The sequence below is a fragment of the Amphiprion ocellaris genome, chromosome 10, assembly GCF_022539595.1.
Source record: "Amphiprion ocellaris isolate individual 3 ecotype Okinawa chromosome 10, ASM2253959v1, whole genome shotgun sequence".
NCBI classification, from domain to species: domain Eukaryota; kingdom Metazoa; phylum Chordata; class Actinopteri; family Pomacentridae; genus Amphiprion; species Amphiprion ocellaris.
This window is the reverse complement of record NC_072775.1, coordinates 1205802-1465053: the sequence shown is the minus strand read 5'-3', so window position 1 is coordinate 1465053 and position 259252 is coordinate 1205802. Positions and strand designations below refer to the sequence as shown.

The 259252-nt window shown below is 39.0% G+C and overlaps 1 protein-coding gene across 1 annotated transcript; it reads right to left on the bottom strand.

The window, feature by feature from the left end:
• Positions 1–15730: 15730 nt before the first annotated feature.
• Positions 15731–151667, bottom strand: LOC111569792 (cadherin-12-like). The gene is made up of 13 exons (XM_055014027.1): positions 151521–151667; positions 110013–110711; positions 82794–82918; positions 80306–80475; positions 76676–76795; positions 71727–71894; positions 71380–71567; positions 59823–60076; positions 57066–57202; positions 41626–41747; positions 41147–41261; positions 32418–32669; positions 15731–17230 (listed from the first exon to the last, which is right to left on the bottom strand). The coding sequence occupies exons 2-13, from the start codon at positions 110319–110321 to the stop codon at positions 16617–16619; spliced, it is 2574 nt and encodes an 857-aa protein (XP_054870002.1). The 5' UTR covers positions 110322–110711; positions 151521–151667; the 3' UTR covers positions 15731–16616.
• Between the last annotated feature and the right edge of the window lie 107585 nt (positions 151668–259252).

Below are 259252 nucleotides of genomic sequence, written 5' to 3'. Positions count from 1 at the left end.
TGACAGTGCCTAATGATTATGGTGAACAGGTTGTTTTGTCTTCACTGTCTAAAATGAATATTAATATCCGGACAGCAGTTGGTTGTTGAGACAGAGTCAAAGTCGGACACAAAAACTATCTCCTGCTTCAATTACTGCAGCATTCCAGCTGTCAGCCTTGTGAAGCTGCTTAACATATTGACAATCGTTAGCAAAGCTGTGATCAAGGCAACCAGGCTTTTCACAATACCTAATTCTGGACATAAATACACCGTATGTGTATGTCCTACTTGTATGTTTGGAGGTAAAGCAGTAATGGAGGTGAACACAGCTCCTAGAGTCCTAAATCTATGATTACTGAGCCTCTTATTTTAAAATGTGTCTCCAAACCCAGCCAGTTAGGAGCTTCTACATCACATTTCAGAGAAAAATATTTTACTTTTTAATTCCCTCGAACTCGTCTGACAGCGATGACTAGTAGGTGCTTTACAAGGCTAGATTAAATAATATGATATCTAATATAATAAACTAGCAAACAGACTGTTGAGTATTGAGTTAGGTAGAAAAAAGAAGGGCAAAGTACTTTGATGGACTTTTTTCATTTTTCAGTGCAGTAATTTCAAACATGTAATTGTGGAAGTCTATCAAATGTGAGGATTTCAGTTTAATACTTGCAGCTGCATGGCTATTAGTTAACACAACGATGAGTTTAAAAGTGTCACTTTGTGTTTGAGTAACTGTGATGTGCATTTCTGTTTAGACATTTTACAAACCAACCAAACAGCAATAATTAAACTCTAATGATATTTTATTTATGTGATGATATAAAATAATAATGGGGAGTATCACTTGTTGGCTTATTTTTCTGCACTGAGTGCTTTTGCTACATTTTCTTGCCTATTCTTACTTTTACTTCAGCAGGACTTCAAATAGAATCATTTCATCCATCCATCCATTATCTATACACCGCTTTAATCCTCACTAGGGTCATGGGGGGGCTGGAGCCTATCCCAGCTGACTCGGGCGAAGGCAGGGGACACCCTGGACAGGTCGCCAGTCTGTCGCAGGGCTACATATATAGACAAACAATCACTCTCACATTCACACCTACGGACAATTTAGAGTAATCAATTAACCTCAGCATATTTTTGGACTGTGGGAGGAAGCCGGAGTACCCGGAGAAAACCCACGCATGCACAGGGAGAACATGCAAACTCCATGCAGAAAGATCCCGGGAAAGCCGGGACGCGAACCAGGGACCTTCTTGCTGCAAGGCGAAAGTGCTAACCACTACGCCACTGTACAGCCCAGAATCATTTCATGGTTTGCTAATAATATTATATATTTTTTATATCTACATACGTCTTCTGCAATTGTTGATCACAGTTATGGTCAAACCAGGAATTAACAAGCATCAAAGCATGCACACACATAAATGATATTGACTGATGCCTGCACTGCTGCTTAACATGTTGGACTTTTCTCAACCTTCCACTGAAATCAGTGCAAGTAAAGCGAAGAGACAATCTAGTTTGCATGACCTCACACCATTTGAAGTAAATGAGAAGCTCTGTTGGTGAAGCTTGAAACACATACATGTAATTTCTGCCAGAGGAACACAGCTACACCTACTGGTTTTTGTAGTTGTTTATAGGGCAGCGATGGCAGCAATACAGCGTGCATACTCTGTCAGATACAGGTCAGAAGCTTTAGTTAATGTTCACCTCAATCATCTGAATGTGAGAAAACCTTCACTGCAGCATTACTGATTCTTCGTCATTCCCTCCACCTCCTCTGCTCCACCTGCCTCATTCTTTTTTGCAACTTTATTTTTACCACAACAGTCTCCAGAGTTTATTCCAAATGATGCAAAAATCTAAATCATTCAGTGAGGGCCAGTTCTGCAGCATGGAACTCTGTGTTGATAAGTGAGGTCAGAGAAGAATGGGAGGATTGGTTGGAAGTAACAGAAAGGCTACAGTAATTCGGATGACTGCTTTTTACACCTATGCTGAGCAGAAAAGCAGCTCAGAATGAACAACACCTTGAAATGAATAGGTTGAAACAGCACAACACCATGTCAGGTTCAGAAATATGAAGATGCACAGGCTCACCAAAACTGGGCAGAGGAAGGATAAAAACATGAAAGCTGGTCTGATGTATTTCCATTTCTGCTATGGTTGCAGATGGCGGCTTTATAATTTGGCATCAACACCACAAATAAAGTCCAGGCTGCTCCTGGTGTGAAGGTGTGGGAGATGTTTTCTTCCTAGACTTTGGTTAAATTCTGATCAAACATTGGTTTGAGCTCCACAGTGTGAGTCTTGCTGCTTACAATGCACATGCCTTTAAGACCACAGTTTATGCATCTTCAGTCGTGAAAATGCACCACATCATAAAGCAAAAACAAATGTCTAATGAACACAACAGTGGTGGACTTCAGTAGCCTCCCCAGTCAGCAGATCTGAATCCAGTAAATTGCTGGAATTTGGCACAAGAGGGGATTGGCAGCTGAAAAATCTGCAAAAATGATGTGATGCAATCATATCAATGTGGAACAGGACCTCAAATGAAGGTTTCCAACATCTCTGTGAGTGTATACTGAACCCACACCTGCCATACTGTACACTCACTACCAAGTTTTCTACGACGTTAATATGTAAATTAGTTAGGCAGATGGAAAATACAAAGATATTCTTCTCCATGACTTTGAGATTTACATGAAGCTGGCACTTGCTGAAGTACTTGCTATGTTCCTGTATAATAACTCCACTCCAGTATACACACCACAAGAACAAAAGGAACTCCCAGAGAGTGTTATGTGCTAACTGATGAGCAGAAATATAGATCTGTTAACTGGGTGTTCAGTACCTGCCACCAAGAAATGAAAGTAATCACTGACAAGGAGGTTCCAAAGCTCATAGTATAAATCCTGTAAAGATCTAATCTAATTATAACCGTGCGGCACGTAAATATACTCCATAAACTGAAGACTAAATATAGCATCGTTTCAAAAAATGTACTGTACTGCTAAAATGGAGTGAGACGTGCTAATAGCCTGAAAATGCACAGTACCTCTGGGATGTCTCTCCTTGGAAAAACAACTTTACTCACTCTTTGATTCCAAGCCCAGTGGGATCGTTGGCGTTTCACTGAATACTTCGGCAAAAGTGTCCAAGGGAGATGAGTACCCTACTTTCCAATGAAGGGAGTTCTACATGCGTTACAGGGAAGAGCTATTTCAAAATGTGTCTTCATACAGAACACCTTCAGCCATGGCATTTAAATGCAACACAGACATGTCTTGATGATTTCCCTCTATTGAGGAGAGCAGAGAAGATGAAAGCTTGACCACCCATCTCATCATAACTGAGTCTGTTTATTGCTTGAGATATGTGATTGGAAGCCAGAGATGAGATATACTGGCTGTTTTTTCTCTCTCCTCTACTCTTCAGGCTTTCTGCCTAAAGCATTGCACATTATTCCTGTCATTAATGTTCATATGGCTTTCAAAGTAGAATCTTTGTCTTTTAGTGGAAAATTAGGCTTTGTTTTGCTGATTACTGAATCGGTATCATCACTGGGGAAGATGACAAACACATGGTGAGCTTTTTGCTCTTCTTCTACAGCAGTTTTTTTTCGAGTTGTATGGAGCATTCAACCAATGGAGGAAATTATGAATTGCTCCTCTGCTTAACTAAAAGACTCCCACAATTGGGAAGAACACCATCCAGTGAAATTTTATGGTTTTATTTCAGTACTCAGCCACCTATAGTGTAAATACACTCACACACAGTGATGCAAATTTGTTGGAGTCTGCCAATCAACCAGACGGAAATGAATTCCTCACGGTGTGGAAAGTACCCACCTAGGGGGTAGAAATGTCACTGTTTTTTGAAATGCTGTCACTTTTGGGTTGAAAATCCATAAGTATGTGCACAAATGCCACCTTAGAGTGTTTGTTTACCTACTGAAAGAAATAGAACTTTTCTGAGGGCTGGATTGTTGAGCATAGCAGGCTTTTGATAGCGCACCTCCAGCTTACAGTCCTGTCACTGCAACAGACATTTAATCTTTCCAGAACAGAGTGTAAGAAAAAAGACCACTTCTGAATATTTTGGAGTGTTGACATATTCAGTTATATTCAGGGGTGACCAATCTCTCATAAAATTAGACTATGAGTTTGATTTATTTTTTTTTGTAAGATGTTCAGCCAATGTGTATTCTAATGTATGTTTCAGCTCCTCAGAAACCTCATTTGCCTGATGGAATTTACAGTTCTGACACTTTCATTATCCTCATCTGGCAGGTATTATCTGATGACTGCAAATATCATGTACTGTTCCATCATGTGATACCTCTAGTACACACCAGACACATGTCCTGATGCTCATAGGCACTTGGGGAGAGGATAGCGATGCATACCGATGTGTTGACGTCACCAGTTTGCAGACATACATAGAAAACAATGGCTGGAGATGCTGTGACGCATGTTTCCCTTTGCTGGTCTGTGTCCCATCAAGTCAAGAGAGTTAAATTTTATTTTATTTATATAACCAAAAGTCAAAAACACTTTTGCCTCAAAGAGTTTCACAATCTTACAATGTCCTTGTTTCTCCTCATCTGTAGTAAGGGTGCAATCTTTTTCCTCCCTCAAGTGTGAATGATGAACTAGTCTTTCCCATTCACTGTGATTAGTGCCCTTGTCTCTTTGCCTTTATGCGTCTGTTATTTCCTTGTGACTAACAGTACTTGTGATTTTGTTTATGGTCCTTCTGTGTAGTTTTCTGTGTAGATTCGGTTGGGTCAGTCATAGATAATGAATTGCTTCTAGTATTTGGATAACTTCTAGCTCTTTTTCCTGTTTAGATGAACTTATTTCAAATCACTCTGGTCAAACATATACTGAATAAATGCAATTGAATTGAGTTTAGGAATCCCTGCACGTATGAGACAAGCCCCATCAAGAAATACTTTAAGATCAATGAAATATCCCACAGTCATTTGTATTGGCTCGGCCATCTAAAAGTGTTCAGTAGAGCTAAACCACAACAAAACAAAGGCCATCACTAACTATTAAACCCCTCACTATGAGAAACAGCTTGGATGTTTTAGCTTGAGCCAGGCACTAAGCTGTATGGGCACATTTGATAAGCTTCAAAGATCAGTTTTAATTATGTAACCTCGTAAACAGACATGAAAGGAGCCATCTTCCAGTCCCATCAGAGAGACATTTTTTGCTTCACTTCATTGGACAGAATGCTTTTGATGCAGAGCTCACCTGTAACTGTTATGAACTGTTACCAATATGAAGAACTCCTTTGGGTCTTTTTTCACACTCTGGGTACTTGTGATAAAAAGGGGAATCCATGAAGCAAGTACAGAAACCTGAACTGAAATTCTTGAAGCAGAACTTGCTCATATTAATCAGACTATTTTTCTTAACCAGCTCTTACAATGCAAATAATACTCAAGCAGCCAACCTTGTGGAAAAGCATCACGATTGAAAAACTCTACCTGACATTTGAGGAGACCTTTTCTGGGTGTATTAAGAAGGGTTATCAGAAACATAAATATTTGGCAGAGACTTATTTCACAGCATTTTTCAAAAGAAACACAACATTGGGAAGGTTGATAAGTAAATGTATTTTCATGTCAGTAGTGGCCTGGTGATGAGATGGTCAATTTAACAAAATTCAAAACAAAGGTTTGAGTGTTAACTACCAGGAGTATATAAAGAACTCTTTTGAGCTTTCAAGTATTCCACATTATACATTTTTTAGGCCACAGATTGCAGGTCACACAAACATGATTTTGTATGCAACAGAAGTGAACATGCCTCTGTGCAATACTGCTAAAATAGAGCCGTTCATCTTATGAACAATCAAAAAGAAATTATTTAGAAAGTTCAGTGCAGCAAAAATGAACACACTTGTTATCACTGGCATACAAGTTAGAAAACTAAACAAATTTGATTACACCTGTGATTCTCAATTAGCCTAATTGGATGAACGTGGTTATAAAATGACCTGTAACCGCCAGACATTTCTGTGTCTTGTTCTGTCTATCTTCATGTAGTCATCATGGCTCTACATGAAAAAGAATATTCCAGAGGAATATAAAAAACTCATCGTGAGAGTCACAAAATATGGAAAAGGATACAGGAAGATCAGTGACCACTAAAAATCAGTGGACACCCAGTTGTAGCCACAACCAGGAGGTATAAAACAAGTCATAGTTCCACTAATCAGAGCCACAGGGGTCTTCCTTTAAAATGAGGTCATAGATTTGCACAGCCTAGCTCTGAGAAATAGAAATAGATATTTATGGAAACTACAGTTTGTATAACAGCTCATATAATGTGTAGGACAGTACATAATGTCAGTCTGTCTTATCGGCATTGAAGAAAATGACCGTTGCTTGCGTACTATATGAAACAAAATAACAAGATGAAACTTCGCTAAAGGATATGAAAAGAAGCCAGATGAATACTGTGAGCACATTCTTTGGTAGGACAAGACAAAGTTAGATTTGTTTGGCTGTAGAGGGTGCAGCATGTTTGACGTGAGTCTGGCCTGAACTACCACAGTGAATGCATGGTCATGACAGTGAAGCACTGAGCAACTACTTCATGGATTAGAACAGACTTTTTTACATACAAATAAGATTCCCAGTGGAAATCTTACTGATTATGGGTATCCACTGACTTTTTCCATCACCACTATGAGGCTATTTTTAGTTCTTAGTTAAAGGTCTCTGCAACGGTTGCATAGAAAAATTTAGCACAGACATTCATTCCCACCTGTCTGCCCAATACTTGTGCCTTTAAATTTTGATCCTTTAATTCTTGTTGATTTTATTATTCATGTATGCTGTCTATTTAAACCCTTGGTTGAGAAATCTTTAAATTTTATTGATTCTTTTACCATTATCCGGTCAGGAACAGGTCCAACGTGAACATTGAGAGACTTTGGATCTTGCAGTCATGGTCTCCTATGATCTGCCAGTCAGTACCAGTGACAGGAGCTAGCGATGCTGTTTAATACCTCCTGCACTGACACTTTAAACTCTGTTGCTCCATTTCAAGCTCAACACTCCACAGTTGAATCTGAATCCTGATTTAATGATGCCACCAGTGCCCTAAAATTGGCACGTAGAGAAAGGAAAGCTCCAGGTATCTGCTGCTTTCTTCAGGGATTCTTTCCATGCAGATCAGGAAGCTCTGGATGCTTCAAAAGCTAAATAGTTCTCAGACATGGCAGACAAAAGCTGCCACAGTCACCAAGTTCTGTTTAGTTTAATTAGTTCTGTCATTAATCTCACTTAAAGGTCACTCATTGATCCATCACTGGAAACCTGTTGCAGCTTTTTTGTTGCTATCTGAAATGAGATCTGGTTGTACTCCTTAGGCTCTTGACCAATCTATTCACTTCTGACTTCATACTACTGACCATAGTTTCCAGCTGGGTCACCTCACACAGTGTGCAGATAATGCGGTGTAAACTTGGACAATGCATTAAAGCAGTATAGATTCGTCTTTTTTAACCAACTAAGAATAATTACGAAAATTGTTGTTTATGTTGCAGCACTACACTTCACCACACATTCACAGCATAACCCGACATGCTTCAAAATGATATAATTCATGTGACAGTGATTTTATTAGATCCATTATGTGCAGTGTAACATGCAAGGCACTTATTTGATTTGTTGTCACACAGCCTGAAGGTGTTTGTGTTTGATAGAACCACACAATGATGACAGCATGTGCAAATGTGGGCAGCAAAGCACTGACTTTGAACACTGATTGTACATACTGACAATGGTGCATCGCTTTTATCACATGAGATACAGCATGGCAACAATTTCACACTTAATAATAGCAGTTGTCTCAACATATGGGAGATATCAGGGCTTTGTCTGCTTATTTTGCTGTGAGCAAAAGCCTAAACTTTGGTAAAACAGCCTTTCAGAAAGTAGCCTCCTCTGTTTTTTTCAGGCTGTGCAAGATCTTGTTTTAGAACTTTCATTTTTTGAATAATTCAGAAAGGCACAAACATTCCCAGTTTCTGATGCATTTGAAATGTTACTGATCACACTTTTGGGGTTCATCGCTGAACCAACCAACTAACCAGCCTACCAACTAAAAAAATCAACCAACCAAAAACAATCAATCAGCCTAAACCCACCCACCCACCAACCCACCAACTGACCTACCACCCAACCCACCCAACCCAAAGCCATCCACCAACCAACCAACCAACCAACCACTAAATTGAAACATGTAACCATTACTGAGATGCAAATTCAGTATTTTTTGAAATATTTGTGTGTTAAATGACAGGCTCAACTAGAATTGTCCTCAACATGGAGAATAAAAGGATTGCTCAAATTTCCAGAGGGATGTTCTGCTATTCTTCAGACACAGTTTTAGCTGCTCTATCATTTCTCTTTAGATTGTAAACTAAAATATGTGTAAAGTGCAGTGTCATGAATGTTTTGTGAATGTTCAATAATCGTGACCAGTTTCAAGCTTGTGCAAAAAAAACGTTTTGATTTTGGTTGACAATCCATTCACATGAAGCTCTATGAAGCTCCATAAACATGTTAGCATTCCATTATCTTTTCAGTGCCTCTGAATACATTAAGAGTGAAAAGTGGGGAATATATCACTCCTAAGTTTTTTTCCCTCTTCCTTTTCTTCATCTCTTTTCCCCTCAGGCTCTATCATCTTTGCATGTGTCCTACATTTGTTATTCATCTATTGTTCATTGGCCCAAATTCATTCACAGTGTACCTCTCCTAACAAGCTCCCTCCTGCAGGATAACACTCCTGTAAATCACACTCAAGTGCTCCACCGCTCATATTTATCAGCCTCTCCCTGCACTCCTCCAGCCGCAGATCTCCAGCGTGTTTCTTTAATATTCTTACCTTTGCTCAAGGGCTCGAAATTTAAACCCCGTGTAAACTGGAGATGAAAGAGATTTTTAACAGGAGTGGAGAGCAGAGGTGCAGCACGGCAGCAGCTGGATGTTTCTGCAGTAAAGATCCACAAACAGCAGCAGCGTCAGCCTTCAGTCATCCAGCAGGACTCTGGGAAGTGCTTTGCCCTGATTTGAGCAGACACAGAAGAGCTGCAAAAGGAAACTACAATGAGCCATAAAGAAAAGGCAACAGTAAATCATATTATTTTCCTCTTCTGATAACAAGCAGAGTTATGTGTCCTCTGCTGGGGATTCGTCCGATTCGCTGCTGAGTGACCAATGAGAGCAAGAAAACAAAGGCAGCTTTTTCATCCAGACAGTCAGTAAGTTTAAAGTGCCCTGTGAGGCCTCTTCTGCCAGAATAATTCCAGCACTGCTGCTACTGTGGACGGGAATACAGCTCTGCTATTCTCTTTTTATTCTGCTGTTAGACTGTGGAAAAGCAAACAGCTGCTATTTTAAAGAGACAGACACAAAATCACAAAGATACACAGCAAACAGACCACAGTGTGATGTAGACTGTACAGAAATTTCCACATGACACTTAAATGACAGCAGCAGAGACTAGAAATTTCTAAAATTGCAGCAACAAAATGATGGAGGAACGTCCTCAGTTAGGCTTCTGATGAATAAATGATGTAGCAAACTTAGGAGGCTCCTGATTTCTGTCTCATTCTGAAATTGGAAGCTTCTAAAAGCACCAAATATCAACAGATAGGTGTTCAGCTGCAGCGCTGCGAGTGACTAGAACTCCCCCAGAGAGATAAATCACACTATTCAAAATGTGTTTCCTTCACAGGCTAAAACTCTGTGTGTGTTCATGTTATCTTGGATAATTTGTTTTTTTTTGTCATCACTATTAAACAACTTTTGATGAATTATCTGTTAATTTCCATGTTTTTTTTCTGTCTGAGGATCCCCAGGAAAGCAAAATGATTCATCTCAAGAGGTTCATTCTCTAATTATAATTTGGGAATAATCAGATGTGTGTTTGGCTGCTGGTGCTGGGCCGTGTCTACAGTCTCCATTTAGATGGGATTCATTTCTCTGGGGGTGGTCTGCTGATTTTAACATTCCATGCTCTGCTCAGCGATTTAAATAAAGGACGGACGATCTGTGAGTTGGTTTTTTTTTTAACATTTCCCCAGTGAAAACTGAGTTAAACATGAAAAATTTCAACATATATATATATATATATATATATATATATATATCTTTATTTATTATATTTCATTAGCAGTTATGTTTTTTCTGTAAGTTGTTTTCCCAAATTGTCTTTCATTTGCAGCTGGAAGGTTAAAAACATTGGCTCCATCTTGCTGTGCATTTGCCAATATAATTTTGAATTAATGGCTGACTAAAGCCTGGGACTGTTTGTAAATTAACTAGAAGGACTTCAGCATAGTTTAGCTGTCTTTTAAATAATAGGCCACACTTTATCCTCATATTTACTCATATCAACTGAGCCAAACTCTAAGTGCCATGTTTAAATTGTACACTAAATAAGTTATTTCATGGTATTTTCTAACATATAAATACTGAATTATTCAATTTGAATCTGTTGCTGCAATGAAAAAAAGTGTGAAAAAAATAATTGTAAGGCCCCGACCATAAAAACGTAAAGCCTCTCCAGTTCCTTTACTCTGGCAGGAGGACTGTGTGATCTACCGCTGCATCAGAGCTGCACTTGCTCAATAAGCAGAAAGCCAAATGTTGGGAACTTTCTGAGATCATTTTTTCAGAAATAAGCAAATTTGAGTAAATCAACATTTCAAACTCTAACACGTCTGCTGTGTTGATTTGCAGGTAAAACCCAACACCTCCCCTCCCCCCGCCGGCGGTCGCACTTTTGTCCTCCACCTTTTCATCAAAACTCGCCTCGTGCCTCATCTGCTTCGAAATGAAGTCAGCTGGGAAATAGATTTTCCATTTTCAATATAAATCCAAAGGCATTTAATATCCCATATATCAATCTTTTCCCCATCCTGGCATGTTCTGATTGAAACGATCATGGCGCAGGCGTAATTTACCGTCTAGATCAAAATGAACTCAGGAGTGAATTGACCCTGTCCTGCCAGGCGGAGTGTTATCCATTGTCACAGCTGAGATCAAGGCTCGATAGAGTGAAGGTTATCCCCGGTGTCTGAGGTGATCCGTTACGCCGTAGCAATCAACAAAATCTATTTTCCATCACGGCAGCCGCAGAGGAGAAGATGGATTCGATGCACATAGACGGGTATTGATTTGGCAATTTCCGAGGGACAAACAAAATGGTCTCCCAGCTGTTTAACTGTTTTTATTTGCCTCAGAGTAATGTCTGGGCTCCGGTGGCGGTTTCAGACTCTCTTTAAGTACATGCAGGCCTCCGGAATAACTTTTCACACTGGGTGCACTGGTATGTCTAACTTTATTCATTTATGTGCTGAAGCAGATAAGTTAGGAGCATTCAACATTTTTTTACTGCCTCTTTTTGCACCAAATAGCACATTTTCAGCTGCCTGGTGCTGAAACGCTGCAGGGTGTGAGCGCTGTTCCACCAGCTCTGCACCTGACCTGGCACAAGACAAGTGCTTTTTAAAAATTTAGTTCAAAACTTCAATGCTCCAAGCTGTGCTTTGGCCACATTCTGCAGCAAACACAGTGCAAAATGTTGGCTGTTTTACCAAATTTCTGTTTTTCCCTACAGGGTGAGAATTTACTTGCGGTGGTGGGTGGTGCAGCGTGACCGATGTGCACGCACAGACTCATGTAGTTGAGAGGGGGAAGAGTGTAATCCAGGTTGTTTTCTGAAGCTACAATTTACAAATGCCCCCCAAAACCCTTCACATGCAGATTATCTTCAAGAGGCTCCAACGATTAAAACAGCGCTGAGAGGCTGTAGTGATGCACAGAGATACTTTGTGATGAACCCTAACATAGGAATGCTAAAATGCTAATATTTAGCAGGTAATGTTTAGTTTAGCAGATGAGCACTGCACAGTATATGATGGGTTTGGATGCAGAGTAGTATGACCTACTTTCTATAGTTTTTGAGAGAACTCTGACTGAAGTCAAGGAGGTCCTTGACTTACATCAGTGTTAGTTCCTACAGATCTATGTAAGTCGATTTTCACCATAAGTTGGAACTACTGGCAAAATGTAAACAAAGCTGTTAGGTACATCACGATATTGATCAGTTCTTCATAAAAGTCATGAATACCAACAATTTTCTTGCATGTATGAATCATTTCACAAGAATATAACTGAATATGTCGCATTCTTTTAAATACTTGATCTAATAATGCAGATGTTCGTTGGTGTTTCTGGTCCGAGCATTTTATTTAATCTAATTTCACTTCCATGGTGTGTTGTCCTTAAGGCAGAATTATTGATGCATTTTTACTTTGAAAAAGCCTCTATTTTGAAATTTTCTGTCGACAGTTGTCCCTTCCTGTCCGCTATTTTCATGTGTAGCCTTTCACACATACATGATTTTCTGGCTGCACGGCTCTCTACTTTGTAAACAAGAAATTAAAAGTAATTAACTTCATTTCTGGACTTCCTGGTTCAGTTTAAAAGATTTATTTACACGTATTTATGTTGTTTTATTCTGTTTTTGTTGCCGTTTTCACTCTGTAATGTGTATCAAGAGTCACAGTAAAGAAGTCAAGTTTATTGTGACTCACTATTCATTTTGCAGCACGAGTTTAACTAGTTGGACGGCTGCAGCTTTTACGTTGCAGTGAAGACACACATAGAGACAACTTTCCTTTTCTTCCAAGCATCAGAAGAGCCTGATTTACGCTGGGAGCCATAATGAAGGACAAAAAGTTAGTGAATGTAGCACAATCCAAGTTGGTGTATAACCAGAGAATGGAAACAAAGCTGTCTGATAGCACGACATATTCATCTGCTCCACTCATCAACTAGTTCCACATAAGCAGTTCTGATGTAACGACGAAACGCCGTTGGTCGAGGACGTCCTAAACCGAGGACCTACTGTATTTGGGTTGTGGGTTGGACCACAAAATCTAGACCATATTATATTACAGAAATTATATAAAACTCAGTTTGGATTTTTTGTGCGTTAGGCCACTCTGCTTCTAAGCCCCTCATATAAAATTAGAATCGACCCTACAAGTACACAGTAGTCAGTAAATCAACTCATACACAATGTGTTGCAACCTTTTTGCTGCTTGATGGAATTTTTTCTCATTTTCCGTGACTAATCTACAAGAGAAGCTTGTCTGATAGAGGGATAAGGATTCTTGGATACACAGAATTCATTTAAAACATTATTCACATGACACTACCTGATCAAGCCATTCAATAGGCATTATCATCACACACAGCTCCTGTACATGTAGCCAGGCAGGAACCTCTACCACCTTCAGGTTTGCTCACTAGGCTGTTATCACCCCCCTTACTGGGAGTGCAGCTGAGTTTTAGTGCTTACAAGAGGGACAAAAGAGCATATCTTGAAGCTGGAAAGGATGGAGGAGGTATAAATAAGCAAACCTTCTCCCAGGACACATGAGTTCAAGTCTCCTCTCCAACAGTAAATGCAGTTTTATTTTTGACTCGTTTCGACTTTTGCTTCTACTCGCCGTTTTTCACTTGGCATTTGGGTGACTTTATGCATGAGAATTCCCTGTTTAGTTTTAGAAAGAACTGCAATTTGAGCTAAAATGCGCCTTGTCGCTATGTTTACCACCTGTTACGAAGCTCCAGTTTTTCCAGTTAGTTTGCTCATACATAGAGAGGTCACCAACTTTATCAGGGTGACCTCTTTATCAATGACCACTGAAAGGTGGAGTCTCTCTATTTGTCTATAAGCATGGGACTGATGTGTGCTGAATATGGATCATTTAATGGGCTAATAACATCCAAATCAAGTGAGTTTGTTGACATGCAGGCATAATAGTGAAATGAGTGAGAAACAGGAGAGTAACTCTGAGATAGGAAGACTTGGTTCCTCAAAGAATTGTTGGCTGAGTTGCAGGAATGATGGATGACGCTGACCTAAAACAAGCCCTCTATCGGCAATGTCTACTTGGAACACAACTATTTTACCATTTAAATCAGCACCCTAAACCTCTGTACAATGAATGTAAAGACAAATCTGAATGCCATCCATATAACCTAAAACTAAAGTGAACTGCCAGTGATACACCATAAAGAGGAAGGTTCCAGATGGCTTTGTTTCAGCTGTTTCTTTTAGTCTTTTAGTTTTCTATCCATCCATTAGTTATATCTGCTTATCCCAGCTGACACCGGATGAGAAACAAGGTACATCCTTTAAAGGTTACTGGTTTATCACCGAGACAGATAATCCATAAAGCTAAGGTAGGCAGTATCTTGTTGGCATCATTAACCTAACCCTTCAGCATATTGTAATTCAAGTGGACTGAGAGGAAACTAGACTTCTCCTCCCTGCTCTGTTTCCAGGTTTTAGAAAGTATAGGCCCTATGCAGATATGGCCCAATGGCAGACTTTACAGAATCACAGATCTTTTCAATAATTAGTGGAGATATTATAAGTAGCAACTGTGAAGGGAAAAAAAATACTCTTTACTCTTTCTAAGGTATTTCCTTGCAGTTAGCTGATGTCATCCCAAATTATTCTACAGGTTAGAGCAGGTTACCACCTTTGGTCCCTGTTCCCCTTCAACCTCTGCAGGCCTGAGCCCCTTTTCACCCTTATCTCACCTTAATGTGACCTTCCGACAGGCAGACACTGTAAGAGGGAAGATATGCCAAGACTCTCTGCTCTGGTCAAGGTTAGAAATTGTCTAATCTGACATGACTAAGCAGATGAGTCATCTCCATAATGGTCTGTAGTCTCAATCTGACCTCTCTCCCAACTGCAATAAATACCCGAAGATCAGAGAGAATCCTCAGAACCGATGCTGGCATTGCTTGCATGTACTGCTGCTCTGTCGGTGTCACTTCTCCTGATATCAGTAAACCTTATTCACAACCTAAAGCATCTGAGTCTCCAATGTGTCTCTGTGTGTGTCTGCCTCCTCTCCTCTCCCAACCTCTCTGAACTTCCACAACAGCAACAAAGTCCACCTGGGAAAGCAGGGGGTTTGAATCCAGATGGAGGTCACAAATGAACACTGACTTGAATTTCCCTCTGGATTAATAAAATATCTATCTATCTGACTTTTACCTTGACTATTTAAGAGCTGTATATTTTCTAAACCTGGCATTTTCCAGATTGCTGTCTACTGCAGCTTTAATTTATGTTCACATGGATTGTATCAAAAATGTATAGTCATCGATTCATGCAGCCTAACCTGCATTGTCTTGAACTGTGAGGAGGAAACCAAAGCATCTGCCCTCATGCACTTTATAACATACAAACTTTACACAGAAAGATTCTAACCAGTCAGCAGATTCCAACCCTAAGCCGTCTTGCTTTAAGGAAACAGTGCTAACCACTGCACCACTGTATTGGCCACCAAAAGGAGAAAAGCAAAAGTATTTGCAGTTCTTTGGTTCAGAACTGAATGAGAAAGAGGTGAAGCATCTTCAAGAAACTAAAAAAGAAATTCAGTGGCATTTTTCTGAAGCTTATACGACTACCATGACCTGGATGACTGTGAATCCACACAGACCAAGTCTCAGTTAGCACTGTAGTTCTGAGAAATCACAATGCTAGCTAGAGATCTTTTAGCATTAACTGACCCTGAGGTGATGTCTTGTAAACTAGCCTTTGGGTTTCACTGGCAGTCTGGCTGCAAGCTGAAACTTAAAAGATTTGGCAGAAGAGGTAGAAATATTAGTGAAACCTGTGGCTTTATTTTACTCAAGATGAGAAATCTCACACTGCAGCTGCCAAATGAATTGGTTTGGCCAGACCTTTCTCCACTGCCTACAACTCATTATCACCCATAGGAGTAAAAATGCTCTGGTTGCTGTGTATGAGTTCAAATCCGTCACAATCATCTTGGATGGCAATAAGCTCAGGATGCAGCAATGGTGCCCCTGCAAAAAAGTGTCAGGAAGAACTTTTAGTAGAATTTTGGCTTGCATGAAGATGAGCACTGTCATTCAAATGTCAAATTTTTACTAAAAAAACTAAGCAGATATACCTTATTGGAAGATCGAAAGCCTCTACAAAACTTTAAACTTAAAGGTTGTTGTTATTTCCTGTGGTGAAGGGGATTTTGCATAGGTAACATGCAGATAGTGGAAATGGAGGACAACGTCACATGAAATGTACGACAGAAATGACAAACTTTCACCCAAAGTCTACATCTGCAATGATAACTAGCTACATGGTCGTCTGGCTGGTGAGAATGCAGGTGAATAATAATTTCAACACTCCTCCTTGCAAACACACCCAGTCTGAGGACATGTTTTGACGATAGTTTGAAATCATAACTTTCGCTGAACATATTTTTATTAAGTAACATGAATTAAAATACATGTTAACACATAGTACCTCAGGCACTTTGAGGAGCTATCAAGTTTACTCTTCACACACCTGCAGCTAGATCTTCTGCTCTCTAGCTAACCAGTCCACAACTCTACCTCATATCGACAACTTTTTAAAGGTCCTTACATCACTCTAACCAGCGCCTATCACAGTAAAAAAACAAGTCTAGAAAAGTGAGCTAGTCCCCACATGGCTGCTGAACATCTCTGTGCTGTCCAACTTCCTCTCAGCTCTCCTCCGACAGCGTAGGCGGCTGTCTGTCGAGAATGCTAGCCAGTGTTTTAAACGGCTGTCCCCAGTCACCAAGGGAGCTGAAATCCCCCGATTCATCAATAACAAATGACTCCTCGATGGAGCTGAGGGATCCGGCCACTGAGCCCTCGCCTTCATAAGCGTAGGTCGCCAGTGAATCGTAGGGCGGAGCGGCGTAACCCTGGCCGCTCTCCACCAGCCGGTGTTCTATGAAATCTCGGATCATTTCTGCATCACCCTCAGTGACTCTGCCTCGGGAAGGAAGTGTTGCCTTGCCGTTCATGGCGGAAATGACGCAGGCTGTTTCTCGATGGATGTCAGGTGACCTGACGTCGTTGCAGCGACTGCTGAGGTGCAGCAGAACTCCGTCACCGTAGCCGTTTTTCTCCTTCTTGGAGCTGCTGCTGTGTGTGCTGGTGCGCTGTGAGTGTGTGTTGCGCAGAGTTCCCATGTCGAAGGCGTGCGTGTCGGCCTCGCCGCCGCCTTCATCATCGTAGTGAATGACGTTATCACGGATGTCCTCTTTGGACGTCATCAGAGTCTCTTTCTGTTTGTGACGTCTCTGACCCATGTATAAAGCCGACATGACTGCAAGACACAAAGAGAATGAAGTGATGGGTTAGTTGGTAAATATATAAAGATTCATCACAAATCAGGCCTGGTTGCTTCCTTGTAAGTTTCTGACTTATTGATTTAATATCATGTGTACAGTTGTACGAATTATTAATGATTACTATAAACTACATAGATTGTGATTCTGGAAAAAAAGCTCTTAAAGCAAAATGTGGTGTTTTAGTCAGTTTTTTGATACCAGTAGAGTGGCTCATAGTCAATAAACTTTAAATACTGCTCAAATTGTAGCACTTATAGCAAGTTGTTCCCAATTTCTTAGAATTCCTCACATCTTTGCAATGTTCTTTTTGATTATTTATTATTTGTAAAAGAGTTAAAGCACGTGCATTGTGTTTTCTGTTGGTTTGAGCACAATTTAGCGCTCATAGTGCTGTACTAAATAATGCTATCTTCACTACAATGCTAAAATTAATAGCAGGTAGATCGTTGCAGTTCAGAGCCTTGTCCAGGGTTGTTGTTACAAAGCTAGTAGCTGCATCTGCATACTGGTATTTTGCCAAGAGAGTAGTTGTTTTGTCTTTTCCTCAGGTTTCAGTATGGAAATAATAAGGTATAAGTGTTACCTAGAAACTCAGAGTGATTAGGAAAGCTTTAGTTTCTTCAAGCAGTGGCCAGCAATAATTGGCTGTCCCCACAAAGGTCAGCACAGCCTGGATCAAATTTTAACAAAGCCCAACTTTCGAACTAGTGCACTGTACATACCTTTATTAGGGGTTGTGTGCAAAAGCCACTTTTCAATGTTATGTGAATATGTCATTAGGTGTGTGGCTGAAACAAATTTTCAACATTTAAAATAATTTCTAATAAAAATGACTTTAAAATGTTTTGTTAAATCAAGCTTGGATAAATGGAAGAATAGGGGAAAAGGTAGCCATACACAGTACTGTAAACAAGCTAAGGAATTCACAGTGACGTGAGGATGTTTTAAAAGTAACGTATTTTTTTTAATCCACTGAACTTCATACAAGGTGCAGTAAAGAAGAAAAAATCCTAAATGAAATCAATATTTGGTATGAGCACCCTTTGCCTTCAGAACAGCACCAGTTCTCCTCAGCACACACGCACACAGTTTCCCACAATACTTGGCAGGTAGGTAGCTCAATATCTTAGATACGCTGCTGCAGTTTTTCTGTCAATTGAGGCTGTTGCAGTATCTTTTGACTCCTCTGGCAATCTAAGACAAACTCCAAGATATTGGGATCATAGCTCTGTAGCGGCCAGGCTGTCTGTTGTGGGCATAAATAACGAATGGAGTCGCCGTTGAACATAACTGATTATAGAAAGTTGAATAGCATAGCATAGCATGGCATAGCACTTTCTTTAAATAGTCCAACTTCCAAACTATCAGTGAAAAAGACACAATGCCCAGGGGTGAGGGTGAAGCAGCAGCTATGCATTCATACAGGGTTTACTCAGGATTTTACATTGTCTGGTAGCTTTGATCCTGTAAATCTAGCTCTCTCTTATTTTGCTGAATCTCAGTGTCCTCTCAGATCAGCGCTGACCTGTGAGGCAAAGGAGATAAAAAACAAAAATCACTATAGATGGACATGATGGATGTCTACAGCATCTGAATCCTGATGCATCATTAATAACACGTTGAATAAAACAACACAAAGTAAGTTAACCTGCAGTTTCGGTGAGTCAGCAGCAGTTGAGCTTGTTGCAGATATAAACACTCTCAGTCTTGTGGATTATATTGCTGTAATATTATTTCTTTGCACGTTTCAAAAAAATGAAGAAAATGCACTACATCTGTCATTGTGGCCTTTTTTTCATGGAAATCCCTGCATTTTCCTTCAAAAGAAACTTGTGAGACAGAATCAATGGATGTACATTTAAGTAAACACTCCAGATCTGTCTACAGGCAAAACAGAAACCTATTAATAAATCAAGAAAAAAATGACTATGGCTTCAAATTTCAAACTAAAACATTTCTTCATGGTCAGTGTCCACAAGAGAGGTGATTGCAGCACATGATAACATTCCTAAACTATGTAAAGATATTTGGATAATATCAATCCATCCATCCATTTTCTTTTGCTTATCCAGGGTCGGGTCGTGGAGGCAGCAGACACAGCAGGTCATTCCATACGTTCCTCCACCCAGCGACGCTTTCCAGCTCTTCCTGGAGGATCTTGAGGTGCTCCCAGGCCAGATGAGATACATAATCCCTCTAGCAAATTCTGGGTTTACCCCGGGGTCTCCTCCCAGGTGGATGTGTTCAGAAAACCTCCAAAGGAAGTCTCCCCGGAGGATCTGAATCAGATGTCCAAACCACCTAACCTTTCTCCTTTAGAGGTGAAGGATCAGCAGCTCTACTCTGAGCTCCCTCTGGATGTCTGAGCTTCTCCCCCTATCTCTAAGGCTGAGCCCAGACACCCTACAGAGGAAGCTCATTTCAGATGCTTGTATCCATGATCTTGTTCTTCGATCACTACCCAGAGCTCATGACCATAGGTGAGGGTTGGAATGTAGATGGATGGTAAACTGAGATCTTCTCCTTGAGGTTCAGCTCCTTCTTCACCACGGCGGTTTGATTCAACGCCTTCATTACTGCTGATGCTGCACCGAGCCACCTGTCCATCTCTCGCTCTATTTTCCCATCACTCGTGAACAAAATCCCGAGATACTTGAACTCCTTTGCATGGGGAAGCAACTCCCCCCCAACCTAGAGGGAATAATCCACCAGTTTCCTGCAGAGAACCATGGTTTCTGACTTGGAGGTGCTGATCCACATCCCCGCCGCTTCACACTCAGCTGCAAACTGCTCCAGTGCTGCTGAACGTCACAGTGGCTGAAAATATCTCAATCTGTCTATTGGGATGATGCTCAAGTTTCATAAGTGCAAAAACCCTTAGAAGAGCAAGGTATAAACTAAGGTCAAACAGTTTTCTTAAGCTGTTTAGATGGTCTGAGTGTTTGCTAACAGTTTCTGGTTACCAAAGTGTGCACACCCCAGCACTGCAATCATGTATTTTCTATAAGCAGACAAACAAAAAGCACAGCGTGAAGTAACCTGATGTCAGGGTCTAAAAGGATGACACTTCTCTCTCAGGTCAGATGCAAGCTAATCTGCTTTGCTCTCAGTTGGAGTCTGAATGTGAGGCGATACAAGCTGCCAAAATGGAGCTTGAGCAGCTTTGAAGATGGCGAGAAGAAGGGTCCCTGCTGCTCCCTCGAAAGCTCACAGTTTCTTTTGGGAGCACAAAACATCCGTTGTACTCACCCTGATGACCTCAGGCTTGTCCTATGAAGCGAGTTCAACGTACCCAGTGTATCTTTTAGTCATATGGATTCACAAAACTGTAAGTGGTCACACAAAGCTGATTATCAACGGTGAGTCTGCCTGGGCTTTCTGAATGGAGTTATGAGCATGTTTACATAAAACAGGTGGTGTTTGCACCAGATGACCAGTAGCAAACTAGAGTTGCATATTTCTCACAAGAAGAACAAACTATAATCCTAAACAAATTTTAGCAACATTAAAATATAATACAGGCTGAAAGCAGCTCAACTTTTTTTTCCATTTAAGTCCACAGCAGTCATTTTTCACACGGGCTATGTCAAGGTCTGGTTCATCCAAATTACTATGAAATTACTATCAAAATCACGCATGAGTATTTAGAACCTTCCATCTATTAATCCAGATACAAACACCCCTGGCTGCCCAACCACTCATTATTCTAACTCTAGTTTGTAGCTCAAAGTTAGCAGCCCTGCTGTTTAGCTGCTAAATGAAGCCCTATGTTCACCTGCAGCTTTGTTCTTCAAAGGCAGAGTGAAGAAACAACAGAGATAGTAAAGATGAAAGAAAAAGAGTTTAAAGTTCTTACGCTTTACTGCAGAACAGATAGAAAAGGTAATTATGTTGTCATGTCAACTGTTCTAAGCTAATTATTGGTGTCTTTGTGATTTAAATGAAGCTTAATACATTCCAACCACAACCCAGTCTAACTCCAGAGGGTCCATCGGTATAAGTGCCATTCCAAACCAATCACAGTTAAGTGTGGTTGGTTATAAGATCCTCCAACAGTGAGTCTGCTATGATGCTTCACAAACCCAGTGCCTGTTTTGTGCCTGAAATAAAGTAAACATACCAGAAGTACAAAGATGGGTTAGGTATGGACGGGAGGAACCTGTGGAGTCGTTGTGATATCTGTCTATACTGTGAGGTGGTCAGTGGAATTAGACTAACTCTACACTTGAAACCATTGAGATGTTTCACCTGGATGATCCTAATGACATGATGTGCCGTGTTCTGTGAGTCAAAGTCCAAGACAAAACGTGATATTAAACACTGCATCAATCCATTTTCCTTCTTCAATCATCAGGATAATTTAGCTTGAACATGTTTCATGATACACCAGGAACATGTACTCACTGAACCAGCAACTATTGCAACAACCTGCCACATTTGTGGTAAAAAAACAAACAAAAAACCTAAAAACTGTTTACATTTCTAGTTAAATGCCTTACTAGACAAAGATTGGTTATACTTACACAACTGAGCACTAATTGACTCTTACAACAATTAATGAATAAAAAGAACAAGAATACAAGATTTTAAAACTGAGAAATCAACTCTACGTCACACAACATTTTCAGTGTCAAAATTCACACTTAATTAAGGCATTCTGTCCAACATGTGCAGCACTTGACTGACCTGTTGCAGAAAATGAGACCATTAAAGTTCAGTACAGCGTCTACTAGAGGTGTTAATGTTTCAGATGTGTATTTCTCACTTTGATAAACATACTTTGTTATCTGTAGAACAGTCAGCTGTGACCGACAATCACAAACTTTTGACCTGTTCAGTATGCTTGAGCCAATTGTAGTTATGGCTTGCAATAAAATAGCTTGTTGAGCGTTTTGATTGAGCTAATCAAGTGTTCGATGTAGATGAAGTTTAATCAATGATTTGTGTGCCTTATTCCATAAATCATATTTAGAGGATTTTTTTCTGTGCTTGTATAAAAAGAAAACAGAAGGATATGAAGTGGAAGATGTTGTCTTAGTAGAGGTTGCTGTACTCATATTTTACTGCTTTCAAGCTTTAAATAAAACCAGAATGCTTACAATTAGACCAAACCTCTTGATTGTTGACTTCATTTCAGGTCACTGCCTGAGCCATCTTTTCCACTAAGGTAGAACACCTTTTTGGGATATGCTGACACAGATACTCTACCTCCCTTACATTTGTGAGTTGATGTGAAATAATTATTTTCAGCTGAAGTAATCAGAGTAGAATGAATGCTGGAAGAACACTTGAATTGCTGGTAGGTTGAGACAACAGGACAATACAGAAGCTAGAAGTTGCCTCATTAAACCAAGCAAACTCTTGCAATTGACACACTTGAGTCTCTCAAACTTTCTGAGATACCAAATTCTAAAAATAAAAAAAACTGCAGCACACATTAGGTTGCTCATCTGGTCTTTCACTGATTCTGTGGTCTGATATGAGCAACCAAGCTGGTGATTTAAAGCCAGTGAACCAGGCATCATAAGCAGACTCTGACATATTGCCTAAGTGTAGAATATTGATGTCTCGTCTGATTAGTATTTTTGAACCGGTAAATCAGGCAGCCCTCTCTGGGTAATCATATCCATTATCTGGAGGGGTTACCAGTGAGGAACACACTACAGAGTGATGGCTATTCTGTTGCAGTGTAATCAATGCAGATAACTATAGGATCCCAAATGGAGTAAGATTCATTACAGAGTGGGAGGGTGCAGGGTGCTCGAAATGGAACAATCACATTTATTTGTGTCAAAAATGAGATGGCAACTAATGAGAGCTACTAAAGTAGCAGCTACCTTTAGCTGGAGGTAATTTAGCTGCAGACTGATTTGATTATGTGAAATAACAAACAGAATAACCAAACTGTCACCTCATCAAAATGCATATTTTTCATTTACAGAACACAACTAGGGGAAAATCAGTAGCAGGGCTTAGCTTTATTTTTAGCTCAGCCTATCTCATCAGCTAGCTTTCAGTTGATTGTAATTAGCTGCAGCCTATTTTAAAAATTGGCAACACAATTTTGACCATATATGCATTTTGCCTTAGCATCTAACATTGGGAATGTGGGTTGACAACAATGTGGAGAGTTACCCCCAAAACGTAAACCCAAATCAGTAAACAAAAAGACCTGAGCATCATGTGAGTCCATGCAGCCCGTTGCTATTTTTTCTGCACATTTTTCTTAGTTTTTCTTTGGACTTTTTCAACCCTTTTGGAACAATCTAGTTGGGAGCCATATTTAAAGTGGTAAGAAAAGAGTAAGAAAGCTGACAGTTGGAGCACTTGTGCAGGTTCCGTGGGTAACTCTCCCGATTGAATCATCAGTTGAAAAGATTAACAGCCGCGTTAGAAAACATCTGATCCATCCACCCACCACATATTCCCTGTTAGTCTTCGCTGGGGGTGCTGGAGCCAATCCCAGCTGAAATCAGATACACCCTGGACAGTCAATCTCAGAGCTGACACACACAATTACATTACACCCACTGCTTAGACACTTACATTCACACCTATGATCAGTTCAGAGTTGGTAGTTTACCACATCTATGTGTCCCACAGGAAACATTGCAGACGGGCAGAAAACAACTGAACATCACCATTTGCACAACAGAAAATTTGAATAAAAGTGTCCAGGATAGAAAACTGTTCTTGATCATGTAAAAGGAGAAATAGACCACTCCACCTAAAATGCATATTGATAGAAACATCTAGTTACAGAGTTTAAAACAGATTGTATAAAAACTGAAAGGCATGGTAATCAGAAAACTAATAAGGAAATGTGTAGCTTAGAAAATTCTCGTTTACTTTTTAGTGAATTTGGCAGTTATGTCCCTATAAACTGCCGTTGAATTTCCTCCTCAAATTCAGAAGCAAAACATTGCAGATTCCCTCATATTTAGAGCTACACTCAAACTTAGTGATTTCTTCCAAACTAAGCTGCAATAATTAAAACATGGGTTCATATCATAAACTTGTAGTTTAATAATCTAATCAGGAAAAGGCTAAAATCCATACCATCAGAACATAAATCATACAAACACGTAGCCCTTTAAATATGTCCTGTTTGGAAATTCTAGCTCACAGTTCTTTCCATCCTATTGTCTACATTTAACTCCCTTATTGTCTCTTCTACATTTGATAACAGACACATTTATCTGTCCATGGTGTGCCATGTCTACATCTATACAATTAATAGTGAAGGAAAAAAAAGAAAGCTGCTTTAACCAGACAATCAGTGAGCTTAAACTGCCCTGTGAGGCCCTTTCTACCTTCTGCAGCTCACTTTAATACACACTGAAGTCCTGTTAGACAGTTGGTAACACAGAAAAAGGCATAAATCCTCAGTAGAGTTTAACACAGTTTGATATTTCTGTCAGACATTTCTTTCTCTTAAAATTCCTGCGTAGCTCATTTCACTTAATTTAACACAGATGTATCTTCTTTAAAATCTGTGCATTTTGCCTCGCTGCTAATTTTAGTCATCACAGACAAACTAAATAATTTCTGTTTCCTGCCTGTCATAACAAACACAGCAGTGGATCTGCAGGAAAAAAGAAATAAGAAAGTTCTGAAAGCCTGCATGCTGAAGTTCAGGACACTCAGTTCTGAATCATGAAGTAAGAAGTTCTTAGATGTTGACCTCATTCAATCAAACAGACGACAGACTTACACAATGAGTGAGAGCTAATAGAACTGCTAAGCAACTTATTACAGGCTAATGGGTAGAATGTTATGTCAAATTGTTGTATGTTATGTGTGTGTACAGTTTATATGTAAATTATGTTTAAAAAGTGCATTGTCTTTTTGTCACAGATGTGATGCGAGAGTTCAAATCCCAGGTGAGGCCCCACTTGTCCTGACAAATAAGGGAGATGCACACAACAATGCCAATTTAGAAATCATTTATTTGAAAAACATAATGTGATTTAGATGAAGAATAGCATGTGTAGTCAGTAGGATAAGCGGTGCAAATGCGTGCATGTGTGGAAAAATGGGGAATGCAATCCGACCACCAGCAAACAAAACCAAACAGGTGTCTCAGAAAGGGAAGCACCACCAACTGATGTCACCAAAGCTGCTAAAGAAGGAGCCCTGACACACCAAACTACCATACCAAGCAAACAACAGGCAGGGGAGCTGAGGGGTTTATCACAGCTATATCAAATGGTGTGTAATATTTCTTTCTGTATGTTGTGTGTTTTGCTGCATGTCACATCTTGTCATTTTATGGTGAGCTATATAGAGTGGTCAGTACACCAAAGTTAGCACTGTGATAAAAGACCTGCCCAGAAATGATAAAACCGCAAAAATCTAAAACATAAGAACAAGTAATGGAATAAAGAGGCTAATTATTGTACCATAGTGTGCTCATGCATTTTCATATCCAAACAGAACTGGACGAACTCTGCATGAAGATCAGCTCTCAACAGCCTCCATTTTCTCACAACTCAATGGGAGCAGTACCTTAGTGCACATTTCAATCACACATTTTCACCCTTTCTGCTTAAATACAGTTGGCCATTTATGAAAATGATATTCCATTACTGATCTGAAAACAGAAATACCTGAATTTTAGCTGCTTGCATTAAGTAAATTTAATGTTAAGTAAATTTTACCAATGTGAACATGGAGTTGGTACATAGAGATGATTGCCACATTGGTAAGTTAGCTAATAACATTTACCATTGCTTCATCAAAGTCAAATGGTGAAAAAAGTTTACTTGTCACAAAATCTATTATTTGGATGACGTATATTCGGGGACATGATACAGTTATGTTATCTAGTTCATCTGCTGTTGCTCTTTGAAACCTTCAAGCAAGTCCCCATGTAAGTCAGTGAGATGTTTCGCTCCCTTGGTCTGAGCATGACAAACACATTTTACAAGCGGCTTTGTGGTGCCCATGGACGCACTCTGACTGTAGGCTTTAAGTATAAAAAACTGTATTATTTTGCTTTATGCATGAACTTGGTCAGTCCTAGGATGAGAACCTGCCGTAGTGCTGGCCAGCATGTTTGCTATGTCTACAGTTAGTGTCGCACACACACATACTGCTTAGTCGTTGCAAACTCACAAGAAATACAGCTTCTGTTAAAACATTGTATGTCTACAAGTAGCAATACTAATTAAATAGTGAATAGTATCATTTTTAATGGATGGATATTGTGATACCTTTCTAGTACTGGTATGCAAAACTACTATTATATACTATGTAATGTCAGGTCATATTGTGTTTTTATGATTTGTGCTATGATTTATATGTAAATGATGCAGTCTAACATTAGATGCTTTGATTTGTCTTGTGTTTGTGATCATGTCATCCATCCATCCATTATCTAGACACCGCTCAATCCTCATTAGGGTCATAGGGGGCTGGAGTCTATCCCAGCTGACTGAGGGTGAAGGCAGGGGACACCTGGACAGGTAACCAGTCTGTCACAGGGCTACATATACAGACGAACAGTCACACTCCCACTCACACCTACGGACAATTTAGAATAATCAATGAACCTCAGCATATTTTTGGACTGTGGGAGGAAGCCGGAGTACCCGGAGAAAACCCACGCATGCACAGGGAGAACATGCAAACTCCATGCAGAAAGATCCCGGGAAAGCTGGGACGCGAACCAGGGATCTTCTAGCTGCAAGGCGAAAGTGCTAACCACTACACCACTGTGCAGCCCTGATCATGGCATGTGTTTTCAACATACAATAACGCAAATAAATATTTCTATCAATGAATAAATGTCAGTATTGTTGAACAGAGTACTCTACCTTCACCATTTATGTTCTAATCCAGGTTTACTAATATCATTCTATTCCATTCTATTTCCAGAATGGCTTCTCTGCAGTAGGCTGCCTATTAACACAACACTTGTTTCTTCTTTCTCCTTCAAATAAAACTAGAATAACAACAACTGATGGAAGAACAGACTCTGTATTGGACTGAAGCCAGAGAGCCAGTAATCAAAGATCTCATGATCAATACATGATCTTTTCACCCATCTGCTCTTGAAAGTCCTCATTCCAAACACCATATGCAGATGCAGCATGATGAGGTCCTTATATAGAAACTTGTCCTCCTCACCCCCAACCCCATTAGAAAGCCAATCTTCTGATCTGTGAAGCCCATCAGCACACAGAGGGGAAAAACAACAACATCCCCCCGGGGTATGTGCTATAGAAACTAAACAAGGTTATAATGTATACCAGGGGCTGAGTTAATGGGGGCTGCTGGTATGTACTAGAGTATAGTGATGTTTCAGCATGTTCGGCTCTTTGAGAGAATAGAAAAACTGTCTTGTGGCTTTTTCTTCGGTGAACCGCTTGCTACTGGAGGAAAGATGAACTTACAGTACGACACCAGTGGGGATTGTGAATAAGAAAAAGTACAGTTCCAGATAGAATACCACCGAAAGTGAATTTGAATGAGAGGATAGAGTCTGCAGTCTGTAAAATCATTCCAGTTGAAGCGATGCACTGTTTATTGACTCCATTTGTCATTCAGGTTGAAGCCAACGTTCTGTCTGCTGGAGCGTGTCACTTGATAGTTATACAATCAAATAAACTCGGCAGGATCAGCGGCGGTACTGTATCGTGCTGCAGGTGAGAGAATAATGCTGTGTTAGCATGAGAGGAGGATTTATTTAGGGTTGAGGGAAGAGGAGTAGGAGGTGGGGTTGTTGGCTTGGTAAATTACTGCAGGGTGTTATTTAGCAGAAAAGCCACTTTCTGACATGAGAAACAAACACTCTGTACAGCACCTTCTGAGCCAAAGAGAAGTGAGAAATAGGGCAGACTACTTGGCAACGAGCACCTCACCATTAAAAGGCTGCAATTATTTACAATATTCTTAAATCTGCTGAGTATTTTATGGTGATTAAGTGTCTATGTGTCTACAACATATCATGACAAATTCCCATAAACATTTCCAAATGATATCCTCAAATGTCCTGTATAGTAGGATCAACACTCTAAAAGTGAAAAATGTTCAGTTAACTCTGATACAAATAAAAAAAATGCAGCAAATCATGACACTGGTGATGCTGAAATCTGAGAAAGTTCCTTAATAATGAATGATGTATGTATTCATTCTTGCAAATGATAGTCAGGAAAGTTGCCACTTTATCAATTAAACCCTCAAGTTTATGGTAAATATGTGAAATCCATTTGCATATGAAATACATGGATTTATTCAGGGACTGTAAGACAGCCCAGCACATCCAATTAGAACTCTTCACTGGTCCACTTGTTCCTGTGGGCGTGAGTCTGACAGCTTCCAAATTACCAAATCTATTTAGGTCCTGTTGTTCTGTCACAAATCTCAGATGTGACCTCTAACCTCAGAACAATATGTTTATTTGAGATGGAAACAGTAAGATAGTGGCTAAGATTTTGATGTTATGGTGTGATTAGCACTCAGTGTGATGAACTAGCAGACTCAGCCTCTTGATTATCTGGAGAAACACCAAGGTACAGTGCTTTGATGACTTTCTTCCCCATCCTCACCTTTGTTGTGAAAGTAGAACCTATCACCTTCACTTGTTACCTGGGATTACGTGTGACAGCAAGAGCAAATCAGGGCGACGTGAAGGGGGTAGACGCTTCAGCTGTTCTACTAAAGAAATGTGATCCTGTCTTTCTGTTCAGACTTCAATGCTGCAAAGACATGGATTCCTTTAACAGGAGGGGATAGGTCTGAGGTGCGACCATGGGGTTCACTGCACAGCCAACAGTAGCAGCAATTATCAGCTAGAAGGTTGCAGCTGCACATCAGGAGATCCTGCCCAGCTGCTCTGGAAGGTCCCATAATGAAGGTCATCTAGACACTGTTGACCTCCACAGCTCTTCTAGAGGAGGACTAACAGGGCTGACACTCAACTGAGACTGTATCCTATTAGAAACTACCTTTATCAAGAGCAATAGTTACAATTTAAAGCAACCTCTGTCAGTTGGTACAGGTTCAGATGTTTCAGAAAATGCCCCCAAAACCTGATTTTTCTCAGTCATCTAGTAGCACTAGGGGAGACTGGAGTGGATGGATGGATCACCAAAACACTGGACATCCACGCAAGCATAATGAGTTTATTTCCCACTTCACTTGTGTCTTTCTTTAACCTGGACTGTTCCATACACTCACGTGCAACTTTATTAAATTAACTATGAGTGCAATGGTCCTCTAAAGTTATCCTAAAATGTAATCTTGCTATAGTCACTGTCGCATCACAAAATGGCTCTTCATTTTTAGGACAGTGAATAGGGACAAAATTAAGACTTTAGGATTGACTGTAATCAATTGTTGATATCAGATGAATAAATTGCACAAAGAAATTAGATGAGGCAGCAAACAAAAGAGGTCAAGCAATCCGACAGTTTGTCAACAAAACCAGCGGCTATATCTTTCAAAAACACAATGAAGGTGAACAGTACAGTGACAACACAAACTGTCTGTTGTAGTTTGAAGACTCACTTCTTGCTTCAAGCTTCACCTCTGACCCAGTGTACTTGCTGTAGTTGTGCTCTCTCAGTGAGTTTTCCTCCCCCATAAAGGAATGGGTTCAGTGCGTACAACAGAGAGGATGTCTACTGTCACAAAAACAAGTTTTAACAAATCACTTACTTTGATACATAAAGGGTCATTTGTGCAGGTTTTTCTCCTAGATTTTAGTATGGTTAGTTTGTTGTCAGGTAAAGATAATTTAGTCATATTGCCTTCAGCTTATTACGACCTCAAAAATGCAACTTTCCCTCTTTTCTGTTGATTTGGAAAAGGTTATGTATGACTCACTTCTTTACGCTTGAATCGCTGTGTAGCTCCAGCAGCAGATGCCTGAAAGAGGTACGGAGCTTTTTGACCAAGTCTAGGTGACAGAAACAGAAAGTTACCTACAAAGGCTTCCTAACATCTGCAGGGTAGGAAGTCTTTCAGGGTCATCAAAGTTTACAGCCAACATGCTAAGACTTTTTTGAGCCTTTCTCAGCCTGAACAGAGCCACAGATCTTTGGAGAATACTTGTCTAGCTATGTCACAATCTTGACAGAAAACCAAAGGTGAATTAATCAGCTCAGTACTGTCTTTGGAGTCAGTCATCCTTTAAAATCCCACATTAAAACACTTTTCTTTGCTGTCATTTGTACACAAATACAATCTATTGTTGTTCTAACAGTTGCAGCTTTAATATTCTCTGTGATCTATGCTGGTATAATAAACTGACTAATAAACTGACAACAAATTTGATAACTGAATAATCTTTTTTAGGTCATTTCTCATGCAAATACGGCAAACATTTAGACTTATCTGTTTTACATCACCATAAACTTAAACATACAATCATGGAAAAAATGATTAGACCATCCTTTCTTCAATTTCTTGTTCATTTTAATGCCTGGTACCACTAAAGGTACATTACCTGAAGAATACAATGAACATGACAAAAAATGCAGCTGATTATATAATACTTTATGTCCTATTTGACGTGCTTCAGCTGAATTGTCTGCATGGATTTTCATTGAAAAACATGCGGAAAGTATTCAGACAAAACAAGCTATTTAAATTTGCAGTGTAACGTATTATGATGGTTATTTTCCTCTATTTTTATATTCTATTCACTATGGCAATTAATCTCATGATTAATCATCCAAAACATAATCTACAAGTTGCTTTCTTATAAAACTAATTGCTACCGTGCTCAAGCCTGGTCTCAATGGGCTTCACTTGTCTGGAATTGGTCCTAACCACGATGCAGCATTTCTGTTTCCTTTTTGGCTGGTTCCTCCGCCCACTCCTCTTGTATTGTTTGCCCCGAAGGTAACAAGAGCTAACAAGAGGTTAATAAAACAATAGGAGATGCCAAGCAGAAGACCACCAGCCCACACAGTGGCAATTTTCCATTGTTTCTTTTCCAGGGAGCCTATTTGGGCAAACATACTTCTTTTAGACATGTCATTTTACACACCAGTCTCTGCTAGGATAGTACCACTGAATTAACTTACACCATGACAGGATTCCCTCATACCTGCCCCCTTCTGCCCCTACAGCAAAGTGCTATATTGCCACTGTGCCATATATGAGAGAATGTCTCTTTGTCAGGCACAAGAAAGAAAGTGGATGTTTTGTGTTAGCAGCTATTAGCCCATCCTCTCCTCTCTCTTCCATTATGTCCTCTTTCAGTTATCCTCCTGCTCTACAGAGGACACCAATAAAGGAAACGCAATGCCCTCAGGAAACGGTGATTCTTCTCTTGACATGCTATCAGTCAGAACACACACACACACACACACACACACACACACACACACACACACACACACACACACACACACACACACACACACACACACACACACACACACACACACACAGAGGCAGAGACCTACATACATCTTTCATTATTGAGGTGAAGCAGTTGAAAGGGCAAGAAAAAGAGCTGCTTTCACACTGCTTTCATTTCATTTCTGCTTTATCCTTAATGGAACACACACGTGCCTTTTAAGAGAGGTATGTGTGCACACATTCAGACACACAATAAGAGCCGTGCACACGTGACCTTGCTTATTTTCACTGTGGTGGGACAGCCGGTTATGTAACTAGAACTCTTGGTAACAGCAGCATAAATGAAATAATAAAAGGGAGAGAAAAAATAAGTAAATGAGGAACCAGCCTCTCTGACTGAACACTTCCACGCCTCCCTGTGGTAATTAGAGGCTCGTCGTGGGTTGCTGGCACCCTCTAGTGTTACATAATGGGCACTCCGGATAAAATGACTCCCTTCATTATCATCAACTGCAAGCCAGAACCCTTTGGAAATAAATGTCAATGATGACGAGAAGCTAAATTCTATCACACTTTAAGGTAAAACCTGTATTTCTTGAAAGTTTCTGTAAAGGTCAACAAGTTGTTACAGAAACATTAATTCCTTGTGCAATTCTCAACTGTTAATAATTGAAAAGACTTACTGTCAGGGTCCTAACACACTGTACAAGATCACTGTTAATGTCAGACTGAACCTGGTTGGCCAAAAAAGCTGAAATGTGCAATATAATGTGCCAGTTTTAGTTTTGTAAGAAGTTTTGATGTCTGTATATGTCACTATATTGTGCAGAAGAAAGACAACCTTACCCATCAGTAAAGCCACACACAGAAAAATAGCCATCAGAGCTCCAGTGCTGAGGCCCACGGGCAGGAAGATGGCCTCCGCTGAGCAGGTCAGCAGCGAGCCTCCAGCCTCACAGGAACACACTCGGATGGTGACGGTGGTTGTGCTGCTCTGGGCGGGGTAGCCGCTGTCTTCAACCACAACAGGAAGAAGGTAGATGTCCTGCAGCCGCCGCTGAAAACCTGAACGCCGAGCCACAATGCCAGCTGTGTTGTCTGGTTAAAAAAAACAAACAAAAAAACAGAGGATGATGTTACACCTCTGATAACATCCAAGATACTAAATACATCTATTGACTGACTGCCATCATACAAAAAACTGAAAAATATGACCAGTGACTACATCTATAAATGTCATAAACAGAATGATGAACGAATTCAACATTAGCATGGTAGACAGCCCTGATATGATCATATGATCAAGAAATTCAATGTCTTGGGCTATCTTTCAACATTTTCAGACTTAAAAATGACTCCCAGATGCAGTTCCATTTTTAAAAACATCCTCAGTTATTTCCTAAGACAGCTGGACACTGATGTTTTTATCACATGTAACTCAAGCACAGGGAAATGGTGTAGGTATTGTGGACTATTTTCAGTGGTGGATTAATCCATAGTTGGTGCTCTTGGGAGGATTTGGGGCAGCAGAACTGTGTATGTGGGGTCGAGTTTCAATAAACTATAGTGTTTGTGTTTGTAGTGATAAAACAGCATGACATCCAGTCCAACAGTGTAGCTCACTGATGTGTTTTTACTAGTTTTTAGAGAACTTGTGGTAAGATCATTGTTTATTTAGTTCAGTTCAGAATAATTGTTTAAAATAAATGCAACTGGAAGTCTAAAGGAAGACCCAGGAGTTAGACATATATAGAGGGAAGCTTTAAGGTGTGGACCAAATGAACAAATGGAAATTTAATCCTCATTCTTTGAGAAAGCTTACAGTTTGTAAGATCCTTAGAATTGTAAAAATATGTAAGACAATTTTATTACTTAGTTAAATTTGATTATACAAACATAGCCACAGTGGTCATCTATGTCCATGTCTCACTGGGACGCATCAACTTAGCACAAATGACCACCGCATCAGTGTTTTTGTACTGCTTTCAGGCCATGTCATCTTTATTCCATTTGATTTGAGCAACCTTGTCTCAACAAGGCCAACCTTCAAAAAGCCAAAGCTACTGGTGAGCTGCCTCTCCAAAACTGTCGATTCTACCAACTTGTCAACTTGTGTTACCTTTTGTTTTGGTCTCTTTTCAACTGCCAGATTGACTGTCCTGACTGGTTTGCGATGGAATTGTATATGTACAACAGTCTCTCCACATCTGCTTTGCGGGGAGTCACATTTTGTCTCCCCTCAATTAAATGAATCAGGAACCCAGCAGTTGGATGCTTTGGCTGGAACCATTTTTTCCTTGTGGGTCCAGTTGTATCAAATCACTTCATTTAACCACCCTTTAGGGACTTTATATGTCAGGAATGGTACAGGAAGGGTACTGTTTCAAAGATCCCTAAGGGTAAGGGTCCCTGATCCCTAAGTGAGTACTTTAGTTTGGTATCTGCTGAAACTAAGTCCAGTGCAATACTTAGGTCCCATATGGTGAAGATCCATATTCATTGTGTTTTGTGGTTGTCGTAAACATCAGCTCCCTACCCCTCTTTGCACTGCTAAACTACTGATTATAGAACAGCAATAACATCTGTCAAAGTCAACATACACATGATTTAAAAGCAACGCATGTGCTGTGAAATCTGTAAAATGAGGAGACAAATTTAGAAGCAACAGAAAGTCCCAGTCAGCATCTATGCAGTCAACTATTTTGCTCTGAGCTGTCAATCATAGATGCAGAGAGAGTTTTCTTCCTGAAGGGGGCGGGAACAGCAGCAGCTCACTGGTTTTCAGAATGAAACAGCCCATTTAAAACTGCCCTGCTCATGGTGAAATGAACCCTTTGTGCACTATTTGACCTGAAACATTTACAACACACTGTGGGGAAATGTAAGACTGATTGATTTGCAGAAAAGGGGCACAATATGGGACTGGCTACAGAAATAGTGCACCAGTGTATTGGAGTTGTTGACACAACAGTAACACTCAACAGAATTGTTAAGTAGTCATGCTTGTTCTACTTGATAAACAGCCTTCAGTTAGTTTCTTTCGGGCAGTTTTCTGTTGACCTCGTGTGTTTACTGTGTGAAGGAAACAATTATCTGGTAGAGAGCACTGCTCACATAAAACCGCCAAATTTTATTTAGACTGAAATGCTCATATTATGGTAAATGAGAACAACACACCACAACAAATAGCAAGCTGATGGACAAAACACAGCAGAGTACAGTAAATAAAGGATATGAGATTGATCAGTTTTATTTTTTTCTTATATGTATCAATTGAAAAATATCCAGGTCTGACCTAATACAAATCTATGATGTTGGCTCAGGATATCTGTACAAAGATGATCAGTGAACGTGCTTAAATAGTGCAGAGGACATCAAAATTGTATTAAATTAACACAAGTGTTGGAAAGCATTAAGAACACTCAAAGCTAATGGTACACGCCACATTGTGATGTCAGCCTATTCATTTCAGTGATCAGATCCACGGTCAGGGTTCTTGGGTGATTCCACTCTCTTTCCAGTTCTACTGCTGAGTGGCATCAACATCAGATATTCCCTTTGATATTATAAACTGTGTAGCTTTAGTTTTTAAACTCAACACTTTACTGGGTAAAGCTGGTGAAAACATCAAAGTGAAAAGATGAAATATTCCACAAAAAGTCAGAAGAGCATCGTTCATGTTTTTCTCACCTGCATGATTAGAACACAAGAGGACAGAGATGCCTTTGCATGGAAAAGTCAGTAATTTTCAGCCTTGTTTCGTGGTTTTCTTACAGTAAAATAAACTGGACTGGAAAAAAACTATAATTTTTGCTCTGGAGAATAAAAGTAGAGCTGAAGGTCACTGAATCCCCAATCTCTCTCCTGTTTACCTTCTACTGGTTCAATGTCAAACTGCTGCCTGTTCTGTGTCTCCTCTAACTAGTTCCTTCCAAGTACGAAACACACCATTATTTTTATTCAAAATTTTCTTTTATGCGTGAATTTTGTTATTTTGACCTCAATACATGCCCTGAGAAAGTACTTTGTGAAAGAACTGTGGTTGAAAAACTTCCAGCAGAGGTTGGAGTGAGGGGTAGAGGGGAGAGGGAAAAGGAAAGCAAACAGAGAATAAGTACAAATACGTCGAGTGTCACCAGATATGCTAATATAAAATGCGTTTTCAGAGATGTCAAGCAACATGCGATGTGAAAATCTTCTCTTTACACATTTTCAAAGGTTCTACGTGGCATGGATACTCAACAAGAACAGCTGTAACAACGCTGCAGTCAACAGTACTCAACCCCTGTAACCTACAAGACATTCTTGTGATGTGAAGGCAATTTAATGAAACCATATCAGTGGAAGCCTTGGTAAACTCAAAGAAAGTTTAATAAAGTATGTTCGATTGATGTTTGGGAACACAATATTGAGCCCCACCAAAGAAAATTATTTGACCTCCATAGTCAGTATTTAATAATATCTTATGTCCCTGCAAAGATTTTCCATAGGATTCGAATCCAGGCACTAACATATAGCTCAAAAGCAATTTTTGAACCATTCTTCCATAAAACTCAAAACTGTGCAGGGTATTGCTTGTTTTTTTTTTTTTTTTTTTGGCTTCCTTTCTTTTATTTTTGCGTATTCAGGTAAATTTCTGGTGTGCTTTTTTGGTTGAGAATAATGTGCAGGGAGGTTTTTGTACCTGAGACCTTATTGTTTTGTTGTCCTTTAATAGCTTGTGTTGATCACTCTGTTCTTCTTTTCACCTTTTTCTCAAATGTGCACACTGAGCTGGAGGAAAGGTTCAACAATGAAGTTTACTGGAAATCTATGCAAACAGACCAATACCTACTGTCTGACTGTAATTACCAGAACCCTTAAACATCAGGCTGACAATGTCCCTAGCAAGACAGAGGGAAAAGAAGAGCACATACACCACTGTTCAAAAGTTTGGGGTCACCCAGACAATTCCATGTTTTCCATGAAAACTCCCACTTTTATTCATGTGCTAACATAACTGCACAAGGGTTTTCTAATCATCAATGAGCCTTTCAACACCATTAGCTAACACAATGTAGCATTAGAACACAGGAGTGATGGTTGCTGGAAATGTTCCTCTGTACCCCTATGGAGATATTCCATTAAACATCAGCTGTTTCCAGCTAGAATAGTCATTAAAAGTAGTCTAACCCCAACCCTTTCAAAAATAAGGACATTTCTAAGTGACCCCAAACTTTTGAATGGTAGAGTATATATTAAAAAGCACTTAGAAACTGTGGCTATACCTGCAGAGCCTTCATTAAGTCAGCAAAAAAGTTCCAGAAAAAACAGCACAAAATCAAAGAGAGAAGAAAAGAAGAACAGGCAAAACATCGTAGCTGGTCTGTCTGAGAAACTTAGAAGGATTTTTTCGAAACACAACAGACCAGCGACACTGACAAAAACTGCTTGACCCCAAGGATGAAACAGCCAAACAAGCTGAGAAATGCTGTGAATGCAGTACAATGCAGCGAGGACTGTGCATACTTATATATAGGGTAGACCTAAACCACTGCTCAACACAGGAGATCAGCAACCCCAGGACAAGACTCAGCAGTCCACCTGCATCTACAGGATAAAGGACACCACTTTGAGGACAGGAATTGTCATAATCTGGACAGAGAAGACAGATGGTTTGAGAGAAGAGTAAAGGAAGCCATGTTGAACTACTCGAGCAATTTCTTTACAAAGAAGCTGGCCATGACATCACCTATCAGGTACTTACGATGCAGGTGACAATTTAACCAATGTTAAGACCTCATGTCATCCCTCATGAAGCAGTTTCACAACCATTCACACTTGTTACCAGGCCATTAGCCATATGATGTGGGGTTGAAAATAAATGCCTCAGACTCCTTACCAGTTAATTAGAACTCAGAAAGTCTCTTAGATGAGAGGTGAAATGGCTTCAGTAACCAGAAAAGTCCTGCTGTCTTTTACTGAAGCACATAGACCTGGATGACTAAGATATCTAATCTTTTCTGTCAAAGATCGCAGCCCTCTGGAAAGAATCGTTCAATCTTACCAAGTGTGGAACTGTTACTATCTTGGAAACCTTTACTAAAACCAGTGCATTTTTGGTGTAATGACACAGTTTCTTCTCCTAACCTTTGAGACAGTTCCTTATTATTCAGTTCCTTGAATAATAAGACACCTAGGATCATTTTTCATCGCTCTCAAAATCAAAAGCCCTACATTCTCAGTGCAGTTGGATAATTCTGATTGCAACTGCATATTGTTCAGCAGTTGTTTGAATAATCTGTGAGCAATTTGCAAAGTTTTTTTTTCCATCTGACAAATGTAAGCTCTGGAAGATGTGAAACCCGTCTTCACTTGGATGCAAATATCTAAATCACCTCAAACTTCAATGGCTGGGGTGTTTATGGCAACCTTCCCGTTTGACACCTTTTTGGAGCCACTTCTATTGAGAGCACCGTATTAAAAAACATGTTCCTGTTCTTCAAACTACAGATTTAGACCCTTTTTAGCATGATGTATGTGTGTGCATGCATGATTCTTTGAATGTCAGAAAGGATCCATTTCCTCCTGCTGGACGGTGATGAAACCTGACAAGGTAGAGACCATTAAGGCACCTTGTTCCTGTTCCACACACACACCTAGACACACACACACACACACACACACACACACGCTCCAGTTCCCCTCTGTGGCTGCAGGCTTGAGTGTCTGACTCCATCAGATGTGATGCTGACTGTAAAGGTACAAACACACACAAATATAACAATGCTTGTTGGGGAGGTGTTGCAGGGGAGAATAGGGAATGTCATGGGAGGATGTGTTGAAACTGATTATCCCACTGCAACATTCAGAGGCAACAGAGACGGACACATTCAGCAGGGATGAGGAGATGATACGCAACATCATTTCTCTGTGGTAGGTCTGGTTGAAAAAGGCATGCTTTTACAAACACCAGGGTGATGTGGAGGCAGTTATTTTTGCATTTCCACTGACACTGCTGGTTGTGCATGCGAGTGGGACGCCGGGGGGAAAGTTGTCATACTTGTTGTGATGCCAGGAGTCACTCTCAACCTCCTACTGGTTTGAGTGTGACTGTGCACATGAATAAGTTGAAATGTCAAGACATATTGTCACAGTGAAGCTCCTCGCCGGTAGACGATAGAACATGAGTCCCAGATGTAGTGTACACCAGTCTCCCCAATAGTTCACGTATGATTTTAACTTTATTTTAAAGTAGTTTTGCAGAATTTTCTACTTTATTAGTTAGCTGACAGAAGAAAGAAGAATATAAAAATCGGGGAGAAAGAGACAGGAAATTTAACCACTGAGCATTCATTTACTTTAATCCAGTGGTTTAGTTGTTTTAAACCAGGGGTGTCAAACATGCGGCCCGTGGGCCAAAACCGGCCCTCCACAGGATACAATCTGGTCCTCCAGAGGGTCGACTTTGCAAAGTGTAAAAATTCCAGAGAAGACATGAACTGCAGATTGTAAATTAGTAAAACTATAAATTTAAAATGATTTCTAGACCATGACAAGTTGTTTGGATCATAAAGTAAAATGTGATACTGCTCATTGTTGTTTTGGGACTCGTTTTTGTAATATTTTGTCTTGTTTTTGTTGTTTTTGGTCTTTTTTATGTTTTTGTCATTTTGTTTCTTGTTTTAGTCATTTTTTGTCTCGTTTGTGTCGTTTAGTGTCTTTTTTTGGTCTCATTTGTATTGTTTGTACATTTTTTGTCACTTCTTAACTTTTTAGTCTAATTTTTTGTCTCTTTAGTTTCTTTATGTTGACTGTCTCATTTTTTCTCACTTTGTTTCTCGCATGTCATTTTGTTTGTCATCTTTGTCATTTTATGGCCCGTTTTTGTAATATTTTGTCTTGTTTTTTTGTCTTTTTTGTCTTTTTTTGTCTGACTTTTGTAGTTTTGATCATAATGTTATAGAAATTGAACTTATTTTCTTAAGAAATTTTTCATAATGTTTTGTGAAAAGATCATTTTCAGAATGTACTTTTCTGCACTAAAACAAAGGAAAATATTGTTGTTATTCATTGGTTTTTTTGCTGTAATTTTATTGGCCCGGTCCATGGGTGATAAAATTGGGCTGAATGTTGGAACCTGAACTAAGATGAGTTTGACACCCCTGTTTTAAACTAACATGAAATACAGTTTATTTAACATAATCACAGTCATTCAACCTTTTGTGGAAAGAAAGAACTTCAATATTTTTGTAATTAAACGTCACACAACTTGCAACTTGTCCAATGGCAGCATTGTCTGGCAATAGGGTTTAAATAGATGTATACACAAACATGAAAGGCTTTTCAGTTTGTAAATCATTTTTTGTTTGTATGTGGCCCATTTCTATGATGTTCTGTGCTGGCGTTGACCTTGTTTTGTTATTTTGCTGACTTTTTAGAACAGGTATAACCTCCATACTGATACAGATTTGTATTTCTATGTTACACCATGAACCTTTGTCTTTCAGTGTACAAGATTTTTGACTGCTTTACTCACTGCCTCCTTGTCCTTATAGTTCAGAACTGTACTATGTCAATCCTAGGTGAAGGGCTGAGAATAACGATGCTAGCTTCAGCACCTCTGTTACCCATCCTTCCAGAAAGGCAAATGCACTGTCAGCCTCTGCTCCCTCAGCAGATTGACAAGCATTAAGTTGTGCCTCGATCTTGCCTCCGGGTCAATATTTTGTCCCCCAAATCCTTTTTTCCCCCTTGTTCCAGATATTGTATTCTAACTTCGAGCACAACTGACTAATGTTCAGTTGTCTCTTCTGTGTGATTCTCTCTGCACAATGAGTAATGTCTTCCTTTACATTTTCAAAACCTGCCCATATACTGTCAAATCTCGTGGATTATTCAGATTTTATGATGCTGTTAGTTGCCTGTATGATTTCTGATATGGCTCTAAACTTCTCAGTAAAATGGCCACACTTATATAGCATTTTTTAAAAACTTTAGGTTCTAAAGGGCTTTAATGTGTCTGTCATTAACCATTCACACATTTGATGATCATCACTACAAGACAGACTTAAAGCGGAGAACCGATGATATGACAAGACCCAACAGCACACTTAGGTTCTGTAAGGATCATATTGAAGTTAAAACTTTCAGCCTGCAATAACTGTCACTAACAAACTTAGTTTGCTAGCACTTAGCTAACAGTTGCTAACATTAGTATGTGAAGTTGTGTTTGCTTCATACGGATGAATGTAAGCCCAATACTCACCTTCTTTTAGCTCTATATTTGGTCTCTACCAACTGTGACTGCTCAACTAGCAGAAAATGTCATATTGTTTAACTGCTCAGTGCTCCACTATGTACTGTCTGCATATGTCTGATAGTCTGTTAGTTGTCAGGTAGGTATTACGCATGCAGTAGATTAATGGGACTTTAAAGCTGAAGACCATGAAAAATGATGCGTTGAGAGTGAAATAAGACAGACACCTAAACAGTGACATGAAGTGCTCTCTAAAACTCCATAAAGGAGAGTGAAGCTGCTGATTCAGTTGATAATTTACATCCAGCTCTTTCATTTTAATCCCTCATTAACTTACTTCCAAAATCTCGAACAGTGAAGTTTCTGTTGCGGAGCTCCTTTGGAGACTTGAAGAAGAACCTCTGTCCGACGGGAGGAAGGTCCATGTCCACAGCGCTGACTGTCTGAATCACCTGAACAGAGACAATCTGATCAGCATACTAAATAATGGAATCCTGGTGTGGAAAGTTGGTGAATCAGTAACATCCTGTTTAAATCTGTTGGTTGGCAGGTAAAATGTGAGAAAGGAAAACTAATATTTACTTCCTCCTCCCTGAAATGAGGACATCTGAGCCACTTGAGCTCTAGAGTGTTCTCAAATGCGTACAACTAACTTAACATAATTCACATTTCAAATATATTCATATCTTTGTAATTATGGTATTGCAAGTACACGGGGCCAAATAATCAGAAAAAGGTGTGTATGTTATCATAGTTTTTGGCCTTTTCTTGAAATATAATCTAAGGATCTTATTGAATAGATCCAGTTCACTTTACCTGTCCAATTCTGGAGTTTTCACAGACGAACGTATCTGAAGGAATCGCCAGCTCAGGAGGGAACTCGTTCACATCCAAGACATTGACTGTCACTGAAACTTTGGCGGACAGCAGAGGGTTGTCTGGAAGAGTCAACAAGAAGTCATGTATGATTAGACACTCAGTGACGCAGCTGAATGTGTCCATCAAAGATACTGGCAGCTGATCAGTGTGAGCTCCGCATTATGAGAGACATCAAGGCAGAATATCAGTTACAATCAAATGCAATTACAAGCTATTCTTGAGAAGCACACCTTTTGGCTTCAGAGAATATGGTACGCACAACCCAAAGATTAAATAATGTACTTCACATAGTAAACCTTCTTCAACTGTTATGTAATCAAATACACAGATATTCCAATCGTTGTTTTGTACAAAACCATTATTTGCCATTCAGCTGTCAGTAAAATGGGTTATGCTGCCTTCAGCCTATCCCCATCCCAGACAACATACCATTTTCTACAAGGGACTGAATTCTGAACGTTGTAAATGGCATGTATTTGCCTCAGCTGCAGTGCAAAAGTTTCAGTTGGTAAACGATGGCACATTGAGCGTCACTTTACCAAATGCCAGCAATGTTACAGAAGACTTTCTTGTGGGTAGCAGGACTGAAAAAAAGAGAAGGAGCTGAAAATATTGAACTCAGAGAAATAGAAAAACATCTTATTTTACTGTGTGATGGTATGTTACTTCACAGCAATTTATATGGACAGTAAATAAAAACATATCATGAGGTTCTTCTGCAGGATCACCTGTCCTCTCCCTTATTCACTCCCTGTTTCTGTTCTTCCTCTTTCTGATCCATTTATGCTCATCTTCCTCTACATTTATTTCTTCTTTTCCCTCCTCTTCTCTCATGTCCTCATCTCTCTCCTCTGTGGTTTTGTCCTACTCTCTTTTCTCCTTTTCCATTTCTCTTCATATCCTCTTCCCATCCATTCTTTAGCATTCTCTTGCTGAAACAGCTGCAAATATAACTTTGAAAATTCCTTTTGTTCTGGTCCCTTGTGGTTTGCACTGCAAACCAATGGAACTACTACTCTGAGCTACAGTAGTTACGTAGTAAAGGGATCTGATTTAAATCCATGTTACATTAAATGTACAATGAAATGTGTTATGCTGTAACAACATAAACTACAGTTAAACTGTGATCAATAAACAACAAACACACAATATTTAAACTTGGTATATTCCAAGTCTGACAGTCAAGGGGAGACTCCGTGCTGTTGTAGAAAATAAAGTGCTAAATATATTTATTTGATCATCAAACAAACCATAGATATCCTTGCACTATCTGACACTGCAGTTGTACAGCTACGCAAAGGCGACCTAAAGCCTCAAGGCTGCGGATAAACCATACTAGAGCAACAGAACTGCTCCAGCTCTTTGATATTTATCTCAGCTCAGTAAATGGCAAAAATGCTCCTCTAAATCCTGTCTGGTTACTCGTAATCACTGTTTCCTCTAAGCTGCACGCGTGCGCAATTGCGCACTGCTGACACGGTCTCCGCGGACAGAAAATCTGCGCTGCGCACAAAAAAAAAAATCCAACCTAAATTGTAAATAAAATAAACACGTAACAATTCATTCTGTGCTATTTTTCATTGTGAGTCAGTGAGTGACCGGTGACTGGCTGCTGCAGCCAATGATGCGATTCACATACGTATTTACCATAGACTGTATATAATGGTATTTACGCAGCTCATCAACGTCAGGCGTCCATATGTGCAGCCATCGTTGTTCTCATAGATATGAATGAGTAGATAGGACACGCCCCTTTGAGCTGCGTACTACAGCGAGGCTAAGCTAGTGGGGGCAAAGTTTCAGTGCATTCTGTTGATGTAGACGGCGTGGAAACGGAAACAACAAGTATGCCTTTTGCTTGTGGAGTTGCAGGTCGCTGGTTCAAGACCAGACCCTTCTCAAATTTTTATCAAAATCCTGACAAAAACAAACAAAAAGGCCAGTGGTGGGTCTTGAACCTGCAACCTTCCACTTGGTAGTCTCTCTTCTGATCCCCTGAGTTACTCACTCAGATACCAAATCTTCTTTTTTTTGTGCATTTAACATCTATTTTTTGTCGTTTTCGAGTGTTTTTTTTTTTTACTCGAGTCTCGACTCGACCGTTTTTCTCAGGAGGTTGGACTTCAGCCTTTGTGCTGGAGGGTGGAACCCTCAGTTCCAAGACTTTCCAAGCCTCCAGACCTCCCGAGTCCTCAGGACCTGAGCTTTCACACAGTCTGAGGGCTGAAATTTTCTAAGTCCCACAGTAGATCTCTGTTAGATTGAACTTTCAGACAGTCTGAGGACTGAAATCTTAAAAGTTCTTGAGTAGTTCTCTGTTAGTTTGAACTTTCAGACAGTCTGAGGACTGAAGTTTTAAAAGTTTCTCAGTACTTCTCTGTTAGTTTGAACCTTTAGACAGTCTGAGGACTGAAGTTTTAAAAGTTTCTCAGTACTTCTCTGTTAGTTTGAACTTTCTGGTTGACAGAAGCCTTAAACCTTGTGACCATGAGTCTTGATTTCACATTTAGATCATCCATCTGAGTTCTTCTCAGACCTTCACCTGTGGGTTTTTTAGAAATCCTCAACAAACTTTGATTCTCTTCACTGAACAGTAAAGTTTGTGGAGATCAGAAGGTAACATTAGTTTGATAAATGCCTTCAACTACTAGTAGACTTTATCTGGAAAGCAGTTTTCTGAAATGAGTTCTTAGTAAATCTGTCCACAATCAAACCAAGAACATAGAAAGAGGAAATGTTTGAAGAAACAACTTGATGTTTTCATTTCAGACTAGAAAACGCTCTAAGATCTTTATCTGTTTTTGCTCTTTTTGATTGTTTTATTGTCTCTTCTGTTTAATTTGATCTTCTAAAGTCTAACTGGTGTCTTTTAAAATGTTTTGTCTTTAGTTTAATTCTTCTTAAATGTTTAGTTGTGCTTTTTTCTCACCTTTTATTCTTTTCTAATGTCTGATTTGATTTTGAAATGTTTTTTCTTTTTAATGTTTGTTTTTTCAAATGTTTTATCGGCTTGTTTGAAAATTTTTTTTCTTTCCCAATATTTAATTTTTAGATTAAATCTTTAAGGTTTTTCTTTTTAAATGTTTTACCACCTTTTAATTTTTAATTTTCTTTTTAAGTGCTTCATTGTATTTTCTGTTTAATTCCTATTTGAAGTTTTATTGTCTTTAAGATGTAATTTTCTAATGAAATATTTAATTCTGTAATTAAATGTTTTGTCTTTTTTTAAGAGATATTTTTTGGCTTTATTTTCACAGGTACAGTGAGAGAAAGACAGAAAACAGGGGAGAAGAGTTGGGGAAGGACATGCAGCAAAGAGCCGCGAGTGGGAATCGAACCCGGGCCGCTGCGTCAGGGACCAGTCTCTGTACATGGGTCACCTGCTTAATGCGTTGAGCTATACAGATGCCGTTCTGGCTCTTTAAACATTTAATTTTGTAATTAAATGTTTTGTGTTCTTTTAAATGTTTAATGCTCTTCTTGTTTAATTGTATTCTTTGAATGTTTAATTATCGGAAATATTTTATCTGTAATTTTGAATATTGGTATTTGAAAAATTCTGTTTAATTTCATAGTTACATGTATTGTATCTTATTGAATTATCTCATTCCATATTTTGTCTGTTTAATATAGTTAAACATTAAATACAATTAAATTCTATTAAACAGACAAAATATGGAATGAGATAATTCAACAAGATACAATACATGTAACTATGAAATTAAATACAAATATTCAAAATTACAGATAAAATATTTTTGATAATTAAACACTCAAAAAATACTTTTTAAATAATAAACCTTTTTAAAAGTTTTATTGTATTAAATTTACAAGATACAATACATGTAACTATGAAATTAAATAGGTGAAGAGAAACAGAGGAAATGTTTGTCTGCAGCTAAATAAAGCAGGAAGACACTGAGCTGCTCAGGTGTTCCTGATAACACCAAGCAGCCACCTGGACAGCCAATAGGAACACAGCTTCCTGGAAGTCCAGAGGGCTGGCTTAGTGAAGGAAATTTAGTTTAAAGTTGAAGCAGAAAGTTAACAAAGAAAGTTGAAAACCACCTTCTGATCCCTGAAATCTCTGAGTTTTCACACAAAGAACACCTGAACATGTCAAACTGGTTCCATAGTAGAACCATCATTGTAAAAACATCATAGTATGGTGTGTTGCTCAAAAAACATTAGGACCCAGCTGTCAGGGGACAAACATGTAAGAAATATGAGAACAGAGAGAACCCAACCAGTAGGTCACAGTTTATCATCATCTAATCATCTCCTGAAGTCCATATGGTGAGAGACATCAGTATCTGGTTGTTCATTTACCAGAGGATGCTTATAATCATGCTGATGTGGTCTGTACTCTACAGTATTTTAGTGACTCAATAAATGCCTAAGTTGTTTTTTTAAAACGCTTTTTAGTTTTTAATAAACATTTAACAGCCTATATGTGATCAATAAATGGCCTTTGCCTATCTTAAGAAAAATTCACTCAGAACTCTGTGTTAACAGTACTAAATAAATCAATAAATACATGCATACACACAAAAATAAGTTAATACATTAACTGTGTTAAGATAAGATTTAGATTTTTAAAAAAGTTGTTTATATTTTTGCAGAATCCAGTATTGCTCACTGGTTGGTCATTACATTTTGTTAGTTTGATTTCACAGTTTAAAATGATGCCACCTCTTTTCAGACAGAACCTGTGATCATAAAACAATACAAAATTTTTAGTTCCGTGTTAATAAAGCACTTAAATCTTTAAGTATGGCTAAATGCTTTTTTCAGAATTAAATATATCACTCCTTAGGTGGTAGTGGCCCCAAGTTCAGTAAAGTTGGAAAGATATTCACAGATTTGGACTTCCAGCATCAATAACTCATTAGATATAGGTTGTGAAAACATAAACGGTGCCTCTTTCCCATTGTTGCAAGGCAGACAATGTGCTACAAGCCCAGTTTTATCAAAAGTAGCTGTCTTTCAAGCTACAGGAATAACATTGGTGTCTATGGACTGAACAGGGTCCGTCTGCAATTTGCAAAACCACTGCAACAGTAAAGAGAGACAAATATTCAGTAACTTCACTCTTATACATTGTAGTGTCACTAAAATCACTGCAGCCTTCAACTGGCTCCTGTTGACAAAGTGTTTTAACAGAAATGTAAATGCTGTAATTTGATTCTTTTAATGAACCATGTAACTTGAATGGATGTGATGCTGGTGTGACCACAGTGCACACGTCTGATGTTGCTCACAGTGGTCCAAGGAACGCTCAGGGAGTTTGTGTGTTTGCTCACACTCAGGAAAAATTACAGGGAACATTGCTAGTAGGCAAAGTCCCAATCTCCATACTAGTGGGATCAAAGACTCTGACTTCACCCTCAGATGCTGCAGCAGCAGGTATCACCAGAGTCCTTTGTCATTTGCGGCCCTCCAATTTTCATACATATATTTTTGAGTTATATTGATGCAGGCTGGGGAGGTCAATCACATTGTAGTTTGGCACTGGCCACTTTGTGAAAACAGGGCATGAACATCATCGCTTTCAAAATGTCAAGTGGCAGATCATCTTAGGAACCACAAACAATGCCACAGGTAGGCAAAGCTTTCATGAGTGTAAAAATAATTACTACTATACAGAATTTAACATTCAAAACATATTTTGCTTTGTTTGGACATTTTGGTTTATTGCAGAAATTAGTCTGACATTATAGGACAATACAGTCCAAAGTGTTGAGTGGTGCTGCACTACCTTCTGCAGTATCCAAACTATTGCATAGTGCATGCAAGTGTAGTTACATATAACTTACTGAAATACTACATTTAGTGTACTTGTTGACCTTCTTCAAACTTCATAATCAACCCTGGAACAACACACTGTCGCTCATCCAAGATCATCCATCTGCCGGTCTGGCTGCTTTCATCCTTGTCTTTTTTAAATCAATATTTCAGACAGTTGGTGCTAATATTTTAGATTTTATTAACTGCTCTGTCTACAAGCGTTACCCCTCTCCATATTTAAGCCTGCCACTGTTTACCCTTTCATCAAAAGCCTGTGTACAGAGCTCATTTCATTTCAGTCTCGTCTCTATGCTGGCATTTTTATCCAGAATTTTAGGAATGAATTAATTCTGTAAAATCAATTTCTTTTACAAACATGTGAAAAAATCTGATCTGATTTAGACTCTGCCGAACACTAAAACCTCTTTAGTCAGGGTCGATAATGACGTGCTTGCTGCGGATGCTGGCCTGTACTCCACTTTAATTCTCCTTTATTTCAGCTCAGCATCAGACACACAATGTGAATAAAATAATGCTAAATGAGGAGACTGTCATAGCTCAACAAGTTAAGACTTATAGGCTTCCACAACACTTTAAGAAGTATCTTGTGGTTAACATAAGTACATGGAGTTCTATCAACTAGGGGAAGGAGTAATTAGATACACAGAGTAAGTGTGTCCCTGATGGATAAATATGAATATGCTAACTTACAGATACACTTGAATATTTGTAACATAAAAAAGCAATGATATTCTATTAGAAAGGGCAGAAATGTGTTTTTAGGTCTCTCAAATCCACCTTAAGCCAAATCCACACTAACTTTGGCCACTAGATGGAGGCAGATACTCATGAATCCGCATCTGCTATTTGTGGCGCTCAACCTCATTTCTAACACCTGTTTGGTGATCCTCTCCAGTCATTGTGGATCACTAAACTCACACAGTCTTGTTTTTCACTCTGTAATTGACCGTCTGTGACTAACTGAGTCTACATTGTCACTAATGAGGCGGGCTGGCAGGTTTGAGACTCGCCAACCGTTTCCCTCCTCAAGAAGCTTAGAGCAGGATATCAGATGGTACAAACACAGTTTAAATGAGTGAAGCTGCTTGGTCAAACTAGATAAATTTAGTTTTCAAAGGAGTTAGTACTGCTGCAGTTTCACTCCAACCACACATATAGAAGATTATTACTAGCAACACAATAATAACCAACCGTAAAGTTCCAAGGTGATTCACAAAGTTCACAATTACTAAAAGTTAAAGTGCATTTAAAAAGACATTTAAAAGACAAAATGTGTAAGGGGGTTTTAAAAGGTTTGTAAACAACATTATTGACTCGACTCCCCTGATAGTTACAGTAAGCTTGTTCCAGTGTTGGAGCTATAGTGTAAAAGCACGGTCCCTTTTAATTTGAAGCTAGAGCTGTGAAGCTTTGAACAACAATTGATTGTCAGAGGGGTGTTGGTGCAGAACAAGGCATTAGTGAAGACAAGTCATATAGTGATTTAAAGTTGTTTAAAAATAAGTTGTTTTCTGAGTTTTTTACTCATAATTCTGTCTTTAAACTCAGAATGCAGGCAGCTGCATCATTCAGGCATGTTAATAATGGGTTGAAGTACTCATACCTGGATGAAATGAGAGTGTGACTGAATTGTTCAACTGTTTTTTAATTTGTTTTTACATTTTTGTGCATTTACTACCACTCATGCTTCCTTCTTAATCTGCACAAAAAGACCATGTAATATGACTTCAAGCTGTAAATTTTTTGAGATTGTTTTCTTACTTTAGGTTTTAAGCAACAACAAACAGGTTCACAGAAAATCTGAATATTTGCTGTACCAATCAAGATTTGGACACATCTACACATTTAAAGGTTATTCATTATTTTTTTTACTATTTTCTACTCAGGTACTGACATGAACACTGTCGGCAGCTCTAATCTGAGGTGGCACTGAGGCTGATAACTCTAATGAGATTCTCCTCAGCAGCAGAGGGAAATTCTTTTCCTGAGGCAGTCCTCATGAGATCCAGTTTTCAACAGTTTTTAAAGGTTTTTGCAACAGCACCTGATTAAACTTTCTTGAAAGCTTTTGGACTGACTGACTGACTGACTGACTGACTGACCTTCATTCCACCTGGTTTGGACATTATCAACCCACTGAGTTCTTGTTGGCAGCACATATCCTTTCCACACATATGCCTGCAGATGCATTATCATCACTTATTGTCATTTACCACATAAAGAAAAAGAAAGTAACACGGCTAAAGTCGGCGGCCTCCTGTGATTAATGCACTAACAAATGGAACTGTGTAACTTCTGGAAAATGTCCCAATCCAGCTACCAAGATCCTTTTTCAAAAACCTAATCAAGCAGTGACCAAAGCTAAGAACGGAGTGAAAAACAACATGTGAAACCAAAGTAAAAAGAAAACACAGACTACAATTAGGATCCGACATTGGACTTGAACTCTCCTCCTCCATCCTCTCCAGCATCCAAATGCAGACTTTTGTTCCTCTTTGTAAGCACTAAATTGTGGCTGCACCACCATTAAATGAGGTGACAAGGGAGAGACATTAAATGGGATGATAGCAGCTTACTGAGCCTTCTAGAAGATGGAGAAGGTCCCTGAGTGGCCATGGGTTATTCCTTCTCAAACCAAAACTATTTCTGATTCGTATGAATTTTTAAAAAAATCATAAACTATATATGTTTTAAATATTATTTGTGACATTTCAGGTCGATATGTCAAAGAATTATCTTGATAGTTTATAATTTTTTAAAGAAAGCAGCTTGTTGACCCACTTTCAGCCTGTTTTTTTTGCAGACTGAAATTCAAGCTTCTGTTTGAATGACAATATCTCAGGAAATATTGAAGATAAAAGCCTGAAATTGTCATTATCTTTTCATTTCATTCTGTCAATGATTCAGAGTCTGCAATATTGGACAAGTAGATAAAAAAGTTGCGATTATGTGTGAGTTGAAATATGAAAAAAAAATCACATCTTTGAGCACACATTGGCAAAAACAATTATACTGCAGTGGTCAGTTGAAGTCAGAATAGATAATGCTTTGCTTAAATCAAAATTTAATTGGTGTATTTGTTCAAGAAACAAATAAGGTGCTTGTTGAAAATATCTTCTGTTGCTTAAAATAGAATATGGCACAAATATAATATGACGGGGGAGTCTTAACAGACAGCTAAGACCTGCAATGTGACTTGCTTATGAACTAGAAGACAGCTGGCAGACATTCTCACTTGAACAGCAGGGAAAGCATAGGTAGAATAAATAACAGTGATGATAAAAATTCCATTAAAATTTCCCAGTAAGCCATGACAGTAAACCAGCATGCACCATAGCAGGACATGCTCCTGGTGGAATGCAGACATCACTAATGCACCGGTGCATTTCTTACTCAATAACTCGCCATAAAATGTAGGCAAGTCATGTTTTCAATGGAGGTTATTGATTTGTTATGTGTAGTTTTAGCTTGTTGTCATTAATTACTGCTGCACATTTTATCGAACAGAAAGAACAAGTAAGTTCTAAAATGTTAGGATCAATGTTTTTTTTTTTTTTTAAATCGTCACTCAATACTTCAATTCCCTGCAAATATAACAATACAAACATAGCTAAATAGCTGGTTCACTCCCTCTACAATGTGAGCTGTAATCATATTAATGCAGATTTTCACACAGTAAGTTATGAAGCTTAAGGTGTTTGCTCAGAAAAGATCAGTGAGGTACTTGTGTTTGTACTTTCACAAAAATGACTTTCTAAATCCTTTCATTTGTAGAGGGAACTGGGTCAACAGCATGCTAGTAATATTCATGTCTGTGTGCGCCCAAGTTGCGCCCACTGGGGGGTGCTGTTGCCATTGGTGAGTAAGTTTGGTCTGGAACATGCATGTCTCAAAGTAACATCCACATGAACCCAGGACCCAAGGTTTTCCAGCAGAGCAATGCATTGTACAACATGATCAGTGTTATTTGCTTCACATGTCGGTACTTTCAGTGTTGTGGCTGATCTGTGTGTTTTCCCCTGAAACATGTTGAAGTGTGTAATCCATCTAAGTAAGCTGGATTTAAGTCGAAACCAAAGGCTATCAGTGTCTAACCATGCATTAAGTAATCTGGAGCATGTGTACATATGTTATCGGGATCAGGACAAAACAGAACATGTTAAAGCTGGTGTAAGAGCGTGAAGAACACACAGGGTTACACTGTGATTAGATCTCGGCTAATAAACTGAAAGGTCTTCGGGCTGCATGCAGATGTCTGCACAGATTATGCACACCCTTAATTACTTGGGCAGATGTCAAAAGTTGCTTCATGCATACTCACAGTTACTGGGACACTCAGAGTAAAAGCTGCACTCTGCTTCAAGCCTAATAACAAATACTGTGGCTGAACAGCTCCTACTGAGCTGAGATGGGCCAGGATGGGTGAGTCCACTAGTTCCTCTAAACAACGTCATTACTAAGATCTGATTACTATATGACCATGATTGATGAAACAAGAATACATATTATTACTAAATTTCAACTCAAAAGATAAATCAGATGTCACACTGCTGATAAAAAAAAACCCATGCACAGATTGACTATTACAGATTGTTAACCCAGAATGGTTAGCAAGTACTCAGATCGACAAAACATAGAGAATGTTGCTTGAACTTAGCTTGTACAAAATCAAGTTTTCCTTATGCTTTGTTAAGGCTTTGTAATTGCAAAATTTTCACATATTTAGACTGTCACTTTTATCTTATTACTAAAATCTTATGTTACGACAGAAGTCATGCAATTCAGAAGCTATTGGCCCATTAAATGACTTTGATCAGTGTAAATCATTCTCATACATATGAATCACCTCCTAAACCTGCCAGAAAGCTAAGTAGGCACAGTATCATCCATTGATTTCTGATAAACAGAAAGCAACCTCAAAAGATTTGTCTGCAAAAGTGCACATAAAATGTCCAAAATGGAACTAAACATGTGGGAAACCTAGAACAGTGTGTAGTTTAACTCAAACCATGATCATATTCTAAACCTCAACAAGTTGTTTTAGTTCCTAAACTTAACCAAGCAAATTTGGTGCCTCTCCTTAACCAGTCACTGACTGAAAAGCAGCAAGTGAAGTTAAAGTCAAAAAATAATAATTATACTATAAGAAAGGCCAGAGATAGGACTTGAAGTCTACTGTGTCAGAATACATCGACTTAGATCTTCATCATCCTCTACAGCCCCCAAATGTGAACTTCTGTTCCTTTTTGTAAGTGCAAAATCATGGTGAGAAAATGGAGGCTGACCCATTTATATGGGAATGATATCCGGTGATAAGGGCCTGTTTAATGGGCTGATAATGTCCAAATCAGATGGAGAGCCATTGGCTGCTGCAGTCATTCATCCTGTCCATATTGGCCATGAAGACATGGTGTTTTATTGTCTCTTATCCATAGAGCTTAATCTTGTTAATTGCAAAGCTGTGACTGACTGAATTTAGGAATGTTTTGTCAGGTGGAAATTCTAACAAAAAAAGCTCCTTAGGTGGAAATGCAATCTAAAGCTGATGGAGGCTTGATGTTCAATGTTTAATGGAATGTGCTAATGAAGACAATTAATGGGAAACAATGGTTGTCTGAAACAGAAGACGAAACATCTAATTTTATCAAAAGTGGCAGCACTGTTTGAAAAGTGGAACCTCATGTTTAAAGAAAAAGCAAAGCTCAAAGAAAACTCTGGACATTGAAGACGGCAGCTAAGAAAACAGCCACACCCTTAATGTATTTAGCTGCTGAAGATTTAGATCATATTGCAGTTTTCTAGTTTCCCCTTACTTTTACAAACACGTGGAACAAAACTGAAGACATCTTGACATCTTTAATGACACATTTGGATTTTTATAGTGAGAAAGAGTTTCAAAAAAGCAAAATGTGTCCACGATTGGAACTACTTCAATGTCCTCCTCTAGTTATTAATTTAACCACTAGAAACTCATCTCTGTCTATCTAAATGTAAGCCTGCATGTAGACAGGATTCATTCTGCATAAGAGCAAACAACCTGTTGTTCAATGTAGAACTAATATGATTGCTTTAAAGTGATACACTCTGAATCGTTTGACATTTAAGTAATATTACACCTTCTGTTGTCTACTGTATGCAGTGAAACATGGCAAGTTCATAATCCTCAGACACTGACATTTTAATACCCACCTTCTCAATGGATTAGTTATCTAAGTGCACAAACAACTTCAACAGAAGTAACTGTAAAATAGATCATGTTCAAAATCCTAAACATGCTACACAGCACTTAATAATAAAACAGCAAACTCTGGTTGAACCTTGAAATGGTCACTCAATATACATATTTCAGCAGAGACAGCTGACTTAACGGACAGGTGCACGGTCATACAGCACCCTGCTATTTCCATCTGACAGTGTTCACAGATTATAGCCAGATTTTCTTAAATACAGTGTAGTTGTATTTAAAACTTTTCACAATAAACTTGCTTACTCAGAGATTTAAACTGATGTTTTCATTTAAAGACCTCATGAGGATTATACGCTTTCAACACTTCAGACAAGTGTGAACAATGACTGCTTTTACACCTTTTGTATTGTGGAGGTGACACTGTGTAGAGTTGCACACTTTGCTGTGGTTTATCAAAACTGAAATTACACCCCTTAAAGCTGAACTTTTACAACCCTTTTGTTCATACTTTTTTCACAGATGGCAGACTTTTTTTGCACGGTTAAGACTGCCATTATAGTTTGGTAATTTTCACTTTCACACAAACCCCCCCCCCAAAAAAAATCTGTAAACAGTGAACATATGTGAGCAAAAGTTGCCTGGTCTGAAGTGTTACAGCTACATCACGTGTGAATGAGCTTTCCCTGCTAATTTCATGCTGTCTGAAATATGCCACACCCAGGAACTGGTTTTACATTATTCATTTACCACTTTCACAGTTTCTCATCCTCGGGGTTTGTATGGATTTGCATACCTTTGTGCAAATTGAAGACACCCTGTTGAGTTTTGGATCACTAGTGGCCCCATAGAGCAGGGTTTCTGAGTGTGGGTCTACATTTTGGTAGTTATTGACCAAAAAAATCTAACCAGGGCAAGGAAGGAGAATGCAATGGAGGGTTTCCAACTGTGAGGAAAAATCAGGTTTGTAAAAGTTTTTTTTAAAAGGAATGCTCAAGAAGATGAGACCTAAAGGACACATAGTGGTTTTTTTTGTGGGTTAACACAAAATGTAGCCACACATTTGTTCATTTGCAAGAAACTGCCAAAGGCTACTACTATAGAATCCTTTAGATTTCAGTACATGAAGGACCCTCTGCAAACATCCGCATGCAGAATTTGAGACCAAGTGGGCTTTCTACACAGCAAGAGATCTGAGTGCATGTGTGTCAGGAAAGTAAACTGTACGTTGGTTTTGTGCACCGTATGTGTGTTATGATGTTTGTAGTTTATTCCACATCCTCAATCCTGTTTTCTCTTTTTGATTTTTTTCAGTTTGGTCCAGTCTAACACAATAAAATCAGCTCTTCTTCTACTGTACTGAGCTCGCTATCATGTTTACTTGTGCATACTCATAGAACATGTTTCTTTACGCAAACACCCAATTAGTCGCATGTACAGAACAGTGTACAACCCCTGCTGACCCCAGACACACAGAAGGAACCATAAATTGATCTTAACTGTACGAAGTCGCAGTTTTTCTCTCAAGAAATGCAGAGGAGGAAGAGCAACTGATAAATGTCTTTACAGTGCAGACAAAGAAACAGTGGACTGGACAGATCCATTGACTTCACCTGGCTGATTCATCTAATATATTATAAGTCAGAATAATTATGAAATTATGACTTGTGTATGTTGATATGTATGCAATGATTTTATGTATCAAAAGTACAACGTAAGATGGCAAACATCCCACTAGTGGATCTGCACAAGCCATCAAATGCAAAAAAGAGCCAATAATAGATAAGCTAAAATAAAAGAACTCAAAGGAAAATATATGTAATTGTCCATATACACAGTCATAATTTGAAATCAGATAAAACAGCTTTAACAAATCAAATATCCATCCATCCATACATCCATTCCCTCCATTATCTATACACCGCTTAATCCTCACTAGGGTCATGGGGGGGCTGGAGTCTATCCCAGCTGACTCAGGTGAAGGCAGGGGACACCCTAGACAGGTCACCAGTCTGTCACAGGGCTACATACAGAGACAAACAATCACTCTCACATTCACACCTACGGGCAATTTAGAATGATCAATTAACCTCAGCATATTTTTGGACTGTGGGAGGAAGCCGGAGTACCCGGAGAAAACCCACACATGCACAGTGAGAACATGCAAACTCCATGCAGAAAGATCCCGGGAAAGCCGGGACGTGAACCAGGGACCTTCTCACTGCAAGGTGAAAGTGCTAACCACTACACCACTGTGCAGCCCCCAAATCAAATATTACAAAACAAAAAATATCACATGGCTAAGTTGGATAAATCCTGAAAGTGTTAGGAGCAGCATAACTAGCATTAATACAACAAAGCAGGACAGGTTGAAAGAATATGCTTGAGGAAATACTGCTTATAAGTAAAAATGTATAAAAAAAAAAAAAAAAAAAAAACAACACAAAAATGTACTAAAGCCTTCATTCAGCCTTCCTTAGGTTTTCATTTTAGTTCAATCCACCAGGTTCATGCTGGAAATGCTGACTGTCATACTTGGAATGTCTAAAAGTAAAACACCTAGAAATTCACACAAGAGACAAAACATTTTGGGACACGGCTGTAAAGCCAAATAATTTGCTGTTAGAACATTCGAAGAGTGTTCATTTTGTCATGCTTATTTCTAAATTCTTACAGTAATTACTTCAAGTATTCACTTTACTTGATTGTTGGTAGTTTGGCTAAGTTCATCTAATATTAGCACAGATGCACAGCACACATAACACATTACATAAAGGATATTGCATGTAGAGATATTTACACATTGTAAATACAGTAGGTCCTCAGTTTACAGCGTCCTCGACTTATGTCATTTCATCATTATGTTGGAACTGGTTCAGTGTAATTAGTTGGTGAGCAGAGCGGTGGAATACATCGTCATGTGGTGAGTGGAGCGGATAAATACTGTATGTACAGTATAGCAGTGCTATAAGACGGCTTTGTTTACATTTGCCACCACATTGGATTATGCTACATCTGCTAACTTCATTATGGCTCCTAAGTGTAAGTCAGACTTACAGTTTATATTTTCACCGGTATTTTCTTACTGAGTTGTGTTTCAGTGTGAGTAATGACTGTTTGTCGTTACTGTAGTTGTACAGATACGTAAACTGATCAATATCGTGATGCACATAACGCTTTGTTTACATTTTCACCGGAAGTCCAACTTATGGGGAAAATCGACTGGAATCACACCATAGGAATGTAAGTGACGTAAGTCAAGGACCCCCTGTACACTGGATGGTTGTTTCCTAAAAATGCAGACCATAAATAGTATCACAAATGATACTATTGGCTGTGTACATTGTGTTTTGGGTGCAGGATGTCTTTGTCGTGCAGTACTTACTGAGTTTGGTTGCCACCACGGTGATATTGTGTTGAACAGCTGTCTCTCTGTCCAGGTATTCATTAGTGGAAATGGTTCCCTCAACGGTGTCAATGTCGAAACAGCTGTCAGACTCTGTCTGCCACTCCAGCGAATACCTGCACAGATAGGAGCAGCGCATAGAGTCCACATGAGAGGAGTACAAGTATCAGTGCTCACATGGATGCTTTGTTGTTGCTTTGTTGACACAAATGTGAGAAATTCTCTCATTCTAGCTGCGGAGCACACTGAGGAAATCTTTATCTCTTTATTTATTTATAAGCACCAGAGTAGTAGTACTTAAAAACAGCAAACTAGCACTTTACCAGTGAGTGAGATTCATGTTGCAGCTGACTCAGTCTGGAACTCCCATGAATGGGAATCAGTCCAAGCAAAGGGCAAACCTTTCTGTTTTAAACTAGGCTATATACAACATTAATAAGGTCTCAATGTACTAGCCAGGTACATTCATGTTTCTGTAAATCATTAGATCCCACCAGGGAGGTTTCATACATTAAAATAACTGTCTGTCAAACAGCTGAAGGAAGATAAACCTTTTCCATACTATTTTCTGTTAAATATGGTACCTGATTTTGATTTAACTGAAGTCTTATAACAAAAAAATGTCTTAGCTATAGTACGAGTATTGCCATCCAATACTTGCTATATCCAAACAACACAAACTAAAGATATTTCAGTAACCCTCTTGATTCTGTAAAAGGTCCAGAACTGCTACATATTGACTTTTCATGAGATATTTTTTTACAAAGATTTGTCTCAAAGTTTAATGTAAAAGCTTGCTTTCAGCATTTAATTGTAGAATAATTACAGCTCTTGCGATTAAGTCTGTAACTGTATCCACAATATTGTCTACTATGGATGAAGAAAGTTGTGTCCCTACATTCTGCCAACAACTCCACGATGCAACGTACAAAATTTTACCAACAAAATAACGACTGAACAATGTCAACAGCTGACGATAACACAAAATGATGGCAATGTGGAGGTGTCAGAAACCTGGAGACAGTACAGTGTTGTTACGTTGAGATTCTTAGGACAGATGGGCTGGTTTTTCCCAGTCTTATTCTCTCTTTGGACACACAAACATATATGTAACTAAATGCAGAAGACCTGGGGTACTATTCATTTTTAATATAGCAAATATATACAGTATATATATACATTGTTGAATTAGTGTCATTATCTTTGGTTTACTGGTTTCATTTTGAAAAGATCCCTTTTCTTGTCTGTCTCTAGTGGCTTTCATTCCTCCCATTGTGTGTTTTCTCTCCTCTCTGAAACATTCTGTGTATATTCACTCTGCATTCTAAATAGCATACTTTCCCTTTTCCTTTCAGTATTAACTACAACTGCCTTTACAAAGTAAGTACAGTTGCATGCAGTATTAATACAATTGGGATACACTACTTAGTCATAATAGTGCATCTTAGGCTTTGATCACTCTTCTGTCAGTATGAAATAAGCTGTTTGTGTGCTCTCTGCATCACAAGCTCAAGCAAATACTCAACTTGCCGATCAACTCTGAGCAAAACACCATTAAGTATGTGATTTACTCAACAGTACCGATGTAAACATTTACTCATGTAATCTGGTTCCTTATCATCATTTCTGCAGGACATCAACTGCTCATGTGATGTTAGACATGTGTGTTTTTCCCAGCTACTCATGTATGTCTTGATGATGCACAAATGATATCTCACTGATGTTTACGTTGATTGCTCGACTGATCCGATACTCAGAAGACAGGAAGGTGCATGAGTTCATGAACTGTATGTGAATAAGCAATTATGACCCACGCAAATGTAAGAATTCATGTCTGCAATAGAAGGCATTGATTACTGGGTGATGAACATCACAAACCTGACCTCATCAGAGTAAAAAGAATTTATAGAGGATCCAGACAGTGACGTATTAAGTACTTAAAGCTAGTATTCGTTGTAGAATTAATAACTGGGTATGGAGAATGTAATTATTTCCACCAAAAATTGAAAATTTCCTGAACGCATATTTTCCCCTGTGCAGAGGATTGTGGGTCAGAATGGTCAGAAAAGTGTGCAAGCTGGCATTTGGGGATATGTATTTGATATATTACATACATGTATTAGGACATTTAAAATCTTTTTTGTTTCTGGCATACTGTAAACTTTGGTCATATAGGTTTTGAAAGGCACCTATATTGTCATCCCTCCCTTTTATAAGTGCCAGTTTGTCTGTTTACCTGTGTTCCTTGAGCTCATCTGATTTTAAAGCCTTTTGTTTGACTCCATCTTGCTTCTGTTGCCACTCTGGATTTTTGGTTAACTATCTTCTCCTCCCTGCAATCTTTTACTTAATTATTTTGGTATGAGTTTACTAAATAAAGTTTCAGTTTTTGTTTGTGAAGCCTGCCTCCTGTGCCCTGTGATTGGGTCCTCTTAATCTCATAGAATAACTTCTGTACAAACTGATCATTTGTCCAGTTTAAAAGATAATTTAAAACAGCAATGTAGTAAATGAATTCATGTAAAAGTAGAATTTATTGCGTGGTGAGGGAAAATAATACCATGTTGCATTTATTAAGGTTACGTCTTAAATTTCCAGCGCTCCAGGACTTAAATTAAATAATCATGTTAAAAACACTAATACTGAATGCAAATTATAAACCTTACTGATTGCTGATTGGTGTTTGAGTAGAAAGTGTGACTGACATATTTCACAGGTTAATGAAGAGTTGCTTACCTGACAGCGCTGCTGCTGGCATCCAGGTCATGAGCCGTCACCGAGCCGATGATGGTTCCTGGAGGAGTGTCCTCGTACATGTCTATGGAGTAGGAGGGCTTGGTGAAGACAGGAGGCTCATCCACGTCCAGAACGTTCACTTTCACAGTCACAGAGTCTTTGAAGGGCCCCAGGTGGAGGAAACGGGGATCTAACTGCACATTGGACGCTTCCACCTTGAAAGTGTAGGACTTTTTGGTTTCATAGTCGATCATCTGCAGAAACACAGGAATAAAGGAAAGGAGACAAATGTTAGCATGAAATTAAAAGAGAACAGAGCTGCAGAAATGATTAAATCTCAATTCATTTGTAAGTGAGCCTCTGGGCAAAAGTGAGCTGTGGGCGCATATTAACCACATTTTCTCCCGTCATCTGTACAAAGTGAAATTCTTTTCAATGGAGAGGATTACAACCCAGGTTACATGTGTGGTAATTATGTTAAACCTGTTAAATCAGGAATCTGAAACATTGGTGGAGGTGTTAAATCAAAATCCTTAAATTAATTTACAATGCGTTCTGTTCAAGATTATCCTCAGCATTCATGCACAGGAAGCCTGGAGCTTTCACAGTACAACACAATATAATCATCACATACTTTCACATAATTCTGAGATCTCATAATAATGAGATATTAAAGTCACAATTAAAAGATAAGGTCTCAGCTTTCTTTTGGTGAATGTAATGAGTCTAGCTGTAATAAATGCATCACAGTTCAAAGAATAAACACTTGAGCGTACATATTTTTTTGTTTTTCAGGCTCTGTGTTTTATAATTGGTGTAAAATAACTCTGACTTCATGAACACTGCATAAAGATCTCAATAAAATATCATTTGAATTTCAAAACCAGTTGCCAAAGAAGCAATTGAGAGCCAAGTGTCCAATGACTTTTGGACTTTTGCACTTTGGAGCTTTCTATATAGATGTACAGTTGCTCAAATTAAAGCTGAGATTTGGTACTTTTATGTGTCTTCATTATTTTATTTCAAATTGAATGTGCTACAGTATGGAGTCTTAAGAACAGGAAAATGTGCAACTGTTCAAATACTTACAGTCTGCATCATAAATATAAAAGATCTGTAATAAAATGTAGAAGATGCTAAATATTTTGATTAAAAACACATTTAGCTGGCAAAAGATTACTGACTAATGCACCATTCCAACTGGAGATGAACCAGATACTTTAAACTATTGTTGCCTTCAACCCCATGTTGATTGCATCTTGCACTAGTAGATGCTGACAGGTTGAAATGTAGAGTAAATAAAACAGTGAGATTTGATTTTCTATTCATGAGATGTACATGTCAGGGGCTCCAGAGCAAAGAAAAAAAGAAAAGAAAATAATCAGCAACACATAGTATGAATGCACTGAAAGGAATGCTTCAGAAACTGTGGAACAACCTTCACTGCTGAGCATTCAATCAGAAAACCTAACCCCTCTGTCACCACCATCCATCCAAGAATGTGTATTATACATTCACACCTAAAGTTCAGTCAAGCCCAACGCCAGAACAACTTGCCCTATTGTTGCATAGCAACCATGACTGCATCGTGATATATTAATTCCTCACGGTAGAGACTTCAAAAGCAGCATATTTGGTTATTGATGTCCAATCACTCTGATGAATGTGGTGCACACTGATGGATTTGGACACGGAGGAGGGTCGATTTCCATTCTTTCCCATGGTTATCTGTTTGAGAATGCACAGGGGGAAGACGCAGGAGACAGCAACTTTGATATGGAAATGCAGCTGCAAACTGTACCAAGATACATTCATATACATATCAAACTAGGTTATCTCAAGCTGAAGCCAATTCGCATTCCCCAGCTTGACCGGTGTTCCAAGCTGTATCTCATCAGTAACAAAACCATTCGGATGTTCCACCTTCACTGGAGCTAGAGCTCCTACCTGTTTAAAGTTGAGAGAATGACTTGAAGACAGGCTTGTGTCCTTTGGATCAAAATGAATTCTATAGGAGACCTATGAATGCTGAGAGAAAAGCATCATTATACCCAGACACTCGTGAACCCAGCATCTTCCGAGAATAACAAACACACATCAGACCCAACATTAAAACCACCTGTCTACTATTGTCTGCATTCCTTCATTTCACCAAAACAGCTCAGATCCATCAAGACATGAACTCCATAGAGCTGTGAAGGAGTCCTCTTGGGCCTGTCCTATCAGGTAACAAGATGTTAGCAGTAGAGCCTTTAAGTTCTGGGAATTGCTTAACAATCTACCTGCCAAGCAGCTCGATAAATTATGTGCAATCATAGCTCAGAGAATTGGTGCTATCTTAAAGGCAAATAGTGCTAACAACAGCCCAACTCCTCCTGGGTGATCCAGAGGTCTTTCCTGACCAGATGGGATATAAGTTTAATCCTTTCAGTGTAACCTACACCTGCCCTGCAGTCTCTTCCTTGTTGGACCCAAAGGGAATACCTCATTAGGGAGGTGCCAAGGTGGCATCTTGCTTAGAAGCCATGACCTCCTCAGCTGGCGCCTTTCAAAGCAAACGAGCAGCAGTTGGAGTTGAAGCTTCTTACGAGCTCATCACCCCGTCCTTGAATGTAAGTCCATCTAACCTATGGAAGAAACTTTGGCAACTTTTACCTGTGACATCGTTTATTTTGTTCAGTCACCAGAAGACATGACTATAGTGAAGGTAGGAGTACTGACTGATTGGTGAACTGACAGTTCCGCTTTGCGGCTTAGTTTAATCTTCATCACATAATAATTCACATCATATCAGATGCAGCGCTAATCTGCCTGTCAATCACTCACTCCGGTCTACAGTGACTTGTGAACAAGACACTTGAACTCAGTGACTCTCTCCCCACCTGCACTCCGACGTTTTGCTGCAGAGGTGCTGATGCTCATCCCAGCCGCTTCACGCTTGGCTGCCCATGTGTGTTAGCAATACACAAGGATGGATACAGGGGTCAGGAGCTGCACTGCTGACTGCTGCTTGAGGTGTGCTGAAGAACAGACCCTTTCCTACAAATGTTAGTTAAAATTAATTTTGAATGTAGGGATGCATATTAAGTGCTCCTGGTTTGGAAATGTGGCTAGTGCTTCCTCCATCCATCCTGTCCGATCATATTAAACTAAAGATTTCCAGGTCTTCTGACATGAGCCCTCATCATCATATTACTCTAAACTAAAAGCCAGGAGAAGTGACAAGATGCCAGTCATTGTGAGCTGAACCTCAACACACTTACAGGTATTTGGCCACCAAGATCAAATGCACACTATTTGAGCAGTCTATGCAAACAATCCACTGCAAACAGACTTTAATGCACAAAAGTAGAAACTAGGGGCATTGCTTCGGGAAACTCAAAGCTGAACTGTCAGCTACTCACTCATTTCCTTAGTGAGATTGTTGGTATTAGCACTTTTGCTTATTCAAAACTTTAAATATCACAATGTGAAAAACACATTCAAGGTATTATCAAGACAATGAAACCAAAACTTAATAAACTAAAGTCTAATCAAGTCCCCGGGTTTATACCACTGGATATAAAAAGGCATATTATATTTGTTGCTAAATACACAATAACTTTGAGATAAATGTAATAGGTTTCCCCGTGTTTGATGTGTATGAAGAGCAAAACATTGCAAACAGTGAAAAGAACACATTTTGCAGCAGTAAAAGCATTTTATAATTGGATTCTTCTGTTGTCAAGACAAAACAGCTGCTGCCATTGAGAACGAGTGTTTGTTGTCGACTGAAGCTTTTCCAACTGGGGAATGAGTAGTTTGTTGTGACTTGTTGATGAACAGGTTTGATTCTCACTGTGGGTGCAGAGGATGCTGTGTTTGAATCTCAGATAAGCAAACCTTGTGAAACTTAAAACCATTCTGAGCTTGAAATCAGTCTAAAGCCAGTGTAGAGTGAACAGTACACCAGAATAAAAGCACATTGTGATTGCTTTCAGCTGTTGCCTCTGTTGTCTTCCACAAGGAAAATGTTTTATCGTCAACAACAGACTACTGGAGTGAGGAATTATAGACTCTTTCTATGGACAGTTGACATGACAGCTCCACAGAAGTGAAGGCAAAACTATTTGGGAATGGATGCTGCCATCATGCAATTGGAATGACATTTGCAAGCAGAGTTTATGCAGTGTAAGAGTTAAATCTACCTGGCTAAAAGCAAAATCAATCTATGCAGGAAAGTAATTTATTTGTAACTCATCAGCTTATCTTGAAAACGATACAGCAAATAAAATCCTCCATGTCATATTTTTCAACTGAGAAAAATAATAAAGAACTAACACTGAGGAAACAAAAGTTTATTTAGTATAATTCATTATACAAAACAGAAATGTTCTCCCTGTGATGAGTCACAGATAAAGGTTTGAAGTGAACTCTGAAGACTCAAATCCATTTGTTGAAACAGGAGATTAATTTGATTGCTTGTCAGAATTTATTTTTTGCTTAAACCGATGAATATAAATGGCAGCATTTAAAGCATACGGCATGAAATTCATCAGCAATTAGTGAAGATGCTTTCATCTTGCAAGAATAAGACCAGTTGTTATTTACTGAAATACAAATAACATATACAATGTAAAATGTTAAATGTAATATGTGAAAATGACCCAAGTATAGACATTTCTGAGCACATAAAGGAATAAAATGCAGCCATTTTTCACTGAATCTTCACCTGCCTCTCATTGGTAATCTTCTATTGTGGTCAGTGTTTATCCCTCTGCATACATTAGTGGAGTGAATCCTTTCAGAGGAACTGTCTGACATACAGTATTACACCTTAACAGAAAGATAGATGACATGGAAGTCAGATGAGAGAAAACAAGATCTCATTCTAATAGAGTTTCAAATAGCTGAGCTACAAAGGAGTTTCATTTGAATCTGTCTGTTGTAGACCATCAACATGATTAAAAAAAAGGGAGAGTAAGAACCTCTTCTGGATCAATAAAATTCACTCAGTGTTTCACTTGGCTGACACCTAGACTTGTAAGGTTAAGTGAGGGGAAAGGGAAGAGGGCTGATTGGCAGCAAGGGAGCCAGGGAGGATTTAACTGATTGGCATCTTGCCACAGACAGTAGAAAGGAAAAGGAGAGAGAAGGTGCGAAGAGAGGAGAGTGTTTGGCCGGAGATCAGTGTCTGGTAGAGCAGCAATGTGCTGCTTTTCAAACTACAGTAAAACCAATGACACTGCAGTGTTTGCAGCCTATGCGTGATGTTTCAACAACATGGATGTGGTCCTTAATTATGATGACAACTGTGATGAACAAGATGCAGCTAGCAGACCCACAGACATCTAAATAATACAAAATAATAGAGCAAAAGCCTGCAGCTAAATACACCTCATCCTAACAGGGTTTTTAAAAAAATACATTTTCTGATTTGTCGTTTGACGTCTCAGGATACTGTGCATATAATGCAGAGTACTGTACCGGCTGCAGGGACGCCACAGAGGAGAAGAAGAAGAAGTACTTTGTAACAGCTCCTGATCTACTTTTAAATGTCTGTCACTGACATTCAATGAGTCCCTTGTTAAAAAAAAAAAAAAAGTTCTCTTACTGTACTGAACAGCTGAGAGGAGACTGTAGGCAGACTAAAGGAGGACACTACTTCTCACATAACCTGCTGTTTTTACACTTTTTTCAAACACTTTTCTGAACCTGTGATTCATTTCTTCACACTGCTGTTAAAGAATCACACGAGTTCCTGATATTCACACTAGAATGAATCAGGAAAATACTGAATGTGTGCAGGTGTGTCCTTAGTCAGAAAGCTTACCAAAAGAAAACCATGAATGAAAATTAACCTACACTCTGAAATTAATTTAACATTAATTTGGGAAGCAGCAGATCCAGGCTTTTGATTCTGATAGCCTATCGTATCCATATGTTTGCTCCTGGAATGAAAGCTGTCAAAATCACCTCAATCTGCTCCCTTAAAACACTGAAGCTTAGAAAATACACAAACATAGCAGTAAGGTCCTGTATCAGTTTTACAAGAGCAGCGCAGTAATGAAGGAAACAAGTGAGCAGGTGTTTTGTGTCTGTTTTAGTGATTCCTGGCAGGTGAACACACCTCTACAGCACTGCTGCGAGTTGTTCATTATGTTCATGCTGACGCTAATGAGTGTTTAAATAATACGGAACAGTCACACTGACAATCTCTCTTTAGGTGTTGCTATGAAAGTTGTTTGAATGAGGACATGAATAGTACTGCAATGAATCAAGTATCATAAAACACAGTCAGGAGCTATAAGTGGAAGTCTCAGATTATCGAGAGCTGCTCCTCAGTACAGAAATGACAGAATATCAATAACCTGGACAATCTTAAAGGACTATGAATGATCCGAAGATGCTGATGACATGGAGAAACAAAAATTTTAAAAGGTACATACGTATGAAATGAGAAAATATTATTTAAAAAATGTAATTGTCTTCAAATATTTCAATGAAAAAACATCTGGAGATCTAGAAGAATGCCTCAATATCATAACTTATCTCCTGTGTGGAATGTGATTTATTTTAATTTGGCTTCAAATTAAGTTGAGAAGCAAGGAGTGATTACTTTCGAGTTCATTGTCAACATATTTTAAGTTAAGTAGTCAAATTTTTAGTTCATGTATATTTAATAAATGAAATGCACATTACAAGTCCTTAGGGACAAACTGTGGTTTAGTTCTGGACAAAAACACGTAGACATTAAAATTCATTTAAAATGTTAGGTTAAAATACTGCGGTTTTTACAGTATACAACAGAAGGTAGTACCCTTGTGAAATATTACCAAAAAGTGAAATGATTCAACACTGAATCACCTCTCAATAACTGCATTACTCCTAAGTTCATAAGTAATGTCTGTCCCTTTATGAAAAAATCAAAAACTGATGCTTGACACTCAATGAAACAAAAGTGAATACATCTGTGATCACCAAAGCACAAATTAGAAAACCTGTTTTCCTTGAAATCAAATTAAAGACACCTGTGGTTTCCAATCAGCTTTATAAGAATAACTACAAAATGACCTAGGAACACCAGCTCCTTCTAGTCTTAGGACCTGTCGGCATGTCTGCATCATGGCTCCACAAGAAAAAGAGTTTCTGAATAAGAAAATTTGACAGTGAGACTTCACAGATGGAAACGAGTACAGGAAGATGGGAGACCAACCAAAAATCAGCTTAAACACAACTGGAGCGGTAATCAGGAGGTATAGAACGGGCCACAGTACCACTAATCAGAGTCGCAGTGATCCTCGTTCTACACCACAGACGGGACTCTACTTGAATAATCTCTGAAAAACAGAATCACAAGAGCGTTACATTTGGAACAGGGGTGTTAAGTGGAAATCTGAGTTTCTGTGACAGCTCAGCTAGTGAGAAGGACATTGTATTCAACCAGCCTGAATGAACGGTATCCAAGAATAAGAAAGAAAGAAAAAACTTGCTTGCCCTTTGATACAACACAAAAAAGAAGCATTCTGAATACTGGGAACACATCTTTTGGTAAGACAAGACAAAGGCAAATTTGTTCAGCTTAGATGGGGTTCAGCATGTTTGGTGTGAAGCTGAACATGATGAAAACAGTGAATGCAGAGTCCTGGCAGTGAAGCACAAAGGTGAGAGTGAGGTGATATGGGGCTGCACGAGTTCAAAATAAGCTGTCTCTGAAGAATGGCAGAACATTTGTGCCATGCTGGTATTCTCTATGCTGTGGAGGACTGAGTCTGTCACCAAAATAAAGCTGGGCATATGAGGCAAGATTTGAATCCCAGTAATTAAAGTGTACTGACCTGTATTGAATTCCTATTGTAAGGTCTTTAATTTTTCCAAACAGTGAATCCAAATTGTCCATTTTTAATGTAAATTATACATATATACATGTTGAATGAGTGTGATGATGATGCTCAGGAGTTAATTTACCTCTGCTGTATTCTGTGCAGCAGAAGTAAATACACTTTTGCTCTAGTTCCAACTATAACTACAGTTCAGTGATTTGCATGAAGCATGACTGAATTAAATCCTGGGCTGTCTAAGAGACATCATGGAAAGCTAGCATGTCTGGAAAGCAGTGTGTTGCTGAGACTGAAATAATACTGTGGAACTGTGCAATTGTGCTCCTACAGCAAGGAGGCTTGATTTGGGGGATATATGAGCTAAAAACCAAATATTGTCAGCTCAGGAAAAAGATCAGGGGTTGAATTAGAAATGCCTACGAGCCTCAAACTTAGTTCAGTGTTCTGTGAATATTTGGGTAACTTAAATGAGGGACAGTTATGGAAACATCTAAGACTCACAGGAGATTGCTTCAAATCTTTCCCAAAGCTAATTTTCCACCTGTAAATAAGTCAACCTGAGCATTTTCACTGCTTACTGATTCTTTTTCAATGGCTTCCTTTTGTACAGTGAATTAACTTGAAAATTAAAGATTCTTCGGGAGCTCAGTACACATTAAAAAGCTTAATGTCCTTCATCTGTAACCCTGGTGAACAGTCATTTTGCTTCTCTATGATAAAGTCTTCTGGGGGAAAATGCATCAGGTGACTCATCTGTAGTTTGTTTTGTCTTTTACCATTTGAACTGAATTGAATTCTAATATGTATTTGTATACTGTAGGATCATTTCTGTCTACTTTTAGCCTTCAATTTAAAATACTGAATGCATCCAGTCTGAACTATTACCAGTTTATAGCTTTCAACATTTTCACAATAATATCAATGTACTGTTTTGCTGTTCCTTTGAATGAAGATGCAAGGTATTGTATGCAAAAAGTTTTGAAGAATAATTTGGCCAAATGTTTGTGATTGATGCCCCGACTTATTTTTATGCTCCACAAATGTCTCTCTGTTTTGAAACAGTGAGCAGGGACGAAATGTCAGCATCGAGAGCCGCCGATTTATGGCTTATCTCATTTCTAAAATAAGAGACGTAGCTGGCAAAGTTTCGTGCTCTGAATGTAGCTGTCGTGTCTGTTCTGATTTAGAGGACAGTCTGAAATAAAATCCTCCGCGGTCCTCTGATACCAGACTGCTTGATTTGATGTGACATATGCGCTGTGTGTTCCGGTGTGTGTTTCACGGTGGGTGTGTATGCGAGTGTGATACGAGGTGGTATCCCCCTAGACCTAGTTTAAGTTTACTCAAGTCCTTACACGGCTTCTTTTGGAGGAGTTTTAACCCTTAAAACTCATCTCTGTCCATCAAAGTTGCTTATTTAAACATTTTTTTGGTGAAAATAATCCCTTCCTTCTCGGTTTAAACCTGCTGGTCAACTGAAAATCTTCTGCATTAAAGTTTGCATTTCTCTGCCTCTGTTCCTTCTACTTCCCTCTCCACCTTTCTTTCTTTTCTCTCCCCATCCCTTCATTATATACCATAGATCTTCTGTAAGCAGGGGAATCCAGCGGCTGACGCAGCAAAATGAAGACTGTTTTGTGTGTGTTAGAGTGTGTGTTTGCAAGTGTGTAATGCATTATCTAGTCTAATAGCTTGGTTCAATGGAAGGTTAAGAGGCAGAATGATGAGGATCACAGCCAGAGTAGAACATTCCTCCCACACTTAGATCACTAACAGCACTTCACCAGTGAGCTGCTGATGCTAGCAAAATGTGCCTTTGGTTCGAACCAACAGAACAGTACAGTGGGATGCAGCATTTGATTTGAGGATATCAAAAGAATTGCATTGCTATTACTGGCTGAAAATTGCCTTTTTATGCTGTGGATCTGAGGGTATTTTAAAACATATTTAGCCGCTTTTGGCATGCATTTACTACAGTGTGAAGTAATATCCAAGATATTGTGCTGACTTCATTCTGAAACACTTCATTATTTACTGTAGCTGCACAGAAAACCTTTATTTGAAACACGCTTTTACGTTACAATAAAATATGTACAGCATTAGTGCTTGCTGTCCTTGTTGATTCCCACAAGCAACACTGAGCTGAACTCAGCAGGGAGTAGAGAGCAATGACACTAACCTCGCCCAAGGAAGAAGCAGGAATCAGATGCAGGTGGATGCTGAGGTTGAGGTGAAGCTTTTGAAATCCTGTCAGTAGTTGAAGCAGCAGCATGGCTTTTAGGTTAGCGGTCAGTGCAGGCGTTCAGTAAATGAATGAAAAAGCACAGAAGGCTCAAGTGCATCTCCAAGATTAAAAGGGTGTCAGATAGGATGTGCAGTGATATACGTGCAAATTCAAGATGGGCTGCCTACAGGTTTCATTACTCTTATGCTTGATTTTATAATAGAAGATAAAGTTTCACTCAGTCTGATGGTGGAACTAGGTTTGCATCTTTGGTCTGGTGCTTTTCCCCAGAGGTGGTGACGGCACAGAGTGGCAGCTCCATGGGTCACAATCAGGTCACCAGATCCAGATTCTCTAACCTGGTCTGACTCCAGGAAAAGAGCCTGGTTTCCTTGTTCTACATGCTATAGCTTTGATTTATAGAGAGTCTGTGAATCACGCTTGGCCTGGTTCCTCCAGTGGGGACAAGTAGGCCTTGGGACATCATACTGGTGGAGCTAATGCATCAAACAAAGCTCCCAGGGTCACAGGGATGCACAAAACCCTCCATATAAATACAATAAGATAGCAAATGTTCAAAGAGGTTACAGATGTCCAAAAAATATAAAATCTAATCCACATAACCATTGTTTGACCATGGTTAAACTACTGTCAAAAAGTTTTTAAAAATCACTGCACTGATGTTTCACATTCAAATCTCTTGTATTTTAAACCCAGTTTCCTAGGTAACCCTCTAATATAAGGGTGAGTGAGGAAGTCCACATTTCCTGCACAGGACTCAGATTGCCTTAGCATGGGGCATACATGTCGTCCATTTATGGAATTAATTATCTTTTGTTATGATGGTTTTATAATTTCAGCCTCACAGCTACTTGACGGCCCCCACAGCCTTTCCAGAGCTGCATTCAGTTTCAAGTAAGGCAAAGGCATGGTACCACTGCTTCAAACTGAAAGCCAAGGCATAGAGTCTGGTGTGAAGCAGTCACAGGAAACTCAACATGTTTTTCACTGACTAAAGTTAATGATTATATGTCAGATACAAAGAGTGGTGGAACAGGAAAGAGAAATCACTGTGAACTGTTGTGCTTGAAGCCACAGGCAGCTCACCCCTATGTCCTCGACAAGACAACAACAACTGATCAACTTATTCTGTAGCATTTCTAGAGTTTTGCTGACCCCAGGACTCTGGAACTTTTAAAAACATCTTTTCTATTAACGCCATTAAGCACAAATCAACCAAGATTGATTATACATATATATTGGCAGCTTTGAACTAGTGAGGAGAGACAGAATTTCTGCTAGAAAAGAGAAACTTAGCAACAGAATGGCATAACTTTTCTGCACTGGTGAAGTGGAATTGTGCATTATGTTTAATTGACACATTCTACTTAAGATAATTACACACCTGATCCTCCATGCTGGTCACATGCGCACATTTTGTGAAAAGACATGACCTAATACAGTATTATGTATATGAAGCCGGTGCAGTACAGCAGGGTGAAGGCCAATTTACCTTTTTCAGGATCACGACTCCCTCTTGACTTTCTTTATTAGAGACGATGTCAAACATGTTGCCCTCATCTCCTGGAACAATGGTGTAATCCACCCATGCATTGCTGCCAGCGTCCAGATCGTGGGCGAGAATCCGACCCACAGCTGAACCCACTGCCGCTGACTCTGGCACCCGGAGATGGAAAATACCTGAGAAAATCACAGAAATGAGAGTCAAGTAAAGGAAAAGTCATTCATAGTTTGAAAAAGATCAATTTTACTCATCCATCTTGACAAACAAACCAATCAAAGACACATTCATCCATTCAAATAATCAGCAATCTGACATCATTGTTGGGACTTTCTTACTCTTAGCGAAGCGTGGCGGGTTGTCGTTGACGTCGCTCAGGGTGATGTTGATGGTGGTAGTGGAGGCTAGACCACCCAGCTGGCCTCCCATGTCCTTGGCCTGCAGAAGAACCTGGTATTCCTCTTTCACCTCACGGTCCATGTTTGCCAGAGCTGTCCTGATCACTCCTGGAGGAAGAGAGGTGTCAGGGGAGATGTGGAAAGGTGATTTCACAGTGATTTTAAGTCTTCCATATAAAGAGACAGACAGATACATAAGATTAGGACTCTAGTCTTAATTTGACCAGCATGTCAATACACTGCCTGAAGTCAGTTTTCAGTCCTCAAATAACTGTTTTTATCTGTTAGCACCAATTTGGAGAAAACTATTTACAGCTAAATAATTAATTGAGAAAGCAAGAAACTAACAATTCATCAAGTCACAGTTTGTTAATTCCTTCCTCCATCTTCTCAAAGGTGATATTTTGCGTGTTCTTTTGTTTTTAGACTGTTGGTCTGTCAAACTATGTAAAGAGCTCAGTGAAAGTGTGACGAATGTTTACTTATTGGCAGAAACTGAATATTTTGTGCTACATATGAACTTTTGAAATGACTGAAATCTAAATTCTTGTTAAGGCTGAGACAGATATGTTACCTTTGCTTTAAAGAAAAATCCAAAGAAGCAACAGCCAAAGCAATGGATGGAACTGTAATGGTTCAGGCAAAAACTGTGACAGATTCAGGCGGCAAGGAGCAATGACTGAAAAATGTCCTAAAACTAATGATAATGAATTGAACAATTTGTGCCCAAACCAAAGAGATCCAGGAGTGTACTACCTGGAATGGAAGCATCAAGATAATAATACTGATGTCTACGCCTGTTCTTTTTTATTCTCAAAGAAAAATGTAAGACTGATTAAAGGAGCAGACATTTATGGCACAGCAGACAAAAAAGCCTTTACTTTAAGCTGAAATCAAAGAATCTTGAAAGTTATCAGACAAAAATAAGTGAATAATTACAATTAAAAACAATTATTATCGAATGTTTGACACCTATTTTGTGAAATCAAGAAGCTAGCAAATATTAATAGTTGATCAGCCCAGATTTCCTAATTGTTTTGGAGAGATTTTAACTTCAGTCTTGACCTTATATCTTCATATATGACCACCTGTGTTAACGTGGCATGAGGATGCACATTTAGGTCACATGATGGGAACTGAAGTCCGTGACAAATGAGGTTGAAAGCTCTAGAAAAAATGTGTTGAATATGACCTTGATGTTATAACCATGACATTTACTTTACTTTCATGCAGTTTGCAAACTGAAATTCAAAATAAGCAAATAAATTCATCTACATGGTGCATTAGAGTCAGTTAATGTTAAAGTAAGAAAAAAAAGACATTTCACAAAAAGAGCAGCATGGGCACTGAAGAGAATGTGAGTATGGAGATGAATGAATCTGTGTGGTTTAAAGGTTGCTACTCCCATGTGTACAAAACTGGTGTGAACCACAATAAGTCTTAGGTTATGGAACAATTTCTTTCTCCCAGGATGCACGGTGCGAAATGAAATGCTGCATGAAACTGGTCTGCTGAGGAAAAACAAAGCAAATCTACACAGTATCAAGAGAAGCAAAACAATGTCAAATCTAAAATACTTTGATCTGAGTTTCAAACGGAGCAAAACAAACACTACGTCTGTGACAACCAGTGATCCAAAATTCATGACGGAGACAGAACGCACCACCTAAAAGTAGCTTTTAAATCATCTGTGGAATATTGCATTAGTGTGTATTTTTCACTTTCCCTGTTATATTTGTTTCAGTGTGTCAATTTGTAACATGTTGTGTTGTTTGTTTTGTTTACTTATTCAATTTAGTTTTGTTCTGCTCATTTCAATGTAAAACTTACAATGCCAATTTTACAAAAAAAAAAAATACACTGTAACTCAAACTACTTAGACACATTCTGTGACCTAAAAAGGAGACGGACTAAGTAAAAATTTATATTACCTGTGTATTTCCTAATAGTAATACAGGGGGTCCTCGGTTTACGGCGTAGGGTGTTTCGTCGTTACGTCAGAACTGATTATGTGGAACTAGTTGGCGAGTGGAGAGGACAAATACATCGTCACACGACGCTATGAGACGGCTTTGTTTACTTTCACTGGTTGTACGCCACCTTGGATTGTGCTACATTCACTAACCTTTGGCCCTTCATTATGGCTCCCAATCATTAGTCAGACTCTTCTGATGCTTTGAAGAAAAGGAAGTGAAATTAGATAGAATAAAAGGCTGAAGTCCTAAAAACAGTGCAACATATTCTGTTTCTTCTCGTAAAATGATTCATACATGCATGAAAGTTGTTGGTATTCATGACTTTTCCGAAGAACTGATCGATATTGTGATGCATGTAACAGCTTTGTTTACATTTTTGTCATAACATGATACACATAGCGGCTTTGTTTAAATTTTCGCCAGAGTTCTGACTTACAGTGAAAATTGACTTACATCAATCCGTAGGAACCAAACTTGGACGTAAGTCGAGGACCCCCTGTATAATATTTCCAAGTAAGTTTGTGGTCCATTATGATCCTCCAAAATTTAGTTTTAAATGCCTTTCAATGTGAAGCCCATCCATAATAATTCTAATCATCCTTCTTTTCAATTATCACATCAAAATAATAGCTACATCAATTGTCCTTGTAACAGAAAAGTGTTAGAAATCGTCTCATTTTACTCTCTGCAAAATTCAAAGAAGTCAAGTTTCCAAAATGTCTATTGATCCCTTTGAGATAAAGCAAAACACTTCCTGCCAGTATCAGAAACTAGGATGACACCCTTCCTGAATATCTCTCCTTCATGTGCTGCCAAGAAAGCTTCTACCTGCTGAGACCTGAACGCTACGAGACCTCTGAAGGTGACATTAGCAGCAGATCCTTTCAGAACTTGTATGTTATGAGTTGAAGCTAGTGTGAATCAGATTTGTTCCAGAAAATCCCTCAACACTCTGTCGCCCTGTCTCTCCTCAGCAGGTACTCACCTTAAGCCCTTCTCAAGACTATTCCTTCCACGTCTAACATGGGGACTACTATTATCCTCCAGTCTAAGACATTACAGACTGTTGTTGTGAGATAATGAAAGTTGTTCACGTCATCTGTGAGTGGACAGTCTTTAGTGTCATGGATGTCAAATCTGGAGACATTTTTCCAGGCTTTTTGTCATGGAGACATTGTGATGTTGCTATCTCAGTTACAATATGGGTTGTGTCATGTGTCATCCAACACACACTGCTCGGGTCAAACTTTACATCGGGACAGAAAAATGAGTGGTAAGAGTTAATGCAGAGACATGAGGAACACATTCTGATTGATCCTTCCAGCTTTAAGCCTTGAATATGTTTCCTTCTGGACAGGACACAGTCAGTCGTGAGCATCATGACTGCATAATTGCTGCTATTTTACAATTTTTGTTGTCTAGTCTTGTGGGGTCTGCTTGCATACATGCAGAGTAGGTCATATCTAGTTATTCCTCCTATGAACATAACGGTTGAGGCTGTGCACTCTTGCCGAGGCTTATGAATCATAACAGATGTGCAGAGACGGTAAGAAACTTCATGCAAAAGTGCTGAAGTGGTAATGTGACACCCAAAATACAGAACAAAAATGTTTTAGTAAGACATAAACTGAGAAATATCAAACAAAAACATCCCTCTGAGTTCCAGAAACTGGTCTTTGAGGTGCTAACGAATGGATCCATGGTTTCATATGAAGGTAGATGTGGTCCGTTTATTGTTTTTCTAAGAATGTGAATGTAGCGTAATCGCACACATTTTGGGCAGCAGAAATCCGCTGAGGGGCTTGCATGTACTCTCAGACTTCAGGAGAGGATGAAATTGATGCCATGTGGACCCTAGTGAACCCTTACATTGCCTGATATCAGACAGAATTGTCAACTTGCTACGCTCCCTTTCTATCTTCAGTGCAACATTGCCTCCATGCTCGACAATTTCCATCGTGGAGGGGATTCGATGTTCCTTAACTAACCACTAGAGACCACTGTATCTGCCTGAATGTAAGATCTTTTCAGTTCCACACTGATGTGTAGCTGTGCCCACATACTGGTTTTCATGGGATTTTAAATGTTGAGTAGAGTAAAACAACATCATTCTTATATTTTTTCTGTTATGATTTCTTCTTGGTTCTGGCACACACCTTGACAAATGCATAACTCCAGCCCATGGCACCGACTGGTGAATAGTTGATCCTCCCACTAATAGAAATCACTGTTTACTTGTAACTGAGCCAGAAAAACAAGGCAGTGTGGAAGGAGTCAAAGGTCTGGACCAAGGCAACATCTTGCATGTATTTTGTCATTAAATACACCTTTTTAAAATCATGTAAAGGTTATTTATTGATGCTACACTCATTTGTCAGATGCTAGAATTCAAAAGAGAAAAAGTTTCAAGAGGGCAACTCTCTGTATCTTGTAATAATCACAAATGGAAAAGCCATACTTGGTGATGCCCTCCAAACTTCTACCAGTTTGGTAGTTTTTACCAGTTAAAGCTCTTTTGTTTCAAGATCTGGAATCTTTGCAGTCTGCATTTGTAAGGAGGAAGAACAGTGAGGAAAGCTGCTCCTCTGGTTGAAAATGAAACATGACACTTTGTGTTCAGAGTAATTACTCCTCAGCAGAGATGTCGTTGGCAAAAGACTGAAAATCTTTACGTCCTTTTGGTGCTTGTTTTAGCATTCAGGTGCAGGACTGAAGAGAAAGTCAGAACCCCTCGCTGTGTCATGACCAGTTGAATTTCATGCTGTCTAGTGGGGAGTGAATATAGCTGGGAGTGTGAGCTGTGGGTTCATGTAAAAGTCACACTTTTCTTCATACAGCTGTATAAGTAGTTCTTGGTTTGTTATGGAGGTTGTAATAAAAAAGTTTGAGCGCAAGTTGCTGTTATCAGCTCACCTGTCTTGGGATCCACAGAGAAGTAGGGCTGACCATGGAGGATGCTGTAGACAATGCGAGCGCTGTTGCCGTATGTGGGGTCATCTGCATCTGTGGCAGTCACCTGTGTGACGTAGGTTCCTAGACAAACACAGACATGCATAAATGGACAGGTTATGTAGGGATATTTTAACTTTCTCGCTCAAAAATAGGCCCCAAACCCTGTCAAAAATAGTATATAGTGTTGGGTTTTGCAAAATATCCCAGACAATGGTGGCTATTCATCTTCTACAGGAAGGAAAAACATGTCTAAACCTTCTGAACTCCAAGCAGTTTCTGGGGATTTTTTTGTTTATGTGACATTTGTACTTGCTGTGGGCTCATTTTTCACTGCTATAACATCTTTCACCTCCATGGAAACAACACAAGGATGGCTAGAAGTATAGATAACTCAAATGTCTTCTGTGCAGTAAACACTGTAATAGTTCTATAACTTATAAACAAAACAAAGCTGAATTTCTGACTGTTCAATTTACAAAAAAAAATCCAATTTTTTTTTTACCACCTCTATAGACTAAGGCTATGTGTTTTTCACACGACTATGCACATCAGTTCTAGAAAGATGTTTCACCATGCTGAATGTATATCAACTTGCTGACATCTTGCTTCTTTGTATACCATATTTTAACCATGCTACATTTATTTTATAGATCCAGTATGTTTTATCTTCCTCTCAATCTCTCTAATTCATTTCCATACTTGTCTCCTCTCTGCTCTCCACAGCTTTTCCCACAGTTTCTGGCTCTAAAAAGATGGTGTAATTCAGCTCATTCAAAATGCTTAACTGGTGCTAAGAGATATGAACATATCACTTCTTTATTGGCCAATTCAGACTGACTACCTGTGAGGTTTGGCATTGATTTATTATTCTAGGAATCACTCTCAAAGCAATAAATGTCCTTGCTCCAAATTATGTTAAAAATCTTTCAGCCTCTTATGTCCAGAGGCCCTCTCTTAGATCAGTAAATGGAACTCGGCTGGCAGTTCCAAGGTTTTGGCCTTTTCCATCGCAACACCCAAACTGTGGAACAATGCCCCTACTGAGATCAGACAGGCAACATCTTTAGTGTTTATTAAATCTCTTCTTAAACAGTCTTTTGATATGTGGTTGTGTTGTTGATCCCTTTCATGTTTCCCTTCTGCTTTGTGACCTGATTGTTTTAATAATCTTTTGTGATCTCCATTTTAATGCTCTCTGGCTGCTTTTATCATGCTTGTTACATTTTCACAATTTTTCTACAGATGACGTAAGTCTTTTAAATAATTTTTAGCTCTTTGTTGCTGGCATCAGCAAATATGAAAGTGGACCAATTTTTTTCAGTCGTGGTTCAACTTCAAGAATCATTCCATAAATAGACTGAATGTATGTACTGTGGCTAAATTCTACCTCATAAATGGCCATAAATCCATAAATATTGCAAGTTTCTCTGTGTTTATTAAACCAATTTGGTCTTGGCTTGTCTAGGATTAGACAATAATTCTAATGCTCATTGATATTGTTGGTCATAGATGGCTGTGACATGTTTAAGAAAAAAACATGAATGCCTTGCATGTGCAAAGTGATTAAACTCATTGATGATGACTTTCATTTAGCAAAGATGCAATCCATTGTTTTTCTTAAATAACCTACATTTATTCGATCCAATTCAAGGTGAAAGGCAGTGGAATCTGCCATCCACTGTCTTAGAAACAAGGCTTCATAGCTAAAATGCAAATTCATAGGGTTTGAAAAGCATTACAGGCACTGACTGTGATACTGTGAAAAGTCAGCAACCTCATGCTTCATAATGAAACAACATGACTGCATCTATTCTTAGCAGACAGCTTCTCACAGGATTATGTTTCCATCATATGGATGCATGTGCTGTTTGCTACTATGGTTAATCTGCCATACAGTTTGCTGCTGTATTACAGTGCAACAGAGACATGATGGGGTCAAGCTTGTGTTCTCTTGGAGCACTTTGGACCTTAACTGAAGCATTAACAGCTTAAGGCCTAAAGACCTTGACTGTTAAATTACCTCTCAGTAATGGTATTTAGCAGACAGATGGACTACTAAGTCTGGCTTAGTAAACTGTGGTTGTCTGCGCTTCTGTGAGACCCACAATTACACTCACTGGTCACTTTAATAGGTACACCTGTGAAGTATAAAGTAATATAATACTACAGTTATCCAATATTAGAAAAAAACATTTAAATATATTGTGGTCCAGAACATCTCCACCTACTATGACCTCATTAATAAAGTTTATGAATTATCACTTTTTTTTAAACAATGTCAGCAAAAATTGACAGTGTACTTTCCTCACTCTAAAAACTGTTACTCTGGGAGAAAAAAATAAATAACGTATAGCGTCTTACATAAATAATGTATGATCTCCAAATTTTATGCAGATGGCTGTTTTTTTTCAGCGTTGCATTGAATCCTTTTCTTCCTTTTAGTGTTGATCCCTTGGGATGATGATAATCTCTTCAGTCCATGCAAAGCATGCACGAATCTTCCTTCAGTGCTTCCATTGTAGATGTCAGAAGACCTGGTCTGTGGATATTTGTTGCTCTTAGGGACTAAATCCTGACGGTTTTGTGGCTTTCTGACCTTTCATCTGGCTGCACAACTGCACCATATTTTTTTTGTTCAGGTTTCTTTCTTTTAACCCTGTATAGCTCAAAACCCACCAGCAGGTTTGAAAGTCATGTTATCCTTAAAAATATTGCAAGATTGATTTCATTTATCAGAGCTAGAAAGTGTCAAAACAGAAAAAAAGTCTCCATTATATTAAATTTAAGATTAAAAGCAACACTCACAAAGATACAAACATGTTACAGTTTGACTTTTTAAAGTTTCTGACGAGTTCAAATGCAATACAGTGGTTCATTTCTACGATTTAAAAAAAATGATTGAAAAATTAGGAATTATTAGCAAAAATCAGTAGTGTATGAACTTTGAACTCTGAAGAATTAAACATTATTCAACTGATGTTTTTCCATGAAAAGGTATTGTGTTGCATGAAGAGCATAAATTACACTTTAGATGTAAATAATTTGAACCTGAAATTCATCACTGAGCATAGATTTTTATTAATTAATCTGATGCCAAGGGTTTTTATGGCCATTTTAAAAATGTAAATTTGTAAAATAAATAGATTTTGATTTAAAAAAATAACACAAGTTAATTTTTCATAACATTTCATTGTCTTTGTTTGCACTGCCTGCCTTTTATTTAAATTATTAAAATAATTGAAATGCATTTTAGATTAATTTTCATTTTGGAATAATTGATTGAACAAGCCAAACAGTCAATTAATTAATCAAGAAAATACTTTGAAAATAAATCCGTAATGAAATGATTAGTTGCATTCCTACAAAAAAAAAAGATCAACTGCAACAGTAAAATGTTTCTGCATAAATACTACGAATGACTCAGTAACATATAGTATAACAGGCACAGGGAGCATGCTTTTGGACTGCCACTCTCAAAATGTTTTGGACATTTTCCTTACTAAGCTGTTTACTGAATTTTTCTCTTGCATTTTCGATGCTGATATCTAAATATTACGTGCATCACTTCACCCCAGCCTGAAGCAGCAGTACCTGTTGGGGACATCTCCGGCACACTGGCACTGTAGGGTCCATCTAGAAAACGTGGCTCATTGTCGTTGATATCCTGCACTTTGATGATGAACTCGGACTCTGGCTCCAGGGGGATACCCGTATGAATGTCAACAGCCTGGGCCTTCAGTGTGTAGTAGGACTTTTCCTCCCTGTAAAACAACAAACAATACACTTGTTGTAGTGTATTTACGAGGCGGACACGCGTTCATTCATTCCGTGCTCTTTACTGCCATGCTTCACTTCATAACAACAACAGTGTGCATGTGCAACGCAGCTAACCTGAACTGAACATAAATTTCTCTAATAACGTGTCTAATCAACCCAAAACTCCATGATTATTATATACACATACATAGATCTGCGCAGTGCTGACTTATCATCTCACTATATATCCATATATTACATATAACAAAGCTACATATACACTGTACTACATGTGTAATTTCTTGCCTGATCAGTATTAAATGCTGAACGCATAAAAAGAAAAATGACTGCACCGGTCACCGTTCATTGGTGTGAAGAATGAGCAGTTCTAGCAAAGGCAGGATTAATGTGACATTACACAGTCATAAAAAATGTCTTCAGGATGATGTTGTAATTAATGGCTGGTTCAGCAGAGCTTGGGACTTTAACACGCCAAACTTTAAACACAAGAGTTTCAGGCATGACTTAATGTGTAAATCAGTATACCCTCGGAAAAAAAGAGAGCGCCGTTCTGGCAAAAAAAACAAAATTAAATTAAAAAAAAAAAAAAATCACAGAAAGCTTCAAAATATCCACACCAACACATCAGTACTACTTGTTAAAACAAAATAATAATAATAATCATCAGAGTGTTTACAACAATCCCTGGAAATCTGCAGGGATGTAGAAACACATATTACACTTTGGAGCACTCTCTCTGTTGTTGTGTTGCTGCAATATAAGGAAATGGAGTTAAAAATTTTTATTTACAGCACAAGCAGATGAAGCTAGCAGTCTGTTCTTTGTGGCTGTCTACTGATCTTCTGATGTGCACAAAACTCCACATGGTTCAGGTGTCACTGTGATCAGAGTGACTAACATCTCTGTTTCTCTGTAAAAGTTACATTCAAAAGGCATCTGAAACAGGCAAACAAGCAATTTCCAAGCAGCTTCATGGTGTGGGTTAAAACATGACACAATGATTAAAGCTTGTTCTCCATTTTCTGGATTACCAGGGTTATGACCCCATCTAATATATGATCGGATGGCTGAAAAGGAGCGACACTAAAGCCATAAAATAAATGGCAAAGATATGTCAATAGGAAACATATTTGGAATACGTGAAAGGAGTAACATGTGACATATGTAGCACAATGTCCACAGCCAAATTCATTTATTACTATTATTGGAACATCACATTAACCATGTCAACCATGTGCTGTTTTCTATTTGCAAACATGACAGATGCCTGCACAAACAGTACAGAAATCAGAAACCAGAATACTAGTAATTATGTCTAGTAACTATCATCCAAATAGTCATATACAGAACCAGAGCTCTGTCTCTAAGTAAACTTCACATCCACTGGGATAACCAGGCTACCCATGGTTCACCCCACCTCTTCATCTCATATGTGTCTGATTATTTTCTCTATGCATATGTATGCTGTTAAGTAAAACGTGTGCAAATTTTAGGTCACAGGTGCTGCAACTTTTTGAGTTAACAATTCTTAAAGAGCTGTGAGGTCATGTTGATTCTTGCATTGTTTCCTTTGCGCCCATCTGTGGAGCAATGTTTGAAGTGCCATAACTTGAGAAATAATACAACTAGAGTCCTGCAATTTTGGAGGACCGATGATATGTACGTATGACCGCCAATGGTACAACCCTGCATTGATAGAATAATAAAAAAATTGTTATATGGTGGTGTAAATCTGGTCACAAAATGTCCACGTTTTTTATCATTCCAATATTCCGCTAAACATAAAACCATCATTTTTCACTCTAAGAGGCTGTTTTTTTATTCCTGTGATTGGCACCAATATGAGTTTTAAAAATATAGAGTATGGTCCCAGTCAAATTCATACTTTATGAGAAAAAAATACTGAAATTACATGTTTTGCATTTATGTTGAATATTAGACAATTATGGAGTGAGCATGATAGGTGAAATCACTCCAATAGTGGTTCCAACTGGAAGAGTTTTATATTTAATCAGGTTTCTGAGCTAAAAATGAAAGAAATAAAGAGAGGATTGAAAATGTACATACTATTTTGGATACTTTCTGTATTCTCTAAACAGCAAAAACAAACATAAGCTAGATTCAGAATACACAACACAAGAACAGGTCAATAGGAAGTAACAAAAAAGGGGAATCAGACAATAACTAATGCTGTATGTCTTCCTTTTTCCATATTATCTCACCTCATGGCAACAATAAGCTGTAAGATTTACAAATATTGCTTTTTACAAAGTATTACTGTAATGTCTCGATGGGTACTGACCTGTCAAGCCCCACCAGTGCATGTATATCTCCGGTAATTTGATCGATGGTGAAGATGGACCCAGCTCCTTCTCCTGACAGAGTGTACTTTACGACACTGTCTCCATGGTCCATATCTGTGTGGAGCTGCAGGGGGAAGAGACACACAACCATAAGTCATACAACTCCACAATATGTTGCTGTGTTTATCTGACTCCAACTGCAGCAGCCATTAGTCATCATAAAACATAATCTATCTCTGAGGTCACTGAATGCCATTAGGAGTACTGTGTAAACCAATGTGTGAAGCAAAATGTTGATTACTACTTTTAAATGCATTCATCACTTAAACAAGTATAAATATGCATATTTAAAATGATTAAACACTAAGATAAAGTTAGAAACAAGATGTGAAAGTCACAAAAAGCAGAGATTTAAGGTGAGAAATGCTGACATTGTCTAAAATAATATATTTAAAACAATTCTGCCACAGTAATTGAAAAGCAGCTTACTATGCATAGCTACAGTTAAAATGTACAGTCATAGAAAGATTTAATTTGTGTAATTAATTAACTAAAAATGACTAATAAATATGAGTTTTTTCAATTTAAAAGACAATTTTGCAAGTCAAGAAAATCAGTTTGTTGTGATTACAGTAAAGCACTTTTTGTTTATGTGAAGCCTCAAGTTTGGGAATTGATTGTCACCATTGTGGTCTTTAGAAACCAGACACAATGATCAATTAATGAATCTAAATGGAGAACCTGGGAAACCAACACAAAGGGGTGCAGTAGCAACCTGTCAAAGCCCCGCTCTAAAACATACCCTGCTTTATTATCTAATTCCCTCTAAATGGAGCCATAATTTATAAAACGAACACCATTCTGTATTCACAAAGTCTAGTTACTAGTTATTGAGGTCATAAACCCTTTAGGGGAATATTTACTGAGGTAACAAATCAAAGCAAAAGAAGGGTCATTTTCTCAGAGACTTCTATACAATCAGACCTATTTTTGTATGCGGGGGAGTTGCCCCCTGAAAGCCATTAGAAAGAATCCAGGTGTCCATGTTGAATTGCTTTTCAGACCCAGATACTAAAACCGTCTTTTACATACAGTCTATGGAAAATGCCAGTTCAACTGCATCCCTCATCTTCAGTGCAATATCCATCATCAACACCAACATGACCACTTTTGTGACGTTGGGGTGTGTAGTCTTTCTAATTATATGTATGTTGAAGTCTTATATTTCAACAGTTGCATGTAGTTGAGGCCAGGATGACCAGCGGTTTAGGAAGCTGTGTCCTGATCCTGTTGAGTTTCTTTTTGTTGGATTCTGTCAGCAATAATAAAAAAGCAGAAGAAACTGTTTAACTCTCATACGGATTCCCATTCAGCCTCAAAACTCTAAACTCTTTTTTCTCAACTTTCCTGTAAAGTTTTGCTTTTGCAGGGCAGAATTAATGTTTTAAATAAGTGTTAATTATTTAGGGAGAGAATATGTAAATTAATTATGGTAATTTTCAGCATTTTGTTGACGATAAAAGAGTTTCTTAAAGGATGGTAGAGGGTAGAAATTAATTAACACTTGGGAAATATCTGTAAAGCACTGCAAAGCAAGGCAAAGATGATTTTATATGCAGATTTATAAACGGAGAGAGATAAATTAGATCTGCAAAAGAGAACTGGTGTAGAACTAGAACTTTTACAGTCTTTCCAAGTAGTTTAGACTGCAATACTCATTGTATTCCCAACTGTGTAATTCAAAGCCAATTCAAAGAAGAGCACTTTAAAAGACCCTGCAGACCTATTGTCTTAGTGATGGACTCATACATTAACATGCAATTTTCCGCAAAGTGTTTTGTGTATTGTACATGAGATACTTGTGTTCTTTGTGTTCTTGTCACTGGTTTTGAAGTGTACTTTATTTCTGAGTTGGAAAAACAGTCCCAATGAAGCAGATTATCTTAAGATGTCTGTGACTTATTTATCAAGCATATTGTTTTCTATAGAAACATATTTAAAACTGCAGTGTGGAACTTTTGTCTCCCTGCTTCTGGCATGAGTAATTAACCAAACATTATCAATACGGAATTATGATGTTTGATTAGTTGATGTTTTAGACCGTAATCCTTCACTGAGTATTAAGTTGCTTTTTTTAAAATCTGGAACATCAGAACATGATTTTTCTTGGAAGCTTTCTAAATTTTATTCCTCTGCAGGTTCCACCATCTGTAATAAATTTTTATTTTTCCACTTCCACAGTTATCTTCCAGAGGGAATGGCACTGAAATCCAAGTTTTTAGGGACTGTATTCAAACACTGTTTTTAACAGAGTTTTTAACATTGTATTCCACATTACAGTAAAGTTTCAGTAATAGTTTTTAGGAGTAGAATGGAAAGGAATAGAATAGTTTCTAGGAAGAAAATAGAATAGGTTCTAGGACAGAATAGAATAGAATAGTTTCTAGAATAGAATAGAATAGAATAGAACAGAACAGCTAGGAATCAAGTGTTCACACTCCTGTAAAAGGGTATTATGACTAAATTACATAGTGCAAAAACACTGAGATATACTGCAGTGCCACAGAATTGAAGAATTTGGAAGAGACAGACTTAAATAGTTCTGTGTAATTTAGCAGAAGAAATGAGGTACATATCAGGGATAAAAAGACCTCCTCCTCCTAAGAGGATAAGGCGGAGTGAAGAAGTTTTTATATTAAATACTGAACACCTTGTAACAGTTGGATGAGGAATGGACCCAAATCCAGACAGGTAAGGTGAACGAACAAAACAAGAAATTAACAAAACTTTAATAAAATTTATTTAAAAGGGTGTAACAGAGGCTGGCAGGGGAGCAAACAAAAGGCCGGCTGAGGAAAATAGAAACTAAAAGTCCAAGTGATAACTCAAGAAACTAATCCTGAGCAAACCGAAACCAAAAAGCACAAAAATAAATGAATAAATAAAGAACACAAAACCAGAGGCACATGAGCAGAAGGAAGAAATCCGGCAAAGAATACAGATGTGAACATGGAAGGCCGAACAGGAACCAACTCGTGAACAACAAAGACAAGACTATTTCTACAGAGAACTAATTGGGGAAACAAGAATCAGGTGACGCATGAGACAAGTAAAACTAATGAGGGAAAAAGGAGAAGGAAATAAAACTAACCAAAGCCACAGGCCATGAAACATATGTGGGGCAGAGTACTGGAAAACAAATAAGAAGTTTGGTAAACTTGTGATAACAAACATATTGTGTGATCAACAAAGCAACACCTCATATTACAGCCTTATTTTTGTGCTGCATCTGCAGGCAAGCACCAGTTTCATTGGTACCTGATTCATGCAACAAAATAACACTATAAATCCTGGGCTGAATTATAAGGTGTCACCAAAGATTGCAATCATGACTTTTACTTCCTCATTTGAAATAAACAGAATCTATGGTCATCACAATGCAAACAAGGCCATGGTTCTCTTATGTAAACCGGTGGATTGCTTCCTCTGGGTTGGGGGGGAGTTGCTTCCCCAAGTGAAGGAGTTCAAGTATCTCAGGATCTTGTTCATGAGTGATGGGAAAATGGAGCTAGAGATGGACAGGAGGACTGGTGCAGCGTCAGCAGTAATGAAGGTGTTGTACCAAACCATCGTGGTGAAGAAGGAGCAGAGCCACAAGGAGAAGCTCTCAATTTACCATCCATCTACGTTCCAACCCTCACCTATGGTCATGAGCTCTGGGTAGTGACCCAAAGAATGAGATCATGGATAAAAGCGTCTGAAATGAGCTTCCTCTGTAGGGTGTCTGGGCTCAGCCTTAGAGATACGGGGGAGAAGCTCAGACATCCAGAGGGAGCTCAGAGCTGCTGATCCTTCACCTCTAAAGGAACCAGCTGAGGAGGTTTGGACATCTGATTGGGATGCCTCTAGGGAGACTTCCTTTGGAGGTTTTCCAAACATGTTTGCCTGGGAGGAGAAGCCAGGGCAGACCCAGAACCCGCTGGAGGGATTATGTATCTCGTCGAGCCTGGGAACGCCTCAGGATCTCCCAGGAAGAGCTGGAAAGTGTTGCAGAAGAGAGGGACGTCTGGAATTACCCGCTTTGTCTGCTGCCTCCGAGACCCGATCCTGGATAAGTGGAACAAAATGGATGGATGGATGGACAATGAAATTAGATATTTTCTTGCATTGGATTGTTGTTGCTAGTGAAACACACACATCCTCTAGACCCCCAGATTGTTACCAAAGCCACTCCACAGTCCCAGCAGACATTATACCACCGTGGTAGAGCTCGCCGTAACTGTACAACCAGTGGAGAGACTCTAATCTGCTGGGACCTTGTGCTACAAGCCAAGTGAATGTCTGGTCCTTGCAGCAAAAACATGCAGTATTGAAGAGGTGCTGAACGGTACGTTTCAGAAGTGCTTTAGTTGAATGAAACACTTGTCAAGTCCTCCGCACTCTACACCACAGTCTGCCGATCTGTAAAACTCCAAAGTGAAAATGGACTTAGAACTCAGGTGTGATTTGTCTTCAAGACCCTAGCTCTTCAATGCATTGAATATTACCATTAGATATAACAATAAATCATTATGTTGTTCTCCACTGTATGCAGCAGGGTGATGAAGTCTTAGAAAGTCAAGTTAAAACCATCAGACGGACAGCACGACATTTATTGATGCAAGGTTTATGGAAAACACATCTTCTCAGCATGCAAACTGGCCAGCATTTAATCAGTGCGAGTTAATCAGTGTGTGAGCTTTCCTGCTGTTTGGATATGGGCTTTGGAGTAATTTGTCTGGCGTGCATACAAGTTTTCCTTGAAATTCATGTTTGTTCTATTTATTCTGTTTTATCTTGCAAATAGAAAAGCCACCACACCATCTGTAGCTGAATAAAGTGTTGCGTTAAATTACATGTTTTTGGCATCTGCTTTTGTCCAAAGCAAGTTTCGCTGAATGCAACCTTTTGACACCTCTTCACTATCGACCTTCATTCACGCCTCTTAAAGTGGCGACTGGTGCGATGATGGGCTGGTTGGTATCGAATAGAAACTTTTTTCTCCTAATTGAGTGAAGAGTTGTAAGAGATATTCCCATCAAGAAGGATGTTTACACTTATCTTTATGGGTATGTTTCTATAGTATGGCCATAAAGTTTATGAACTTTTATGTACACATTTTGCACTGCTCATGTCTTAAATAGCTCCATTCTAGACAAAGCAATACCATTTCATTATGCAATATACAGCATTTTCCATTAATTACTTGACTAAATCAAATAAAACCAAATAAAACAATTGTTAGACTAAACAGTAACATTTGTACTATAAACAATGCAATATTTGGATTAATCACTTTGAGAATTAGATCAAACAGTACAATTTCCCAATTACACTGTACAATTTCAACACTAAATGATGCAATTTTTAACAATATTCCAAGATGAAACACAATAAAAAGCAATTTCTAGACTGACAAGTATAATATCAAGATTAGGTAATACGATACCCAAAGCAATTAACTATATTCACTCATTGTTAATCACAGAATATATAGAGTATGGAAGCAGTAACTTAACCAAAACACAGTAATTTTCAAAGTGAAAGGATGTCCCTCATCAGTGACAAAATATTTCTTCAAAGGAGATCCAAAACTGGCCCAGGGGGTTCCTAAGATTAATATGAAACTAATATTAATGCAACTGTATGAGGATCCAGTCGAGCTGAAAGGTTTCTGTGAAACGCTAATAAGACCAGAGGAAGACTAACTGCAGCCGGGCAACTTACAGAGCTGAACACAGACATGTGAGGTCAGTGCACAGAAATACTAAATCATCATGACACATTAGCTCATAGCTTCTGAAATATAAATCACTTCATATATATTTGAGAAGAGAAAGCATATGTTGGGTACATGCAGTACTGGGGATTTAAGACACTGTTGAATTTGTCATGTAAAACATGATTTTTAGCTGCAGTTAGGATGTGTGTGTCTCTACTAGCAGCAGGAAATACAGTACAGATAGTTTTTGCTGCTGTTTGACTTCATTTTGGGACATTTTTTTCATCTTCATGGTTGTAATAATAAATATAGTGTGTTATGGAATAGTCATAGTTAAAAGAAACAATGATTGATGTGAAACAGGAAACAAACAGTGGTCCCTTGTGATAAAGTCCAATGTTTTTCCAACCCATTCACCCACCCCAACCTTCTCCCTATGCTCATTCCTCAATTCCAACACTGCATCAATCATATTTACAGTGGCCATTAGAGGGCACCATCATAATAAAATATGACCTATGACTTGTGGTTTTGAAATTTGATAACCGTCTTCTCCACATATTTTTGACATACACTCCAGGAAGTTTTAGAAACTAATACATGACCTAGAACAAACCTTTCTTGTGTTTTCACATTTCTTAAGGTCTCTTTTTTTTTTTAACTTTAAATTCAGGTTGCGTTGCATGTTTTACCCTATAGGTCTAATACTTGGGGAACTGCTATTCTTTTAATGTTTAGTCATCTATGGGACGATTCTCATCTTGCCAGCCAAAACAGTGTCAGTAAAGTAGCTGAATATGAGTAGCAATATGAAACAAATCAGTGTGTGTGTGTGTGTGTGTGTGTGTGTGTGTGTGTGTGTGTGTGTGTATGTATGTATGTATGTGTATGTATGTATGTATGTATGTATATATATATATATATATATATATATATATATATATATATATATATATATATATATATATATATATATATATATATAAAATACACACACATACATGTTCACACATATATATTCCATGAACCTGGTAAACTTAAACAGACACACCCACTCCAGCACTTATTTTTTGACCCTGAATGGAATGGATCATTGCATTAATAAATCATAACATCAACTCCACACAGCTTTGACAGCAGCTTTGACACTCGACTAATTAGGAGTCTCTCAAACCAGCAGCACCCTTACACCAACTTACATCACTTTATCTTCAGCTTTAATCACTCGGGTATATTTGTCTGGGCTCCATTAAAATCAGTCACAATACAAAGTGACACCACTGATTAGGAGGATTGTGTGGAATGATTTCCTCAATGAGGGCTGATATTCTGACCAAGTGTTTAATTAAGCTGGAATGAACATGCTGGTTTGCAAATGCATCAAGATGCTTAGTTTTGATTGATACATCCCATTATTTCCTGATTGACTATAATACAGTAGGATGAGTGCTAATCTTGGAATATTTCACACTGAAATCACATCAACTTCTAAATATCTACATGGGTTTCTCTCTCATGATTGATGCGCTTGTTAGTTCTGAACCCAAATACTGAAAACTGGATTTTCAGAGTAAGAGTCATGCGTCTTCTGTTGAATGCTGATGATCTAGCAATATGCTCCGGTGTGGCCGTTTTGTTTAGCCGTCGTGGCCCACAGTGACAGATGGAAGTGCCACTGCAAAGGTCAGGCAGACATATGTAATGATAGCAATGAGGTGATATATCTGCACATGTACCCTACTGGGAGAAAAACAAGCACACGAGTTCTAGATACTGACGGCAGCAACACAAGTGGCTCTGTGGTGCTATGAAGTGAAGGTTTGATATGTAGAAAGTCAAGTGAAATAATGGTGTGACCTGACTTTATGGTGAATTATCATAAGCTATGCCAGCTGTTTAATAAACATCATGCTAATTGTAGTCAAGAAGAGAGAAGTAAAGGGCAATCAACATGCATGGTAACATGAATATAAGTATTAATGACTGGCCTTTAGTGGGCTTTAGGATCAGGGCATACTTAAATAATTTCATAAAATTCATGTAAAGAGCACTCAAGATAATCTGAGACACATATAGAAACCTGTTGTTTATTTCTATCAAGTACTAGGGGTCGTACAGTATTGTTGCTTTAAAGTCTTTTTTTCACACTTAATTTGTTGGTGATTAAAACCAACTCTAGTTTGGTTGCCCAGTTGGATTTTCCACTGTGTTTTAAGACAGAAACATCTCAAACTGCGGCCTATTTGTATCCTCAGTGGACTGTCAGATCATTAAGATTGATCCGACAGTACTTATCTCAGAATATTTCTGCTTGAGACGCCTCATTCTCCTCCTCTGTTCCATGCAGTAGATTTACAGCACACAGTAATAACCTTGATATGACGCTGATGATCAATTACATCTTCATTAGCTCTTTGTGCCTCCAGACAACGTCTCTAAACTTATAAGATGCCTCAAGGGCAGAGTGACCTGCTGTCAGTGGAAGGAATGTGATTATCCCACATGGGCGCTAACGATGCACTGATGATGCAGGTGACAACACAAAAACAGTCCAGTCAGTGAGCTACCTGTCGTGTATGTTATGCTAGACTTGTTTGCTTGCATAAAGTTACGGTTGCAGTCATATTCTGGCTAACTGGTCTATGCTCTCTCTCCATATGGAACAGCTGGTGTGGTAACTTCTTAGCTAATATTTGATCAATCGTACTAATAACATCTTGCCAGAAGGATTTCATTTTAAATTAGTTAGAATGAGTGCAACAGGAATGGGCTGCTGTGACAGCAGAACAATGTCAGAAGCTGGTGGAGAACATCCAAGACGCATGGATGCAGTCATCAGAAACAATGGTTATGAATCAGTACTAACTCCTGTTTGGATCATGTGACTAAAACAGACAGAAAAGAAAACATGGAATTCTAACAGCTGTTAGATATTGATGGAAGAACTGAAGAGATTTTGGTTATTATCAAGAAAATCATGGAAAATGTCTGATATCAGCTCTGAAATTAAACTCTGATGAGCTATTTTTGTTGTTATCATTACATTTGTCCAAACTAATGCACCTTTAGTTGTAACAGGCATTAAAATCAACAAGAAATTGAAGAAAACAAGGGTGGTCTAATTGTTTCTTCCATGACTGTATATACACCCATCAGCAACATCATTATGGACACTGATAGGTGAAGAGAATAGCATCGATCATCTTGTTATAATAAAACGTTCTGCTGGGGAACCTTGAATCCTGACATTCATGTGGATGTTGACATGAAACACTGGAGGTCAAGCAGCCTCCACCCTCCATGACAACAGCAGTCCTTGATGCCAGCTGCCACCCTCAGCAGGACAATGAACCCCAACACACTGCAAAAACTGCTCAGGAGAACCCGGGGAACACAACAGAGCTAAGCTGTTCACCCAGATTCCACCCTCCCCAGATCCAGATCTTATTAAGCATCTGTGGGATGTTCCAGGATCAGCCTGATCTAGGTAGGACCCACCCTGAGGACCTCTAGGACCCACAGAATTCACTGTCACCATCCTGGTAGCACAGAACATCTCCAGAGGTCCTGAGTCCCGCTGGGTCAGAGGAGTTTTAGCAGTGTAAATATATTAATATATATATATTTCATCCTTTATTTGGGGCTGCACAGTGGTGTAGTGGTTAGCACTTTTGCCTTGCAGCGAGAAGTTCCCTGGTTTATGTCCCAGCCTTCCCGGGATCCCCTGCATGATATGCAAAACATGCTGAGGTTAACTGATTATTCTAAATTGTCCGTAGGTGTGAATGTGATTGTTTGTCTCTATATGTAGCCCTGCAATGGACTGTTACCTGTCCAGGTGTTCCCTGCCTTCACCCTCAGTCAGCTGGGATAGACTCCAGCCCCCATGACCCTAGTGAGGATTAAACGATGTAGAGATGATGGATGGATGAATGGATCCTTTATTTGTATCGTACTATTTTGTGTGCCACGACTATTTTATATTTCACACTGCACTTGCGTCAAATAAAAAATAAAAATTCATGACATCTGTTCATTCTCGTCACATTCTGCCACATTGTGACTTGAATTATAAGTTAAACTATGTATTGTAACTTGTAGTCCTGAATACTGTTGAGATCATAAAACACAGCTGTAGGTTAAAACAAAGCAGGTAATACAGCCGTGCCACATGTAATATTCAACTGACGTCACTTTAAACTGATCGCTCCGAGGTGAGGATGGCTCATTTTGTTAAAAACCTGTTGCCTCTTTCCTCACATCTCCTCATTGCCTCCTTCACTCCAGTCTCTGGTGGGAGGGACTAAAATGCAAGAGAAGAGTTGAGAAAAGGAATGGAGGATGTGCGACGTGTGAAATGAGACCTTATCTTCCCAACTCACATCCAGGCTTTGCACCTGGAGCATAGAAAATGAATGGATGGATGTTGTCTGGGGCACTGCTGGAACTATTTCTTGGCATGTCTACATAAAAACGCATTTTGTTTTTTGTTGTTGTCGGTCTAACATTCTTCCAGATTCAGATTTGTTTATTTGTCAGATTACCACACAGTCAACTATGCAGTGAAATGTCTTGTACAAGAAGAACCAGTCAACCCACTAGAAAAACTACAAACACTGGAGAAACAGTAACTGCAAAATATTGCCAAAAGTATCAAAAATAGTAAAACTATAAACATTCAGATCGGAATTTGTACAGCAACAAATGAACAGCCGTGAAATGAAATTCAACTGAATGCAAGTTTGCTAAGACAAGTGTATTGCTGCTACACCGGAATGTAAAGTTCATTTAAATATTCATCTTCCAAGCTTTAAACTACAGGTCTTTAATTGCGATAACCACAAACCATGACTCTGTAAACCTGGCGATGCTCTGCAATGAAAACTCACAAACATATGAGCACAGAGACACACACTCGCTGTGTACTTTCCTGAGTGTGGAGAACTAATACCTCATCTTCTCACAGACAATGACTGGAGAAGGTACGGGGTTTATTCCCAGGCGGGAGAAGACAGTTTATACACACTCACACAGCACTGCTGGCCTTGAACTCTGGAAAATACAACCTTATTTGTCACAGGGAGCTTCCACCTCAACCTGTGATCTGCAGAGTGTCAGTGTGTTTGGATGCGAGCGCAGTGCACGCATTCTCCTCGGTGTGTATCCTGTCACAGTGCGCTGAATCCGTTCTGCCTTCAGAATGCAACGCCACAGACTGCAGGGGTGTTTATTCAGTGGAAGAACAGCTTTGTGAGTTTTATATTTTACACAGTCCATGCTCCCACCCCCCACCCCCCCCACCACCACCACCACCACCACCACCGCATCTCACTTCTAGCCTGCTGGATGATAGATTTTCAGGAGCAGATTAATCTACATTTGGTGCCAGAGCGAGGCAGCAGGACAGTGTATGTGGGACAGAGTCAAAATAAGAAACAGCATGTGTGTTTATGATAGGAAAGGAAGCAAGACCCCACCCAACCAGATTAGAGATTAGTAGAATTTCCAGCTGATCCATACTCTGGGTTCCTTAGAACTGAGTGAAGACCTTTATAGCAACCTAGTAACTTGCCAATAATGGCACTACTCTGTGCATCATCTTTACAAAGATGTTTCACCATGCTGAATGTATCTTTCAGTAGCTAGCTTACAACTTCTCTCCTCTGCATGCAGCTGTTGAGTCAGGCTGAATTTATTTTAAAGCTCAAATATGTGTTATTTTGCTCTCATTTGTCTCTGTGGGTCAATCTGTATTTGAGGGACTTTTGAAGTCCATGGAATATATCTTGCCTATGCGTTTATTGAAAGTAAAAACAGAAATGTTTTTTATGTTCATCATGATCATGTCTTTACAATTTCCATAGTTACTTATTATACTGACAATGATTTATTAATTAAAAATGACTGGATATCACTAAAATGTCAACTAAATAACCATCTGAATTTAATACCAACCACCTTCTAATGAGCTAAACAATAATAAAATGAGTTGATTCAAAAATAGTTTGGATTGTGTTCTTTTATTAAGTTGAGATAATCGTGACAGATATTTCTTTTCTGGCAATATATCAAATTTTATATGGAAAATAACAGATTAAATCCCCTTCCACTAAGTTCCCCATTACAAAAACACCTCTCCAGGAAGTGTGTTAATTCCAGATCACATGACCTGCTCCACATGATGTCATTTCCTCCTGAACAAAAGACTGGCCAGACTCCAATTCTTTCTGAATTATTTAATATAAAGTAGTCAACAGGCTTACTACAATAGCTTTAGAAATAACTTTACATTTCAATTTTACTCAATTGTATATATAATATTTAGAAGATTCTTTTTCTAAAATGCCATTTGGTGTTTGGTTATAGGTGGTCATGTTGATTTTAGGCCTGAACAGCAAAAATGTCAACGATGATACAAAAAGTCCCGCAATTATATATTGACCCCTCTACTTGTCCCCTCTCTGCTCTGCATAAACACAGCTTGCAGTTCAGCCAAAAATTCCCAGATTTTCTTGTCATGTGATTGTTTGTCACCTGTGGCTTCTTGGTTACATCAAGGTGCACAATTTTTAATTTCGTCTTTTGTTTTTTACAGAATCAGATGTTATATTTGGCAAATTTTGAATGCTCATGAGTCAGAATAATCAGAGTTTAAAAATGTACGTATGCGTTTATTTCATTCCTTTTGATTAAAAAGTTGCACATTTGATGAAGTGGTATTTTTTTGGAGAGGTGCAGCAGGTCAGATGTGCTTTTGCTTAACCAGCTGATATACAGTCGAACGCTGAGAGGTTGTGAGTGAGTGATGGAGGAAGGAGATGAACTTTACACTGCATATAAAACAAACATAGCCTACGGGTGTGAAAAGTGAAGAAAACACAGAAGCTCCTTAATTTGGATCCTACTTCTCACTTGATGTCAGCAAACATTTTTTTTTTTAAATGAATTTATCAGCAACTCATTTTTTTAAAAGAAAATTTTACATCTAATTGAGAATAATGCAAACTCCAACACAAAACTTTGTTGATTGTTAATTTATGTTTTATGTATGTTTAATTAACAGATTGCTTTTTAACGTTTGTCTTTCGGTGTTGATGAGCTTCTAATCGTGATGTGTAACTAATCATATAGTGCTAGACCTTGTTTTTAGATCACTGTGTGGTGACTACAGATAGAAAAACGAAACTGCATCAGGGCCAAACAAGTGCAGTTTTAAATTAATTTATTTCACTGGAAATGTGTTTTAAAAAAAAGCCAACAAAAACATTACCAGTAATCTGAAAAATGCTAAATATTGACTCCAATCATCAGCCAGACCAGCCAACCCCTATAAGGATATAAGATAATAGAAAACTTTATAAATCCATAAGGAAGTTCTTGCACCACATTTTGTTCAGAAAAAAACCTCGAAAGACTTATAGTAAGAAATAAAGTGCATAAAAAAGGAGAAAAGCATTATGGTATAGTGAGTATAGTGAGTAAGCTAAAAAAGGCTGGAGTAAAACAGTAAAAAGAAATGTTGTCAATCATACTGAGGTAATAACTAATATCACACATGAAATTGAAATATTGCACATCACATTGACCATGTAGGATATACAGTTTGTTGTGTGTATGTAAGGAACTGCCTAAACATGTGGCCTCTGTTGCTCGGTCGTGTTGATTCTCCCTGTACAACATCAGGAAGATCAGAACATTCCAGTCTGAACATGCAGCTCAATTCCTGGTCCAGGCTCTCGTAATATCACACATCAGCTAAAGCAGCTCCTTACAGGCAGGCCTCCCCACATGCACGGCCAAACCTCTGCAGAGCATCCAGAATGCAGCAGCACGTCTGGTTTTCAACCAGCCAAAAACAACACGTCACCCCACTGTTCAGATCACCTCTCTGGCTTCCAGTTGTTGCCTGCATAAAATTCAAAACTCTGATATTTGCATTCAAAACTACAATGAAAGCATTGTATTCATTCAGGTCTACACTCCCTCCTGCTCACTACGCTCAGCCAACAAAAGGTTCCTGATCCAACCATTTTATGGTTCTTATCCAGGTTGTTTCCTCCTGACTAGATCCATGCTCGTTGCTTTGGATAAAAGTGTCTGCTAAATGAAAATGTAGAACATGTAAGAACCCAGACTGTGAGATGTCGTAGAGATGGTAGAAGGTGCAACAGCATCAGTAGCTACTAGAAATGAGCATAAAGAGTTCTGCAGCTGTAGTTGGCAGGACAGGAAGATTCATATTAATAACAGGAAGTGCAGTGAAAACGGCTGACACACAGAATGCATACAGCCTGGCATAGAAGAACAGACAGTAAACTAATCTGACTCAACACCAGGATTATCTGTGGAAACCGGCATTTCAGTGTTGTTCAGACAATGCAGAGGAACCTGCAAGAAGTGTCCAAAAAGAAAACCTTTTCTCACACAATGGAGGAGAACTGAAAAAGAGATGCAGATACTAGCAGCACATTTTATCCGTCAGAGGAAACCAAAATAAATGAGTTTGGATAATGGGTTCAGCAGGTGGGAGTGAGACGATACAGGGCTGCAAAACCTGTGGAGGAGACGAGATTTAAACCTTCATGCAAGTTTAGACCCCATATTGTTCCACGGTGCAACAATCACATGAGAGTTAGTGAAAACTTCAGCCTGTCCAAGTACGTCTCCTGACTGGAATCCAATGCAGCATCTTTGGAGTATTTTAAAGTAGAAGGTAGATCAACAAAAGTCCTCCAGTAAAGAGCAGCCGAAAAGAATCATGAGAAGAATTGCAGAACATCTTTTCACAGATCTGTGACACTTTTATCATCCCTGCCCAGGAGGATCCAATCTGTCTTCAAAAAAAGGAAGGCCAACATATAAAATATTTTTAAAAATTAAGAATGGAACGCTCTTTGAGGTCTGTGTTTTCAGTGCAGTCTGTCAAACTTGTTTGCTTTGAATTCAGATGAAGCTCTGACACCACAATTCTAAGATGATTTAATTTAGAATCAGAACCTCTCAGTGTTGTTATACATGAAGTCAGTTGTGTTGTCTGAAATGAGTGAAAATGGAAAAAAAAAAACAAAACATGCACATATTTGTGAGCCACAAGAACAACCCCACCCTGTGAGGGTGGTGCATGATATGATTGATGAGTGTGTGCATCTGTTATATTTACAAGTCATGTTGGAAAAACATAAGAAAATGAACGCGATGCTCAAGTGATGACATTTTTTTCTTTTAAAAAGCTCGGCTCCTTCTGTTCAGTTCTCAGATTATTCCCACAGCTGAGCCATCATCCCACCGCAAAACTGTCTCAAGCATTCGAGTCGTTCAACACGTCATCAATTTGCAAATTATTTTTTCTTCTAATTACAAATGAGGTGCGAGAGCTGCTGACACCCAAACTGTTGCTTGTCTTGTTAGCAGTTCTGGTTGCAGGCAAAGTAGGCGATGGCTCAGGGCGACGTGAAACCGCTGAAGGAACAGAATCTGGAGGATTGTCACACCTCTGTTCAACGCACTCGGTTTGATTATAAATAAACCAACTTTTCACCGCATCACATGTCTCCAAGACTGCCGGTAATGCAGAAATACATGAAAAACAACAGCAACACACCAAAGCTTTAACATAACAGTCCGTACACGGATAAAAGATGCCCTTATTTACAGGTATTACATGTGTTCAGTGGCTGAACGGTTGCATAAATTTAATTATTCAGTGCTTAAAGCAAATCTGCCTATTAGTCCTGGTATGTACAGTAATATTGGCTGTGCCATGCTGACAGATGCAAGCTTAGGGTTTGAGATATGGATTACCTACTACACTTTAATGTACAACACTTAATTAGCTCAACATCTGTGTCTAACGTTCAACGACAACATGGACTCAACTGTAGTGACTGGGTCTAAATTTGAGGTGCATTTACAGTAAAAACTGCATTCTGAGCTTGTTTCAAAGCTCATATTTGTGTTTCGTTCCGATAGAAGGACACTTTGAGCACAGGAATAGAGTTTTTTGGGTTTTTAGCCCCCTCAAAAATGCAGAAAATCAAACTACCTAAAGACATTTTTATCCCACAAGGAAATAGTGCCATAGAAATGCACTTTGAGTAAATATCTAAGGTGCAAAAATATAAGCAGCCATTAGAGCACAGCGAGTTTCAGCAAGATTGTGGTGATAATGTGAGACTCCTCAGGCAAGGCTTTTAGTCACTTTCTAATGGGTTATCTCCATGTGCTACCCTAAACTCTTGCACTGCCACTACAAGACCAGTGGGGGTGCAAAATGAGCTTAACACCTCCCACTTCAGGGGGTTTTCCAATGAGCCCAAAAAAACAGTGAAAAAACAGCTCCAATTTCAATCCTTCATACATTGAACAAAGACTGCAGAGTGCAAAGTTAGTTGAATCATCTAATAAAGCAACATATGAGCCATAAAGTAGCCTGAGCCGCCACAGCAGCATGCAGGCTCCTAAATATGCACACAGATTCCAAGTAAAAAACACCGACGTGGATTAATGACTTGTTTCTCTACAAAATTACATTCCCATACAACAGATCTACATCCTCAAATAACTGTTTTCGTTTTTAGTAATGCAACATGGAACCTGTGACATAAGGGGAAATTTGGCCTGTTTGAAAGAGTGACAAAGTCCACATTAAGGTTCAGGTCAATGGTGGCAGCTTTGATCGAGACCAACACCAGGGTTTACATTATGGACAACAGACTCAGTTTAAGAAATAAGTTTAGCTTTCTGTCGTCATTTACTTTCAATTTTAACTTTCTTTTGGTTAAGTTCAGACACAAAAACTATATGATTAGGTTTAGGTATATGTCACACTTTGATATACACTTACAGATAAGAAACTTACTTAAGATTTTGGGTAGGGTTTGGAAAAATGTCAAGTTTTTGGTTAAAAACAGACTTTTCACTGCATTTTTGAAGCTTCTCCTCAGTTTTCTAGGTTGCCAGGATGAAACGTCCAGCTTACATAAGCAAATATAAGCAAAAAAGATACAATAAAGATATCTTGCTTAGAAATGTATTTGTGATATGTTACAAGCAATTGACTGAAAATACATTCTCTTCAAAATGTATTTCAGAATGCAGTTTAGTTGTACGGGAAACGGCATTTTGTGGATATTAGGTTGCATATTCACAACCGTTACCTAAAAGCATGCAGCAGAAAACTACATAGTAAAACTAACTGTTCAAACCAAACAGTTTAAGAGAACTTTTCCACATATACAAAGAATCATCTGCACATGGTGATCACACAAAAGAATATACTCTGCGTTTTATTTTTGTTTGTTTGGTGCTTGAGGAAGGACTTTTTCACCTCATGGGTTTGCTTCCATGTGGAGTAGGTCACTGCACATGCTCAGCAGCATTTTATCTGATTGCCCAGTACATGTTCTGACTCAGGCAATGGATTTTTTGTTATAAAAGTAAAACTCTAGGTTTCTTAGTGTACAATTCAACATCCAAGGATCAAACAGTCGTATCAGAAGATGAAAAGCCATCCTTGTTTGCAGTTGGAAGTGTGATGCCAGTATAGTTTATGGAGAAAATGTTGTTCATTTTGCATTTTGATTGCCTAAAATTAATGTACTATAGTATTTATCTATAAAATCTCATTCAAATGCTTTTTGTGCCCCAAGTGTCCCATTTCATGTTCAAGAATGCGGCCAAGGTATAACCTAAGTTTAGCTGGGCTGTGTATTCTCTAATAAACTTGTAGAAGACATGCTGCAGTCAATGCCGCTCACCATTAAGGCGGAACGGTGTTTTCAGGACAAGCAGGGCAGTAGAGACCTAAGACGCCTGTTTGCCTCTTAGAGGTAATTGGTAATTGATAAGATGAACGTGTGCTTACTTGTAGCTCCTTTAATGCAAACAGGGCTCCTGCTCTGCTTTAAGCCTTTAAACCTGCCTCCCTCCACAGCTCCAACCAGGGGTTTTAGCTCTAAAAACTCTGACTGAAACTCCAAGTGGGATAAGGTCGTGTGGTTCCCTCAGCCCCCCTCCTTCCATGCAGCGCTGCCTCGTCCGGTGATAATCAAGCCGTGACCCTACTATTAGCACCAACAGCAGATTAATCAGGAGCCCCTGGGCACGAGTCCTCGCTGGCCGGGTACCAGTTGAGTCTGACTTATTCAGTCTGACTGCCTCTTTAGCCCTCGCACGTGTCCGAACTACTGCCTGCAGCCGGGCCAGCGGAGGACGAGAGACCTTTGGGAAGTTTGTATCTCCATCCCAGAGTAACACATTCTTAAGCAAAGTGGTCAAAAGCATACAAAATAAGCAAATTTACCAGTCTCTGTGTGTGATGGTTTAAGTGGAAGCTGTGATCCAAGTTTATGGAGGCAGCTTACCTGAAAAATGTGCCAACTTTTGATGAAAACTGAGGTTACAAAAATTAGCTTTTCAAAGCATGAGCTGGATCAAGACTAGGGATGTCCGATACTGTCTTTTTTGCCAATAACTGATATGCTGATATTGTCCAGCACTCAATTTCCGATTCTGATATCAACCGATATCTGTGGGCTGTTTAACTAATTCTAGGTAACATCTCATATCTCCTGTGGTGGAATCAACACATCATGCCTCATTTTATTGTGATGCTCCATTGGATGCATTCTCAGATGCAGCAAGGCTTTCAGATGGAAACATTGTAAACTAAGAAAACTACTTCAACTGAACTTATGGAAAACATGCCATATTTATGCCTTTTTGTTTTTTTTAAATTGTCTCAAACAACAGTTCACACTCTCCCTCCCTCCCTCTATGAGTTGGTAAATGCCGATGAAATCCAGGTATTAATTTGTTGGTTTCCACTATAGGTAAAAAAATAAAAAACAAAAAACGATAATGATATTTTTTGACCATTTTGTCAAACTTACAGATGTTCCATTAACACATTTCTACCATGAACTGCTTTTTACTGATGGTTTCTCAGTTAATTTGAATGATACTATCACTTTTCTGTTCACTGTGATTGAGAAAATTAGAATTAATGGTTTAAAAATGCTCTAAAATGTGACCTCAGTTGGAAAATAAAGTGGCTCTGCGCTGCCAGGATGAGTTACAGCAGCAGCTGATGACAGCTCATGAACACGTCAGCGTGAATTCAACTTTTTTCGCTCCTCACATGGAGCAGCACAACTTTTGGTGATAGTAACACAACAAATGGAGTTAAGCATTTTGAGGACTACGGAATCATAGTGCTATAACTGTGAGCCATCCAGCTAATGGGCCACAGCACAGCGGCCAGCGGAGGAAGTTTCTTATTTGAATGACATTTATTTGTATCATTGCTCAGCTATATTGTAACTGATGATCTCAACCTATTAAGCTTTAATAGCCGAATGAATGAACACTGCTTAAACATTTATGATTAAATAATCAGAGAAGACAATAAACAGCACATATTAATTATATCTTTAAGACTGGGAGGTCAGTGTTTTGGCCATTTTCCATAAAGCAACAGCTCCATCACCTCATTATATAGTCCAGTGTTGTGTGATGAGGAATGTAAATAGTGCAGATTCAGTCACTGAGGTTAAAATCATGTTTTGAAGTCTTTAGCTTTCATGATTGGACATGTAAACATCAGGTGCTGATTTCAAAGCCCAGATTAAGCCTGTACCCCACTTTGTTTTGTTTCAGCCCCAGAGCAATGGGTTTTTAGCTGCCAATCTTCCACAGAAAATATTTCTGATCAAATAACTCCAGACTGTTGATGGAATATGATGGTCCCACTGGTGTCTTCTATTTTTGAGGTGATGGTGCTGCTGTTTTTTTTAAAGGAGAAATCAATGTCTCATTGAGATTCTACAGAAGAACTTGGATGGTATACAGTCAGATCTATCTCCACAGAGCTGTGCCAGCTCTGGAGAATGGTCTGGCTGCACCTCTTTATCATTCTGCTAGAAAAAGAGAAAAATGCTCCGGTTTGTTAGTATTTCTTTAAAACAATTACAATGATTTTCAATGTCTAGGATGCAGCTACAGTGTCTCTTCAAAATGGGGAATCATTTGCATCTAAATCTTTGACAAAAATGTTCGATTTCAGCATGAAGGTTGTTGCTCAAAAGCAGTTGTTCTGTCCCATAGCGAAAGGGACTTTAAAAGCAGTACTAGGCAGATAGCAGACGGGAGGAAAGAGAATAGCAGCTTCATACCTACAAGCTATATCTGGTGAGTCACACTAACTGTGACCTCTCTGATGCAGATCAACCCACAGAAGCTTCCAAGTCTGAAAGGGACCATGAGCCTGCAGGCAGGAGCCTCCAAACTGGATGAGAACCCACCATCAACATCCAGTTCAAGATCCAACAGAGGGTCATCTCAGGGCTGAAGGTGAATCATCTGGACATGTATGGTGAGAAGTATAAACCTTTCTAAGGAATCAAGTACATGACCAAGGCTGGAAAGTTCCAGGTCCAGACATGAAGACTACTGCTCTGTGAACGCCGGACCAAATCACCATAAGACTGAGAGGGGAGATGTGATAGGGGAAGGGGAGTTGGTACATTCCCTGTGTATGCATCTTCCTGGTTTCTAGATGTCCTTCATCCAAGTTTGTTCCTCTATAGAGATGAGAGATGTTTACAGTTGTTGTTCATTGGAACCTATTTAAGTCTCTCATCTGAGAAGTGGACTGTAACAGCAAAGTATCTCACTTTTTATATGTAATGAACTATTTGTAAAAGGTGGAAATGTAAATATAACATTTCCTGCCTTTGTGTGTGTGTGTGTGTGTGTGTGTGTGTGTGTGTGTGTGTGTGTGTGTGTGTGTGTGTGTGTGTGTGTGTGTGTGTGTGTGTGTGTGTGTGTGTGTGTGCTTCTGCATTGGTGTAAGAGCAGGAAATGTTATGATACTTTGTTGTTAAAATTCTTAAATACTTCATGTCATTTTTCTCCACATTACTTTTTGGTCTAGGTCTTTGGGAGCCACTTCTAGGTTTCAGCACCATGGACAGTTCCTAGATCAGTACTCACTGTGTTGGTTCTATGCACAGCTTTGCAGATGCATGTCTTCCTCTTATAGCTGTTCGCTGCCACTCGGATATCAACATATGTGGAATTAACAGAGACTTGGACGACTCCTGTTTGTTTTTGGTCATTTCATTCTTGCCTCTTACCGCAAAAAGACAAAAGTCATAGTGCAGTCAAACTAGGCCTACTGTATACCATCACAAGCCCTGCTTAAAACACATGGATTGTTCATCACATCAAAAGTTCCTTTACCCATTCCAGTTTGGAGGCAACTTTTTACCCGTTCTGTTTTCAATTTACGTATAATGTCATCACCAAGGGGCAACATGCTTTTAGCTTGTATTCAGAGTCTCTGATTCTGGTTATTTCCCCAAATCCTTCTGTGTAGATGGAGAGCCATGTAAACGGACACCATTGTGGAAATGTAACTCTACATTACGGCCTGTAGGACATCTTTTGTTCTTTTACAGGACCGACATGTTCTGAAATTATTTGTCATATCTTGGAGATTTAACATGTTTGTTTCATGGCTGAAAAGCACTGATTAGTGGTCTTTCTAAGTTGAATCAAGTTACATTTCTGAGCTTAATGTGTCTGAACTAAAGATTAACTCTCTGAACTCTAAGCCCGGGGTTTAAAAGGCATGCTATCTTTAAAAATCTTGAAAATGACACTGATTATCAAAACCAGAAATTGTAAAAACACACAATTAAATTAATCAAATCTAAGCTTAAAATTGTGATGAATCATTAAATCCCCTTCATAAACCATTTGTACCACCCAACTGGGAGGCCATGACTAGCTCAACTGTGGCCTTAACTGTCTGAATGATCCTACAGTGAGTAAAAATGCACTGAGAAAATGCTTGGGATTTAAAAGGTTAATCCCTTTTAGTCAGTTTGATTTAGTATCAAGAGCAAAACTATGGATAAGAGATCATTCGGGGAAATTTTGAAATGCAATACATCCCCTTGACCCATCATCAAGCCAGAGTCAGATCTAAAATATTACCAACTGACATTTTTTACTTCTACATCATCAAAACTGTGAAGAAGAAAATGAAAATCATCCTTTTAATGAAGGATCAGTCCACACATGTTACTAATCCTCCTCAGATTTGCTGTGAAAAGCGGGTAGAGTATCGTTCACAGTCACATTGGTCATTACTGAAGACTTCAACCGTAAAATCCATCTCTGATGCAGCCTGTGAGAGAATAGAAAGCCCACTGCTTCTTCTCTGTCATTAAGGAGGATTTATGTTTCACACAGGGAAGTCCAGGAGCTTGTGATTAATTCCTGAGACTGTACCTGCTGATCACACCATTGCAACACTGACTGTGTGTCTTAATTATATCTGTTCACCTCCTTGAAAGTAGTTTGTGATGTTGCCAGATCTGCACAGTGCACAGTGTTGAAGAACAATACTTTTTACACTTTAATTCCAATCGTTTTAGTTGGTTGTTGGACAAAATGCTCAATTCATGAGTGTTTTATGTGAAGAACATTTACAGAAGAAGACATTAGCACTGGAGGTTATTGATATTCAGTATTGATCTGCTGATCTGGGAGCTGGCAGAGCTGGAGAGAAAGCAGCTGCTGTGGACAGTTAGAAAACACCTGCAGGATTGGATATGGATTATGTGAAAACTAATTAGTGGCGTCTCAATTTCGACCAGTCTGAAAACTTTCCTATCTCCATTTTCAGAAGGCCTTCTCTTCTATAGTGGAAAACTCACATCTGTAGCACAACTGTAACATGACAGCGATGAAGAGCAGATAATATTTCATGGTAAAAATATCTTGCTGTCAGGACATCACTACTGTGTTTTATAGATCTAATTCTGTGATGAGGCCCCTATACAACTCACATTAACACAGGTTTGAACTGGATTTATATTTAATGTTGTTCTCTTCACTACATCTTTCCATGACTCTCCATTTGTTCATTCTGAGCCGTTCCTCTGTGAATTTGTTAATTTACTTGGGATCATTATCCTGTTAGAAGGTCCACTTCTGGTTGAACTTTCTGGACAAATTGCCTCACATTATCTTCAAGCACTCTTAGATAAGATGCAGAATTTCTAGTTTGAAAAAAATTGACTACAAGATGCTCAGTCCCTGAAGTAGAGAAACAACCCCAGACCAGAACATTTACACCACTATGCTTGGCTGGTACACTGGAGGCATGGGGTCTGCTTTCCTGTAAAGGCTTTAGAGAGGTCTTTCAATCTTGGCATGATGACACCACACATCCAAGATGTCAGAGGTTTAAATAAGAAAGGTTCCACATGTGGCTCCCTAAGAATGATCTAATTACTGGCACCTAATCTCGAAGCTTACATTCAAATTTTATGGATTTGAGAGTGTGATAAATGTTGCCTTTATTTTCAGAGGTTTTTTGAAAATGGATTAGTTACTTGTTTGTCTAAATACGTTGAAAAAATCAACAACTCATGTATTTAAACCTTGGGATCTATACTTTTTATTGGCTCTGATATTTGTTTGTGTTGATCATTTTGCTTTATGAAAGGTCTAAAGCAGCTCAGCATTTTCATTGCATGCATGCGTTGGACATGAAGTGAACAGAGCTTTTTGAATAGGAAATGATGCAAGAACAGCAAAAATGTTTTGTTCAGAGAAAACTTCTGTGGCTTCTGTAGTTTCCAAATAACATTGCTCCTTATGCTCATGTTGATTTATTGGGACAGAACCATGACAACAATATGTTTTCTTAACTAAACATTTGGTCAAACTAGGATAAATGTCCACACTCCTCTTTAATGTGCCCATTTATAAATCCAGACTAACATTATGTTTGGAAGTTACAGTCATTCTGATCTGTGCACCTCTTGAGCAGTTTCATTTGTTAACCTTGAACTGCCTGCAATGAATATTCAGCTTTTAATGATAAAATACCTGAGAATTTACTAACTAGCTGCAAACTCTTCCCTGTTTGTTTTGATTTGGGATTCTCAGTTTTAGTTGTTTTTTTTTTTTTTTTAAAGGATTTAAATATACTTAATTCATTTTTTCTCAAAGCGTATAGTTTTAATTACCCACAGCTTACTACTGTATTTTACCTCTGCAACAGGGACTGTGGATGTAAATGAGCTTTCAGCTGCAGCTGGCAGAATACATCTATAATATTTTATATTGTGTGCATTATATTTGTCGAATGAATAAAGTAAAATGAATTCCTTTACTGCAGCTGAACAGTACAAAAACAGACTCATGTATGACTGAAATGATTTGCTGCATACAATGAGAAGTAATGATACAAGACACCTTTTTCATATATTTCAGGGTTAAAGGAACAAATCTGCATCACATGGCATGTTGTCTGGTTCTATTTTCAACAACTAAGTGCATAAAATCCTAATCTATTTTGCTAACAGATAGAAAAGAATTGATTTTTAGCTGATCTGTTGTATGTAAATGTGTTTATCTCTTTATTGTGAAAGTAATTTGCTAGAATTAACCCAAATTGATTAAATAATTTGTCCATAACGTACATGTTTTTATCCAAAACTGAAACATTTCTGTGTTTGTGCTTTTTTAAAGGCGTCACTGGAATGTCCTTCATGTTGGTGATTCACCTTGTAAAGGCTTGATCCACGTCAGGATCCAACTAACCAAATAAACTTCTACTGTGGCAGGTTTGAGCTGAATTTTAAGCCACATTTGAAGGACTGGTAATGGTTTGTATTGAATTATCAACAATCACATCACATCATTCTAACTCTGTTATCCACATATGAAGAACGTGGCCCAGGTTTCTACAGACCACACAATCAGCTTATGCCTCTCTTTGTTTTCTGTCCCACATCTGATGCCGACATGCGTTTTCCACGTCAAATCCAGGTTATTTGATTTCTTTGCCTCTGACCCTCACTCTCTCTCTCTCTTTCTGCCTGCCAGCTGGACGCCTCCAGCAGAGAAAAAGCTGTTTCCAGTCTACTGGCTGGTGGGGAAGCTGCTGGCAAGCGGTCGGCCAAACCGATCACATCCGCAGCCAAATCCTGAACTCCTCTTAATACTCTCAGCAATGTCATTTGGAGTTAGCATGTGAAAGTGCGTCTCACAACTGAGCCCTCTGTGGGGAGATGATTGGAAAACAGAGAGCTGAGAAAAATGTCTCAGAATTCTTACAAATATCACCTTCATGCCCAACACTGTGCAGATGTTTGCAGCTCATTTTATCTAGTTTAGTCACCCAAAAGCAGATCTTTGATGCTTTATCAGTTTCCAGACCAGGGTTACAAATTTCTGCACAACTGTCCCATCAGTATTTCATCACTGGAACAGGAAGCCAGAACTTTTAGATTTATGCCACCCCTCTTGTCCCAGCACTCTGTTTACCAGCTCCTACCTAAGCATGCATAACGCTGCTGTCAAATGGACAACTATACGATATTATGCAGAGTAATAAGGAGCCCGCCTGCAGTCTCCTTAGCTTCTGCTTGAACCACAGTGGCGCTCGCTGCCCTGTTTTTGTTACAACCAAATGGAGCTAGACATTGGAATATTTGCAAGGAAATGGAAGATATGCTGGTAATAATATCATCTTAAACCATCCAGCTACAGAGCAGTTAAAGGCAGAGTCTTTGCACCTTTCCAGAACACATCAGTGTAATTATTGAGGTTTTCCTTCGTGGCCTCACAAAGAATATCGAAGGGAAGGGCCATGCTCGCTCCATACCCATTTATAGTGAAATGTTAAAGTAATTGTGGATGTTCCATGTTGTCTGGAGCTGGCCCTTAGTGCGAATCCCTGCTGGTCATTATTTTATCAGCTGCACTTCCTCCCCTTTGGATGTTGTCTTCAATTACCGAGCATTGCAGCCATCGATCCAGCAGGCAGGAGTCTGCAGAGAGCAGACTCAAGACAACAAAGAGGAGCGAGAGGCTGCACAACTCTTCCTCTTAGTTTGACCCAAACATCCCTCAAAAACTCATTGCTGAGCACAGAAAGAAGGTTAAAAAGGTTTGAAAGCAGAGCTGCAAGGGAAAACTGCTGCCATCGCTGCCCGGTTTTTCTGACTAAAAAATAAGAGCAGTAACAAGACCCAGAACGTCTGATACACCCATGATGAAATGTGGATTTAAGAAAAGTTCATTGACAAATACATTAGTCTATATGAGCACAAGTTGAATCCATAAATGAAAGAATCAATTTTTAGAGGGGTAAACTCTGTGAGAAAGTAGGGATACGTATCGCTTGGCTTCTGCCTCCTGTGTTTATTTTGACTGTAATGAGGTTAGTAGACAAAACACTAGTTTACATGTTCCTCATCCACGGGAAGCTTATTATCTGGTATTTGGTATTATGAGTTTTTTTTAGCTATAAATAGTTTATCCAATAAAAATGCATTGAATTTTATAAAATCATTTTTTCCTACACTGAGCTAGAAATAAACACTTCAGCATCACATAAATGCACCGCACCTGACAGTTTTACTGCTATCTATAGTCTGAACAGTTTTACAGAAGATGTTATTCACTTTTCATACACAGCGTGATTTATGGAACAATTTAATCCTAAAAACATGGGTAAAAAAATGACATTTTTTGTCTCCTGACAATATCCTAAAGATTTTCATACAACAAACGTTTTGAACCACAAAACTGCTTTGGGTGTTTATGCAAATGTGTGCATATTTAATTAGATCTGTCCGCATTTGCATATGTAAACATAATTTTTCAGAAAGCTTGTAGTACAAAACATAATTGTCTTTGCATCAAAGTGTATTTTAAACCATTGATGCACAGTGCCACTAGTGGATTGATGTGGACCTCCATCAAAGTCATTTTTAAAAAAATCCAACTGGACCTGTCTTATTTGGGACTACTAAAAAGTTCTGTTTCTTAAAATGTCATGCATCAGAAATCAGTTTATAGTCACATTTTATTATGACCCAACTTCTAGCAGTCTTGTGACAGCATCAGCTGTTTCAGCAAAGGCCTTCAAACAGTTTTATGCTGATGTTCAAATAAGAGCATCCTCCAGTGGTTGTAGTAATTGAAATTTAACCAACTGAAACATTGAACTTCTACACAGACGACTGCTTTTTATTTGCGTTTTCAAACTGTCAGTCGCTGTTGTTTCATTTTGTCGTGGCTGTTCTATTTATATATTATATTTATATCTCTGTCTTTACTATTGTAACTGTGATGACGAAGGTCCTCTAACTTTGCTAGAGTGCTAGTTTTAACTTCAACCAAGTGATTTTTAGCAGTTTATATGTAGCATATCTCATCTCCAACCTCAAGTATAGTACTGCTCCTTCAAGACGGGAGAAAAAACAACTGACCCATTTGATTACATTGAAAAATTCATTGTCATTGCTTAATTTTAGGTACCCAAAATGGGCAGGTTTCATGATTTACCATTAATAGAAAGAAAAACTAAAAGCTGGGTGAAAGACATTTCATACTAAAAGATTAGATGATTAGGCGGCTATTTACTTACCTTTCCAACATACTGTGGTTCAGATCCCATGTACTCCTCCAGCACAAAGAACTGGTTCCACACCCAGCCTCTTTTAATACGCTGGACCCTCGACTTGCCGTGTCTCCTCAGCCTCGTCCGGCCATCGAAGGATTTCAGTTCTCCAAAAGACGCCTTCACATTCTGACTTCCTGTCACTCCCCGGGGTGACGTCACTGTACCCCTGTTAGTCCTGCTCTGGAGCAAAGTCTGCTGGGGCATTTGGGAGCTGTAGTCCAACAGTAAACAGGAGCCCACCAGGAATATAGTGACATATTCCCTTGTGATCATCAGGATGTGTAGCGTTTAGAAAAAAGAAAAAGAAAAAAGGTAGTTAAAAGCCCAAAGTTTTTGCTTATTCCTTGAGCGAGATCAGACATACATCCAGCACTGGATTTGCCTTGCAGGTAAGCATTGGAGAAAATGTTTTAATTCCAATGTGTTCCAAGATAACGACAAGGAAAGCTTTTAATATCCTTCGTTTTCTGAAGTGGGAAAGTCACTGTAGAACATTATGTTAGTGGAGGGAGTCACTGAACGCAGAGGGTCCCTTAAAAGTTTTGCATTTGAAGTAAAACGTCTTTCATCTGGTTCTATGATGTCAAGTTTGACTGCTAAGGAATCCGGATGATCTACTCGTCCCGTCTTCAGTTCCTTTCTGTCAGCCCTCAGCACAAACACCTGGAGGAAAAAGCAAAGGAAAAAATGTTGAAAGCACACTGTTGACCTGAGAAAAAGCAGTTTGGTATCAAATGAAAAAGAAATACAATGAGAAATCGTCCATTCAGTAAGTGGAGTTTGTTCAGCTGCTGCCTGTTCTTGTTTGTCACTATTGTTATGCCAGACAAACACATGGAGCCCTTGAATCTCAGCCCAGTTGTAATTATATTCAGGAGATGGAATTGAACAGCTAAAACCTTGTATGATTCTCACATGTTCCAGGTATTTGCTGGATGGTTTACCCAAACAGTGTTGTCGATACTCCAGACAAATCCCAGTGAAATCACATTATGTGGACAGTGTCACACTTGTTCTCACAGGAACTGAACTTACAGTAGGTCTAAGTGAACTTTAATACATTGGGTGTCCTATAGTTTACTGTGACATGTGGGTCAGCTTCAAAATGTTGCAGAAACGGACTCCAAATGACGTTTTTAAGCCATATCCGCTCACATCTCACTAATGTCTACTCTCTTGCAATTAGTTCTCACTGCTAATCACTCTCATTTTATTTTGCGGCTCAGTGGCTCACTCACTGACAACAGCATGCAATCTGTGCTTGAAGGGAGCAGCTGTCTTTCAGGGATCAACCACCCAACTTCATAGCCAAAGTAAAACTGCTTCATGCTCCAAAAAAAAAAAAAAAAAAAAAACCCCAGTGGAATCATATCAAGTAGATGACATCACTCCAGTCCCCACGTCTATGCACTGCTTCCAGCGTTTGCGTCAATGAACTGACAAACATTCAACGGCTAGTTTGCAAATCACTGAATATTTTAGGGTCAAAATTTGTGCTGTGTTGTTAACGATTTAGACCTGGCAGGATGCGCTCCACATATCTGGAACAAACCATCAGCAAACTAGAGGTCTGCACTAACTCTCAGTTCTTTTAATCCCTTAAGCTTTGGGGCATTTTTTTTTAAACTTAAAAAAAACATCCTTTAAAACTCAGTCAGTAGCAGCTCCACACCAGTAAGGTAAACATGTTTGGACTCTATGGACCAGAGGAAACTGGGAGAAGTGCCCATCACCAGACCAGAACGAGTTTTAAACAACTCCAAGAAAGGTGGAATTTTTTCTTCAACCTAATCAAACTGCAAATAAGACACTAGACACAGATTTTATTGAGCCTGTTCTAAAAATTCTTGCACTTCTACCAAATTTGAAGCAAAAATAAAGCACAACAAATTTAACACCCATTCTAGCCATGGCAAGGCAGCTTCTGGATTGATGATCCACTCTCTGTAGGTCTCTAAACATGGTACGAGATATGGTGTTGCCCCAGTTTAGGAAATCTCAAGGTGGAAAGAGCTTGAGACTAGAAGACCCAAAAAATCTGATTCTGTGACTTCACAAAGACGGAAAAGGAAACAAGTAAACTGGTCACTGTGAGGTTTTAATGATATTTGCCCCTTACTTGAGTGATAATGCAGCAGCAACTGAGACATACAACCAACAGAACTGAAGACAGCATCCAAACGTTGATGCAGAGCTCCGTCTTTTCCTTCATTTTCACTTTTAAAACAGATACTCAGGTACTTGCATTGAGTTGCAAAGGTTCCCCACAACCAGAACAAGTAAAGACAAACACACTGACATCCACCCAGTATAAAAGTGCACCATCCTCTACCATCACCACACAGGAAGGGGTGGAGTCTACTACAAAGACTATGGTTACTATATACATTATGTACAAAGATACAAAATTATCTTTACACGCCTGTCTGAAAGCCTATATGAATACTAATTTAGTAGTGTCCTACTTAAAAGATATGATTAATAAACCAAACAGAACAATTACTTCCCAACCCTCCCCTTCTGCTCAGTCCACTTGGTTTGCTCCAATGAGGCTGATTGAAACCACCAGTCAAGCCTTGTTAACACTATCAGGGATGTGTCTCCCTGACAGGCTCATCCTTCAGACAGCTGTGGTTGTCCACTAACCCCAGTGTTAGCAGGTCAACCCTCCAAAGTTACTCCCACCAGCTCTGTTGCCATTTGGTGTGTGAATGAGCAACACATTGTAAAGTGCTACCATTAAAGTAAAAAAAAAAAAAAAAAGCCATATATAAGTGCAGACCATTTACCAAATAACCTCAGAAAGAGAGCGATGAGAAACATTGTCAATAAAACAACTAATGAAAAGTAATTCAACTAAATAGGATCCATTGTCAGTAGATCAAAACAAACATTAAACACCCCACTGAATTTAATTAACTCAAGTCATTAGTATTTCAGTGGATTTGGGAGTGTTTGTGAATATGTACACTTGTTTAGTGAGGGGATGTCTGCAGCTCCCTGACATCTAAAAATAGTCAAACCACAATTATTAAGGGGGTATTGAAGGAGCCACAGTAAAAGCAGTGCAACAGTGGCTCCTCCTAAAATAACACTGCAAATTGCTATTTGGATAATCTATCTTTGAAAAACAGAAGGAGAACATTTGTTTGGTCAGATGAGACCAAAAGAAAATAATTTGGTTAGCATGTTTGGTGTGAATCTGGACTGGACCACCACAGTTAACCCTCGTGTCGTCCTGCAGGTCAAAACTGACCCGTTTTAAAGTTTGAGAATGTGGGAAAAAAAAATATTTTCACAGTGAAACTTCTGATGTCCACATTTTCAACATTTTGGGGAAATCTTTGAACATTTTTTGGTGGAAAAAAAGAAATGTTAAAAATGTTTCTTAAGAACATTCACAAATAAATCAACCATTTTTTTGTGAATGTTGTTAAAGAAAATATTACAAGTTTTACTGATATATATGGAATCACTTTAGATATTTTTAGGATTTTTTTGGAAGATTTTTACTCATTTTTTGAAAATATGTACAAGAATTTTCTTGCCAAATTTAGGGGATTCTTTTTAAAAATAAAACTTTCAAGGGAAACTTTTAATCAATTATTGGAATTTTCTTCCTGAAGGTTTTGCAAATTTTCAGAAATTTGAGGAATTTTTTTGCAGAATTTTTGGATTTTTTTCAGACAAGGAAACAATATTTTTTGGTTCCCATAAATGAGGACAACAGGAGGGTTAAAGCATTGCCCTGACAGTGAATACGAAGGTTGAACTGTGATGATTTGAGTGCAAACAGTGTTGGGGAGGTGGCAGACAGTATGAAGAGTGTCTGTGGATGTACTTTCAGTCTGCAGAAGCTTTGTAGAAGAGAAATATTGCAGCATGACAGCCATCCAAAGCCAAAATCATACCAGAGTTTCTAAAGAAAGCAAAACAAGTCTCAGTAATGAAAGATGTTGATGCTGACTTTTGTTACACTGAGTCATATTCTGTACAATGCCTTTTCACACTCCCTCATGTTCTTTTCGTATCTTGACTTAATAACTTATGTAAAGCTTTTGTATTGCCTTGTTCTAGAAAAGAGCAACACAAGAGCTGCAGCCTCAGTCTGGGGATAAAATGATGATCATTCTTTATGTGCCCTCTTTATGCATCTGCTCCATGAAACACTTAAACAGAACACTTAACGCTACACCTACCCTTTGATTTATTCTAATGCATGCACGCCGTCTGGGAGCTGATGTGAAGTGTTTACGCAGTGTGAATGGCTGCCATCGCTTCCACCAACACATCAGGCCAAGGACCAACATTCTTAAATCTGATCACAGGGATCTAATTAGAAAAAGGCTTTAGTGTGCAAGGTTGGCAGCGCTGTTGGATTAGTGCGACAGTTGTTGCATGGTGGCACGTGCAGCAGTTGATGAAGAAGCTCTTTACTTACAGAGGGCACAGAATGCATCAGTCTTTGTGGAAGTTTTAACAGATAAAGTTTGCTTTGAAAATTGTATTGCATTGTACCAGAGGATATGCAAATTTGACACTCAAAATCAAGAAAATGCATTAACCTGTATATCCACTCCAATAAATTAAAACTGTTAGAATTCAAGACCAATTATTTTTAGCTTTCCTTTTCTTTATATTTTGGAAAATTTCATGATTAATTCTTTCCAGCATTGTCCTGCTTCTTTCCAGTTGTATGAAATTTGGTAGAGCTGCAGCTGAACGTTTAAAAATAGGTTCAAAAACATCTTCACTGTTGGGACTATGCATTCACTGCCATAGTCCAGAGTCATGACTGTGAATAGAAATTAAAGTATTGCTTAGGTAAAAGTAAAAATATACATTTCTGCTGGACTTTTTTAGCTCTCACTTCAACCTGGAATGAGGACACAGATTTTTATTTCAAAATTCTTCCCAGTTTCCTCCTCTTCCTAGGTGTCCAAGTTTATGCATTTCAACCTCATATAGAAGTGAAAAAAGCCAAATTTGGTATTAGGAGTTCTTGTTCTCTTTCTGGTCCTTGTTTCTCGTTGAAAAAAAAACTATCCGTACCGAGTGTGGTATCACAGCTGCTCTAGTTATGTTGTTTTCTTTCCTCACATTACTGAGAAAAACTGGTTCTCACTCACTCATCAAAAAATAGGGTCATACTGACACACCATCACTCACTTTATGAGGCCAGAGTGATTCCTCTGACTCATCCACACACTCTTTTTAATGAATCTATACCTCTGTTTCTCCTAGACACTGTGTAGAAAGTGGATTAGATGTGTAATCCAAAACACTGGCTCACAGCGGAGCCTTGGCCACTTAACCTAGGTGAGCTTTTGGCAGGTCTGGAGATCTGTTTACATGATCAAGGTGCGCCGCTTTGCTTGTTGACGATTGATTTTGGTCCCAATGTCAATTACAAGTGCAGAGTTATTACTGTGGCATCGATTTAGTGGGACTTACTTCTTGCTTGCACACAGAAATCAGTCCCCAAAGACTTAGTGTTACACAAATTTGTCCAATTGTCCACACAATATACAGGTAATATGTATATAGAATGAAAAACAAGTGGTTTAAAGAGGGTAAGTATTTATTCTGACCTCCTTTTGCACGTCTTATATCTTGAACTCTCTTGAGAAGAAAGTTTTGAGGTTTTCTTCAGTAAATCTTGTGGTATATTATAGAAAGCTTTCATCATCTCTTCCCAGAGTTCTTCTTCAGACTTTGGCTGTCTTTTATATTTTTTCTCTGTCCAAATGATCCCACACAACTTCTATAATATTCAGGTGTGAGCTCGTCTGTGTTTTTAACTGTGTTTTTCAAAAAAAATAGTGCAATGAAAGATTTATTTTTCCATCAATTTGGCCAATCTCCACCATGCCATTGGCAGAAAGGCAGCCCCGAACTGCAACAAACCCTCCACCTTGTTGCAACCACTCCTTTCTTGTACTTCTCTCCAGCTCTTCTTCTCACATATTGTTGACAACTGAACCTGAACATTTGATTCAGACTTTGATTTATCACCCCACAGTTCTCTTTCCCATTGATCTCCACTCCAACATTTGTGAGATTTTGCTGTTTTCAGTGTTTTGTTACTGTTCCCCTTCTGAAAAAGTGGTTTCTTGGTTCCCACTTGTACTTCAAAGCCACTGATCAAACTTCTCCAGACTGTAGAGGATCAACCTGGTATCAGATGAAGCTGCCAGATGCTGAATGAGTTCTTTACTAAGTTTCTATCAAAGAGGAAACTTCTCCTCAGAGACTAACTGTTTGTTTGGCCTTCTGCTCTTTATTTTGCTCTTGACCTCTCCAGATTCCTCTTTTTTGAATATATAACATTTGGAATGCCACATCCTGAGTATTCAGTTTTCCGATTTGCCTTTTAGAGTGGCCATGCTGATGCAAAATCCTGATTTTATGCCTACAATTTTGTGATCTTTGGCACTTTAAATGGAAGAATGTTGATGATCTTATGTGTTAGAACGCTTTCAATGAGGGGAACTCTGACATTATTTGTATGTAATGCTTAATAAGAAAAACATGGATTAAGACTTTCCAACTATAACAGTGCAAACATGTAGTCAAATGATCCAAAAGTTTTGACAAGTCTTAAATAAAACCTGGCATGATACACCAGAAGGTGTGTACCGTAAACCTCATTCTTTCTGCTTGAAAGAGTTCAAAACCTGTTAAGTGCAAAAGGAGGTCAAAGAAAATACATCTGATTTTCATATTTTTTAATGCTGCATATGTGTTTTCTGCATATTTCTGGTTGCATCTTGATACAGAGACTGAGAAACGTATATTTATGGTCATTATAGTCTTGCTAAACCACAAACCTAATGGTGGCCGATTGGTATTGCAGACATTTCAACATTTTTCACATTATCAGTATAGCTATTTTGTTATGTTTTTGTTCTTTTTTAAAATAAATTAATTTCAAAATGTGTTGTTACCCTGTTATCTTGTCCAACACTATCTGATTGGTTCCTCAACATGAGTAACAGCCAATCAACACTGAAGGATAAAAGTTGAGAAATGTCTTTTAATTCAACAGATGAAGCATATATAAACACAGGCATTTCAACAGATTTTGTGTGGGAGTTTTTGGTATAAATTTATCACCGATATTTTTATTTTTTACCTGAAATGTACATCATTTTCAAATATCACTTTTCAGGGTCCCTGATTACAAGTAATCTGTATAAACCTGAAAAAACATCCATCCATCATCTACACACCGCTTAATCCTCACTAGGGTCATGGGGGGGCTGGAGTCTATCCCAGCTGACTCAGGTGAAGGCAGGGGACACCCTAGACAGGTCACCAGTCTGTCACAGGGCTACATACAGAGACAAACAATCACTCTCACATTCACACCTACGGGCAATTTAGAATGATCAATTAACCTCAGCATATTTTTGGACTGTGGGAGGAAGCCGGAGTACCCGGAGAAAACCCACGCATGCACAGGGAGAACATGCAAACTCCATGCAGAAAGATCCCGGGAAAGCCGGGACGCGAACCAGGGATCTTCTAGCTGCAAGGCGAAAGTGCTAACCACTACGCCACTGTGCAGCCCCTGAAAAAACATGTATCAGTAAAAACCTAACCCTGACCTCTGCATTCTGTTTTATGGATCTCTGCTGTGGAACGAGTTTGCTGAGTTGTCAGTTTGGTTATGAAGTAAAAAACTGTCCCTCCCAACTCACCAACATACACATGAGCAGGGGCAGCAAGATCTAACGATTAAATCCAGCTCTGCTTGCATTTAGACTAACTGCTGCTGCAGGCTGTAACTATACTCCATTCTATTTGCAGTTTGAGAAAGAGATTTACTTCTCTCCAGTGCAGTGGAAGTGAAACAGCACAAATAAGATAAGGTACCTCTCTTTCTATTCACTCTAACCTGATTGTGCACTTTCTGATGATGCACAAGCAAAATGAACTTAGAGATAAATACAGAGACTCTGGTGCCACAGAGAATAGTGTTTTTTTCCCAAATATCCTCATTTTTCTTCAGGTCACAGGGACATCGCTGTGGTCCACTGATCCTTACACATCACATGACCATGTTGTCATGGATCAGTGCTCCCTGAAACAAGAGATCATGAAAAATGCCTCTCCGGGGAGGCTTCAGTGTGTCCAAGTGTGTGTTTGTGTGAATGTATCCTCCAGAGAGCCTTTAGTCCAGTCATGCACACAACCTCACACAGTATTAGAATAATTTTTAAGGGAAATGAAAGTGGAGTGGCACTTCAGAGTGGATGTCCAAGCTGCAGATCTCTATGACCTGGATCTTTCAAACGTGTCGTACTACTGGCTTCAGCACAAGTACAATTAATGTTGTTACAGTCAATATGTTTAGTTCAGTATGTCTTTCTTATGAATGCTGTTAGAAGTCTTTCTACCTGTATGTGGTCAGTTACAGCACCTGGTTTTGAAGGTGTTGGCAAGTCATCATTTGATCTGCTATTATGGGAGATTATAGCAAATAAGGTCCCTGAGCACAAGCATGTACAGTAAAAGACTTCCTCCAGACAGAAAAAGATGCAAAATGACAACAAACAATTTTCTGTCCCTCTTTGTGATCTTTTTTTGTAGTTTTGAGCTTGTATGTTTACATGGTTTTAAAGTTAAACACTGTTCTTTCACATACCCACTATTCATTTTGAATCATTTGATGTAATTTCCACTTAATTGAGTTGTTTTTGATCACTGATTTCTCATCAGTTTTCTTGTTGTTTTGCATCCATTTGTGGTTGTTTTTCAGCCATTTTTGCACATATATGTGGTATTTTGTGTCTCATTATGATAATTTTGTTGCTCTTTGTGTTAATTTGGCATCGTTTTGTATTGTTTTTTTCTGTTTCTATTAACTTTGGATCTTTCTGCAGTCATTTTGCACTTCGTTGTTGCAGTTTTCCATATATTTGTGATCTTTTTATGTCTCTTTGTGTTCACCTGACATCTCCTTATAGCACTTTTTCATCTCTTTGCATTAACTTTTAATCTTTCTGTGTTTGTTTTGTATTTTGTTGTGTTTTGCCTCTTTTTGTCATCATGTTGTATTTTCTTATGGTTATCTTTGCTCCCTGCAGTCATTTTGGACATTTTTTGTGGTATTTTGTGTCCCATTGTGGTCATGGTTTGTCTCTTTCTGATGATTTTGTTGCTCCTTGTGGTAACTTGGCATCTCTTGGTAGTTTTTGTCTTGTCTTTGTGTTAACTTTGGATCTTAATTTTGTCTCTTTCTAATCAATTTGTTGCTCCTCGTGTTAACTTGGCATCTCTCTGTAGTTTATTTCATCTCTTTGTCCTGACTTTGGATCTTTTGGTAGTTACTTTGCATTTTGTTTTAGCTGTTTTACATCTTTGGTTTGTTTTTCAACTCTTTGTAATTATTTTCATCTCTTTGTGGTTAATTTTTGTGCCTTTGTGGTCATTTTGTGCCCATTTATGTATGAGTATTTTTCATTTACAGTTTTTTATTAGCTTCAGATCTCTCTGTATTTAGATTTTTTTGCAGCTCTTTGTGGTCATTTTGTGTCTCTGTGTTCATTTCTTATTGCTTTGTAATATTTTTGATCTCAGTGCATTAAGTCTAGCTATTTAGCATTTCTTAAAAGGCATTTTGCATCTTGTTGTAGTTTCAGAAATTGCAGCTGAACATCACGCAGCACATAAAGACATGCTGTCTGACTCCTGTCTGAAGATTCCTGTCACATCAGCTTCACACTCACACTCTGCACACACACAGCAACAACAGCACACTATAAAATAAGTATAGTGACCCCTCAGACCTCTGCTCCTGTCTCTGTAGGTCTGCTCTCTAATCCATCTGTTGTGTCCTGGTAACATCTATTTCGAGGGGGAACCTGGATGCAGCATGCTGTGTGACTCCCCAGTATTCTCACTGACAAGAAAGACCAGCCGCTCAGTGTGATCCGAAGTTCAGGTAGCAGTTTATTCTACTTGAGAGCCGAGCAACACCCAAAACAACAAACAACAAAGAGTGTTCTCTATCAACCCTAAACTTCCTGAACAACAACAACAAAGAAGAGATGAAGAAAATGACAGATCTCTAGCCTGAGTTTCTGAACCGAAACATGAGAAAGAATGCAAACAAAGAGGGCTTCCCACTCTGACTGAATTTCTAAGTGCTCCATATTTATGGCGTTCTATGTACAAATAACAATCTGACAGAGCTACAAGATAATACAAGCCGATCTGAGCCACTGAACCAAATTTCCAGAGAGGTGGAGGAGAGAGAGATTTGAAAAAGGCTGCTGTCATCTACCGGTTCAATCCAGAGGCAGCAGTCCCTTCAAATAGACCAATCACAGGACCCTACCTGTACCCACACCATTAAATACACAACCACACACACACACTCTCTGAAGGGACGAGTGCTAAAAAGATCTGCCAGATCAAAGCAAATATGACACAGGATCTAAACACATCCAGGCCTGTAAGTTCTCTCAGAGTTGTATTTTGGGCCAGACTTAGTCCATTTTGTATCTTTACATCCAGACTGTGTGATTTTGTCTAAAATCCTTTGATTTGTCAAAGTTTGGAACCAACAATATCAACAGAGACTAGGTATCTTCTTTCAGCTCTTGCTTGGTGTGGGGTACTGCTGAATCTTGTAAAGCTATCCAATGAGTTTTGATGCATTTGGCTGAATGTGAGCTCACAAAATGCTACAGTATCCTTCTGTCTTCATCCTGCTGGTTCATCAGCAGTGAAACCATCCATAAACACCAGTAAGGCTGTCCTAATAGCAGCCATACATGCCCAAGTCATAGCAGAAGCAGCATCCTGTTTGGTAGATGAAACAATTTGCCCTAATGCCTTAATCACACAAACATGGTCAAATACACATTTCTAAAGCACGATAAATGGCCGATGTGATCGAGACATGATAAAACGCTTCCTGGTGGAGTGACATAACGCACGCGAGTCATCAAATAAAAGCTTGGACGTGAGACGAAGGTGATTTTTTAATGGCAACATCATCAGTGCCATTGAAAACTCACAAAATCTGCTCTGGGTCAAAGATATACATGTAGGAATAGGGGTCAGGATAAAGGGTAAGGTTTGAGGGCCAGGTTTAGCGGTAGGGTAAGGGTTGGGGTTATTGTGGTTCTGCTTTGGTTGTACAAGGGCTAGACAGCTGGTACCAACAGCTCCAGTCACTTCTACTCTGGTAGGACTCCCACAAGATACACAAAACATATGTAGACTGAAAACAGCAAGTGAATTAAATAAGCCACAAGATTTTATTGCCAAAAAGTTTAGTTTTATTGGGGAAGGGATTTGACAAAAGAATCAGATTTTCTAAATGCGTGACTGAGTGAATGCACAGTATGTCAGATCATCTGCAAGTGTTTCCTTTTTCACCTACTTTCTACATAAATTACACTACAGAGGACAATATTGCATTGTTTTTGACTTTAGTGTAATCAACATGCTAAGTTACAAAGTGAATAAAAGCCTTGTGATAATGAATCCTCACAGATTAATGCTTTTGCACTTACTTTAAAAATCCCCGACTGCAGCTCTACCAAATCTTTTATAACAGAGACTGTACTGATGGTTCAGAACAATCCTGCATCCATTTCAGCTGTAGCACAACTTTCCATTTTAGTCATTTGAAAACAAAGTGCGCCACACTTGGCCACCTTCTCAAAATGGATTTTTAGTTATAATAACAGATCCCCCATCCTTGGGTAACTTCGGGGAGAAGGGAAAATAAAAGCTCTGCATACTTGTTCCACCTTTAAATATATGAATCCTAAAAGACAGATGATCTTGAATGATATTTCTTACCATATCAGCATATAAGTGCAAGCCTCGCTCCGGTTGTTCTGGCACTTGTGATTAAACTCCAGGATTCTAGGGGTGCCTCTGTTATATGCAAGTGAAATTAAAGTAAGACCACGTAAATATTGTAAACAACCTCAATACATCACGCAGACGGCAGTCATGTAAACAGTCTAGAGAAGCTGATGGAGCTACTGCAGCCCGGATGGAGAGTTTGTTTACCAAAGCGTGCTGACAGGGCATGAATACGGGTGAGAAATGACACTTGGAATAAGCTTCTTGCACTTTTTTTTTAAAATGGGAAAACCTCTCAGTCAAATGGACAGGTGTCTCCTGTAATATTCCATGCACGACTTAACACTAACTAGCTAATTAATGACCCTGTCAATCACACATCAAAGGCGGCGCCCCGGGAAGAGCACAGAGAACTTTCCCATCTACACAGTGTTTGAAGCAGAAAAGAACTGATGGAAATATCAGAGCAGGGAGGGCATAAAAAGTTGATGATATTTCCTGGAGTTGGTGACATTAGACACAGTTAATAACACATTCACACAAGAAGAACTCACTGAATTTAAGGCATAATTTCATGGATCACAACAGCAGACGACAAATGATTCTTGGTCCCAATTTGAATCCAATTCCAAGATGGTAGAATATGTTAAGCTATATGCTCCATCATCAAATGTTCCACTCTAATAGTGTGTGGATATCATGTCAAACTACTGTCGGATTGACTGGCTGTCTGTAGTAATATTGCCCTGCATAAATAAAGGTATTATTGGTATCATTATGAATAGTGTATGTACTGTATTCCATGTTTCCCAATGTTTGTGGGTGAAACTAAGTTTGCCAGCACAGCTTTAACCATGAAAAACTTGTAAATTAACAGCAAGGATGAAATATAAAGGACTGCAGTGGCTTTAACTTTAAGATTTTTCCTCTTAAATCAATGTACAAACTACACCACAGGTGCCAGGGAGCTCCATTTTTTCACTATTTCATGATCAGAAACGACAGATATAACATCTATAAAGCACTTGACTTGGTTTTAATTAAATATTAGTCCTATTAATAAGAATATGTGAGAAAATGGATGCAAAATGATCCCAAAGAGAAACATATTGACCACAAAAAGATTTTAAAAAATTTTTACAAAGAGTTGTAAAAGAACCCCAAGAGATAGAATACAGTTATAAAAAGAAAAAAAAACCCTGTGAAATGCCTACAAAAAGATCTAAATTTAATACAAAGAGATCATAAAAACTACGACAAGAGGACAAATGATAACAAAGCTCTCCAAAATAATCAGAAAAAGGTACAAAATGGTTACAACAAAATGCAAAATGACAACAGAAAGTTTGAAAGTTTAACACAAAGAGAAAAAAAACTTTTACAAAGACATGTCAATTTAACTCAAGGAGAGACAAAATACCAAAAACATGCAAAATGGCTCCAAAGAGCAGCAAGGCAGCCACAAAAAGATGCAAAACAACTACGAAGAAATGCAAAACTACGATACAAAGATGAGAATGCGTTTGAAATGTGTTTTTACCACACATTTTTGCTTCTCTCTCTGACTTTAACTGGAACTTTTACCGTTGTTCAGCATTAAAATGACATAGGAAAAGCTTAAAAAGCACAGGCATGGTACACAAAATGTGGCTGAAGTGGAATTTTACATACACGCAACTCCATGATATCACATTATGTATGATTATTTAGTGTCTCTTGCTTCTAAGATAAATGAAACATTTTAAAAATATATGTTCCACAGTCAGTGGAACAACTGTAGGATTTAATATCTGCACGCAATACATTTGTGCTTTTGTGGTTTGTCTTTTTCTTTGTTTTTATGCAGATACTGCACGACCCCCTAGGGAGAAGCAAATGCATTTTCCCTCACAACCACAGAAAAAAATGAGTCCTGACAGGGTTAATGAATGTCACAGAGCAGCGATGCAGTATGTGGTAGAAGCTCTGCAACCCTTCAGCGCAGCAGAATATCCCAGTTTAGCTTTGATGGCTAATTATGATGGTTTCTAGTGTGTTAGTGCCATTGTGTCTGCTGATTGGACCCTAAATCAAAATCAACACGGCCTCTTGTGTTCTTAAAGTGATTAGAAGAAGGTTAATTATTATTTACATACAAAACAACATTTCATTCCCCACCATATGTTGAATAAGCGGATCAAGAACTGGCTTCTGATTTGATAAAACGCAACCAGTGGCTGCCTTCCATTCTTTCTACCAATACCGTCTCTTGTTATCTTGTAATTTTTCCATTTTGAGTTGACTAGAGCTTTAAGGTTTTATCATGTTAGCATATATCTGACCTTGATTTTTTTTTTTACCTCTACACCCTCATTATGCAGCACATATTGTAGATTACAGTGTGGTTTTATGTCATGTGTCTGCAAGTGATGAATGACTATGAGCCGGAGCTGCTTCCGAGGACCGATGCTTATCTCTCCCGTCACCCATTCCTTATACCCCCCTATCTCCCACTCCTTCCACTCCATTAATACACACACATATCACCGCGCTCTTTGTCTACGGTGGTATTCAGTTTATACCACAGAATCATCTCAGGAGGAACTGTTTCTCTTGGATGGATGATTTTGCATCACCAGGGCTCCGGACTGAGACTGTTTTCGGAGGCAGTGCTACGAAATTTTATGACGAGGAGCACCGAGGAGACCTGCAAACATGTTGCTTTGCAATCATAAACTTATTCATATGATGACGAGGGCCTCGTGTTGTCATCTATCTGCATCCATTCCATGAGTAAGCGCTCACTGGGTCCTTTGGTGACAATGAAAAGCAAAAAAAGTACTACTGCAGTTTCAGAATTTTCAATGCGGAATCAGCAGGTGATCTCATGTTTGTACATGCAGACCTATTCTTCCCAGCAGGGATGACTCATGCACTTTATGTGGCTGGGGAATTGAAAGGAACTCCATGTGGCCCTATAAAGATGTCCAGTTTCATTCAAATAAGAACCAGCTTCAGCAACTCAAATCATTCCTTTTCACTAACTTTCTCTAGACCTGACTACTTTAACTCCTTTCTTTTTGGTACCAAGTCGTTCTGTTGCCTCCAACCAGCTCATAAAGCAGCAGTTTGGCTTCTTATAGGTTCTAACAGACAACATCATATTACTGCCATTGCTGGCTCACCGCCGCCCCGTTTATTCGAGAAGTGATTTTAGGATTTCATTGCTCACATTTTTGCTTTTTCAGGCTCTGGCCATAAGCTGTAGAACAAAAACGTCGGCCCCACAAGCAGCCTTGGATCTTCAGGTGAGGATCTATTGATTGATCTAGAGTCAAAGCTTGCATCTAAGGGTGAATGAGCTTTTGCCATGAGGGTTCCTCAGCTTTGGAAAGACCTACCTGAGCAGAAAAGGCTGCAGAATCAAACCTATTTTCTCAGTTTGCTTTTACGTAACACTATCTCTTTAATTTAACCTCTTTTACTCTCGTTGATATTCTTTATTGATCCCATGAGGGGAAATTCTCTTTTTTCCATAGCCTTAGTGCAGTCACCACTGAGCCACCACAACCTTTGTTTTTTATGGGTTTACTTTTTGTTTTGCTGTTTTTTTTTTCAGTTTATTCTTTTTATTTAGGTTTCTTTAATCACTGATATCCTTTTTTTCTTCTTCCTTTAATGTGCAATTGCATTTTTGGTACATGTATATTATTTGTATTAATTGGTTTTCTATCAATGTATTTATACTAAAATTCTGAGTTTTGTATTTTGATCTATTACTGTGTTTAAGTCTACTGCTCCACTTTTTAGTTTTTTGATCTCTTTTCCTCACTGTTTTGTCAAACTGTTGTAATATTGTCCTATTGAATGTCCTCTTTTTACACCTGTCTGTAAAGCACTTTGTAAACTAGCTCTTAATAGTATTTTATACTTTATGCACTGCTTTACATTTTGCACAGCATTTGTGATCTAAAACTAAATTTGCCAACATGACTGCAAACTTTAAACATGAAGCACTTGCAAAGTAGCAGGAAACAAACTTTGCAGGAACAGACACACTGATGGAATTGCAGTAACTGTGGAAAAAATCATAAAGCTAGAGACTTTGTGGGACTTTTATCACTCTTTTGTGATCAGAAATGGCAGATACAACATATAAAGCACTTGGCTTGGCTTTAATTTCTCGTTATTCCTATAATTAAGAATATGAATAAGAAAACAGACGACAAGTAGCAGCTGCTGCCTGATTTCAGCGCCACCGAGGGTTTAACTTTGTTCTTCTGTTTTGTTTTGCAGGAGTTGGCATCAAAACTTTGTTTTCTTTCTCTGATCTTCAAGTTAAAGTGAGTGAAGTTTATGATCTTGTGTGGTCATGCTGCGATGGTGATGGCAAGAACAGCGCAGCAGTATCTTTACTAAAGTGAATCTGTGATTAATCACCCTCATGCATGAATAATTGCCTGATTTCATACATGATCAAAGATGAGGGAGATACAGGAAAATAGAAATACATGGCAAAAATAGCATACTGTCCATATTTCAGACACACCCCAACATTTCACAAGTCACATTTCAGGAGGACTCATTTCTTATTAAAAAGAATTTCTTATTAAGAGCGCACTTTTTCCAACAGAATAAAAAAGTGTTATTTATGGAAATTGCCTATTTATTACTGAAGCATTTATCAGTAATACAGTTAAAATAGAAAAAATGAGTTGAACTGCATGTTAATTTAAGTGGTAAATTTTGTGCTGATGCTCTCAGGAAACTTCAAGATGGTTTAAGATCCATGAATTACTTGATAATCAGACTAAAGTTCCATTTCTTTTGACTTTATTACTGAGTTTGATGTTGGTTTCATGTTAGCTACTTTCTCTGTCTCACCACCCTAATGTCATTACCAACTAATAATATATTCATCCAGCAGATGCCATTTCACAACAAGTGGTGCAGTTGTGTAGGTCTCATCCACAGTAAGTCAGGCCTTTCCGCAGTCTACCATGTTGTAGATGTTTTGGCTGATTTTGCAACCAGAAAAAAACAGCATTCAGTGAGTATAACAGCAGATCAACTGTACATGATTTACTTAAATCCACTGAAATTCAATAGCAATTCAACCAGACTAGTGAGATCCAACATGTGCAGAAATATAAACCCCTATCAACAACAAAAACTAGTAACTAGACCTTCAATATGAATCCGCTTTAAAGGGAATGGCTCAAAAATAATTATTATTTTCTTACTGTCAGCAAATTCAATGAAACAGTCAATGACGAGGCTCTGTTGAGCTTTGTGTTTCTTTAGCTGTTAGCAGTGATGACTGCATGAGTTTCTCTACATATGAAATTGTACCAATTAGAGAAAAAAAACTTGAAGTTCTTTGGCTTTGGTGCGTGCATTGGATCTGATTTCTATTAGGACTGATTTGTTCCTGTAGATCTCTCTGAGGTAATGTTGATACTTGCTTCATCTGAACTTGAACATATTTCCTAAACCCCATTCCAACTACACTGTTCAAGAATGTACTTCCTTTAATTAACTCTTCCATATTAGATTTGATCAAGCACTTTATTAACAGGCAATGTACCACTGGGTTTTATGGTCTGTGAATAAACCTCTACTTAAGAAGACTACACGATCCCAGTGTGTTAAGCAATTATAAACCTCTATTCATAAACCATTAAAAAAGCTGTTGCAAATCAATTATGTGACCCAAAACATTCTATGCTGTGATGTCTTGACTGAAACAGATGTGGTGAGAGTCTCCAGTGATTTTCTTATCACCTCAGGCAGTGAACTCATCTCTAGACTGGCCCTGCTGGACTCCATTTGGCAGAACTGATCACAGCATTTTTTACAGAGACTGGAACAAGTAATTAGGAATAAAGGAACCACATTGCACTGGTTTAAATTATAGTGTATGTAAAATATAAGTATATGTAAATGATGATCCTCAGGAAATACTATCAGGGGATACTCCATAAATCGTTATGCAGATGACGCCCACTTATATTTATCTATGAAGCTGGATGAAACAAATCAGTTATTCAAATTTCAGTCATGTCTTATGACCTGCATGACCTATCATTTTCTTTTTCTGAATTCAGGCAAAACTAAAGTTGTAGTATTTGACCCTCAGCACCTCAGAAACACTCTTTCTAACCAGATAGTTACTATTAATGGCATTGCCTTGGACTCCAACTCTAGATATGTCCTCAAAGTCACACCTAAAACAAACCTAAAGCATGGCCTTCTTTGATTTGCGAAATCTGATCAAAATTAGGAACAACTTGTCTCAGAGTGATGCTCAAAAATTATTCCATAGATCTGTTACTTCTAGGCTGGGCTATAGTAATTCCTTTTTATTGGGATGTCCCATTAACTCTGACAAACCTGCTGTACTAGCTTAACCAAATGTAACTCAATGGATCAAAATCAACAAGCAGAACAACTCTAATACACAATATTTTAGTCAGACTAGCTCTATGAGTTTATCTTCAGAACTTGCAGTCATTGTTTTGGTGTTTTAAAAATGCAGACGATCCTATTTTCTGTCCCTAGCACTCATGTGGTGAATGGTCTCTAGCAGGAATGTGGAATTATTTTCTAAAGATGTGCACAACAAAACCTCCTAAGAATGCTGCAAGGTAGCTATGAAGAATATGTCCGTATGATTAAAAGCAGGTGTATCAGTCTTCTAAAAGCTAAATTCTGACTAAAATGTGACAATAGACAAACAGAAAGTTAGCAAAAACATCAGTTTTCATATGTCAATGCCGCAAAATCATCTCATATTGAACTCTCAGTTAGAAAAATATTCTATATATTATACAAGCGCCTGAGCTTTAATGTTGTTAAACAGCATATTTGGCAGGTTTTATTTTATTTTTTTAATTACATCATATGAGATTACAGCATGATATACAACAAACACCTATGTGTTCCAGTGGACATCAGTGTGAGTGTGAATGTGTGTTGTAGTGTTGAGGGTATCTAGTCCCAGCTCCACTGCAGTGATCTTTAAAGACCCAGACAGCGTCACAGTAATTCAAACTCAGCAGCCGCCTACCAGGCCACAGCAACAATTTAGAGATTTTTAGCTAAGATACAGGACAAAGAAGAGAGTTCTCTCTCTCTCTCTCTCTCTCTCTGTCTCTCTCTCTGTGTGTGTGTGTTTGTAAAGCGTGTAAACGTACTGTAGTTTCTTCACAGAAATTGCAGATGCACTCTGACTTTTCCTGCATATTTCATTCCTGTCTATATTTAGATTCTGCCCACGCTTCAGCACACCGTCACATACTGTATGTTCCCACAACAACAACAACAACACGTGAAATGCAAAGCAGGTATTTTTAAGGTAAAACTGCATTTCTTCAGACACAGTTTATCAACCACTTTTACCATGTTACTCCCACTGTAGATGCTGATGGACAGTCTGGCCAAATGCCTTTTGTGAACATAATGTGCTGCACCAGCATCAGACCTGAGTATATTGTAAAAAATAACAGATCAGTTGTGTTTTGACTGAATGAGTATTACAGTTAAATACTGTTAATGTCAGCCTGTGTTACACAAGGTTTGACAGAGGAGATTGACAAGGCAGCATTTGGTGCCAGAAGCAGAAACAGTAACATGGTGACCATCCAATCACAGATTAGTGGTCTACTTATGGCTGAGTAGCCACTCATCCTAGAGAGCTCTACTCTTGAGGCAAACTTTTCCTTCAACAAAAAGTTAGGTTTTGAAGTCCAACAATGGTTCATGTAGCTCAGCGGACAACAAGTCTACTATTGAGATTCAATTTAATGGTGCAAAAAGTTCCAAATGTGTTCCCAACTTGGGTAAGAGGGTTGTTTGGACATTTCGATGGTTTTACTCCTTAGAAAATGGTGTAGTTGGTATCTAGACTAGGATTTGTGTCTAAATGCAGCAATTTGAGCCAAGTAGCTGCTGATAAAGGAGCACATAATTCGTTCTGCTGAGTCTACAGCATTATCTGTGTTTCCATAATGTACATTTATCCAAATTTTGCTGTACCGCACTAGAAAATGTTAGTGTAGACGTTCAAAGTCAAAAAGCCATCTTAAATGTTGGTCACTTGAGGTGATTTTGACAATTTTGGAAAGGAGTTAATGTGCATTAATATGCAGAATAGGAGATAGGAACACCTTTTCTGAATAGGTTCTGACATAAGGGGCATTTAACTCCCATGACTGATGAGTGCTTCTGCATCTTTTATTGTGCTGAAACATGGCCAGCAACAGCTGACAGGAAGGAATAATTACAATTTGTTCAGTTAAAAACAATTTCTGAAGAATTCATTTTATTATCCTCTGAAAGATGATCAATGTTTTGTTTATTTAATCTTTTTCTGTGAAGTTCTGTGAAGAAATGTAGCCTTCATTGACATTCTCTGATGATACTATGTAGCGCAACTTATTCAATCCAAACCAGTTCATGGAAACAAAACTAATTCATGGTTTCTTTTTGTTTTTTTTCAACATTTCAATAGTTAACTTCAAATTTGCCTGACAATTATATGGAAACATGTTGATTTTTGGGTGATACATGCCACAGTATCATAAGTTCCAGGAACCATTTTCCAGCAGAACATTGCATCGTAATGCAATGATCAGTGTTATTCTCTTTCTTGTCAGTAGTTTTAATGTTGTGATTTATTAGAGTTTACACCCTTAGTTGGACCAACATAACATTACGAATGAAAAATAACTTTTTAAAATGTCCTGGAGATAAAGTCAGTCAAAAGGTCAGGGAGTCAATTAGAAGCCTCTACTAACATCTGTGCTACTTTGCTTCCAGTTCTACAAACAGTGTCTGACTCTCAGTGGAGTGCACTAAAGCAGTATTCTGGAGTCTCGGTCTGTTATTTCTTGGCTTGCGAGATTCCTTCACTGAGCTAATGATTCCGCCCTGCTGCACTCGCAGCTGCTTTAAATTTCTTGAGGGTGTCCACTCAACGAAGCACGTGATGCAAATGATGCTGTTTTTCCTCAGTCTCGCTTACACGGCCGCTCAGGAGAACTGATTCGGCGGGGTGGAGGGTGTGAAGTCTTTGTGCACAACCTGTTTCACCAGAGGTCAGTCATAGTTCACACAGTCAAAAAGGCAAAGACAGCAGCCACTAGTGGTATTTCAACAGTGTCTATACAACACTCTCTATAGCCTGAGATACCTTAGTGACAAGACGGTATTTTGTTCTGGGGATTGCAGTCAAAAATGTCGGTGTTCCCTTATGTTTGAACACTAGACAATGAAGTGCTCATGAATTCAGACATTGCTCCTGCATGGAGAAAGCTCTAGTTTGGTTACGGTTTACAGACTTTGGTTGCTTGTTGCCTAAATGTTGCCAAGCTCGCGACTGTTTTCCGTCCCTTTGTAAGGACTTTTTTAAGTCTAAAAGTATGTTTTGGAGTTTCTGAAGTCTCATCAGTGCAGTTTGCTGGCCCAATAAAAAAGCTAAATGACTGAAAATGGGTCTAGATCATCTCCCGACACCTTTATTGCAGAAATAAATGAATGGGAAAATTTGTAAAGAGTCAAGAATTATAGCTGTCACAGATTATGAGGTCAAAAAGCATAACAGCACAGAGCATGAATCTGTTACTAGGGGTTAAAGGAAATAAAAGCTTTCAGTGATGAGGACTCTTTTTATTGTATTTAAGGTATTTCAGGGATACTGTGCAGCTGGAGAAGTGTAAAAGTGTTTTCTTTCCTCGAAAACAGTTGTTGAACAATGGAGTTGTCTCACAAAACTATAAGAATTGAAGGCATTATCCCAAACCAATATTGTATGGTGTCCTCATAAAGTTCACAAAGTTGAGATTCACTGAGTGAAAACTGATCGTAGTGAGGTTGACACCAAGGACACGTTAGTCATAGTCATAAAGCTTAATATGACCCAACGCAACCTTCAGTCAGACAGTCTGGTTGGACGTTTGGGAAACTCTGGATTTTCCATGCATGTCTTTATGTGTATGTGAGACAGAGATCACAGACAGGTGTCTAATTGATTATAAAACTGGAAATCTAATTTCGTTTTCACTGCTGCTGCATTCAACAGAAGCTCAACTGGTCCTCATTGACATTGGGTGAAGCCACAAGAGAACGAAAGACAATTAAATGTTCTCTAAATATGACATAAGCAGAGTGTGTGTGTGACTGTATTTACGACTCCATATCAGAGACGGATGAAAGCTTCTGCATTTGTTCTCTTTGTTTCTTCTTCTTTGCAGACAACTACAGAAAGTTCTTGGATACATTTTCTTTCATTTCAAACAGATGAAATTATTTGTCATGGTGTAACTGAAATTATATGTGAAAGCACAGTCATGTTTGGAAATCAGTCCTTAATATGATTTTTAGGAATAAAAGTTTTTTTTAAACTAATATTCTGTGAGATATTCCTGTAAACTATTAGACTGTTAGTTAATAGATGAATAAAGTCACCATGGCTGAATAAGCCACAGTGATTTTAGTTCAGCCACTAAAAGTTTCACACTCTAAAGCTAAATGAACAACCTCACGCTAAAATTCAGACATAATCCTCTCTGTCCCTATCATAAGGCCAGAGAGAGACTTAAGAGAGATTTGAAACAGAAAAATCCAAACGTTTACTGCTGCCTCCTCAAAATTCATGAGTCAGTAATCATTGATCCTGAAATCTCTTGGATGAGAGATGCAACATCTTCAAGAACGTAAAAGAGGAGTCCAGTTGCTTTGTAATGAAGCTCCTAGGATTGTTTGGAGAGCTTGTGTGCCGTGCTAGGACACCTTCTTATAATGGTGGTGGGTCATGAACAGATGCCGCTGGCTGCAGGAACCAGCACATTTAAATATGATGCAAATGGAACAAACAACTTTGCATAACAGTGATTCAGCATCTCCTTTCTTCCAGGCGTACTTATTTCTACATGAGCGAATCAAAACATAACCTGATGTTAGTTTAACTGCAGAGGCATGGATTTGGATATGGACTGTAGGGATGTGCCTCAGGCACATGACAATATTTTTAAATGGTGTGATCAAGAATTTACAACAGGTGTGAGCAGTGACTGTCATAAGTCAGGATTTTCATGGTACTACACAATCAACATCAGGTGTGTGTTTGGGATTTCACCGTGGACCTCAAACCGAAGCCGAGAACAAACATCACATTCTTTGTTGCCCAACAGCCAAGGTGATCCAGCCTTCATATTGAAGAACTACCATCACCGTGATGGTGGTTGGGTCTGCAGCTATGACCCAAAAACCAAGCAGCAGTCCTTGCAATGGAGGAGCCTGCAAGTCTCCAAGACTGGAGAATGTAGCATCAGCTTGGGAGCTTATTTTCTTCTACATTCATGGGGCTATGAACCGTGAATTCTTTCTCCGGGGTCAGACTGTGAATCCAAAGTTCTACTATAATTTCCTGAGGTGCTTACAGAAAAACATTCAACCAAACTACTTGAACTGTGGCATTAGGCTGATCCAGCTGTGTGGATTACACACAGGTTTTTGAGCCACAACAACATAATTACTTCAACATTTAGCTCACTCTGACATCTTCCTCTCCTCCAAAAATATTTAAGTTGAAAAAATATCGTGATGGTGTTTGTCATGCTTTTGGAACAGGACTTTCAGGGAGCATTGCAAGCATTGCAGGAGCACTAGGAGCAGTGTATGGCTTCACACTGAGACCACTTCAAAGGGGTGGAGGCAAAATTTAAATGAAGAATTTGTTTTACTTCTTATAATCACAGTAACAGAACATTTTCATTGCACCTTGCAATATTGCTATGGAACCTTATTATAAGCATGCTCTACATAATGTCTTTTATTTAAAAAAATACAAACAAAAATTTAGTGAGGTAGCAAGTAAGAGACTAAATCTACATTATGACATGTAAGATTAAGACTTATAAAGTTAACACTGTATTCATCCCTTCCCTTTTCCATGGGTGGATCAGGAGCTATTTAAGAGTGGGTCATTATATTGTGGTCTATACATGGATTAAATAACCCACAGCTTGTCAAGCTGATTAGATTGTAAATGTCTAACATCATTTTCTCAGTAACTTTCTGTCAGCAGCTGCCTGAGGGCTGCAGAGACTCAGACAGGTGAGCTCCGATATCAGAGTGAAACCATGAGCTGATGGAAAATAAATACAAGTTGACATTTTGCAGAGGTGTTAGAGATAAGTTGATTTAAATTCAAGAATTACATTACACTGGGCGCCTGTATAGCTCAATGGGTTAAGCGGGTGACCGCGGTACAGGGCTGGTCCCCGACTCAGCGGCCCGGGTTCGATTCCCGCTCACAGCCCTTTGCTGCATGTCTTCCCCCGACTCTTCTCCCCCGTTTTCTGTCTCTCACTACGCCTATCCAATAAAAAGCTACAAAAGGCCAAAAAAAGAGACGAAACATTAAGAATTATATTACACATTTTATTAATGTTCTTGTCTTACATTATTCCCTGCAATGGAATATTACTTTTTATAAATTGTACATGTACCATAGTGACTTCACACTGACGTTTCATTACATTTTTCCACAGAATGAGGACAGCTGACTATATCTTCCTTCACTTCCATTGAAAATATAAACCAGAGTATTAAGTGTTATATCCTAATTATAGGAACAACTACATTTTTAAACACTTAGAAATCTCCTGTCAGTCTTCAAACACTGCCAATCCACAATTAAGGCCTGGTAAAAGACTGCAATAATCTGTCCTCTAATTATTGACAGGCTGCATTCAATCTAACACTAATTCCACCACACTATAAGAGTCGCATCATACACAACACTGTGCTGCTCATTTCTTCTCCTTAACAGATATACTGCCTTTCAATTATTCACTTAATTTCAGCCACTCACTTTTACTCTCAGCTTTCTGCAGATGTTTCACATTGTAGAAGTCTATCCGTAAAGAGAAGGAAGATGCCTTTTGAGCTGTGGGAAGACTTTTCTATAGGAGGTATTGGGCTTTATTGGCTAAAATTGAATGAAAAGTATATTTGGGAGAACAGAATGTGACAGCAGGGAGACCAGTATGACTGGACCATGTCGTTGTAACGAGTAGCATGTGTGCTGGAAACGTACAATATGTTAAAATTATGGTACAATCAACATTAAATATGCTTAGAAAAAGTGCCTTCTTTCTATTCATGTGGTTAAGATGAAAAATCTCGGGGGGGGGGGTTCTGCATTTTGTCTTCATGAAAACTGTGCACTATACATTAGTAACTGAATTTCTGATACATTTCTAACAAAGATGATTTTTAATGAAGACAGTGAAGACTGCCAGGAGAAGGATGCTGAGAGAACAGAGTGTACAGTGGGAAGGACGGTAGGAGACAGAGCTGGAGAAACAGGTGCAAATCCCAGAAAACCCAGAAGTCATCAATCTTCCACTGAGGTGGAACAAGGCGGGCTGCCCCACTTGGAGCAACTCTCCTCACTGCCAATGTCTTCCTCTCCTTCATTTCCATCTATCACCAGCAGTCCCCTCACAACGGTAAAAAGCAATTTAACAGGAAATATAGATAGGATTTTATGTATTTATGACACCACTTTTTTTTTTTTTTTTTTTTACATAGTTATTGTGTTGACACCTCGATATAAACTGATTTTTTAGGCCTAAGGTCTCTGCCAGGAGCCTTAAAAGTTTCTCACATTGGAACGACCAATAAACCTTCTATATATATAGTTTATACTCAGGCCCTTTAGCATGATCCTCATTTTAGATGTATAGCACCCTGATTTTCTTTATGTTTCTTTGAGATCCTTCCCAAACTTCATCTATCACCTATTCACTATTGAATTTTGCAGCATGTCACAACTAAAATTAAGCTATTAAGTCCACAAATCTCTCTCTACGATCATCACACAACTTGACCAGCGTCTTTCCCTAATCTCAACCAAGTGCCTCAGCATAATCATACAACAGTTCATTGATGTTGTAGTTTCTAGAAGTGGATATTGCATGTGTAAATGCTATATTTTGGTCAATAACATACATTATCATTGAACATCTTACTGATAGATTCCTGAGAAATATGAACGTCAACAAGACGGACAAAAGATTATCGACCCAACAGTAATTCAATGCAAAATGCAACTGCCACAAAGTTTGTAAGAATCCATCCATCCATCCATGATTCATACACCATTTAATCGTCATTATGGGTGTGGGGGAGCTGGAGTCTATCCCAGCTGACTGAGGGTGAAGGCAGGGGACACCTGGACAGGTAACAGTCTCTCGCAGGGCTATACAGAGAAACAAACACCTACTAACAATTTAGAGTTACCAATTAACCTCAGCATATTTTTGGACTGTGGGAGGAAGCTGGAGAACCCGGAGAAAACAAACACATGCACACGGAGAACATGCAAACTCCATGCAGAAAGACCCTGGGAAGCCCAGGACATGAACCGGGGATCTTCTAGCTGGCCTTAAAATATATCAGGTCAGCATGAGGTGTGGAAAACCAAAGTATATATTCTAAACCTAGTGAGATATAGAAGGATCCCAGAGCCTAGTCCCTCCAAGTAGTAGAGAATTCCTCGGAACCTGATGAGGTTTTGAACACAAGCAGATCAGGTGGTCGACACATAGCAGAAATACCTGATAGCTGCAGTTTGGCAAAGATCACCACAACCAAGGGGGCGGTAGACTCCCAGCTGAAGGCTACTGCGGCTGTCATAGTAAGCTACACTTCTGGGAGGTTTCGTCACCAGAAGGTCAACCAATACAATGAAATGTTGAGCCATCAACATACAAAAGCTGTGTGGTGACCCTTAAAACATCATCTAAAAGGGGTTGGCAGTAAGGAAAAGCAAACATTTGCCAAGCAATGCAACATTTCAGGAAAAGAAACCCATGAACCTGTGTAGGAATTAAAGCCACACAAGACCCTCAGAAGCTCACACCCCCCTGCAGCTGGGTTCAATATGACAGAACCCAACAGGAAATACAAGAAGTGTTTCATAGTGATCTTCTTGTGCACCGCTCTGAGTGGCAACACATCTGTGTAGCCCCATAGGTACCTTGAATTTCAATGCAACGCATCCCCAAGGCGATGAATGAAGTATCTATCTATCTATCTATCTATCTATCTATCTATCTATCTATCTATCTATCTATCTATCTATCTATCTATCTATCTATCTATCTATCTATCTATCTATCTAGAATTTCTAATTGAAAGAAAAACAAAAGTATAGCAATTGTTTGAAATGAAATCTGTTGTGAAATCTGGCACAGACATTCACATTCCCTTCAAGATGAATCTGAATAACCTTTAATCTAATGTCAAGGGTTGATTTCAGAAACGTCTTTGTGAGAAGTCCACCCCCACCATGCTCCTAACCGAGCTGTTGACTCCTCAGCCCCATTCAGGCGACTCTAATATCACAGGGACACATTCATTCATATTCAATTTGACTCATCATTTCCGAAGGCATTTTAACCAGCTGCAAATTATCGTATGTGGTCTGTAATAGACGTAAACATTGAGCAGGAAAAAAATAAATCCCTTGGGGAGCTTTAGAGAGTTAAAGAGGCAGGGATGCTGCATGGGTTGAATATGCGTCAAACTCTGAACACACAGATATGAAAAACATGTTGATGTCGGCCAGTCTACCATGAATAAAAGTCTGTCTGTTTAGAAATGATCAAAAAACAAACTTCAAATGTGATGACCCTGAGCCCTGTTCCTAAAAGTTCTTTAATATCACAGTAAACCAGTGATATTTGGTCTTCAACCTAAAGGTGCCCATATCTAATATATACATTTATTGGGGATAATATGTCAAAGTGTAACCAAACACCGGCTGAAAACAGAGCTTCTCTCCTCCCTGCAGCTGACATTACAAACACACATTTTATGGTGACATTTATGTGGTCTGGCTTTCTTAACAGGTTTTTTTGTTTGTTTTCTGTCATCCAAGTGTTTCCAAAACAGGCTTATATATTGCCTTTACCATGCCTCTATGCAGGAACATGTTTCTGACTTCCTTTTCACGAGATGCTATTCTTGCATGAGAAACTGAACCACATATAACGCTCAACAAATTTATTAGACCCCCTGTAAGAAAACGAGAAAACACAAATATTTTCAAAATCTGTGAAAAACTTGTTTCAAATGAAAAATTGTATTGTTATTTATTAGTCAGATAAACTGGAACAACTAAACAGTCCTTATTCACATACATTAACAAAAAATCTTAATATTTTGTATGACCTCCTTTGGCCCTGATAACAGCTTGCATTCTTGCTGCCATTGTTTTTATGGACTTTTCAGCTGTCTCTTTTGTTATTGAGTTCCACATAGTTTCCAGTTGTTCCCAGAGAGTTTCTTTGGTTGAAACTTTTGTGCCATCTCTTTTTGAATTCAATGAATGCCAGATTTGCTAACTAGGATTCAAGTCTGGACTTTGACTTGGCCAGTCCATCAGTTCCAGAACTCCAGATTCCATTTTCTTGGTTTAGTAGTCTCTGCACAGCTTTGAAGTCTGCTTGGGGTCATTGTCTTCTTGGTCTATGAACCCACAACCAACCAGGTTCAATCTAGAAGGGATTCCATCATGCACCAAGATGTTGCGGTAGAACTTCTTGCTCATAATACCATCAATTTCAACCAATTTGCCGTTTCCACAAATGGAACCCCATATCATAATGGACTTTCTACCGTGTTTCACTGTGGTGCATCTAGCATCAAAACGTTCTCCAGCTTTTCTGCTCACATAAACACGGCAATGCTGACAGAAGAATTTAAACTCGGACACGTCCATCAAGAATACCTTCTTCTAGTCATCTACAGTCCAGTGTTTATGTTACCTGGCAAATTTCAGGTGTTTTTGGATGTTTGCAGGCATCAATAATGGCTTCTTAGAAGCTATTCTTCCTTTTAAGTCTTGTTCCTTCAGTTGTCTGTTTAAGGTCATTCTGGAGACTTTCTCAGAAGCATTAATCTCTGCCTGAAGATCGTCTTCCTTCTGTCTCTAGTACTTGAAATCTTGAGGTGCCTGACAGCTACTTCAGTTCGCTTTCGAAACCAGTCTCAGCAACTGAGTCCAAGGCATGCTTGACCACACTGTGAGAACACTTTATGTCTTGCCCTATGTGTCTCAAAGACCATCCAGCATCAGGAAGGGCTTTAATTGAGGCTCTGTCTTTCTCAGTGAGTCCCTTACGCTTTACCATTTTGAACAGGAGTGATGAATTTCAAACTGAATTCACGTTTTTATGCCCAAATTTGAGCCAGCACATTGGAATTCTCTGAGAAGTCATATATTAATCAAGACTGACGTACAACTACTAAAACACAGTTTTTTCTGTTCAGGAATGCAAGAAAATAAGGACAATTTGACATCTTAATCAAAAATAATAATGTGCTTTATTATTTTTTCTGCTTTTTGTAAAACAGTAAATTTGAAAATTCATGGATAACAACAATAATTATATTTTAGCATTAAAGATATCACTTCAATTAAAGAGCTGTACATACTGGCGGATTAACCATTACAGAAACTTAAAAAAATATTTTGGTCATCCACAACATTGTAAATTTAGGGCAGCGGAGGCAAACACCTTACACTGGGTGGTGGTCTAATAAATTTGTTAAGCACTATATATGCGCCTCAGACATGAATAAAATTAAGTGAAGAGTACAGGTGATGTTAAATCACTCCATCTCCCCAAGAGAAATAAAGCTTTGAGTCCTCTTTTCAACATACTTTCTCTCTCACTCTTTGCTAATGCACAGTGCTGCTGTCTGTATGAGGCCACAGCTCAGAGGAAGGTAAGACCAATCAATAGAGACCCATCATTTACTTCTATTTGCACCTTAATTACAGCGCAACCAGTGTAAGTGTTTGTAATTTGAGCTCAGTCTGCAGCAAAGCTCAACATTGTGAGCTCACAGTATGGAGAAAGCAGGATTTTTTCCATCCCTCGCACCTTCACCGGGGTTTCATTTCCCTAAGTGGATGAACCCACCGCTCTCTGGAAGTTTACTGGGCTGTCAGGCTGTCATGAAAAGAAAAAAAAACTACTACTAATGCTAATTTCTCCAGCGTTATCACCCAGTGGATCCAATTATGCTTCATTTTAAGTCTCCGACACACTGTAAATCATTAGCGATGGAGTTTAAGTGTTTATAGTTGTGGTGAGGAAGTCATCATGTAAATGCGATTCAGTCATTTGTCTGACTTCCAGCTGCTCGGCCAAATTGATTCCTGGTGAGTGCGAAGATTCTTTTTTTTTTTAACAATGACGTCATCCCCGCCGCCACGGAAAACATGTAATTTGGCTGAAAATTTGAAATGCATGAAAACTCGTGAGAAGTACAGAAGTGTGCATAAATAAGAAGCTCAAAAAGCAAATGCATGAGCAGTGGAGTCATTTCCAGGACGTGGTGACTGGAACGTTTGCAATAAGTCAGGACCAGGCTGGAGAAATTAAAAAACAGCACTTTCTCAGACAATATGAGAAGTTTGGTGTTTATAAATAAAACCTGTGAGAGTCTCCCGGAGACTCTGAAGACTGACGCACAACATCAACAATAATAATGATAAGTTGTCACTTGCACTGGACCAGATGACAAGAGACATTTCAAGTGATATTCAAACATGTGCAGCCTTTTGATGTGATAGCATGCCATTATTCCAGATGATTTATAGAAGGCTGACAGAAGAGATCTACTCAGATTCCATCTATAAATGTTGTAAATTGTATTCGCCAACAACACCCAGCCAGCACTGCATCTAAACAAGACGATGTGCAAAGAGTTGTGTGACTGGTATGGTTCGACTACAAGAGGCTAGCAGTGAAATTACAGGTACAATTTACTGTGTGCCTTGGGAGCTTTTATGCAATTTATCAATATATAAATGAAATTAGCAATGGAATACACAATAGAGAAATCCTTTGTTGTCTAAGTTTTCTGCTAGTGTGTCCAGGTCTAATTTTCTTGGGTCAATATGTAATTGCAGGACTTTTTGTAACATAGCAGGTATCATATCATAGTTGACATTTTTTTGCTGTTTTCAGGCCTAAAATCAACATGAACACCTATAACCAAACACCACATGGCATTTTTAGAGAAAGATTCTTCTGAATATTATAGATACAATTGAGTAAAATGTAAAGTTATTTCTAAAGATATTGTAGTAAACCTGTTGACTACTTTATATTAAATAAGTCAGAAAGCCTTGGAGTCTGGCCAGTCTTTTGTTCAGGAGGAAATGACATCATGTGGAGCAGGTCATGTGATCTGGAATGAACACACTTCCTGGAGAGGTGTTTTTGTAACGGGGAACTTAGTGGAAAGGGATTTAATTTGTGATTTTCCATATAAAATTTGATATATTGCCAGAAAAGAAATATCTGTCATAATTATCTCAACTTAATAGAAAGAACACAATCCAAACTATTTCTAAATAAACTCATTTTATTATTGTTTAGCTCATTAGAAGGTGGTTGGTATTAAATTCAGATGGTTATTTAATTGACATTTTAGTGATATTCAGTCATTTTTTAATAATAAGTGATTGTTTCCATAATAAATAATTATGAAATTTGTAAAGACATGATCATAATGAACATAAAAAACATTAGTTTTTTTACTTTTAATAAAAATGTATGCAAGATATATCCCATGGACTTCAAAAGTCCCTCAATTACGGATTGACCCTCTTGCTCATTTGTACATGTTTTACATAACACATTTTGTATTTTCTATTTTTATTATTTTTATTTACTGCACATTTTTGCTTATTAATCTGTATTTATGGTGGCAAGAACTGTACTCTTTCTGCTGTAGCAACTGAATTTCCCCTCAGGATTAATAAAATATTTCTATTCTATTCTATTCTATTCTATTCTATTCTATTCTATTCTATTCTATTCTATTCTATTCTACATTGTAAATGAGGCCTTCGTACCTTAAGGTACTCCAAGTTTAAATAAAGGCTGAATGAATGTATGAATGAAAATCAGTCAGGTGTTGCTCAAAAATAGGAAAAAAAAACAAAAGAACGGCAACTAAGGAAAATGATGACAGCAGCTATTGGAAACTAAAACTAAGTTCATATGTCTTTAAAAGATCTATTGGGAAGTTGTAAAAACAATACAAATTTTGGACAACATGAATGCATTCAGTACTTTTGAACGTCGTGAGAGAAGAAAAACTGAAAATCTGGCCAGAAGGCAGGTTAAAGTCTTGTGACCTATAAAAACAAGCCAACATGGGGAGGCTGTACAGTAACAAATGCACAATTTATTTTAGTTGAGTGCAGCTTCATTTCATTAAAACTTTATGCTCAAACATTTCACTAAGGATGTAGAAACATGCTGTTTAGCGATATTGACTGAGAAGCAGAATAAATATTCATCTATTAATGAACATATGAGCCTGAGGATGGTGTAGTGATTAATAAATTATTGGGAAGGGTTTTATCTTTTTTTTTTCAACATTAAAACTCATCCCTGTTAGAATTTATGTTCAGAGATAGAAAAATGAATGTTATTACTCTGATCTAATGGTTGGTTATAATCTCATTTACTTAGATACTGTTCTGATGCATAGTTTCATTTTACTTTACTGTGTTTCTGTTTCTCTACAGTTCAGACAGACATGTTAGACTTTTTACTCTGCTGCACTGACTTGACTGCAGTTTCCAGAATAATATTTCATAGAAGAATAATGTACTGACAAACAAAAATATATAAAGAATATGGGCTTAATAAAGGTTAAAAGCATCAACTGATGACCTTGTTGTTGGCTGTCACTGAGCTGTCAGAACTTCCAGTTTATATTTACTGCATAGTTTAATTCGGTTTGAACTCTTCAAATATACGACAGCTCACTCTAATATACTTTTCAGAGCAATATTTTGTCAAAAGATTGAAGAACCCAAGAAGCAAAATTTTTTATAATAAACATTTGCTCAGGTAAGATTCTAAAAATTTATATTGTTTTTTTTTTTGCATAGTTATAAAGCAACTTCAGTTAAAGTAAATGATCTGAATCCTTCTCCCACAACTGTGTACTTGGAGTCTGTCCTATGCAGCTTCGCAGCAAAGGGCATAAGTGGAGTGCAGCTAAATGAGATGTGTGCTTTGAGGCTTTCCAGGCAGTGTTCTCTGAGAGGAGGTTAGCTAAGAACCAGGCTGCCTCTCTGTGCCAGGCTTAGTTTGTTCCCCGGAGATGCTTCACTTATTTTCTGTAGCCACAACTGAAGCTCCAGTCAACTAGCAGAGCTTCAGGAGATAACCAGCAAAGATCTGACTGCTCCCTCTGACTGCTGGAGGTGAATGTGTGCGTCAGGTCACGCTCTATATTAAGTTCTGCTGAATTGTCTTTGTCCGACAAAATTAATTCCATTATGAATAAGCACCTCTCTGTTCGCCGCTGTTCTTGCTGGAGGCAAACACTGCTGAATTAGCAGCTACATCACTGCTGCTCACATCTGGTTGGTCTGCTGGGGGATGAAGTCAGCAGTTATCTGAATCTTTACACTGAAGTGTGCAGACACAATATTATAATCATGTATTATTACATACTGGGTGCGCCTTATCTTTGAATCTCTTCCTGTTTATTACCGAGTCTCTTTTTTACAGATTCTTCTTCTCAAAAAAAAAAAAAACCTCATTAATATTATTAGAATCGTATTTAATGAGTGCAAATAGGATAAAACCCACAGGAAGTGATATATTTTCAGACTGAGCCACCTGTTTGTTTGGATATCTGCAAGTGGCTTTCATCAAAATCAGATTTTTTCTGGTCACCGCACCATGGAGCTCCTCACCAGGATCCACACAACCCTGAGGTAGCAGCAGCAGCAGCAGCAAATCTGAGCTGAAACCAGGCCGCCTTTCATTTCTTCTCCACCTTAACGTGATTTATTCATTGCAGGCTTCTCAATGTACCACAGAAAATGTTGCTTTTAATTACTATTCCTACATGCTAGGTGTAAATTGCAGATGGTGATTTGTCGATGTGGTGTGTGTTGCTTGTGTGGGCTGCAGTTACTTTCATTGTCACCTTGCTTGTATGAAGGTCTTCTGAAGTGTTGGACAAAGAGCTTTTTGCATAAATGTTTGAATCACAAAAGAAAATGGAAACAGGTGGTAAAATAACTAAGACTGTAAAAACACACTAATAGATGAAGAAAATTCATAATTCATATTTAACAGGAGATATACCACAGATAAAGTGTTAAAAAAATTCAAATAAATGATTTTTTATGATGTGATAATGCCACTATAAACTAAAGACAACATAAAACAACTTGGGAAAGATCATAGTTTGTGTTAAAATATGTGCTCAGGGAAAAATCATTTTAAATTCATGTAAAATTAAATCATAGTTGCGACCTGCATGCAGATTTGCGTGTATGTAGATATGTTAATATCTAGATATGTTAATATCCATGCAATGCAATTATTGCATGGATATTAACTCATCTACGCAATAATATGTTAATATCAAAGAGTGGAACTTGAGCTTTGTAATTATGCTTGCTATGTATTAGTAGATACCAAAGCAATAACCCACTGAAGATGCATAAAATATCTGCATATTAATATCTTCTCTTTTTTTCATTTTCCTTTGAGTCAATTGAAATATTCACAAAGTTCTGACTGTTTATCCTTATTGTAGACCAACCAGACACCAAAATAAAGAGCAAAAATGATCCTTTTCCATGATACTAGATGTTCTTTGTGCACCAGAGAGTAATACAGTCTTGAAACTACAGCTGTCCTTCTACTCTTATATGTGTCTAGATTCTGAAATAAGCATAGATGTAATAATCAACTGCTAGGACTAGGAATTATTAATGCCGGTGCAAAGTGGTTCACGTGGCTCAAGGCTGTTTTGCTTATATGAATGTTGTTTCAGTGGCAAATGCAGGTTTACACTAAACTGTAATTCATCAGTAATCTTCAGCAGGCAGGAACATTTATACATCTACATAATTATGCTTCACACTCTGACATGATCATCCACCATCCAATGAGCCTTCACCTCCCCCAGTTCCAGAGAGCCTCCAATCACAGGCTCCCCAGTCACTCTACATCCATCCCTTCACTCAGTCACCTCCACCTTCAACACCTTCAGCAGTTGTTACACCAGACAACCCTGTAGATTCCTGCAAGGTGTCAGCTCTACATTCACAGATGCCATGTTTACATGCCTGCTAACCTTCCTGGAGGAAAACAAGGAGAAGCGAAAGGTTCACGGAAGGCCGATACAATCACTCCTCACACAACCTGATGCAACCACCGTCTCAGCACGACCTCGGGGTTCGGTTTTCCCCTTCAAGACGGCCTCAAATGTTGAAACAGTGGAGGAGAAATTGGCAGACACCACCGTCAGAGAATTGTTATGTCCATTTTAGCAGGTTTAACAAACGGCTAGCAACCACTGGAAACTTGGGCTGAGTTCAATATAACAAAAAGTCAGGCCTGTCACTCTGTTCAATGCAGGAATCTGCATAACAGGATTATATTAATCAGCTTCCTCAAAGTAAAACAGTAATGCAGTTCAGGGAAGTGCAAATTTCCCAATGTTTACTACGATTATTACAAGGAAAATTAGATTTTGCAGGCGGTCCCTCTTACTCAGAGTTTTCAAATATGCAAGTTATGCAACACAAATTATTCTAACTAAAACCTTGTATTTTTCTTAACACAGTAAAACATGATCTGTTGGTCATCATTATCCATTTAGTGTACTTTTAAGCACTGCTGTAGTAGTTCCCAAACTTCAATGTACAACTGCATCACAGGGTTTGCAGACAAATATGACAGTCTAGCCATATCTATACACCGATCAGGCATAACATTCTGACCACTGACAGGTGAAGTAAATAACACTGAAAGGTGTCAGAATACACAGTGCATTAATGCATTAGTTTGTTGTGCATGGGGCTGCATAGATAGACCAGTCAGGGTGTCCATGCTGACCCCTGTGCACCAACAATGGGCATGTGAGCATCAGAACTGAACCATGGAGCAGTGGAAGAAGGTGGCCTGGTCTGATGAATCACACTTTCTTTTATATCACGTGGATGAGCAGGTGCGTGTGCATCGCATACCTGGGAACAAATGGCACCAGGATGCACTATGAGAAGAAGGCCATCCAGCGGAGACAGTGTGATGCTGTGGGCAATGTTCTGCTGGGAAACCTTGGGTCCTCCATCCATGTGGATGTTTGACACGTACCATGAACCCAGTGTTGCCAACTCCTCAGTAAGGAAAGTCACTAAAGGCTGTTCTAAAAGTCATTAGAAGTCGCTGAATGACATCATCGCCTAATTTGAATAATTTTTCCATTTGCATGTAATTGTATTGGACGCCATAGGAGAAAGGAGTAACATTGTGGAAGAGACAAAAAATTAGTAAAAAACACCCAAAAAATGTTTTGAACTAGAGGCTGGGTGAGTCAAATGCAGTGATTTATTTTAGCATGACAGTAAAGAAACATTTTCATTTATATCCCGCTCTGTAAGCCAGAACAGGATCTGCAGCAACTTTGCGCATGCACGATTCATTTGCCGTCTGGACGTGGAGTGGTATGGGTCTCCTCTAATGAGGCAGTGGGAATGCGGCCTCTTTCAGCAGGATAATGTGCCGTGCCACAAAGCAACAGTGGTTCAGGAATGGTTTGAGGAGCACAACAACCAGTTTGAGGTGTTGACTTGGCCTCCAAATTCACCAGATCTCAATCAAATCCAGTATGTGTGGGACGTGCTGGACAAACAAGTTGCCAGTGTCTTGATGCCAAATGTCCTAACCCTAACCCTCCAGCTATAATACTGTATTATCCTGGTGTACAACCCATCAAGGTTCCATCATCAACCCATTGGACCCAAATGGGCCTTCCATGGAGACTACACGCAAAATCAACTGAGCCCAAGTTGGATAGCCCAAGTGGGAACCAAATATCAGCCCAAGTGCAACCCACTGGGTGTGTCAGGACAAGTCCAACATTGTGCTGATATTGTATTCAACATTGGATATTACTCGTATTTTTTTATGTGTCACTGCCTTTAAAGAGTCATCTGCTGTTATGCAACTACTTACTGCAAGTCATTGTGGGTCGAATGCACTTCGTGTTGTGCAGTCACAATAAGATAAGTTACTTCTCACACCTGGCTGACAACAAAGGAAGACAAGAAGTGATTTTATTTGTCACATCTGAATAGACCAAGTGTTTCATTAGATCAGGGGGCTAAGAAACTGTCAGAGTGGAGTACAGGGGAGCTTCAAAGGTTTTTTTTTTTTTTTTTTTTTACTGTCACTCAATGTTCAAGTAACTGGCTGTTGCATCCAAAAGCAAAAACTAATGAGATAACGTGTCCATATAATTCATTTTGTAGCATTTTTGCAGCAAAAATATTTTTCCTTAAGTGTCAGGGGAACAAGTAAAGTGATATAAGTGGTGAGACAATCTGGACAGTTCATTAATTGCTATCTTGGTTGAGAACAAATAAGAAATAACGGCAGGTGGATGCAGCTAAAAGTTAATGATACTGTTGGACTGTAAAACATCAGAATGGAATTTAGGCAGATCAAATTATCTCTCATTTTACTTAATATAAATATATGGCTATTGCTAATTTGCAGTTAATTGTACTTAAAATTTCTCCTTTTTTAAATTTTCAGGTCTAAAAGCACAGGGTCTTCTATCTGGAGGCTTTTAACTGTAAATGATGAGTTGAATGAACACCTCAGAGTTCACTCAGTTCATTACATTAAGTTTCTAAGAAACAAAACTGCAGTAGCTCAGAAGTATAAACTGCCCAGAGATGCCTTTTTTGTAGTTTGAGGAAACAGCCATGATGGAAACTTGCTGCATGTCTTTAATACTTGTTGAACTGGGTGAAAATGGATGTCTCTTTTCATAATCATTAACTATTCAAACAAAGGTGAGTAATACATGTAGTCTGCACACCCACAGACTTGTTATTCATTTCACTGTAACCAGGATCAGCCTCACAGATTGTCTTTGTATTGACTCTAAATGCCTTCAACAGCTGCGACTGTAAGTTTATCAATGTTAAAAGAAGAAAAAACTGTTAAAACTTAGAAAATGTCAAAAGAAAGCAAGTCTGGATGTAGCCATTATCCATGTGACCAGTTGATTCAGTTTGATAGCTGAAGTTTATTTTACTTTTTTCCTCAAGTTTGCTTCATATATTTAATTTCTTTTCACACTTTCACAACTCACAAGACGACTTTGACTAATTACTCAACCCAAGTGCAGTTAACTAACATTTTTACGGGCAGCAGGGGACCTTACATTTTGAAGCTGAATGCTCTAAAAATGATGTACAGAGTGTGTTCAGGGGTTGCATTGGGCTGGAATCCACCAGAGCTGTCTCATGAATCCAAATCGCACCCTGCTGACATCAGTATCACAGCTACCAACTCTACAGCTACAACCATAAAACTCTTGAAATATGCTTTCAGACTGTGTCTCACAATGAAGAAACAATTGCAGAATCCTGTCGTTGACTTTATTAAACTGGCTGTGTGCAATTTACAGCAGCAGTAACTTCATTATTTACTCCTCATGACATGTCTTTGTGACCTTTTGTTGCCTTATTAACCTAAATGGTTTTTTGCAGAGCAAACGCTTATTCTGCAGTTTCTGCAGTGAAATCATTGGAATACGGAAGCCATGTTCACAATGAATCCAGCACCGTCAGACCTGTCAGAGCTACACTTTCATTTACAAAAAACATTGTTTCCTGTGGAAAATCATAATATATAGGACTTTTTTTCTTCTGTTTCCTTTGACTATTAGAAATAATTTTCTGTTTTAATGTTGAATGCCAGAACATTTGTAGCAGTGGCATTACGATATGCAAGGAACAATCTAATCATGTAAAGAATTAAAAATAAATAGCTGAGGCAAGGGGGCTGCACAGTGGGTCAGTGGTTAGCACTGTTGCCTTGCAGCTAAGAAGATCCCCAGCTCATGTCCCGGCCTTCCCGAGATCTTTCTGCATGCAGTTTGCATGTTCTCCTGTACATGTGTGGGTTTTCTCCAGGTTCTCCAGCTTCCTCCCACAGTTCAAAAACATGCTGAGGTTAATTGGTGATTCTAAATTGTCCATAGATGTGATTGTTTGTCTCTATGTGTAGCCCTGTCATAGACTGTTACCTGTCCAGGTGAACCTTCACCTTCAATCAGCTAGGATAGACTCCAGCCCCTCATGGCCCTAATGAGGATTAAGCAGTGTATAAATAATGGATGGATGAGGCAAGAAAAACTGGCCTAATAATTTGAAAAAAAAAAAAAAAAGAAGTTAATTATACTCAGCCCAAAAATACTGTCTGTGCTTTAGTTGGGCCAGGACAAGCAGAAATGTTTCCTGAACTAGTAATTAAATACAAATAATAATTATCTTCAAAATGAACAAAACAAACTAAAGTGGCTTCACAGTGTATTTTTGGAATAGATCTGCATATTTGGGACGTAGTGTTCTTGTCTTTTGGAACTTGACAGAGCTTTATTTTTTCTTTAAATTTCAAACTTTGCTTCATCAAAATTACTAAAAGGTACAGAAAATACACAAATAAAGTACAAAATATTAAATTGAACTCTTAATTCGTCATTGAAATCTTGGTGCTCTCTGGATATTTACACAGAATTTCCCTCTGTGGATTAATAAAGTCTGTCTAAGTTTAAGTCTATTTTTTTTTCAGACATCTGGTTCTGAAATCTCACCAGTGATGGTAAATGAAATTAGAATTTTTGTTTGAAAATAACATGAAATAACAGGAAATTCCTCTGCAACATCTCATTCTACAAACTACTACTGGACAAGCCGCATCCACAGAAAACAATGTGTACTTTTTTCATAAACTACCTTTTCTTAAAGAAATAGAAATTGTTTTCAGTTGAAACTATGAGTCCCAAACTCACTAAAAGAGGCCGCCCCCTCCTCACAAATCCCAGCTTAATCCCTGGGTGTGTTTGCAGCTTCTGGTGCTGTGCACAAGTGGCCAAACAGTCGATTAATGCAGGGTAATCCTCTGAACCCCAAGAACTCTCTGAGTGTTTGCTGCTCCTGTCACCTTTTTACCGACTGTGGAATCATTTTTCACTCCAACATAAAGTCCTGCACCTCGACGGAAACAGCACAACCGTGACTAGAAGTAGACAGAACTCAGGGATGTTGATGTAGGAAAAATGGTGCCTCCAGATTCAATAGATATTTGACTATTTACGTTCTTACAACCTCCACAAAATAGATGTTATTCTACTCAGCACACAAATGCTGAATGTATCCATTGTATAGCATCTTTAATCCTTGCTGTAATTACTTTATTACCCAAGTGTTCAGTTATGCTCTCAATATCTTAAGAATCTGTTTCCACACTTGCCTCTTCTCACCTGTGGGTTAACACTGCCTGCAGTTCAGTCGAAAAATCTCCGAACTTTGGCACATGACTGGTTCTTGAAGCTGTCTTAATTGTGGCATCTCCATGTTACTATGGAGTGCAGATTATGTTGTCTTTATTTTAAAGTATCTGCTGTGAATACTGTTAGTTTGATGAGCTTTTAAATGACGTAGAATAAAGGGATTTTTATTGATTTGCTAAGATTTTAGGCTTAGATTTGCTTAATTTTCCTGAAGGAAGCACATATCAAACAAGTTCAAGGATCACTGAAAGCATTTTTTTCTGTTTTTGCAGTTTCTAGCTTTGATAAAAGGTGTAATTTTGGCGTTTGAAATTTTTTTCTATGATTTTTCCTCAAAGGAAACACATCATTTAGACCATATGGACAAACATAAATGAAAAATAACATGATTTAAACTGATGTATTTTTACTTAAAATCAGTTGCTAGTCTACATTGTGTGCTGGGAAGTTCTTTTTTTCATTCCCAGTAGAGTTGTATGGCTAAAGACAGACTCCACTCCGCTCTATCCCACACCAACATCCAGCACGCATGAAAATGATCTTCTTAAGTTAGATGCTACAGTCAGTGTAATATAATGTCAATAAATCACTAAAACTATCAGCTAAATGATGATGATACAGAACAGGCTGCTGTTTTCCAAAGTAAGATCAAGAAACAGATGGTGAAGACAGAACACACGCAGGTGCAACACTTAGTTTCATTTTTGAATTCCTTCAAGCTTCTCCTTGTGTGTTCACCAGCCGATCTGCTTCACCGGATTCCCTCCACTAACCCTCTTAGCACCCCGAACAGCCGCCGAATGTCCACCGAGAAGAAAACTGCTATCAAGCTGCGGATCACACAATCATAAACTGATCAAAAGGCTTACTTAACCCACAGGCATGTTCTTCCACAGAAAGTGAAGAGGATTTTCCTGTTTAAGAATGCGCAACATGTCCTGATTGCAGCTGTCTGTCTACTGTAGCCGTCACCTCTTTAATTGATTTAAAAGAAGCTCCCCAACCCTCCCCCTCCTCCAGCTTACTGTCCCACCTCTCATGTTCAATACTTCAGGAATATCCTCCGTACTTGGCAGCACATGAAACAAAGCCCCTGTTCAAGGGAGACTTGCAAGAGAGTCAGTTTTGAAATTTCTGGCGTGGAATCAGTGCTCTCTTTTTGTGCATTTTTCTCATCAGAAAGCAGCGTTAAGGAGTGAAAAGCGGAGCTGTTACCTCACACAAGCCTCTCAGTGTCCCTCCAAGCCACCGCTGAGTCCATTAAGTCCAAATATTTTTCACAACTCTCAGTGGCGATCTCCTTCCCTCTGCTAGTTCACCCTGTTGAACTATAAGCATGCCTTTTTCTCTCTCTTCCCTTCTCTCTTCTGTGGATCCTCTCAGCTCTCCCCCCCATAAGTCCCTCCCTCCCTCCCTCTCTCATCCTCTTTCTCTCTCATACATCCCTTGACTCCCCTCCCTCCTTCCCTCCCTCCCTCGCCATACTTTCATGCAATCCTCTCTCGCTTCTCTCTCGCTGCCATTCATGTTTTTTTCTCTCTAAAACTCTACTTTGCTGTGTTGGCAGGATCTGAACATGCGATTGTTCATGCATTGAGAGATGGTCATTCCCTTTGCAGAAACTGCAGTGGCGCCATTAAAATAAAGCTGAAATTGACATAGTAGACGATAGAAGTCAGTGCAATATCTCTTAAATACAAAATCTTTAGTAGTTGCACCAGTTCAGAGTTGAACAGAAGGAAATGTGCTCTTATTTAAAATCAGAACCTACAGTTTAGATTCACTATATTAAAAAAAAAGAAATTCATTGCAACAAATCTCTTTTTCTTTATCCAGTGCTCATATATTCACCTTTATTTTTGATGACAGATTCGATCCTCCTCGGCATTGAGGATACCAGTGTTGCACAGATTTCAGGAGAGATGTTCTACCATTCTTGCTGGAGGGGTTGTGTTGCTCAGCTTTTCTCTATAAAATACTCCAAAGCTGTTCTACTGGTATCGAGTCAGGTGACAGGTCATGGTTTTTACTTTATTTTGAAACTCTTGTGTGGTTTTGTCAGGATCATGTTCATGCTGGAATATTCTTCTTCTGCCAAGTCTCAGCAGACTGGGGGTCTTGTCAGCCAGTATTTTGGTATATCCACAGGCATTCATGGTGCCATTTATAAATGCCATTTCTCCAACACTTTTTACACTCATGCAGCCTCATATTGTTCCACCTCCGTGCTTCACTGTCAGGACAACGCATTCACTGTGGTAGTCCCAGCCAGGTTCATGCCAAACATCATGGATAACACCTGATCTGAGCAGATATATCTTGGTCTCATACAACCAAAGAATGTGCTCCCAATATTTTTCACGTTTCTTTTCACATCTTCTAGCTCCATCTTGCAGAGTAAGATGCCGTGCGTCTACATTACTCTTATACAATATCCTGCACACTGTCTGACCCATCATAGAAATCTGATTTCCACTGATTATCCCTGTGCAAAGTCTGAATCACTTGCCCTGTTTTTCAGAGGTAGATCAAACAAATAATACGATGTCTGTGGTGTCATTTAAGGGTGCTGGCGACTGCAGCACAGATCACTGGTACTGTGGCTGATTCTATACTTCCTGATAACTGCTGCACCAGTGTAACCACATGTTATTTAGTCACTAATCTTTCTATGTCCTTTTCCATCTTTGTGAAGCGTTGCGATCAGATTTTTTATTTATTCTCAAAAATCTTTTTCATGTGGAGCCATGATGTGGGCATGTACATGGACACAGTCAATAGGTATAAAACTGAGAAGGTTCTTGTGTTCATAGGTTATTTTAAAACCATGTTCATGTCATCAGACTAATTGGAAATCATAAGTGTATTCAGTTTTGTTTGAGTGATCACAGGTTTTCAACTTGTACGAATGTCAGATGTCACAAGTGTATTCGGGTCAATAGAGAAATCCTTTGTTGTCTAAGTTTCCTGTTTCTGTGTCCAGGTCTAATTTTCTTGGGTCAATATATAATTGCGGGACTTTTTGTAACATAGCTGACAGTTATCAGTCAACTTTTTTGCTGTTTTCAGGCCTAAAATCAACATGACCGCCTATAACCAAACACCACGTGGCATTTAGAGAAACATTCTTCTAAATATTATATATACAACTGAGGAAAATTGAAATGTAAAGTTATTTTTAAAGATATTGTAGTAAACCTGTTGACTGCTTTATATTAAATAATTCAGAAAGCCTTGGAGTCTGGCCAGTCTTTTCTTCAGGAGGAAATGACATCATGTGGAGCAGGTCATGTGATCTGGAATTAACAAACTTCCTGGAGAGGTGTTTCTGTAATGGGGAACTTCGTGGAAAGGGATTTAATTTGTTATTTTCCATATAAAATTTGATATATTGCCATAAAAGAAATATCGGTCATGATTATCTCAACTTAATAAAAGAACACAATCCAAACTATTTCTGAATCAGCTCATTTTATTATTGTTAAGATCATTAGAAGGTGGTTGGTATTAAATTCAGACGGTTATTTAGTTGACATTTTAGTGATATCCAGTCAGTTTTCTTATTAATAAGTGATTGTTTCCATAATAAATAATTTTGGAATTTGTAAAGACATGATCATAATGAACATAAAAACTTTTTCTTTTTTTAACCTTTAATAAAAATTTATGCAGATATATCCTATGGACTTCCAAAGTCCCTCAATTACAGATTGACCTATTCACTTTTGTTGCACTGGGTTTCTATAAAGTATTTGTTTTTGACTTTTCATAAGAGAAAACACTCTACTTGTCAACTTAGAAGTAATAAAACATTGAAAGATGATACACTTTGAATCATTTGACATTCTAGTGATATTCCATAGTGATACTACTGTAGATGTGTTGTCCTGTACAAGCTTAACAGTGTGTAGGTCATCCAAGCTCAGTTGACTGAATTAGTATTAATATTTAATGTTATTATTATAATGTTGCCTGTAGTGGATACCTTGCATCCATTTAGTCTCTGACTTGTTTACACTTCATATTTATAATGTCCTCAAATTGGAATTAAAATTAGGTGGATGATGGAAACTGTGTACAATACAGAGGTGTGGCTGAAAATTCTGGGTTCTGTGCATAAGTAGTTACAAACAATAGAGCCAACAACTGTACACCTGCAGTGATCATTAGAAGAGTCTCTTATGAACCCCATGTTATATTTAAACAAGTAATAATTTGTGGTATGTGCTTAAATCCATTATATTTAAACAAGTAATAATTTATGGTATGTGCTTAAATCCATACTTTGTGAAATCTCAACGCATTTCAACCCTTCTTTCCCAACAATAAATTACTGAATGATACTTTTACTGTAGCTTTGCTTGGTGCTTAAAAGAACATTAATATCTTCATGTTCATTAAGTATTAAGTATCATTTCTAATGCATAATAAGAATGAGACACAAAGTATCATCTGAGTGTTTCTAAATTCAGAAACTGTCGATTATTTTGCAAAATAAAAGACAGCTAAACAAAAAACAAGGTGAGCAGATATCTTTTGAAGGGAAGTCTTCTCTGAATAGGCCACATATTGAACTGTAGCATAATGCTGGACCAATTTCCAGCATAATTTAACCATGATGATAAAAATTATCCTCCTCCTCAGGTTTTGGATAATTAAAACATGATGATAAAATTATCCTCCTCCTCAGGTTTTGGTTTACTTGGGCTACTTTTAACCCTCTGAAAATGATGGTGGATCATCTGACTTTAGTGTTTCTACCTTTTCCCTCTCAGTTTTTGAGCTAATGAAGCCAGTGTGACATAATAAGCATCTTGGGATTGCAATGAATTGGTTGAAATCCAACATTGATGCAAGCTTACTGTGAAAGAGGCTGAATAGTGCTCCAAAGCTGAACTGTCTTCAATGCCAGCTTGGCCACACCTCAGTGTCAAATGATTGCTTGTAATAACTTTTAGCAGCTGCTTTGTGAGCTCACCTTGTGCTCAATAACAGATGAGGGAGCTCATTCTCTGAAAAGTAAGTGCACGAATGTACATGTTTTATGTGCAGAAAGGCAGAAAAGCTGTGATGTGTTTCATTTTTGCCAATTATCCAACATTTTCATCATAGGGAATGATTTTGTTTGTGCAGGTTGCACAAACTGCAGCCTGTCAGGACATCGAGATCAGACTTTTCCTAGCGGTGGAGCTGTTCATGTGCCTGGGAGTGTTTTGTGAAGGTAAAGACACTTCACTGCTGACATTGTAATGCATTTTTAGTGCTTATTTTATTCTAAGCCAAGATGTGTGAGACTCAGAGCTGTTGCAGTTGTGGTATTTGTCTCTTTGACACTTTGCAGGTTCATGATTACAAAAGTGTGATCTAACACGTGCGCATGTGAATATTCTCTCTCTTGTTAGTTTTTAAATCAATATTTTAATTGTTGTGCTTGTTTATGCTACAGAAACTACTTCAAATGTTAGTTTTGTGCAGATATAAACATTATTTAAAAATCTAGTCTCCGCTTATATATTTGGGTTTTACATTGTTAAACCATTTGTTGTCTTTTTTAAGAGGAGAGTGGGGCCTCTGAGATCTTCATTACAATTATAATTTTTTTGAACCCATAGTTCAGTCTCACAACCAGTTTATTTAATCAGTTTTAATTTATTTATGTCATTTGTCAGATAAAAACAAACTTTTTATTCACCATAGTGCCTGTGGTGCAATTTATAAAAAAGACTGGAGCCAGCAGGATGGATTCAGATAAGGCTTTGTCCACAATAATTAGAATAAAAAAGAATGCCTATTTGATTAAAAAGCTTTAGTCAACTAGCGTAGCTCTGGCTGTGGTCACAAGGGAAGAGAAACTGCTGACCCTGACTGTAGGAACTCCTGATCCACATCCAAAATTCACCAGAAGCCTGACTCATGCAGGGTGAAGGTCTCGGAGGTACTTAGGAAGTTCCTCACTGGCAGGACATCAGGTGTGGATGAATGAGCGTAACCCTGAGATGCTGAATGTTCTGGGCATTGTTGGGCTGTCATGGCTGACTTGCCTCTTCAGCGTTGCATGAAGGTTTGGGAAAGTGCCGGCAGACTGGCAGAGAAAGGTATCAAGCTGATTGCCTTCACTGAGAAAGCTTTTGCCAGGTTGCTGGAAAAGAGGCTCGATCTGACTGACTGACTTTCAAATCCAGGAGGAGCAACGTGGATTCTGTCTGGTGGAAGAATGGAGCAGCTCCTCAAGCTTGCAAGTTTACTAGAGGGGTAACAGGAGTTTGCTCATCCAGGCAGCATTTTATTTCAAGACTCCACCATGGTGACCCCAGAGAATGTTTATTAGGGCTGCTGTGAGGTATTATGCCCATTGCTACATGCCTTCCACTCTGAATCACGCCTTTATTCTTGGCAGGATGTCTAATAATTTCCCAGAGAGTCCCTTTTTCATTGATTCTGTCTTTGATTTTTATGAATGTGTTGTTTGGGGACCTCAGCATTGCTCATCTGCCCTTTGAGGATTATATGTGTCAGTTTTTTTTCATATCAGACGATGACTTTTATCTTGCTCTGTGGTTGTTTTGCAGCTTGCTGTGAAGGGGTCAGGATAAGAGTCAACACTTCGACATCTGAAGCCGCGAGGGATTTGAGCTGGCAACTGTGGAGGAGTTCAAGTAGTTCAAGTATCGGTCACGAGCGAAAGAAAAATAGGACGTCATCACTGGTCCCTTCACATTTCACCCTCATGCGTGGTCAAGAGCTTCAAGCAGTGATGGAGAATAAGATTACAGATGCAGGAGATCAAAAAGAGTTTTCTACAGAGGGTAGCTGAAAGACGAGGTGAGGAGACATCTGGAGGGGTTTTAGGGTAGAGTCACAGCTCCTTCACACTGAGTGGTGGTAATTTAAGTATCTGATCAGGATGAGAGTCCTCAGTTTTGTCCTTTGAGGGAGTGAGCAACACAAACTGTGGTGAAGAGACACATGAAGACAACAAGAGATAAAGTGGGAGTTACTGGTAAATATGAACTTTTGACTTTGAGGCTGAGCTGTCAGACAAGCAGAACAGCAAAACCACACAACAGACATTGTGAGCAAAATACAACTACAGTTAGTACAATCAGTATTTTGTAGCTAAAGTCCAAGAAGTAACAGAGCAGATTTTGTGTAGGGAAAATAGAATAATGAGGGTGCTTTAAAAAATTCCTTGCCTCACCAGACACCATCACAGGAAAAAGATTGCTCCTGCCTCCTTTTCCAACATAATCTCCTTTAACTTCAGTGAATTTGGTTGACCAATGTTCGAGCTTTGCTATCCTTTCACGAAAGAAGGTCGCATCTTGAACCTCCAGAAACTCCTCAACAACATGCACGACATTTCATCAATCTGAAAATGGCGACCACAGACAGGGCTTCAGATAGAAGTCAGATGATGGCAGGTTGGGTGAATAAAAAACATGGGACAACAGTTCAAAGCCACATTTGACTGCTTATGCCACCTATGCAGTGTGGTGGGGCAGATTGTCCTGGAGCAACAGCAGCTAGCTCGAAGTTTCCACTTCTTTTTTATTGGACTGCTTCAAAAAATTTTGTGAGCAGTAAAATAAGACTTTACAGTATACAGTTATGCCCCAAAATGGGACATACAGCCCTTATTTCCAGATGACGCCGAGAACTTTTTGAAGTACCCTTGTAGCAAAACACAACTAAAGTATACTGTAAAACCAGAAAATTGTGGCAAATGTACCAAAGTTTAAGCCAAATAATATACCACATAAGCATTCAGCAGTAAGCAGGGCAGATTTTGTGTAGACCAAATAGAGTTACATGTTCAAGTTATTTCTTGAGTGGCTGTTTTGTTTATTTGTAGCTAAGACACGAAGTTTCACAGAAGCAGTACGAAGATGGATGTTTTATTGCTAAGAAATTGCCGTAATAAGCAAGTTGTCTTCAAATTGTAATTTATTGTTATCTAGTGCTCGTGTGTGGCTTAGCCATACAAGAAACAACATATTTTTTTGACATTGGTCAAGACAACCTGTCTCACACTGCCTCTGATCTTTACTGCAGATGAAGCTCACCAATTGCTCGCTCCATCTCTGCACTGGAGCTGGAAGCGATCATCTTCTCTTACTCTCCGAAGGAAGGTACAGAAGCATATTTCCCAAACAAAACTGCATGAACACTACTGCATTGCCGGAATTCAAACAAATAGTTGCAAGCACATCATCAAGAGAAATAAATTAAACAATGTGTGTAATGAGATGTATTATGAATGTAGTGTCTTCTCTCTGTCTCACTTCTGCTGCTGTTTGTCAGCTCAGCCTGTTGTTGGAAATGTCACAAACTTCTATTTCTCTCTTCCTCTGGCAGAGCATCTCCCCCTGCCTCTTCGTCTCTTTTCATTTCATCTTATTCCCTTGTTCCCTCCCTCCCTCCCTTCTCCTCCTCTTCCACACCGCCTCACCCATCCCTCCCGGTAAAGATAGTTCAGAGCTGTTGACAGAGTATCAGTCGTGAAGATTCCAGGCAAACGGTCTGTTTCTCTGCTGGCTGTTTTTCGCTGTATTGTAGCTGAGACACTATCTGACTGCATCTCCCCAGAGCTTCCCAGCCAGGGCTCTATCGTCGCACTTAATCACACATACACATGCGCACAAACACACACACACACACAGACTTACCAATGTGCCTGTTATGACAGTCAGCCACACAAGCAGTGACTCCTGCATGAATATGAGCACAAGCACAGGACGGCTTTACCCGTAAGTGCATTTGTGTATTAAGAAAAAAAAAGAAAAGACTTCTTGTGTGCCCACAAACATCAACACACAAAGTAACCCATGCATTGTTTATGTGGGACATGTACAAACTGAACCGCACATGGAGCAGGTGAACACACAAGCAAACACACACACACACACACACACACACACACACACACACACACACACACACACACACACACACACACAAAGACTAAATCATGGATTAGAGTCACCCCCATCACACAATCCACCACCCCCGTCTTAAAGCTTGACGCTGCAGGGGTCTCTGGTGCCACAAAGACCCTCATCTGGCTCCCATCTTCACCAATTACAGACTTAACATGTGACAAGGTGCCACACTGGTGCATCTGTGTGTTTACTGGGAGGTCTGGTAGTGGCTGCTAATGGCTTTTTATAAATATGTGTGTGTGTTGTGATGAGTCACGTGCGGCTTCGTTATTTGACAGCATCACAGCTCAGTCTCTCCAGCTGAAGTTTGACAGATGATTAGAGCTGTTTCATGTGTGTCTTTAATCTATCTGCTAATCAGAAAAGCTGCAGCTCTTGCATTTTTGATGCACTCTTGATGGATGAATGTCCCTCACTGCCAGCTGACCTATATACAAACACTCCAACCTTCACTCTTGTATTCTTGCTATTTTTTTCCATCTAACTTTCTTTCCTGTCGGCTTTTATCTCATTGACAGACAACTATGGTTTCCCTCCCTCTCTGCCTGTGGTACCTCCACTGTGATTCTTTTCTCACTCCCTACCTTCATATCTCAAGTCAAAAGCAGGTGAAAAGGACAAATATACATTTTAAGTGGAAATATTGATCTCAACAGTCCATCCAAGGACTGGTGATCTTATGACTGTGAAAAATATTATAGAGCTTGAAATTGTGTTCGATCTCTTTCTGCAGTAAATAGAAGAACCAACTTAAAACCATCTCCTGCTCAGCTTTTCCTCGTTTTCCATACTAATGCATAAAGTAGATTCTGAACAGGCCATGCATTCAGGTCGTCTGTTCACGATTAAATTTCCTCAGCAACACAAGCTCAGGTTGTTTTTACATGCAGAAGTTTAGGTGGTATAATGTGAAGGTTTTTGCAGGTATTGAGTCATAAACCATAGAGATAGGGAAACTCAAATTTTGACCTTGTGATGGAGCAAAAGGAAAAGTCAGGGGAAAACCAAAATCACAATAGGGATAAGAGTCAACACCTTCATGTTTATCAATTTTCCCCTCTGGATTAGGGGCAACTTGCTGCCCTGTTAAAATGTAAGTACATCAGGATATCTTGTTCACAAGTGATGGAGTGTGAGATGGACACATGGATTAGTTTAGCGTGGGCTGTAATGCAAGCACTGGATCCGACCAGTGAAGAGGAAGCTGAGCTGGAAGGCAGGGATCTTGATTTATCAATCTACATTCCAACCCTCACCTAGAGAAGAGTTGCTGCCCCTTTGTGTTGAAAGAAGCCAGATGAGGTAGTTCAGGCTGATTATGATGCATTCTGGTGGTTTTCTTTAAACTCATCATCCCATCCAAATGGGGGAGACCCCAGAGTACACCCAGAATACACTGTCGGGATTACGCACCTTATCTGGCCTGGGATCGCCTTAGGATACCCTCAGAAGAGCAGGAAAACATTTCTGAGCAGAGGGACACGTGGAATGCCCTACTGCCACTGCGACCAGACAATCTGAAGAAAATAGAAAGAAGGACGGATCAACAAATTCATGAGTATGAACATGACCGCGGTTCATTCAGTATAACAGAAGCTGAGATATATCACAGGACAACAGAAACTAAGCAACAAAACCAACCAATCAAATAAGCTTAAGAAAATATCACTGCTTTCGGAAAGTTTGAAAGCACACTTACAGACTTTGATTTCTTGATTTTCTCGATGCTGTCATTCTGCAACTTCTTACAACTTACTTTGTCAAACTCAACAACCATTTTGGTCGCAAACTTCAGTCATTATACCTGCACCAGTGTTGAAAATTTCCAAGCAATACCAAGGCTTTCAGTGTGCAAGTATACAATATACATGAAAAGCAAGTAGTATGTGAGACATTGCATTTGGCTTTCTTTTTCTTTAAAGTCCAAATGCAAAAACACTAACCAATAGCCCAAACAATATTCTGTCACTGAGAAAGAATTAGTGAACACTTTTGAATCAAACCTACTCATGAGTGCACTGCATATGTTTGTCCAATCACACAGTAATAATGAAAAACACTATCTTTAGAAGTTGTTTTGACTATGGAATTGTAATGCAACACCACACAGCACAATATGGAGAGCAATCTGCAGAAAGTGGAACAGATGGCTGAAAACACAGTCAACAGACAGACAAGAGACCATGAAGGAAAAGCTGGACCTTTGACCCAGGCAGTGAGGAGAACAACAAAGTGGTTTTACACATTGTTTTGTTAGTGCTGTACATAGTATATGAAACAAAATGAAACAGAACTCATATTTCACTTCATAAAGTGTGTGTTGTCTGGATAAGCCACTGGTGAAAGACTTCCTCAGCATAACTGACTCTTTTAATCTGGGGCAGTCCGTGTCTGGTCCTACACATGAGCATGTTTTGCAAATCAGTAGCATAACCTGAGTTATTTCGTGTCATTATGATGGGAAGATAGCTGCCAATAAACACAGAATTTACACAAGTATTCACTGTCAGTCTGTTTTATTAGTTGTTCGTCTACTATCCATTCTTGCATTACATAGTCAGCTCATAAACACTGAAGTGTGACGTAAATTTTTATGTTTATCACAGTAGTTGGTTAAAGTCAAGGAAAGATCTTTGTTTTGGTGAAACAGTGGGACAGTCTTTTTATCCTAAGCCTATTTTTTGGTACCCTATTGCCTGTTTTTTCCAGATTGTTCTGCCTGCTTCAGAGGTTCCAGTTTCGTCAAGTCCAGCCTACTACTTGCCGTTTCTGATGCTACATTTACCTCATTTGTGTCCAAAATAATCAGGCAGCCACCCACAAAACTATGCACACATATCAGTCACCAGCCCTCATACGCCACTCACTTAAATATCCATGCTGGCCAATCACCTGCAACAGCCCCTTCATTTCTGAATCCATCTCCTCCATCCTAAGACTGTTTCGGAATAAACTCTCTAAACTGAAAAATGAAAACTGTACAACTTTGTTATGTGTTTGTACTCAGAAAAAAAACATTAGCCATTACATGAACACCAAAACCACAATCGTTCCCTAACTTGATTAGCGTCTTATGTCGCTGAAATCTAACCAGAGATCACATGCAAGTTGTGAGCCCACCCTCCATGCCAACAACCTCCTCAGGTATTCTGAGTGTTACAAAAACTGAATATTTGCTTCATTCGAAAAACCTTGCATTAGAACATAAATAGCAGCCATTAAATTTTCCCTTAAGCTTACTTGGCAAAGTAAATTAGAAGAAATTATGCAGCAACCCCTCTGAATATATCTGGTTTGTTTTATTTGGCTGTTAAACATAACTTAAATGTTTGTAGTAATTTAATAAGAATTATGTTTCACAATGGCAACAGACAACCCCCTAACCCCCTTGCATTTCCAAGAATGATTACTATTGGCACCACAGTCGCAAAGACTAGATTGCTTTCTGTTTCCTCAGAGCCTAGCAACTGCCAACATCACAGGACGCGAAATGATCAACACCACTTGGGAAATGAGAGAGAAGAAAGAAGCTCCTGGTATTTTTCTGACGGATAGTGTAGCTAGTCGTAGCAACAGCAACACAAGCACCTCTAATACTGTGGCCACTGTCGAACCTAAGAAACAGCTGTAAGAATCTCATCTCAACAGAAACTTCAAACTCTGCTCTGATGGGTAAAATAGCTGGTGGTAATAACATGTTTGCAAGTTTTGTTGCTTCCCAACCCTTTCTTATCCCTGACTACTCCTATGGTACATTGTTTCTACCAGTCTCCCTCTTTCCATTCTGTCTTTTTCTCTCGCGGAATCTTTTTCAGAATTATTCCTTATTTTTCTGGAATATTTCCTTCCCAGTGGTTGACTGAACCATGCAGTGAAAATGAGCACTAAAGGCAACCAAACAAAACATTACTGGTGTCATTATTCTTTAGCCATTACATTGCTCTATTGATTTTTACCTTATAGTGATGAGTTAAAAGTCTCAGCTATTGCAGGTGAAAAAACTATTTCAGAATTTAATGAGTAAAAAAAAATCTATAGATACACATATCCCAAGATGCCCTGCGATCCCAGCAAGATACCAGTGGTACATTGACTCTCAGCTGATATGTAGTGGTATAGAGCACCCATGCTTCATTACATCAAATGCAGCAGTACATGGTGAATGTATAAGCCTACTTATTTGCATTAGCATCCAATCCAGTGCTTTAAAATTCATCCATTCACAAACCATTGGTGGCAAAGATGTCATATAAGTTGCCAGTTTGTCATCAGGAGCAAATTTTGATTCAGCGTCTTTTCCCAAAGACCTTTTGGTGTGTGGACACATTAGAGATCTGCCTGCTCCATCACCTGAACAGAGCATGTCTAAGTAGACGTATTTGAACTTTCACTTCTTAGCTGTAAGAGCTACAACTTCACAGCGATGAAATTAGGTTACTTTACTTTTCAAACTGTCTCAGCCTGGACAAACTACTTTTCCACCTTCTGGGCTTAGAAATCTTCAGGGACTTCATGGCTAATGAAAAGGGACTTGAGGAGAAGCTCTGCATGGAAGCTATAGTGCCCCAGTTTGATTTAATTCTTGATGTAACAGACAGCAAATTCCAGGGATCGAAATAACCTCCCCGCTGGTTAACCACGAATAAATCCCTTCAGGCATGTTTTAGAATACCCTATAAAAAGCAACTTGATGAGCGTTTAAACAGTGTTCCACTCTTGATGAAAAAAAACGTTGTGTGGTCACAGTTCATGTGTTCCAGCAGTCTCCTCTTGTGTGAAGCGATCGATCAACATCAGCAGCTGTACATAGCTGGCCAGCTGTTCCACAGCTCCGGGTCACCCCCTCTGTTACCAGAAGATGAATGCTGTCTGAAGAACCTTGACAATTTAACACCTTTTAAAACCAAGCTAAGATCCTTCAAGTATACTATTTACTCAAAAATTTCAAAAAAAAACCTCCCCAAAACCACACATAATCATCCTTAAATCATATCTTCATTTCCAGAATTCAGTGCCATGGCATGAAGTAGTGTGTCCTCTATGGAGACAGATGGTAATTAATGGTGTGGACATTAGTATTACTGATGAGCATGCTGCATTTTTCTGGGGTTAGGGTCATACATTACTGAAACATTTTCACAATTAGGCAGAAGAGCACTGAGAGGCAACATTTTTTGAGTGAATGACAGGTTGTGCTTATAGATTTATGAGGTACTGGTTGGGAATGGTAAGAATACAAATATCACACATCGCACACCCAGAGAGACAAACGTTAACATTCAGATTCCCAGGCTCCAATCATTTCCAGGATTGTCTGGTCACAGAAGACAGGACACTAGTGTTGCATGTCTTAGCTCATGGCTCGCTTCTGAATTTCAGTTGTTATTGGCATTTAGCTAATAAAGTCATAAAATGAATCAAAACTTAATGTTTGCAGTCTTTTTTCCCCCTCTCTATTCTAAGGTTTTTGGTTCCTTTCCATCGTTACTCATAGGGAATCCAAAGGCCACTTTGGATTGTTGGGTTTTCTGTTCTCTGTTTATAAACTAGAAGGTCTGTACCTTACTACGCTAAACACTGTGAGATGACAATAGAAGACATGGCTGACTGACAGTCAAACGTGAGAACACTGAGGAATTCAGGCACTTTAAATTCAGGCACTTTAAAATCAGGCAATTTAAAATTAGACATTTTAAAAACAGGCTCTTTAACTATATTCATTTTATGACAGGCTATGCCTAGAAAGCACTTTTCTAAAATAGCATCACTTTAGGGTAGATTTAACCCAGTCAGTATTAACTGTCATTGTCTTTGTTTTACTATATTGTTTATACATCTGCAACGCTGTAGTTTTTATCTTTTTTTTCTTTTATATGTGGGACAATGGATAGACATTAGCCTAGTGTGGCGTATTTACTGCAACCTTGTGTAAAATATTATGAGATTGTGTGTTCATTAATATGCACTGTTCCGTCCAAATAAATAAAATTTTAAATTAAAAAAAAAAAAAAAAAAAAAAAAGACATTGTGGAAACCAAAAATTTGAGAAACACCAGCACTGGATGTAAAGAGAGGCGGTCAGTGAACATAATCCACACTTCCACAGAGCAATACTCTTTTCTGGTGTCATAACATTTTAGTAAAGAGAGTAGCAATAATGACTAGTGACTCACTGGATGTAGACTTCAGGTATAAACCTGCTATTTTCTCAATGCATTTCATGTAGCGATTATTTTTTCATAAAAAACACAAAACAATAATAATCACAGTGAGTACCTCCTTGCATCTAAAATAATTCTCACATCATTATTTTTCAGCAACACCATCGCTATATTGTGCGCTTAACACCACCAAAGATATTCTCCAGCTTCATTAAATGGATTGACACATCTTGATGAATACTTTTAAACCACCTGGCAGATGCATTCTAAAAACTTGATGATCTTCTGATTTTATATGTGTGCTACCAATAGGTCTAATTTAGATAGGCAGAGGGATGGATATATGGCAGGTATTTAGACTAGTCTTTAAGCATATACCTATTGACTTCATCCAGCCCACTCTAGTACGTAACACATGCAAAAGAGCCTAGAACACTAGAAAGTACTCTGAGAGATGTTTATTTATCTGCAATAACAATACTTTCGGCTGCAGTAGTTTCATCTATGCTCTCCATTTTAATAACTTGTTCCTATGTTGAATTTGCTTCCTAATACATCACCTGGTTTATAGGTTTGCAACATGAGATGTCAGCTGTTTCCTTATAGTTTGCTGGAACTGAAAAGAAACCACTGAAAACAAAATTAATTTAAAACATTTAAAACAGATGGAGCTATTATATAATTTGAGCTCCTGGGATCAAAATCTAAGTAAATATTTCAATTTGCTAAAAAGAAAAAGAAAACCATCTCCTCAAGGGAAATCACATTTTTTTAGTTTGAAAAACCTGAGATGAAAATGTGCGATGGGTGTTGCCAAAAAAATGAAGGACTGATGTGATAAAGAAAACATCTACATTCTCTGTTGGCTGGAAGGAGAGTTTTACACAGTGTAAGTATTGGAATATAGACTGTGTTTTGGTGAAAAATCATGCAATAAATGAGTAGCATGCAAATGAGGAGGTCACAGGTCAGGCCTGAAAAGTCTGTGTTTTCTTCGTTAATTGTTTAGCTGTCAGTCTGTTGCATATTCTGCCTTGTTTTTGTTTCTAATGAAGAGGAATTGTGTGCTAATTGGGTCCAAACTCAGTAGGAATGAGAGGCCCGTATGCTGGTATTTATAGTAGTCCAGCAAGAATGATAAGCTGGCATTTAATTAAAAAGCAGACCAAATTAACATACACACACAGTCAACAAACAAATCATATACAGTACATCATCAGTTATACTATGGAACAGCGTGTCGGTGAGGTACATCTCAGAGAAGCATTAGTAAATCAAATACAGACTCTCCTCCATCAGCACAAATGAATTAAAAGCAGCCTGTAGATCACACTTAAGCCTCGCTACAGAGTCCCTGCTGCTGTGTCACTGTGTGTGTGTGTGTGTGTGTGTGTTTACGAGCACTTTCCACCAGAGTGTGCATTGCGTTTAGCATGCAGTCTTGACCAATACATACACACACACACACACACACACACACGCACACACACACACACACACACACACACACACACACACACACACACACACACACACACACACACACAGTACACAGTCTTGTTGGTTCGTCTTCCCTGCAGAGTCAATTAAGGTGGTCTTACAGTGAAGTGACTGTGATCAGACTAAACAGCACAAATTTGTGTGTGTGTGTGTGTGTGTGTGTGTGTGTGTGTGTGTTCGGGGGGGGGGTGTTTGTGTGTGTGTTCTGCTGTCAGTCCCTGCACAGATGGTACGGTGTGCCCCTTTAGAGATGCACAACCTAATCCCTCAAACACATGGTGGGCTTAATCGGAGTGACTGTGTGTGTCTGTGTGTGTGTGTGCATCAGGGAGACAGAGATAGCATGTGAGTGGCACAAAATGTGTGTGTCAGTGTGTGTTTTTCTGCTTTAATGTAGAGATTTTTTTGTTCAAAACCATCATTTTGAGTACATTCCTGTATTGTGTTGACTTTCAAAGGGTTGCACGAAGGTTAAGATGGTTTGGTTTTAAGGGTCAGGTTAGAATCCGTGGCAGATTAGGGTTTGGCATTTAGCTGGGATTGTTTGAGGTTAGGATAAGAAACAGGGGAATGCATTTTGTCAGTGATGAGGGTTATGGTTTAGGGGGTTAGGATTAGGATTCTCACCAAGACATGCATATGTGTAGGAGAAATGTGGTGGTATGTGGACCTCATGCTGCACACAATTAAGTAGCAATGGCTGTGAATGTGAAATGATGTTTGTAATCTGTTTGGGTCAAGAGTGTTCATACTCTTATTGTGGTTTACCACAGATTCAAAGACCTTTTTTCTCACAGTTGTAAACACAAAATCCAATTTTCAAACTGCACTCAAAGACCCTCAAAGTCTTCTGGTATTCCCACAAAACAGCTAAATCTGTGCTCAAAATCAAACAATGAACAAAAATCCTTTTAAACCTTTTTTTTTTAGTACATATTGCATACTTCAAGAAACTGCAATCAAGACAATATAGTGTTGACTGTCTCTGGATTCAACACTTGGATACAATAAAAATGCAGTACTGCAAAAGGCCCAAGACAAAATGTAGACATACTGGTAAACGCATTACAATACAGTGTAAAAGTAAGTGCAAAACTAAACTCAACAGGTGATTCATTCAGCTCCAGCATCGCATTGTGAGTCAGAGAACTTCATCTACAATACATCAATGTTCAGGCAACAAGGAAAAGCCTCTGGTGTGCTGGACCCAGGCCAGGTCCGTTGCAACTAGAAGATCATGAATGATACAGTTCTGTCACTGATCTTCCACCATTCGGCAGAGAAAAACTCTTCTGTTAGGTAGAGAAAGAAGAAGTGTTGTGGAAAGAAAACATTTATGAATTGCTGGTCGATGCTGAACCACTCATGTATCTTTACCACCATGTTGATCAATGACTTTGACAATTTCACTTTGACAAATTGCCTTCCTTTTCCTTCGTTGGCTGGTTTAACCTAACATCAACAAAAATGTATTGTGGCATCTTACCATAGAATCCAGTTTAAACACCATAGTCAAGGAATAAATATACAACAAGGAGCCACAACATTACAGCCTCCTTCTTAATATTGTGTAGTCTGTGGCAACCTGTGCCACCAAAACCTCCGAATTGTCAACGCCTGAACTCTGCAAGACCTCCTAAAGTGCCCTGTGGTATTAGGCACTAAGACTTTAAATCCTAGATTTTGTGAGGTGGAGCCTTCAGAGATAAGGCTTGATTTTCTAGCACATCACACAGATGCTTGATAGGATTTAGATGCGGAGAATTTGGAAGGTCAAGTAAACACCTTGAAGTCGTTGTCATGTTCCCCAAACAATTACTGTACAATGCTTGCATTGTAACAGGGTATCTTGAAAAAAAAATTAAACACGTAATACAAATATAAAGTAAGACAGCTGCAGCAGGAGGGAAAGCTGCAAAAAAAATAGCAGACTGTGTCAATGCTTAAGTTAACAGGCTTATCAGTGTCACCACCAAATTATTAGGGTACAAGAAGATTTGACTAAGTACAATGATAAATTCTACTAATTCTTCTTGTGTATGACAGTAAAGTAAAATCCTGACAGCTGTGATGGAACTCAAGACACAACATGAGGACGATCGTTTTGTAGCAACTATGACTGTGTGTGACAGCTCACTAGTCTGACATGGTTTAATATTAGATCCTGATCAGTGGTGTTCTCTGTGGTTTGGATGAGTAATTAATGCAGTTATTGCTGTCATGCACACAGCTCTCTTGCTTTGGAGACACTTTTATGGATCCTGCTGCTGTTTTTATAATAAACTCAGAGGAAACAACTGGAAGCAACAAACTCAACTTCAGCTCTTGTGAACGTTTTTTTTGTGAGTCTCATTAATCTGAGGAGTTACAGATATTGTTATCTTTGTAGTGAAATTTTACTTTGACAGTCATATCCTTTAGAAAATAAATGTGAAAATGTAGGCCAAAGTAAATGAGATAAAAACTTACAATGAAGAAGTTTTGTGCATTTCTCAACTGAAGGCATGCAAACTGTGTCTTTTGCACTTTCTTTTACGGACAAATGTTTTTGCTGAAATAGAAAATATCTGATGTTAACGGTTTATTCTGTGCTCAGAGAAAGCTTGTTTACGGAGTTGTTTGTTTTTATTTGGTGTGAAATTTGCTTGTGCCAGATGAGAGTGTAGAGACAGGGACTGAGCTGGCAACCCTGAAACACATCTGATACTTTCAAGTTTCTTCATTTTATATGCAACATTTAGTCTGTATTTATTACAGCTAACAGTAATATTTTAGTCATTGTTCTCAGTTGTTCAGACAGAATTCTGAAAATATAATCCATTGCTGAGGATGGATATAATGAGGTCGACCATCCCTAAATGACACTAAACAGTGAATGTGCTCAGGTTGAACTCCGGAAAGCCGCCAGTCAAGCCGACAGATCCAACTATTCCCATCCCTCTACAACGGAAGTCCTCAAATTGATATTATTTCTGAGTTGTGCCGAGCGGCATGATAGGAACACAGACAACATCCTAAATCTGCAGCTAGAGACAGACGATGTGTGTTTTTATTTAACTTGTACAAGGCTGACAGTATAAAATAATAATATGTTGATGAAGTTTTGTTTTTGGAAGCATCAATCTAACGTTACTTCAGTTTTATTTCTAGTGTCTCCCAGGTCATAAACAGAAAAATCTAAGAGCTACTCAACTTTATAACCACCGCCTCTGCAGTTAAGATGCTTCTCATTAATCAAATATGCTCATTGCGCATGTGTGTGATGTATTATTGTGTGTACTTTGCATTATGTGCTTCATCTTGTTTGTCTAGTTTGCACGGTGCTGTTCTGTCACTTTGTGTTAGTTTTAATTGTGAGGTTGCAGATGGAAAAAAAGTCTTAGGGAAACTTCACATGGTAACATTTATGTTTAATATTGCATATGATGTCTTACAGTGGAATAAATGTTCAAATCATACTGTAAAATGAAGAAGCAAAGTGCATTTCAAGATCAGAAAAATACCAAATTTCATTTCATAGCCATGAAAATAGGAGTCATAGTCTACTTATGGCCTGAGTGGCTTACAATACAGTAACATTTTACCTGCTTTATTAACTTACATAACAAGAAAAAAGGCAGATTGAGGAAAAATACAAGCAGTCAGACAAGTTAGAGCGAGTCCTCCAGGTTAGTAAAACTGATTTAGAAGACGAAACAATGAGAAAGTGTGATGGATGTAAACAGTACATCTCAAATATCCTGGTGTTTTTAGTGTTCTTACCACTTGTTTTTTTTTTCAGTTGTGCATTGTTTCATTTTGATCTCAGTAGAAAGTTGTTGAAATGATTTGGAAATGCACAACACGTCGATTTCAGCAATCACTTTGTGTGCAATAGAAATAGAGATTATAACTGGTAGAAATGGTGGCCAAAGCAACAAAAATAAAACCCAAGTTTTGACAAAGGTTTATGCCTGAAAATGTCCATCCATCCATCCATTATCTATACACCACTTAATCCTCACTAGGGTCATGGGGGGGCTGGAGTCTATCCCAGCTGACTCAGGTGAAGGCAGGGGACACCCTAGACAGGTCACCAGTCTGTCACAGGGCTACATACAGAGACAAACAATCACTCTCACATTCACACCTACGGGCAATTTAGAATAATCAATTAACCTCAGCATATTTTTGGACTGTGGGAGGAAGCCGGAGTACCCGGAGAAAACCCACGCATGCACAGGGAGAACATGCAAACTCCATGCAGAAAGATCCCGGGAAAGCCGGGACGCGAACCAGGGGTCTTCTTGCTGCAAGGCGAAAGTGCTAACCACTACGCCACTGTGCAGCCCCCTGAAAATGTCATTAATCGATATACAGTTTAATGTTTAATATTCCGAGGCCCACCTCTTTTTTGGCATTGAAACCAAATGCCAACAGCATCCTTTCCCCAGCTGATGAAACAGCAACAGGGAAATTACGCTCTGGCAAGCTGATGATCGGCATCTCTGCTGAAAAGTAAAGTGATTGGCTTTTCCTCGAGGAGAAGGAGACTGAATGTCTAATTTAGAAAAATTGCATTACAACACAAGATCTGAAACTTAATCTCAGAGTGGAAAACTACAGCACAGTTGTGAATCCTCGTTTAGAAAATAAATCTGTGTAAAACATATTAGATGATGGATAAAAAATGTCCTTAAAACACAACAGTGACTTTGTTCCTGTTGAATGGTTGTTAAAGGTGGTCTCCAGGAATCTAGTGTTGCACCTCCAATGTGTATTTAATGTCTAAAGGGTGTCAACTGGGCCATCAGCCAAAGCACTGGGACTTTGTGGCCTGCCTGAACTAACTCTAGTCAGTTTCAGACAGGACCACTTTAGTCAAGGAAAGTTATTTTTACATCCCCAGTAATGTATATTTGGTGGTTTGTCTTTGTTGTGGCATACCCCTTGCCCTGTCTCGTCAAAATGCCTGAAAATGTTATTTCTCAGGCAGAGAAATCACATTTTTCCACCATTCTATGTGCATTCATGGAAAGCCTAATTCAAGGATTTGGCAGAAAAAAAAAACACCTACATGACCAAACCAGGTGTAACTAGTGCTGTTTACTGAATTCTGAGCTTTTAGTCCGAGTTGGTGGCTGACACACCTCCCCAACCATCATCCATCCATCCATCCATCCATCCATCCATCCATCCATCCATCCATCCATCCATCCATCCATCCATCCATCCATCCACCACTTGATCCTCATTTGGGTCACGGGGGGCTGGAGTCTATCCCAGCTGACTCAGGTGAAGGCAGAGGACACCCTAGACAGGTAACAGTCTAACACAGGACTACATATACAGACAAACAATCACTCTCACATTCACACGTATGGACAATTTAGAATCATCAATTAACCTCTGCATATTTTTGGACTGTGGGAGGAAGCCGGAGTACCCGGAGAAAACCCACGCGTGCACAGGGAGAACATGCAAACTCCACACAGAAAGATTCCAGGCCCAGGCCGGGACGCAAACCAGGGACCTTCTAGCTGCATGACAACAGTGCGAACCACTGAGCCACTGTCCAGCCCCTCCCCAACCTTGGTAGGAGAAATTTCACCAGCATAAGGAAATAATGTAACCCCAGTGGATAGTGGGACTGCACTTCCCAGTGATCTCCACAGGATAAGGAGGAAAATAGGGCCTGATGGAGCCAACCTGGACTCAACGGCTTGGATGCTCAAGTTCATGTTAACAAATGATGACTAGACGCTGAACAAAGCTTGAAAGATGGAACTGAGACTTCTGCTGGAGACAAGAGAACTACAACAGAGTTGTGGGAACAAAGATGAAATCTGTGCCTTCTTCACAAATGGCTTTATCAGCTTCAGATCGCTGATGCTATGAATCCATAATGTAGTTCATCAGCTATAGATCCTCATCATGGACAGGGAATGACATGCTGAGTCACGAGGACTTTGGCAGCCTGACTGTTCTCATGTGACAGAGCTTATGAAGTAACTTGCAGATGAAGCAGTAAAGCTGGGCAGCCTACAACAACTGAAATAGCGTGTCCTGGATGAGATTTGCCAAATGAATACATAAAAGGTTCTCAACTGACCCTTAAGATGATTTGGGGTGCAAATGTTTTTCCTACATGGACTCTGACCTCCAGCATCTTGCAGCAAGTCTTTATCTGAGGTGTTATGATTACACTGCACTCAATATTTCACCAAAACTAAGTGGATGAGATAATGAGGGTTATTTCCTTGCTTTTTACAAAGAATCAGATACAATATGTACACCTATTTTTAAAGGCTGAGTTGCACTGCTCAGAACTTGATGTGTGGAATGGAACAGTTCCTCTTTCCTCTATTCAGATTTTACAATTTACATGTAGAGCAATGAAATTCAAATTCATGTCCGCTAAGCATTTTGATGATATGAACGTCCAGTCATCAGTCTTCGCCAATCAGCTCACCTTGTCTTCTTCTTCTTTTTTTTTTTTTAAACAAATGTTGCACTCCCCACTAGGGAGACACGTCTGACAGTTTTGTAATGGATGAGGAGACCAGGCAAGCTGCAGTGGAAAAGCTTTTCCCGAGAGGGAACTGATGTCCTTGGATGCAGATGGCATGCCGCCAAGGGCAGATGATGTTCTTTGAGTCAAATTTATATTTCTTCAGGCTCTAAGTTTCTTGTCATGTTTTGAATTATTTTGTCATTTCTTGCCCGTTTGTTCTGTTTGACTGGTTAAAAAGGTTACATTCATTTAATCCCTGGCAACAGAAACACATGCAACAGAATTCATCGAAAGCCTGTAGTCTGTTTAAGCTACTTATAAAATTCAGCTAATTTAAACATAATCCCACTACATAGGAGCCAGTTTTGATGATAATCCATGAAAAAAACATGTGAATGTGTGTCAGTGAGTGAGGAATCCAGTGGCCTGGATTAAGTTCAGTGATGCAGACAGGAGACAAAACTGCAAAATGAATGGAAGGTCTTTGATATCATGTGTCCATTCATCTTAGTGATTACTTGTTCATGCTGCTGACTCCTGATAAGTTTCATACATATGTACATGTTGGTGTGATGTGGAATACCAAATTACAGCTAAGCAGGGCGATGTTTCCAAAAGCACAGGAGTTATTTAGGAGGATCCTGGTGTAGTTTATTTTCCCCACATTGGACACTAAAAACACCAAAGCTGAAAAACCCACCGTTTTGCCAATTGTGGATGATACATAAGAATGCAAAGTGTGTATTTATCTGAGTGTACAAACAACAAATGAAGTAATCTGTGCAGTCAATCTGAAGCAGGCGGTTTGAGTAAAACATGAGTGTAACACACAAATCCTCTCCCCCTGAATTAAAAAACAACAGGAACGATGATCTCCTTAAAGAATGGTTTGTGCCAAAAGTATTGCAACTTGTGCATTCACCAAACACTTTCTTAGAATCAGCATAAAAGTGAGTAGTGTGTACTTTGCTCTAAAACAGCCTCAGTTCTTAGCATCACTGATTGCTATCATTTATTTGAAAGATCTACTTCATGTTAACATGATTCGCATCATCACATTATTTCTGCAGATTTGGACTGCCATGAATGTTTTTACGCGTGACCAGCTGAAATTCTGACCTGAGACTGGTGTTGTAGGTAAAATCAAAGTGCCCCCAAAGTTATTGTAATTCCAAATGGGTTACCAACTACACAAAGAAGACAGCAAAGCAGGGTAGTGGACTGATAGAGTCAGTTAAGGTTCATCTCTCCTGGAGAGTCAGGAAGTAGCGGCTGGCACTAAGTACTGTGATAAATGTCATGGTGACATCCAGGCCAAGTATCAGACTAATTCCTGGGTAGGTGTTCTGTGGGTCAGACCAGAAATCACAATGTGAGGGATAACCTCCTTAAACAGTGCTCATTTTTGACAGTTTGGTCAACATTTGTGCGATACTTCTGTCACTGAAATAGGAAATGCTCTTTAAAGATGCATTTTACATTGAATTCTTTGCACAAAGTTACTTTGTTAATGTTGAATACAATCTTTTTAATTTTTCCCGTTATGGTTACTGTTTTTGACTTTCAGAAGTGTTATTCAACATCAACACAAAACCTTACAACGAAATGAATCAAAAAGCTGTCGGCTTCAACAGCTGACAGACTTCCTTGACTACTCAAAAACCTGTCAAATCACAGTTAACTTAGCGTTTCAAGATATGGAGTCTTTCGGTAGTCCATGCTGGTCATCTAGCTACGAATTTATAGGATTCTTCTTTGCTTTTTACATACATTATATACACTATTCAGCTCCAACATTAAAACCTGGTGCTGCGAAAAACTGATATTTCCTTCACAATACAATATTTGGCTGGAAAATCTTGGGTCTTGGCATTCATTTAGATATTACTTTGGAATGTAGCTTAACAGTGTCACAGACCAAACACACTTCCATGCCAACAGCATAGATAGCAGTGAGCCCCCTCAGTTAGATGATATGCCCTGCCACACTGCAAAAAACTGCTCAAGAAACATGAAAATGAGCTTAAGGTACTGACTGAGCTTCCAAAATCCACAGATCCTCATCTACTGAGTATCTGTATGATACAGCGAGATCTGCATTGGCCCTGTTCTACAACCTACAGGATGCTGCTGTTTTGATGCCACAAAGGAGACTGACACAATATTCGGCAGGTGGTTTTCATGTTGTGGCTGACTATTGCCATGAATGTGTCTGTGTGTGTGTGTGTGTGTGTGTGGGTGGGTGTGTGTGGGTGTGTGTGTGTTTTAAATGCAATTCTTTAACTGTAAGGCTATATCAAATTAGACACCATTAGTTCCCTTGTTGGATTCCTGTTCAGTTCTTCCATCTCTGTCATTTACCATTTTTTTCTCCATCCATTTGCAGCACTGTTGAGATTGTTACATTGTGTCTTGCATGTCTGTCTCCAAGCTGTTCAGTATGTGTGAGTGCTCTCCCACTTCACTACCAACCTAATCCACCGCATCTCTTTGATCATCCAGCACTTTGTTCTAACGAGAGAAATTGAAAACATGCACTGTGACAATCTAATTTAGGTTCCCATTGTTGGCTTTTCTTTTATGCACTGAACCAGAAGTACATTTGTGATGTGTATAACAAAAAAGAAGTAACTACAGATTCTATCTTGGTGTCTGCTCAACAAATACCAAATGTTGCAGCTCTATAATGCCATTAAGACGGTCAGTGCTTCGTGTCTCAAGCCTTTGGATGGTATGTTCTTCTGTTAACAAAGACAGAAAAAACTTTGCTGTTACTTCTGCTTTTAATGACCAAAAAAAAAAAAAAAAATCCTTTTACCCCATCGTCCAATGCCCCAATTAAGGGTCTCCTAAAGAAGAGGTGGTATCATAGCCCTCAGCACTTTTCCATTCGTCACGTTTGTGCCTGCAAGGTATGCTTTTAGATCTCGAGTCTGCATTTTGTTTGTTCCACAGAGGAGATGCTGCTTTTTAACACAAACTTAGGAGATGTTATTTTAATGCTACATCAAATCATTCTTTTATTTGTTTATGGCTAAAGTTAGTTCAAATGTTCAATGAGTGGATTTGAAGATATTTTCTTCCAGGAAATTTCGGGCATCTTATCATCTCAACACTAAGTAAAGTCAACTCTTACTCATCTTTCCATTCCATTCCATTAAAGGAACTGGAACCATTTTTGATGTTCTTGCATCAACCCTCATGTGGCTCTCGGAGTCCCGGCAAGAAAGTCTTCTGGGAATTACACACTTATCCTTGACAGTATGGTGATCGCTCATCAACTGCTTTGTGGTGTTTTCATCATTACAACATGGACACATGGAGGGGTCAGTTTGTTCTGAGCTGAAAATGAACTTTGAACCTTTCACCTCAGAAACTGCTCTCTTAGCGTGTCAAATAATATGATGGAAGCTTTGGTCAGTGCATGATTCAAGTGCATATGACAGAAAAGCAGTGTTCACAGTTTGACTCATGGTTTTGCTGCATATCATGTATCTATCAAACAAATACCAAAGAAAATATATTAAAAATAATAACAATAGGATGCAAGCCTTTCTTTATTCTAGCACCAGGGGGTAGAAGTTAGTTTTTGGCAAACAATGCATTAGTACTATTTTGCAGATGAGATCAAGGAAACCATGAACATGTTTTTGCTCAAAACAAGCAGGAGAAATGCTGTCAGATTGTGATCAGAAAGTGCTGATAAATGTGTATTGCATTACAAATGGACATAATGTGGATATAAGATGCTTGAAATGACAGTGTAATTGAGTTGTTGGGTTACATTATTTTGAAAAAAATGAACTTTTTTTAATCCTCACAGGGAAGTTGCTTTGTAACTTTGTTGCTCAAAATTGTACAATTATCCAGTTGTAAACAACATGATGTTAAGGTTTTGTCATCTCTGGTTGAAGTCCACAAACTGAGTGAAAATGGAAAGTGTTCCATTTGGCATCACACGATTGAAGTCCCAAAAGATCACAAAGAAAGCAATGAGGTCAGCAATGGGAGTCTTGCAGTAACACAGAGGTTGACATCACATGTGATTGCCAGGTTAGTAGAGGGAAGTTTGTAGGCAATCAAGATGATGTGAAAACCTCCTTGATATGGACCATGGCCCCACTGCTAACAGCTTGATGTCTGGGCTGCAGAGATGTTCCTTCGTGGTAACGTCACTAGAGTGGCACCATTTGTTGTTAATAAAAATGCCAAGCCTTCCACCTCTTTCCTTGACACTCTCAGAGCTATTCCTGTCAGCTCAAGCTGCCTGACAGCCGTTAATGGCAACTATGCAATCTGGAGTGTTTTTGTGAGACACATAACGCTGCACTCAAGGAGTTTCTTCACTAGGGCTGTTAGCTTGTCCATCTTATAGTGCAGCACTCCAGCATTGTCAGAGATGATAGAAGGAAGATGTGCCTCATATTTCCCCTTTTCCATCAGTCTCTGATGTCTGGGCCCACTTTTTAAGGACATGCATCCTCCACCTCTCCTCCTGGTATTTCTGTTGGGATGTTCATCATTGTTGTTCTCATCACCATGCCATCCGGTTTCAGCATGATCAACAATCCCTGGCGTAAACAGCATAAGGACTGAGTTGCTGGGCAACAGTAGTTTTGTTCAATCAAGGTAATAGAGAGGTATAAAAACAGAGCAAAAGTCTCTCAATGATTTATACTCACAGATGGTGCAAAAAAAGTCGCCAGTAATAATTAAATGGACAACAAGCTAGAAGACAGTTAAAACAATTTGAAAACATTTGAAAAAAGATCAGGAGAACTGTAGCTGGCTGCATAGATAGTTCCTGCATGAGGACTGACAGTCAACACTTTGAGCTCTTGGTCATGTTCCTCAAGCTATTCCCAAGTTTTGCTGGCTTTGTTGTGTGGTGGTTGCCAAGAGAGGGTGTGTGCTTGACCTCCAGAGTTCAGGTGGGTGGTACGTGCCAAAATAACACCTACATGTATTTCAATACCAAAGGTTTCCCAGCAGAATGTTGCATTGTAACAAGATAACCACTGTTATTGTATATACTTTATCTGTCCAGTCTTCCCATCCTGTTACGACCGATATCCAAAACAAGGTTGTGTTGGCATCTGAAAATCATCTTCACAGCTCTTCTCCACTTTCTCCTGGATCATCCTAAGATGTTTCCAGTCCTCCCAGAGTTTTATGCTGCAAGTAAACCACAAGACTAAAGTGACAACTTGCATAGAAAGTAAGGGAATTGAGGTCTAGGCACTAGATAGGCATGGCATAATTCTGACCTTCATAGAGCAAACTGGAATTTACACACTGACTGGCCTGCAATCTTCTTTTTAAATGAACTACAACCAGTGATTTCTTATACACAACACTTGTAGTGTGTTTGCTGTGGGGGTTGCATTCGGTGCTTTATACAAGAGTCAATAACAAAATCAAAAAAGTTGCCATTTGCCCCTAAGGGCTTTGCTTATAACTGTGTCTGCAATCACACTGTTGGGTTGACTGATAAATTGAAAACTTCTCCTTCAGGCTCTTCATTTTTTACAGCAATAATCTGATACAGAGCTTGCTGAAGCTGCATCAGTCCACATTTTGTTCTATTTTCAGTGTTCAATCTGGAACAAGACTGAAGAAGTTCAACTCCTTCATGTGGGGAAGCACCTTATTCTCAAAATAATCTGAGTAATCTCCTCTTTATATGTTATAATGTTAGTTTCATGTAGCTTACAACCCTCCATGTTTAGTCACATTCTGTGTACGGGCACATCTTAGTGATTTATTTTTTGGTCAGGTTTAAGGTTTTTTTTTTTAATTTTACTGAGAATCCAGCCTGTTGATTTGTGACTGTTAGCAAACTAGCTAATTATAATTTATTCATGTAACTAAGCAAACAGGGGGCCGCCCTTTGTATTTTCATTCATTCAGCACCAGTGTGTTTCACCATGTTGTGGGAACCCCTTGTTCTAGAAATTGATCTTACACCCACTGTTATATCTCATCATCGTATTGTCTTTGCAATTTCATTTCCATCGCTTTACATCCCCTTTTATCAGCAACCCTCTGGTGCTAGAGGCGGCTGCCAGTTAATAGAGTTGAATAAATGATCAGTTGAAAAGTCAACACATTAACTTTAGATAGGTCACCTGAAAAGTCATCAAAACTTTTTCAATTTCCAAATACTTTCATCGGAGTGTCAACTAATTCTTGTTTCTTTTATTCCTCACCCCTTTACCGGTTAAAAATAAAAGCAGAGAGTTTGAAGTTACACATTTTTCACATAACAATAAGAAACATGGAAACAGGCTGATGAATGATCCTCAACATCTTATTCAGACAGTATAACAATAAAAAAACAACAGATAGGATGAGTGTTTAGACTTGATGACAAAAAATCTAATACTTGCAAGGAAACTGTGGTTGTTGCAGGAGCAAATATTAATGAACAGATATAAACATGTCAAGAAAAATCACATGTAATTAATTCAGCAAGTGGAAATTACATAAATGACATCAGAATATCATGATTTTCATAGCAAGTAACCAACCACACTATATCAACAACTATTTATTTTGCATTTGTCACACATATAAAGTGTGTCAGTTATCTGAAAAGCTGAAGATCTTCCCCAGTGTTTCTTTTCTAAATGAGCGTCTGCAAATTGAGATTCTGTCCAGTTCACTGTAATCTCCAAATTTAGCTCCTCTGAAGAACTTTAGTGCATATGAAATCCTCTAAAAAGGTGCTATAAAGGCTGTGCAAAGACTCTGTATCATTATCAGCAAGTCAGGCGAGTGGAGGAGATACTTTCCAAGCTGGAATCTCAGATCACACAAGAGAATGCACCAATTACAAAAGGGCTTAAGGGTGTGAGGGTGCCAAGCCTTGGTGGATTACACTTACAACTGAGGCAATTTGTGCCTGCAATAGGTGATGAAGGGGCTATTTGCCTTCACCATGTTCATTTGCACAGCTCGCCTGCATGGAAACCCAACACAGCTCTGACCTCAGCTGAAAATATGTGGAGCGCCTTCTCAAACACAGTCTCAGGTGATCAAACATGCGCGATTGCTCTGGAGTTGCGAAGCGAACGTGTTTTATATTCTGATCGGGTTAATCGGGATGCGCCTGCCTGGTTATGATGTCAGCCTGTCTGAATTTATCACTTCAGTAAATAACTTTCATTGACGTACTGATATATTTACTGCATACCAACAATGTCAAGGTTAAGAAGTGTAAATGGAAAAGTGCAAAAGAAGATTGCTGCTTTAATTGGATGAGAAAAACAGAAACATTTTCTGATTCGATAAACAGCAGCGGTGAGGACAACACTCCTAAATTTGGTATCAATAACATGAGAACATACTAAATTATTGTTTATTTAATCTTCCTGTTTATGACATTTCCAGTGTGAAGCATTTTCAATAGTCTCTAATCAATGTTCACATCAAACACATAGACAAGTCCAATGTTTTTTAGTGTGTTAAACATATCTGTAGTAACAGAGGAGCTTGCGGCTACGAAATTGGATAAATTTGTGAAGACCGTTAATGAATATCACAAATATCTTGAATGCCAAGACTTGTGCGTACATACATTGGTAGATTTTCATGGAATCTGTAATTCTTTTCATGCCAAAAGTAGTCACTTTACTCTGTTGAGATCATGAATATTTCATCTTTTCATAGCAAGTGCTTTAGTCATGGCTCATTTGTCTTAGGTAAGCCTCAAGAGACAGACTGGTGGAGTTTTAACTCTCAGGAAGGGCAAAACTACATCCATCAGCTACTGCATTAAGGCCACTGACAGGTGAAATGAACAGCACTGATCATCTCGTCACAATACAATGTTCTGTTGGGAAACCTTTGGGTCCTGGCATTCATGTGGATGTTAATTTGACATGTACCACCCACCTTAACATTGTTGCAGATCAAGAACACCACTCCATGACAAAAGCACTACCCATGCACCCTGCCACACCACAGGAAAAAAATCTAATTGCTCAGGAGCAGCTGGAGGAGCAAGAAAAATAGCCCAAGGCACTGACTTTACCTCTGAACTCCCCAGATCCCATTCTAATTAAACATATTTGAGATGCACTTGAACAAGCCCACTGCACGAAGGCTCCTCTATGCAACCCACAGGACCCAAGAAATCTGCTGCCGATATTCACAAGACGTCCCCAGAGGTCCTGTGTCAATATTCAATCAGCTCTAACTTACACAATAGTAGGCAGGTGGTTTAAATATTGCAACTGATGGCGGTGTTGGAATAAAAAATGCACATTTGTGGTATCTGGGCAAAAATGGAGCATGCATGTGTCCAGCTTTAGATGAAAGAGATGAGGCTCTCATGTGGTTCTAAGACATTCCAGTTCCATTGAGTTCCCCCACTGGTGAGACTTTCAGAAAAAACTATAGGCTCTGTTTTCGTGAAGCCCTGCCGTACAACAAAGATCTCCGTCAAGTAAGATCCCTGTATAGGGTGTGAGGAGTACATTATCATACATTATTGGTGAAGTGTTAGAAGTGTGACAGTCACGGCCCATCAGATTCACGACTTTCATCCTCGTTAAACCAGGTTCTTCCTGCCATGTTGCACTGACAGTTTCCTGTGGTGACTTTTATTCAGTGGAAACCTTTTGTTCTCTGGGATGTACAGAGTTTCAAATGTCAGTATAGCAGCTCTGATATCCTGCCAAGAGGCGATGGTGATCCTCTAAAGCTGAATCCACTTTTTTGGACATCATTTGTTAAATTCTACTGTTCTTCATGCAAAAGACTTTTCACATGTCTGTTTTTGGCCCAAAAAAAAAAAAAAAGCACTATAATGATCCTATACCATTGAACAATTTACCATCAGAGCAGTTTTTAGTTTGACCTTTGAATCTTTTTGTATGTTTGTGTATTTATCTGGTGTATATTTTCTTTTTTCTTAATTTGAGCTAATATATTTGCAGTATTTTGCAATATATCTGTTCCTATGAGCTGACTTCCTTTTTAGTGCTGCTAAACTGCTACTGTCACCAGGTGGTGCTAAAGAACATTGAAAGGGAAACCATAAACTGATTCCAAAACAAGGCAGTTGTCAGTTTAGAAAAGCAGAACATGAACCAGTTTTTAATTGGTTTTCTCTTTACACATCCAAGCGACATAAAGCAACATAAACATTCTTTTAGAGTCATGTTTGTTTGAAGTGGTTTGAATGAGAGTCCGAGGTCAATATCGTCTGCTGTAAAACAGTGGATTGCTCCCTCTGGGTTGGAGGTGAGTTGTTGCCCCAAGCATCCAATAAGATGGTTGTGACTATTTAGTCCCAGTTGTTTAGCCATCATTCTGATCGTCAGTCTGTGATCATTCCACAACAGTTCCTTGATCTTCTAGATGTTTTGCATCAGTTCTTGATGTTGAGGGACATCCTGGTTTTGGGTCATCCTGCCCCATTCTGAGCCTCTTGTGCCACTCACAGAAACATATCCAGGACATTGTTTGCACCACGTAGACTTCCCTCAGCATGGCAAAGGTTTTGGCTGGAGTTTTCCCTAAGTTATTGCCATATTGTACTTCAGTACCGATGCCATTCAAGGCATCTTTATTCTTCCTGTTTGCTCAAAGAGAATTATTGGATGTGTTGCGTTTCTCTCTATAATGTAACTTTTATATAAGGTATTAACATTATTATGTGGAGTGGCCTGAGATGACTTATGTTGTGAACTGGTGCTATATAAATAGAATTCAAGTAAATTGAAGTGAATATCTAATCATCAAAAGAAGGTGGATGGATGGATGGATGGATGGATGGATGGATGGATGGATGGATGGATGGATGGATGGATGGATGGATGGATGGATGATTGTGTCCATCTGATAAATGTAAATCCAGTTTTCACTTTCCCTTTTGCTTGACTTTGGTCTCCAACTACTACCAGATAAATGTTAAAAAAAGAAAAATGCCATATTTTCTGTCAGTTTAATTCAATTTGGTTTTATTAATACAGCAATATCATTAGCATTATTAGACCACATGGTGGCTGTACATGCTATAGATATGTAACTATTCACAACACAATCTCCACAAACTTTCCAATTTCCACACAACTCTGCACATAAACTTTAAACTTTAGAAAGATATTTCACTGTGCTGAATATATCTTCCATCAACCTTCTGACAACTTGTCTCTTTGTACACTGTTTTCAAGCCATATTGCATTTATTTCACTCATCAAGTATATTTTATTTTCCTCTTAATCTCTCTTGGCATATCCTCTCTGCTCAGTGGAAACACAACCTGCAGTTCACCTAAAGAGTCTCAGAATTTTTGTCATGAGTGACTGAGTCACTCATGACTAACAATCGCAGAATGTCTTTTTTTTGTTTGTTTGTTTTTTTTTACAGGATTTCATACAAATTATGTATTTCTCGAGAATTTATGAATGACAGATATAATACTATCAGAGCACAATGAAATATCATGATTTGAAGCTTAGGTTCGTTTTTTATTTCCCTGAAGGAACAAAAGAAAATCTGAAGATTCTTTCTGTTTTTACTATTTCTGGCTCCAATAAATGATGTAATTTGGTGATTATTTTTTAAAAAGTCTCATCCACCAGCCAGATTTTGGGATTCAAGGGTTAAAATTCATAATTAATAACCACATGGTCCTATGTAGTTCAAAGAGGACAACAAGACTAGACATGCCAGGGGGCTGAGAGGAAGATTCCCACTGGAACATCCCACACTATAAATATAAGCACTCACAGAGGTGAAAGGCAGTCTCTATAAAGGGGTTCTTCCAAACCAAATGGCATGTGTTCCAGCACACATATGCACAGACGAGACCAGAGAAAGACATGCGGAGATCAAGGACTGCTGATGCATGACGAAACATACAGTCAAGCATGAAGGCTGAAGAAACAACAGTTCATCGTGTCCATTTCATATCACCACAAATGTTCATTCACATATCTATCCGTACTCGTGTTTTCTTATCATACAGTTACTCTCTAGGGTTGGGATTACTTTATATTTTATATTTCATACCAATCAGGCTGGGTATAGTAGAGCTTCTGGTGCCTGGCAAAAAGGGTAACTGCACCAAAACAGTTTGGAATCAACAGGGGTAAGGTTTGATTGGTTGGATCCTGTAATTTGACTTAATTTGAGGGAAACTGCTCAATTTAAGAACAGTTTCAACTAAAATAGGCTCTGTTTTGTTATCTAATTGTGTGGTCATGTGGAGAGGCCTTGTATGAAAAGGAGGGAAAAAAATCAGCATCTACCAATGGATTAGTGTGTTGAATGTGCAAAGACAATGGATTGAGATGTTTTATTCATGTAACACCCATACCCTCCTCTGATGGGGTCCGGTGACTGTTTGTTGGACCCTTGTAAAGAATTTAAATTTAAAATGAACAGGGATTTATCACATTGTTGGTCCGCTCATCTCGTTTGAAGGCACAAAGAAAACACTCCCAGTATCTGCGGGACTAAATTGTCAATTGTCCATTATGACCATTGACGCGTTCATTGCTCATGCAGGAGGAGTTGTGTTCTGTATTAAATGATGCAGAGAACATGAATGGGGAGGCCAGGTCACGAAGTGGGCATGTAACATAAAACAAAGGTTGAAATTCTGTCAAGAATGAATATTTAATATTTTAAAACCACAATCTCTCCCTAAGCAAACTGTACTACATATTGTGGACAGTTGGAAAAGGTATTCAGATCCTTTAGTTCTGTAGAAGGACTACACTAACTCTTAGTCTTAGTCTTAGTCTTTTACAAGAAGAAATCTTGTACTGAGAAGGTTATTTAAGTAAAAGTAAGAAATATAATAATCAATATGTACTTAAAGTATGAAAAATAAAACACTCAATGCAGAAAAGTGGCCCCTGTGATTGTTTCACTATTATACATGACCTCATTACGACTAATGCATTCATGTGTAAGCATCAAGTTGGTCGAGGTAAAGCTAATATTTTACAATTTTGTGTTGTACTGCAACTAATGATGTTTTCATTATGATTAACCGTTAGAGCCCACTTCATATCCAAATTTACATCCCTATTTCTCAGCTGAATTGTATTTGATGCATTAAATGCAGGGAGGAGAGGAACATATTAAATGAAACAGCACAACTTGACCTTTCCAACAATGCTGGTTGCTTGTTTATGTGACTAAGTGTTGGTGAGAAAAGCAATGTTTTTGAATTTTAAGCAAATTCAGTCATAGTTTTGAATTGGTTAGGAAGTCATCATTGCAGAGATGAGTATATTATATTAATATTGTGTCGCACGGAGTGGAACCACAATATTTAGTTCTAGTTATTATACATTTGTGCATACCAAAACAATGACGTTATTAAGACAGATGAAACTTCTGCAAAGTTTACTTTTATACTCAAGCCTCATGAGTGAATAAGTCAGAAAGTCCTTGTCATTTCATGAGACAGACCTACCACATATCAAAAGAAACAGCAGAATTTAACCTTTCCAATGATATTAGTTGTTTCTGTGCCCCAAAGAATAATCTGGTTTTCTAAATTATGCACTGTGTCTGGCATAGGTCTGATATTACACCTAAATTTGTGTCAGAAATTTCAAAAAAAAACTTCAAATACACTACTGTACATAAACACTTGAATGAATAAATAAGGCACTAAGTAAATATTTTTCTACTCATAACAGTATTCAATCATCTTGGTTCTGATAATGCCAGACAATTTCTTTGACACAATAATCAAATAATTGATGGAAGATGGGGAAAAAAAGATGGAAAATCTGCAGAGCCTGGACTGTACTCTGAGTGTTCTGTATACAAACGTTGGACATAGCTTCTAGTAGTTTGAAACGTGAAGCCAACACAGAGGTGCCATAACCCTGCACTCTTTCTAATGAGCAGCAGGGGGTGACTCGTTTGGCTGCAAAAAGTCTGATTGTGTGAGAAGTCCAAAGGAAAATGTATCTGCTCTCAATAGCAGCCACTTTGGCCTGTACTGGCTGCACCAGACCTTGCCCCACAACCTTCCCAAGGTAGGTAACTGTAGCCTTGGCGAATTCACATTTTGCCGGGTTAACTGTTAGGTGCACAGCACGCAAACGGTCAAAAAGGCTCTGAATGCGGAGGACATGTTCCTCCCAAGAATCACTGTAGACCACCACATCATCCAGATACACTGCACAACCCTCCAGTCCTGCTACCACAATGTTCATCAGCCGCTGGAAAGTGGCCAGCGCATTCCACAGTCCGAAACTCATCACATTGTATGAAAAAAGGCCAAAAGGAGTAATGAAGGCGGATACTTCTCGTGCCCTAGGAGACAGGGGAACCTGCCAGTACCCTTTGAGAAGATCAAACTTGCTGACAAAGCACGCTGAGCCCACCTGATCTACACAATCTTCCACTCAAGGCAGCGGGTAGGCGTCTGGTTTCGTCACCCCATTTACTTTTCGATAGTCGGTACAAAATCTAGGACTCTTGTCAGCCTTATCTACCAGTAAACAGGGAGAAGCCCAGCTAGAGGATGAGGGCTGAGCGATACCATGGTCAAGCATGTATCAGATCTCCTGTTCCATAAGATATATAATATATATAATAATATATAATATAGATAATGGATGGGTGGATAGTTTGCATTTAGCTTGTATTGCTCAGAAAAGGAAAATTGTAGAATGAATTGTAGTGATTTAGAGTGTGCATGGGGTTTGGTGTTAGTTGGCTGTGGGATGGGGTGGGGTGGGGGGGTGGGGTGTGTGAATGTGCCAGGACCATCAACGCCGCTAGCAGTGTGACATTCAGGAGCCTCAGCTGCTCTGATCTGTGTACAAATCCTTTCTGGAAACTGCAAATGTAGCGCCAAGCGAATAACGTCAGCCCACAGATATAGTAGATATTAACTGGTCAGTGTGTGTGGACTCTCAGCCAGTCAGAGGTGTTTCTGGAGGTGGGAGGGGATCGCTCCTAGCAACGTGACCATACGCTGACTCACATCATAAAATGCACAAACATGCACAGGAGGGAAAATCACATACCTCAGAATGCAGGGAAAACCAGTTAGCCATCAAAGCAGCCAAGCACAGATGCAGCTTTGCACACGCACACACACACACACACACACACACACACACACACACACACACACACACACACACACACACACACACACACACACACACACACACACACACCACCACCACGCTCCAGTGAGGTGAAACAGTGACATTTGTCATGATGATGCAGACGCTCATTACTCCATCAGAGTGTCATCTCTCCTCAGCAGTCATCATTAGGTCACTACATTCACAGTCCGAGTCACTGTACACTATGCTGAGTTTTTTCACCCTCTAATGGAAATAATTTGACTCTCCTTCAACCAATAAATAATGCAGTTCTTGTGAAGATTCCATTTTATTCTAATTTTGCTTTGCAGTGGCGTCATTTGTCTGCTACCAGTGTTCTGAATTTCAACAGGGCATGAAATGAAGTATTAGTGTCAGCATGAAGAAAATATTTTCTGAATGTGGCCCTATAGGTGCTATTGGGGAATCTGGAGCTAACAGTCTAATATTCTGTAGTGTTTTGCCATCTAGTGGTTGCTGCTGAAATGCTTGGAAAATGGCAGCGTTGGATCAAATGCATTACTGGTGAAATTGACCTCTCCAGTATTTCCAGCACATTTCTCATCCAATATGCATGGGCTTATCATGGTAAGAGGAATGCACAATTCTTTGCAATAAAGTATGATAAAAAGAAATATCCATGTTTCTTTCATCATCCTCCAAATTATTCTCTACTGTAAAGTCCATTGCACATTTTTCCCTCTCTCACTCTCACAAGAGAAGAAAAACAGTAATTTGCAGCTTTCATCTTGTAGATTAGATGTGCGATTTGTGCAATCTCCAAATAGTTTTAAATTTACAATCTTACAGTCTTATCAGAAGTGAGGTCACTGCCTAATCTTGTGTATTTATTGTGTCAATAGTGCAACTTTCAAGTGCAGTTGCATCATTTTTTAACTAAAAAATGTATCTAATCTGTTATAAATTCAGTGTCTTCCTGACTAGTATGCATATCGTAGACACTCTCCATGTCTACAAGGACTATCTCTGTGCACACTCGCTACAAGATATTTGCATTTTTTTCTGCTTAGCACTTGGGTAGTCTAGTTTTGGATTTCAGATAAGATTTTACACATGCAGAGAACATTCTTGCAGAGAAAGCAAATGTTTGTTTTTTTTTTAAAGACACTGTCTGCACCCTGAAGCAAGAAAATGTTGGCAATGTTGTACAATTTGTAAATTCACCACACAGTCTGAAAAAGACACAGTAAAATGAGTGTAATGACACATACAACAGAATAATGAAAGAGGAACATAGTATTCTGCGCAGTCAAACAATCAAGCAATGTTAGGAATGTCAACATTCAATGTTGACTTACATGTAAAAAAGTATATCTCACCAGGAAGTATATGGAGCGTTTTGGGGGTCAAGGTGGGGAATTTCTTCTGAAATACTGTTGCATTCTTTCACGACAAATTTTGCATTTCTTTTGATCCATATGATCTCCTGGTGACTGTCTGTGCTAGCTCAAGCTGCAACTGGATATAGTTATTGATCCAACTTCAGCTGCATCTGTTGAATCTCCTGCAATGCTTCTATGAGACCAACACAGGAATACAACAGCTTCAATGCAACACTCAGCCAGCAAAACCATGATTTCACAGACACAAGCACAGACTGTGTAGTGAGTGTTACGTACCAATTAACAAACATGTCATGGCCAGAATCGGAGCAACCGAAGCACAGCCATGGCTCGGCAACAATCACAGTGACAGCTCACTCAAAACAAAGCTGACTTCATAACCACAGCTACAGCCAGGCAGTGATAAGTGAAGAGAGCTGGTGAACCACATCCACTAATTATCTCTCTGAATGCAGAAGTGCAGATTTGTGCCAGAGCAGCCACAGCTGAGGGTGCACTGCTAATGGGCTACTACATAATACATGATACAGTATCATAATATGGGTCACCCGTTCTCCGCGAGATCAGAGGAAATGCAAAAGTTATTGCAAGCAAACAGAAAAGTAGCCCAGAACGTAAAATCCCTCAACAATGACCCATGAGAAGCTCTGGCGCTGTTTTAAAGTACCAATAGTATTATGCTTCTACAAAGGGGAGATAGCAATGGTAGCAGTACACTGAACTGAGTAAAAAGTGTTTTTCTGAATATTAATTTGAACAGAAAAAAATCATGGAAAACATTCAGCCAGTAACAACTGTATGGACAAAATGAACAACCCTAATGTGTAAGAGACACTTGGGGGGATTTGAAATACAATAAAAGTTTATTCATGCTTTCCCACCACAAGGATGTTCACAAGGATACATGTGACGTAAGTCTGAAAATGTCTGCGTGAACCCCTCTGCAAACATGTGCAGCAGAAAACTAGTGATTGCATGGACTGTCTGTCTGCACTGAAAGCATGTCAACACACCAGGAAGACAAACTGTGCCTTTAACAAATGCTTGTTGAGAACAGACTGTACAAGAAGACCCATCGACGAAGCACAAACACAGCAGGAAATCTTAATTTCTCCAGAAATCTTGTGCAGAAAACAATACAGGAAACATCAAACTGACACAGTGCTATAACTCAATCATCAAACCAACATTTTAGACAGCGGAATGTGCACGCTGCAAACACGGCAACTGCACAAGCGCTAAGAAAACAACATGAGTCTTTGTTTTGAGGGGTGACTTTGCAAAGAGATTCTGCATCATCTAAACCTTTTAAAGCATCGCTGTAAGAGTGTTTGTCGAAGCTTTAGGCAACATGAGATGTGCTTAGATTTGTAAATGCTTTCCAAATACAGCAGGAAGTTTCTGTGAGTCAAACACAGTAGAAAGTTCCAAATTCTCCAGATATCCTGTGCTATGTCCTCCCACTGTGCCTGGGACAGGAAGGCAACTAACGTAAGCTACAGGCTACTTGATAGCCTGGATCAGGAAAATTCACTGACATGTTGCCACGGCCCAGTCTGTAAGAGCTGATACACTAATACACAAAGCTGATATGGTTTGTTGCTAATCTGTACAAAATACAAAGTCATAGGCAGCCTTTCAGAAACATCCATGGGAACTTTGTTTTTCTGTGTTTGATATGAGGGGCAATATGACCATCTGTGTAGCAGACCAACATGTACCCATTGTGGTATGAATAGAGCCGAATGCATGTCCACTTTCTGCTTACAAAGTCTGCATAGGTCATGCAAAAACCATTAATTGGCCTTGAGTCTGAATATCCTTATCCCCAGGCCAGAATGAAGTCTGAAAAACTCATGTGACAAATATTGACATTTTTTTCCAGGGATGTCCCAATCCTGATCCCAAAATAGGGACCAGGGTTGATCATGTAAATTTTAAAGTGATCCCTCTCAGTCCAAATACTTATTTATAACTTTTACCAAACAGAAATGTGAAAATCCACCACAAGACTGGCAGTCAGATATATATCTGAGATATAAAGTCATTAATCAGCTTAAGTCCACTTTGTATTAGGATTTGTTTGCTGGCCTGAGGACAATAAGCCTTGTAAAAATCTCTGTCACGGTGTTGCTTTACTGACCAAACTCACATAATGCTCTTTGCTTGCCAACAAGGGAATCAGTCCCCTCTTGTTGCTGCAGTATTAAATAGCAAGAGGCTCCATCTGGTGACTTAAGCAGGTACTACAGCTGATCTACAATACCTTCAGTGTACTAGCGAGGGAAACTTAACGATATGTTAAATTACTCAAATTGGAAGCCAATAATTCTTGATCAGGACATCCATAATTTTTACTGTTGCCCAATCAAAGACTCAAACTAGAGAGTAAATAAGAGCCTTCTTACTGTGAAATAATGTCATTGAGGCTGTTCTAAAAAGTATCAGCTGAAACTCTACCAAATTTAGTTGTAGCAGAAATGAAGCACATCTATTTTATCCATAGCATTATCAGGGAGACTCTTCATGGAATGTGACACGCTTGAAATTTTATAGAAACAGTCTCATTCCAGAATAGGAACTTTCAGGTTGGAAAGGGAAGCATTTTATTATAACATGTTAAACTACATGTGGGGAACCCAGTAGAGCATACAAGCCATCGACTAAGGCTGAGTCCTTATCACAGCTTCCAGGATTAGATTCCTGCCTTGCTTTATGTCATCCCCCCTCTCTCCCCCTTCCCCGTCTCTCTTCAGCTGTCCAGAATAAAATATCCGATAATCTTCAGAATTTAAATTCTAAATTCACTGTAGTCAAAAGTAAGTCAGTGTATTAAACCTTCAATATATATTTTTTGCGATTAAAACTGAAATCAAAATCTGAATCCATCCATGCAAGTCATTTAAGATCTACCACCAGTAGGTCTTAAAGAATAGCTTGAAACCATTATTTTCAGGAGGAAGAAATAAAATAAGATGAAAGAAGGTCTTTCCAAAACCATTTTGGAAGCAAGCTGCTCAGCTCTTGTGCCTTTTAAGGCTGTATTTTCTTACTGTTGCCACTAGAGAGCACCCAAGCACTTTACTAGCAGCAAATCTGTTTATAAGTGCTTCAATCCTGCCCACATTGTTATGATGATAAATTCATCATCTTTAAGATTGTTAAAATGTCCTGGATGTACAACCACAGTTGCAGAGTTGCAAAATAATACAAGACAACATAGATAATGTGAATTCACACCTTGCTATCCTTTGCAAGCTTCCACTGACTTGTAACTGCTGTCTTACCTCTCAAAATACCACCTTAACCTTCCCAGTACTCCCTGTTACTTTGTTTGCATGTTTGCATAAAGGGTCCACCAACTTCAGCTCCATCCAATTAACAGAACGTGAACATGTGCTGTTAAACATCCAACAGCAAGTTTGCACTGATGCTGACCTCCTGACGTCATGCAACACGGTGTTGTGTTCTTAATGGAAGATGCTCTGTACAAAGATAAGTTCCAGGCAGTTACTTGTATATTTACTCATCATCTGCTCAAACTGAGATAGACATTTAATTATGCAGACATGAACAACTTAAAGATTACGTTGTACTTCTTATCAATGTAAAAAAGTCTATAAAAAAAAGGCAGACATGGACATTGTGACTGTAAGATGCTACATATCTACAGGGACCTTAGCCCAGCAGCTTATCAGGGTTAAACTCTGAAGACGTTTGCAAGAAACAGAAATTCCACAAAAGAAGCTTGGGAATAAGTTTTATTTTTCTAAACATTTGAGGGTTTCATTCAGCTGTGAGTGTGACTAAAGGTCAGTTGTGGGCCCGAAGCAAGAGCCTCTGTTAAATGATTTTTATTAATGATTCTTATTGGAAAGATTTCAGTGAAAGCAATAGATGTTTTGAATATGTTTTGCATTTTATGCACACCAAACCCAATTAAAACGTTAGTTTTATTATAGATATTGTCACCTGTTTCTGTACATAGTGCAGCTGCTACATTAAAATTTGTACGATCATTTGGAATATCCATTATTTACCTTGGAAACATTAGTTTGACAGAACACTGACCAGCTCTCTCTGGGTTTTTCAGCTGCATCCTATCTTCTGCAGTGGTTGCTCAATCATCACAGTCTGTCAGGAGTTTCACACCGGCGTCACATGATGGCATCACCCTCAAATTTAACACGAAACCTATCTTTCAATAAATGGACTTGATTTTGTGGCTGTGTAGTTTGTGACATGGAAGGTCAAGGGATACGCAGCTTACTAGTGTAGTTTGCAGTCAGAGCTAACAGCCCTGAGAAGATACTGTCAGACTCCTTTTTTATCTGTCACTGTTCAACCTTAAATATCTTGTCAAGCTCTGAAACCAGCACAGTTATTTACCACCACAGCATAGAAATAAATGTCATTGATGTACAATGTGTTTTTCAGCAATTATCAGGCTTGCAAATGTGTTCCCAGCAGCTACAATATGTGCAAGAGCTTCACTGGGGCTCACACTGGGGTGTTCTGCTCTTTTATACTTAGTGCAGCAGCTGCTGCCACAGTGGAGGCAGACCAAATGCCAACAAAAATCCATGCAATTATGTGCACAGCGCAAAAGAAGTAAATATATAAATTATTTAGCGTGCATAATACAATGGAGAGCAGTGTTTTGTGGAGAGCTGAGCTTCCCCCTTCTTGTATGAGAAGAACTTTTGCATTTCTTTATACCATGGCCACTGAGAATTCTCTGTTCTAATTGTTTGATCCTTGTCGATTAGCTTCTAGTAACGCAACAACACAACACCTGTGGTGCAGGAATTCTGATGGGAACTGGAGTTGTTTGTATCAAAGTTGATGAAGAGTAAAAGCTTTTGAGCTAAACAGTATGAATTCACTGTCAGTTGTTTAAGATATGTACATAAATCTGAACATCCAAGGCAAACCACCCGACAAACAACAAGGTCTATGTTGTTGTTTGACTCTGCAATGTCCATTAGAGTCCTGGGATGTACAACTTGTCAGGTATTATCCCTTTAGTGCCCCGTGTCCATTATGGATATTCTAATCTGTCCTTGCATGCTCTTAGTTTTTCTGTAATTTCTTAGTCAATGTCTTGGATTTTTTCATCCATCAAAGGAAATGTTAAAACTACTTGAAATAGTTTTAGAACTACATGTAAACATGCAGTCTAACAGGGCATTTTACTGCATACTGGAACTACTTGTGTACCATAGAAGGATTTGTGGTTACCTGTGGACAGAGCCAGGCTAACCGTTTCTTCCGTTTTATATTTACTATACAGACTTAAGAATGGTGTATCTTCTTTTTAAAACACCAAGAAAGCGAATAAGTGTTTTCCCCCAGAATGTTGAAGTGTTTCTTTCATGGGTCTCTAGATACATACTGATGTGATCAAGAGTTCCAGAGTCTGTCCAAAAGAAGCAAAAGCCACTCCAGATTTAAATTTGGCTGCCAAAGTAGTCTTCCTATGCGCTGTGAGTGTGCATGTTGTGTTGTTGATATAACACCCATTTGTCTTTGCACCACAGTTCAAGTTGTTTGTGGCCAATTTTCTCCCTGGGACACCTCAGAATGTTACAGTCTACCTTGGCATTCACTGTCCAGGGAAGAATTCATGGTGCACAGGGAATGCAGAAGAAAACAATGACCAGCTTCTTCATACTCTCCTGACCTGATGCGCCTTCTTCAGTCTTGGAAACCGCTGCCTCGTCCATTCTAAAGGCTGTCTTTTCTGTCATAGCCATAGACCCATCACCACTGATGATCCTCAATATGAAACTTGGCTCATCCGGACACTGTGGATGGAGATCCTCACAAACTTTGACATGGTGCTGTTTCTGTTAATCCACTGTAAAATCAACATGTATACATGCCTGCAAGACAGGTGCTGATTCTGATTGTGCACCAACTTCACCGTGTTGCTTTGATTTGTACAAAACAAGAACAGACTCATAACTTTTTGATCACACTTTGTATTACTGATTAGCCATAACACTGAAACCACTGACAGGTGAAGTACATAATCATCCTGTACCAATGCAATGCAATGTTCTACTGGGAAACCTTGGGTCCTGGTGTTGATCTGGATGTCGTTTTGACATGTATCAATGACCTTAACATTGTTCTAGACCAAGAACACCCTCCAAGAACAACAGGACTCCCAGACGGCAGCAGCCTACCCAGCAGAACCTGTCACACTGCTAAAAACTTCTTAGGAACAGCTCGAGGAACACCGAAAAAGATCCCAAAGCGCTGACCCAGCCTCCAAACTCTTCAGATCCCAATCTGATCAGGCATCAACTGGACGCAACTGAAAAAGCTCAACTCAGGCAGGCCCCACTCTGCAACCCACAAAACCCAAAGGATGTGCCGCCAACGCCTCGGTGCCAGACACCTCAGAACAAAACCAGAGGTTCTGTATTTATGCCCAAACTGGTCAGATGTGTCACTATTATGGAGATTTATTTAAATTAGTTCAAACAGGGGGGCATAAGAGGTCAACAAATTCTATACTTGGGTTGATGTAATTTTCTCACTTCTTTGTATTTATATGTTTTTGGTCACTTAATAATAAGCCTCTGTTGTGATTGGTCATGGTAAAAGGGGGGAAAAAATCACAAAGAACAATCAGACAAAAGCAAGAGAACAATTCAGCTCATTTGTTTTTGTTCTCTACAAGCTCAGAGCTCCCAGCAGTGCAGCAGGTTCACATACTATTCCTTAAACTTATTACCTGCTGCTGCTTGAAAAACAACCAGCTGCTTCTTACTCCACCAACGAAACCAGCTTTTACTTCATTTTTGTCTCATATTTGCATAGCTATAAAGGTTAGGAGGTGATGTAAATAACGTTTTAATTAAATCATTAACACCTGAGTCACAGGTTTGGACCCCAATTACATTATTAAATGATATTGAAAATCTGATTTACTGCAACAATACACCATTCAAATTAACATTACTGTTTAGAGAGTTAATTCTTCCATCACAATATTCATACAATAGTCCCGAGTGCCATTTCAACTGATTTATAAATGTAGCAAAAATGAGCTCCAAACAGACGTTTAACGCGGCTCTGTAGCAATGAGGCAAACAGGAAATTCAGCCTGACCGTTACATATACACAAACAAGCAGCCACAGACTGTCTTCAAGAAACACGTTACATGAAGGGTTTAATTAACAACAGCTGTCTTAATGGCAGCTGTTTCCTCTCCATCAAGACATTCAGAAGCACAGTTTTTAAGGGTGCAATCTTGTATTAACATAGTGTGAAAGGTTTACGTCTTTAAAGGTGTTTGCCGGTGATTTGGTATTAAACTTTCAGAAAGTTTTGGAAAATCAAAGCAAAGCCACAAAGAAAGCAATAAGAGAAATCCAGACTTTTAGTTCCCAAGATGCAAAGGCTAAATGCACTTGAGAAGTTGGAAAGAGAAGAAAATACTTAGCACAATGTACACAGTCTAAAACACATGTGTGTCCTACAGTTTGGGTACATTTATTTATCATTCCATATCCATATCTCTGCATATTTGTACACACAAAAGGTGTACACAGTCTTTATTAGATATTTTTATCTTAATTTTGCTCTTGTATTTCTTGTTCTGTCATACTGTGCTTCATTTGTAGCTAGCTACAGTAGTGTGTACATTTCCCAGGTAAGGGATCAGTAACATTTTTCTTATATTATCCTACACTTCCCACAGTACCGCTGTCCATTAAATGACCATTTATTTTTTAGCTTCACATGTCCAGGTTGTATCAGAGGCATTCTGCTGCAAATTTTGTATTCACCGAGTCATCAGTGGGGTTATTTTCTACAACTTTGTTGCAGAAAACAATATATTGTCATTTTCACAGAATTAATTTAGAACTTAACTGAACATTATATGTTTTAAAAAAGTGCATTGTCCATTTACAATTGCAATAATGGTTAAATAGTCAACTAAAACAAAGTCAGTTTAGTTAATTCTTTGAAAAAAAAACCCTCATTCAACCACACAAGCTTGACAATCAGAGTGGCAGCCAGTGTTGAAACCTTTAAATTTTGTTACACATCAGAACACACAAAAGCGCAAAGTACAGTATTAATTAAAAGTTCAAACACACCTACACATTCAAGAGATTTTTAATTACGTTTATTCAGTTTTTTTTTTACATTGCACAACCAAAGTAGAACTTAAAACTATGATGCAAAGTTTAAACAAAGCAAATGTGTGTTAAATGTGAGATTCTTCAACTTTGCCTTGTTTTTTTTTTTGTTGTTTTTTTTTTTTTGCTAACTGTTTGACCCACTCTTTATTCTTTAAACCTGGATCTTTTCCAACAGTCTTGAAGGAGTTCCCACACATGCTGAGCACTTGTTGGCTGCTTTTCCTTCACTTTCAGCTCCAACTCTTCCCAAACCATCTTAGCGGGGTTGAAGTGGGTGAATGTGGAGGCCAGGTCAGCTCAGGTTCTCTCCTCCATGCTTCACAGTGGGAATCACAAATGCAGACGCCAACTATTCACCTCAGAGGATTCTCACAAGGACACAGTGGGTGGAACCTGAAATCTCACATTTGGACTCAACACACCAAAGTCCAGAGTTTTACGCATCTAATGTCCAATTCTTGTGTTTCTTGGCTCCAAGCAGCTCTTGGTCAGTTGTGGTTTCTTTCCAGCGGTTCCACCATAACAGAGTCTCCTTCTAACAGCTGATGTTTAGATGTGTCTGCTTGAATTCTGGGAAGCACTAACATGGTTCTGATATGAGCTGCCGTTAATTAGTGATCTCAGAGACTGAACGTTTCCTCTTGGTCTTCCTTCCTGGGGTTGTCCTCACAAGAACCAGCTTCAGCTCTGTGTTAGAAAGTTTCTTCAAGTGCAAAAACCAAAGTTCTTGAAATTTTCTGACCTGACTGACCCTCATGCACCAAAGCAATGATGGACTATTGTTTGACTTAGTTAAGGGATTCTTTCCATAAAATGTGTACCAACACTACTTCGGACATCCTCAAAAGCAATGAGAAGGAATTAACTTCCATCGGTTTTGACAAGGATCACCTGTTATGTGAACTAATCCAAAAAGATAATTGCAACAGTGTGAAAATCTGTCAGCAAGAGACATGTTTTTGTATTAACTGTATGCTAGAAATACAACCACATACCCTGTTTCACTCTGTACGTGTTTAGACCAACATTCCATAAGAAATAAACACATTTGTAATGCAACCATTAAATTTTGATCCAGTATTTCAAAGTGAGTTTCTTAAACTTGCTTTTTTGAGCTTCAGAATATCTGGAATGTAATATATGAGTGTGTTTGCCCCTGTGAAAAATGCATGACTTTATTTCCAATGCAAAATAATTCACTGCAAAATATTGATGTATTTTGAGCCTCACTAATGGGCATGGTCCCGCTTAGTCCAATAAATAAATGAAAAAGAAAAAACTCCAGGTGGGTTGCAACTGCCTTGCTGGGGGACAACACACTACATTCTGACCATTTTATTTTTTTGCCCAAATCTCCTGGCTGGACTGGGAATTAGAACCGGTGACATTTTTGTTTTTCAACCTGCTGTTCTGCCTCGAACTGACAACCTTGCAATGCTAAAAAGCACAGAGAGAATGCTGCCAGCAACATGAGCTAATTAGTTGTGCTCCACAGGTCGATCGCATTTATTGTATTGTCGTGAATGCAGAGAACAACTAATGAAGTGGAACGATGAGGCTGGCCGAGCTCACCTTCTTTCTACTGGCATTCAGAATAATTCACGGCTGGCCGTCACAGCTGTCAGTCGTCACACGGTAATGGCTGCACTCTCGCAATGTTAGCCAGGGGCATTTGACAAATTACGTGGCTTTTTACAGCAGGCAGCACAGAAAATATCAACATTTTAATGGTCGACTTGCTCCGTAGACAGCCATTATACCAGTTATAGGTTTCATACTCTTAAAGAAACAATTGCTCTGTTTTATATATGATAATGCCCATGTTGGTACTCTGATCTCTATAGGAAGAAACCACAGGCTCATCTCATTTCACTAAGTTCAGCCTCCTTGTCTCCTCTGTCATCTGGCCTGCAACCTGGTAATCTCAACTTCTACAATGCATCTCAAGTACACAGGATTGAGGAGGAACACATTGGAGAGATGTATTTCCAGCATTTGTAACAAAAGAAGCCAGACTCACAGCTGCAATATACAAACCATGATGGGAGCAGGACTGACATATATAATGTCTATCACTCAGTCACAATATTTGCAACTCTTTTGTGTAGTACGATTTAATGTGTCACGAATGTGTGACATCTGTATATTCTCATCAAATTCTGCCGAACCAAGACAGGTTGACCAACATGTAACAGGTGGACCAAACTGTAACATATGGACAAAAATGGGATATGGTGACCAGACCATGACATGTGAGCTACAACTGTGATGGAAGCCCATCCGGGGTGCACCCTCTACCTTACCAAGAGCCAGCTAGATAGGCTTCAGCTGCTCACTGATGACCCTCTAAAGGATATGCGTGAACTGTTAATGGTATGTGGACCAAACCATTTCATGGATACAGACAGATAATCACTAAATCAAAAGGACAAAATGGCATTTGGACAGGTAAGGTATGCAGAGCCATGACTCAGGTAAAGGGCCAGATCGTCCACTAATTATTAGGTTGCTGGTTCAAACCCATCCTTCACATGCTGAGGTGTACTTTGCCAAGACTCTGAACTGGAAGTTACTTTTGTGAATGGGTGAAATTGTACAACGTTTTGAGTACCATCATCTTAGCAGTCTGTGAAACTGATAATGACTGTTTCATTTCTTCTAGGTAGCGCATCATACTCCTCCATTTCAGTCTACTCTTTGCATATAGTTGCCATTTGATCCTGCTTATGTCCTTCCATTTCCTGTTCCTTTTAAATGGAGATAAAATCTTTAGCTGAAGGAGCAGGACCACACCTCAGTCACCCCTCTTCCTGTCGTACATCTGTACATACCACTCTACCGTTCCCATTTGTTAGTTCTCATTTCCCATGCCCCACCTTTCCTATACTTCTGCCTCCTTTTGTAGTCTTCTCCTTTTCGTAGGGAGTTCGTTGGCCCGGGACGAGATCTCCAACTAAGCTTTTGTCTCCACACTGCATCGGCTCAACTCAGTCATCACCAACAAAATGATCGTTTGCATCCAATAAACTATCAAGCTTCAAATTGATGGGGTGGCCCATGCTAGTGAAGTGTATTTTTTAAATCTGAATCGAGGCCTTCTCTGGATTCTCTTTCCCTCAAAGAGCTTGGAATTGAGTAGTTCTATCCTATTCTCTCAACATGTCCTAGCCAACATAGATTCACCTGTATGAGTAAATCTGCCACAGATGGCAGACCCACCTGATCCAGATTTTCTTTGTTAGCTATCCTGACTTTCCATGATGTTTTCAAATTTGTTTGAGGTGTCTCATCATAAAAGTATGTAGTTCCTTGACTGGCCCTCTGTAGATGGTCCATCTTTCTGCTCTATATAGTGATGTAGACAGTACTACTGCTCTGTAGACTTTATATTTTACTCTGTCAATTTTTCCTACAGTCTGTCTTTCACCTTAACAAAGGCTGAACTGGCTCTCTCCATTTTGAGTACACTTTCCTCATCCACTTATGCTCAGGGATAAAAGAGTTGTATAATTACAGAGCATTTACCATTTATTTACTAAACCAGGTAGACCAAAAGATAACAGGTGGACCAAACTGTGAAATATAGATCAAAGTAAGACATGGTCTGAAGTAAGACATGAGGACCTAATATGACAAGTGCACATACCTAAGATGTGAGCTAAAACATTACAGGAGGTCTTAAAAGCGGGCCACAGATAGACAGAAATAAAGTTAAAGAAAAAAAATAAAGTTGTGGAAAAAATAAAGTTGTGGAAAAGTGTAACTAGACTGACTGAAAAACATGAATGCTGCCAGTCTGCTGATTGAACTCTTGCTAAGCTTCATTAAAGAACAACAAAATCCACAGGACACTCAACTGATTTATTAGCTTTTAACTTTTATTCAAACCACTCGAACAAGCTAAATTGAAACAACGTATTCCATCTAATATTGCACTGAAAAATAGATGGATGAATAGCGTGATGGCAGTGCAGTGCAACTCTTCCACACATGCACACCGTGCTACCGTAAAAAGTGAAAACAAAACAAGCCGAAAATAACAGGGTGGTGTATTCCTGTGAGTGGCTTACAGCAGTATTTCCCTTCTCTTTAACTGCATGCATTTCATGGCTGAAAAAATCCAGATATAGGCTGATGCAACGACACGCTGAGGGTTGTCATGGAGAAATCTATGGCAGCTCGAGGGGAGGGGGTGAGGAGCCCGAAAAAAAAAAGAAAGTGAAAGAGGAGAAAAAGGCCAAGCAAATATTGCATTTCTGTTTCTGTCCTCTCTGGCTTGGACTGAACCTTTGATGTGGTTTACAGGGTGGATCAAAGGTGAAGAAATCAATACCAATATTTTTTGCAGCCTGACCACCTGAACATCTGTCTGATGGCCTGAATGCCTGTCCACCATTCTTTCTTTCTCACTGCTGTACCACCTTCTTTACTCATCTGCGTGTCTGATGGCCTCATTAAAGTGTCTGTAACGTGTCTGTTTTCTTGGATTTATGACGTATTGGATATACAGCTGAACTGTTTAGATGCCTACCGTCTCTCCTGGTTGTCTGACAGTCTGTTTTTTTTGTTAAATTGCATGCTTTAAAATGGATAACCACGCTTCCTTAAAATATTTTTCACATGCAACGCAGTTTGCATTAGCAAATATGTTTTTTAGGAAACAATGTTCCCCAGATTATACTATGGAAAGTATCCATCTCCTCCCTTACTGATTACTTCTGTTTGTTTGAATTTCATGCTAAACTTATCATGGTACCAACTTTGCCACTTCCCATTTAGTCTCTGGTGTTTTTCCTCTCTTCTTGTTTGTCCTTGGGGCTGCTCTATAAAGTGCAGTAAGAAAATTGTGGATTAAAGACCTACACCTGCCTTGAATGAACCTAACAAATCAGCCGGGGCTAAAGCGGCTCCATACAGGTCAATCTCAACTATCAGGCTAATTCAACACAGGTTCGGGTAGTCGAGGTAATTGCCCAACCTGAGAAGTTGAACATAGATCAGATCGATCCACCTCGCTAAAAGGAGAGAGCAGTGATGTTCACAGCCACCGGGCAGCTCTTACTACTCAAAACTTTTACAACAATTTAAGCATCTCAAAAGAAAACACAATCTTCTTCCATAAACAAAAACAGAGAAAAATTGCTTGCAGTAATATTTTGATAGAACCTGCTTGAATCTTGGGCACAATATATTCAAACAGTCAAGACGAACAGAAAACCTACAGGTTATGAAAATATCTTTAACAGCAGCATCTTAAGTGGGGAGAAAAGGGATGTGGTAGCAGGAGAAAATTAATATTAAAATACTGTTTGGAATTGTGAGTATACCTACAGGCTTTGAAGCCCCTTATGCATAATCAGCTTGGTGCCAGAGCTGTCCGGTGTCATAAAGTTTATTATTGCAGCTACCAAAACCAAGAATAACGCTGCCAGTACAGTTTCCTCCTGTGGGCCCTGGAATTGAACAAGGAGAGAATAGAGGAATAGAGGGCAGAAGAGCATCTAAAACCATGTGCTTCTACATGTATTTGTATATTTTTGACCAAAGTCAACATGTTTTGTTACATAGTGATGGTATTCCGATTGGAGCCACCAGTCATCGAGCAGGACCCTGTTACTGCCATTGTTCAGTGATCGGCATTGAACAGAAATTTTCTTTATGGTTTCAGGGTGAATGGAGGAAGCACATTACAGACTTTAAGCCCTACCTTTGTAGGTGGGTACTGTGGTGTTTTTTTTCCCCCAATCATTATCTGCAGGACACTGAAACCCTTCCAGGACCCTCTCAGACCAGGACTACAGGGTGGATATTAACTGTACTGCTGTAGAACGATGTAAGTGGAATATTCAAGACACATGACCTTTCCTGTTTGCACCATTTCATTATATACCTTCTCCCCAAACAGACTGCTTCAATTTGAAGATGTACAAAATATGCAAATTGTGTTTTGACTAATTCAATGAAACTGAGCAGAAGTTGGAAGAAAAAACTAATTAAAGCCAGAAACATAAAGGTGGGAATATAATGGCGAGAGAATAATTACTTGTGCATACGTCCCTTATGATCCTGCCGTTTCATGGACAATGAAACATGCCCCAACCCTCCTCCTCTACAAACATTCTTAGCCTCTTTTCTTGGTGTTATGAGGCACAACGTGTGCAACAGTAATGTCACAGGTCTTTTGTGGAGCCACTTAGAGATGGTTCAGGCACTGGTACCTCCATCTGAGGAGGTCAAACAGCATCTCTACATGAGCCTTTGTGCATGCAAGATCTGCACTGTATTTGTGTTGTGGCTCTGTTTGGGGTCAAGAGAAAGGGCAGGCAGGCATTGCCCTCATCTCCCACTAATTCACTTGGGCAGTAAAATCTATTTTTTGTTATGAAAGGCATTTTTTTTTTACAGCTATACTATTTTACATTTCCATATACTTACTGAACAGCCCTGTGACAGCTACTGGGGAAGAGATTCTGGAGTCATGAACTGGACCAGGCTATTTTCCCTCCACATTCTGCACCACAGATCATCTGAAATGAAGGGAAGGCAAGTCACTAGACGAGAATAATATACAAATAAGAAGCAATATCTTTGAAATGTACCCAAATCCTTTTTTTTTTTTAAATTGGAGAAACTCTTTGGAATGAGGCTTATTCTATGAAAAGCTATTTAAAATCACAGGGATTTGTTGGAACAGCACCCTGTTGCCCAGCCTATTCTACAGAGCAGTTTGTTCTACAGTAGTAGCTGACGAGACCAATATCTCAGTGGGACTGTACCTGCAGTTATGCTGTAATGATTTCCTACTGACAAAGTCTGCCTCAAGTGAAATGCAAGGACGCTTTATCTGCATGTGGGTCCAGTTTAAAGACCCGACGATGTTTGGGAAAACTGTCTTTTTCACGTCATAATAACACTCAAAAATATTTCATATACAACCAATATTTGAACTTGCCATTCCATTAAAGGGAGTTCTAACCGGTGCCACTTGTACGGAGCAGAAAGTCAGTGCTTTACCATCATTTTTTGCATCTTCAACTGAGTGTAGAAATGTAATAATAAAGCAAAGCGTAACACTTTAATGCAGCATCTACTATTTGTACCGTGTGGCTTCATGAATACATGCTATCCCTTCTCTTGACAACCTGTACCGATCATTTCAGATTATTCAAGTACTTACACGTTTACAGATGTTCATTAAAAACAAACAAAAAAACAGGTTTGTACATAGGGCTTCCTATTGGGAGATTAATTTTTAATATCAGATTTAGAAATTGTACCATTGTCTATTTATGTAGCTGCTGTTGGGAAGCTTAAGGTATGACAGTTTTAGTATGATGTTTTATGATCGTATTTAGACCTCTTACAGCACGGGATTATGGTTCAGGAAAGATTTTGGACCAAAATATGCCAATTTTATGAATCGGTATACTAGTACAAGTCATGTAGGTGTAAGCATAGCATAGAGAAAATAAAAAGCATTCAGCCCACACTGTAAGTAATAAGAACACTAAGACCTTCTTTCCTTCAAGCGCTGACCTTCAGAGCATTGAATGTTCAATGAAATAATGGCTACTACATTTAAGTGCCAAGGCTGTGTTATGGCATTCTCTGGATCCCAGTGTACAACACTGATACAGTAGATTTGTTTTCTTGTTTTTTTTGCACGATATCTTTTAAAAGTGATGAGCATGTAGAGGGAATCTGAGGGGAGGTCTTGCGGGTTTGTGGCTGATTGCAGCAGTGTTGGAGAGGTTTGGTGATGGGAGGCTGAATAGGTGGGTGAGCATTAGAGACTGGAGAGGATCGGGATCCTGAGGCTTAAGGACGAGGAAGTCTCACAAAGAAGGCCAAGACGATACGACTACCGTGTCAATAAGAACATCTTGGTAAAGAGCCAATGACAAGCTGGCGTTGAAATACTGCGGTGGGTTGATTGGTGGATGCAATAAGCCACACCCAAATCACACATATACACAGAGAACACAAACAGGAAATAAAAAAAGACACAAGGGAGAGGAAATCCACCGAAACACAAAAGGAGTTGAAGGGAAAAGCTGTACCATGACAGCCTCAGCTTTAATTAGAACAGACTAACAACAGATGTAGCCCTTAAAACACAAAGTGAATACAATTCAACTAATACATACAAAGTCAAACTAAGTACTGTACTGTATTTGTGTTTAATATTTACGTCTTGGACCCAAAAAACATCAGCAGACTCTTTGTATCTTCAGCTCTTTTTGCCTTTGTGCAGTCTTCAGCTGCTAAGTCCGACTGAGATCTGAGGCCCTGTACTATGAAGCAGGATTTGGGATTAGAGATATAACTTCAGGTTTAACCCAGAATTAAACCTGGAGTACATCACCATGATAATTTGTGATGAACACATAACCTCTCCAGAGCCAGATATGTACAAAATAACGGATCAGCACATATAAAAACGTCACCTACAGACTAATCAGTCGTCTCAGAAAAGGGCAGCATGATTCCTGGATAATTCCCTGAAGTTGTTGTAAACTCACTTTCTTGCTTGAAATGTGTTTTTATATTTATTCTTCTGTTGCTTCCAACAATACCAAGGTTGGAGCAGAAAGAATTAAAAGGAAAACGGTCTTATACTCTGCAGAATGAGACTGAATGTGAGATCATTACTATATTATGTATGATGTCAGAATCATTGCCTGCATTACTTTTGACTTTTCTATTCCAGTCTTATGGTAGCTTGCTTATTTCAGTAATGTATTGTACTTGTTGCTTTTCTACTGAGCACTGCATTTTCAGTTTTTTTTTTCTGACCAGCATTCATCACCCAAATCACCACAAATAGTTTTATTTTTTATTAGCCTATTTAAATATCCATTTTTAAAGAACTCTTTTATTGTGAGTAGCATAAGGGGAAATATCCTCCTGATACGATCTTGTGTTGCATAATGATCATTTTTCAATAGGAAATTTACATCTAAGTAATTTAAACGCAGTTGTAGCATCAATCAGATCGTGCCTTATATGAGGCAGAGATATTGATAAGCCTATTAACTCCTGTTCACACAGTTCGCCAGATTTCCTTCAGGGTTTTGGCTGCAGCAGCGTGACAGCTGTGTTGCTTTTGGCCCGTATTGTAGTTTTAAAGTCCTCATATTTGTTAAGGATTATAGTTTGTTGAACTTGCGGCCATCTGTTGCCGACACCAGCCCTTTTGTCTGAATACGCTCAGAACTAGATTCAGAAGTTAATAACCGGCTTCATGTGACTGCTTAGCATGATGGTGGTTGTTGAAATATGCTCAGCTTGCTCCATAATGTAGGTCACTGGTGACTGACTTGGTCATCTGAAGTTATTCCACCTCAGAAAACCTCTTTGCTAGCTTTGACTGTATGCTTTGAACCACTGTGTTGCTGAATGAGGAGTTTCAGTGCACTTTCTGTAAACACACAGAATGTTGCTGTACACTTCTACTGGGTTATCAGCACTGAAATCATCAGTAAATACTAGCATGGCCGTCCTATTGGCAGCCATACATGCCCAAGTCATAGAAGCATCTTGTTTGACAGACGAGGTGATGGTCTGGGTCAGAAGTACTTCCTTTGTTGTTTCCACAGTTTCCTCTTTCATTTTGATTGAGGCCGAATTTGTCAAATCATAAAACTTTGTTCTGCAACTCTGTTTGGATGTTTTTGTGAACTGTGACCCTGATTTTCTTCAGGTTTAACAAGAGTTTGCAGCCTCTGAGGTTGTTTTCATGCAAGTCTATTCTTGATCACTGACAGTGTTTGCTTACATTCTTGACCCCTGCAAATTAATTTCTGCTCACACACAAAGCTTCTGTCCCTTGGTCTGGTAGTTTGTTTTCTAGATTTTTTATTAACATTTAAAAAAACATTTTTTTTAGAATGAACCCAACTGTGTATTTTGGCAAACCAAACATCCAGATGGAGGACACTTGAACAATGCAGCCCATGTGTATTATGGCAAGTGGTGGCTGGGATTCACCAACGACAAAGCTGAAGAGGAGCAAGAGATGACAGTAAAGTTTATGCACCCAAGTGGAACAGCTGCTTCATTAAAGTGGCCTCCATCTGATGATATCTGTTGGTGCCAAGACTGCATGTCCTGTCAAACATCCCAGCTCCAACTACAATGAAGAGGGGAAGACAGTAGGTCCAATAAAATGGCTTTTCAGAAATCCATTTCAGCAAGTAAATTTTATGTATATTCATGGAGTGATGACTGTTGGACCGTTTTCTTTTGTTGCCTTTAGTACAGCATTGATATTCTTGCTATGTCTTTTCACATAATTCACATAAATTCACATAAATAAGGCTAACATGTTGTTAAAATTTAACATGAAGACTACATGGAGCCAGCTAGTAACTCTGCACATGTAATTGTAATATTAGGACCCCTATGCACATCAGTTTGTGATCCTACAAATGAGCTCACAAAACCATTTTAAACTTTACTGATGTTTCAGGCCTCAAAAGTCAGTGAAAATTCAACCAGAGACTGTATATTTAGTAGGAAATATGGCTACATCCATATACAAAACTTACAAAAGCTATCTTGAGCCCCAACACCACCTTAGTTTGAAAAGTGTTGTATTTTCTTTCATTTTCAAGGCCCAGTAACTAAAAATGTGTCCTCTGCTGGAGCCAGTTAATCACTTGGATCTGCTGGAAATATGCCCTAGGGAGTTGGCTTCCCTGGTAAGACATTATTTTCTGGGTGAAAGTACAAATATTCCCGGGTCTGAAAATAAATGAAATTCTTAATATTCTGCCAAAACATTTCCCAGAACTTGGTTTTGGGTCCTAAATAACAAATCAGTGAACTCTGACCAAAATCTGAGACTGTGCAGCAGCACTACTATTGGGAATGTTGCAGACTGACCCAACTCGTGTTCATGCTGAAGGCAGCTGACCTGGTTTTGTGAGTATAATAAAAGGTCTCATATCTCGAGCTGACTGACCACACCACAAACTCCAAATTAAGGCCTGTAGTTTTACAGTGAGTTCCATAGTGATATGAATAAGTCAAAGGCCATTCTTTTCCCTTTTTCAACTCCACTAGTCTGATTGTTGTTGGGGTACTGCTAGTTTCAAGCACAGCAACACTGACTTAGTCAAAGTTTACAAGGTCACAATTATATTAATGGATATGTGTTTTGTTTTTTTCCCCCATCTTGCACTGCTGCTCTCTAGTAGCAAAATAAATCAGTTATGGCAGCTTTAATCATGTTTTTTGGTAGTCTCAAATAAACAGAGAATTTGATGTGAACCCCAAAAACCCTCATTTCAGAGTCCTGCCCTTCTATCTAAATCTCTTCTAAATACTGTGCAGTATTAAAATGTCACACCTGCTGGACATAAGAAAAACGCTGCACACAACAAAATGTCCCTGGCAAAGCAAATCACTAAAATATACACATATTTTGTAGGGTGCCTCATCACGAGTATGCAAGTGTGGGCAAAGGCTTGAATTAACTGATTTTAGATTTCTTTAGGAATATTCATATCGATGTGTTTTGAGGCCTGCATTGATACTCAGCAGCTTCCTGCTGGTCCGTCCACTGAATGTAGCCCGATTCTGCTTCAGTATCTCAGCAGCTTTTTTTTTTTTTTTAAACAGATTTGTAGTGGCCAGTAGCATTAAGGAGCCAGAGATGTGTTCAAACAAAGGAAAGAGATGGAAAGTTGTAAATAAAATGTCAATGCTTCTCTGTTCTAAGTGCATTAGACTGAAAAAAAATGCATGAGAACCTGAAACAAACCATGCAGAAAGTATGAAATTTGATAGGAAAGCAGTTTCTTTTGTCAAACTGGCCCGATAATAACTGCATTTATTAGCAATTTTCCTTGAACTCACCCCCCTATGTCTCGCATTTATGATCAAAACCAGGCGTACTCTTGCACTTTTTACTTGTCTCTGTTCCAGCACAAAAGCATGATGTGCTGCTTTAGACGAATAACCTAAAAAAAATGAAAGCTTTCTACCAAGAGGTCTGGTGTTGCTTTCCCCCACTCTGACATCCTGAATGTCAAAGCCAAAAAAGGCTTCCCATCAGGAGAAAAGCCAGGCAAGAGACCAAAGGCATCAGCAGGGGGGAAGGAGAGGTGAGAGATCGAAGGTAGGGAGATGGATCGAAGGAAGGAGGGTTTGTAGCCGGCAACCCTCCGCTCTCCTTTTCATCTCGTCCTCCTCACTCCGGCTGTCAGCTTCACTTCTCTGCACTGCTCCATCTAATCTGAGTAGAAAGCAGGTGAGACAGGCTGATGATGAGACATCTGACTGCATGAGGGGAAAGGGAGGGAATGGGATGAGGCAGAAAGTGAGATACAAGACCAGTACAGCACCAGACTAACCAAAAGCCTCAAAGAAAATCTAAAAACAGACTCAAGCTGACATTTTTAGCCAATTTCTTGGTGCAGTTTATTATTACACCAAACACTCATTATGCTCAAGAGGAATTTTCACGTATCACGGGTCAAAGACAAAAATAATGAACCAGCTAGTTTTGGATTTTTTAAGAAGATGGCGATTGAAAAGTGAAGAATTCAAACTACCAAAAAAAGCAACACAACGATTCTCTTGGGGTGATGCAAATCTTAGACATGTTCATAGAGTCTTGCAACATCATTACTGCAGGAATTAGCCGTCAACGAAAAGGAAATGTTTATCACTTCAAGAACCTGAGGGTCTGTGACTGATAGAGGTTCACAAATGAATGTTTAATGCGTCGCTGCATTTTATGTTTCACTCAGTAGCAAAAAGACCTCAGTAATGACGAACAGAACAGGATGAATTTAAAACTATTTCCTATCCTCTCCAAGCCATCCATCCATCCATCCATCCATCCAATATCTATACACTGTTTAATCCTCATTAGGGTCGCAGGGGGCTGGAGTCTATCCCAGCTGACTTAGGGTGAAGGAACACCTGGACAGGTCATCAGTCTATCATAGGGCTACATATATGGTGCTTTTCCACTAGCACCTACTCGAATCTGCTCGGTTTGTGAGGTTTTCCATTAGGAGGTAGTACCTGGTACCAGGTTCTATTTTAGTTCCTACTGGGCCAGGGTTCAAAGCAACCTGAGTGGAGCAGATAATGTGACGTCCAGAGTGCAGGCCACTGATTGAACAGGGAGTGACGACACACGAGAGCGACTCCTTCATGAAAACCAAACCCGCCATTTTCTAACAAAAAAAAACTGGCAACAGCGACGGTATACATTGCTCTTCATGGAATTTGGCTTCTACTTTGAGTCTGACAAAAAACCATAGACCAAGCAGCAGGTGTCCCATCGCCTCAATGTCCTCCATTGTTGTGCCGCATTTGTGTCGCACACAAATGACGTTAAGGGACTTTTGGGCCGCTGTACTATGACGACTCCACCCACGATGAGGTGGTACTCAATGTAATGGAAAACGGCCTAAACTGAGTCAAGTTGAGTCAAATACAGTCGAGTCGAGTAGGTGCTAGTGGAAAAGCAGCTATAGAGACAAAGAATCACATTCACACCTACGGACAATTTAGAATCACCAGTTAACCTCAGCATGTTTTCGACCATGCGACGAAGCTGGAGAACCCAGTGAAAACCCACACATGCACACGGAGAACATTCAAACTCCATGCAGAAAGATCCCAGGCTGGGACACAAACCGGGGATCTTCTAGTTGCAAGGTTTCAGTGCTAACCACTGAGCCACTGTGCAGCCAAACCAGGACAAAAGGGTGGTATCTTAAAGCCAATGGCATGTTCTTTTGCGGGGTAGTCAAGCACCATTTCAAACCTTTTCCTTGCAGACTTTTGGAATGTCAGATCTAGAGAAGCTGCAATCAGTGACTTCTGGAAGTTTTCAGGAATTACAAAAACAGCAAATGACCATCTGTGTTGAGGTGTAAACATATGCACGATCTGAACTTCTGACTCCCTTTCTTCACACAATTACTTTCATTACTTTTTGCACCTGAGTATTCCACATCGAATGTTTGACCCTGCTCATGTCTACTGAGAGCTTTTGTTTTCTGATACAGTGGAAAAATGTTGTCGAACCAAGTGAAAAATAACTAATTCAGTTAGAAAATGCCAACACCTAATCCACTGACATCACTTGAGCCTACTATGTTGAATGTTTAGAGAGTTCTTTGCCATTTTTCTGAGAATATCCACTAATTCGGTTAGTTAAAATGTTTGTTCTGCTTTTCTCAGTGTGAAATAAGACCACACTGGATCAACTACATTGTGATTAAAGGCCTCTGACTTAGAACCAGTTCCAAAGCTTTGAAAATAATCAAGAAATTTTCATTTCTGCTTAATCTGCTTGTCAGTTTCTAAACACTTATTCCTAACTGATTTATAGCATCCGTTGAACACCAATCAGCTCGTAACAATCCCCTTAATTTAGCAAATGCAGCTTCACAAGGACGGGTTTTAAAAGGAAAAGTAAAGAAAAAAATGAACCAGAAAACAGACAACAGTCATTATTAGAGTAACTTTATGTTGCTGTGTTTCTCAAACTAACATTTATCTGTGGTAAGTAGCACAGGAGGATGCAGCAGTAACATGTGCAAGGACTATTTAAATGATTTTCTATGGCAGCAAACAGACTTTTAATAACTATTCTGCTTATTGAGGTACGCTACAGCACACTAAAGTTACTTTACCACAGAGTCACTTCAAAAAGTTCTCCACCTCGCCAAAAAAAAAAATGTCACAGTTGCATTATTTTTTCAACATGGTCTCATTTAACTTCAACACACTTGGTTACATGTTGAAGTTTTGCTGTCCCTTTGTGGTTGAAGATCACATCTTGAGCCTCCAGATACTCTGCAACTGCATGAATGACTTCATTTTCACTCTGAATATGGCAACCAAGCATTCCTGTTTAGAAAACAGAGGTCAGTGCTCAAACGAAATCCAAACAAGACTTTGAATTGTTGGGTTCTCTGTTCAAAATCTGTGTGACGAGATGACATGGGGTGTGATTTGGTGCTGTAGAAATAAACCTCCATTGAACTTTAGCAGGTAAAAGAAACTGGGATGCAGAAGTTCTCTTCCCAGATTAGTGCCACAGACAGAAAGTAAAAGTTGTCCTTGGCAACCAGAGAGCAGTTTGAGGTAATAATCAAAACTCAAGTGAGTACCACAAAGGAGACTCAGAAAACATATGTTTAGCAGCCATTCTGGCAAAGCGCTGCTCCAGGTCTGGTGCTTTTATAATGTGGAGGATGATTAGTGGATCACAAACATGTGCTTGATGACTGGGTGGAGTTCAGGTGAGGAGGAAGCCAGCAAGACTGATGACACACCCACAGCAGGGAAAAAGAAAAAGACAGAAAAAACACAAATCCTCCTGTCACAGCAGACACTGTGACACAAATGAAACCCTAACAGCCTATTTAGCAACATTTTTGTATCACTCTTAGAGCATTTCACAGAAACTCAATGAATCACTGGATAATTGTTAGATAACAACACAAGAATGTCTATCTGTCTGTCTGTCTGTCTGTCTGTCTGTCTGTCTGTCTGTCTGTCTGTACATACATATTTAAATTTGATTTTGACATTGGTATCAGACAGCTGCTCTGACTTAAAGGGGTTCATGCATTTTACATAACTTCTCTCTGCTTTTTTTGCACAAAATTATATGTTACTGACTGTACTTTCTATTCTTGTTTATTCAAAGCCACATATTGCCTGCATCCTGCAGCTTTATCCATGTCTCAGTACAGCTGAAAGGAACGTTAGTCTAAAAATCAACGGAAGCTGTCCTAAAGAAGTCAAGGATGTGGCACGTTAGACGTCTAGAAATGGCTTTACATTCATCAGGTGAACATAAAGGACAAAGGACTGCACATGGTGCTCTGTGTGCTGGATATGCACATATATGGATGTTTTGACAACAGATTCAGCTAGTTGTGCCAGCTCTGGAAGTGTGTTTTGACTAGTTTAAGTGCAGTTCAAAGGTGTTATTCAAAAATGTGTTCGGATACACAGTTATGCTCATTTGGAGAGAGACACTTTAAACTTAACTTCTTGGAGAGAGGTTTCTCTGCACAGAATATGTTTACGGTTTTGGCTTTTCCACAGTAAGAGAAGTTTTTTTGAAGAAGAAGAAGAAAAAGAAAAGTGAAAGACGTGCCATCCTCCTTTTCAGTGTATATATTAAATCCTCACACTGCTACGATGGAAAATCCTATTCAAAATCCTATTTTGAAGCTATGGCATTTTCTGGTCTCAGATGTCTCTTTTTCTTTCTAGGTGAGAACCAAAGTTCAGATTTAACATGGAGAATAGGATTTACCAACTGCTAAGTGAAACAATTTCTCATCTTCTGTGTTTGTATTTGTCTTTACTGACTTTGGTTTTTAATATTTACAGAGTTTTACGCGTGTATGTTATGTCTGTTGCTAATTTTGATAGTTTTGATTTCATTCTCCTGTAAGTAAGAATGATCTTACCGTTAAAAGCTGGTTGTGTACGTTTAAAATTTTATTTTTTTTTAACATGAATACTCTTATGTTTTCTCTGTCTAATGTATTGTGCATTGCTACTTTTAGGAGTAGGAACAAAAGTCACTGCAAAAATGGAACAAACAAAAATACACTGTGCACTCAGCTGATGCTTTGGAGTTTGTTTGAGGTTTTCAGTCTATTTTTTCAGCTCCAGCTGTCAAGAAGCAACTCTGATTAGAGCACACACTGCCTCTCTCCACATGGTTCCTGTATCTTTGCTATCTATATCATCAAAGGTGTACATGCCAGAAAATATAGATTTAAGAAAGATGCTGCTATTACTATTAAATTTTTATGTTAGATCATGTCTGTTGTGGCTGCATTTTTAAACTTATTTCAAGAAAACGTATCAGGTCATTTTGCTTAACATATTGGTAGATACATTTGCTTGAAATCAGCAAATTCTCTCTTCACACGTGACTTTGTGCCTTTTGAAATGCTAAAATGCTCATGGTGGATCCTCCAGCTGTGATTTCCACATCCACTGAGGAACCTCTACCTTTAGTGAGGTCCGCTCCACCTTTCCACTGTTTCTGAAAACTCCTGTAGTGACTGCTGAGCCTCATTCACTTCAGTGGGACAGACAGACTGACTGGTCTGCTGATATTTTGCACTGAATACAGAACAGATTGTGGAGTACTCTGTGAACCTCCAGACTTGCAGAATTTCATTCAGAGTTCAACATACTGACTCACTGATTTAACTCACTGTAGCAGAACGAAACACGGTATGTTGTGTGTGCATCACACCGTGCGTAAAGACTGTACAGACTTTACTTTAGTGTTATCACACAACAGAAGTGAGTGCAATATTACTTCAATGTAAAACGATTCCAAATGGTATCACCTTCAAGTAACTGCATCACTTTGAGGTAGAACAGCCGAGTATTTGCTCTTATGTGTGACACTTTAGAGCTACTATGTTAGAAACACAGGCCACACAGCTGGAAGTCAATGCAAAAAAGTCATATTAAATTTTTTTCTCAATACTTTGCTCTCATGTAGCTCCATATTATCACATTCTCACCTCTGCTTCACTGTCAGGACATTAACTGCGGTAGTCCTGGACACATCTACACCAAAAATGTATGCATCTCAGATGAACAACTTTATCTTGGTCTCAACTGATCAAAGAATTTCCTCTCAATATTTGCCAGGTTTCTTTTCATGTTCTGTAATGAAGTATCATCTTGCAGTTTTGTCCTAAAGAACAAGTAAGGGCTGTTTTTCTTGGACACCATTAGCAGAAGTTGGTGTTTGGCAATGTCCTTCACACAGTCTGAGTCATCATAGAAACTCTGATTTTCACTAATAACCCCTGTGTCAAGTTCGAAGCAGTTCCTATCTGTTTTTTCACAGTTATATTGTGAAATAAGCTAACTGTCCATGGCATCATTTCCAGGAACGACCTGATTAGTGGTACTATGGCTCATTCTTTACCTCCTGATTACTGCTACAGCTGTTTCCTTTCATGTTTATTTGGTCAAAGCGCTTCCTGTATCCTCTCCCATCTTTGTGAAGCCTCATGATAAGAATTTTCAATTCCTATTGGAATTCTTGCTCATTTGAAGCCACGATGCAGATATGCAGATAGACGAAGCCGATAGGCCCCAAACATGAGAGAGTTCACAGGTCATTTTATAACCATGTCCATATAGTTAGATTAAGTAGAAATGTACTTAATTTGTTCTGCATCACTTTTGCTGCACTGAGTTTCCACTTTGGGGCCTGTATTTTCAACATAGTCTTTCATTCTAACGCTCTACGCGTCATCTCATTAACTTCTTGCCAGCATTGGAGTAAGTGTACGCATAAGAACTTATTCTTGAATACAATCTTTTTACATGCCTGCTTGTTAAAAAATGTGGCTACTAGGACTCCGCTACAGAAGCGTATGGCCTACAGACTAAGATTTTTCCACTACAGAAGAAGAATGACATTCCTGGTTAAACAGTATTGCTTATAGTTTATCCATGGATCATTGCATGGAATAAAAACAAAATTCAAATCATTATTCTTTTTGCCAGGGTCCATTAGAGGCTGTTTTAGTTCACCAAAGCTCATATTTCAAACACACTGCGACACAAAATATATGTTCCAGAAATATCACAATCATTGAATATTTCTGAACTGAATAAAAACAGCACAGATAAGTAATTCATTGTGAAACAAATCTGACCCACCTCTCTGAAGAAGGATTCCTCCCTTAGACCTAAAATAAGACGTACCTCTACTAACAAACAACCCCCTGACACCAACCAGCAGCGTGTTTCAGGTGAGTCTGCACTACTTTCACTAAGCAGACAGTTCACTGGCATTTCCATCTGGATGATAAGTTGCATCCTATATTTTGGCTTTGACAGTTCAATTTACCGCCATTTCTTTTCGAGATTATTCCCACCTCTGTGCGATAGTCAAAACACTGCTCTCTGAATGATTGCCCTGCGAGAGCTTCAATATAAATCTCCCCTAAAGAAGCCTCGCTGAGTGATTCATTGTGCAGCTGATATGAGGTAGAAGTGTACTGTCTCTGAGTCTGATGATGGATTCCTATAACGGAGGGCTGATATGGAGAAGGCTGCTCTGTTATTGATTATCCATATCACTAGGAGCTCCTCTGCGTGGGTTGGAAAGCTCACAGATTCGATGAAATGTATGCTATGTTGCCAAATAGTATTCTAGTGCTTTGGTAGGACAACGAAGCATTCAATATAAGCTCTGGTTCCATTTCAGATTCTTTCTTCTTTCCATGCTTGCTTGGATTATTGCTGTCGGCTTTGTTGAGGTGTGCCATCTCTGGACATGCTGGTTTGGAGACTCCAGCGTTTCTACTGTTGCTCAGCAACTCTACACTTCCATTGTTTGCACCAGGGGCCAGCTGATCATGCTGGATCCAGCTGGCACGACTTACAGCAACAGTGGACATTGCTGCATAAATCAAAGGAGAACATGACGGAGACGAACAAAGAAAAGGGTCCAGATATCAGAGATTGATGGAGAAGAGATGATAGAAGCCATATCTTCCTTCCATCAAATCATCATGGGCAATGTGAGATCACTGGACAATAAGATGGATGAGCAAACAGCCCTAGTAATGAATCAATGAGACGTCTGTGAATGTAACGTTGTGTGTTTTACAGACTACAAGAAAATATTCCCATTATTACAATCGATGGCTTTCAGACCAACAGCAATAAATCTGACAGCAGCAAGGAAAAAAAAAAAGAACTTGTCATTTTTGTCAACAATAAATGGTTCTACCCAAGTCATGTTACAGTGTTGTAACATTCCTGCAGCCCAGATATGGAATTGTTAGCCGTGGTACATATCCAGAGATCACATGTCCTTTTGGTTGTTTTTCACATCCCTACTTCCTGTAACCTTCCTAAGACTTGCTTCTTCTTATTCTTGTATTGTACTGTGTAGCATATTCTTGTGTATATGTACAACTTCCGCAGTCTTCGGCAATTGTCGCAAAACAAGTTTCCTGATTCTCACAAATGTAAATCCCAGATTATTCCTCCTCATTTCTGCTCTCTAGCTTCCACAGATGCTGCTTCGAGAAATCAACAAACATTTGAAATATGTTATGGAAAGGAAAGAGAATGTGGTTAAACCATCAGCATCTCAAGAAACATGGGTGGTTGAGAAATTTAGATTTGGTCTACAATGGTGGGCTGTCAGGGTCATATAAATAGTAACTTAAAGCAGGTAATTAGGTAGTCTGTCCCTGCCCTCAAGTCACATTTCAATAGTGTTGTTTCTGGTTGCAATATTTTTGATTTGATGACAGGTAAATGATTCCAATTCTTCAGACATGCTCGCAACTTGTTGCTCTGCATGGCCGTATTGAACTGTTTATTTCTGACTTGTGCGTAATTCCCTAATAAGCAAATACCTTGTGTTTGAATGTCTCAGATTTATGTGACGTCTGCATATTAATGAAATATTCACAGTGCTGAATCTTCAAGAATAAGATGCAATGTACTGAAATGCAAAGTTTTTGCATATTGTATGCCGACCAATAAAGACAGCTGGGGAAGTGATGCTTAGAAAGCTGTAACGTAATCCCAGATATCAGAGGCCTGCTATAGTTGTACGCCGATGTTAGGATAACAAAACAGCTTAATGAAGCCATAGGAGTCCAACACATGATACACACTGTACATTAATACCTTCCTGTTTTGTCATGCTACAACATATCCTGCACATACCCTGACTACAACCATAAAGGTCTTGGTCTATCTGTAAAATCACCTTTAATTAAGTAATAAAGCTGCAAAATGATTTATTCCATTTGTGAAAATGGCTTCGAATCAATACCAACTCCAAAATTTTATAATAAATTGAACTCATTCCAGTAGGAGTTAGTAAAGCTAACATATAATGTCAAACCATCCATTGTCAAGCAATATGTTGAGGTCATTTGAATCTACTAATCAAAATTGCTTTGGCTCTGTTTGTTCTCTCATTCATGAGTCTCATTCAACAGAAGCTGACCTCGACTACTGCAGGTTCCACCAAGTTATTGCTGCCTCATTAAATCAGCCCTCTCGGAATGTCCTCCGCTGACATCAAAATTAGCATGTCAATTAGCTCCAAGTGCTTTTGACTGAAGCTGATATGTGGGCTGTAGTTTCTCAGTCCACAGAGAACAATCTATGCTGGCTGTGTCCATACCGTCTGCAGCCAAAAACCCACCATGGTGTTCTGACTGGACCGGGCTGAGCAGCCAGTGAACAGTTGGGCTCACAAATGTGACAAAAAAAAAAAAAAAAATGACAAAGAAGCAGATATGTGTGTTGTTTCAGCAGAACAGGTCGTCTCTTTATTAGAAAATCAAAAAGACAAATATGACGGTGAGATTTCCTTGGATGACATCCCAGTGACCTCGGGGCTGTGGTGTTTGTCCAGGACGCAAAAAGAAAAAGCCCTGCATTAGCACTGAATTACTGCACTGTACAAATCCAAGAACACCCTTACTGCAATTGCCTTCTAGTAGTTGGATTTCTCCTGTTTTCAATGAAGTGGGACAAGACAGAGAGAGATGCATGAGATGGGCAGGATTCACATCTACAGGACTGATGGTATTTTCTACATGCTGTACACCAGTGAAGCGCTAGGATGCCCCACAAGCCAACAAATAAGCTTCATCAGCAGCATCAACAGAGATGCCATTTCAAAAAATGTGAGTTGACAGCTGTCAGGATTGTTCTTGTTTTAAGTCTTCAATAGAGTCAAAAGCAGCTGGTATTCTTACCAAAATACTTTCAAGATGTGTCATCATGAAAAACTTTCTGTTCTGAAACTCTCACTGCTAAAAAAACAAAACAAAACACTGTATTCTAGTAAAAATGCAAATATGATCTCATGATACTCATCATTGGATGGATACTTTTATTTAAATCCCCCTCATATGCTAAATAATGATTGATTGTCTGGATAGGCAACGGCGTTACCAAATATATTTTAAGATTGTGCCTTTAAGAACCATTTTACCTGGAATGAATATGCAATACACATGGAGTAATGAAAACTGCTCAGTTATTATATGAAAGGTGCTTCAAATAGTTCTCAGCCTCACCAAAAAAAAAAAAAAAAACAACTCACAAGAGAAAGATAGTTTAACCCACATGTCGTCCTGTGGTTCAAAACTGACCCGGTTAAAAGTTTGAAAATGTGGAAAAAAAAATATTTTCACAGTGAAACTTCTGATGTCCACATTTTCAACATTTTGGTTGATTTTAATGTGAATGTTCTTAAGAAACAAAAAGAAAATATTAGAAGTTTTACTGATATATATGGAATCACTTTAGATATTTTTAGGATTTTTTTGAAACATTTTTACTCATTTTCTGGAAATATTTACAAGAATTTTCTTGCCAAATTTGGGGGATTTTTAAAAAAATAAAACTTTTAAGGAAAACTTTTAATCAATTATTGGAATTTTCTTCCTGAAGGTTTTGCAAATTTTCAGAAATTTGGGGAATTTTTTTGCTGAATTTTTGGATTTTTTTCAGACAAGGAAACAATATTTTTTGGTGCCCGTAAATGAGGACAACAGGAGGGTTAAATGCACTCGGTCCACTGATATTCAAGCTTTATTATCCCCTCGTGGGAGAAGGTCACATCTTGAGCCTCCAGATGCTCCTCAACAGGCTGGATGACTTCATCATTACTCTGAAAATGGCCACAACACAAGTGGGACTTCAGTTTGGGAAACAGACGGAAGTCAGAGGGTTCAGGTCGGGTGAATAAGGTGCAGTTTAAAAGCCACATTTGGCTGCTTCTGCCACCTGTGCTGTGTGGACAGAACCATTGTCCTGAAACAGCACCCCAGCAGCTCCAAACTTTCCACTCTTTTTTTCTTTAATTGCTTCAAACATTTGAGCTTTTGTGGACTCTGATATAAGACTTTACAGCATACAATTTTGCCCTAAAACGGGAGTTTTGCCCCTTGATTCCAGGTGAAGCCGAGAACCTTCTGATGTACCCTCGCATGTATGTGCACCCGTGACAACTACAAAGCCCCCAAATCCCAATTTAACCCCTGTTTGTACTTTGCTTTATTTAAACCACCCCCCGAGCAGCCCTGAGAAGAATCTCCTCAAGCTGAAACTACTGATCTAAAAGTTTAGTTCGTGGATAAGTGTTCTCCAAGTAAAAAGAGACAATGAGGGAATTTGATCTGGGCAAAGACTTTCCTAATAAAGGGGCTTTTAATAGGACCCTTACAAACAGTTCCCTTGTTTGACCTTTAAGATTCTAAAGCCTTTTCTGAAGCTCATCTGGTTAAAAGAAACTGTCCAGAGGTAGAGGACAGCTGTGAAAAATGTCACGCTAAATCAAAAAACTTTAAAGGTTTTGGTAGGAATAGTCTGACACAACATTAAATTGTGATATTTGGGCACCGGTTTACATTTCAAATCTTTAGCATGTTGCAGTCAGTGCATATTCAGCCAAAGCTCAAACCGTCTTTCCAGGTTGTTGTTGTTGTTGTTGTTAATGGAGTTTATAGAAATGAAACAGAATCGCTTAACCTCTAATCCTCAAAGAAGATGTAAAACATTTTTAAAAATCCTCATTTCAACACTACTTTACTGACATAATAGTATTTCTGTTATTTACAAAGCCACTTTTCTATGTTACTCGCTATATTTTCATATTTAAGTTCAGGACACTTTATTTAAAGGTTAAATGCAATCAAAATATTTTGTCTTCAATCTCAAATTTCTCTCAGTGAATCATTGTGATAATGGGCTAGTCATAATCTCAGTCGTGATTACAGGATGCTAGGTATTCAGTAGTTATTGAATCGAGTTGTACAAGTCATCTGGTGGCATTCCTGTATTGTTTCATATTGCTAAAGAGCTAAATCTTGTAATATCATTTTTTTCCTAATATCATACAGTCAAACGCGTACAGACATTTTATTTCCCAAATGCTGAGAAAACTAGCATTTTCATAGAAAACTTGGGAAAAAAATTAGACATTGGATGTTTTTTTCTATTTCTATTCTATTTCCTAATATTATCAATTTGTTGTTCATCTCACCAACAGTCTGCACAACCAAAAGAGGTTGAATTTGCCATCACAAAAAAAATCTAGTGAAACAGAAAATCTTTAAATCATAGCAGCTGCTACCAGGGAATTACTAATAAATGACCAAATGAACACCAATACATTTTCAACAAATCCTTTCAACTCTAGTCTTGGTTGGTTTGTGGGTGTCTGGGTGAGAAATAATGACGCTGGCATTCACACCGGTGGTCAGTAGGGGCCTGTCAGAAGGTTAATCCAACCATGAGCTCAGCTCCCCAGGACAGCACTCTCTTGTTCCTGAAAGCTGGTGGAATAAGAAGCTGCTTTCTGGGATATGCTAGATGCCCTGCTGAGCTTGTGCCTCATGCTGTTCCACCTGCCTCCTCTGTCTTCTTTCACATCGTCTGGTGGCTTATCAGCTGTGTTAGATGAGCTTAGAGAAAAGTAAGATGTGATAGTAAATTTCATCATTGCCTACATTAACCAGTGTTACCTGCAGCCCTCCATTACCAGCTGCTAGCAGTAAAACGCCCATATTGGTGCTTTTTGGGTTTTAGTGCAGCTTTTTATGCTTAACAAAGCATTAAATTTTACAGCATGATTAGATGTTTTACATGTAAAGCCTGAACTGGCAAAGAAACTTGTAACTGGAGCTGTGGGATACATGTGTAGAAGCAGAAAGTGATAGCAGTTGGTTTGAGGATGTCAGGGTGTATAATGAAGCCGGACTTGATGGACACTTGGAGATGACAGAACACACATGAAGCACACAGGGAAGGTAGTTCAGGCCTGGCTCGACTCCCGAGACAAAACTTTGAGCTGAATTGTCAGCTTGGGTGATGTCAAGGTGGGAATTACACGAGGTGCCAGATGTCTTCTGATAAAAATGTCTGCAAGGTACACGACCTGACACTGTGTTAAAATAAACACACAATAAACAAGAATTAGAGAGCAGCATGTGCACCCTGCTCAATTCATTTATAAATATCTGTCTGGAATATATACACACTTTTAATAGAAATGGGCCATGCAGCTAATTTGGTCAGATATCTGTAAATGATTGTACAGACAGAAGATGAGAATGGAATCAAAATGAGAAAATCAGTCGAGGATATGTGCCATCCAATAACCATGAAAAACAGCAACAGCATAACTTCACCTATAGTAAAGCTATTGGTTTTTTTTGTACAGGAGACCATGCAAATTAGGATTTAGCACAATGCACAAAAACTTCACACTAGTGTGGCAGACAAGGAATGCAGAGTGTTTTCTATTCTAGTATCTCCCATCGCTCCAATTATAAAGGGACTGTAGGGCACAGGGTGCAGCGTGTGAGATTATATTTACAGCTGGAGCAGGTTGTGTGTGTAAGCAGGGATAAGGAGACTATTTGCCCACACAGACACCTTTTACAGGTTTTCTTTGTGCTGCATTTGCATGAATTTGCCTGCAGTCCTCAGACTCCTTCACACAACAAAACACAAAGATTTTCTGCTCCCCTTTGGCATGGAGTGACCACATGTGCAGATTACAGGTGGTGCTATTTTAAGTGGCTGCATGGGGCCCGAAAAATCAGAAAATAACAAGTATAAAATCACTTATGGAGTCATTTTCTGTGCATTTCATGTTTTTTTGTACGTCTCTTTTTTTTTTTTTTTAGATTTTCACAACAGGTTACCAGGTTAATTGAAATTCTGTCTTACAGTGACTTGGTTTTAATTGCACGTCAGCATTGTTGAGTACATGTATGCATTTCTACCTTGTAAACATCACAAAATCATACTAAAATAGCATAAAACATCAATTAAAAGTTTCTCCTTACATTTATTTGTGTATCTTGCCTTGTACTCTTAGTCAAACTCTACAAATTAAGTCCTGACCATCTCTTCTTTTCAGCACTTTCTTTGACTTTGAACGCCTTTTAAACTTTCATGTTGGTTGTAGAATCATTCTGACAGCATCTCACTTTAGTAGTGGGATTAGCGACTGCTGTAACGATAACACCAAACCAAAATAGCATGTGTCACTTAGCAAACATTCCACACTCTTCTCCACCAAACAGATCAGTGGACGCAGGAGCACATTCTGTTTATGACCCTCAGGCGTTACACAGTGCTTATAAAAAGTATCTACTCCCCCTTGGATGTTTTCTCCTTTTATTGCTTTTCCACATTAAATCACGGTCAATTTAATTTGGCTTTTACGACAATAATTTACAAAACAAGATGTTTACATGCCAAAGTCTATTAATTAAAAACCTAAAATGTGATTTCTAGTATTCACCTCCTTCTGCCAGTTTTGTCACACTGCCCAACTGCTCTGAGTAACCTGTTTCAGCTTATATTTTGAAGAAAATAATAACATAATGAGAAAATATAGGTATTTGGTGAATTTTTTTTAGTGTCACTGTTCCATTGAAATCAAATGGCTAACAAGAAAGGTATGGCGCTGCGACCTGGCGGCAAAATAAAAGGATATTACATGAAAAACAGCCTAAGATACCTCTTCCTGCATCAAAATGAAGGAACTGGCTCTTATACTCCTCGACTTTATACTCAATTTATACTGAAAATATCCAGCCTTGGAAGAACTGCACCCTCAAAACCAACAAACTGACTCATCAGTTGTAAAAATTGTCATTTGAAAGAGCCATACATACTTAAATTTCCCTCTGGATTAATAAAGTATCTGTCTGTCTGTCTGTCATATAGATCACAGTGAGATATTTGTTCTCGTATAATGCCTTGCATCAGTATCTTTTAAGCTTGCTAGCATGTTAGCTGAAATCCTGACAAAGAACAGTGAACATCCGCTGTTATTACACTGCCACTTCCAGACTTTATTCACTGGAGAAGCCAAACTTCTCAAATTTGTGCCTTGCTAGGTGCTCCTGTCTTAGATCACAAGGTGGACACAAAGGAGCATCAGCAAAACGATCACAAATAGTAAGGGCAAAGAGCATTGGGGGAAGAATTGCATTTAGTTTTTTGTGGTCATCATATTTGGTATAGAAAATCTATCTAATCGATGATTACGTTTCGTTAGGGGCCAGAGAAATAGGCGCATTTTAAACCTGTAAAGATTAAACATGATCCCCGGGTTTATTTGGTCTGCTAAAAAAATCACCATGGTATTATACAATTAAAACACTGAAATGTAATTTTGTACATATGGGCTATCTTAAAAAGAAATGTCCTGACAGCTCAGGATTCATTCAGAGAAGGTCTGGTTTATTGTGTGGCACAGCTAACGTGTTGGATGTATGAAGGAACATTGAACATTAGACTGTTTTCTGTTCTGGCCCCAAGAACTGCCACCACAGAGTCATTTTAAATCGGAAAAAGAAGCTACTCCAGGGTATGTACTTGTGGACTGCCTTGAAAAACTGCTGTGTGGATCTTAATCCTGATTAGTCAAACTTGAAGAAGACAAATGTTGGTTAATTAAACTCAGAAAGGACAAGAAGAAACACTTTTCTATTTATTAAAGGAAAAAGAATCTGTAGTTGTATTTTGACAGATATTTGCTTTGTTATGTAATGGATGTGATACAAGCCTACATGAAAATTGATTTGCGATGTTGCAGAGCTGTGTGTACATCTCTACTGACTAAAGATACACAAAGTGAAGCCTTTAAAGAAAAGCCTGAAACACTGATTCCCTCTGATGCTCTGCATTAAGTTTCACTCTGTTACTTCACAGGACCAATAATATGCAGCAATCAGATCTGTACATTTAGGGCAAGAAACTGTTTGAAACCCCTTTGACACTGTTCACAGCTGTTCACGGGTCACTGTTGCTGTAAGTGGCACTACCAAGTGCACAATTGGGATTGGTAGTCAATGTATGAGAAGAAAATTTAATTCAATGAAAATAAATGGGAAATAATAAGAGAAAGATCTGTTGAAAGGGTTCAGAACATAATATACTGAGGTGGTAGGAACCTGATATTTTCTAAGCATTCTGGGTGACACAGTTTTCTTAAGAATGTTTGGTTGTACAATAGATGCAGGATAAAACATGAAAAACAAAATTCAGTGAGAGAGGGGACACTGAAATGTACTCAGCCTGTTTCCTTTAATAGTTATGTCAAGGAAAACAGGATTCAGTGAGAGACGGTCATTTCTAGGAGTCAGGAATTATGGTTGATAATGTTCTTGGTTTATACAGTCTCACATAAGGGATTTCCAAGTTATACTGTGCTGCCACTTGATAAGACATGCAATCTACCTTTAACATTACTTCTGCTTCCTCTATTCCATCATTTACACGGACCTAAGATGCAGAGCTATCCTCACCGTGGATCCTACATCCATCCATGGTAAAGTAATACAGTGATACTGGGCAGGGAAGAGGGTGATTGCGATCAACATTTCGATAGCAGTGCCAGAATAGAGATTTATTATTAAAGGTAGAGTGATAGAGAGATTTGTTTCGTGGTGCTATTACTTGTCCTGGTGGTAAGCCAATAAAAAGAGAGAACACACTGATCTTAAAGACCAAAGCAACTGCTGCACTTCTAGTCTCTCTTTTTCCCATTTTCTACTTAATTACCTCGCCGACTCTCTAAAGAAGGGAAATTAAATTCATATGACTTTTGTGTACTTTCTTTGTACTATTGTCAAATCGAGACTTGTCATAAAACTGCCTTTAACACATTTTTCTGCTGCTGCTCAGTGGATGCTGTCCCAGCATATTATCTTTAATACTGTAATAAATGAAGCTGTTTTGATGAAACTACATCGACCATACAAGAAAATTATTACAAGACTTGAAATTGACATCCCATCCTCACCTGGGGTCCCTTTTGCTTTTGAGTCTCCATAGCAACACACATTACTACATCTCATAATCTGTCACCGCATGGCACTGTGACAGCCGGCAAACATGGATTTGTGTTGATGTGTCTGTGCATGTACATCTTTGCATGAATGTGTAAGGTATTGTTTTCTGGATGTGAGTGATGATGATGACTGGGTGAAGAGTTAGGGCTGTTGCCTCTGACAGGCCTGGCAGACTGAAGAGTAATTGTGATCAGTCCCTCAACATCTTTCAGCGGGGCATCAGGTGAGGAAGGGAGGCTTTAATAGACAGGATGGGATGAGAATTGAGTCAAACAGCTGAGGCCTCTGCCTCAGACGCTCGTGCAATCGAGACTGACAGGTGGCGTTGGCTGTCATAGAGACAGAAGGAGTAGAGTGGAAATGTCTTGATTGGTCTGGCTGTGTGCCAGCAAACACGCATGTTCTGCTGAGTCCTCTCAGATTGCTACTTGCTTTCTTATGCCTGGATTTTTGAACACGTTCTCACGCAAGCACTCGACACACGGATGTCTTCTGTAAGTGTCTGAGAGTTGGAGTCTGCTCAGCTGTTGTGGGCAGCAGCTATCAAGGAATTACAATAAGAACATTGTCATTTTTTTCCACTAGAGTGTCAGGAAAAACCTGAAGGTGTGTGAGAGGAGCAGCGGTGCTCAGGGGAATTAAAGTTGGCACCTCTCAGACCTGTATACGGAGGAAAATTCTGTCCTCAACAGACAGGAGTCTAAGAACCACAATGGTGAAGTGGGGAGTCTAGAAAACCACTCCTTTCTGATTCAAAGCAAGTAAATCAAAACAAGAAGCGTGTAAAATGTCTGATACAGTTCAGATATTTGCGTCTTTGTCAAATAAAATTTCAGGTGTAGAATGAAACACAGAGAAGACCTGAAAAGAGGAAACTGCTGTGATCCTTGCTGTGCTTTGCTCCATCCCTTGTATTTCTTGTCCATTCTGTCTCCCCATCCCTTTGTTTGTGTTCCTGTGTATGAGGCTGGGCATTCATGACCCACTTCTTCCTGCAGCAATCATTGGACACACCTGAGCTCCATCTCCAAACAACCTTCCGCTTCATAAAGACTCCGGCTCAACCTTCCAGTCCTTGACAGATATTCTGACTTCACTCAATGGAGCATCGACTTTGCCGAACCGCTCCTCTAGTATAGTGCTTCCAGTGTGCTTTCTAGTAATCCCACTTGTGCCTCAGATTCTCATCTCATACCTGCCAGTAACAGCAGCCTCCACTTCACCATTTAGCCTGACATCTGCCTACAAGCTTCACACCTCCTTTGCTCAGCTCCTCCAGCCTCTACATAGTATGTCAGCCGCCTCATCTGTTCCACGTCTGTCCAGTTCCCTCACTGGGTCCAGATGCTGCACCTCCTTCTTGGATCCTCACCAAACGTCCTTCACCACCACTGGGAACAATAAATTACCCTTTAAACGTTCTTCTGTGTGTTCTGAGCTTGGTCCAAACTATTAGTCCTTGCATTATGACAAGAACTCAACCTTCTTCCTTCCATAGTATAGCATGATAATGGAAATGTCATTTTAGTATTAATTCAAAAATTAATCTAATGAAATCAATCTATGTTCTGATTGCAGCAGCAGCTGGGTTTTTTTTTTTTATTTAGTAGGGTATCAGAGTGGACAGTGCAAAGGCAGATGGACATACACAGGCTGTATATCTTGGCAATATGCTATAAACAGAATTATTAAGTGCCTTCACTGGATTCTCCTTAATTGGCTTTTTTGGAGGGTTGGTCGTGTATCATTACTAAACTTGAGTGCCAGTGTTTGGGAAAAGCAAACAAAGATGTCAGTCCAGTAGTACTATGCTGGCAATGTATCATTATGCTGTGATATATGTCAGAGAGAAATGGAATCATACTGTTCTGAATGAGGGCTGAGTAATGCTATGCGTCACAGCTGGAATGTGAAACGAAACAAACCAAAACAATAAATGATTCACACAGACATAATCTCCTTTTCTTTTACCAAAGCACTGAATTCAGGCTGTGAAACATAAAAGGTATTAAGAAATGATTAAACACGCTCACTACTTGTCATAACTGAACAATTAAATATTCTGCATACATAATAAATGTGTAACATTGCATATGTTTAAGGTGCTTTAAATATTCACATTCAGGGAGTGTCAGATCATCGCAAAGTCATTCTGCAACATGACAATTAAAAACCAAAAACTCACTACGACTCATAAAAACTATCTTCGGCGATATAAGCATGGAGTCCTGAAACACATGCTACAACCCCCACAAGGCCCTGATCTCAGTATTCTGAAGTTAATTAGACATTTCACGAAAAGACTGAAGACTGAGAGCTTGAATCCACAAAAGAACTGTAGTAAGTTCTCCAAAATGTGTGGAAAGTTGGTGCCTTGTTAAAGGCAAAGGGTGTGTTGAAAAGGTTACTCCTCTCCCTTTAAGCCCTATTTTGAAAAAATCTTCTGTAAAATGATTCACTTCAATCCAACTGAGGTAGTCTTTGGTTGTTTTTGTCGTTATTTTGAAAAGATCCTTTCCCTTGTATGTCTCCAGTTGTTTTACTTCCTCTGTTTTCCCTCCTTTTTTAATGATCTGCCCTGCCATCACTGGTTAGATGAGACACAGGTGAAAGCAATTAGGGCATCAATCTTGTCTCTCCGTTTTATTTGCCAGTTCATTTGATCATCTGTTTGTTAACCTGTTTCAGTCTTTAGGCATAATTGCTTCCTCTTCCCAATTCTTCTCCTTGCGTCTTCGTCTCTCAAACCAGAGATGCAAGCAGAGGAGATGAGGAAAAAACACGAATAGAGAGAGTCAAAGTAACAGGTATTTAGTAAAATGAGACAGCTTCATGGCAGAGCTCTCAGTTTAAAGTGATGTCAATAAATATGACATCTATGTGCATCTTCTACCCATCTCTATGAGTCCTCACCTACCTGTTCTCACCACTCTAAACACCTGCAGTCAATGTTCACACCAAGCAACTAATGAATCATCAATGACATGGCAGGATATAAAGTTCAAGTATCTTTAATTTTCACACCAACATGTAGCTGTTGGAAAGCCTGAAAAAGTAAAATTTAAAAAAAAAGTCAAATTAAGACAGCTATAGCATGTGCCTTATGGCAATGGCATCAGCTGCAGCAAGGCCCTTTTTGGCAAGAAAGATGCCATTTCCAGCACTGGAGAGCAAAAATGTGTCATGCCATGCTGCTCCATGAGGTAGTCATTACAGCTTATTTTTGAATCACATTGTAAGTATGAGCTTATTTCATTTCATTCAGTATGTCCCAGCACCCAAAGTTTGAAGGTATCTCATGGTATATCCCATGTACACTGTCAGAGCTTTTGTTTTCCTTACAAGTTAAAATTCCATCGGCCCCACTGTATAAATACCGCAGCCAGACCATTATGTATCACAGAGTGGGGTATCTAAGCAAGTCTACTGTCATGAGTATGTCTGAATGAAGCTGTGAGAAACATTAGCTTGACCTATGTCTGAATGGCAGAATTAGACAGAAACAGATGGATGAAGGCAGCAATGTCAAGTATTCCATGTCTGAAAAGGGTAAAGACATAATATATTATTGTTCTGTTGACTATTTTGTATGGTTTTAATGCGTTTTCTCTATTTAGCTCAGTGTTCCCCTAAGCCGTTAGTTTCCAGTTAGGCAAGGCTGACAATTTAATATGCAGAGGTGTCGTCCTGAGGCTACAGACTTATTTTCTGTTTTTCCCCCAGGGTTAATTAAAGGGTGAATTCAGAGATTTTTCAGCTTCATTATGAACAGGATCATAATAAAATAAGAGGCATATGGAATCTGTACAAAATATTTCTCATTTTTACTCTGTGTTGGTTGGAAATGAACATCCAGTTTCTGCTTTGAACTACACACTTTCTTGCTTTTGTAAACCTGCATCCACAGAAATTAGGATCTAATCAGTGGCCTAAGGACTGGCCTTGGAAATAAAACAGATCACATAGCATTCTGGTTGTACAGTTTTCACCTTGAGTACAACAGGGACCAGCTCAGTTTTTCCCCCCTTCTGTTTTCCTCTACATAGATGGCCCAGTTTAAGGTCATAACCCAGTTTTGAGTACTGGCACTATTCCTCTCAGATTTGTTAATAAATACCATCTTTTTTCCAGTGCCAGGGATGAAAATCTGCCCCTCATATGAGGTGGTATCATGGCGGTTGTTCATATTAAATCTTCAATAAATGTAGTGTTTATTGGTTTATGGTTTTTGTTAATTAACTGCACTGTGTAAGAAGTTAATTCATAATATATATATATATATATATATATATATATATATATATATATATATATATATATATATATATATATATATTTCCTTTTAATTTGTACATGAACTGGTTTACATTCACTGGGCTAACAAGAGTGTCAGACTCACCTTAGATAAACTCTTATAAAAGTAACAGCAAATCCAATTTTTTTTAGTTAAAAAAAAAAGCACAAGTACAGTCTGGAATTGCTCCCATTTGATGAACTATCTTTTTACAAATAATACAAACAATATCAAATTTCTCAAGAATAATAACTGCAATTTCTACAATATTATGCCTCAGTTTATCATTTGCGCATTACGACTTACAGATCATAGTGAATCTACAAAGGGCCAAAACATTCAGTCACATGTATCTGGAACTGAACAATCTAGTATTTTACTTGATGATAAAAACAACTTGTCAAGATCGAGGAATTATTTTGTATTTATATTCCTTTCCACATCTGTTTTCTAATCCTGACCACTTGAACTGACACTATACAAACTAAAGTGGGAACTATTCAGAATGTTAAGTTACCTCACTGCCATGTAAATGTATAAAATGTGTACAGAAAAATGACATAAAAGTTGTGGAAGTGCATGAACAATGAAGTTCCAACAAACCAAACTCTTGTGTACAGAAGCTGCTGACTCACATTATATTGTACAAAGTTCAATGTCTTCAAATATTTTCACAGTAAACATTCATTTTGTTCAGTCATGCCTGGATTGGACCCATTTTTGGCCCACAGGCCTTATGTTTGAAATCTCTGATTTAAACTTTCCACACATGAACGCTTGGTATTTGTTCTATCTTAGCAATAAAGAAATACAGTACGCTATACTCCTGGTTTCTCTCCAATGAGCAGGAAGCTCTCAGTTTCTTGCTACAAACAAATCCGAGTTTTTCTCTCATCACTTTGAGCCATTTATATTTTTTTATTATTCCACCTAGGAATGCTGCGGAGTTCTGTGATGATCAGCATTGGTTTGTCTGTTTGTCTGTCTGTCAGCAACATTCCTCAAAAACAGACCAGCAGATCTGAATGAAATTTTCAGGGAAAAATTCTGAAATAACACAAGGACCAGGTGATTAGATTCTGGCAGTGATGCGGCTTATAGTCTGGATCCACGGATTTGTTGAAGATTTCTGTATCATTGAGAGATAGTGGCATGTTGTCACTGTATGTGGGTCTGCTGCCCACATATTTGTTCTCTTTCATGTCATGTAAACAATTCAGTCATAGTCTACATTCCCAGGACTTCATTACTTTCACCGTCCCCTCAGTCCGCACAGAGCTCAGCAAGACAGATTTTTCTTACTCTGCTCCTTCAGCCTGGAACTCACTACAGCAGAGTCTGAAGCTGTCCCACTTGATTCCCCTGGAGGACTTCAAACGTCTTTTAAACACTATATGGAAATATCCGTTTTTAGGACTTGTTCTTGTTCTTCGTGCTTTTACATTTTAACTGCATTGCTTGGCATTTTGCTCATCCATTTTGATATCTATGTTGTGTTTTGTCATGACCCTGTTTGTCTGGAACTCAGTGTTATATTGTAGTGTTATATAGTCTAGTACAGGTCCCTTAGTGACTCAATGTTGTCTTGTTATGTTATTTAAGGACAGGTCTCTCTTGAGAATGAGACTCAGTGTCTCAATGAGACTACCTGTATAAATAAAAGCTAAAAAAAACCAAAAACATGACAACAAGTGAACACTATGTCAACTGCCTGCTGATGTTCACATGATTGCGATCCTCCTACAAATCCACCGCTGAGGACCATGAATTTTGTTTAAAGGCCACTACACACTGCGTGATATTCGGCCGTCCCAGACGAAGGGTAACAACCATGAGAGAATCGTGGTGATATCTTTGGTCTTGGCTCTAAATCTATGGCCCTATGTCGTACTGTGAGACAGGATCAAGGACCGTTGATGCTTTGGTCTTGCGACCAAAGACAAGCTGTCATAAAATTGTGACTGCTGCTGGACCTAGGACAACTAACTAACCAATAGAAATGCAGGATGAAATGACATACTGATCTGGCGCTAAACCCAAATAGAAGATTGGATGACAGACCATAACAGTAAACGCTGATGCTAATTGGCATCCCAATTTGGCTCTTTCTGAGACACGACCATGTCCATGTTCTCCTCTTTTTTTCGGATCGGCACACACTGATGACATTTCATTCTTGCATGTTCACATTTGCTCTGTGCAATCTGCACAGAGCAAACTTCACGTCGTGCCCAAAGATTATTAGATTCATGTTGCCCAGCATAGCAAGCTGTGAACTTATTAGACTGCTAAAATCACACACTGTGTAGAGGCCTTAAAGATTTCATCCTTTAGAAATGATACAACGACTAAGCAGACTTGGCGGAGCACTGAGCTCTCTGAGTGCTTTTCTTGATGTTTATGTTCTAATTCAACTCTGGCACGAGACTTTTTTATAGGCATTTTATTAGTTTGTTAAAACTAATGCAGTGTAATTCCTGCCACAAAACCTAATAAATCTCATGTCATGTTCGGTCATTCTTCAAGGACGTTGTTTGCTGTGCCGTTGAATTGTGCAGCCTTGTACAGAACTAGTCCCTGAGCTGATATTAATGAGCTGGGGAGGGTACGAACGTCAGGTAAGGAACGGGTCTCCAGAGACACAAACTGAACTCGTCACTAAGTTTTATTTTTAAATTATTTTCACACTTGGTAGCGACCCACTTCCCGCACACACTGTTCAGGGAAAAGTTGACTCTGATGACTTATCATTGGTCTGCGTTGTTTTTGAGATTAGCCATATTCATGTTGCATGAGTGTTTTGGGCCAAACGTGCCCCATTTCTCCACAAAAAGTCCTTGGAGACTCTTGCTGAGGGCACTGCATGACAGACACTCTCTGCTGCCATGTTGCTCCTGTTTGCATCACTCTGCTGCTTTCCCACACTTGTCCCTGAAAAACTGAATTAAGTGAAAACAGTTAGGAGAAAAGATATTATTTGTTTCTGATGGATATTGCCTCATATCAAAGGCCAGCGTCTGGATGTCAGGAGAGAACTGCTCTATGCAGCAGTGAGACGAGCAGTGGGTGGAAGCAGAAAAATGGTTTGGACAGAGAAAAAAAAAGGAAAGAAGTGGCGCCTTGCATCTATTGACCAAATTATTTCACTGTAGCTCCGTGCAAATTATGCAAGCATTAATATATACTGTTTAAAATGTCCAAATTCAAAGATCTATTTGTTGAAAATACGCATTTTATAAAGTTAAGTAATTAAGACAATGCAGTACAAAATACCTTCATTTTCAGTCTGTTTTCCTGCCTCTAATTACAAAAAACAAAATCATCTACTTTCCTAAATTTAACTTCTATTTTAGCACAACACACCTACTATAGCTCCCTATAGAAACAAAGAGGACAGTGCTTTCCCCCTGACAGCTAATGCATAAGAATTTCAAATGCGGCAAATTCACTAACAAGACAATGTCCTTGAATCAAAAATATCCTCTTCAAAACTCATGCATAACAACAAGGTTATTATGATGCCTGTCTTAACCATCAAGGTATTGTGAATACCACGTAATCCTTTTAATCCCCGCAGTAGGCCAGAACCTTGTTAATCTCTGCACCTCTGGAATAGACACTTTTTTTTTTCTTTTTGAATAAGCAAAATGTTTGAATGCCAGAAACATGTGGGCTTTAAAATCTTTATTCTATGTCTGCAGGGCTACACTCATGCAGTATTAATGTTTGGAGGTTACATTGTCACAATTTACCAAAATAAAAGTGATCTTTAATCGAAATACTTTTGGCTGATTGCTGTCAGAACTGTACGTTATTTTAGGTGAGGTTTCCAGATCTTTTTAAAGGTAAAAATGCTCTCAAGTTCCTACATGTGAATCAGCTGATGAAATTATATGTTGCCTCACAGCAAAGAGGGTTCTGGGTTTAAACCTGCTGGTCACCTGGGGTCTTTCTGTGTGGAGTTTGCACATCCCACAGTCCAAACACATGCATGGTAGGTTAATTGGGGATTTTTAAATTTGCTGTAGGTGTGGGCGTGCATGACCCGTGACAGACTGATAACCTGTCCAAGGTGAACCTCACAGTGACAGCTGGTTCCAACCCTGTGCAACTCTCCGTAGGATGGAATTTTTAAACTTTAACTCGTCCAAAAATTATTTTAAACAAGCTCTTTCTCATGAAAAATAAGATTGCTATTATGTTTAAAACCTATAATACAAAGTAATTTAACACAAAAGGCATAGTGTGAGCAGCGTATTAAGCAGGACAGTGATCCATCTGGGTATTTGTTGAGAGTAGGTCACAAAAAAAGAAAGAAAAGAATCAAAGCCTAAAAATGAGCTTCAACTCATGGCTATATTCATGCAATTACATCACAGTGTACAGGTGATATAGCATAGCATTGTTCCATCAGACGTGTAAGATGGATGTTTGGTGTAAACACAGCAAGTTTTGTATCTGTAGTTGGTTCACATTTCCAAAGTAACTAAAGTGCTTTGTGTGAGGTTAAATTGGAAACATAAAGTCTACAGTCAAACCAGCTGCCCATTGTCATGGATGTATTAGGATTTCTAAAAAACAGCCCCACCACACTGTTTTGCTTCCTTCAGGTCCCTCTGGCCACTTGTGGTTTGGCAATAACTAAATCCCCAGGCAGCCCAATAAGGACAAAGACCACAGTTTAGGTGAAGAAACACCTCCAACTGTAAACATGTAGTTCTTTCTGCTATTCTGTTAATTAATGAAAGTTTACGAATGGTAAATCTTTTCCAGATCCTACAAAAGTGCTTTTGTGAGTACAACATGATCCTCATGTAAAGTTCATGGCCTTAACGGGGACGCACTTTTTAGCTCTTGTACTCAGTTTGCATTTTATGATTCGGCACCGTGTTGGAATACCAGATCCAGTAATACGTCTACGGTCTGTATGTAGTCACCATCGTACTTTACCCTAAATTCTTACGTCAGCATACAAGTTAACACATGCCATATACATTAATAGCTATGGTCTAAGGTGTTGTTAATTTATTGTTTTCTCATTCATATACTCAGGAAAAGAAGAAAAACAATGACAGTAATATCACAAGTTCAGTAATAAGTTTTAACTCAATCACAGCTTCAGTGAAGATTACTTCATGCATACAATACAGGTTTACTGATGGCCAAATTGTCAGGATGGTCTTCAGGTATGGATGATGGGCATATGGTGCTCACATTTCTCACACTAGAGAGCAGAATTTGTACACAAATTCCCATTTGTACTTGAGGCAACACAAACATTGTTGGCAAGTTACCATTGACTCTCTGTGTAATGGAAAAGACTACATTCCTTCCCTGTGACCATAATCCTTCCTAACCTTAGAGGCCACTGCACAATGTTTGGACTGTATCTGTTCTTAAAACACAACCCACTGCCAATTATTAAAGGTTCTGGAGCGAGTTGCATTCATTGGAGGCCATCTAGTGTTGTTTCCACTAAAATGAGTGGTAAAAGTATTGTGCTTCATTTTTGTTTCATCATCTGCAATTTGATTTGCAGGTAAAATAAGGTAAGATAAGTATTTATTGACTCTTTCATAAGGCTGTTATTCACCCTCTAATATAGAGTTTTGATTTGGCGGAATTAAAATTCCAAATATCCCTTTGGCCTGGTTATGGGGGACAAAGAGGCTTATTATATTTAAAACATCTCCAAAATGTCTCTTATCCATTGAGCCTAAGGTTGTTCTTTTTGGCCTCACAGTTGTGGAGCAGTTACTGAGTTTACGGATGTTTTTCTAGGTAGAGATTTCAAAGAAACTTCAAAGAAAGGCAGAGGGCTCAAGTGCTCGGAGTGCCTCAGCTAATTGCTTCTGTCACAATAAGCAGATTTAACTGCAAGATTGGCATGGGCTGTACCTGGGTATCAAGCTTGGAAAGGCTAGAAGACTCACAGATTGTGATGTTTGATTCATGTAGATGCAGCAGAAAGCTAGTCAGATCAGAGCTAATCTCCAACCATTGCTTTTAGATATCCACTTGAAGCTATTTTAGGACTTTCTAGGAAACTCTCCCCACAAAGTTTTTCTAGCATTAAAATCCCGAGTCATCCCTGACCTGGATGTTTCAGAACCATTCACACCTTGAGGCATGTAAGTATGGGTTGTTAATGGCCCACTAGCCTTGTGAGTTGGACGTGACAACATTCTAGTGTATCTGGGATTCCACACCAGTTAGTGACACGTCCTCAAGAACCATAAACATGTCTAGTTGCCTCATACTGCAGCTTTTTGAATTACATTTTAAGATACAAATACTATAGCAATAACAGTTCCTTACTTTGGATTAAGAGTGTGTAGACAGCAAAATAGAGGTTTATATTGTTCTGTTTGCTGGTGGGGCACATACATAGTCCTTTCAGTGTGTTTTAGTGAACTGGTTGAATGTTTAGGGATCAATGAACTGAATGAGAAGCATGTCAAGCATGTGGACAACAGGTACTGGAACTATCTCATCAAAATAATCTTGAAGTGCAAAAACATCTATTTACTCACTGTGACAAAAAGATTGTATGAGTAAACTCCAAGCTGTTGCATGACCAGTGTAGACGGCATGACTGAAAATGGATTCTATCTGTTCTGTTAGACCAGTGTTATACTTTCATAGTCAGCACATGTACGAGAGTCTGCCATAAATTTTGTTATCTTTTCAAGTTGACATTAGCCTGCATGGACCCGTCTTTGGACATCCAGCCCTGAATCTGTGTCCATGGAGGGGTGGTAGTGTTGATGCACAGAATATGCAGATACGACCTGCTGTGCATGTATAGAAGACATTCCTCCCTGCAGATTGAAGCTGGGTAAGAACAACAACTGCATGGATATTGTGTCTGCAGGCGTCTGTGTGCACAGCTGCATTGATAAAATAAGGTTTCGGAAACTAAATGTTCTTCTCATAGCTGGTGTGATCAACCTCTGTATTTAAGCCTTGATACCCTTAAAGTGGGAGACAGATGAAAGGAAAAGGGTGAATAAAAGTTGAACGAAATGAGATAATTTGATGACTAAAAACATGATGTGAACCATATATTATGGTCATCAGAAACCAGATCTTAAACAAGCTAAGGGGTGTTTGGAGTTATGTATTAGCCTTCCTTTGTAATGAGTGACAACACAAGCTTTAATAATGTGGCAAAAGTTCCTTGCAGCTGCTTCTATCAAAAAGCGAAAAAAAAAGAAAAAAAGGTTTTGAAAGGTTTTCTTTTTTGGATGCAGGACCAGCTCACCCATCAGCCCAGGGTAAAAATCACAGAAATCATCAGTCAGGTTGTATCCCTCCCAGTATCCCCCTTTTATTTGCAAAGCACTGATGTGGAGACATTTCCCTTTGTGCTCTTATCAAACACCTGCACACATACACGAACGCACGCACACACACACGCGCGCACACACACGCACGCACGCGCACACGCACACACACACACACACACACACACACATACACACACACACACACACACACACACACGCACACACACACACACACACACACACATACACACACACACACACACACACACACGTGCGCACACACACACACGCACGCACACACACATGCACGCACGCACGCACGCACACACACACACACATGCACGCACACTCTCTCTCAGCTTGATACATGTATGACAGTGTAATTAATTATCAGCACTCCAACAGCACCCTGCCGGTTTCCCCCAGGAAAATGTTCATTACTGATTGAAGTAATTGCAAATGTTTGAATCTCAAAGCTGAGTGCTCAGGTGATTGCTACTAATGGCTTCAGGTGGTGCAGGAACAACTGAGACCCGAGAAGAACGGGGACTTTAACAACATATGTGTGCCTCCAACTGCCTGTTGCAACACAGAGCATTAAAACAATCATCAGTTCCCCTCAGATTGTGAGTTTAAGTCATTAGTTTGCCTTTACTGAACTGGATTGTTGCCAGAAAATATCCTCTTTTCTTGTAGAGCAGACTTTTATTTGCATTAATTAAAAATCTTATTTTTTTAGAGATGAAAGAAAAATCCCCTTTCTTTTTTTACAACTTTGTTCATACTTTAACATCTTAAAACAAACTTTACAATATGAGACATCAACATTTCAAAGATAGTATAAATAATTTAATGAAACCCTAAAGTTAGATTAGTTCACTTTTTGAGAAAAAGACTGGCAGTTCCATGATGAGACATGAAAAAAACCTTCATTGATCCCTCAACAGGGAAATTTACAAGGGTTTTATATATTGTTAACCTTAAAATAATTTTTAAAAAATGTTAAAGAAATTCTAAACGTCACTTCCATTCATTGCTGCATATCTTTGCATGGTTGTGGGTGTTGTACAGCATTAAACATCATTAGAATCATCTATCTAGGATGCTTTGAATCATACCTCATGTTTTTGGACAAACTAGCATTTTTATTGCTATTTCATAGCAGAAAACAGTCCACGAACAAGACTTTAGCAATACAGTCACCTTCCTGCAGACCTATTTATAATAGGAATATAGAACAAAGCTCCAGACTACAAATTTCCCAAACACTGCAGATTCTCTCACATGGTGGCAGCAGTGTCGGGTTTAGGTGGCATCACTTAAGATGAAAAAAGGATATATATTATCAGAGAAAGGTTCTGCTTTCCTTTATAGTGCTCATGTGAGGCATTTAGGAGGCATCCGTGAAATTGTATCTTCAGAGAACAACCTGGGTCACACTCTCTAAACGGCACGAGTCTCAGCGTGCACATCAGTCACGCCACGCCACCCACCACCACAAGTAAATTATCCAACCGGTGGGAAAAACTGAGATATGATAAAACAGCCAACATTATGCATCGCCTTAACTGCAAAGACTGCAGTCAAAGCAAAGCTGGCATAAATGCGTTTGTTGTCAGAGTATTTAGGAATCTTTAAAATAACATGATATCTCCAAGACATTTGTCCCGTGCTGAGAGAAACCCCCTATCTCCACAGTGAGTCAGCATGAAGCAGCGGAAAACCAAAGAAGTCAGAAATGATGATAAAATTTAAGGAATCACCAGCGTGTGTGGAAATTGACAAAGAAGATAACACTTCAAATGTGTTTTTTTAAGGGGAAAAAGTTTTTTAAAAAGCTCGGTGCACCAGTGCAACCAATGTAAAGAAAAGTTAGTCTGAATCCCTGCCTTGATCCTCAGATATGAGTTTATTTATGATGAATTTCAGAGACACAAATTTATATGAAAAGCACCAGAGTAACACCATTTTAAATGAAGCAAAGTAAGACTCCTATAACAGAGAGATGGACAGACAAGATGCATGCCTCTAGGCAAAATTAAAATTTTAGTGGCACGCTGTTTCTCTTTGGGATTCGAGTTGAGTGTTGGATTCTTCTGGCTTATCTGCTCTGAGTGCTTCACTCTGAGATGTGCTTGGAGCAAAGTAAAACACCATTGTAAGTTTTGTCATTCACCACATTACCGAAAGACGCTCGCTGCTAGTCTTAACGCTGCATTTGCCTGCTTGCCTGTGGCTATGATTTCTAAACAGTAGACCACTGTTGCGTTCCATTTTCGGAGGTAAATCCAGCTTTAACTTGAATTACAAATAAATCATTTAGACTTGTTTAAAATCCTTTGATGCTACCTGGATGCTTCATGTCCACTACAGTTCAAATGTTTGGGGTCATCCAGATAATTCCATGTTTTCCATGAAAACTCCCACTTTTCTCCATGTGCTAACATAACTGCACAAGGGTTTTCTAATCATCAATGGGCCTTTCAACACCATTAGCTAACACATTGTAGCATTAGAGCATACAATAGAGTGGGCTGGAATACATTTGATCAAGACTGGGATATTTTCATGGCATTTGATTGAGTAAGGGCTTTGGAGACACTCACTTTCTTTGGAGTATTTGTCAGTTACCGGTATGACTGTACACAACTTTTTTTTTTTTTAATTGATGTGGATTATGGAGATCAGGACTCAGACAATCAACTGGACCGAAGGAACCATTCCATGAAGAGGAGAATTTTACACATTCTGTTGCATTTCGACTACAATTATGGATTTGAGAAAGTATGCTGGGGTTATAAACTCTTTGAATCTAAGACTAGTCGCAACGCCAGCCTCTTATTGAGGGTATCAGACCTCAAGGAGCCTTGGCACAAAACATTTGAGGACTTTGGGCAAGAGTTTGAAGTGAACCAGCACCCAACACAGGAGTGATGGTTGCTGGAAATGGGCTTTTGTACCCCTATGTAGATATTCCATTAAACCTCTGATGCACAACATGGGTCAAAAATGACCCATATTCAATGGAAAATGGGTATCTCTTGACCCATGTTGTGCATCAAAGTGGTTAAAAATCAGCCGTTTCCAGCTAGAATAGTCATTTAGCACATTAACAATGTCTATACTGAACTCATGATTAATTAAATGTTATCTTCATTGAGAAAAACTCCTTTTCTTTCAAAAACAAGGGCATTTCTAAGTGACCCCAAACTTTTGAACAGCAGTGTAGACACAATGAAACTTCTAAGAAAAACACAAGAAAACTTCACCCTTTGTTTTGCATGACCCAGGTGCTCAAGGGTTGATGTTCCACGAGATTCGATTTCAGATGTCTCTGCCCACAGCCACATATGACTGATGATCAGGAGTATTTTGGGAAATGTGTCTGTGCATCACACCAGGCCAAGGATTAGGATTAAAGAGTAGCTGCACAGTGATTGAAGTGTGTCTGCCGATGTCTCACCAGGCTACAGCTATGCTAAATTAACACACAGCTCCAGTCCCAGAATAGCTCAGGCCTCTAGCACTTATGGAAACAAGGCATGGGACCTTTTCTTCTCCTGTCACTGTGTTTCCTCCTTAAGCAGAGAAAAAATCTGCTCTTTAGCTCTTCCTCGAGGTGTAGAACTCCACTTTTTAGCTTGTTCTTATTGTATATCTGAACGTTGAACATGTAAGTACATCAGCACCATGCAGGGATTTGATTTGTCATGATTTCGTCGAAGGTGATGCCGAGTAGAATGAGTTCTCCCAAAGCCGCACGGTCTGACTTCATGCAACATTTGCTTTCGATTAAAGAGAACAGAGGAGGGAGTGACATGTTAATTTGTTCTGCTCTGAATGCATTACAGTATCTTCCACAAATGGAGTCTCGAATTTAAGATATGGCACTTTCAAAGCCAGTTCATTTTCCTTTTATATAAATGTAATATATTGACACATCTCTGCCGAAGAACTTGGTGCTGGAACACGGGTTAAACTGTTTTTACTACTGGGAAGAACTTTGCTTTCCCTGATGGGAGGGCACGGCGAGCTGCAGTCTACCTGAGAATAAAGTTCCGGCTCTTTGTTCATTAAAAAGTTTCTCGTGAAACTAAAAGGACAAGGTCTTCTTTCCCACGGGGGACAGCAAAAAGCCCCCAGATCTATGTGACACTACAGCTCATTAAAAACACTGACAGTCCCACTGCCGTTTTTATTACCGGCCATTTTCTGTCTCCGACTGCAGCGGCCTGACATGTTAAAAGAATACGAATGTGTGTAAATGCGAGTGTGCAGGAACGAGGGGATGAGGCAGGAGGGAGAAAAAAGAGGCAATGGAGGAAGAGAGAAGCAGAGATGGTTGAACAGAACCTTTGTGAACTCTGGTTAATTCAGCCTCGGCTGCATTCGCTTCTTGTTCTGCAACCGATCTGACTGCCCTGAAAAAAAAGTGAACCCTGAGGCGATGAGCTCCTCCCTCCTGGGATTCATTTGAACAAAGAAGATAACCTTTACCTGAAATTACATCACACCTCTCAAAATTAGCATTTTTTTCCCTCCAGAAGAACAGTTTTTACCCTCAGTGATTTACAGCTAATTTTAGGCAGAGAAAGATCCTCATAATATTAGTGCTGGACTGCTGCTAGCCCAGTAGCTGATGGTTTTATTTGTAGGGTTAGAATAAACCAAAAGTGTGGCCACATTGGTGTCGTCATATCACACTCGGCAACTGTTTTTACAGGGGAACGGAGACAGATCCAGCTATTTTTGTATCGTTAACAATGTCACACCCTCAATTTCTGCCTCCAGACTTTCCTTGCCAGCACTTTCCTTCATTCTTGTGTCCTTGTGCTTTATGGCAGCAGTGCAGACAGGTAAGCTGCAGCCTGAGCAGAGCGTCATCAGCTGCACTTCATTAGCACCATCAAACCTGTTTCAGACCTTCTCCTGTGTTGCAATATTTCAAATCATCCATTCATCCCCAGCTCTCTGCTATAGCCTCTGTTTAGGGAATAATCCTTTGAATTTGCTTGATTTTAATGTCGGTTTCACATGATAAGAAGCTCGGGTGATGTCATTTTCTTGTTTTTCCTCAATTCAGTTACTGCTTGTCACAGTAAAGTATTTTAAAAGAATCATGCTGATTTAACATATTATTTGCTGATAACCATAGCACCATTTTCATCACGTCCAAGTATCAGATTTTGAACCCAACTGGATTCTTCATGCTAACATTACTCTACTGAATAATTTAAATTTAAAGTCAGTTGATTAGGTCAAATGTGTGAATCTGACTTGGTGTGTTTTAGATGTCATTCTATGTTTATGTGTAGTTTATGTAAGCGTATTTTCCAAAATTAGTATGTGAAGATAAGTTTTTTATTTGTGTTGTGATCATCGCTCTGCTTCTATTAAATATATTAATACCACTTATTTTGAGTAATTTTCAGATTTTGCCATTATCACTCATGGTTTTATGTTGGGCCTGTTGTCATTTATTCAGGCTACACATAAAAAATAGAGATATATCCCATAGAAAGCACATTTTAACACAACAAAATATGTGTTAATACTATGAAAAAAATAGCCGAGAGAAATCCTTGGAAATGCCACCAATCTTCAATTGGCTCTCATTCATCTGTCATTCTCCTTTACCACAATGCATAATGGTACATGTTGCCTGGTTAGTGACCAATGGCTGTAAAATACTTTTCACAGTGCATTGTAGGATACTTTGAGTGCACTATTTAGGGGCTTAACAAGTTAGCATAACAAGTTTCCATTCAGAAGTACTGCACAATGGGGAATATACCAGATAATTCGCTATATAGTGTGTAGTGACTGATTTCGGACCCAGCCACAGTTTTTCTTTATGCAGTCCTTCACACTTCCAGTCATTTCCTGTTCTTTACTGTCATCAGTAATGCGGTTTTCTGCCTCACCTCCTGTAGCTGCAGTTTGACGTATGCTTCAGATTCTGTTTCTGGATGTCATGCTTCATCTGTCCGCCTCATTTGCTCTCCTTCTCTGTCTGGTTGTCCTCAACATTTCCTTCTGCCCTGCTTGGTCCAACCCCAGTTCCAGGCTCCGACTAACCAAACCAGGCCACAGTTCCAGGCTCCGACTAACCAAACCAGGCCATAGTTCCAGGCTCCGACTAACCAAACCAGGCCACAGTTCCAGGCTCCGACTAACCAAACCAGGCCACAGTTCCAGGCTCCAACTAACCAAACCAGGCCATAGTTCCAGGCTCCAACTAACCAAACCAGGCCACAGTTCCAGGCTCCAACTAACCAAACCAGGCCATAGTTCCAGGCTCCAACTAACCAAACCAGGCCACAGTTCCAGGCTCCAACTAACCAAACCAGGCCATAGTTCCAGGCTCCAACTAACCAAACCAGGCCACAGTTCCAGGCTCCAACTAACCAAACCAGGCCACAGTTCCAGGCTCCAACTAACCAAACCAGGCCATAGTTCCAGGCTCCAACTAACCAAACCAGGCCATAGTTCCAGGCTCCAACTAACCAAACCAGGCCACAGTTCCAGGCTTCAACTAACCAAACCAGGCCATAGTTCCAGGCTCCAACTAACCAAACCAGGCCACAGTTCCAGGTTTCAAGTGGTCCCTCCAAGCTCGAGCTTCCATTTACTTGTTACATTAAAACAAACTGAGTTTAACAGCTCCTGCTCTTGGTGTCTGAACTTAAGCCCCCCAGCTTAACCATGGCAAACAACTTTTTTGTCCCAGTTCAGAGCTCCCAGTTACTGTTCCAGCAAGTTAACCTCCATGGGGGTCATCAGCTGGTAATTTGTCAGCAGCAGTGATGTCTCTATAGAAGTTTAAATATGATGCAATTCCCTTTGGAATATAAACATGAACCCTGGCCTCAGAATGGAAATCTGACAGTTGCTGCTTCCCAATTAATTTCTTTGAAGATAAGGTGGCTTTATTAGAAAGTTAAAGCTGAAAAGAGAATAGCTTCCTCTGTGTGCTTCTTTCTGCTTAATTAGACAGATTTACCCACGTTTAATAAATAATAATCAATGAATATAAACAGATGTTTGATGTACTGTAAAGACATTTCTACATCCAATTCCAATGATTGGGGACATATGGATGAGCAAAAATTAAGTCGAAAAATATAAAATCTCACCGTTTCTTTTCTAATTGTGTTCTATCTCAGCTTGGAAGTGCTGCAGTGCTGCACTCCTTAAAGACTGTTGGGTTTCGTGAATCAGCATTTACATACCGGTGAAGAGTAGAGCGTGAGAAAAATCAGTGAGCTCCGTTATCAACATGTACAGCTGGTATATCTAATCTATGTCTGGATAAAGGATAATGCATATCAGTGTAGGTTTGGATAGGCATAGAATGCACTATAACAGGGATCAAGCAGACCACATTTGGAGGTGGTCGGGCTACACTGTGAGGTGATGTAAATACATTTGTGTTATGGAAATCTGAGGAACAAGCATCAGTCCTTCAGGGTCATTTGATTCAAGGACAACAACACTTAAAGACAGGGAGAGTTATGTTAGCTTGGCTACCGGGAAACGAACAGAGCCCATTCATCAACATTGCTTCCCTTGACCTGTTTGTTTACAGGTCCCCGTTCTTGGGATTTCATACAAATAAGACGCCACTGAAGCCACACTGCGCATCTCACGTCAATGCATTTTAACCTTCTCACATGTGATTTTTACAGCATTAAAATGACACGAGAAATGGTTAAGGTCAAGGAGAGGGTGTTGTTCATCCAGGCTGCATGGTGTGCAATGTACAAAAAACCTGTAGCGTTAACATGCAGGGTGACTTTTTGGGGGTATTCCTTCAGTATTTCATGATGCTCAACTGATTATTTAGCCCCAACAACTTAATCTTGCATATTGCCCACAATTTGTGACAAAAATCTTGTCATTAGAATTCTCCAGCAGAGGTCTTCTGGTAAAATTCTAGGACTCTGGAACAAAATCCAGCCAAACTGTGAATGAAGTTTAGTGTTTATGAATGTAATTTTTAGGTGACAGGGTTGCTTCCAAAGAATCTAAAGCACCATATAGACATATTTTTTAAAAAAAACAAACAAACACAAACAACTGTTTTGTACTAAAATGTACAGTGGATTTACAGCATATCAATGTAGCCCCATGAATGCCTGCTAGGTACTAGGTTCTTAGTTCAACGCATATTTCTATTTTTAAGCTAATTCTGTACTTCTGTACTTAATGAAGTTGAGTCATCGATAATTCCAACAGTGTTGGAAAGGGAGCACTTAGCAGTCCCTCCTGGATTTCACTCGCTTTTTTCATTGTGTTCTAAAATACCTGAATTCGCAGCAGCTTTTCTAAAAAAAAATTGTGGTGTGGTGCAATCTTTTAAGCACATTTGTTGCAATGAAATTGCAGGAGATAGTGACAATTGCCAAAAAAAATGCATTTTTTTCAGCTTTTAGAACATGTTTCAACATTTTAATAGACAATATTTCTTCCTAAACTAATTCTTTAACACGCTCCAACCCATTTCCACCAGCTGGTACACCACGGTGGGAAACTAGCAGCAGCCAGATACTGGTTTAACAGGAAGTGGTTGGTAGATTTAAGGCACTAAATGATCATTTACTATTGAATGAATCATATGTGGACATATCTGTGTAATATGTTTGCAGGTAGAAAAGTGTTTGTCAGTCGATGATTTTTGTTTGTATTCCACTACAATATTTCACGGGTGTAAAACAGTTTAGCTCTGCTTTGGTGAAGAACATCAGGAATTGTTTTTCACCGTCTTCAGCAGTAATTTCTGTTGGTAAATGAGAGACATTAGAATGGGACATGTCTGCATCTTCAAACCAGAAACAAGGAAGTGAATTCAGTGACGTACGTGCATTACGTTGGACTGCTATGATTGGTGGAACTCACGGGAGGCGGGACAAAACTATTGAAAAGTTGCGGTGATTGGACAAAATTGCAAGGTTGTGCAGAATTCATGAAGATTGGTTGAATTTGTGATAATTGTTGTGATCGCAACATCGCAAATTCCTGGAGTGACTGATTCAGGGTTTTTACAGGGTAACTGTCAAATTACAAAGAGCCCCACTGAACTATTTTATCAGTAAATCAATTTAGTATTATGCATCTGGCCCCTGATGTCAGGCAAGCAGACATAAGAAGCCGTAAACACATAGTTACTATGGATTAAATGTGATAAAACTGGTTTTTGTATTGAGCTCTTTGTGCATATGGTTGATATGCCCAAAAAGGAAATTTTGGGGGTGTGGAACTGCAGAATTGTGGGTTTGTCACTATGAGAAAAACTTTCCCCATAACATATAGTAATTCGACCAAATGTTAAAAATAAAGTAGTTACTAATGATAGAAATAAAGATTTTCTGCTGACTTTTAGTAGCCTCAGGTGCACACGTCTCTGCCTTAATCTGCAGATAATAGCAAGCTGATGGCTTTTCCAGTCAGACTGTAACTCTGGAAATATCGTGCTGTGCATGAAAAATGAAGTGCTACATTTGAAAACATTACCATTTCTTTAAGGGATTACATAAGAAAGTTGGAAATGATCGGAATTAAGGAATGCTCATTTGATTCCTACTGTACCGGAGTTTTTCCTGTTGATTTTCACCATGTGACAGTGTGAAGTCACCTGCTGCATGCGGGCTGTTACTGTATTTGCCAGCTAGTTTTGGCACTCCATCTGCAGAAACTAATTTCCCCTTTATCCTTGGGAAGTGAAAAGTGGTGCTTTGGCAGTGCACTGTGATAGCGCCAAGAGAGTTGAGCCTTGACACGGATCCCCAGCTGCTTTCTATCGAGATCCACTTTGCAAACTCTCATCAGACAAGATAAATTGATGCCGAGGGTGGAGGGAGAAGGTCAGAGAGGAAAGAGTGAGGAAGTCTGAGTGCTTAACACGGGGAGCTGGGGGAAGAGGGGGAGGTGACAAGGAATGAGACGGGGAAGAGAGACAGAACTGGAGAGGAGAGCAGCATTAAGATTGGAGTATGAAATTGAAAGGAGCGGGGAAGGAGTGAGAGAATATTCTGAAGACTGATAGATAGAAAGAAGTGCAGTTCTCCATTAAGCCCTTTCCTGGAGCGCTGCAGAGAACAGAGTGCGACAGCTCATTAACTTCCATCATGCCTCACTGTTTCCTGCTTATGAGAGGGGACCATGAACCCATAACTGCTTCCAAGACGCTGCACTTTCGGCTGGTAGCTCTTGCTGTTATTTTGTGATGCGAGTGCTGTGGCTTTTGAGAATCTGACAGATGTAATAACAGACAGAAAGACAGAGAGACAAAGATGAAGAGAGAGCTGCATCATTATCTGAACTCTAAACTAAGGACTCTGTCATTTCTGCAGCCCTCTACCGAGTGCTCGGGAATGAAAAGTCATATTTGCCTTATGAGGGAGACACCAGCATCAACACCTGCTGTGCTGGTTTTTTGGTTTGAGGAGAGAGTTGTACTCAATAATAAGAGAAGAGATTTCACAACAAACCAGTGCCAAACTGGATTGGAGAATGTACACAGAAGGAAGCAACAAAATGCTATATTTTTTGCACCGTATTCTGCTGCGAGACACAAAGATGCTCAGCTAGACTGTGAGGGAACAGCTGCAGGACATGACAGTGAGTCCGCTTTGTAGATCTGGTCTGTAACAGCTGGTTGTTTCCCGAGTGGGCTGGGAGAACAGGACCTTGTAAAAATCCTGTTCAGAATGAATGCTTGTTTAACAGCTTTTCTCTGCATGAAACAATGTCTGCTAACAGTTTGTTTTTTTTAAAAAAAGGCTTTTAATGAGCTGGCTTCTTAAGATGTCATATAAAAACAACATTTGACAGAAAATATGTAAACCAATTTGAACTGTACACACACAGGCCTGTCTCCTAGAAATTGCAGTCATAATTATTAATACATTGCAATCCTAATTATGTTGCAGTTTCCATTGCAATTCCTGGCATAATTATGTCAAAAGATGACTTATTTCTTAAGTGAATGAAGCTAAATATTTACATACTGCACTAGAGTCTTCAGAGGGTGGTTGGGTTTATGTACAAAGAGGAAGAGCTGGATAATCTTGATTTGGGAAATGTTCTGCTGTAAGATAAATCATCCAGATAACATCATGAAGGGTGTTGTATGGAAGGATTTTATATTCAATGCACTGGCCCATCATGTCCATAGACTAGTTGCTTCTCTTGCTTCCCTACCTTCAGTCCAGGCCTCAGTCCTCAATGTCTTTCAGTTGCTTCTGCAATAAGCTGCTCATCCTGCAGACTGACTCCAAGTCAAGCCATCGTAGACTGCATCTGGTGACAGTCGTCCTTGATCTGCTTCCTAGAAGATCTGCTGTGAACTGGAGGGCCACTCCAGTTGGCAACTACAGCAGTTGGATAATTGGATCAGGTGCCTATATGCAAAGCTCACGGAGTATGCGAACCAGAGCAAGGATGTTATTAAATGTATGTGAGGTGACATAACTCACTGCCAACAAAAGACTAACTGGGAAGGCAGATGAATGACATGCCGACTGCCACAACAGCAGCCTGGAAGCTAATTTTGCAACCAGAAGCTAGTATGGTGGATGAAGAAGAATCGACCAGTAACCTGGCAGGAGCATCAAAGCTGCTGCAATACAAGCCACCATTTCTGCCCACAGCTTCCAGAATAAAATCAGAGCGTAAACAGGTTCCAGAGACTTACGAAGGGACAGCTTTGGATCCAGGCAACCATAAGCACAACTGATTACTTGAGTACAACTAAACCTGCAGTGAAAGTTGTAATCTTGATTGTGGATCATGATTTTACACCTAAAGATATGATCTTTTGTGCAGATGGCAAGTTCTACAAAGAGCACAACGGTCACACCATATACCTAAGTACAGCATTGGTATAAACAGCATGTCTATGCATTTAAAGTTTTTGCTTGTTATTTTACTACACTTAAATGACATACTCCGTGTTGGGGGTCTAGGTGATGAATGTGGTGTCATTCATCCAAACTATATGCCATCAAATGACACAAAAAGGAAAACATGTGTAATGACAACACGCAAAGTGATACGATGATGTGTTTTTCATATACTTTTTTATGGTACTAAGCTGCACCAGAACCTGAACCTCAGCTGACTGTCAGAAGGCTGCAGTTCCTCACTTATCCTGACACCAAGCATTCAGATTCTTCTGCTGACATGTGCAACTTGTCTTCATTTTGTTAATACAAAACATTTGTCATACTTATATTTGACACTCAATTATCTCTTACACATTGATTTTGTTTTGTGTCTGTCAAAGTGGTGCAATATATCTGTTCACTGCTGAGTACTGTATAGCTCTTATTGTGTCCTTATGTTTTATTTAGCGCTTTGGTCACTGATGAAAACTGACAAATTAAAGACTTTTAAAAGATTTTGTGAATTCCAATAAACACAAAAATGGTACTGGTATACTTCACCTTTATAGGCCGTTGTGACCCCAGCGGCTCCCCAAAACCTTCACCATTCTAATATTGCCAAGGTTAATCTGATTAGTCTTGCAATTAACACCTCTGTTCAGGCAGTGATGATCTTTTATGTACAAGCAGCTAATTAAACGCTGCCTCTGCTGCACCCACTACCACTGGCTGGAGTCCTCACTCATCTTACAGTGGTGGAAGGAGGCAATGATTTGGAGATCAGACTGAGAGGATCTCAGTAAAAACAGCTCTAACCCATTGAGGAATGGACTCCACAAGACCTCTGATGATGTTCTGTGGTATCTGACACCAACATGTTAGCAGCAGATCCTCTAAGTCCTGGATGTGGTGAGGAAGAGTCTCCGTCAGCCAGACTTGCTTTCCCAACACATCCCACAGATGCCTGATTGGAATTAAGATCTGGAGGCTTTGAATTCTTTGTCATGACTGTCAAACACTTCATGAACAACTTGTGACATATGGTGTAACCCCATTATCCTGCTGAAAGACGCCAGGGCCATCAGGGAACACTGTTTCTATGAATGTTCTGCAACATTTTTGAGGTGGTACTTACCAAAGTGGGACCCAGTTTTCCCCAGCAGAACATTGTCCAGAACATCACACTGCTGGTTTGCCTTCTTCCTGTTGTGTATCCTGCTGCCATCTCTTTCAGGCTAAACAAGCCAAGAGAAAAAGAAAATATCATCAGGCCACCTTCCTCTATTGCTTCATGTAGACACTTTCCATGACCGATCTGCTGCTATGTAGCGACATGCACACCAAGCTGTGATGCACTGTTTGTTCTGACATCTTCCTATCATAGTCAGCGTTAAGGTTTTCAGCAGTTTGTGCTACAGGAGCTCATCCGTGGGTTTGTAGTACAGGGGTTGAGAAATACTTTTGAGTTTATTGCAGCGGGGTCAATGTAGCTGTGATATCTTCCTGAGAATCTCTCAGTAGTCCTGACTTCTATTGTAGTGTTACCTGGAAATACAGTTGGATTACAAAAGTTTGAGGCCACTAGTAAAGATGCTTCAATTCTGGATTTATCTTGATTTTAATACAAATTAGAAATAATATCAGCATCAAGGAAACAAGAATATCTCAGTGTGTGTTTGCCCCTTATTGCTTAAATGACAGCATTTCTTGAGCTGCATGGACTTCACTAGTTCAAATCTTACAAGTCATGTTTTCTCAACATGATGTGACAAAGATCCAAAGAGGTTCTTGTGGTATCAGGAATGTTTGGCTTTGGTAGTCAGGTAGTTAGTCCTTTACAGCTAACACTACTTTGTTTCCTCTAGTCTTCACGTCAAAGTGTTGAGGTGTGTTTGGGCTCATTATCCTGCTGCAATATGAATCCTTCTCCACAAAGATGCAAACCGGAGAATGGAGCATGAATCTGAAGAATGGAATGCAGCTTGTCCTTGGTCAGAGTGGAGTTAATTCATTTAAAATGTCAAACTGCAGAGATGCAAAACACCTCCAGACTTAAGTGCCTCTATGCATTTCTTGTCTCCCCATACACCCCTCTGTTGGTGTCACTAATGTCTAGCTGCAGTTTATTAGTTTCATATTAGTCTTTTTAAATGTTTTTTTTTTTTTTGATTATTCATAAGAGGAAACATTCTACTTGTCAAACTGGAAATAATACAGGTATAGAAAAGTACTGCTATTTTAAATCATTTGACATTTAAGTAATATTGCTCAAAGGTGTACTTACTTCTGTTGTATGCTGCCACTGTTCATGTTTAAGGCTTGGTTAAGGGGTTTGGGAAAGCATTATGTCAGCATCATGCACCCTGCTTAGAACCTGGAAGCCATGCAGTCACATTATACAGTCTGTCTTCATCTGTCGTTTCATCGTTTGTTAAAACAAACACTCCTAAACTGATATGAAAGGGTGTTTGTTAAATTTCACAAGAAATGTTCAACTAAACTGGCACATCTTTCCTAAACAGTTGACACCATGAGAACTGTACAAAAACATTGCAGGTGTTGTGGAAATGTGTAATTCTCCTAAATTAGCTACATAATTAGTCTCTAAGCCCAACTCGGGGAAGTAATAGGCACAACATGTAGTTTTTTACGCTTTTGAAATTCAGGAATTATTCTGAACTGTTTCTATGCCTCAAGAGAAAAAATAGAAAAAGAGTACTGTCAGCTTGGCCACAATGGGACTTTTTTGTGTGTGTTTATATTCTCTAAGAAGTCCATTTTGTAACTAATCAGGATACCTAAAGCACCCAAGCGGTGTAATTTTAAGAAAACATAGGTGATGATTTATTTTGTGGCAATAAACTTAGAAACAACAGCAGAGAAGAATATATTGTTGACATTCTTATAACTGAAAATGGCCCGACAGTGATTCTTAATGAATGGACCAATTTCAAACCAAACCACTGGTATTTTGTTGAAATTTGAAAGGGGCCTTGTATCAATCATGAGTCCTGAAAAACAAGTTAGCGTAAAACTTAGTGTTTTGGCAGAATGTTTTGTGAAAACATACCGCAGTTGGGATAACTTTTTTCTTTTAATCACTGTGTCGGCAGGAATTTGTAATTACTGCATTTGCAAGATGTTCACAACCATCACAAAATGTTCACACTGAATGGATCATTATTTTATCGTACATACCACACAGCCACAACACATGCTTAGATGTCTGTCCGATTCTCGCAAATGTAATATCTTTGAAATGCTTGAGGGAATTATTTTTTTTCATATTGGGTACAAAATGCTCAGTTAGACTCAGTGATGAACTGATTAGAATTTGGTGGTCAGAGGTCAAAGGTCGCATGTAGCTAAAAAAAAATAAACACACAAAAAAAAACACGTTTTTGGCCATAATCTGAGAATTCATTACATGAATTATGACAAAATTTCACACAAATATCCAACAGGAAAAATGGCGAAGTGAGAATGTTTTATATCCAAGAGATCAGAGGTCAAGGTTGCTGTGACTTCAACAGCTTTCCATTCCTGTAAATGTGATTAGGAATCCCTGGAGGGAATTTCATTAACTCTTGCATAAATTTGCATTTGGACTCGAAGATGAGCTGATTAGAGTCTGGTGGTCTAAGGTCACGGTCAGTGTGACCCCATAATATTTTTTATTAAATTCCTTCAAAGTAATCACTACATCTGTATCATACGAGTCCAGATAGACATGGATGGAAACCGCAAGTTGACTGAAACAGGAAGACATTCAATCACAAGCCAGTATTTCTAGACTGAACTGATGTGAACTTTATTATTTATTGGTGGATTTTCTTTTCTTGCTGTCCCTTTAATTTCCCGTTTTTAGCAATTTTATGTGAATTTATCTATGTGAAAGCATTTTCTACACAGTTCTGGAAAAGTCCTTGATCAATAACAATGAGCATTATAATTCTAATTATTGTTTTGTGTTTCAGTAATGAGGAGGTTAACCAGTTCTGTTTGTTTGTGTTTTAGTCTCTTAACTACACTGGAAGTGAGAATGTGCTGCATTGTGTAGACTAACATCTGTCTCTAAACACCTTCTGTCTGCATTTTCACAGAAATCTGTCCAGTTATATAATGCAACATACAGTGTGAAGGATCGACAGTCTGACAAACACTGATATATTATGTGAAGTTTTAACTCTCTCTTTGTTGCAGAGATTCATAAAGAGAAATAAAGAGACACGCTTTAATTGACCACCTGGAGCAGCCATTTTGCTAACTTTGTTAGCAATCTACATCTCAGAGTTCTGACCAACTAACCCCGTAACTCTGCATATTTATTCATTCATTCTGAACATTGGTTCACATTTGAAGCTGGAAACTCAGCTAAGCAGAGATTGATTCCCCAATGGACCATTATGAGGATTACGAGGAGCTACATGCAGCTGAAGTTGAGACAGAGGATGCAGATAGAGACACAAAGACACAAGGATGACCTGAACAACAGCATAACTCGCAAATCTGTTTTTTTTTCCTGCACTCGCTGTTCTGCTGCTGTCAGAGGAAGAAACTGTTTTCTGCAGAAAGGACCTGTTGATGCCAGACTTGGAAAATCTCCATGTGTCCATGGATTCGAGTAATCCCAGCTGTGCAACAACAACTAATGAATCTACAGCTTTGGAACACATTGCCATCCTCCCAGAGACGGTGTTTCATTTCTACATAATCAACCAGAAGAAAAGACCAAGACTGGACAGACTCAACTCAGTTCTCTGTAGGATAAAATAAAGGTGTTTTAACAAGGAAAAAACATGCGTACTGCACATACATGGATGGATATGCATGGTGTTTATGTCTGTGGCAAGTTTCCCCGGATGGAGATTCCTAGTGCATGTGGGCAATTCCAGGTTACTAATGTGTTTACTTTCAGTCAGATTGGAAAACAAATTATATGTAAAAAAGCTGTGATATATGATTTTTTGTATGTTTCCACAAGTTTCTACAGTGGAAGGGGAAAGTGCAAAGTTAGCATGACCCATAGAGCAACAATAGGTCAGGTTAAAATAAACCAGAATTATACTTTAAGGCGGTAGTAACGCCGTGAGTTGTACAGAAAATTCCAAAATGAAGTCGACACTGGTGGGATAGGAGCAGCAGTAAGGAATGATGCTGAAGATTGGGATTGATGGAGCAGGACGTCTTAGGGCTTGTATTGATCTGACAGTGAAATGGCAGCAGACAGTTGTAGAGAAAGTCTTAAAGACAGTAATAAATGATTGTCTCAGACAGACAGTGTGGCAAAATCTGAAGAATTGAACTGTCCTCAGTCAGCTGATGTGTAGAGTTACAAACTTTCTTCCAACATTCTTTCTACAACTGTGCAAAAACATTAATAAATATTTTAGCACCTTAAAAAACATTCTATTGTTTAAAGTGCAAAAACAAAGAAGTCACAGTTTCTAATAATTAGAGTTGTTTGAATAGACTCTTTATACTTCCTCTGTTGTGGTGCAGATCGCTGTTTTTGTAGCTTTACCTCCCATTGTATTGTATGTGTTCCCTCTGCCTCCATCACTAATCTCTCCTCTCATCCCCCCTGTTTAGTTCTCATTGTTCTTAACCTTTGTTCTCTCCGCCTCCCTCCTTCTCTTTGTCTCTCTGCATTCCTCCCCTCCTCTCCTCTACTCTCTCATCATCTTATTTTCTCTTAACTGCATCATGTCTTTGATGTCTGTGAGCTCCTGTATGGTGCTGGAAGTTCTACAGCAGCTGGAAGAAGGGCGCTGTACTGCCCACCGAGTCTATATGTGAGAGAGAGAAAGATAAACCAATAGCAGTCAAGTAGAAAAGCACGCCGCTGGTTGCATGTAATGGAATGTAAGGGTCATGAATGAAGGTGTCACGCATGGCAGGTAAGTTTTACCAAGTGGAAAATGGCTGAGTGGAGCCTGTATAGTGCTGTAGTCTGTGACTGACTTTGTAATGTAAATTTCTTCTTACTTGTTGTGAGAAGATTCTCATAATCACATTGGATCTGATTGTATGAAAGTACACTGAACAATGGAAACTGTAAACGTGCAACATCCCAAAACTACACGTATGTTCAGCAGCATCTGGGTCGCGATGCTAAACTGAACAGACACTTGAATAACAGGTAACTGCAAGAACAGCTTGTTTATCCATTTGAAAAGTCAATATTTGGACTTGGAAATGTCAAAGCAGTTTCTAATTTAGCATTTTTCATTAACTTAAATTAGTAGAAAATAAAAAAATGAATGAAGATGTTTTTTCATGACTTTTAATCCTAATGGTTTATTCAGATGTGCAGGATTGGTGGCACTTCTTAACTGTTGTCTTGCTTGTGTTTTGAGTGAGTTTGGTTTTGTCCTGTAGTTCCTGTTCTGCAACTGCATTTCTGATCCCACCAACCTCCTCAGGATTTATTTTTTTCTTGTTTTTTCTTTTCACCCTTTGCACTCTCCTCACCCCTACCAGTCGAGGCAGATGTCTACCCTCTGTAAACCTGGCTAAGACTGGAGGTTTCATTATGTTAGAGAAGAGGTTTTTTTTCCAGTTGTGATCAAAAAATGTTGACTTGTCTATGCACATTGCTCTGAAATTAATTGTGTTGTGAATTTAGCTACACAATTGAAACAGAAATGAAAAATGTAATTCAACTGACTTGGACATTCATGTTATCCCATGTAATCTGGTGATCCTCCAACACATCACAGTGCAAAACTAGCAACATTCCCATTAGCTTTAACTGTGTATGCCTAATTAGTAAACACAGACATGCTTAACTCGTATTATGTGAGCCTGTTAACATGTTAAAGTGGCGTTGATTAGATGTCAGGCAGTGAGGTACAGAGGAGGATCTACATGGGAGAGCAAAAGACATCAAGTAAGTTGGAATCACGACAGCCCTTGAGACAGAAATAGTCGTCTGAATCTCTGGAAAGATGCTAGAGTCACTGTAGCACCACCCAAGGGAGTGGAACAATCTGGCACCAGAGTGGAGAAGAGCCAAGGTTTTATAGAAGGGTTAACAAACTGAATGAACTGCAGGTGTGCTTCATCTGCTGCCAGTGGAGCCAAGTCACACCCGTAGCCTCAAACTGCAGAGTGAAAAGGGGAGAACGAAAAAAGGAACCAAACACAAAACCAAAAACGCACAATGCAACAGGGTAGAGAAGCTGAAACCCAGGTTGTCTCACACCCTCTGAACAGCTGGCCAATCATGACGTGAAGTGGCCACGAATGTGGGATCAAAAAGTTGTAGAGGGAGATGGTTTCTGTTGCTATCCAACCATCCCACGTGTATTTCAGACAGGCCATACATCATGATATTGGCTGGTGGATGGAACCCGGCAATACCGAGTTACAGAGATTTAAAAGTCATCCAATGACTGCACAGGAGAAGCCTTCTGACAGGGTCAGCAACAACCAGGCAAGAGTCAATCACATTGGTTTTGATGATTGTTGAGTCAAATTGTTGTGGAGGCCTGATTGCTTGAGGTGCAGATACACAGCTGCACTGCTGATCAGTCTCAGTGGATTGAGCACTATTCTATTAAAACAGCACAGTAAGGTGAAGTCTTTGTGCTTCAGACCTATTCTTTTAAGCATTCTTTCCTCTGTAATTAAATGGGTGTTTTGAATACTGACACAATCAAATCAGTTCACACAGTTCATTAAAATATGGTGTCTCTGGTACAATTTCCTTCTCCTCTTAAAGCTCCTTTGGAACCGTCAGTCCTCTTCTAGAATCTGCATCCAAAGTAGTGACTAACTTGGCAACAGTAGGTCAGTCTTCACTCCAAACCTGCATCACAGAGCAGATCCTGTGAAGTATGCATCAGTCAGGACTTACCAAAAGTGGTCCAAAGAAGAAAATGACCTTATAAATTTTACTGATTTTATTTCCTCTGTGTATATATCCCATAGCCTTACTGTCATTTTATCTACCCGGTGAAATGTTACTTTTACTTTCTTTAAGTGATTTGTAATCTGCGGTGTAGTTATAGGTCCCAAGGGCTCACAAATGCACATAGATAGCGAGGACTGGTCCATCTGGTCCGATGCCACAGAGCTTCTCTATCACAAGCTGGCTTCAAATCAAAAGACTTGTCATATGATCTGGGCAGGATATTTCCAGGCAATAACAATGTGTGTTCTAGACAATGACAAGGATTGGTGAGGAACTGTATTCTCACCACAGAATTCCCCAAACGGGCTGGCCATAATTGTCACAACCTCCAACACAACATATCCCCCTATAATGTATGCTAATGTCTCCTTTCTCATTCCATTCCATATTGAAGTGAGTCAGTGGTGAGATGCCCCGGCTGAGTGCACTTGGCACGCCCCCGACACCCAGACCAGAGCGCTGTTGACTGATCTGCGCCACAGTGTGGGAATGACAGAAATGAAGCCCTCAGCCTCTACCACTGTCTTTATACGCTCATCTCGCTCTGCTCCTCTGGAATATTATAATGTGACAATGGTGTGTGTCCCTGAAGCAGATAATTGAAGTTTTACTTAGCTCCAGAAGTCTTCCTTTGGCTGTTTTAAATGAGGCAGTAATCTATTTGATTTTAGTAATCAGTCCAACTTTTTCAGTTGTCTAGATGACCTCAAGAAACAAAACAAAACAAATCAAAATAATAAAAAACACAGAGCTGCACTTTCTTCTGTGGAACATCTGTCAGACACAAAAACAGTTCTTTACTTGTTCTGATTTTCCAATATAATAGTATCTTTTTGATCAACTTTAATTCTTTTACTCAGTCACACAGTCAATCCAATACAACTGATACATTTGGTCAACAGAGACGCAAACAAGTAAAGTTTTAGGAAAGTGACAAAAAATGTTGCAATTTTGTCTCTGTACAACTCCACAGTGGATTTCAAATGAAGTGTTGTAATCGTAAAATGTGTTGTTTTTTGCATGATGTTGCCAACATCAGCAACCAGATGTGACCTCCAAGGGTCCCAAACCACTTCCTCTCCTTCCCAATGTACAAAAACAAGCTGGACTGTCTTATTTTTAAGCTGATTTCAACAGCAGGTTGATCTACCCACTTCTGTTTCTGTTTTATTTAGTTTTTGTGGGTTTTACTTTCATACATCCATTATCAGTTTTATTAACTACAGTTGGTGGTCATCATTTATTAGCACATACTGGTTTCTCTAAAAGATTATTTACTGACTGTATTTGAAAAACTCTGAAGGTCATTTAAAAAAAAACACTTAGCATTGTTCCCTGGAATCCCTAAACTCTCTAACCATCTGGATCTGAAAATATTCAGTCTGAACAATAAAAACTAAATATTTAGTTTTACTTGTTTTTTTAGTTAGAACTCTGTTTCTGAATCTACCTCATATTTCAATAGCATCAGTGTTTACTAATTTAGAGTTTTTAGATGGGAGTGAAAATGTCAGTACACTTCAAATTAAAATGAATCACTGTAGGTGATACAGTTTTGAATCATTTAACATGTTGATGGTATTTAACAAGATTATACTCATTTTTGTTTTGTATCCACATATTAGGTGCCCAATTATCTAACTACTGAATGAGCACGTCAATGAGAATATTATTGTATTTCCTATTAATGTAGATATTGTGACTTTAAATGCCATGCAAACATTACACTCTTCAATCTTGTAAAGATTTGTGGTACAAACAACTTTTCAGTGAAGTTTATGGGGTAACTAGCATGAGCTCCCTCCAGCAATCCAAAAAAAAGGAACATGTCTGAGTTTGAAAAACCCTTGGGGGTTAACCTTCGGGAGTTTTTTTCTGTCTTTATGTTCAGTCACACAAATAATTAAAATGATTTATGCAAAATATTGTTTGTGTTTTGAAAGC

Coding starts and splice junctions, on each gene's coding strand:
- LOC111569792 (XM_055014027.1), bottom strand. CDS start 110,321: ATGATCACAAGGGAATATGTCACTATATTCCTGGTGGGCTCCTGTTTA. Junction 80,476..82,793: donor GCACTGGTGGGGCTTGACAG/GTCAGTACCCAT, acceptor GTTGTTTTACAG/GGAGGAAAAGTCCTACTACA. Junction 57,203..59,822: donor GCCAGCAGCAGCGCTGTCAG/GTAAGCAACTCT, acceptor CTATCTGTGCAG/GTATTCGCTGGAGTGGCAGA.